A 272,654-nucleotide genomic window follows, 5' to 3' on the forward strand; every position below is an offset into this window, starting at 1 on the left:
ATGCTTAATTTCATGTTTCTAAGTCCATTATTATAGAAAATTAAAAAAGTACCGTTATAATAAAAAAAAGAACCATGAAGTATCCGCTTGAATTTTCACTCACTTAGGACCATATACGCTTAATTTCATATCCAGAAAATTCAAAAAGTACCATTAGAATATAGAAAAAGTACCAAAAAGCAGCCACTTGTGGATTCCCACCCACTCGGGCCCATGTAAGCTTTATTTCATGTTTCTAGGTTCATTGGTGAAGAAATTACAAAAAGTACCATTCGAATAAAGAAAAAGTTCCAAAAAAATATCCCCCTAGCATTATCACTCACTTAGGACCATATATGTTTAATTTCATGTTTCTAAGTCCATTGTTATAGAAATTTCAAAAAAGTACCATTAGAAGAACAAAAGAGTACCTATAGTTCAGTTCACACATTTTGGTACCTAAATATTATCCCCTATTCCTAACACTAACTTCACTCAGATACATATCAGCTAACTTTAATGTCGATAAGTGAAATAATTTAAAATATTAAAAAGGTACCATTAGGAGAAAAGTACCAATTTCCCTTTTCCTCCTTGAACACCCCTCAAGTTTGAAATTTAAAAATATTCCATTTTGCAAAAATTGTTTATGCTACAGACATGTTTCAATCGATTAAAATATGTGTTAATGTGCCCAATAATAAATATGTTTTAAAAAAAGTACCAAACTGTTTACCCGGATTTGGCCTAAAAAGCACCATGGCACTCGAGTTCCAAATAACAACCTGTTAGTTAATTTTTGTATGAATCCAGGAACCAATGTTAAAAAAATTATCAAAAACGGCTTAATAATTTGCAATAAAATGTATTTTCCCGATTTTATCCCCTTTTGGTACCTTTTTTATCCCCATTGCGGTGGTAAAATATTAAAATTATTTTCTGTATCGTGGTGGGAGCTCATAGTAAAATATTCGAATGTCTATGTCAAATTATAGAACCACATATTTTATGAAAAAGTACCAAAAAATATACACAATTTTGATCCCTTAAGGGTTCGAATTTCCAAAAACTACCAAACTTATATATTTTATTTTTTGATAATTAAATAATACGATTTAAATTTTGTTTCTATGTTTATTGGTTTAAAAGATACATAGGGTGCCAAAAAAGTACCAAAATACAGTTTTTACCCGTTTTCTCCACTAAAAGTACGAAACACCTGTCAGCTTATTTTTTAAATGGAGTAACATGCAATTTCAAGTTTTTTTTGTATCTTTATTTGTTTTGAAGATATAAGATTACCGGATTTACCCTTTTTTACCCCCTAAACGTTCGAATTTCCAAAAATCCCTTCTTAGTGGATCGTTTTGGGATGGGAGGAACCCACACTTAAAATTTCATGATTTTAGCTTCTGTCGTTAGGGCTGTGGGATGATGAATAAGTCAGTCAGTCAGTCATTCAATCAGTAAAGTTACTATTTTATATATATATAGATTGTTTTAAAAATAAATCTATCCAAAGAATTGAAAAATTTTAGCATTTTTGTACTTAGGTAGCCATGATGCATCAAAGCTATATATTGGTTAGTCAAGTATTTTTTTTTGCTGTTGACCTGTTTTATGATCCACTAAAATCTGGCCAAACCGTCACAGGGAACCTGTACCGAATGCAACTGATTCATTTGAAGCGAAAATTGTTAAAAACTATTTAGAAAGAATTGGCTAGGCTATTTTCCTGCCGCATAGTCCAGACCTTGCCCTATGTGACTATTATTCGTTTCGATTGATGCAGAACGCTCTCTCTTGGATACGCTTCACTTTGGAAGAGAGTATCCGATATTGGCTTGATTCGTTCTTTTGCTCAAAAGATGAGCATTTCTTTTGGCTTGGAATCTCTATGTTGTCAGAAATATGGGAAAAGGTCATAGCTAGCAATGGCCAATACTTTGAATATATTTCAAAATTCATACACCCAATATGTTGCTTGATCCCCTGCACTTTTAGTCCATTTATTGTTGCAACAGCCCTACAGTTAGTCATCCCATAAAAATAACTAAGCTTATTTAAACTACGATGCAGCATGTATTAAAATGAAAGCGGTATTTGTTTCATCAGATCGACTAACTCCCTCTCGTACAAATCCAGCGAAAAAAATTGCGTACGTGTACGTGAATATGCGTGCAATTGAGAAAAACAACAACTACAAATACCCCGACATTATGTGTAAATGTGTATTTAATGCAGGATTTTGTTTTTTATAAAAATAAAATGGAATTTTTACATACTCGCACATACCTAGAACGTTTGTGAAATAAAATATTTCACATTGATCACGTTTGGCACACTTCTGTGACAGCGCAGCATTCACCACGAATACAAAAACACTTTTTTTATTTTTATTGTTGTTTTCTTTCCAAAAATACAATGTGTTACATTGTGAGCATGAGTTTAAGGCCATCTATGTAACTAACAGCCATACCTAAAAAAATGGTCATACCCAAATTTTGACAGTATGTGAGGTAGTGAAAATGGCTGCAGAAGATGAAAAACTGTTGGTATTTGGTTTTCGTTTTTTAATTTTTTCTTTACTTTTTACACAGAAACTAAAATTTTTAACAAAACGTTGACATTCTTGTTCAGGTATGCTACTTTAAAGTTAACACTGGTTGAGAGAAAATGCAATGCTTGGCGCTTTTATTTAGGTTAGGCTGTAATTGTATTTTTTGATACGTGTGTTTGTTTGAGATTTTATGTATTTTTGTTTAGTTGTGTTAAAAAGCACTTTTGGTTTTCAAGTAAAAGTGTGTTTTGTTTTTTGTTTTCCTTAAAGTTATAAAGAAATTACCAAAGTTAAATAAGTTTCAAGGATTTCTTTTTTGTTTTTCATGTTGCTCTCTATTGGCAGGCAGACTTTTGAACAGCTTTTTTTAAATTCTTCATTATAGATAATAGTATTGATCTGAGCAAAAGTTTGTCAGGTAAAGTTAGAAACAACTATGATGTGACAACGTTGCAATGAAAAAACTGCACATCTAAGATTTAGTGTTATTTTGGAGAAATATTTGAAGCACATAAGTCTGGCTTAGATAATAGATATTGAATGGATCATGGTTGATCAAAAACATTTTAATTAAATACATATGGGCATTTCCACAGACAAGTCCATCGGAACCAAAAAGTAAAATGTTTAAAAACAAATGATTTTTTCTAAGTTTATAATAAAAACTAGTTATAACCCGGTGTGCTTCGCTACCCATACTGTAATGATTTAAGTAATTCATACACAATTTTAAGGCTTTACGTACTACAATTAGATATACAGGTAGATATGAATTATAGTATTTAATTTGCATATAGGGTGCACGCTCATTATTGATAGTCCGCCCATTCTTGTCCTACTGATGGTAGAATAACCATACAAAATGTATGGGCTCTATCTCTTATATGGGAAGTGCCACGCCCTCTGTGGCTACTACTCCCATATTTTGCCTCAAATATTTATACAAACGGTGGAATTGCTCATGTAAAAAGACATACAGGAACATTTAAACATTTAAAACAGCCGTTTAGCCGTGAAAAAAAATAAACATACAAAACCATATTATTTTTTAAATATATAGATTTGTGATTCCATGTCCTCCAATAATGACCCGCCCATTCTTAGACAAATTACATACATAAAATTATAAAAAAAAATTTCAGACAAAGTTTGAAGAATCTCGCAAATATAGTTATCCAGATATTCAAAATTGACAAAGTTTGAAGATTCTCGGAATTTTAGTTATCCAGTTATTCAAAATTTACCATGTGCTTTGTATAGGAAGGTTCTCATCCACAGTTCCGATTCCTACTACTTTTAGCTAAACTCCATACAAAGATAAGAAATTGGTTCATACAAAGTTTAAATACTTTTACCGCTATAGTTCTCCAGATATTCCAAATTAACTATTTACTTTGTATGGAAGGTGCCACACCCACTAATCCAATCCCGACCATTTTCAGCCAAAATATGTAAAATAATAAGAGGCTATTCGGACAAAATTTGAATAATATCGTAATTATATTTCTCAAGATATTTAGAAATAGCTGTTTACTTTGTATTGGAGGTGGCTCATTCCATCCCATTTTTTGGTTATAATTCATGCAATGATACAAAATTGATTTATATAAAGTTTGAAGACCTTCAAAATTATAGTTCTCTAGATATTGGAAAATAACTATTTACTTTGTATAATATGCGCCACGCCCTCTAATACAATCCCGCCCATTTTCAGCCAAACTATGTATAGTGATAAGAAATTAATGCGTACAAAGTTTAAATACTTTTGCAATTATAGTTCATATACTAATTAAATACCGCCCATTTTCAGGCAAACCATGTAAAATGCTAAGGCTGCTATTCGGACAAAGTTTGAAGACTTCTACAATTAAAGTTCTCCAGATATTCGAAAATTCCGATCCATTCCATTTTTTGTTAGAATTCATAAACTGATAAGAAATTGATTCGTATAAAGTTTGAAGACTGTCACAATTATAGTTCTGCAGATATTTGAAAATTACTTTTTACTTGGTATGGGTGGTGCCACGCCCATTTTTATAATTTCGTCCATTTTCAGCCAAGAAGCGCTCAATGGTACCACAGAAAATTCCGCGAAGTTTTGCGGCTTTCACAATTATAGTCCACCAAATTCAACAGATATTCCATAATAACTATTTACTTTTTATGAAAAGTGCCACGCCCACTTGAAATTTCTAAATAAAAAGTATCCAGTTGTTCCTTCCAGATATAGAGGACTATACAGTAAAAATTTCAAGAAGATTGGTCCAGTAGTTTGGGCTCCTATAAGGAACAGAATAACAAACAAATAAATAAATAAAAACACATACATTCATTTTTATATATATAGATTGTCAAAATTAAATGAAATAATACACTATTTAAAGCAATATCATTTGTACAATTGAATTTCGAAAAAAAAAAATAATATGTCAAAAATTTATAAAAAAAAATTAATTTTTTTTTCCAAAAATTAGAAAACTTTGCAAGTGTTTGAACTATCATGAGAATTCAGATACGACATTGAAAGCGCCTTTCAAACACTTTTCTCATGATACCAATATCACATATGCTTCCAAATAAGGACACTTTTATCCTTTGATGCAGATCATCAAACATTGACGCCATGACAAAAATTTTGAGAAATAGTCTCCTCAAACACGCTATGCTTTGAGTTTAGTTGGGAACATTGACATATTTGGTACCAAAGAAAATCATAATTGATAACAAATTTCACATTTTCAAAATTTTTTTAAGCGAAATTTATGGGTGTTCTTTTTTTTTTTAAAAAAAATTTTGAGCATTTATTTTAAAACATTTTTAAAATATAAATTTATTCAATGTATTGGCCATTGATAGCTACAAACTTTTCCCATCTTTCTGACACCATATGTATTCCGATCAAAAATAACTGCTCATCTTTAGAGGCTAATAATGAATCAAGCGAATATCCGATCTGTTCTAAAGTGAAGTGTATCCCAGAGAGAACATTCTACATTGATTGAAACAAATAGCAGCCGGATAGAGCAAGGTCTTCTGTTAAAAACTTTTTTTCTTTTAGGCCAAACGAATCAGTTGCATTTGGACTAGAGAATTACCTTAGCGCTATGGATATTTGGCTTTGGTGTCGATTCGACTATTTAGCAGTGGCCCTTAATAAACAAAATTTGGATTTTTGCCACTCTCTCTCGCCAGTTTGATGATACAATATTTTACAGTTTGCTTCCTATAAAAATCAAATTTTTATCAGCACTATTGAAATTGACAATTTTTTTTTTATGAATTTTTATGAAAAAGTTTGGGTTCATTTTAACCCCAAGTGCCATTAACGGTTAATTTAGATTTTTGTGCTGTTATTATAAATACCAGACTTTGTGTTATATTCTTCATCAGTTTCATCAAAATCGGCCCACAAATATATTACATTTCGCTATCTTTCCATGAAAAATTCCAAATATTGAAAAATGTGACCTTTGACCTTCACAATTTAAGGTTTTAATTTAAAAAGTTTTAATGAAAAGTTTTTATTTAAAATTCATAATAGTAAGGAAATTGAGCACATTCTCCAAAATATGGCCAGATACTTTGATTTTCTCGAAAATTGCTAAATTGAAATCGAAGGTACCGAAAAACTATAGGAGGTATTGTATTGTAAAAATTTTCACATTTTTATTCCCTATTATATTCTCAATAAATCCCAAAGTGATGGTAAAAAAAAATCTGAAATTTGTTTAACAAAATTTTCAAAAATTTTAAAATTTTTTGGTCATACCTTCGAATAGGTTAACGGTATCCTACAAAGCAAAAAACTCATATACAAGTAAATATGGATATATTTTAAGTAGAAAAGAGATTTTGTTTTAATATTTCTCAAAATATGTTAATTTTGTTCTTATATTTCTTGTTCTAGTGGACTGGAACAGATTAATAGCCTGGCGAATTTTTAATAACTTAAACAGTTTTAAACCAAATTTTGTCTTTTATATCTCATAAGAACGATAGATACATACACATTTCCATTATTTTAAAAAATCGAAAAAAGCTAAAGTAATTATTTAGTTGCAAAATGTTTACAAAAACATTTTTCCCTTGTAAATAACGAATAAACGCATATTTCACTCTTTAAGGGGGAGTAAAATTTTACATGAGTTATACTCAAGTCCAATAGAAAAAAATAGCGGGTACCGTTTCAACATTTCCATCATTTTAATCTACACAGAAAAAATTATATTTCGATTCAAACATTTATCCCATATTGAACTGGTTTCAATTATTTCATAATTAAATCAAGTATTCATTTGTTAAAAAACAAAATTTCTTGATATTTTCTATTGAATTTGATTATTTTGACAATTGAATATACAATTTTCGTTATTGGTTGAATTTCAAATACAAAAATTATTGAATAGATAATTTTCGTAATTGAAACACAAAATATAACAAAAATGTGTTTTCAATTACGAAAATTATCTATTCAATAATTCTTGTATTTGAAATTCAACCAATAACGAAAATTGTATATTTAATTGTCAAAATAATCAAATTCAAAACTCAAAATTGAATAGAAAATATCAAGAAATTTTGTTTTTGAGCAAATGAATACTTTATTTAATTATGAAATAATTGGAACCAGTTCAATATGTGACAAATATTTGAATTGAAACGGTTTAAGTAATAGTTTTTTCTGTGTAAGGGATGATCTATTGTATGTGTTATCATGGATACCGTTTTGAAATAGGCGAATTTAGAGGAAATTTAGTTAATGGTCAGAAATTTGTTTAAAATATTTCCTAGTCTATTTCTAATATTTAATTTAGTTTAGCATTTCTGTAGCTATTTATTTGCATATTACGTTTCGATATATATTAACAGTTTAAAATTAATTTAAATAATAATTTAATATTGCAACTAATCACATTTAATAAATGTTAAATTTTCATTGTTCATATTTAAAAGCGAATAAATAAATAATAAATGGACTGCATATGTACTATATTCAATACGCAAAATTATCTTCACACATAACTATACATAATTTACAAATTTAAGCTCATTTATTAACATAAATTTATTGATTACACACTCGTACACATTGATAGACACAAACAAATACTTACCCTGGAGCCTTTATAACTAATATAGTGCAGCCGCCATTGATTACTCAACGGCCGGCTTGCAAGGTAGTCAATTGGCACTTTTCTCAGAACCATACTCGCTTCAAACAAATATGTTGCATTCGGAACAGGTATAATATATAGGACCTTTTTGCTCCCTCCAAATACAGAGTATGACCACAGCTTCATGGATATTTGGCTTTGGTATCGATTCGGCACTTTGGCCGAGCTTCACATACGATCTCTTACACTTCAGGTTATCGTAAAATATCAATTTTTCATTGCAAGTACTGAATCGTTGCCAAAATTATTTTCTTTTATATAGTTCAAGCAATATTTCGGACACGCAAAATCGTCTTTTAAAGTCTCTAGTCTTCAGTTCGTATGGTGACAAATTTCCCTGTTTTTGGATGAATATTGCTGCTTGCAAATATTTTGAAATATTTTTGGCTGGCCTAGGCGATCTTGGTCTTCCTTGTCAAAATCGCCACTTCTTAACAGCTTAAACCAATGGAACACATTCACCATAAGCTTCGGTTAGCAATCGTTGTGCTTCATACTTTTGTAATTATAAAGTTCGAAATTGAAAAATGTAGGAAAATTTACCTCAAATAAAACTAAAATATTTTATTTTTAAATCCTAATGAGTTAGAGACTTTTTAAATTTTTTGAACCTAAGTTAGAATTTTCGAATTTAATTTCGAATTTTCGAACATAATTTTAAATAATAATTTTTAATTATGTTAGCAGTTTAATCATATTTCGAACTTTATATCATATTTAATTGATTTCGAAAATAATATTGCAGTGTCTCCAGGTGTACAGCCAAATTTCGGCCTACGAGAACTGGTTCATAATTCAACTATAAATTTTTACATAAACGATCATACAAAGAAATATTGCAAGTTAAATAAAACCTTTTAAAAATAGTTATTACAACTCGTACCTTTAAAACTGCAGGGAGTACATCGTACAAATGTGTACTTACAAGTCCATTCACACAAGTAAATTTATGTGTATATTCAATACGCCAGCGTAAAAGTGAGATATACTTTGGGTATTAAAACCAATACTCGTAGTAAACACACATACGTACTAGGTAGGTCCTTATTTTGAACTTATCCAACATTTTAATGCTTCCAATGTCTAAAATTATTCTTCTGAACATTGTAACTAGGGTTTGGGGTTTCTCGGATAATTTAATTTCCCGGGAAACGGGAATGAAAAAATTCATTTCCCAGTATTCCCGGGAATCCCAGGAATGTTTTTTTAACTAGAAAAATAAGTAAAAAAGAAAATTATTTTATAAAATTTCTTTTCTTCTTTCTTTTGATTTTTCTGTTATATTTTTTTTTATATAAAATATACATATTTTAAAATAAAATTAAATTCATTTCAAAGCAAAAATATGAAATTAAAAATTACTTCATATAGTTTAAAAAGAGTAAAGCAGTAAAAAAGTAGTTATAATGTATTTTGCTCTTTTGCTACTTTGCAATAGAAAGTACTCTACATTGTGAATACCGCTATTATATCATAAAAATAATGTTATATGTCCGTCATAGAACTATTTTTTTAAAAAATTGATTGCCAAAATTACTAATGCATTCAATAAGTCATTCGACGAGAAAACTCTTTCGCTTTAAACATGTTTTGGCTTTATCGTTATTAAGGCATTATAAAGACAATCAAAATGTATTCTCCGATTGCTACTTGCTTCAAATAAATATAATACCCGCTTAAAACATTCAGCATTTGATTTTAAATGTTTAGGGCTTTCCTTTTCAATATTGATTGAATATTCTAATTGGTTTTTAAAATTTTGCTCCATTTGTATTTCGGAAACCTCATCATCAACGCTTTGAACAGATGGGGTAACATTGTGGTCAAATAGACGTTCATACATTTGCTGTCCATAAATTTTTAACATTGTATTTTTATATTATAATTTATCTTATAATGTTGAAGTTTTTAGGCTTAATTTAATTGAATGAAGCGCTTTTTGAGAAATCGTAGAATTTTTAGATAACTGCTGTTCATAAAGTGAGTTCATTATAGCATCACCTATCAGAAAAATGGTTTCATTTCGGCTTAATGCTTCTACTGTATACTTAATGGTGTTTAAAACTAATATTTGGAACAAGCCATTCATCAAGCAGAGATGTCATATTTAAATATATTAAAGTATTTTTAATTAATTTTAAATTTCCCGCTTTTCCCGGGAAAAAAATTTAAATTTCCCGGGAATTCCCGACAAAAATTTTACTGATTTCCCGCCCGGGAAATCCCGGACCCCAAACCCTAATTGTAACCACCTTGAAAAATACATCAAACGTTTACGTATGATTAATTTTTCAATTGAATAGTACTCATACGCACCACATTGCGAATAAATTAACTGTCTAAAAAAATAATAAAATCCATAGCATACTCGAAGGCTGCGTATACTTAATATTGATAAATGAGTTAAATATCACGTAGACGACTCATAGTGCGAAAAACCTTCAATATTAGGGAAACCAAATTATAACTTTTAAACTATTGGTCTATTTCGTAATAAATATATGGATTTAATATTGATATTTTTAATACCACGAAATAACACCCCAAAAATAAAATGAAATTACCCCCAACAATTTGGGGCCTTATTTCACATGTAATAAAACCCCAATTTTAAATATGAAATATTACCCCAACGAAATGAAATAATGCAGCAAACAGAAATGAAACAACATCCCATTATTAGGGTCTTATTTCATATGAAATAAAACCCCAGTTTTTAAAATAAAATTAGTCCCCAAATGCGGTAAAGGTGATCAAAAACAATGGCCCATAATCATAGTCAGAAATAAAGTATATTTAAAGAGAAATAAAGTCGTCTTTACTTAAGAGTGGTCTTTAGGTCTACCATAGACAAGATAAAATATACTTTTTACGTTAAAGTCGACTGTAAATATAAAACCAGCTGAAGCTGTTTTTAACTCATTTAACAACAGCATCAGCTGTTCTTCACCAAGTAAAACTGTTCTACAAAAAGTCAAAAATTTTTATGTTACAAGATATTGGCAGAGATATTGCAATTATTGAATAGTTATCAATAAAATTAAAACCAAAATATCCTAATTATGATATTAATTTTATTTTTTCCATTTTTCCACCACAATTTGATTTTTTTCTTTAGATTTCGCTGTTACTTTTATTGTTTACCCTTTTTGTTTTTTTTCATATATTTTTTTGTATATTGTTTGAAAACATTTTCTACTTGAGGTGGCACTGGGTTGCCAGCAGGGCTGGACTTGGCTGGATTGTCCAGCTTTTTTGACGCCTGTCCAGTTTCAAGCTAAAATTGAATTTGTCCAGCTAAATAGAAATTTTGGACAACAATATCCATAAATGAAAATTTACTTACTACTAATTAGTACACAGTAATAATATATGCAAAAACGTGTATGTATTTTTTGAAGAAAGGAATAAAATAAATGCCAAAAAGTTTTATGCGAATAAGAATGTAAACGTGAAGGATTATCTGAAACATTTTTATATTTTATGCAAAACATAATGCAGGAATTTACAACTCTTGAGAATGACTCTTGTACAGTTTTAGAGTTCCACGATATAATGACCGTACTTATGAATAGCCTCAAATGTAGAATACATAATACATTTTTTGGCACCAAAGTTAACAGCATTTTGAAAAAAAATTTCGCTTAATGAACATAAAACTTTTAAGACGGAATAAGAAGACTTTTTAAAAACAGCAGTTAGCTATTTAGAAAATCGTTACGACTTTGGTGATGACTCCTGTTTTTTAAAAAGTAGCATTTTTAAATTTATAAAATGTCCTATTTTCTAGGGAAGATTTACAAAAAGCTTGAAATATTTGAAGAAATAAATAACGATAAACTATGTATTCATTACTGCTCCACCGTGAAGCTTATAAACAAATACCAAGAGATTTGTCAAATGATATGGTTGTAGTTTGTTTACCAAAATTGAAAATAATGAATTCGAGAATTTTAGTATTTTCACCTTTGTAAAGTAGTATGTTTCTTATTTTTAGTACCAGTAGCAAAGCTTTTTGTGAAACGAAATAAAGTGGCAGTGTTTTTAGTATTTAATTTATTACTTTTAATTCTTTCGATTTAGAAATCGATAATGTGCCATCGATAATTTTTGGCATGAGGAAAAAAAAATTCCACTACGACATATCAAAAAAATAATTTTTGAAGCGCCCAAAAAGCAAAAAAATTACTTTTTCTCAACTTTTATTTTTTAAGTTTTTTTTAGTAGGTAATAAAACCTTAAACTTGAAAAGCGAACAAGTTAAAAAAATGTTTATTCACCCTCAAAGTTTTGAGTTATTTTGAAACAACTGTTTTACGGTAGGTCGTAGTAAGGAGTGAGATCGAAAAATTCTTAACATACATATATGTTTATAAAAAAGAAACCACTAAACTTACAGCTTTAATTTTTTTTTTATTTGATTGAAATTATTATTACAATTTACAAAAAAAATTATTTTTATAGTTTTAATCACTAGTGATGAAATTTTGAACCTTTTTCGGAAACCCTTCCATTAACGTTTTTATAGTGCTTTCTGTCACTTTGCTCGAACATGTAGTCCATCTCCGTTTAAAATCTACCACACTTTTGGACACCTTTTTTGTACTCTTCAATTCTCTTTTAACAAGAGCCCAATATCTCTCCACTGGCCTTAGCTCCGGGCAGTTTGGAGGATTTGCCTCTCTTGGTACAAATACCACATTATTGTTCTTGTACCACTCAAGGGCTTGTTTGCCATAGTGACAGGATGCCAAGTCAGGCCAAAAATAAGTGGACACATTATGAAGTCTTATGAATGGAAGCAGCCTTTTTTGTAAACATTCCTTGATGTAAATTTCGGTATTTATAGAGCCCGTTGTAACAAATGAGTGGCTTCTTTTGCCGCAACTGCATATTGCTTGCCATACCAAGAACTTTCTGGGAAATTTTGTCTGCTTTTGGGTCCTAAACTTTTCTTCAACATTCCCTCGAGCATCAGCAACATAAAATTTTTGACCTGGAAGTTGCGAAAAATCTGCCAGAACATACGTTTCGTCATCCATTATGCAGCAAGAATATTTTTTTATAAAACTTGGCTTCAATTTCCGTGCTCTGTTTTTGGCCTCTAAATTTTTAGTAGCGTTCCTGTCAGGAACTTTTTGAGCCTTGTATGTTTTTAAACCTGCATTAGCTTTAACTTTTCGTACCAAATAGTCCGAGCACTGAGCTAACCGGGCTGCTTTCCTACCGGATGTGTTGGGAGCTCTTTTGAAAATGCGTTCTATTTTTTTGGCTTTAGAAACATCATGTGGACCATTCCTTCTACCTGAACCAGGTTTTCTATCAACTGACAAGTTCTCCCGGTACTGTTTAATAACATTGGAAACAGTTTGACGGCAGACCTTTGTATGCTTGGCCAACTTTTTGTAAGACCAAGTTGGGTTTTGTTGAAAATATTTAATAATTTCAGTACGCACTTTTTTCTGGTCACTCATTTTAATCAGATTAACAAAAAAATTAATATAATTGACATTACACATAATAACTGACATGTTTTTCAAAGGTAACTTGATCAAAAAAAAATTCAAATAATACTTGGGTTAAAAAATGTAATGAAAAACGTGTGTTAAGAATTTTTCGATCTCACTCCTTACTTTATTTTTGGACCGATTTCGAAATTTTAAACAGTTACGGAAAGGCAAAGAATTAACCTTTCACAAAATATATGAATAAAATTTAAAGCGTAATCAGTATTTTTCTAAACCCATTAAAAATTAAAATCGGACAAACACTGACTGAGTTACTGTTCTTTATGTTGACGAACATCACTGGAAACGGTTTTTTTGGAATAAATTTTGAATTTGACGGTGTTTCTGAAATTTGTTTACACAATTTGTATGTAAGCAACAAGACCTGTACCCACGCTAGGTCGTTTTCCAAGTTTTTTTCACTGTCGCACCTTGTAATACATAGTATATATTTTGATTACAATGGATAGAAGTACTATTTACACAAAACCAAAATTAACATTTTCTCAGTAATTTTTTTAATGTCCAGTTTTTTTTTGATTTGTCAAGCTTTTTATAGGCCAATGTCCAGCTTTTTGCGAATCTGAATCTGGCATCCCTAGGTGGCACCCAGTTAAAGTCGGTTCAATTTGAAACACACTTTAATTTTGACTGTAGTTGCAAAATAATTAAAGGCAGGTTTTTATTTTAAAGTTGTTTCTATAAAGAACCGACTTTAGTGTGACTTTTTTTTGTCACCTCTATCAAAATTTATTGGTCGGACCTTGTAATTTTGGAAAAAATTTGATTTTGTTGTATAGTGTTATTGTTAATACTTGTATAGTTTCCTGAACTGTAATGGAAACACGGTGTAGGTGATCAAAAACAATGTTATTATTTAATTTTGACAAAATAAAATAAACATTTTTGTTTTCTGAATTTTGGAAGGCATTTGAAATAGCATCTGCCATTAGCTTCATATCGTATTTCCTGTATATGTTGAGATGTTTTCACGGAATAAAAACAATGCATTCTCCTTTTGTGTTGAAATCTTTTTTAAGACTTTTGGAATTCGGATAAAGTTTAGAGGTTGAAATTCCGAGCTTTGAGTCAAGTTAGAAATATTTTTGAATAAAATTTAAAAAATAATTTATTAAAACAAAATCCAATTAAAAATTGTTCATTTATTCATAGATGTTTAAATATAAAAATTTTCCAATATTTTTTAACTTGACACTAACAAAAATCTTAAATATCTCAAATCCCAAATTTAATAAAGTTTTTGACTTAAATTCCATTTTGAATTTCTTTCCTATTATAAAAACCATTAATTTGATTTCTAATTTACATAATTAAAATTTAATCGTTATTGTTTGCTATCCTGTTTCCCGTTTTTGGGACGCTAAAAAGATATGTGTTAAGAATTATGTACAAAATCATTACAAATTTTTAAGAAAAGTTAAAGAAAACTGATACCGGTTGATTTTACAAAGACTAAAGACTCAACCTTTTAATAACTAAATTTTTTGAAATTTCGTTTAAAATTTTTTTTAAATCTCAAATTTGGGGTTTGAAAAATAACCATTTTTATGATATAATTTAATTTTTTTTATTTTTGAAAGTAATTGGTTTCTATATGATCAAAAATGCACAATAAGCGCCACCCTAACTGCACATATTTTGTGCACAATAGTGCCATTAAAATTATTTAAATTCCCCCTATACAGATAATTAATGATTTATACAAATTCAAAGTTTATGAATATTTAAAATCAAATTTAATTAACGTAAATACTTTTTTATTTGTACATATAGACATCTACTTATATAAACATTGACATAGAAACGCATATAAATATGTAAATTTTTGTACAATGTGTTGATAAACTGAAATATAATAAGAGTTAATGGAATTTCTAAAAATAAACCAGAATTATTTAAATAATGTAAGCGTTCTTGGAATAATGTTAATAGATTTGTTAAAGGGTAAATATAACAGAAAAAAGTCATATGTGCGATTTACGGAAAATCCTAATTCAAGAAGCATGGTTTAGCATAAGAGCGTAAATACCATTATTTTCAAAAAAATTTCTTTTTTTTGTATCATAATGTTTAACTGGTGTATTTATATCTGTTTAATAAACAAAGAATTTAGAAATTCCATGTTTTTATATTGGATATATGATTAAAAATGAAGGATTTACAATAGATGGCGTATGTTTTGAATTTTTAATTTTTAGCAGTGCATATCTGTCATTTATTTTCACTTAGTTATTGAACATTATAGTGTAAACAACATAGTTTTTTTCCATTACGAAAATATCGAACTTTGTACCAACAAAGCGGCATATGAGATAAGTTTCGCTTTACTTCTTTAATTTGAAAAAAAGTGCCGATGAAGCACATCCATTGCTCACCAAAGCTTATGGTGAATGAGTTTCATCGGTTTCAAGTGGTGATTTTCATGGAAGACAAAGATCGACCAGACAAAAAATTTTGAAGACCGAGAATTGTAGGCATCACTCCATGAAGATTAATGTAAAACTCAACAAGAGCTTGCGAAATAATTGATAGCTACTCAAGCAGCAGGACATACAAAAGCAGGCAAATTGGGTACCATATGAATTGAAACTGAGAAAGGCGACCAGGCCATCACAGGAATCCTGTATCGAACGCATCTGATTCGCTTGAAGCGAGCATTGGCCGAAAAACGCCAAGAATTTGCGGCTAGACATGAAACTCATGTTGCTCACCTCTAAGTCTATTTAGCAAGAAGTGGCTTTGAAGTTTTGCCTTCCCCGCTTTATAGTACAGACCGTCCGACAATCTCTGGGATTGGCTTCATTCGTTTTTGGCCTCTAAAGATGATCAGTTCTTTTTGCTCGGAATACATATGTTGCCAGAAAGATGTTTAAAGATCATAGCTAACAATGGCCAAGACTTGTACAAATCTATATATATAAAAATGGATGTTTGTATGTGTGTATGTATGTTCCGAATGAACTCAAAAACGGTTCCACCGATTTTGATGAAATTTTCAGGGAATCTTCAGAATAGCCTGGGAGGTAAAACTGTAAAGTCTGATTTTTGATTTTCGGTCTGTGGGCGGAGGGAGTGGCATTATCAAATTATACCGCTAATACCATATATATATATAAAAAACTTCTGGACCGATTTTGATGAAATTTTCAGGGAATCTTCAGAATAACCCAGCGGGTAACACTGTAAAGTCAGATTTTTGATATTCAGTCTGTGGGCGGAGAGGTGTGTAAAAATCTAATTTTTACATTATACCGTTAATGCCATCTATATATGTATATAAAAATGGATGTGTGCATATGGACCCAAAAACGGCTGGACCGATTTTGATAAAATTTTCACGGAATCTTCAGAAAAGCATAGCGGGTAACACTGCAAAGTCATATACATAAATACTTTTTTATTTCCAACGTTCAAACAATTACAATTTTCATTTTGTTGCTTACCATCATTCTAAAAATTAATGACTTGGTGTAAGCGAAAAAAGGAATACATTCCAACACATGTCCGGTACTATAGATGTTCTTATATATTATCAATCGATGATAAACAATTTTGTTTACTCTTACAAATTAGGATGATTAAAAACTTTCCATATGAAATCTATTAAAAAAATATTATTTTGAATAACTCTCCGCATATCATTTTTAATAAAAACTAACGGTTTTATTCAAATAAAATTTGTTTTCGAAAGGGCATCTACGTCTAGAGTCGCAGAAACGGGAAGAGAACGAGAATCACGGCTTCAGCAAATGCGTCGCAGTGCACCTTCATCAAGTGCTGCAGAAACACCTCAACAGCATATAGTTGTACGCTCCCGAATGGGTCGATCAAGAGAAAGAATCGATTTAAAGTTTGTCGGATTTTATTACAATAATTGGCGCAATGAACAAATATTACTTACATTGCAGCATTTTGAAGTTACCTAAGGAATCCCCGGTAATGTGCTGTTCGAACGGTAAAGTTATTCTGCCACCAGTTATTGAGCCGTCTGAGCTGCTACTAAGTTACATTTCCGGCGCTAATCCTATTTCCAAACACTTCCTTCAAAATATCCAAAAATACAACACATGCTTTCAAATGACGTCGGCTTCATGTCCACCTTTAAAGTTCAAGGCCAAATGATCCCTCCACAAATGAGATTTCATTTCCGGACTTCTGCCAAATACAAATGAATATTCAAGTAGTTGTCGACAAAGTATTCCCAAGTCTTACAAAGAACTACAACAATTCGGATTGTCTGTGGGAACATGCAATTTTGGCACCAACAAATTATGATGTTAACAAGATCAATAAGTAAATGCAATTGAAACTGCCTGGCAAAACAATAAAATACAAATAGATTGACACAGTAATGAACGAAGAACAAGCCGTCGATTATCCTACTGAATTGTTTAATTCATTGGATCACCGTCTTTGTCCGAAACTGTATATAAAAATCCAGATGCAATATAAAACAGATGTTTTCTAAGGACCGGGTTCAACTAGTGTTTCATAAATTTAGAAAAATATTTTAAGTGTTTTTTGAGTTTAAGACTGGATTTGTTTGAAAGTTTTAGGATTAATTAGGCCCAAGTTCGCACCAAACTGATTTTATTTGAAATCGTTCTATGATTTCGCTTAGCCCCTATACAAATTTCCCTCGGAATTGCACTTATATTTAGTCAGATGATCAAATTTAGCAAATATCAGGACTAAGGGATCATGCTGTAGAGTTTGGTGAAAATCGGACCACATTTTACCCTGGTCCCCATATAAAGTCCCTTTGAGAAATTCATTCAACATTCGTAATTAACTTAAAAACAATAGTATCGCACAATGAGGCAGACTCAAAATTTTTTGGAAATAAATCAGATCGGGATAAAATTTGACATGGACGTAGGCAAGGAGTACCCGAGTTTATTTTATTAAAACGGGCCCTACAAATGCTCCAGGGGCGGCGCTATGGAGGCACAAATTAGGGTACCTTCGACATATACAATTTTTAACGTGCCATTTTTTTGTTTCTCATTCGATGTCAAAGATTTTTTATATTTTGGAAATTAAAAAATTTTGATACAAAATTTCTTAGTTTTAGAAACTCAATAAATATTTAATACGTAATAAAATCTTTATGTATTAACAAAACTCAATGAAATTTTCAACATTTTTGAAATTTGTCATTCTAAATAACAAAGTGTCAAGAGGTCCTAAAAATTTGCTCATAGGGTCTACATTTACTGCGGGGCTGGGAAAATACTTTGGAGATAAATAGGGAACACATCAAGGTTTCCAAGCCTATTTTCCGTTTTCTAATCCCAAATTTTAAATTTTGATAAAAAAATAGGTCAAAATCCGAACGGCGTAGGGGCGACATATTCAATAAGTAGGTCATGTTTTTTATACCAAAATATTCTTCGTAAAGATGTCTAACAGAAAAGCATAAAATTGTTATATGTTCTTAAAGAAAGTTTTCTTTGAATAAAAAAAGATTTAAGTGACCTTTTCGCCCAAAAAAAACAGCAATAATCTACTAATTTTTAAATTGAAAATCGTTTATTTTTGGATCCATAATTGAAATTGCTCTGGAATCTTCTGAATAAAGAAGTGGCCACTTAAAATCCGTACACACTGTAGTAATCATAACAACGCCCCTTCAAAAAGGAAAAAGATTTACTTATGTTTTTAACAACAAATCTACCGTTATTCTACAGTAAATTATGTTTAGTTTTAAAAAGTGTAGACACAATGGAAATAGAAGCTAAAGAATAAATTGTGCACAAATATCCAGAAAATCCAACTTTGTAGGGTTATAAAATAGCCAAAATCTGATTTTCGGCAGACATCAGATACAAAATTTTACGTCTCGACAGCTCGAGATTGTGTGGCATTTAAATATGAATACGTAAAATTTAACAAAAATATTAATTTTGCAGGCAATCCGCAGCTGCCGTTTGAAGAGTTAAGCTTCTAAGACATGTTTTTAAAGAATTTTCAGAATTATATATAAAAAGAGAGTTTGGTAAAGCGATTGCTGTCATAGGAGGCATAAAAAGAAAAGCAAGAACATTTATTTGAAATAAAGACACATAAATCTACAGTTATATTTTTTTAAAGCTCAATAAATTACCTTTACTTTCATGTATAAAATGTTAACATACGTTGTTTTATTTAAAAGTTATGGTCTCTTTAATCCGTCCCGATTTTAAGTGGCCACTTCTTTGTTATTGGTAATTTAGTTGTTTAACAAATTTGAGTTCATTCGGATCAAAATGTATTTTTCAAAAAGCGTACCAAGTCAAAAATTTTAAATTTAAATTTTTAAATGACTATAACTCGGAAATTTTAAGGAATAAATAGCACACGCAAGCATTTATTTATATATTTTTTTTTACAAATTTGAGGTTATGTATACAAAATGTTCTTGACAATCCTCATTTATAAACAGATTATCCATTTTTAGGCTATTGTAGTTGATAAAGAGGTACAGAAAAAGTATATTATTAATTATTTTGATTTTTCGATAAAAAGGTGAAATTTTATAAAAAATCTCCGAAAATAACTGAGCAAAATTGCGCAAACTTTCTTTCTGAAAAATGAGTTATCAGATTTGATTGCTACTTTCACCTTAAAGAATTTTATAGTTTTTTTTCGATGAAATAAATTTGAAATTTTCACCTTAAAGAATCGTATATTTTTTTTATAAAAAAAGGTGTGAAACTTTTTTTTAATTTTTGAACGAATTCTTCTAGCATTAATATTTAAGATATTAATATAAAACCTCCATTTTACTTGGACTTCACTAAATTCATTCGTAAATTAAAACCGAATTATAAATAAAGACCGAACATCAATTAAATAGAACTGACTCTTATAACGACAATAGAGGGCGGGGGGGTTGTAGAGCTTACATAGATTTAGTTACGTGATTGAAACCTCGGGAATTATTTCTAGCACTGAATAAGAAATGCCCCTAACACTTTAATATTGCTTTGATCCTCATCAAGTAAGTTGTAACCTTGATCCACTGTATTAAAAAATCATTCTCTTGATATGTAAGGCACCTTTAATAAAAATTTCCTTTTACTTAACAGGTTTATTTTGAGTAAATTTACATAAAAGACAAACAAACAATAAAAACACTCAAACAGAGGAAATTTTTCCTTTGTAACAGAAGATATTTTAAAATAATTGCTACATATTACAAACGTCTAGCAGGTGTTTCATTTACAATGAGTAAACAAGAGGGAGAGATAGAGCGGCAGCGAGCATAATGGAAGGTCTAAAAGTATGACATGCGCTTTAGCAAGCTTCTCTTACATGCAAATTGTATCATTTGTGTTGAAAACAAAAACAAAGAAAACAACAAAAGTTGATTTTTATTTTTGTTTGTAAACAGATGTTGTTGTTTGAGAGGGAAATTTAGGAAAATTGCATAAAAGAAGAAGAATAACAGTATTTTTTTCTTAGCTAACAGTGATGTCAAGTTTCTGTTTTCCTATGTAAGAGGCGAAATAGTAAAAAACGATTTAAGTTAAATTTTTGTTGTTTTTTATATCTCAGCCAAAGTAACCATATTTAATTTATTTGAATCATATGAAAGATATTTGAAAATCGCCTCTTATAATAATTTCTTCTAAATAAATTTCTAAGCCCCATTATCTCAATCTATGGATCTCGTTTTTCTTTAAGATATAGTTCAAATTATGTAATTTGTGTATGAAAACTATCAGTATATCGCCACAATAAATAATATTTTAACAACTAATTAAGTCGAAAAAATTGAAAGACACCAAACATAAACCCATGGTAAATATTTCATTTGATTTCGGTTATGTTCTAATGTCACGTTCTTACATGGTTAGTAATACTTAAGGTTGTTCACAAAACGACTAAACATATTTCAACAATACGACTTTCAACAGAAAGCCACATTTTTATATTCGAATTCACACATTTTTTTTCAGTTTTCTAGTTTTTAGCCCAAAATGAGTTTTATTTTTTGTCGCGTTTTTGAACCTATGTGCTAATATATTGCAAACAAAAAAAAAGGATATCTTACCATTTGTACTAAATATTGTGCTGCTAAAGTGCTATCGAAAAATTAAAACAAGATACAAGATTTTAATATTTATTTATTTTTTTCTTAAAAGGCATATTAATGTCACGTTCTTGATAGTATAAATGCATATATATTTATCGCAACGCATTGAAATGACGCCGAAGTAAAATAAAAAATAATGGCTACAAAATATCTTACATAAGGCGTCTATTCACTACCAGAGGTGCTGCAACCTGTACTAATAACAAACATAAAGCGTAATTACATAGTCAAACAAAAAGCTTTTCTCCTCCTTTCACCACTTTCCAAAGAAAGTAGCATTAATTACACGAGTGTTACTAAAAAAAATAATAATTTCGGACTCACAGGTTTTTTCTTTGGTCTACATATTATAGAAACGATTCTACAAAATGTTTGATTCTCCTCATATTATAAACTTTAATAATATTCTCAATTTTCAAATAAATGTTGAGCAAAATCGAAGGATAAAAAGGTACATTTTAAGGATTTTGTCATAGTTCTCGCAAAGAAAACATATGAAATGTTTTTAGCATGTGAAAATTCTTTCAATATCTGCTGTATCAGGAATGTTCAATTTAAATAATATTTAAGATTTTTTTTTGGCAAAATTTCAAGTTTTTAAAATGTTGACATGGAATTATTTAATGTAATTAGTTTAAATAAATATGTTAAAAAATTCGTTTTTCGATATTCACTCTGGTCCGAATTTTACTAGATTTTTTTGAAAATAATTTTCTATGCCATCTTCTATTAGCAATATGTTCATGCTAGTTAACTGTTCTACGACTTTATAGATATTTTAGGTAAAAATTTGTGTCTGGCAAATAGGGCTAACGTAAGATCGTGGTGATTATTGCTAAAATTTGGAAATAACAAAACTGAAATTACTTGAATTGATTTTTATCACAAACGTGACGGAGGTATGTTGAGTGCTAAATCATACTAAAGGTAAAGAAAAGAAACATGATAACTATCATTGTTCTATTATATTTTAAAAAATCATCATCAGTTTAAAATGAGTTAACATTTTTGTCGCATTTCTGAATTCATATGTTGAAAGGCGTACGAATGTCGCGTTCTTGACCGTAGTAATGAGCTTCTATCAAATCCACAACAAAGCCTACAGACTCCATTACATCCAGAAAACTGCACCGGGTGTTGAGGTTTATACACTTATTCTTAAAAAAATTAAGCCGGAACTCGCGTTAAGGTCAACGAAGATCGTTACCGCACCATGATCAATGATTTTTGTATGAAATTATGGATGACATTGATCCGGGCAACATGTGATTTCAACAGGATGCCGCTATGTGCTAAAATTTGACGATCACTTGATTTCGTTAATTGTTCTCCAAGGTCGTGCGATTTGATACCTCTCGATTATTTCCTGTCACTGGTTTATGCTGATAAACCAGCAACAATTGACGCATTGGAGGGGAACATTGTTCGTATTATTCGTGACTCATGATATTGATCTTTCGAATAAAAAACAAGTAAGAAAGTATGGTCGGTCAAGTCCGACCATATAATACCGTACACTAAGTAAAAGAGCAAAAACATTTTTCTTTTAAAATTTCAATAATTTATATTTTTGAGTGATTTTCGGAAGTGGGCCTTATATGGGAGCTATGACCAATTATGGACCGATCACCTTGAAATTAGATCATGTGATTTATGTCTTAATGAAAGTTATTTCTGTTGAATTTTGTGTATATACCAACATTTTTAGGAGATTTATGCACGTTAAAGTGATTTTCGGAAGCGAATCTATATGGGAGCTATGACTAGTTATGGACCGATCGTAACAAAATTTGGTGACATGAATTTTGTATATATGAAACTTATTTGGAGCGAAATTTGTGTAGATACATATATAAATTAAATATTTATGACCGATAAAGTCCAATTTCGAGAGGACATTTGTATGGGAGCTAGGTGAAATAATGGACCGATTTCAGCCAGTTTCAATAGGCTTGGTCCTTCAGCCCAAAAAATAATATGTACCAAATTTCATATAAATATCTTCAAAATTGCGACCTGTACTCTGCGCACAAGGTTTACGTGGACAGCCAGCCAGCCGACCAGACGGACGGACGGACATCGTTTAATCGACTTAAGGCCATTATTACAACTTGCCGTTAAAGTTACCTTTAAGGGTACCTTTTTCTTATGCTTAAAGTTAAGTTGTAATAATGGCCCTTAGAAAGTGATTCTAAGTCGATCGGTATACTTTAAGGTGGGTGTTAGACTAATATTTTTGGGCGTTACAAACACCACGCATTATACCCTCCCCACTATGGTGGTGTAGGGTATAAAAACATTTAAATTTACTGCTTTGTGTTATTTTTTACAATTTCAAGTTCTATCGGACTTACAAAAACATAGTTCTGTACTAGTGAGCTCCAAAAAAATAAAATTAACGTTGAGTTAAATTAAAAGTTGAGGATAATTTTAACCCCAAGTGCTATTAAGGATTAATTTTCTCTTTGGGCTGTTATTTCTCTCAAGTTTCATTAAAATAGACCCAAAAATATATAACATTTCGTTAACTTTCCATTAGAAATTCCAAATATTGAAAAATTTTACCTTTGATCCTCACGATTTAAGGTTTAACGTTTTTCAATTTTAGTAAATCTTTCAGCGTATATTTAAAATTATCTTTAATATAACAATCTGAATATGGGTTACTCAAAATTCGTAACATTAAGAAAATTGGCCTCATTCATATAGATGGAAAGTGGGTAAAAACCCAATTGGTAAATACCCATTAAAATTGGTAAATTGGGTAAAAACGGGTAAATACTAGGGTAATCAAATTATTCGATTTTTATCTTGTTCGAATAAAACGAATAATTCGAATAAGAGATATTAACTTGTTCGAATAATTCGATCACACGTTTAAAATTAGTCGAATTATTCGAATAATTTAAATTTTTTTAAAATAGTAAATAATGAAGTTTTGATGTCGGTTTTTTAATATTTTATTGTTAAAGAAAAACAAAACATAACGTTAAAGTTAACAATTCAAGTATTGATAATGTTAAAAAACATTCGAAAACAAAGTCCATCATTAAATTTTCATCAGAAATATTCTGATCAGATTAACTCCCGAACAACGTTTTGGAGCTATGCTTTAAAATATTTATGCTAGTTTGACATGATCCTGAATTCAAATACAATATAAACTTTTTTATGTCGTTCATTAATTCGGGTTTTAAATTGAGTAACTATTTCTATAGTAAATTAATTATTCCCTTTATCTAAATTATTTATAACAAATTTTATTATACATTAAGCTCTATCAACGTTGCCGAATATTTACTTAATAAAGTGGTCTTGGGGAATTACACAATAAAGGGAATCTGTCCAAAGTTTGATGTCATTGTTAGTGAACGTGGCTAATTTGAAGTCAGGCATTGCATGATTGACGCATTTACAAATACGCAAAAAGTTTATTACCATGTTAGACAAAGATGTTAAACGATGTTCAAAATCATGTATAAGACGAACTCCATGCTTTTCTTACAACAAAACGTTAGTTTGCAAGTGTTTATCATTCGATTTATTAATTTATTCATTATATTTTGCAAGACTTACGTACGCGGTTAATAACATCACTTATATACATATATTTTAAGATCATGGCCTTCATTTATTTCAATGTAATCATTATAAATGTCATCCTCAATATTATTTTCGATGACCGTTTCAAAATCACATTCTCCATCACATTCAACTCTACTTTAATCTAAGTTAATATAATGAATTTTAATTACGATTCTTCTAATATTTCGCCAGCTAAATAACAAATATTTTATTCCGTACCTTTTATTTTCATTGGTTCAAGTCCTAAGTTAAACAATTTTGAAAGATTTGTTTTTAGAATTGTAACTTCTTGCAGTAATATTTATATATTTATAGAAGGAGCTATCGGAACACTCATCTACAGTGATCGAAAGTTCCTTTGTCTATAGTTATTTGTCGAATTTCAGAAACAATACAATTTATGTGAGTCATTGTTACTTATTTAAATTTGGAATTATGAAAAATTTTAAGCAATTTAATAAATTTAAATATATATGAACAATTATTCGTTTTATTCGATTATTCTACATCAAATTGTTCGAATTATTCGTTATTCGAAAATGGCCATTTTTAAATTGTTCGAATAATTATTCGTAAGAAATTATTCGATTAATCGAACGATCATTAGTCGAATGAATACCCTAGTAAATACTCAGGTGTTTACTGAAAATGTGGATAAAACTATCTTGAAGATTATGTGGAACAGAAAAACATTGGATGGTTCAAGAGAATGATTTTTTTTTATTTAATTTTATAAAGAAAAAGAAAAAAAATTTCATAGTAGTTGTAAAATAAAACTTTCAATATTAGTTTCTCTTGGGAAATAATCAAAAATAGTATGAGAATGGATTACTCCAGTAGAAGTGGATATTATATCATTAAATGATTCAGAAGAACTGATTTCGTCCTCAACTGGCACTTGTAGAAAAATGTTACCATATTTTTTCATTTCTTGGTCTTCCCATGTTAAAACCTAAAAACTATTTATGAAAATTTGTTGCATTTTACCACTATTAGCTCAATAAACACATGCATACCTTCTCGTGGAATTACAAATTTAATTCGCCTTTTCGAATGTTTTTTAGTTTCTAATATGAACAAAAATGTTTTTAGGATTGATTGACATTCAGTTTTTGAAAATATTTTGATATTAAAATCATTTTATAAATACCCAAAAAAAGATTAAAAAAAGAAATATACCTGGTATTTACCCAGTATTTACCCATACATGGGATAAATACCGGGTAGAATCCCATAACCATAATTTGGCCTAAAAATTAGTTTTCTCAAAAATCGCATAAACTATAAGTGGTATTGTCATAATTTTTTCATATTTTTATTCCCTATTTATTTTTAATAAATCCCAATGTGACGATCTAAAAATTTTTAAATTTGATTAACAAAATTTTTAAAAATTTAAAAATGGAGTTTTGAAACTTTTTTTCGAATTTTAGCGATAATACAGTTTGTGGGACATACATATTTCTGTAACATAATGCAGAATGTTAAGGAGTTTCACAAATTTATTTCATATAAATTGTAAAATGTTGCATATATCTGACTTTTGACCTCGATGCGCGTCCCGAAATCGTAGTCCGATTTGCCGCAAATTAACTTCAAAATTCGAACAAAATTTTTTTTTCATACAGCAGATTGCCACTTTAATTTTAGATTTCAGAGGATTTTCTCTTAATATCATATTAAAATGTGTAAATCGATTTAGAAGTGACTACGTTAGTTTTAATTTAGTTCCTGTTTTAAGCTGTTTTCAAATTTTTTTTTATTTTTTAGCAAAATATGATAAGCAAAATTACATTTTACTAATTTACTACTGGTGAGTTCCATATCGCTAAATATTTCAATATTTTTACTTACTTAATAGACAACACTGTTTTATACTACTTCTAATAAAACTGGCACTAACACTCTCATATACTGAAAATTTCCCCATATTTTGAGAAAAACTAAATTCAAAGAGGATAACACAACTAAGTGTCGCAACCAAAAACTCTTTCAAGCACAAACTTTCTCGTTAAACGGTTGTAAAACGCGGATGTTTTACGGAAAAATTTTTTTACTTAAAGAAAAGCAAGCAGGAAAATAATATAGCAAAAAGAAATGAAAAAAAAAAAACTGTGCAAAAAGAAAATATAATAGAAAATAGTAAAGAAATAAGTGTATACAACAAAATCATAAAAGAAAAGTGAAAGTTTTTTTAAGAAATTCTAAGAAATAATGAAAAGAAATAAATGAAAATATATTTAAAAAAAGGAAACAAAAATTGTTTAAACGCCTAAATATATACAACATAATTTTAATTATTTCTTATTGTTTGCCCACTGAGTTATAACACTAACACTGTGTCGAGTATATTTTTTTTTGTTGGACGTGTATGTTTGAGTGTTTTTCTGGCATTTCTTGTGTGATTGCTGGGTATTTTGTTGCCATTCACAATGGTGGGAAAGTGTAGTGTTAACTAATCAACAAAAAAAATAATAATAGAAAATGTATAAATAAAAGGCCAAAAGAGAAAGTAAGATAATATAAAACGTAGAAGAAAATGTAATAAAAGTAAATAAAAAAGATAATTAAAACATAAATAAAATATAAAAAAATTAATAAATAAAGAAAAAAAAACAACAAATTTTAAAATTTATATTATAAAACGCCAGTGAAACCAAATCAGTAGTAGGATAATATTCTGACATACTTTTAGGCTCTTCTTCGCTGTTTTGGCCCACGCTTCCTTTCTCTTCTCTTCTACTATATATCCTTATGAATAAAGATTTTGCAATAAAAACAACAACAAAAATCGTATAAAAAAAAGAAAGAAAAAAAATATAAAAACTGTAACAAAAAACGTGCATAAAAAGCAAATAGAAAATAACAACATCACAAATCCGTCTATACATTCAAACCATGTGTGTGTGTACTCAAAAAAAAATAAATAAAAAATTGTAAAAAAAATACATAAAAAAATATGCCACTCATTGTGTGTGCACTTGAAAAGCAACAGCAGCATCAAACAAAACCTCAACAACTTTAACGTTGTTCTTATTTCACTTCATTCCCGCAATACACTTCTTCACTTTTTGCCTCTACCCACCGCCCCCCACCACCCACTTGAAACATTTTCCATACACTCGGTACTTTACAAAACAAAAAAAAAGGAAAAATAAACAAAAACAGAATTGAATAAAAATAAAAATAAAAATAAAAAAAATAAATAAACAGCAATTTTATGCTGCTTTTATGTTGTTGTTTTTTCTGTTTGTTTGCTCTATTGTAACGGTACAAGTTTTATTTTCTCTCCACTTCATTATTTTTTGTTTTTTTTGCTCCACTCCACTAACAGAGTGCCAGTGTGAGTGAGTGAGTTAGTGCGTGTGTGTATTTAATTTAAAATGTCTATGTTTGTGTATATGTGTAGTGATTTCTCAAATGTGGGTCAATAAGGAGGCCGGCCTTCATAATGTGCGTGTATGAATAAAGTTAAACGTTTCTAAACAACAAAAATCACAACCAACTCCAACAATAACAAAATATGTAACACATTGGTAGCCTTCTCTCGCTTTTTATCCATGTGAAAATCATTAAATTTTGTTGTTCTCGTTTCCTTTCTTCACTTTTAAGTGTTTATGCGAGTGGTGCGAAAATTTAAGGTGAGTTCTATTTAATTTTAATAAACAAAATGTAAAATTTATTTAGTTTAAAGTCGCATATGAAGCTTAATGGGAAAATGTGCTAAGTCTACATTATATATAAAGTGAAATTTTGTTATGATAAAATGGATTCATTATATTTTTCAGTTTTTTTATAGCCACCACTTTATCATTCCATTTGTAAAACATCGAAATATTCATCGCAGACCCACAAGAGTATAAATATTCTGGGGCCTTATAAAATTCTAAGATGATCTAGCTATGTATGTCCGTCGGTCTGTTGAAGGCATTATATATCCTATAGGAGAGGTCTGAGGGAGAAGATTTTTATCTCGAATATTTTTTGTTTCTTAAGGTAGGGTCACACATGACAAATATTTGACGAAAAAGACGTAACCACTAAATAAAATACATTTAAATTCTTTTATTTATTTGAAAAACTTATTTTACTTAGGATGATTCAAAACAAAAAATTTTGTTTTATTTTATTTGATGCTGTTTGATCTTACAAAACACTTGTAAGAGTAAACACGTCAAACTAATTTGTGCTAAAACAAGTATAATACCCTACACCAAGTAAATGAGTAAAAATATTTATCTTTTAAAATATCAATAACTTATATTCGTGAGTGATTTTCGGAAGTGGGCCTTATATGGGAGCTATGACCAATTATGGACCGATCACCATAAAAATAGGGCGTGTGATTTATGTCTATATGAAAGTTATTTATGTTGAATTTTGTGTATATACCAACATTTTTAAGTGATTTAAGCACGTTAAAGTGATTTTCGGAAGCGGGTCTATATGGGAGCTATGACTAATTATGAACCGATCGTAACAAAATTTGGTGACATGAATTGAAATGGACCGATTTCAGCTAGTTTCAATAGGCTTCGTCCTTGGGCCGAAAAAGTAATATATACCAAATTTTATCGAAATATCTTCAAAATTGCGACCTGTACTCTGCGCACAAGGTTTACGTGGACAGCCAGCCAGACGGACGGACGGACATCGTTTAATCGACTCAGAAAGTGATTCTAAGTCGATCGGTATACTTTAAGGTGGTTGTTAGACTAATATTTTTGGGCGTTACGCACATCTGCACAAACGCATTACACCAAAATTTATATACAAAATTTGATATTGAAAATAAGTAAAATCTTATAAAAATAAATGTTTTTATACAAAATGTACAAAAATTGGTGGTGGCAGAGCTGTAAATGAATTATTAATTTTTGAATTAATTCGCGAATAATTCACACAAAAAAATTAATTGAATGAGATTTGAGTCAATTCAAATGAATTTGGTAAAAGAAACTTAAATTTTTATTATTCATTCCCCCTAGATCTGCTCCTAAATTTGATTGAATGCAACTAGAGATGCCAAACGGGGAATCCCGTTCCCGAAAATCCCGGGGTTTTTTTAATTTTAAATCCCGTGGTGTTCAGTATTAGGGGAAATTGTCATTTTTGTGTGACTTTTTCATTCATTTTGACATTCTACATGCCCGAATATCGCAAAGTGATGTTCAGCAAAGTTGTTAAGCTCAACTCCTGCTACAATATAGTTAATAAAGGAAAACAGTATTTTTGGTTTTCCTTGGGCTCTAGAAAATCAATTCTTCAACTTTTTTTGTAAGTTATCTAAAAAAACTCAATTTAAATCCTCTTCAAATGAAATTGATTTTATCTCAGATGAGGAGCTCGAACAAAATGAAAATATTTCGATTGCTAAAAGGCTGAAAGATATTATTAATAAATGTAAAAACCCCAAATAACAATAACGAAACCAAATTATAATGTAGATTTTCAAGTTGCAAAAGAAATACATTATTTTATTTCTGAGGGAACGAGAGGAAAATACTTGCAGATTTGTTATAAGTATTTGCAAACGGGTTTGCCAATGTGAAAGATGTTTTTCGGCAGCAGCATATGTCGAAAACAAAATTCGTTCCAGAATGGCAGATGAAACCATAGATGCAATAGTATTCTTAAGAAGCTATTTAAAATAAACACTTTTTTATGTCGATTTTTTTCACGAAAAATCGTATAGCAGAAACGCATTCTACGGAAAATTCTAGGAAGAAACCAGAGGTCTAAAATCAAATCCTATCGCATTTCGTCTTTTATCCAATGATATTTCAGTATATATATTTTTTTTAATAGTTTTTTATTGGATAAAAGACGAAATGCGCATGATAGGATTTGATTTTAGACCTATGGTTTCTTGGGGATAATTTCATAGAATTTTGCGTAGATTGCGTTTCTGCTATACGATTTTTTACGTTTTGATCGTCCATACAAATCGACCCGGCCTAATGTACATACTTTATTGTTATTTCTTCTTATATAATGTACTCATGCAAGAATTTTATGCTTTTTAGTGCCTAATAAAAATTAATTGCTAAATAAAAAATTTATTTCAATTGTAAAGACATAATTATGTACGTTTCTTTCTTATAATTTTCGGGATTTTAGATTTCCCGAAAATCCCGAATTCTTTACCAAATCCAAAAACCCGGGATTTTTAAAAATCAGTCCCGATTAGCATCTCTAATTGCAACACATTTTTGATATCATTCATTTGAATTGCAATTCATTGTTCTAATTTATTTAAATTAATTAAAAATTAATTCAATTCATATGAATTGGAAGTTAATTGCAATTCACTTTAACAAATTCATTTGAATTGGAAATGAATTGAAATTAATTTCTGCCTAATTCGTTTGAATTGATTCAAAATTTAGCCAAATCATAATGAATTAAAATCAAAAAAGAACGATTATTTTACAGCTCTGGGTGAGGTATATAAGATTTGGCACAGGCGATTGCGACAATCTTACTTGTTAACAAGTAAGAGAGCTATATTCGGCTGTTCCGAATCTTATATACCCTTCAGCAAATTATACTTTAAAATACAAACTTTAAATATTTTTAGATAAGCAAAATTTAATATTTTTTTTTAAATTGTTTTCCGATTTTTTAAAAAAAAAATTATTTTCAAAATTGTTTTAAATTTTTTTTTTTAAATTTATTAGGGGAAAGAATGTATGTCTGTTGAAGGCAGGATAGATCCTACATGACATAAAAAAATTCGGGTTAAAACATATTTTTCCCGATTTTGACCCATTGTAGGTCCAAATTACTATATCCTTGTATACATCCTTGCAATAGACTTTGAAATATCTATCATTAGATATTCATTAAGTAATCCAGATTTATATAAAAACAAGTAAGAGAGCTACATATATTCGGCTGTGCCGAATCTTATATACCCTTCACCAAATTATACTTAAAAATATTTGTTTTTTAAATATTTTTATTTAAACAAAATTAAACTTTTTTTAAAAAAAATTTTTTTTCCCAAAATAGTTTTTTTATTTTTTTAAAAAAATTTTTTTTTTTAATTTTTTTAATTTAAAAAAAATTTTGTAAAAATAATTTTTGATGAAAAAAAAATTTGAGTTAAAAATATTTTTTCCGGATTTTGACCCATTGTAGGTCCAACTTATTGCCGTATATCAGTGATGTTCACGCCATACAACAATTGTTTGAAAAATTTACACACATTTGTTATGCTCTTTTAAAAACTTTTGTTCATTCATCGCTGAGAATGCGAAGAAACCACATATGACGGACTATCGCAATTTGTTTCAGAAATTTATTAAGCATTGTTGTTGGTTGTTTTTGTTTGAAGCATAGCAAACACACGCGTTTCAATTACAATTTAACACAATAAAACAAAGTCAAAAATAAATACAAAATTTAAGAGAATTTCGGACTTACAATGTATATTTTTTTCATTTCCCTAACATTTAAATTACATTCATTTAATAAATTGGTTTTATTTGACAAAAATTCTAAATCTAAACTTTCTTCATTTTGTTATTATTTTAAGTGTTTGACATTATGTTTGCTGGGTAGCTCTCTCACCAATACATCTTCATTTTTTTTCATTTTGCCGTATATACATCGTTGCAATGGACTTTGAAATATCTATCATTAGATATCCATATTGTCTATATTAATGACTTAGTAATCCAGATATAGGTCAAAAATATGGCAAAAATCGAGGTTGTCTCGGTTTTTTCTAAAAATCTCAGCCATTTATGGGCCGAATTCTCGATATATTGATGTATGAATCATGTATTTAAGTTATTTGGTGGCTACGGAAAATTGATTTCAACATACTGACCGACATGGCTATATCGACTTCGCTATCTATAATGATCCAGTATATATACACTTTGTGGGGTCACAAATGAAAAATGTAGAAATTACAAACGGAATGACAAAGTTATATATTCTTGCCATGACATTCCTTCATGGCGAAGGGTATAACTAGGCCAAAAATCGAGTTTGTCCCGGTTTGTTTCTAAGTTATTTAGGGGCTAAGAAAAGTTTTTTACAATTCGTAAAAGAAAGGAAATTGGACTTATTCGCCAAAATATGACGAAATCCGCAAAATTTAAGTCCCAGGTACAAAGAAATTAAGAAATTTTTAAAAAAAAAATCTCAAAAAAAAATTAAAATGATGGGGCCACAATTTTCCATTGCTCCCATATAAGCACCACTCTTGAAAATTTCATTTATGAGAATAAATATGTGAAATATTTATCTAAATAAAACTCATAGATCATAGATAGACACGCATGTTTATTGCAACCATTTCAACATTTTTAAAAGTTTGTTAACAATATTATAGTCACAGTAATTATTTATATGATTGTGGTAACCATAATATGATTGTGTCAATCATATATATGGTTGCAGCAAATAAGTATATGTTTGTGACAACCATGTGTATGATGAAGGATTTACCATATTCTTTTGTTTTCGGCTTATGGATATCATAATCTTAGAACAACATATTATGATACAACGATTCAATCTAAAAATGTTTGTCGCAAAAATATACTTGTTTACTGCAAGCATATGTCTGATTGACACAATCTTGATGCTTTGTCCATTTTTTGTTTAATAAATTTAAATTTCAAAGAATTTGGAGCTTTGTTGACTGAGAACAATATGACCATGGAGAATAGAAAATCGAAAAGTTTAGCAATCTTCCAAAGTTGATCCTGGAAGAGTTATTTTATGTCTATTAAATATTTGTTTAGCAAAGGAAAAAGTTTTCTACGAGAAGCTCAACAAGTCTTTAAGTTGAAGTTGTTATGTCGAATAATTTTTGTAAATTACTTTAGTTTTTAAATTTTCTTTAGCTTAGTTTTCCAGTTCCAAGTTCCAAAATGTAGGAAATTATTAAAAACATTAAAGCAAAAATAAAAATATTTGTTTTTAATTTAATAATGCAATATCTGTACAAAGTTGCAAAATGTCTTGTTCGACATTAACAAAAAATAATCATGTTAAATTCTCTTCGTATTAGTCCTAAAATATACAAATATATAAGCCTCAAAACAGTAACTAATTCGTTTAATGGATTTATGAATCTACCTTTTTTTCTTAAAAAAAGAGGAATTAGAAAAGAAAAACATAAGCTCTTGGTAAATCTTTGTTAATGTTCAGTTTTAACAAAATTTGTGGGTGTCAAAGCCATATGTCAAATCAAGTGTCTTTGGCAATCACATAAATTGGTCAATAACCATAAAACAAACTATAGCAAAGAAATTTCCATAATATTATGGAAACGAAAAATATAAACGAATATTTAGGATTTAAAAATGAAACATGTTGTATGTTGTAAGTAAACTAGCTACAAAAAAAAAAACTTATACAAATGAAGTAGCAAAAAAAAAGAAAACAAATTTAAAGTCCTCTTATTAACACAAAACCAGAAAATTTAAAAAGGAAACGGATAAACAAGCATAACAAGACAAGCACATGCACGCACTTATAGACAAACAAAAACAGTTTTTAAATCTCAAACAATATGAAAGTAAAAACCCTAAAAGGAATAAAACTCATAAACACAAACTTACACAGAGTCATAACCACATTTTAGCCTAAATGCCAAAAGTCAACAATGTGTTAGTTTTTCTTTCTTCGGTTTTTCTTTAAATGTTTGAATGTTGCTGTAATGTGTGTGGGTCCTTCTTTTCATTCATTGCCACAAGAAAACAGCATTTTAGTAGAGAATACCAAACAAAACAAACAAAACTTTAAGACCACAATATTTTTTTAAACCTAAAATAACTAAGAACAAAAGAAGCTAACAAAAACGTTTTAAACCCCCTAAAGAAATCCATACAAAACGCATAAACATGGCATGAGCTGTGCGTATTGTGTTGATCTTGTTAAAACTGAAGTTATAAAACGGAAATGCAAACATTTTCTTTTCCCTTTTTATTTCATTTGGCTTCTTTAAACACATCCCTTTCTAGCTGAAGGTTCGCATTTTAGTAAAGTAATTCAACAATGAATAAACTAAATAAAAAAAGCAAAAGGTTGTAAAGAAAAGAAATCAGAGAAATGGAATTTGTTTTGTGTTTTTTTGTGCGGGAATAACAAAAAAAGTCATTTTTTGAATCAAAGGAACTTTTTGGCCTGTAAATTCAAGGAAAGTAAAACAATTTCTTACAATAAATTAGAAATGTAGGGTAATTTCTTAAACAGCAAGTCTGCTTTGGCATTTCACATGTCATAATGTTGAATTTGACGTCTGCTTATTTGACATTTGAATAAAAAGTAGGGTTTTTTTTGAAAATTCAGTTTTTTTGGTAAAATTCCTGAGCACAGAGGGACCGATAAGAAAAAAAATGAAAGTAAATATGTAAAAGTTTTAAAAATTAATCGATTAATTTTTATTCGACTCAAAATTAGGCGGTTAATTTTTTATTCGATCAAAGTTGATTCCATTAAAAGGTTATGAATCGGTCCTATATTTTCAACGTTTTTTAAGTTTTAAAAATTAATCGATTAATTTTTTATTCGACTCAAAATTAAACGGTTAATTTTTCATTCGATTAAAGTGGTTTACATTAAAAGGTTATGAATCGTTCTTATATTGTCAAATTCTTTGTCAATGTTTTTTTAAGTTTTAAAAATTAATCGATTAATTTTTTATTCGATTAATTTTGCATTCGATCAAAATTGATTCCATTTATTTGTTTCTAATCACGATTAACCGGTTAATTATTCATGGTATTAAAAATGATGCGATTAATTTCTTATTCGTTTCATAATAAACCGGATCGTTTTTAATTTCATGAAAATTCATTAATTAAAAATATTTATTTGATTTTTTATACAATTTTCATTCGATAAATTTTTTATTCGATTAAAAATTAATCGATAAATATTTTTTCGACTCAAAAATTCATTCATTCAAAATATTTGTTTGATTTGTTATGCTTTTAAAAATAAGGTTTTAAAAAAAATAATTTTTAAATTTAATCAAAATTTTAATTTTTTGTTCGACTAAAAATTAATCTATTAATTTTTTTATTCGATTCAAAATTAATCTGTTCATTTTCCATGTAAAATTAATTAATTACAAAAAAAATATTCTTTGACTTTTTATACGACTAAAAATTAAGTTTTCATTTGATTAATTTTAATTTTTTATTCGATTAAAAATTAATCGATTAATTTTTATATTCGATTCAAGGTGTTTCATTCAACCAAAAGTTGGTAATTTTTTTTTAAGTTTTAAAAATTAATCGATTAATTATTTCACAACTCAAAATTAAGCGGTTAATTTTTCATTCCATCAAAATTGATTCCATGTATTTGTTTCTAATCACAATTAACCGGCTAATTATTCATGGGATTAAAAATTAAGCTATTAATTTCTTATTCGTTTCATAATAAACCGGTTCGTTTTTAATTCAATGTAAAATTCATTAATTAAAAATATTTGTTTGATTTTTTATACAATTTTCATTCGATAAATTTTTTATTCGATTAAAAATTAATCGAATAATTTTTTTTTTCGATTGAAAAATTCATTAATTCAAAATATTTGTTTGATTTTATATGCTTTTAAAAATAAGGTTTTAAAAAAATTAATTTTTAAAGTTAATCAAAATTTTAATATTTTGTTCGATTGAAAATTAATCGATTAATTTTTTTATTCGATTCAAAATTTATCGGTTCATTTTCCACGTAAAATTAATTAATTCCAAAAAAAATTTGTTAGACTTTTTATACGACTAAAAATTAAGTTTTCATTTGATTAATTTTAATTTTTTATTCGATTAAAAATTAATCGATTATTTTTTTTATGCGATTCAAGTTGTTTCATTCGACCAAAAGTTGGTGAAATTTTTTTTTAAGTTTTAAAAATTAATCGACTAATCTTTTATTCAACTAAAAATTAAGTGGTAATTCATTAATTACAATTATTTGTTTGATTTTTTGTACAATTTTCATTCGATTAATTTGTATTTTCGATTAAAAAATTCATTAATTAAAAATATTTGTTTGATTTTATATGCTTTTAAAAATAAGGTTTTAAAAAAAATTAATTTTTAAATTTGATCGAAATTTTAAATTTTTGTTCGATTAACAATTAATCGATTAAGTTTTTTATTCGATTCAAAATTAATCGGTTCATTTTCCATGTAAAATTAATTAATTACAAAAATTTTTTTTTTACTTTTTATACGACTAAAAATCTTATTCGTTTCATAATAAACCGGTTCGTTTTTAATTTCATGTAAAAATTCATTAATTCATAATTAAAATTCATAATTAAATTTATTTTAATTTCATGTAAAATTCAAAAATATTTGTTTGATTTTTTATACAATTTTCATTCAATAAATTTTGTATTCGATTGTTTTTTTTTTTTTGTTTCTAAAATTCATTAATTAAAAATATTTGTTTTAAAAAAATGAATTTTTAAATTTAATCAAAATTTTAATTTTTTGTTCGATTAAAAATTAATCGATTAATTTTTTTATTCGATTCAAAATTAATCGGTTCATTTTTCATTTGATCAAGAACTAATTGACTGTTTTTTCGATTCATAATGAACGGTCTCATATTTTATTCGATTAAAAATTAATCGGTTGTTTTTTATTCGATTCATATTTAACCAAATTAATTTTCATTAAATCGCAAATGAACGTTTAAATTTTTTTTTTATACGACTAAAAATCTTATTCGTTTCATAATAAACCAGTTCGTTTTTAATTTCATGTAAAAATTCATTAATTCATAATTAAATTTATTTTAATTTCATGTAAAATTCAAAAATATTTGTTTGATTTCTTATACAATTTTCATTCAATAAATTTTGTATTCGATTATTTTTTTTTTGTTTCTAAAATTCATTAATTAAAAATATTTGTTTTAAAAAAATGAATTTTTAAATTTAATCAAAATTTTAATTTTTTGTTCGATTAAAAATTAATCGATTAATTTTTTTATTCGATTCAAAATTAATCGTTTCATTTTCCATTTGATCAAGAACTAATTGATTGTTTTTTCGATTCATAATGATCGTTCTAATATTTTATTCGATTAAAAGTTAATCGGTTATTTTTTATTCGATTCATATTGAACCGAATTAATTTTCATTAAATCGCAAATGAATGTTTTAATTTTTTTATACAAAATTAAGGGATTTTTTCACACGACATTTCCGGCCGTTAAATGTTTGCAAATATGAATCACATGTAAAGATTTTTATATTTCTGGTTCACGCCTTAGCAGAATGAAATAATTCTTGGGCTAAAAATTGTTTTTTAAATCGCGTAGAACAATTTTGGACCTTTGGAGCACCTAAAAATGAAAAAGGACCACCTTAATATACAAATATATTTTGTTCATTTCCATATTTTTATTTAAATTATTTCTAGCTACAGCCAGCTGTGTCCTAAACTCATAAATACCTTAGATCAAGAATAACTAACACATTTTATCATTAAAGTAACAAAAAAAAACTGTCATAAGTAAAAATAACAATGTCAGAAAGACAGAAAACCCACTAATACAGACATGGAAGTTTACACATACATAAACAAATTAAGAAAAAGTTAAGATTTAGCTTAAGGGTTGCTTTTGTATTTTTCATCTCTTTTTGAAATATTCTTGTTGATTTTTTTTTTGAGTGTGTAAAACATGTACAAACAACAGAATACATTTTTTTTGGCGCCTTAACAAAGACCATTGACACCTTTTTTGTGTTACGGTGTATTTTTTTTTATTTTTACATTTTGTTTAGCTGTGGGCTTTTTGGGTTCGAGTGTTTGTTTGGATTTATTTTGTTTAACTTGCGTTTGTTTTGCTATCCTTTTTTTAGTTTTGTAAATATTTATTTATTTTTCATAATTTTATAAATTACAATTTAGGTTTTCAATCTTTGTTTTGTCTTGAACAAAAAGTCAATTTCACTGTTTCCAATTTTTTAAGGCTAATTGCGTTTTAGTTCCACCCAGGTTGGATTTTCACTATCTACGATATATGAAAAATATCAGTTTTTGTGAGCTTTGACCTTCAAATCTCAAGCTGAGCTTGCAGTTCTACGTGTTCTTCGACTGTGCCTGTAGAGTTTTGTTGAAATTGTTGCAGCTAGCTCGTCCTGTTCTAAGGAGTAGACCAATAATGGTTCCCATTTCATAGTGCTTTCGTGTTTATTAAAAACACACATATTGTTATTCTCTTTTGTTTAGTTGTCACTGAGACAGCGACAAATACACATGCTAAGTCCACTGAATGAAGTATTTGGATTGTTTAATACATTTCGAAATTTTAAAAATCATTTCGCTTTTCCCTCAATTACTTCTGTGAATATTTTTTTCAGATTTTAAAGGATTTTAATCAAAAAAAGTAATAAAATGAACAAAAAAATTATTCTTTTAATATAAATTTGCCGAAAATGGTTCATATCGAATTCTCAATTAAAAAGCTATTATAATATGTCGCAGGCAATTTGATTAAGATTTTAGACTTTATTATTGTTAATATACAGAGAAAACAGATTCATGATAGCAACCGAATTTGTTGCCAATCGAATGATTCGGTTGCACACATAGAATTTTTCAGTTCTAACAACAGAAAGTCAGTTGATAAAGAAGAATTTCAGTTGAGGCAACCAAACTTTAGTTACCCCTTACAAAATATTGTAGCCACAACTGTAAAATTCGGTAACTAAGATCGAATCATTCGATTGGCAACAAATTCGGTTGCTATCACGAATCTGTTTTCTCTGTGTAAATAAAGCCTCATAAAGACTGACAACTTTTTTTTAGGTCACTAAACTTTTCTTTCAGTGGAGTTTTCTTTTGCTCAAAGTTTTAGCTTTGGACAACTCTGGGGTAGATCCACGTGGTTCGCAATACTTTGTTGATGGAATGAATAAAGCCAATTAAATGGGTATTAAAAACATTTTGCTCTGCTTTATAAAAAAACAATATAAAAAATCCTTTTTACATAAATATATTCAGTAACTAAAATACGTTTAATTTTTTTATAATTAATGTTAAACAACAGTTTCTTTAATTCAACATCATTTACCGCTTATGTTTTTTTGTTATTATTATACCCTCCATCATGAGTGACAAGGGTATAGTATATAAGTTTGTTATTCCGTTTACCAAATTTTTTCCCAATGATTTGTTCACCAAAAAATAATTTTTTATCGAAATTCAGTTTACACATTTTTTTAGTAATATTTCTTTTTCACAAAGAATATATTTTTTTACCATTATTTTTTTAATATTTATCTTAAAGTATAGTTGGTGAAGAAGGTATACAAGATTCGGCACATCTGAAACTAAGTAAAAAGGCTGATTTAGTTGAGTCAATCTGACTGTCTATGTAAAACCCACTACCTAAATTAATGAGTTTTCAATAGTAATATTTACAATTGAATCGTTTATTTCAAAAACCAGTCAAGCAACAAATTGTTAATTTGGAGTAAATTAAAGAAAACTTTCCAGTAACATAAAAAATACTTTTACAAAATTGATAAACATTTTATCTATACATATTAAAATACACCGTACGACACTCAATATTAGACACGAACCGGATGATATACGTCTGAAACAATAAATTAAATGGTGAAAAACTGCGTTTTCAATTTTTCATTTCGTGATCCTATTTCCTTTTAAAAGGACTTAAAATTTTCAGAGGAGTACATTTTTAAAAAAATGTTTTAAAATACTTCTGATCATCTTACTATGTCAAATTTGGTGTCAAATGATCAAGAAGAGTTGTAAAATATTTCGTATTATTTTGATTTTATCCTGTAAGGATCAAAAGATATCAAAAGTGTCCTTTCAAATGTTTATCCTTGAATATCCTTTTAGATTTCCAATAATTTTTTTTTTAAATAGTGAGTTAAAGATACAAATATTGAATACCACATGCAAAAATTTCATCCTTCTATCTTAACTACTTAAGTGTTAACAAATATTTTAAATTTGAATTATTTGATTTTTTATATTTTATTTTAAAATTTCATTCGAAAAAAATATAACAAAATCCGTTGTGAAAAGCAACGAAGAAGACTTTTTAATAAACAAGTAAAATGGTATAGTCGGGCAAGCCCGACCTTATGATACCCTACACCGGGTATATGATTATAAAGAGTTTTCTTTTGATATGAAACTTATTTGTGTTGAGTCTTATTTGAATACACACATTTTCGGTAGTGGGCCTTATATGGGAGCTATGACTAATTATGCACCAATCGTCACAAAATTTGGTGGGATGAATTGCTAATATATGAAACATATTTGTGTTGAATTTTGTTTGGATACTGACATATTTCAGAGATTTATGTATATTAATGACATTTTCGAGAATGTTGCTTATATGGGAGCTATGGAATATTGTTGACCGATCATCACGAAATTTGATCGTGAGAGTTCGGCTTACATAAAACTTAATTGTGCTGAATTTGGTTTGAATATGTTTATAATTAAGATATTTATGACAGCTTAACTATTTTCAAATAGGCCAATTGTATGAGGGCTAGGATAAATAATGGGCTGATTCTAACCAAATTCAATGGCCTTTGTCCTTGGGGCAATATAAAGGTTTGTGCCAAATTTTGTCGAATTATCTTTAAACCTGCGACCTGTAGTTTGATTACAAGGTTTACATGGTTGGACGGACAGATGGACATCGCTTAGTCGACTCAGAAAGTGATCCTGAGCAGATTGGTATACTTTAAGGTGGATGTTGTGACAATATTTTTGTATGTTGCAAACAACAGCCCTAATCCATTATACCTTCCCGACTATGGTGGTGTAGTTTATAAACATGCACTTTTCTTAATAAAACTTTGTATACTAATAAATTTTTTTTATATTTTAATTTGACCTTTATATATAGGGCATTTCACGTCAAGTGAACCAACTTTTGAAATCGATGTCTTCCGTTATATGTCTAAGTTATAGGAGGTCAAAATTTGACATTTTGGCCAAACAGGTGTTTTTTTTATCCATATAACTTATTACCTATTGTTCTTAGCAAAATGTGTCCCAAATAGTTTAGATAGCTATTTATGCAATCTTTCGAAAAAAAAAAATTAAAAAAATTTAATAAAATATTTTTGATTTTTTTTTAAATCAAAAATATTTTTGACTTTTTTTTTCAAAATGGGCCCTTTTTATTTTTTTTTTTATTTATTTTAAGAAAGCTTAGGTCTTTTCCTAAGCGACATATATGGTCGCTTAGTGGGATATCTATCAAAAAAAATATTTTGTAACTCAAGATTTAAAATTTTTGAATTTTTTTGCAAAATCAAAACTTTGTTGACTTTTTTTAAAAAAATGGACCCATTTTTTATTTTTTTTTTTTTGCTCAGAAGAAAGCTTATGTGTTTTCCTTTAACACCCTTTTTGTAGCTTAGTGGGATGCGAGTGCGATATCTATAAAAAAAATGTTTTGTAACTCAAGACATACAATTTTTTACTTTTTTTTGAAAAATCAAAAACCTTTTTGACTCATCCTTTCATCCTTTATATATATATAAAGGATGAAATTTTGACATTTTGTATAGAATATTTGGCTCTTTAAAGCACTATTTTTTTAAAAGGAATTTATTGGTAATCTTAAAGGATATTAAAGGATAAACATTTTAAAGCACATTTTTGACATCTTTTGATCCATACAGGATAAAATAAAGATAATACAAAATATTTTAAAACTCTTCTTGTTCTTTTGACATACAATTTGTCATTGTTGGAATAGCACGAATATTTTTAAATATTTTTTGAAAAATGTACTTCTTTGAAAATTTGAAGTCCTTAAAAAAGGACACACGAAATGAAAAACTGAAATAACAGTTTATCTCCATTAAATGTATAGTTTCAGACGTATATCATCATGTTCGTGTCTTATTAATTTTTTCTCTATTTGTCGGACGGTGATATACGTACTTAAAATATAATATAAAGTTTGCACTTGACTGGTTTCTGAAACAAACAACCATCACTATTGTAAATTTCATAAGAAATATTCAAATTTTTTTTTACATATATTTACAGAATATACATTGTTTTACTATAAGAGAAAAGTCATGTCACGTACGATATTAAATTTTATTTATTATGAAATCATCCAAAGATTGTTATACCCTGCACAATCATAGTGGGGAGGGTATTATGCGTTTGTGTAGATGTTTGTAACGCCCAAAAATATTAGTCTAAAACCCACCTTAAAGTATACCGATCGACTTAGAATCACTTTCTGAGTCGATTAAACGTCCGTCCGTCCGTCTGGTCGGCTGGCTGGCTGGCCTTGTGCGCAGAGTACAGGTCGCAATTTTGAAGATATTTCGATGAAATTTGGTACATATTATTTTTTCGGCTCAAGGACCAAGCTTGTTGAAAATGCCTGAAATCTGTCCATTGTTTCACCTAGCCCCCATACAAATGTCCCTCCGAAATTGGACTTTATCGGTCATAAATGTTTAATTTATATATGTATCTCCACAAATTCCGCTCCAAATAAGTTTTATATATACAAAATTCATGTCACGAAATTTTGTTACGATTGGTCCATAATTAGTCATAGCTCCCATATAGACCCGCTTCCGAAAATCGCTTTAACGTGCATAAATCGCTTAAAAATGTAGTTTTACACACAAAATTCAACATAGTTAACTTTAATATAGACATAAATCACACGACTTAATTTCATGGTGATCGGTCCATAATTGGTCATAGCCCCCATATAAGGTCCACTTCCAAAAATCACTCAAAAATATAAATTATTGAAATTTTAAAAGAAAAATGTTTTTGCTCTTTTACTTAGTGTAGGGTATTATATGGTCGGGCTTGACCGACCATACTTCCTTACTTGTTTTTATATATGTATATATGTATATATGTATATTAGGGTGGCCCTTAATAAACGAAAGTTGGATTTTGGCCATTCTCACCCTCCAGTTTGGTGAACATTAGTAAAAAAATCATCCTGAAAAATTTTTAGGTAAATCGGTTGGGGTTAAGACGTGCCGCAAGCCCTCTGAAGTTTTGAGATGCATTTACAAGGGGAAAAAATGCATTTTTTTAAGTTTTTGTAAAAATTTTGCCATTAAAAAATTACTTTTGTAATTTAATTTAAAAGAATCGAAATGTGTACGTAATTGTCGTTCTAATGAGATATAAAAAACAGAAATCGGTCGATAAATGTTAAAGTTATTAAAAATTCGCCAGGCCTTTAACGTGTCTCAGGCCACTAGAACAAGAAATGTAGGAACAAAATTAACATATTTTGATAAATATTAAAATAAAAGCTCATTTTTACTTAAAATATGTCCATATATACTTGTATATGAGTTTTTGTCTTCGTAGGATACCGTTAACCTATTCTTAGGTTTGATCAAAAAAATAAAAATTTTTTAACGGCAGTTTCAAAACTCCATTTTCAAATTTTTAAAAATTTTGTTAAACAAATTTCAGAATTTTTTGATCATCTCATTGGGATTTATTAAGAGTATAATAGGGAATAAAAATGTGAAAAAATTATGAAAATATCTCTTATAGTTTTTCCGTACCTGCGATTTAAATTTTCGAGAAAAACCAATTATTTGGCAATTTTTAGGTCAATGAGCTCTATTTCCTTACTCTTATGAATTTTAAGCAAAACTTATACAGAATATTATAGTCGATATAATTTTAAATATACTCTGAAACTTTTACTAAAATCGGAAAACGTTAACCCTTAAATCGTGAAGGTCAAAGGTAAAATTTTTCAATATTTGGAATTTTTCATAGAGAGATAGCGAAATGTTCGAAATTTTGTATATTTTTGGGCCGATTTTGATGAAATTTAACAAAACTATAACATAACTTCTGGGGTTTATAGTAACAGCACAAGAATGGAAATTAACGCTTAATGGCACTTGGGGTTAAAATGACACCAAACTTTTAAAATCATAATTTTTTATGGTTTTAGAAGTTTGGGGTCATTTTAACACCAAGAGCTATATAGGGTTAATTTTAATTTTTCTGCTGTTTTTGTAAATACTAGGCTTTGTGTTATATTTTTGTTAAATTTCATCAAAATCGGCCCAAAAATATACAAAATTTCGAACATTTCGCTATCTCTCATAATTTTTTCACATTTTTATTCCCTATTATACTCTTAATAAATCCCAATGAGATGATCAAAAAATTCTGAAATTTGTTTAACAAAATTTTTAAAAATTTGAAAATGGAGTTTTGAAACTGCCGTTAAAAAAATTTAATTTTTTTGATCATACCTAAGAATAGGTTAACGGTATCCTACGAAGACAAAAACTCATACACAAGTATATATGGACATATTTTAAGTAAAAATGAGCTTTTATTTTAATATTTATCAAAATATGTTAATTTTGTTCCTACATATCTTGTTCTAGTGGCCTGAGATACGTTAATGGCCTGGCGAATTTTTAATAACTTTAAAATTTTTTGACCGATTTCTGGTTTTTATGTCTCATTAGAACGACAATTACGTACACATTTCGATTCTTTTAAATTAAATTACAAAAGTAATTTTTTAATGGCAAAATTTTTGCAAAAACTGAAAAAAATGCATTTTTTCCCCTTGTAAATGCATCTCAAAACTTCAGAGGGCTTGCGGCACGTCTTAACCCCAACCGATTTACCTAAAATTTTTTCAGGATGATTTTTTTACTAATGTTAACCAAACTGAGGGGTGAGAATGGCCAAAATCCAACTTTCGTTTATTAAGGGCCACCCTAATGTATATAGATGTATTGAAATCACCTATTTTGCAATCAATCATACAAAATCTTGTATTAATACAACTATTTTAATTAAAAAATATATTTTTTTTGTTTCTTAAAAAGGTCAATACGGCTTCGATTTTCAGCCTTGAATAATAACAAATTTCTCCGTTTAATTAACATTTTTCCAATCAAGCATTATGAATGATGAATATTTTAAGAACAACTTTTAGTTAAAAAAAAACTTTTTCTTTTTTTTTTGGGGGGGAGGATGTACTCAAAATTTCTCCTATAGTTTTATGCAACTTTTCAAGGCTAAATGTGCGTTTTTGTTTTATATTTTTTTACTACATTGTCTGCTTTTTTGTTTATTCATTACTTTTTCTCTTTTTCTTAGGTACTTTTCTGTTTTAATTCTGCTTTGTTTCGTGGTTTGGCTGAAACAATTGTGAAGAGTTTTTCAAACATTTACCAAATTTTACATTCACTACCACTCAGCCCCTTGCTGTTGAAAGTTACTCATGTTTAGCAACAGCAAAACTGGCTTAATTCCCTCGTTTGCCCTCACTATTTAACTGATTTCATCTTTTTTTTTGTTTTTCCTTATTTTTCCATTTCCACTGTTTCGGTTACTTTTTCTTTATGCTGTTTATTTGTTTGTTTTCGGGCCATTTATACAGAAATTCGTTGAAATCCTGTTTGTACCTAAAATGTTTATTTTATTTCTCTATTCTTTGTATCCTTTAAACGTTTTAAACAAGTATATTCTCATACATACAGATACACGTCATGGATATTTTGTGTTTTTCTCATTTGCTTTTCTGTGTGTGTTTTTTTTTTTTGTTTTTTTGGTCTCAGACAGTTCTGACAGGTTTTATAAATTTGAAAGCCGTATTAGTTTGTTTTTTTTTATATTTTTATTTTATTTTTGTTGTTTTCTCTCTTCCATTATCCTTATGTCTGCAATCATGAGGGTTTTTCATGTGAATGTTGTGTAGTTTTGGTTGTGGGTGTGTAAAAGTATCTGTGTTGGTTGTGTTTTTTTTATTTTATTTTATAATATTTATTTAAGAAATTGGATTTAAAACATTTTCCTTCATGCTTTTCATCAAATGTTTTTTTGAATTTAGCCATGGAAAAATAAGTCTGAATAAACAAAAAGCAAAAGGACTTAAATACCAAAAGGATATTTGTATATAAAATTTTATATTTATCCATATCTCTTCACAAAACTATAGTTTAGTTAGTTTATGAGTCATGTCAAAATTCCTTATAAGTCTTTATTCAAATATACAATTCTTCTCGTAGTTTATGCTGATTTCTCTAAAAGAATTTTCGATTTAGTTGTTCGCTATTATTTGTCTTTTTCCTTTTTCGACAAGTATCGTTTGCAGATTTAAATAAACACTCGTTTTATTAAAGCTTTTAATATAAAACAAATATTTCATCAGCTTTGTTATTTAGTTTTTGTTTTATTTGTACATTTTTCTTGTGGTTCATACCGAAATGCAAATTGAAAAAAATGTACAAACGATTTTTTTTTATATAAATAAGACTGTTTGGAAAGGCAAAATGGAACTAAGTGGGTCATTATGTTTAAGAAATTTATATTCTTAGGTTTGAAAACTCAAATGATAAAGTGAGTAATTTATAATCATTTAATGATTTGTTCAAATTTTTTTAGAAAATAATCGTTTTAACATATAAAAAGGTTTCTATAGATTTCAAAACAAGGGTGACTACTATGAATTAAGCCGTTCAGAAATATTTAAGGTAAGATAGGCAAATGTTGGGACTTAATTAATTATGAATTAAAACCCCAAATGTTGTGAATGAAAAAAGCCTCCAAATGTCAGTAAAAACATATTGCAAACTGGTTTCGCTCAGTACACCCATACTGTGCCGGTCAAAATAATAGCACCACAGAACCTTAAAGCAATCAACATGGAACATATTTTTATTTTCATAGTAATTTTAGTTAAATATAATATAAGATCGTTACTTAATCTATATTTCTTCTATTAGTAAGGTTTTCTTTAAGAAAAATTAACTTTTCAATAAATTATATGGTATTTTTGAAAAACACCCAGATTTTGTACAGTCAAAATAATAGCACCATCGTAAGAAATTGTCCAAAAAAGTATAGAATATTTATGCTTTCGATTTAAAAATGCGCCATAATATTATAATTTGAATTAATTTATATCGAAATGAATAAAATTAAAAACAAAAAAATTAATTTTTCTTTTCTAATTTTTTTACTAAAAAAAGTGGTGTTTGTGAGTTTAAAAAATAGTTAAAAATGGTGGTGTAGTTTAAAAAATTATGATCTCTGAACATACAAATTAGCTTAATTTAGAAAAAAAACTATTTTTAGATATTTAGAAATGGTTTTAAAAAAACATTGCGTTGAAATAAAAATATAAATTTTAGGTTTCGAAACCGCTTATCGCTTTTAATCATAACACTCTTGGCCCACCGTTTCGAAAATCAGTCATTTATGATCTGCACGGCGGTCAAAAGTGGCGACTAGTGTTGCAAATTTTCGCTGACCATTACATGAACAAAATTTAAATTATTTAAATCCTAGAAAAGTTTTACCCATAACAATATAACATCCTCTATTAAAGGTAAAATTTCCAAAGTCACATTACCATTTTTCAACATTCAAGTACCAAAAAACTTCTTGGTGAAATAATTAAACAAATTATATTGTTTGATATCAGACTTCTATAGAATGTCCTCTGAATCTAATTTCAACCAAGATTTAAGAAAATATATTCATCTTTTCTTACAAACACACAGATTTTAAAATTATAATTTAATCGTGGTTTTTCTACTATAACATTCGAAGAATATATTGAATATGTGGAATAAATAATTCAATATTATATGATCAAATGCTTGATAAAATCATACTCAGATATAAATCAAAGAAATTATGACCCTAGGAATGATCTATGGAATGAAAATTGATATAAATTTGGGTTTCAAGCTAAAAGATCAATGTCGTGGCACAGGATGCGATATCCCCAAACATAATTTTATTAAAAATAGATGGCCAAGACTCACAAAAATTTTAATCGATCTTGGTACTATTTCTTGGTGCTAGTAGGTAGTTATATATTATGCAGTTTTTCTTTAATATTTGAAAGTTTATTGAATTAAGCATAAATTAATACAAAAACAACAAAAACAAGTAAGAAAGTATGGTCGGTCAAGCCCGACCATATAATACCCTACACCAAGTAAATGAGTAAAAATATTTTTCTTTTAAAATATCAATAATTTATATTCGTGAGTGATTTTTGGAAGTGGGCCTTATATGGGAGCTATGACCAATTATGGACCGATCACCATAAAATTAGGTCGTATGATTTACGTCTATATTAAAGTTAACCATGTTGAATTTTGTGTGTATACCAACATTTTTAAGCGATTTATGCACGTTAAAGTGATTTTCGGAAGCGGGTCTATATGGGACCTATGACTAATTATGGGCCGATCGTAACAAAATTTGGTGACATGAATTTTGTATATATAAAACTTATTTGGAGCGAAATTTTTGTAGATACATATATAAATTAAACATTTATGACCGATAAAGTCCAATTTCGAGGGACATTTGTATGGAGGCTAGGTGAAATAATGGACCGATTTTTGCCAGTTTCAATAGGCTAGGTCGTTGGGCCGAAAAAGTAATATGTACCAAATTTGATCGAAATATCTTCAAAATTGCGAACTGTACTCTGCGCACAAGGTTTACATGGACAGCCAGCCAACCAGACGGATGGACGGTCATCGTTTAATCGACTCAGAAAGTGATTCTAAGTCGATCGGTATACTTTAAGGTGGCTGTTAGACTAATATTTTTGGGCGTTACAAACATCTGCACAAACGCATAATACCCTCCCCACTATGGTGGTGTATGGTATAATTAATTTAACAGTTTTTACGTAATATTATTATATAACAATATGAATGTTGTGGTGCTATTATTTTGACCGCAGCTGTATATAAGTTTGTCATTCCGTCCTTATGAAATTCTAAGTCGATTGAGCCATGTCCGTCTGTCTCTCCGCTTGTAAAACATGCTCACGTCCAAAATACGCAAACGAACTTAATAGAGTTGCAATAAAAATTTTAATTATTGTCCTAAGCAGTTTGGAATTGAAAGTCAGCGAAATCGGTCCAGTGGAACCAAAGTTATGAATTAAAATGTGGGACAACCTCAAAAAAAAAATTTACAATTTTCACATATTTTTTTTGACCATAGCCCTCACATAAAGTACACTTCCGAAAATCACTTAAATAAGCAAAAGTGTCTTATAAATGTCGCTATCAAGTTGAAATTCGACACATATAATCCCCATATATACCAAATTCGCTGTACCTAATTCTATGAAGATTGACCGGTAATTGGTTATAGCTCCCATATAAGGACCACTTCCGAAAAACACAATAACTTACATAAATATCTAAAAAATGTCAATATCATAACAAAATTTCACACAGATCAGTAATTTATATTTATAAATCATACTACAGGATTTTGTGAATATCGGTCCATATTTGACCATAGCTCCCATATAAGGTCCACTTCCAAAAATCAGTTAAAAATAAATCTTAATTAATCTCTTATAAATATCTTTATCATGCTAAACTTCGACAAAAATAATATTCAGAAACATATTTATCACTGTACCAAATTTTATGCAGATTGGCCGATAATTGTTCATAGTTCCCCTATAAGGCCCATTTCCGAAAAAGATATTAACCTTAAAAAATATTTAAAACATGTCGATATCAAATTAAATTACGCACAGATCAGTAATTTGTTTCCAGTAATCATAATTCTGGATTTTGTGAATATCGGTCCATATTTAACCATAAAATCCTCATAAATTTCTTACAAATATAGTATCAAGTTGAAATTCGAAACAAATTTATTCAATATGTACAAAAATCGATGTATCAAATTTTATGATGATAGGCGCATAATTGGTCATAGCCTCCATATAATAACCGCTTCAGGAAAACACATTAACATATACAAATATCCAAAAAAATCTATACTGAACCAAAATTTTACACCGATCAGTAATTTGTATCCAAGAATCGTACTACAAGATTTTTTAAATATTGGTCCATAATTCGGCATAGCTCCCTCTCTCCCTCTCTCCTCTTGTTAATAGCGTTGTTTATACGAAATTCTACAAAAATAGCCCTCAAATACTTAGGACCATAATAGGTCTAGCATCCATATATTAAACCAAAATAGTACACATATCAGTAATTTGTATTCAAAAATCATAATACTTAATTTTGTGAATATTGGTCCATAATTGGCCACAGCGTTAAATATTTTATGACAATCGAATCATAATAGGTCATAGCTCTCACATGAGTCCCACAACCAAATATTTTGAAATTTTTCTAAATATATTTGTATACTCTTTTTATACCCTTCACCTTCGTGAGAAGGGTATATATAAGTTTGTCATTCCGTTTGTTATTTCTACATTTTTCATATCCGACCCTATAAAGTATATATATTCTGGATCCTTATAAATAGCGGAGTCGATTAAGCCATGTCCGTCTGTTTGTCTGTTGAAATCAATTTTCTGAAGACCCCAGATATCTTCGGGATCCAAATATTCAATAATTCTGTCAGACATGCTTTCGAGAAGTTGCTATTTAAAATCAGCAAAATCGGTCCATAAATAACGGAGATATGAGCAAAAAACCTCGATTTTTTACCTATTTTTGATCTATATCTGGATTACTAAGTCATTAATATAGACAATATGGATATCTAATGATAGATATTTCAAAGGCTATAGTAATTTGGACCTTCAATGCGTCAAAATAGGGAAAAATATTTTTTAACCCGAATTTTTTTTCATCAAACAATTTTTTTGTCATAAATTTTTTTTCAAAAAAAAAAATTTCCAAAGAAAAAAAAATTTACAAAAAAATATTTTAAAAAATTTGTAAAAAAACTTTTTTTAAAAAAAATTAAAAAAAAGTTTGGAAAAACATACAAAAAAATTAAATTTTGTTTACCTAAAAATATTTAAACAAATTTATTTTAAAGTATAATTTGGTGAAGGGTATATAAGATTCGGCACAGCCGAATATAGCTCTCTTACTTGTTTATACTCTGTTTCTGCACTTGAGGTTAAAAGGGAAAAATGTTGATCCATACTTATTAACTAATTATTAAGTATATAATATGTTAAATTTCATACGTTCTAATAGGAGTTTCTGTTATAAATTGCTGAAGTAAATAAAATTGTTTGCGCTTTTGAAATAAAATATCTTCTGCGTAAACAGTCTTTCTAACAATTGTTATATTATTTCAGTTGTTATACCATCATATTTAGATGGAGGGTATTTAAGATGCGACACGGCCGCTATTACTTGTTTAAAATATTTTTTTCCAAAATTTTTGTAACAAAAAAATTCGGGTTAAAAAATATTTTTCCCGATTTTGGTCGGAGTCAGTATATCATAGGAGTGTTAGACTTAACATCAACTGTATTACCAGAGTGTTTTTAAATTATGTGTAATAAAACATTGTCTTTGTTTTTAATTTACTACACCATTTCCAATTGTATTTCAGAAGTTTCTAATTGTATTTCAGAAATTTCCAATTGAATTTCAGATATTTCTAATTATATTTCAGAAAATTCCAATTCAATTTCAGAAATTTCCATTTATATTTCAGAAATTTCCATTTATATTTCAGAAATTTCCAATTATATTTCAGAAATTTCTAATTATATTTCAGAATTTTCTAATTATATTTCAGAATATTCCAATTATATTTCAGAACTTTCTAATTGTATTTCAGAAGTTTCTAATTGTATTTCAGAATTTTCCAATTGTATTTCAGAAATTTCCATTTGTATTTCAGAATTTTTAATTTATATTTAAAATGTTTCTAATTGTATTTCAGAATTTTCCAATTGTATTTCAGAATTTTCTATTTGTATTTCAGAAATATCCATTGGTATTCCTATTAGAATTTTCTGAAATACAAATGGATATTTCTGAAATACAATTGGAAAATTCTGAAATACAATTGGAAACTTTTTAAGTATAAAATAAAAATTCTGAAATACAAATGGAAATTTCTGAAATACAATTGGAAAATTCTGAAATACAATTGGAAATTTCTGAAATACAATTAGAAATTTCTGAAATATAAATGGAAAATTCTGAAATATAATTAGAAAATTCTGAAATACAAATGGAAATTTCTGAAATACAATTGGAAAATTCTGAAATACAATTGGAAATTTCTGAAATACAATTAGAAATTTCTGAAATATAAATGGAAAATTCTGAAATATAATTAGAAATTTCTGAAATATAATTGGAAATTTCTGAAATATAAATTGAAATTTCTGAAATATAAATGGAAATTTCTGAAATTGAATTGGAATTTTCTGAAATATAACTAGAAATTTCTGAAATTCAATTGGAAATTTCTGAAATACAATTAGAGACTTCTGAAATACAATTGGAAATTATACTTAGTTTAAAAAAAAAATTTCAAAATTACTTTTAAATATTTTAACCATTTTTTTCGTTTAAATTTATTAGTGAAAAAAAATTTACGACAAACATTTTTTAATGAAAAAAAATTCGAGTTGAAATATTATTTTTCCGATTTCTACCCATTTTATTTCCGACTTACTAAGGAGTTACATATGTTGTTGCAAAGGTCTTTGAAATATCTATCATAAGATATCCATAATGTCTATATGAAATACTTACTAATCCAGATGCACAGACGGACATGGCTATATCGACTCCATTATCTATAACGATCCAGAATATACTTATTATCTGGGGTTGCAAAAGAAACATGTAGAAATTATAAACGGAATGATAAATTTATATATAGCCTTGCCACTCATGGTGAAGGTTATAAAAAAGCTGCCGATAAACTTTTTCTTATTTAAAGTCTGCATCTTGCGTATTTATAATTTGTAAATAAAATTTTGTCCTTGTAAACAGAAAACCATAACAACAGATTTGTTTGGCAACAGCGTATGAACATACATACCTATTAGTACTTAATAAATAATAATAAATTTATGTGTATTACTTTTAGACAACTATTAATAAACGTTTTTATTTAAGAAATTATGTAAATTAACATTACTTTTGCTGTTTCTAAGCAATAATATTATAACATGACCCTCAGGACGAATTGTTATATAAAAAGCCAAATTCAACATTAATCATACGTCTAGTATAAATTATTTAAACGCAAATTTTCAAAGCAATACAGTAAGACCTCGTTATAGATAACTAATGAATGTTAACGGTAATTGTTAAAAAAGATGAGTTCAAATTAATTTCATTAAAATTGAGACTAAAGTGGAAATGTTGGCATATTTCAATTATTTAATACAAATAGTGAAAATAAAAATTCAAAATTTCGATGTTTTCTTGAACCAAGGCCTCACTGTATTATTTTTTTCTGCTACAGTTGTTGTTATTGTTATATATTCTTCTTTGGAAATAAATATTATAGATGTTTTCAATGCTATTTTGCCATGATTGCTATTGCTGTTGTTGCCACTTTTTGTTCTGTGTTTTTTTTTCTATATTTTCGTTCAACTATCATCTCAGACGTCATCACTTCACAGTTTGCTAAAATACTATATATGTATATGTTGTGTTCTTTTTTTTGTAGTTTCAGTTGTTGTTGTCGTTATTGCTATTTTATTATTTTATATGCAAGAGTTCAAGGATACTTTTACGTTACGCAAAAAATACTCATACACTTATGTACATGTAAACTCTACACATAATTTGCTCCTGCTTGCTCTTTCTCACTAACTCATTCTATCTCTCGCTCTCGGTTGATAATGTATAATGGTTGTATACAACGACAACAAAAAATACAAACCGAAAATAAAAAAATAACAACACTGCTGCTCATCATACACACTCTTAAGTGCAGAAACACTCACATGTACATTAACAAAAGCCATAAACAATATAAGCAATTGAATGTGTTTGTGTGTATATATAAATATTAGGGTGGCTCTAAATTGACAGATTTTTGTTGCAACCAAGTTCTAAAATTTGCCTCCTTCATTGAAAACCAAATAATGAAATTTTATGCAAAATCGTATAGAGCTTAGAAAATTTGATTTTAAACTAGTGGATACCGGGCGTTTTCTACTACGCTAAAAAAAAATAAATCAGCAACACTTAGCGATTTTGCCCTTGAGCATTGCTGAGGTTATGGCGAAAGCCATATGCACTGGCTTTCGTATTTGCCATACGTAGGGCAAATCAATTGAAATCATTGGAATTCATAGTATCAGAACAACTTACTTTATATTTGCCGCTGATGATTGTGACTTCAACAGCAAGGCTCAAGGTCAAGAGTTGCTAGTTTGAACATAAAAAATGTCTGTATTTCGCATGGACAGTTGTATGTTGCTTGCTCAAGAATTGGAACGCCAAAAAATCTTTATGTTTACACATTTACCAAAAAAAAAACTCAAAATAGCAGCTAGCATTAAGTAAAACAAGTAAGAGAGATATATACGGCTGTGCCGAATCTTATATACCCTTCACCAAATTATACTTCAAGGTAGATTTTTTTTAAATATTTTTAGGTAAACAAATTTAAATTTTTTTTCGAAATTGTTATTGAAATTGTTTTTAAATTTTTTTTTAAAAGTTTTTTCAAACTTTTTTTTTTAAATTTTTTAATTTTTAAAGAAAATTTTGTTTGGAAAAGGAATTTTTGACAAAAAAATATAATTGATGAAAAAAAGAAAAATCGGGTTAAAAAATATTTTTCCAGATTTTGACCCAATGTAGGTCTTACTTACTAGTATAGCCTTATATTCATAGATACATCGTTGCAATGGACTTTAAAATATCTATCATTGGATATCCATATATTGTCTATATTAGTGACTTAGTAATCCAGGTTGTCTCGTTTTTTTTCCTTATTTGGGGCCGATTTTGTTGATTTTAAATAGCAACCGAGCTGGAAGAATTCCCGATATATTGATGTATGAATCAGGTATGTAAGTTATTTGGGGGATACAGAAAGTTGATTTCAACGTACTGACGGATAGAGGGACAGACCGTTTTTACCCCCTTAAAATTCGAATTTCCACAAATTCCTTCAAGCCATATGAGGGGCTTAGAGTACAAGGGGTTCAAGTGACTTATGTTTAATAATGAGAAAAATGAGGTTAAAATTAATTTACAACAAAAAATGGTAGATGCTATCTGGAATATTACTTTTTATACGTATACAAATACCCAAAAATTAACTTTGAAGTAAGGAAAGTCGCATTTATACTCCTTGTGCTTTAAATTTTTTTAAAATTTCTGAATTACCTAATAAGAAAACCACATGGACTCAATTTGTTTATTAACATTTCATTAAAAAAAAGCTTTTATGGTTCTTTGTTAAATTTTTTAATTAATAATCAGATTCCACGACATCATTAGGGTCATCTTCATCCTCACTTTGACTTTCGATTCTTTTCGGAATTTCTTCCATTCTATCTTGAGAAAGTGCTTTAAACCATTCATAGTAAATTGGTGGAAAGAAAATCCTGTAGGTTCTTGAATTTCTGGAAAATTATTTATTTGACGCTGTTTTTTGGATGAAGTTGTGGTAGTAACTACACGGCTCGGCCAACATTTCGAGCTTTCATATTTTCTTTGGTGAACTTTTATTGCACGTTCATAAGATCATGAGATGATCAGATTCAGAAAATTCGTTATTTTTAATGATTTTACGTACCAAAAATAATAAAAAATCAACAATTATTAATATACTCGATTCCATTATTTTATGTTACTTTTTTCTTTTTTTTTTGGAAATAATCCACAAAGGTATTTGAAACAGGTATTTTGATAACAAGTGATGGAATTAATCGCTAAATTTTAGCTGATCACTCATCTGAATTCACTAAATCGGTCCATGTGAAAAATGAATTTTAATATTTGCTTAGAGCACAAGGGGTTTAAGTGCTCATGTACCCCTTGTGCTCCAAAAAAAAGGTATTTTAATGACAAGTGCTAGAATTGGTCGCCATATCTCGCTAACGGATGAGAATCCCACATTCAACTCTTGTGCTATGAACTTCTCTGAACTTCACCTACTAACTCCATATGTTAACTCAATTTGAAAAAAATGGCACTTGAATCCCTTGTGCTTTAGCCCCTCATATAAATTTCAAAATGTTAAAATTTTTGGAAAAATTCGAAAATCGGCTTTTTGTTTGTCATTTTTCGTACAGAAATTTAAAAGTTTCCTTTAATGATTAAAAACTCTGAAATTTACTAAATTTTAATAGAACATTAAGTAAATGGAAATTTATCTTAGAAATATGCGTTTATATTTGGCAATAAGTCAGGTTTTTGAAAACTGAAATTACGCAATATGCGAGTAGTTTTCAAAAAAATTTTCCAATGTTTTGTCTCTCACTGTCTATGGTTAAATGAAGTACAAAACCTATTTTGAATAATTTTTTTTTAACTTTTAAATCTTTATTTTTTTGGAATAAATTGTATTTTGGACAAAAATTCAACATTTCTAAAAAAATGTGCAGCAACTGTCTGTTCCACTGTTCGTCGAAAGAAAACTGAGTCGAACAAATTTGTATGAAAAACACTTTGTTTTTAAACTTCATTCGATTTCATAAAAAATTTGTTTGAATCATTTTTCCTTAAATGTTATCCGATTTTGCTCAGATTAAAATTTTGGTATTTAGATGAAGTATTTTGCTAGGTACGTGGAAATTGCATTATAAGGTCCACCTTAATGTACATTAAATATATGGATAATTTTTTTAAAACTAATTTAAAACATAGAGTTCTTTATTCTGCCATGTCGAATTGAATATACCCTTCAATTTGGTTGGTACCGCATCAATGATACTAATATCCCTTCTATTTATGGATCACTAAGGATGATTTTTGATTACGCACAATATACATGATATGATAAGACTTTTTTATGTCTTAGATACCTATTCAAATCTTGAATAAGAATAACTATAAAATTAAACTTATATACATATAAATGTAACCTTACTAACAATGTTAAAGGGTACAAACAAATCTTTATATGCACATATTTACACTGGTATTGGAATACGTACTTAAATGCAGTAGTGGGGGGTTAAATAAGTCCTTGAAGTACAGGAAACACAAGAAAGAAATAAGTGCTGTTGATATTGTTACAAAAAAAAATATGTTGCTATTTTAATAAAATAATGTTAGTATTTCTTATATTTGATGAATATTGCTATTGTGCAATAATATATTAAATAAAATATAAATTAATTTATATAACCCATGATGAAAAATTTTAATAATTTTTGCTAATATTTACAAAATATGATTGCTTAACATAAAAATTGTAGCATACCTTTAGGTGCTGCAATTTACTGCGTGCGTATGTTTAATATGAAATTAATTCAATTAATTATAACTCATACGTACAAGGTCACTGTAGTAAATGCTAGAGAGTTTTGTAAACAAAAATTACTGTGTTTTAAAAAATTAAATATCAATAATGTCCATTAGATATTAATTTTTTACTAATCGAACATTACATTTTCATACACGGGCAAAAATTAAAAAATGGAGTAATATTTGACATTAACATCAACAAGAAAAAAACAATATATTCTGAAAACATTTTAACTTTGAGTATAATCTATACACTTACATTAGGGTTCTATAGTTGGAAAAGATGTCGACCATTCGAGTTTTGACTTTTAAGATTTTTGATTAGTCGACTTTTTGATGTTTGCTATTTATGAGAAGTCGACTTTTCGACTTTTTTAAATTTTTTTTAGACATTATATCCTATTTTAATGGAAAACTTATATTATCTATAGATTTATTGATTAACTTTTGCTACTTATGAAAAATCGACATCTTTTTAATTCTATTTAAAACATAAATTAAAAATAAAAAAAACGACTATTCGATTTTTTTTTGATTTTTCCATTATTATCGACATTTTATTCTAATTTAATGTAAAAATTATATGATTTAATGATGAGAAATAAATTAAACGTTTTTATTATTTTCGAGCAATCAGCTTATAGAACCCTAATGTACATGGCATATCAGTAATCAAGAACGTGACATTTTAACTCCATTGTAGTGAACTAAATAAATCATAAACATTTAATTTTCTTGTTTCATTTTGCGATAGCATTTCAGAAGCAGATTTGTTTTCAATATAATCACAATCAAAATGGGTTCAAAAACACCTCAAAAAATAGTACTCTAAAAAATTGCAAAAATTTAAGAATTAAAACATAATTTTTATGAGGAATTTAATTTTAAATTAAAATAAAATACCCTGGTTGTCTGCTTTTAGTTGTCATATTGAAATATTTTAAATATTTAGTATGATTTAGCACGCGACATAATTTCCATTCAGCTTTCTAACATGTATTATTTATAAATTATTATTTGGATATAGTTTTTATGTAGGTCTTCAATAAATTTAACTCTTTAACTAAGCCCACTTGTTATAAATTAAAAATAAAAAAATTAACATTTTCGACTTTTTCAGGATAACCAAAAACTCGATTTCTTTTTTTTCCATAAACAATCGCTACAAAAAATAGTACTCGTGTTTGACCTACACTGGCGAACGCGACACATTTTGAAAATCAAAATAAATTTTTTTGTGAGAATATAAACGCAGTTAAAGCCACTAAATTTTTATTTAGAATACTGATAACAATCTATGTTTAAGTTACAAGAACGCGACATTAGAACATAAAAAAATTTATTAAATGATGCAGTCATGTAATTAATAAATAATAAAGAGAGAATGGCATTAATAGTAAGAGCAGGAGAAAATATATTTTCAGTTTTGGGAACAATTTCCTCATGATATCAACTAAGATTAACTGCAAATACATAATTTTATCTAAATTTAGACAAATTTGTGCCTTAATTTTCAGTCCGGTGCTGTTTTGACTTTATATCGAAACACTGTTCGTTATTTTTTTTTATTAATATGCAATTATGGTCAATTCCAAGAAAGGTATTTTTTTTTATGATACTTTACTCGCTCTAATGTCTACTTAATAAGTACGTGCACCCTTGTTTGGTAAAGACTTTTGTTGGAAATTATTTATTTTTTGTTAAATACGGCACGTGTTGATAGTTTTTTCGAGTTTTCTTTTATTTGTTAGCTGTCCTAGGAACTGGAATATAGAAAACCATTATAAACATTTTCAGTGAAAGTAGAAAACGAAGAAACAATGAAGGACATTAATTTTAATGTTGGTAATTTTCATGTTTGTTTCTTTTATGGGGTTTTTAGTTACTAGAGATTTTTCCATTGTTTTTAGAGCAGAAATATTTGTGTAGTAAAAATAGGAAATATTCAATGTTTTAACATTTTGTGGACCTATGCTGAATATCTTACATTTGGTATGAAAATTTAATATTTAATAATCAATTATTACAATCGGATTTCTTTGGAGATTTTTTTTTTTAAAAAAACATTAAACAGTGTTGACTAAACAACCAAATTAAAACTATTATGTGACAGAAAGTCCAGCTATGCTTAGTATATTTCAAAATCTTTTCTTTCAAAATCTATGATATCGACCTTAAATGTTGATTATTCCTTTAGTGTTTAGGATTTTTACTTATTTTAGTTTTATGTATTAAAATCTTATTTTTTTAAAAAAGTGGACTTAACATTTTTACCCACTAAGCTAACGATATTTGTACTACAAAATTATATAGTGGCAGTTTATTTACAAAACATTTATACTCAATCAATCAATTAAATATCTGTAACAAAAAAAAACATAAAATAAAAACCTTATTTTAAAACTAATTACTTCCATTTCATCTATAATTCATTATGATATTTTTTTTCAAAAGTTTATTATTGACTTATATCTGTAACTTAATTATGAAAAATTCACCATAAATAACACAAGCGAACTTTAATCCATGTTGCATGATGAGGATTACAACAAAATTTCATTTATGTTAAGCTAATGACAGGAAAGAGAAGCAATACGAAAAAACACATGTGGAACAGGAATTAATCCAATAAAAAATATTTAATATTTTTTATACCAAAAGTTGTAGATGAGGATATTTATAAGTTTGTCTTTCCGTGTGTAATATTAAAAAGTATTGATCTGAGACCCAATAAAGAATATATTTTATTGATCATAATGAAATTCAAAGTCAAATTAGCTATGTGCATTTCTGTAAAACACTGTCCTTACACCAATGTAGTTTCTGTAATTCTAATTATTTTAGGGGGTAAAAACGGGTAAATTCCGTAAACTTATATCTTCAAAACTATTAAAGATACAAAAAAAACTAAAAATTGCATGTTGCCACTCAAAAAAAAAACTGATGAGTGTTTGGTACTTTTTCGAAATTAGAATTTTTTAAGGCAGAAAAGAGATACAAACTGTATTTTGGTACTTTTTTGTCACTTTTTGTATCTTTCAAACCAATAAACATAGAAACAAATTTAAAATTACATTCATTACTTATCAGAATAAATATATATGAATTTGGTACTTTTTCGAAATTCGAACATTTTAGGAATAAAAATTGTGTTTATTTATAGTACTTTTTCCATAGAATATGCTTTTTTATAAATTGACATACCCATACGAATATTTTATTATGAGATCCCACCACGTTATACCAATTTATTTCAATAAAATTCTACCACCGAAAAAGTTATCTAAACGGGAAAATAAATTTTATTTGAAACTATTAAATCAATTTTGTGTTTGGTACTTTTTCGAAATTCGAACCTTTTAAGGCAGAAAACGGTTGAAAACTGCATTTTGGTACTTTTTTGGTACAACATTCAAACCAATATATATATAAAAACAAATTTTAAATTGCATTCTTTACTTATCAAAAATTAAAAAAAAATTTGAATTTGGTACTTTTTGGAAATTCGAAAAATTTTATTTATTTTTGGTACTTTTTTCATAAAATAAGTTTTTCTATAAATTGGCATAGACATACGAATATTTTAAAAATTTATTTCAATAAAATTTTACCACCACAATGGGAATAAGAAAGGGGGTAAAAACGGGAAAATTCATTTTATTTGAAATTATCAAACCAATTTTGATAATTTTTTAACATTGGTTCCAGAATTCATACAAAAATTTTACTAACAGGATGTTATTTGGAACTCGAGTGCCAAGCTCGGACAAATCCATTAGTTTGATACATTTTTTAAAACATATTTTTTCTTGAGCAAACTTTTTTAAATCATTTGAGACATGTCTGTAGCTCAAATTTTTTTTAAAAAAATGTAGGATTGTTAAATGTCAAACTTGACGGGTGTTCAAGAAGGAAAACGGAAACTGTTACTTTTCTCCTAATGGTACTTTTTTTAATATTTTATATTATTTAACTTATCGACATTAAAGTTAGCTGATATGTAACTGAGTGAAGTTAGAGTTAGTAATACGAGATAATAATATAGGTACCAAAATGTGAGAACTGAACAATTGGTACTTTTTGAAAATATTTTGGAATAACAATCCAAGAGGAAGGACTTTATGGTACTTTTTGAACAAATTTATAATAATGAACCTGGAATCATAAAATTTGGCACATATAATCCTGAATGAGTAAGAATTCGCAAAAAGTGTATTTAGTGGTACTTTTTCTTCATCTAAATATAAAATTGGCTGTTTGCACGTAAAAAATATATTTTTAGCTTCAATTTGTTATTATAACTCCGAAACTACTGAGCCTATTGAAACGCAATATACACTGGTGCATATTCCTATAAACGCACACTCCATTTAAAAAAAAAAAAAATTGTAAAAATTAAACATGAACATATTTAGGGGGCTACAAATTTGTTTATTAAATTAGTTAAGACTTCACTTAAAATATTGTTTACAAAAAAACTTCATTTGTACTTTATTTATTTTTTTTTTTACTTAATTTTCGGGATTCACAGCCATTTTTATGGGCCACTGTAGCATTATTAATAATGTGTGGATGATCCCTTGTTATGGATTGTTTCAAAAATACGGCCTGGCATTGATTCCACTAATTAATTCTTAGTTTCAGCTCTGTCACAGTCATTATGCTTTCATTCTGGGCATTATTTGCATAAACTTTACGGGCCATGTATCCCCACAAGTTCTCCATTGGGTTTAAGTCCGGACTACAAGCCGGCCAGTCCAACAGAGGAATGCTATGTTCATTAAACCAAGATTTCGATTGCTTAGAAACATGGACTGCAGCATTATCTTGTTGGAATATTCCATCTTCATCCATTTTTTCATCCATAAATGAGAGAAGAGCATCTTCCAACAGTTCGTTATAAATCGCACTATTCATTTTTGTGGGAACAAAACATATTTTCGACTTGCCAACTGCAGAAAACGCTGCCCAAACCATAACACTGCCACCACGGAAATTACGTTTTGACATCCGAACATCGTTTGATCTCAAATAGTGCCAATAGCATGAGTATGAGTCAGGACCTAAATTAAATTTTTTTTTCGTCAGAGAAAATTACTTTTTTCCACTCTTCTGTCCATTTCATATATTTTCTTTATTATTTTAGACGATTCTCTTTATGGAGCTTTTTTAGCATTGGTTTACATTTCGGCTTTTTCCATTTTATGTTTTCATGGTGGTTCGTAAAATGTGTTTGGAAGTCACTGGAAGATTCAATTTATTCTTTATTTGTGTGGAATTCAATTTATTGCGGGTTGCTTCTTGTTTTATTAGATTAAATTGTCTTCTTGATAGTTTTGTATTTCCCTTTGTAGGTTTACGAACTCCATAATTTTGAACTTTCTTCAAGAAATTTCGCACCACTCTTTCCGAACGATCGATTTTACGTCCAATTTCTCTATTGGAACATCCTTGGTAGTGAAAAAATTTAATTCGAATCTTTTCTTGATCGGACAACAAAGTTCCCTTGGGCATCTTTAAAAGTGATGAAATTTATTGATTCAAATAGAAAAAGTTGCAGTAAATTGAGATGTTACTATTAGAAACGTACCTTTGCACTGTGGGAGAAATCAACAATTTAGTGGCGCAAAATAAAAAAAAAACTTTGGCATATTTGATTTATTGTTATGTAGTTTCAATCTATATTTGTTGCTGTACTTAAAAATATTTAATATTTATTAATAACTTCAGTGGTTTGGTATTGACAACTATTTAAATGTAAAAAAATTTTCAGACATTTTTTTTATGAAGAATTGTTTTCTAAGTTGTTATTAAGCAGGATAGTACACGGTTTTCTTTAAGTTGTATTTTTACTTTTTTTATGTAGATGGAATATGAGGCTTGGTAAATCAGAAAAATAAAAATATATTTTGCGCTGTTTGTGATAACCAATGGAATTATAGAATTTTTGTTTTTTACTTTTTGAATTTTCGGAAGGTTGCCAGTTACTAATGCTGTGAGATGCAGTCCTAATTTTTTTACCAATATCAAGGCTATATTATAGACTACATATGGTGAAAATTTAGCTGCGAAAAAGTGCGAGGTGAATTTATATAATTTTTTTAAGAAATTATTATCGTTGGGACGATGTAAAATCTTGTACTAAATTTTTTACTTATTTTTTTAAGATTATATATAAGAAGTGTTATTGGTAATTACATTAGATATATAAAAATGAAATTTATGTAATTCTAACTACTTACAAGTTGCTAAAAACAAATGCCCATATACCAAATTTGACATAAAATTATGAGTCCTTTTAGATATGGTAGTGCTTTATTTAGATTAAAAATATAACATTTGCAAAGAGTTTTATGTCAATATTAATATATTTGTTTTAACGCTGTGTTATATCCACATTGTCCAGAACTTCATCTGCAAGCTACAAAAAAGTGGAACCGTTATCGAAAGATGTTAGGCATCTTTTGTTGGATTCATTACTTCCTAGTGATTCATCAGACTCCAGTTTTTTGATAACAGCGGGTGCAAATATTTCCCGATTTTCTCCATTCCGATTTTGGTTGTTGCACAGTGTAATTGTTATTCGTTTTTAAAAATAAACTTATTAATAAAACAAAACAAAATTAATTTTATATGAATATTTCGACCAATGCCGGCAGTTAATAAATAAAATTACTTATAAAATTTAAATTTTTTGAAAGATATATTAAAATAATTTCTTACAATTGAAAATAGTATAGCATTTCTTCCGAGGTAGTGTAGTTTAGCAGCCTCTCCCGCTCATTCTACTGAAGTAGCAGTACCCATTTTGCATTACTTTATTAGCTTACCTCCTTGCCTGCAATATTTCCATATAAATGAAATTAATTTGGACAAGCGTTTAGAAGATACGAATTTAATTCCACTAAATTAGGGTTTTCTCCCACTGTGCTTTGGTTGAAAAAAAAAATGTTAATGTTATGTTAATTTTTCTAAGTTTATTTGAATAATATTGGACTAACCATTTTTGATTTATTATTAATTGTGTGGAGAAATGTCCATAAAATTTATAATTTTTCTTGTTACTGGAACCACAATACATTAAAATTGTGTAATGGTTTAAAAAACCTTAACAATTTTTTTGATTCTGTTGCCTTGTTTTATGTTTATCTAACTCTGCGAACATGATATACATATATCTTGAATATGACTGCCATAAATATTGTTACGAAATTGTACTTGAATTCAAATATAACGATTTTAACGGCTGATTTAAAGTTGCATAATGCTTTCAAATAGCAGTGCCCAAACTTTAACATATACATATGTGGGCATTATTAACATTGAATAAAAGCTTTCAGTTGACCATTGATCGTAAGTATGGCAACGCTGTTTGCTGCGACCGTATATTCCAATTCGAATATTCAGTTAAAGAACATTGCAGAAATAGAGCTTTCTAGATGGTAATGCAGTGTTATAAATAGTGGCAGAGGTTGCAGTCGTGAGGGAGTTTATCAGAGACGCTATTCGAATAAACATCAACTGAGTGCCTTAAAGTGTGCTGTATTTTTCAAGTGAATTCGTGTATATTATAAAGTGTCTGTATTTCTGAGAATTTATAAACGTGTATAAAAAAAACATTGAGTGACTATTTAATTCTGTTGTTGTACATTTTTAAATAAATAAAGAGTTGTTACAATTTTCAAACTACTAAACGGCTTTTATTTGCAATCAAAAGTATCCGGTTTATTTAAAGGAAATAAACAAACGTTTTGAAAAGGTTAAAACGTAACAATATATATTTATTTACTACAACAATATATCTGATAGATACAATGATTTGAATAGTAACTTAAACATATTATGGTTACCGCAATCATATATATATAATTACAGTGACCATAAACTTTGTAAAAATATAGAAATTGTTATGGTAAACATAAAAAATATTTTGTCTCCTTCTGTGTTATTTTAAAAGTACCTTCTAAGTTATACTGGACCATAAGTAAAAAAACATGTAATTATAGACAAGTGCCAGCTTATTTGTTGACTATGGAAATTATAGTTTCAATTACACTAAATTACTAAATTATTTAGTTTAGTTTTTCGCTCATTCTTAATACAATTACAAATGATATAGTCCTATACCAGTTAAATTATTATACGTTTAGTTGTATGAATCCCTTCATATGTTGAATTCTGTTTAAAATGCATGTAGTTAAAATACTTACTACGTTGAACTAAAAAGAGAGTGAAACATCAATTTGCCATGATAAATCTCAAAGCGATTTGATGAGAATTTAATTAATTAATAACTGTCAGTATTTGTCATATTGCATAGGGAGTTGTGAGTGGGAAAAGTGATTTTTACACAGCTTTATAACATGTTTTGATGTTAACAAGTTTTTTTTAGGAAATATATTGATTTTCAATACAATAGTATTAAAATTGCATTTAAAAGCACAAAAATCTTGTTTGAGTTATTCAATCGCCAGTCTATTCATGATGATTTACCACAATATACCGATCAAAAATACCAAAAAGTGAGCACAGTGTTAAAGTTTGTTTGACAGCTAATCCTTTCATAAGTTCTATCGGACCCTTTATCAGTCCTCTGAAGTGAATATGTACATATGCCTGTGCTTTTGTATCCCTTATCTGATTAATTCAAATAATAATTGCCTTTGCAAAGTAAACTCTTCAATTAATGGTTTATTTAAACAATATAATTATTTATTTGAGTGCAAGCTAATCGATTCGATTCAATCATAAGCACCATGCGTACTGTCACATTTCTAATAAAACGCTGTAATGAGTATTTAAAAAAGAACTAAAACTATATTGACACGCTTAAATAAATATAAGTAGTTGACAGTTAATTGTTTCATATTGTTTTAATACATCTACCCAAGCCAATAACTAAAGAAACCAATTAGTTTCCAATAATGTTTCCAAAATATACAAAACTTTTAACAGGCCACCAGCACCATAAAACACTTGAAACACTCTTGCACACTCAGTCACTCACTCACTCTTCAGCGAACAATTTAATTATGGGAAAATGTTATATAATTCCATCAATAATAAGTGTGGAGCAGCAGCAGCAGTCCATGAAAGTAATGAAATTTAATCATAAATAAAATGAATTATTTAGTAATTAGTTAAATCAATTACATTGTATATTAAACAATTGCGCAATCAAGTGCTCAAAGAAAATGTTTTCTTTTAATTTTTGCTTTCCTGGTTGCTTCTTGTTTTAAAACAAAACTAATGTAGACCATATTAAAGGTCATTACATTTGTTATTTACGTCATTTCTTTTGAATCATTTGTAATCATCATCATCATAGTCATAGTCATAGTCATCACTATCATTATTTTTTGTTATTCAAACAAACAACTCAAACTTAAAGCTGAATTGGTCTATGACTAATATAGTTTTAAGTGCTTTTACGCCGAAAAGGACTTATAGGACAATTTGAGTTGTAATTATTTTGTTTGCAATAAAAATGATTTATTCATCACCGTCTTTGAATTTAAAATAAAAAACAAGTTTTACTGTTTGTTACCTTCACCACTGTGGCCACAGTTTAAATGACATACAACTAAAACTTTTTTCGTTAAACATCTGTTTTTTTGGTTTTTTAATTTTTTGCAAAAATGCTTGAATAATCACAATATAGTTTTGATGCATCATCATTATGCATATCCATAGCTATGGAGAGATTTTTTGTTTAAAAATTTTTAAGTGAAATTATAAATTTTATTAGACTTTTCTCCACATAATTAATCATAACTTAAAAAGGGTTATTCCGATATTATTAAAATAAACTCTGAAGAATTTTAATTTACATAGCTTTTAATTTATTTATATATTGCGTTTTAATCGGCTCATTAGTTTCGGAGTTATAATAACAAATTTAAGCAAAAAATATATTTTTTTACTGAAAATAGCAAATTTTTTTTGATTTAAAAAAATCTTGAAAAATCGAAAACGGCAAAAATTGTTCAGACTTATTGCTTTATCACAAAGCCACATGTAATAGGAACAAAATGCAATATCCATCATAAATATAGGTGGATTCTTTTCGAATTTATTTACAATTATGTGAATTGGCTCATTTTCACAAAATTTTAGGTTTTTGTTTGATATGCATAAAGTTAAGTAGTTAATGTTCTTCATTCGATTAATTGAATTTTGGAAGAATTTTCCCCATGCTATGTTTAATTTTTTCATATATATTGCGTTTCAATCGGCTCAGTAGTTTCGGAGTTGTGATAACAAATTGAAGAAAAAAATATATTTTTTAGGTGAAAATAGCAATTTTTATGGTTATAACAAAAATCATGAAAAATCGAAAGCGGCAGAAATTCTTCAGATTAATACTTTGTCACAAAGCCAGTTGTAATGGAAACAAAATGAGGTACCGATCATAAATATCGATGGATTATTTTCGAATTTATTCACAATTATATGCATTGGCTCATTTTCACAACATTTTAGGTTTTTGTTTGATATACATAAAATTGAGTAGTTAATGTTCTTCTTTCGATTGATTGAATTTTCAAAACATTTTCCCTATGCTATGTAAACATTTTCGCAAATGTATATATTGCGTTTCAATCGGCTCAGTAGTTTCGGAGTTATAATAACAAATTCAAGCAAAAAAAAATATTTTTACGTGAAAAAAACAAATTTTTTGGTTTTAAAAAAATCATGAAAAATCGAAAACAGCAGATAGTGTTCAAATTTGTTACTTTATCGACAAGCCAGATGTAATGGGAACAAAATGAGATATGGGTCATAAATATCAATTGGCTATTTTCGAATTTATTCACAATTAAGTGAATTGGCTCATTTTCACAAAATTTTAGTTTTTTCTTTTATATACATAAAATTTAGTAGTAAGTTTCTTCTTTCGATTAATTGAATTTTGAAAACGTTTTCCCCATGCTATGTTCAAATTTTTATATATATATTGCATTTCAATCGCCTCAGTAGTTTCGGAGTTATAGTAACAAATTTAAGCAAAAAATATATTTTTTACTGAAAATATGAAACTTTTTTTATTTTAAAAAAATCATAAAAAATCGAATACGGCGGAAATTGTTCAGACTTATTACTTTATCGCAAAGCCACATGTAATAGGAACAAAATGAGATATCGGTCAGAAACCTCAATTGACTATTTTCGAATTTATTTACAATTAAATGAATTGGCACATTTTCTCATTTAGATTTTTGTTTGATATACATAAAATTGAGTAGTTGATGTTTTTCTTACGAGATTTTTTTCCGGGTCAAATATGAATCAAGTGCTAACAATTTTATAGATATTTTTTTGCCCAATTTTTTTTATAAAAACCTGATGTTGACACTTGAAATTAAATAAAATTAATAAAATTCGTAAAAAAAATGAACCACTCACTTTTAGAACAAATTAAATTTTACTTTCAAAATGGGTCTAATTTGACCCCAAGACCCTATGAAGGTTAAATTATAAGTTTACATTCGTTGAGTTTCATTTGGTTGTTATAACCATATTCACGTGTTCCAAATTAGCTGCCGGCATTTCTTTTTTTTTTTTTTTTTTGCTTTTCTCCAACTACTTTTTCATTCCCTTCAATTGTTATTTATATTTTATTTTTATACAGTAAAGTGTCATCACTTTATATGTTTATTTCATATAATTTATTTCTGGATTTCTTTTATTCAACTGTTGTTTGCAATTATTTTGCTGTGAGTAAATGGTTTTTGTAGTTTTTGCTATTAGACTGGAAACAAAAATTAAAGAAAAAAATTAAGATATTTCATTGCATCAACTACTGTATACATAAATTAATACATTTATAAGAGAATAATTACACGGTGCTACATGAAATAAAACTTGGAAAACGACCAGGCGTGAGTTATAGGTTTTCATGAGTACATTAGAAATTGTGTCTAAACATTTCAGAAACCCGCTCAATTTCAGACTTATTCTAAAAAAAACGTTTTCAGTATTCGTCAACTTATCGAACTGTAACTCAGTCAGTTTTTATGCGACATTAAATTTTTTACCGATTTTGCAAAGAAAACTGATTACGCATTTTCTTTATCAAAATTAAAACCAGTAAAACTAGCTTATAAATTTCAGTGAATTTATCAATAAAAATTGGGAATTTTGTATTTCCGAATAAACTTTTAACGATAATTTTTTTTGATTTTAGTCGTGTTTCATTGCTTACTTTGATATGAAAGTTTATTCAAATTTATACCAATCTAGAAAGACAATTTAGTTCTTAGCAAAAAATGGTATTAATGTTTCAAATCGGATGAAAATTGTAAAAGTTATTCAACTTTTCATTAACACTATAAAAAAGTAATATAAGGCAAATTTTTTCGAAAAAAAATTAATAACTTTTGCAAATATAAACCGATTTTAACAACTAATATCTCATTTTTGTCCATATAAAATTCACTATGCAAAAAAATTGATTTTTTAGAAAAAAACTAAAATAACTATTGTGGAATTTGAAAAAGTTTTAAAAGTGGCGTATTTTTGAATCTAATTGAGATATTGAATTGAAATTTTTAACTTATCTAAACAAAAGAAATTAGTTCGGAATAAATGTGGATCAAATTGGTCCTAATACTTGCAATTCTATTAAAATTTTGATACAAATTTTAGTTTTAGAAACTTAATAAATATGTAATATGTAATAAAATCTTTATTTAGAAACAAAACTCAATGAAATTTTCAAAGTTTTTTTAAATTTGTCTTTCTAAATAATAATGTGTAAAAAACCTTGTCGAAAGGTCAAAGGTCAAATATTGAAATATTGATAAAAAAAATTGGCCAATTTCCGAAGCGCGTAAAATAGAACATATTTTGTATACCAAAATTTTCTCAGTAAAAATACCTTACATAAAATTGTTATATGTTCTTAAAGAATGTTTTGTTTTTAATAAAAAAAAATTAAGTCACCTTTTCGCCCAATAAACAGCAAAATTCTACTATTTTAGGAATTTTTAAATTGAAAATCGTTTATTTTTTTATTAGAAATTGATATTACTCTGAAATATTTTGTATATTATAATATACAAAATATTTCATAATTATTGGTAATTTAGTTGTCTATATAACAACAAAATTCGGCTGCATTCAGTTCAAAAGGACGCCATATATTTTTAAAAAATCGGACCAAGGTATGGCAAATGTCGAACCCCCATAGAAGCATTTGTAGAGCCCATTTTAATAATTTAAACTCTTTGTCTACGCCTACGTCAAATTTTATTTCGATCGGACTAGCCGTTTAAAAGTGCCAGATTTATTTCCAGAAAATTAATCGAATTATTCCAATAATTTAATTTTTTTTAAAAAAGTAAAGAATGAAGCTTTGATGTCGGTTTTTAATATTTTATTGTTAAAGATAAACAAAGCATAACGTTAAAGTTAACAATTCAAGTATTGATAATGTTAAAAATCATTCGAAAACAAAGTCCATCATTAAATGTTCAACATAAATATTCTGACCAGATTAACTCCCGAACAATCTACAAAACAATTGACTAGCTAAAACCTTTAGTTTCCGTTTTGGAGCTTTGCTTTAAAAAAATTTAGCTAGTTGGACATGATCCTGAATTCAAATACAATATAAATGCATTAAGAACTTTTTTATGTCGTTTAATTCTTTAGTAATTGAATTATTCAATTTTTTTAAATTATTTATAACAAATTGTATTATAACCTCAAGCTCTGTCAACGTTGCCGAATCTATGCTTAATAAAGTTGTCTTGGGGAATTACACAAATCTGTCCAAAGTATGATATCATTGTCAGTGAACGTGGCTAATTTGAAGTCAGGCAGTGCATGTTTGACGCATTTACAAATACGCAAAAAGTTTATTACCATGTTAGAGAAAGATGTACAACGATGTTCAAAATCATGTATAAGACGAATTCCATGCTTTTCTTGCAACAAAACGTTAGTTTGCAATATTTGTGTTTATCATTCGATTTATTAAATATTTTGCAACAATAACGTACGCGGTTAATAAAATCACTTATATACATATATTTTAAGATCGTGGCCTTTATCTATTTCAATTTAATCATTATAAATGTCATCCTCAATATCACTTTCGACGACCGTTTCAAAATCACATTATCCATTACATTCAACTCCACTTTAATCTAAGTTAATATTTTTATTATTAATTGCGATTCTTCTAATATTTCGCCAGCTAAATAACAAATACTTTATTCCGTTATTCGTTATTTCGTTATTCGAAAATGGCCATTTTTAAATTGTTCGAATAATTATTCGTAAGAAATTATTCGATTAATTGAACGATCATTAGTCGAATGAATACCCTACTATATATAATAGAACAAAAATCATTACCATTTATGCAATTTTCTTTTATGTAGCTTCGAAATATTATAAAACTATACTTTTTGCTTACATAAAAAGTGGTGCATTTATAACCCCTTGATAAAATTGAGGGTGAAATCATCATTTAAGTATGACAGAAAAGAAAACATCATGTGTGTTGGTAGAAAGATGGGATAAATTCAAAATAAAGGCTTAAAATTTGAACAATTCTGCATTTCTAAGTCTTTATTGCTAATATATTGGCAATAATAAAATTTACCTTTTGCACTAAACACAGTTCTTGTTAAGAATTCTGGATTTTATTTCACTTGATATGCGTGTGAATGTCGCGTTATGTACCGTGAAAATAAGTTTTTTACTTGTTGAACATTTCGCATTTTTTAAGAAGATATGCAGAACTAGTTCATCTTTTTAGTTACAAAAGCTTTTCACTAAACAGGTATAAATAGTGGATCGCTATAGACAGCTTAGTCGATATAGCTGTCGATATGTATGTTGAAATCAAATTTCCTAAATCCGCTATAGTTCAACTTAGATTGCTATTTAAAATCGTTAAATAAAAAGTATACTCTGGTGAAGGGTATATTAGATTTGGCACAGAATATTGCATTTACTTACTTGCTAAACCCTTCAATTTTATATATAAGTTTGGCATTCCGTTTGTAATTTCTACATTTTTCATTAGCGACCCCACAGAGTATATATATTCTGGATCGTTATAGATAGCGAAGTCGATATTGTCATGTCTATCTGTCCGTCTATCCGTCTGTATGTTGAAATCAACTTTCCGTAGCAACCAAATAACTCACAAACATGATTGATAGAAGCATCAATATATCGAGAATTTTCCCGGCTCTGTTGCTATTTAAAATCGAGAAAAACGACCCACAAAAAGCTGAGGTATAAGGAAAAAGTCGGACAAAACTAGAGTGTTGGCCTATTTTTGATATATATCAGGATTACTAAGTCATTAATATAGACAATATGAATATCTAATGATAGATATTTCAAAGTCCATTGAAACGATGTATTTAAGGCTATAGTTGGGTCAAAATCGGGAAAAATATTTTTTAACCCCAATTTTTTTTAACCAAAAAAATGTTTTTGTCATACATTTTTTTGACTAATAAATTAAAAAAAAAAAATTAAAAATTTTGAAAAAAATATTTTTTTTTAAATTTTGTTTACCTCAAAATATTTAAAATTTTTATTTTAAAGTATAATTTGGTGAAGCGCATATAAGATTCGGCACTGCCGAATATAGCTCTCTTACTTGTTTTTTATCTTTTTGAACCACCCAAATACAAATTTGTAGGTATAAATGTAAGCATGTGTGAATAGTAGTCATGCATTAGTATTGTTTCTTTCACATGATTTTTTGTTTTATAACCCTATAAACAATATAATGCGAAAATTATTCAAAATAGTATTTCTCAGAAGAAACTATTTATTGTGAAAAAAGTAATATTCTTAAAGCTGAAGAACCTCCTTCGAAAGAAATTGTGCAGTCAAAGCGATACATGTAAGCAATACTTAAACAGCAGTCTAATATCCTTTAAGATTGGGAACTTTACAAAACGTATTACAATGTTATATAGACTTAATGAAAATGTTTCTAAATATTTCTCTAAATTTTTGCTGGGACATTTGCAAAGTGTTTTAGTTAATGTTTAAATAAATTGTTGACTATTGTTTTTAATTACATTTGTGGTTTCGCCACAATGATCATTATCGTCATCATTATAATGAAGTAGATGAAAAATAATTGTTTAATTTTGTTCGTTCATTATTTTCATTCATTCAGTCATTCACTCGCAGTTACTTTGTTAGTTGTTAGTTTTTTGAAAATAAATGAAAATTTATGCATTCATTAAAAGGAGCATATGGAATAGAAAGATGGAAAATAGTTACACATAAATATTTCTTTGTTTTTATATTTAGTCCTTTGTAGATGCTATTTTATAATTGCTGTAATACTTTATGTTGTTTTCTCGGAGTAAAAGTTTTATTATTGTTATTATTAATGTCAAAAAAAGTTAAATACTTTTGCGTACATGTGTATAGATTTCTTGGAAATAACTAAAACTATTTCTAAGTATTGCCACTGCTAATATTACAGCATTAATTATTATTATAAAATTTGCAAATATTTTTGGCAATTTGTGGTTTTGTTTTAATTAAACATACTTCATGCTGAACAGAACTTTTGGTTTATTTGAAAATATTAATCAAATAATATAAACATATAAGGACAGAGTTTGTGGAAAGTAAGACTTTTTTTATTGATAACATCACTCCTAATACCGCAAATATTTTTTGTTTGAACGTTTAATTTAATGATTAAATTAGGAAATTAAAATTTCCGAGACCATAGAGAACCTTTGAGCCAATTTCTACTTCCTTTTTTTATTCCCAATTTTTTAACAATAATTTTCTCCTTTATAATTACAGAAATTTTGGATTTATATTAAAATGGGTAAGTTTAAAAACTTTATTAAATCAAAAAAAACTCTTTAACAAAAAATTATGTAATTTTGTCCAGCTACACCAACAAAATTAACAGTTTATGCTAAAGGAAAGTATAAAATAATATTTGCCACAGCACTATCAGTGGAACTTAACAAAATAAAATAGATATTCAGATTTACAAATGAAAATCTAACAAACTTTACACAGAAATTTCTACATTCCACAAAGGAAGCGGAAACTAAAAGAAACGTATAACAAGTAAAAGCAAAAAAGGTTAACAGTCATGGCAAAATATAATATGAAACAGCAACAAAAAAAGATAAAAATATTCTAATACATACACAAATATTTACACACTTTACTAGTTTACAAATACACACACTTACATAGAGATATAGAAAACCTTGATACTTTCCAAAAAAAATACAACAAAAAAAATAACAAATTAAAAGGAAAATATTTTTATCTTTAGTTCTCTAGGACAAAGTGCACCATGATGGTTGCTCTGCAAAGGCAAAGAAAAGCAAACAACATATAATAAAATTACCAAATAATATTCAGCCCAGAACAACTGAAACTAGGGTGCACCTTAATTAGGATTTTCAATGCCTCCAAGGTCTAAAATTTTTCTCTGTTATCTGAACGCCAAGTGTTTCTTTCAGTACTCATGAAAGATCTGCACAAGCACATTCATTTGTCATCTTCAATGTTTCACATGTTTCACTTTACTCGTCAATTCTATAACATTCTTTCGCTCACTGACATTGAAAAGTGAGTGAGTATTGTGTCCTACAAAAATAAAACGATCATTCGAATGTAGGTTTGTTATGTATGTATATGATCATATGCTGCCGCGTTAATATTTTATTTAAAATATTAGTTTAAATAAAATACAATTTGATTTTTTAAAATTTTAATCAATTATTTCACGCATAAATCTCTAATTGTCAAAAGACTGCGCGTTTTTACAACTAACAACAGAAATAATTGATTTAATTCACTACAAGCAATTCTCAAAATGAAATGGTCGTTATACAATATACTGAGCTAATGAGCTAAAAGAGCGACCTAGTTCATTTCAGTGAGCTGAGCTGAAAAGAGCGGTCACTTCACTAAGCTAATAAACCAAACTCTAGTTTATTAACATCTATTAGCATTTTGTTAAACAATTAAATTTTTTTAAGCCATTATTTACGGTTTTTAGCAAAACTTTGCCATCAGGGTGCTCTGGTTAGATTAATATATTCATTTGAAAATAATGTAAACCGGAGTTATTCTAAGCCCGAACATATAATAACCTACACTAAGTAAAAGAGCAAACACTTTTTTCTTTTTAAATTTCAATAATTTATATTTTTGAGTGATTTTCGGAAGTGGGCCTTATATGGGCGCAATAACCAATTATGGACCGATCACCATGAAATTAGGACGTGTGATTTATGTCTATATTTATGTTAACTATGTTGAATTTTGTGTGTATACTAGGGTTGCCAGTTTTATATTTGCAAAAAGCGGGACAATTTTAAAAATAGGTAAAATATGGCGGGATTTTCAAAACTTACCCGGGAAAAAATATAATAAATTATACCTCAACTATCTTAATACGGATTTTTCCCCAAATTGTAAATTTATGCAATAAATGTACAAATCTTATAATAGAGTTAAATAAAAGTTCGTCCTGTATAAAAAAAGCGCAACATCTTTTGTTTTTTTGTTTGCTACTTTAACTAGATTCGGAAATTTTCCATACAAAAAATAAAAAAAATATATTGAAAAATATTGGGTGTATGGCTAAAAAATGCGGGATTTTTTAAAATTTTTAGCTTTTATTTTGAAACATTTGTACAATATAAATTTATTCAAAGAATTGGCCATTGTTAGCTATAACATTTACCCATCTTTCTGGCAACATATGGATTCCGAGGCAAAAGAACTACCCATCTTTTGAGGCAAGAACGAATCAAGCCAATATCGGATACTCTGTTTTAAAGTGAAGCGTATTACAGAGAGAGCGTCCTGCATCAATCGAAACAAATGATAGTCTGACGGGGCAAGGTCTGGACTATAAAGCGGGTGAGGCAAAGCTTCCCAACCACTTTATTTTAAGTAGTTTTTGACAGGTACTGCAACATGTGCCCGAGTGTTGTTATAATAGAGTATCACAGCTTCATGTCCGGCCGCATATTCTGGAAGTTTTTCGACCAATGTTCGCTTCAAACGAATCAGTTGTGTTCGGTACAGGTTCTCTGTGGTGGTCTGGTCAGATGTCAGCAGTTCATAATAGATAGAATCCTTTTGGTCCCACCAAATATAGAGCATTACCTTATCGCCATGAATATTTGGCTTTGGTGTCGATTCGGATGATTGGCCGGACGTCACATACGATCCCTTACACTTCGGGTTAACTCAATGGATCCATTTTTCATCGCAAGTAATTATTCGGTGCAAAAATATTTTTTTTTATAGCGTTTAAGCAGCAATTCAGACATAAAATATCGTCTTACAAGGTCTCTTAGCTTCAATTCGTATGGTACCCAATTTCCCTGCTCTTGGATGAATAATGCTGCCTGCAAATGTTTTGAAATTGCTGATTGAGTAGGTCCCAATGATTTTGGAAGCTCTTGTTGAGTTTGACAATAATTTTCATGGAGTAATGCATCCATTTCTTCCGTGTCAAAATCTCCACTTCGCAACGTTGAAACCGATGGAACATATTCACCTTTGCTGAGCAATCGGTGTGCTTCAGCGGAACTTTTTTCAAATTAAAGAAGTAAAGCAAAACTTCTTTCATATTTTTTTTTTTCGACATTTCAATGCAAAAAACCTTTGTGTATGGGAAGTTTTGCTTTACTTCCAAAAATTGAAAAAATTAAAAACAGAAATACAGAAATGCTGTTCTAGAATTTAACATAGATTGATAAATACCTGGTTATGTATACGAACTGTTTTCAGTTCCACTTACTTTTTTTGTTGAATTTTTTATAAATAAATGATTTTTTTTTTTCAATTTAATAAATATTTAATTCAAAATCTACTGTTCTTTTAGATGAGGAAAATCAAAAAAAGCGGGTATTAGGAATCCAGCACGGGACGCGGGATTTCATGAGTAAAATCGGGGCAATCCCGCGTAAATCGGGACAATTGGCAACCCTAGTGTATACCAAAATGTTTAAGCGATTTATGCACGTTAAAGTAATTTTCGGAAGCGGGTCTATATGGAAGCTATGACTAATTATGGACCGATCGTAACAAAATTTGGTGACATCAATTTTGTATATATAAAACTTATTTGGAGCGGAATCTGTGGAGATACATACATAAATTTAACATTTATGACCGATAAAATACAATTTCGGAAGGACATTTGTATGGGGGCTAGGTGAAATAATGGACCGATTTCAGCCAGTTTCAATAGGCTTGGTCCTTGGGCCGAAAAAATAAAATGTACCGAATTTGATCGAAATATCTTCAAAATTGCGAATCGACTCAGAAAGTGATTCTAAGTCGATCGGTATACTTTAAGCGTTACAAACATCTGCGCAAATATGTGTTTTAATATGTTTGATTAAAATTTGCAAGTTTGTGTTATTATTTACAATTTCAAGTTCTATCAGCCTTTCAACAAACAGCCTTACTTTTGATTAAAATTTGCAAGTTTGTGTTATTTTTTACAATTTCAAGTTCTATCAGTCTTTCAACAAACAGCCTTACTTTTATATTTAATGATCTATGAGTAAATAAAGATCAAAAACTAGTTTTAGGTGTACATTTTTTTCAATATTTAATTTTTGAAATTTTTTGGAAAATATTGATACTTTGACCCAGAACATGACATTTTAAATAAAAGGTGCACTTCTAAACCATAGGGTAACATAGAGACGAGACGTAATTGTCAAAAACCTAAGTCTGTTGTCAAAAACCTATCTCTGGCAACAACAAAATACATTCTAGTCAATGTATTTTGTTGTTGTATCAGACATATGATTTGTTGTATTTTTGTTTGACAAGTCGGAGTGTCTCGTCTCTATGTATAATTCTCTATGCTCTAAACTTTATCCGATTATTATGCTAATATTTAAAGCATTTGGATTTTATATGACGGAAAACAATTCTGAACATTAGAAGCATCAAAAATCCATAAAATGCGAAATTAGGGCCACCCTAGTGTAGAGTGTATATGTTCATTTGTTTGTGACCTTCATTCGTTTAAAGTTTGAGTTTTAGTTTAGTTTAGTTCTCCTTCAACACGACTACGAAAACGAGTTTTTCATAATGTAGTTTTTGTTATTGTTGGATGTTTTACCCACACTGTTATTTATTCCACTAAACAGACCCACACTTTCAGTTACGTATTGAAGTGTATCCTTGGAAAAATAACTGAACTTCACGTATACAGTAGAGTGTCTCATTTAGTATGGATTACAAAAATATTTCGATAAATGAAAAAATACTTCATATAAAGAAAATGTTTCTTTACTTATATGAAGTAATTTTTTTAAGGTTTTGAGTTTTGATAAACAATTTTTTGTTTTTAATCTTCTGATCAAACTAACTATTGTTATATATAACCAGTATTCAGCTTTCAAGCGATAAATATTAAAATTTACAAATTTCTTGACGACATAGATTCATTGATTTTAAAACAATTGTGTCATACAAACTTAGATGGTACTACCCTAATGCACTCTCAACATGTAGTCAGTTAGTTGATTATTTTTTGCAAATTAAACTCAACGAAAAAAACACACACTTTAGCAATTGTATAGACAAATATTTTACTTTTGCTATTCTACTCCCACGATGGGGTACCTTTATTCTTAATACATACTACAGTTGTATGTAGAAGATTGCGTGGTGTTTCCTTAAATATGCTGGTTACTCTGATTGTTGTATAACTAAGTGGATTTTGTAAAGTGGGCATAGAAACAGCAGCAAATACAATTATCTTTAATTCTTAGAATTGAAAGTACATTAATATTTACATAAGCTAGTATTAATTATGGGAAGTATAAAGATTTAATATTTATAGCACATATTTTCTGTTCATGTTTGTGATAAGGATTTAAATAATTTTAATAAAATCTAGGTATTTTATTTATTGATTTGTCGTACCTTTCATAAAGTGCTTTATATTATTAATTAAGACCTTCGTATTTTGGCACACTTGTTTGAAATAAAATGGACTTGCCATAGCGAACGCGACATACTTTGTAAATCAAAAATGAAATGTTTAGGGTTGTTTTGTATTAAAACATTGAGACCCTTTATTAGAACGGTCTTGAAGAACTGATAACAAACAATGATTTACTTACAAGAACGCTACATTAGGACAATCGAAAATAGGTGGTAAAAAATCTGGCTCTTCTAAAATACTAATCAGATTGCAAAATTAAGTATGAACGAATCATATAACAGGACATAGGCTTTAAGCTAATGAAATTTGTGATTATCCAGTCACTGGCATTATTCTTTATACTTAAGTGAATTTATTTATATTTTTCCCACTTACTGCATTATTGCTTTCCTTCACTTTTGCACATTTGTTTTGAAAAAGATACTCTTACGATAGCGAGCGTGACATATTTTGAAAATCAAAATAAAATTTATAATTTTGTTAGTATTGCATATGCTTATAAATAAGTATATTTCTTTCAGTTAAAGCCACTAAAATTTAAATTGAATTGATTAGAACGATCGAGAAGTACTGATAACATTACAATAACGCGTCATTAAAACAAAATTAAAATATAGCTCTTTATGCTCTTCATTCTTTTGTATTAATATGATTTTGATAAAAAAAACATAAGATGTTATTTTGATACAAAAACAACAAAAATTCTGTGGGCGCTCAAATCTTCTTTATATATAAAAGTGAAAGTGTCTTTGTATGTTTATTTGTTTGAATTCTATAGACGGCTGATCGGACTTGCTTGCAATTTTTACACTGTGTTCCTTTATGACTGTAAGTAGCTATTGCTACTTCCTGTTTTGTAATTTCAAGTGGGCGTGGCACAACCCTAATTTTAAAAATCTAGAAAATAATAAATAGCTAGAGTACTCATTAGCAATTCCAGCGTTTGTATAGATATTTTTGTGGCAAAAATGAGAGTAGTATCCAAAGTGGGTGTGGCCCCTCCCATACGAAGTAAATAAAAAATTACAACATCTAAGAAACTATAATTGTCCAAAAAAAAGTCCCAAATTGTTTACAAGCATTTCTGCCGTTTTTATAAATATACTAGCTGAACTCGGTCCGCGTTGCTGGCCCTTACAATAATTCTGTTTTATATTGCATCTCGATTTGAATATACAGTGTCGGACAAAAAAAAGCACGGACTCCCCCGACCTGACATCGCACCCGAAACACTGAGGTGGTCATTTGACAAAGTTGTAGCAGATATATATAAGTACAGTGGCATGATATGCCCTTAAAAAAATTAAACGGATGTATTTAAGGCAAATGGGATATTTTATTTATGAATTCATCTTAAGGACAGGCGATATACGTTTCTTTTTTTTATTTACTCGGGAGCAAACCACATACAAAACATGAATTTTCCAAATGTAAGCCATCAATAGTCAACGATTGGCCTTATGTTTTGTCGTTGGAAATCTTTGGTATGCGTGAAATCATTACGTCTTCGAATTTTAATCTGACACCGATGATTGTTGCCTCAGTTAAATTTGGTGAACATTTTTTGATGGTCAATCGTGCTCCGTTGCATAATTTTGGCGCGTTTATGTTGCGGTCCAACCTTCAATGTTTCGGTAGAATAATTGAGGCTTGTTCTTCGTTCATTATTGTGTCAATCGATTTGTATTTCATTGTTTCGCCAGACAGTTTCAATTAATTCGCTCATTGAGCTTGTTGACATCATAATTTTTTGGTACCAAAATTGCACGTTCCCACAGCCAATCCGAATTTTTGGTGTTGGTTGTAAGACTTGTGAATACCTTGTCGACAACGGATTGAATATTCATTTGCATTTGGCAGAAGTTCGGCGGGAACGAAATCTGATTTGTCGACGTTGTTTACTATATTAGTTGTACTTTCGGAAATTTTGTTTATCATCGGTTGATAATATAAAAGCACTTTTCTAGTACAATGTTAACAGCGGACAGCGGTTTTATCGAACGATATGAAAATTTGGTATGTACAAGACATACTACACCAAATCATTCGCTTCAGAGTACACCACTGTGAATTAAAATTTTTAGAATGATGTTAAGCAACGAAATTAAAATTAGCATTGTTTCTCGAATGAAAAAATGAGAATAATTTTTTGACAATTTTTTTTTTGGATTTTTGTTATTTGCAAAAGTTTGGCCACAATTACTGACCTTGAAATCATTAGCGGTATAGTGTAATAATGTGAGACCGAAAATAAAAAATCTGAAGATTCACTGAGAATTTGATAAAAATCGGTCCAGCCATATCTCCGGAACCACTGTGCCGATTTCGTGCAAACTTCACATAAACCATCTACAAACCATCCACAACGTACCCTAAAATTTTGGTTGAAATCGGTCGACCAGTGTTCGCAGTTAGTGGTGACTTCAAAATGTACACTTCTTTTTATATATAAGATGAGGAAACAATTGGCGGAGTATTGATACTGGGCGCAGCACCTACTATATAAATTTTTGAAGTCATCGAATGCAAATCTTATCATGTGGAATATCTCCAAGTTCTTATTGAAACTAATAAAACCCCATTTGGCTTTTCCTAGTTATACCCTTCACCAGGGTATATATACATAAGTTTGTCGTTCCGTTTGTTATTTCCAAATTTTTCATTTGCGACCCCACAAAGTATTCTGGATCGTTATAGATAGGGAAATCGATATAGGCATGTCCATATTTAGGTTGAAATCAACTTTCCGTAGCCCCAAATAACTTACAAAAATTATTGATACATCAATATATCGGGAATTCTCCCAGCTCGGTTGATATTTAACCCTCCGTTAGTCGCAATCATTTTCAATCGAGACTAGAAAGGCGCTTTTGAAAATAATCTCTTCACTTTTTATTTCGAAAACATAAAAACAATATTAAATTCAAAGTAGATATTTAAAAGAATAATAAAAATAAAATTGCAGTATAAATATATTTTTATCAAAAAATAGCTACAATGTGTCAACTAGATCAGTTGCGAGTATCGGAGGGTTAAAATCGAGAAAATCGGCCCACAAATGGCTGAGATATAAGGAAAAAACCGGGACAACCTCGATTTTTGGCCCATTTTTGTATCTATATCTGGATTACTAAGCCATTAATATAGACATTATGAATATCTAATGATAGATATTTCAAAGTCCATTGTATATAGTAAGTTCGACCTACAATGGGTCAAAATCGGGAAACAAATTTTTTAACACGAATTTTTTTTCAACAAAATTATTTTTTGTCATCACTTTTTTTTTAAAAATTAAAAAGAAATTTTAAAAAGAAAAATTCCAATAAAATCTAAATTTTGTTTACCTAAAAATATTTAAAAATATTGGTGAATGGCATATAAGATTCGGCACAGCAAAATTTCGCATTTGATGGCCTCATATATATTTTGAATAAAACTTGATTTTTCCGAAGAACATGCAAGATTTCTCACGGTTATATCTCAGAAACCAATTGGAATTTTGTTTTCCTGTCTTCGACACAATTGTAGTTATAGACTAGAAGTAAAACTGCATCTAGTGCCTCAAAATTGCTAAAAAGGTGAACAAATTTTATTTTTTATATATATTTTCACCATATTTGGCCCATAGCTGCCAAACTGTGGGAAATTCAGTAAAGTAAATTTCTTACAATATAATTCATAATTCTTCCGAACAATATAATACTGGAAAAAATTTTTTTTCACATTTTCCAGTGTTTCAAGAGTCAACAAAACATGAATTAATTAATATCCATGATAGTTGATACATCATCTGAGCTGGATAGCACATGCAATGTTATATTTCTTTCGTTGTGTTCTTTAAATCTATCGTTCTCTGAGATTTCGGTGCCTGCATCTTCATATTCGGATTATGACTCCATCAACAAACAAGGAATGCATCCAGCTTTTTCCTCTGTATCGTTTTTCCATTAGCATGGTGACCTGATGGAATAGCTCTCCTTGTTCATCTGATTTGATGGACAATGGGTGTAAGATCCCATTAAAGTGGTGATTTTATGAAAGTAATTGAGCATTGTTTTCACAATTCCTTTTATTCGTCTGGCTGTACACGATTCTTTCAGCTTCGGGTCAATTTCTTTTACACTTTTTTCTCCTCGTCTATAGCTACAATTGTGCCGAAGACAGGAAACAAAACAAAAATCATGTTTAATCCAAAATATACTGTTTCTTAAAAAAAGTACCCAAAACTGCTATTAACCTCAAATATACAATTACAGTCATACAAGTTTGCAAACATTTTAAATGTTCTTTTGCATATGTATAGCTTAAAAGAAGATGGGGGAAATATCCACAGAATCTCAAGAAAAATGTATAAACAACTATTATAATATTTAGTTTACTCCTTTTACCCACTTTCTTTTTGGTTAAGAAAACTTTTCATTTTCCTAACCATATACACAAAATAGTGTACGAGTATTTGCATTTGCCCAGCAAACATGCATGTTTTATTTTGAAACATTTGAAATCAACAATTTACTCATAGACATACAGCCTCAAAAGTGTGTAAATACCAGTGAATTTTTTGATTTTTTTAAGATCATAAAAATCATTATAGTCCGACCTAAATCTATTTTTCCAGAACTGAATCTATTATTCAGCCCAATCTCCATCAAACGGAAACTTTTAAATTTGAATCGACGGATAGATTTTAGGCTTTTCAAATAATTTGTGGTGTTTGCTCACTTTTGAGGCTGTGTGTATATTTGAGTATAAATTGATAAATCGTTCTTAAAATTTATTCAAAACAGATAACATTTGATATGAAATGAGACAAACACATTTTTTCTAACCTTTAACATTGTGTTCACTGGGTATTTAAATATGATATTTGATTGTGTTTTCAAATGGAAAAAAAATAAATGGTATTTTGTATGAAATGATTATTTTTTTTGTATATTGCTGCAAAAAGGTCAAAGTTCATTATATACATATACCCAGATTAAAGTACCACAAAATGTATTGTGTTGCAAAACATTTGTTTCGAAGGGAGATTTTGTTTTTAAAAAGCTTATAAATGAAATCGTTTGTTATTCTAAGAAATCAGAGCTTTATTAGTTATTAAATATTTATTAACAATACAAATTTTGCTTAATTAAAGTTCCAAGAATCCATGCAACTTCCCAGTAACTACCAGCGTAGATTAAAATATTTATTGCATTTATTTGCTTCTCAAATATACGTAATAATTTTTTTTAAATTTAAAAAGGTAGTATTATTGGAGCATGTTTTAATTACGTATAAAATTCACCCTTACATAAACCGTAGAAGTTTAAATATAACAAAACTACTTTAGTTTAAATTATGGCATTAATAAAACACTTTCATTTAAGCAGCTGTGTTAACAAACATTACAATATGTATTCTTTCATTACATAGGTTAAATATTACCACATGCCACAAACACGTAAACTTAAATAACTTTAGACAGCCTGATGGCTGCCTGCTGCCTTTTAGATTTATTCAATTGAGCCCTAAAAAGACTTCTTTCTCTATGTTGTGTTAATAAAATATAAAATTATTTTCTCATTGCTGCAGCTCCTGCTCTTGCTATGTTCAGTTTCGTGTTAATGTTGGCGTTATTATTTTTGTTTGCCACAACAAACTTTTTGCAGTAACAAAAGTTTTCTAATGAAATTATAATTTCTTTTTTGTTTCACTATTTCAAATTATTTCTGTGGAAATATAGAAAAAGCAAAAACACGTACATACATATTTACAGTTTTAGTTTTAAGCCTGGTTAGAATTTGTAGTCTCTCAACTAAAAGTTGAAATTTAAAAAAAAAAAAAAAATAAAAATTCAAATCAGTAAATACGAGTTTAAGCATGTGTTTCTACATAGTGTTTTTGCATTTGTAGCATCAGCGTAATACTCATCATCCACGATGTCATTATTCTTTCGTCGTAATTGTTGTTCATGGTTAATTTTCAGTTGCATTATTGGGTTCATTGTTGCTGCTGTTGATTTTATGGCTGCCATTGCTACTCACTTTTTATGACAGCGTTTTTAAGTATGAAACAAAGTTTATGACATCATAAATTGAATGAAATTTTAATTAAATTGTGATGGAAGTATGGTGAGATTTATGACGGCACAAAATGACTTTCAACAAAAGATTAGTGAGAAAATGCTGGCTATAATATTAGCTAAAAAAAAGAGGTTTTTAAATACCGCCCATCAGCGATTTATTTTGGTATCAGTAATAAATATATTTGTTTTAAACTTATGGAAGGAAAAATGGGTAATAAATATTTATATGGGTTCTCTGAAATTCAAATCATGGTAACGACACAAAATATTTTTCATACTAGTATAAACTACGGCTACACATATTCATGTATTCAGATTTAAATTGATCCTAGCCTACTCTCGAATACAATTTTTTATAGTGCATATAAATCACTTCAAAACTATTTCCACTATTTCGCACTTTTAGCATTTTCGATGATCCCGAGGTCCAGGTCTTAGTTATTGTAGGTCCGACTTACTTCGCCATTGTAAATCGCTTTGAAATATTTATTACTAGTTGAACGCCCCGCCCCGGCTTCGGTCGTCAGCAATTACTAATGTTAGTTCTTCAAGTTTCTTCAACCCACATACACCTGCCTGTTCTCATTTGCAAATAAAATATCTAAATTTGTACTGCATACTTTAGGGAGATTTTTATTACAGTTGACTGGACTTGAAAAAAAATCGGAGTTTTACCCGGAATTTTAAAATTTTTTTTCTTTGCAAACCATCTCCTGAAAATTTCGAATCGAATAAAAAAAAATCAGCCGGAGCGATTTGGCCGTTCTCACGTGATGCCAATTCTTCAAGTTTCTCCAACCCACTTACAAATAAAATATCAAAATTTGTACTGCATACTTTAGGGAGCTTTTTATTACAGTTGACTAGACTCAAAAAAAAATGTCCGAGTTTTACCTGGAATTTTTAAATTTTTTTCTTTACAAACCATATCCTTAAAATTTCGAATCGAATAAAAAAATCAGACGGAGCGATTTGGCAGTTCTCATGTGATGGATGCCATTATCTATATCTATATTGTCAATAGGTCAAAAATCGTGGTTGTCCTGTTTTTTCCCTATATCTCATCCATTTGTGGGCCGATTGTCTCGATTTTTAATAGCAACCGAGCCGGGAGAATTCCAGATATATTGATGTATAAATTACACAGGTCAGCAGCAAAAAAAGGCTTCACTAACCACTATATAGATCTGATGCATCATGGTTACCGAAGTACAAAAATGGTAAAATTTTTTAATTCTATGTATAGATTTTTTTTATTTTTTTTTTCTAAAATTGTCAATTTTTTTAGATGTTTTTCCACATAATTTATGTTAACTCAAAAAGGGTTAGTCCGATATTATTAGAAAAGTTCCAATTTATATAAACTTTAATCTTTTTTTATATATAGCGTTTTAATCGGCTCAGTAGTTTCGGTTTTTTTTTCATGATTTTTTTAAAACAAAAAATTTGATATTTTTACATAAAAAATATATTTTTATACCCTTCACCTTCGTGAGAAGGGTATATATAAGTTTGTCATTCCGTTTGTAATTTCTACATTTTTATATTCTGGATCCTCATAGATAGCGGAGTCGATTAAGCCAAGTCCGTCTGTCTGTCTGTTGAAACCAATTTTCTGAAGACCCCAGATATCTTCGGGATCCAAATCTTCAATAATTCTGTCAGACATGCTTTCGAGAATTTTGCTATTTAAAATCAGCAAAATCGGTCCACAAATGGCTGAGATATGAGGAAAAAACCAAGACAACTCGATTTTTGACTTATTTTTGACCTATATCTGGATTACTAAGACATTAATATAGACAATATGGATACCTAATGATAGATATTTCAAAGACATTTGCAACGACGTATATAAGACCATAGTAAGTTGGACCTACAATGGGTCAAAATCGGAAAAAAAAATTTTAACCCGAATTTTTTTTTCTCAAAAAAAAATTGAAAAAACAAAAAAAAAATTTTTAAATTTAAAAAAAAAAAAAAATTAAAATAATCGAAAAAATTTTTTTTCCCAAAAATGAAAAAAACAGCTGGAAAAAAAATAAATTTTGTTTACTTAAAAATATTTAAAATTTTGAAGTATAATTTGGTGAAGGGTATATAAGATTCGGCACAGCCGAATATAGCACTCTTACTTGTTTTTGCTTAAATTTGTTATTATAACTCCGAAACTACTGAGCCGATTAAAACGCGAAAAAATATATGCGAAAATTTGTACATAGCATTAGGAAATTGTTTTCAAAATTCGATCAATCGAAAGGAAAACTTTAACTACTCAATTTTATGTATATCAAACAAAAAAGTAAAATTTTGTGAAAATGGGCGAATTCACTTAATTGTGAATAAAATCGAAAAGAATCAATCGATGTTTATGGTCAATATCTCATATTATTGCTATTTTATGTGGGTTTGCGATCAAGTAATAAACCAATTTAAAAATGGATTAAAAGCTACGTAAATCTAAACTTTTCTAAGTTTATTTTAATAATATCGGACTAACCCTTTTTGAGTTATCATAAATAATGTGGAGAAAAATCTCCAGAGAAATTTAGTACCATATGAATTCAAGACCTTGATAGATGATTGCACTGCATCAATACTTGCGAGGAAAAATGCATCCATTACAATAACCCTAAACGTAAGAGGTCGTATGTAAAGCACGGCCAACCAGCCGAATCGACACCAAATATCCATGGCGCTTATATTTGGTGGCAGCAAAAGGGTCTTATCTATTTTGAGCTACTGAAATCTGACCAAAATATCACGTGGAACCTGTAGCTAAAGCAACTAATTCGTTTGAAGAGTGCATTGGCCGAAATACTCCCAGAATATGTGGTCGTTCATTCATTGCAATACCTGTTAAAAAGTATTTAGAATGCAGTGGTCCAGACCGTGTCCCGTCCGACTACTATTTGTTTCGATCAATGCAGAACGCTCTCTATCTGGCATACACTTCACTTTGGAACAGAGTATTCGATATTGACTTGATTATTGGTCTCAAAAGAAGATCAGTTCTTTTGGCTCGGAATCCATATGTTGCCAGAGAGATGGGAAAAGGTCATAGCTAACAATGGTCAATACTTTGAATAAATTTATATTGTACAAATGTTTTAAAAAAAGCTAAAAAATTTACAAATTTTCTGCCATCGATAACCATATAATTTGAGACCAAAAATTCTAGCAACTTATGAATTTTTACTAGAAACAAATGTTACCCGATTTTCGCCATACATTACAGTATAATTTCACAGTACTTTTAACTAATTTGTAAAAAATTTGATCAATATTGCGGCATAATCAATATATTTATGACTGCTCGAACAATATTACTAGAGGAAATTTGTGTGGGGCTAGGTGAAATCATGGACCGATGCTACCCATTTTCAAAACCAATCAAACTTTATCGACAGAAAGTATTTCTGGACAATTTCAACCAGCTAGTTGCTTTCATATTTTCAACAGACAGACGGACGGACACAGCTAGATCGTCTTAGTTTCTTATGAGGACCCAGAATATATATGGGGGATTTCACGTCAAGTGAACCAACTTTTAAATCAATGTCTTCCGATCGGGATGAAATTTGCACCAAGGTTAGAGTTAGAGGGGGTAAAAATGTTACATTTTGGCCAAACTTGTGATTTTTCACATCCATGTAACTTATTACCTATTGTTCTTAGCAAAATGTGTCCCAAATAGTTTAGATAGCTATTTCTTCAATCTTTCGAAAAAAAATATTAAAAAAAAATTAAAAATTTTGAATATTTTTTTTCCGAAATCAAAAACTTTTTTGAATTTTTTTCAAAATGGGCTTTTTTTTAAATAAAGCTTAGATATTTTCCTTGAGGACCTATTTGGTCGCTTAGTGGGATGCGAGTTCTATTAAAAATATGTTTTGTAACACAAAACATGCAATTTTTGACTTTTTTTTGCAAAATCAAAAATTTTGTTGACTCCTTTTTTTTTAATTTTTTTTTTGCTCAACAGAAAGCTCAGATATTTTCCTTGAAGACCTATTTAGTCTCTTAGTGGGATGCGAGTGGGATATATAACAGAATAATGTTTTGTAACTCAAGGTATACAATTTTTGATTTTTTTTTTGGCAAAATGAGTACTCTTTTTATTTTATTTTTTTTGCTCAAATGAAAGCTTAGGTCCATTTCTTTAAGAGCTTTTTGGTCTCTTAGAGGGATGCCAGTAGGATAGTATCAAAATAAATGTTTTAACACAAAAATGTGTATGTCTTGAGTTACAAAATATTTATTTTGATAGATAGACCACTCGTATCCCACTAAGAGACCAAAAACCTCTCAATTATAATTGGTAATTAAAAACTTTTTTTAATGGGATTTTTTTGAAATCTTTAATGGTTTTTTTAATTTGTTTGAAAATATTGCTACTTTGACCCTGAACTCGGAACATCTTGAAACAAATTTTAATATCATCCTATTTTGCAAAAATTTACTGAATTTGGTTTTCTGATAACAAAGTAAAATTTTAGCAACGAAAATGGCAAAAGTGCAAAATAAACCCCACATAAATGGACATAATATAATCGTATGTGCTTGGAGTAGGACATTGTGTGGTCGGGGTGCACATACTTGTTTTTGCTTTTCCTTGCATTATTGAGAATGTGTTGTAGCTGTTGGTTCAAACGCCAATTTCCAATGTTTACCATAGTCATTCTATTTGTTTTTGTTGTATTTAGGTTTTAGTTTGCTGTTGTTAGTTTTGCTGCTGCTGTTGTGGTTGTATTTTTAACAAACCAAAGACTGAATTATCAATATTGATGTCCTTAGCTCAAGGCAAACACTTGTGTTATGGTTTTTAACCAATTCAAATTGTGTCTCCTTCTCTTATATAAAGGGATGCCAGATCATTTAAGCAAATATAAAGTGAACACTTTTTTAGCTTCAAATAAATGGTGCTATATCTAAATACTATCCAATCTTACTGAAATTTTCAACATTTTAGTTTTAGATATCTTATTATAAAATGAAAATCCTAAAAGTATTGTACAATTTAGGGCCACCCTAATATACATATTTCGTTTCTCTAATTTTTTGCTTGTTAGTTTTTGTGCCTTCTCTTATTGTTGCTGTTGTTGCTTAGGCAAGGCATCCAAGTTGAAAACCAGACAGAGGGATTCATTTACTCGCACATTTCACAAGTTTCATTGAATATTGCTGCCATATTTTGTCGATATAAAGGTACAGTGTTGGATATAAGATGATATAAATTATCGAAATAAATCGAAAACTATTTTACAATTCTAACTGTAGATCCGGTCAAAATCGAATCATTCGATTGGCAACAGATTACAAAGAATCTTTTTTATCTGTACAGAAATAATACTGCAACTTTGAGCAGAAAACTAAAATTTAAAAAATGTGACAGAACGGCATTACAAGTACCAGAGTTATACAAGTCGAATGTTCAAATAATCGACTTCTTGGTCGGAAAAAGTCGATAAATGTAATTTTTCCACCAATTTTTATTAACAATTTCCTCGGTTTGTTCACCCAAGATTTTTTTTAACAATTTCCACAATTTTTCACCAACATTTTTTCTTTAATTTTTATAACAATTTCCTCGATTTTACACCAAATATTGGGTGGATAACTTAAAAATACATGATTTTTCATTCTAGACTTTTTCGGCCACTGCTCGCTTCAAACGAATCAGTTGCATTCGGTATATGTTCCCTGCGTTGCACAGTGGCTCCATAACTTTTGAACCAAATGAGATAATCAAAAACAGCATTTGATAGATAATTGATCAGCCTATGAAATGAGTGTTTGAAAATGGTTCTACGCCTTTCAGATATCTACTTTAAATTTGTGGAAAAATAAATTTTATTGGAATTAAAATAAAATATTTTTTAAATTTTTTTTTTGTTTCTTTTTAAAGGCTTTTATTATATAAAATTATTCCCGAAAAAATTAAAAAATTTTTTTTTTTTTTTTAAAAATATTTTGGTGGTTTTTCCCGGTTCAAAATTTTACATCTAGCAAAAAATCGGACAAGAACGGGCAGCTGGAAATGTTTACATTAGGTAAAGGAATAATCAAAGCACTTATTTTGTAAATATGGCAAATATAGAAATTGATAATTTTTTTTTATTTTCCATCAAAGTTGAGAAATATTGAAAAAATGGATAGTTGATAAATATCGATTTACCTGGACAAATTCAAAGCAAACTGTATAATTTTTCTTTATTATTTTCTTAATAAATAGATCTATCGATATATTGTATCTAAAAGCGGACCAAATTACCTAAAAATGCGATGGTCTGGTCAGCAGCTCATAATATACAGGACACTTTTGCTACCACCAAATTCAGATATTTGGCATTTGCGCCGATTCGTCATATTGACCGGGCTTTCTTACACTTCGGGTTATCGTAATGAATCCATTTTTCATTAGAAGTAATGGATCGGTGCTAAAATTGATTTTATAGCATTCATTCATCATTTCCGACATTCAAAATCATTTTTCCTGCTTTGGATATATCCTGCTACTTGCAAACGTTTTGAATTTGCTTATTCCAATGATTTTTCAACCTCCTTTTCATACTAAAGAATTTGTATAAATTTTCTTCATGTGACTGAGTAAGAAACAATGATTTGTGTTGAATAAAATATTAAGAAAATTTATAAAAAAAATTGTAGTATGAAAAAGTGCAATATTTTTGAAGGACGGAGTTTTAAAGTGGCATATTTTTGAATCTAATTGAGATATTGACTTGAAATTTTTTTTGTAAGACAAAAAAATATAGCTCGGAATAAATGTGGATCAAATTGTTCCTAATATTTGCAATCCTATTAAAATTTTGATATAAATTTTAGTTTTAGAAACTCAATGAATATGTAATATGTAATAAAATCTTTATTTATTAACGAAACTCAATGAAATTTTCAGTGTTTTTTATCTTCTTATTCTAAATAACAAGGTGTAAAAAAACTTGTCAAAGGGCATCCCGCAATTCCTAAAAATTGGAGCGAAAATCCCAAAAATGGTATTTTTTACAATTTTGTCTATAGGGTCCACATTTCCTTTGGGGCTGGGAAAATTCTTTAGGAATAAATAGGGAACATATTAGGGTTTCCAATGCTACTTTCCGTTTTCTGATCCCGGCTTTGGGATTTTAGAACATGTGGCCAAAGCAGAAATTTTGATAAAAAATAGGTCAAATTCCGAAGGACGTAGGGGCGACATATTTGAAAAGTGGGACATGTTTTTTTATACCAAAATGTTCTCCGTTAAAATATCTTACAGAAAAATTGTTATATGTTCTTAAAGAATGTTTTTTTTTTAATAAAAAAAGTGTTAAGTCATCTTTTCGCCCAAAAAACAGTAAAAATCTACTATGTTTTTAATATTTAAATTGAAAATAGTTTATTTTTGGATCCATAAGAGATATTGACCTCAAATCTTTTGTATATTATTGGTAATTTAGTTGTCTAACTAACAAAAAAATGGAGTACATTCGGTCCTAAATTACGCCCTATATTTTTAAAATAGCGGGCCAAGGTATTGCCAAATTTTAAAATGCCTATAACTCGAAAATTAGAAGAGATAAATAGCACATGCAAGCATGTTTTTTCAAGAACTAGCCGTGCGATTTCCAAAATTATAAAAATCTTTGAAATAGGATGGGAAACAAAAAAATGGCACGTTATCCCGATCGGACCAGCCGTTTAGAAATGCCAGATTTATTTCAAAAAATTTCGATTCTGCCCCACTGTGCGTTGGAAAGCTGGATTACATGGCAAAACTGTCTTTTTAAAATTTTTTTAATATAGATTCTAACAGACGTCTCGAAAATTACTTGCACGACACATGTTTCTATGGTACCAAAATTGTATATCGTACCTTAGCGAGTAACGTGAGGAAAGTCTAAAAGAAAGAAAAATGACATTTCGTCCTCTGATCGAGTCCTTCAGGGAAAATATATTTTTAAAAATAAAGAAAAACGTTTTGTAATAGTTTTATAAAAAAAACTGTTTGATGTTAGTATACATTTTTAAATATTTTGATTTACAAGGTGGCGCAAAACTAATCCTCCTATCAGGAAATGCTATAAATTTTGCGATTGGCCCCTAATGTCAGTTCTGTTTTGACATTTGTGTAGTAAACACATACGAAATACACGTTAATTAACAATGTTACGCTACACTGCTCCAGAACGCGGAATATTGCTGACCAATTGATCACCACCAAGAGGAAGATGATTTTTCATCAAAAATAATCATGAGTGATGAGGCCCATTTCCATCTTAGCGGGTACGTAAATAAGCAAAATTTACCCTTCTGGGGCACTGAAAATCCGCGTGTAACCCAAAGTCACTGTATGGTGTGCTGTTTTCGCTGGAGGAGTCATCGGACCTTTTTTCTTCGAAGACGTCGCGGGCCAAACGGTTACTGTGAATGGTGAGCGCTACAGAGCAATGATCAACGAGTTCTTTTTGCCGCAACTTGATGAATTGGGATTGGAAAACATGTGGTTCCAACAGGACGGTGCAACGGCACACCCTGCACGTGCCACAACCGATATGCTGAAGGATGCATTTCCCGGGCGCCTAATCTCCCGTTTTGGCTATTTGCACTGGCCAGCAAGACCGCCTGATTTGACCGCTCCAGACTTCTTTTTGTGGGGCTTTTTTAAGTCGTTGGTTTATGTCAACAAGCCTCAGACTTGCAGCTCTTAAAGACAATATCCGTCAAGAATGTGAGGACCTATCGCCGGAAGTGTTGGCCAAAGTGATGGAAAATGCCATAAAAAGGGCTCAAATGACAATCAACTGTGGCGGCGGCCATTTACATGACATTATATTCTCGACTTGATGTAAAAAAAATTAAAAGACCAAATAAAAATAATCCACAAGAAGAATCAAAGTTTTTCATTTTTTTTTTAATTACAGCCAAAAAACATAAGCAAGTGTGATAATATTTAAATAAGAAAAAAAAAATTTTCAGTAAATGTACCATTTGTAGTGCCTATTTGACAATATCATTGATAAGTCGTTCTGACTGTATACATTTTGTGATTGAATTCGAATTTTAGTTTTTCCTAGTGAGTGAAATAAAAAATGTGAAGACTGTTTTTATACCCTTCACCATGAGTGGCAAGGGTATGTATAAGTTTGTCATTCCATTTGTAATTTGCGACCCCACAAAGTATATATATTTTGGATAGTTATAGATAGCCATGTCCGTCTGTATGTTGAAATCAACTTTCCGTAGCCCCCAAAGAACTTACATACATGATTCATACTTCAATATATGGGGAATTCTTGCGGCTCGGTTGTTTTTAAAATCGACAAAATCGGCCCACAAACGGCTGAGATATAAGGAAAAAACCGAGACAACCTCGATTTTTGCCCTATTTTTTATCTATATCTGGATTACTAAGTCATTAATATAGACAATATGGATATCAAATGATAGATATTTCAAAGTCCACTGCAACGAAGTAAGTTGGATCTACAATGTGTCAAAATCGGGAAAAATATTTTTTAACCCGAATTTTATTTTCATCCAAAATTTTTTTTGTCATAAATTCTTTTTCTAAAAAAAAAAATTTTTAAATTTTTTTTAAACACAATTAAAAAACAATTTCGAAAAAGAAAAAATTGGGAAAACAATTTAAATTTTTTACCTAAAAATATTTAAAAAAAATTTTAAAGTGATAAAATTCGACACAGCCGAAAATAGCTCTCTTAATTGTTTTATTTTAAATTTACTTAAAATATGTTCTCATCTTTATGTTGCTCACTGTAGACATATTTTGAAAACATCCTTTCATTTAAACATTTCCATACACACAAAAACGTAATCCTCATATTTGCACAAAAGGTACGTTCAAAGTATGTTTGTATTTGATTTTGTACTTTTAAACCTTTTAGAACGGCTTTAGCAACAAAAACTACACAAATATTCTTCCTCTTGCTTCAGAGTATTTGGCCACTGTATTATTTTGTTCAAAGTGGCATGTTAAAGCATACAAGTAGTAGGCGTTTACCCGATGGCGCCAAAGGTGGGTTAAACAAAAAAAAAAAAAAACAATACCACAGACAAAAAAGAAAAGGCAGCGGGTATTTGTCAGTTTGGATTTGGAAATAACAATAATAACAAAATAATATTGCCATTATTGTTAAATGACTAACAGTGTAGGGTATGTCGTTGGGTGTAAGCTCCTAAATGTATGCAATAAACATTTTAATTTTTTTATATTATTTTTGGTTCTCTTTAAGATACCACTTTAAATTTAAGTTTTCTTTTTCATGTTTCTCCATATGTTTTTCTCCAACATGTTGTTTAAGTTTTTATTTTACAATTTTATTGATTTGATGTAAAAACTCAACGTACGAATACTATTGAGAGCAATGTAAAAGTTAAATATGTTGTAAAAAACCAGTAAGGAATAAAAAAAAGTGAAAAAAATATTACACACGTGAGCATAATACATGATTGTTGTGGCTGAGTAGAACGAAGGTATATAAGGAAAACCATTGAATTGTGGAATTTATTCAATTGGATGGATGACTAGATGGATGGATGCAGGAGTTTTTTTTTTTGGAGTACCAAAACACATATTTCCATGTAAAGATGTAAAGGATAAACTTTTTTATATGCTTACAATTCCCACGAATGTTTTTAGTTTTAAAATGATGTTTTTTGGAATTTAAAATTTTATTAAACGATACCCATAGGTAAGGGGAGCAGCAATAGGTTTGGTTTTTATTTGCTATAAATTATTTTATTAGAACACTTACTTTCTTTTAAATGGCAGTTAATGGAACCATTGTAATGAAATGAATTTATTCTGGTTGAATTTTACAGACATTTTTATTCAGAAAAAAAATATGATTTTAATTGTAATAACTACAAATAAGAATATGTAAATGATAATAAACGAAAGTTGGATTTTTGCCAGTTTCACTCTCCAGTTTGGTGAACATTGGTAAAAAAATCATTCGTAAATCTTTTTAGGTAAATCGGTTGGGGTTAAGACTTGCCGCAAGGACTCTGATGTTTTGAGATGCATTTACAAGGGGAAAAATTAAATTTTATCAGTTTTTGTAAAAATTTTGCCATTAAAAAATCAATTTTCTTATTGTGTATGCAATTGTCGTTCTAATGAGATATAAAACACATGAATTGGTCAAAAACTGTTAAAGTTATTAAAAATTCCCCAGGCCATTAACATGTCTCAGGCCACTAGAACAAGAAATGTAGGAACAAAATAAAAATAATTTGGGAAATATTAAAATAAAAGCTTATTTTTACTTAAAATATATCCATATTTACTTGTATATGAGATTTTGGCTTCGTAGGATAACGTTAACCTATTTCAAGGTATGACCAAAAAAATTATATTTTTTACGGCAGTTTCAAAACTCCCTTTTTAGTTTTTAAAAATTTTGTTAAACAAATTTCAGAATTTTTTGATCATCTCTTTGGGATTTATTGAGAATATAATAGGGAATAGAAATATGAAAAAATTATGAAAATATCTCCCTTAGGTTTTCTGTAACTGCAATTTAAATTTTGCAATTTTCGAGAAAAACAAATTAGTTTGCCATTTTTTGGCGAATGAGCTCAATTTCCTTACTCTTATGAATTTTAAGTAAAATCTGTTAAGAATATTATAGTCCAGGTAATCTTAAATATAGTCTGAAAGTTTTACTAAAATTGGAAAACGTTAAACCTTAAATCGTGAAGGTCAAAAGTCAAATTTTTCAATATTTGGAATTTCAAATTTAAAGATAGCGAAATGTTATTTATTTTTGGGCCGATTTTGATGAAACTTAAGAAAAATATAACATAAAGTCTAATAATAAAATCCTTTATGGCACTTGGGATTTCACAGTGAATCATATCCCTGGGAGCGTTCTGCATTCCTGCCGAGTTTATGTTTTGAATTTGGATCTCATGGGGCCACCATGGGCGTGACCAGGGTTCTCAAATTAGGACACCTTGGGCATGTTAAATTTTTCAAATGATACTAGTTCTTCGTTTGTGTTTTATAAGATTACATATCGTCACCTAAAATGAAAATTGGCAATACTTTTTAAATTTTACAGAAGAGACAAAAAAAACATAATAAAATTTAAAGTGTTGTGGTTACAAATATGATTTTCTTTCTTCAATAAAGTCGTTATTTTTAAAAATAGATAGCTAAAAAATTGTGAAGACGTGTGCCTTGTTGCGGAGTACCAATATCCATTAAGAACTCAATTTTGAATTGTTTGGTTATTAAGCCCTTTTCCATTTCAGGTGACGATATATAGAATTTGATCGTCGAGCACTACAATATTATCTTCGTAGCTATCAATTATCTTTAATAACTAAGGAGATATTCGCATTTGAAAATTAGATTTTCAATAATTTTACCCACCCTACTCCATTTTTTGATTACTACGAGTACTTTATTAGACTAACGACAAAGTCTGTGTCAAATAAAAAAAAATTGTTTAGAAATAAACTGAGTCCAAAGTGATATGCATTCAAATTTAAAACATGTTTAAAAAAATTCGATTTTTCGTTTTTTGGTAAGTATGGTCGGTCAAGCCCGATACCCTACACTAAGTAAAAGAGCAAAAACATTTTTCTTTTAAAATTTTAATAATTTATATTTTTGAGTGATTTTCGGAAGTGGGCCTTATATGGGAGCTATGACCAATTATGGACCGAGCACCATGAAATTAGGTCGTGTGATTTATTTCTATATTAAAGTTAACTATGTTGAATTTTGTGTATATACCAAAATTTTTAAGCGATTTATGTACGTTAAAGTGAAGCGGGTCTATATGGGAGCTATGACTAATAATGGACCGATCGTAACAAAATTTGGCGTCATGAATTTTGTATATATAAAACTTATTTGGAGCGGAATTTGTGGAGATACATTTATAAATTAAACATTTATGACCGATAAAGTCCAATTTCGGAAGGACATTTGTATGGGGGCTAGGTGAAATAATGGACCGAATGGTCCTTGGGCCAAAAAAATAATATGTACCAAATTTTATCAAAATATCTTCAAAAGGTTTACATGGACAGCCAGCCGACCAGCCAGCCAGCCAGCCAGACGGACGGACATCGTTTAATTGACTTAGAAAGTGATTCAATTTTTTTTGGGTCTTACAAACATCTGCACAAACCCATTATACCCTCACCACTATGGTGTTGTAGGGTATAAATATTCATAAATAAACATTTAATTAAAATTTGACAAATTTGTATCTTCACAAAAACTGAATAAAAATAAATTTGTTGTCATATTTTTTTTATAAAAGTATTCCATGAATTTGTTAATTGTCAAAAGTCATATATATTTTTGAAAAGTAGACAAAATCCCCCATCCATTGATATACAAAATGTCTACCTTACTTTCTTTACGAGGCAAATTAATTAGAGAAATCTTAACATCTGGCAGAGAAGTGGGATATACTTGGACAGGCAGTTATCAAAAAACTGGAGTAGGGTAGGTAAGATTTTTGAAAATTTAATTTCTCGAAATTTAAACTGCGAATATCTCATAAGCTTTAAGAGATAATTGATAGCTACGATAATGAGATTCTATATATGAAATTTATTTATAATCGAAGTGTCCTGTTTTGGGGACCCCTGGTATCGTACCTGGTGGGCCAATGAGGTCCAAGTTTAAAGCTTAAACTTGACAACACTTTGCGTATGTAAATTTTCTTTCAGACCGGACTAACCATTTAGATGTTACAGATTTATTTCCGTCAAAGAAGTTACAGATTACAGTCTGTCCGACTGTCTGTTGAAATACGATTCATACATCAATATCTCCGAAATTCTTCCGGCTCGATTGGTATTTAAAATCTGTCCACAAACACAAACCTTTTAAATACACTGGTGCATCTTCCTATAAACGCACTTCATTTTTTTAAGAATTTTTGTTATATCTTTGTTTTTCACATCCAAAAACAAAATTTAACTTTTTTAATGAGAGACAACTTAACTGTACTTTTTGAAAGTAAACAAGACTTTTTTCTTATTCTTGTTGTTTGCTTTAATTATGCGATCAAATGTTCTTGGTGCTATTTTAAGTGGAAGATTCGTATAAACGCAGACGTGAAATTTATTTTTAAAAAAGTTACCAAAAATAAAATATTATCAGTTTTAGTTTTTTTTCAACCAAAGGTACGTTTCTAATGGTAACATCTCAATTTACTGCAACTTTTTCTATTTGAATCAATAAATTTCATCACTTTTAAAGATGCCCAAGGGAACTTTTTTGTCCGATCAAGAAAAGATTCGAATTAAATTTTTTCACGACAAAGCATGTTCCAATAGAGAAATTTGACGTAAAATCGATCGTTCGGAAAATGTGGTGCGAAATTTCTTGAAAAAAAGGTCAAAATTATGGAGTTCGTAAACCTACAAAGGGAAGTACAAAACTAACACGAAGACAACTTAATCTAATAAAACAAGAATCAACCCGCAACAAATTAAATTCCACACAAATAAAGAATAAATTGAATCTTTCAGTGAACTGCAACTGCAGCTTTTTCTGCAGTTGGTAAGTAGAAAATATGTTTTTTTCCCACAAAAATGAATAGTGCGATTTATAACGAACTGTTGGAAGATGCTCTTCTCTCATTTATGGATGAAGATTGCATATTCCAACAAGATAATGCTGCAATCCATGTTTCTAAGCAATCGAAATCTTAGTTTAATGAACATAGCATTCCTCTGTTTGACTGGCCGGCTTGTAGTCCGGACTTAAACCCAATGGAGAACTTGTGGGGATACATGGCCCGTAAAGTTTATGTAAATAATGTCCAGAATGAAAGCATAATGACAGAGCTGAAACTAAGAATTAAACAAGTCTGGGAGGAAATTGATTCCGATCTGCTTAAAAAATTAGTGGAATCAATGACAGGCCGTATTTTTGAAACAATCCATAACAAAGGATCATCCACACATTATTAATAATGTTACAGTGACCCATGAATTAAAGTGCGTTTATAGGAAAATAGCTGTTCTCGAAAATTAAGTAAAAAAAATAAATAAAGTACAAATGAATTTTTTTTGTAAACAATATTTTAAGTGAAGTCTTAACTAATTTAATAAACAAATTTGTAGCCCCCTAAATATGTTCATGTTTAATTTTTACAATCTTTTTTAAAAAAGTAGTGTGCGTTTATAGGAATATGCACCAGTGTATATCTGGATTACTAAGTCATTAATACAGACAATAATATTATGGATATCTAATGATCGATATTTCAAAGACCTTTGCAATGACGTATATAAGACCATAGTAAGTTGGACATACCCCGAATTTTTTTTTCACCAAAAGATTTTTTTTGCTAAATATTAAAAAAAAATTAAAAAACAAAAAAGAAATTAAAAAAAAACAAATCGAAAATTTTTTTTCCATAAAATTAAAAAAACAACATTGGAAAAAAAATTTTTTACCTAAAAATATTTAAAATTTTTATTTTGAAGTAAATTTGGTGAAGGGTACATAAGATTCGGCACAACCGAATATAGCTCTCTTACTTGTTTTTCTATGCAAAATAAAACTTTGTTATTTACACTATACTTTTCAATAAATGGCCGATTTGTACCCTTCAAAATAACGTATATTTTATCTAAAGTGAAATGAATATTAAAAATTTGAACAGACTACATTTATGATTACAAGGGGACACTAAGTGGCAATTGACTCTACAATACATAATTTCTGGTGGGTAAAATAAAATTTTTCCAAAGATTAGTAACAGTGCAAATAAAGTTTAAAATGACTACAATCTAGATTACTTAGAGAAGCTAAAGTCTACAATTGTCTACACGCTAGATTACCTGAAATATATAAAGTAACCATTTGGCTGTCTATTAGAAAGAGCACACATCTGTTAAATTAGCTAAAAATATATAAATTTGAGGCATTTAAGTAATTAGACATGACATGAAAATACATTGACTGCATATAAAACTGCTGGGATGATAAAGCATACAATAATTATTCACAGACATTCAAATAATATACAAATATATATTAGTCATGATATGAAATCAATAGTAGATTAGTTAAATTTGCTATAGTGTAGTGTTGTCTACCATTTGTTATTAAAGGCTTTTAAAATCGAAAAACTGGTAGACAAACGACTGTCAGTTTTCTAAATGCCTATGTGTAAGAATGTCAATTAAGTTTTATTTTGTTTGCTGTCTGTCTGTCTGGGTTTTGTCAAAGTTTCATAAAACTTCTAAAGGATAAGTTGCAAATACACACGCATGCTGCTACACACATAAAACATAGACATTAGAGAGGCCCAAAATAAAAGCCTACTTTATTATAAAATATTAAAGTAATTTATCAAAATTTTAACATTTTGTCTTTTGAGACAGCCTAGAATTAGCACAATAATTTTGAGAAATGATATCTTAAAATGAAGTAAACTTTCATTTAAGTTGGCAGCAGCAGCAGGCTTCCTAATATTCATTATTTATATAGTTTACCAATTTCATAGTTTACTCACACATGCAATAGTATTTACACAGGAGTGAAATGATTTTACAAATTATTGTTAAACATGCAAAGCAATTTTTGTGATTCAAAAATGCAATAAAATATTGATAAGTTTTCATATTTACATATTGTCTATAGCCAACTAAGTATTTGTATAAATGATATTATAGTTTTCGATATTTGCTTTTGTCTGTTATACTGTATCACAAACGTTTTTCTCTTACTCTTGGCGCCATTTTATAACTCTCACTCTTTTCAGTGTTTCTCTTACATTTAGTATCTATCTAGCTGTATTTTTGATAAATGTTAATTTCCCTAGAGTTATTTATTTTCTGTTTTTTTTTCACCCGTATATGTTGTACATGCAATAATAAATATGACTTTGAATATGAGCAATAATCCCATTTCGAAGGACAAAAGGTGTTAACTATAATATTATGTATTTAAATTTAGTGATTGTAAAATCTTTTTTAATATATGTGAATATTAGAGCGACTCACTTCGTATGGAGAGGAAAAAAGTGATTTTGTTACTCCCCTCAAAATAAATCTTTTTTTGTTTGATAACCGTTCGTGAGCTAGAACATTTCCAGTATTTTACATATAAAACAACACATACATATAATATCGGGTATCCTTTGAAAGAGCACTTCTATAATTTATACGATTTTTATATGTTATCGGACTGTCAAACTTATAATCATCATGTCTTGAACTGATCCTTTATCTAACAAATATTTTTTATTTTACTCGTTTCGAAAAATAAATTAAGTTGACAAACGTTTTGGCTTCGATAATTGCGCGAAATAACAGATCAGAAACAGAACATTATCTTATAAAGCTGAAGTGTCCCAAGTTTGGGAATTGATAGTTATATTGATTACGAATTCAAAACTAAAACTCGACTATAACTCTGTGATATCCATGAGAAAATATTTTTAATTTAAACTGTCGTCTCTTGAAAAATAATAACTCAGGTCTTCTTGTAATGAACATTTATTTTCAATAACATTATAAAAGGTTGACAAAAGGATAAAGTGAAATGAGAATTTATTCTTTATAAAATAACGAACTGAAATAAATTAATAAATAAAATAAATCAAGATACATACATTAAAATAAAATAATTACTTGTGAACAAAACAATAATGGTTCCTTTTTAAATAAATTGAAAATGGCGAACATTACTTTTTGACAGATAACACTAGTTTACAAAGTAAACATTTTTGTTTGTTAATGGAATGAAACTTATATTTTTGAGAAGAGCTAGGGACGCTAGTTAATTGACCATTTTTTGTTTCCCACCTATACGTTAAAATTTTGAGATATATGGGTTTTTATTTTTCACCTGCCCTGAGTACTACTAATGCATACTGTAGTGTACCGAATTGTAGTAATTAGGTATTTACATCGTTTTTGGCTACTCAACACTCTGGCGAAGCTACTATATACTTTCCGAGTTGTATTCTTCTGACAAATTCCAAAAAAAATTAACGGGAAAAAAATAAATACTGTTTAAAAGTACATCTTTAATGTAGATAAACGTTAATAAATCGCTATTAAATACAAAACTCTAAAGTAAAACTAAAACTAAAAATATTTTTGTTTTATTTGCGGAAAAATTATTCAGTCAAATCGAGGTTTTCCAATAACACAAACACTGCAAAATGCTTATTTACATTAAAAAATTTCGTAAAAGCTTTAGATAAGACAAAACCAGCATTTCAATATTTATGCAGCGTGTTCCCGAGTCTATCTGAGGCTAAACTAAAAGAAGGGAAATTTGTGGGTCCTCAAATAAGAAAAATTTTGGTTGATACCAAATTTTAGTGTCTATTAACCGATGTTGAAAATGCAGCATGGAATTCTTTTAAACTTGTTATTCAAGAATTTTTGGGGAATAAGAAAAGTCAAAATTACAGAGATATTGTTGCGAATTTATTACATAATTTTGAACTGATTGGTGTAAATATATCCCTCAAAATTTACTTTTTACATTCTCATGTGGATTTTTTCCCAGAGGACTAAACACTTCACTTTTAAATTTTTTGTCTTAATTTATTGTACATTTTTATATGTTTCGTTTTTAATAAATATCTCAAAAGTTTGACGTCCAGGATTTTTTTAATATTTTTTCCGAAGTTAGAAAACCTAAATACACAAATCCCCATGTGTTTCAATTCATGAGCAAAAACCTTGTAAACTAGTGTAATTAATAGTTTTGGCAAATATGGCAAACATTAAAAAGGTGAACTTTTTATAAGCAAAATGGAATTCATCATTAAACTGTTCTATCTATGTCATCAACACAAACTATTTGCCCAGAAACTGCAGATTTATTTCAATATTATTTTCGAAAACCATTGATTTTAAGCCATATTTCACTACTTTTCCTACTCATCAAATATTTGTGATTTCTGATGATGGATTTTATTTAAAAATTGTTAAATTCCGAATTATACTTTTAAAGCGAATTATAATTTAAAATTAATATTTTAAATATTTTCAGGTAAAAGAAATATAAAAAAAATTTCCATATTTAATTTTTGTTAAAAAAAAATTTTGTCGATAAAAAAAAATTCTTTAAAATTTTTTTAATTTATTAGTGAAAATTTTTTTTGGCGTTTTTGCGGGATATTTTTCTTTTGACCCTTTGTTGGTCCGACTTACTATGGTTTATATACATTGTTGCAAAAGTCTTTGAAATACCTATCATTAGATATCCATATTAATAACTTAGTAATCTAGAAATAGATCAAAAATCGAACTTGTCCTTATATCTCGATTTGTATGCCGATTTCACCGATTTTAAATAGCAAATGAACATTGGTTTATTTGGAAGCTACGGAAAGTTGATTTCAACATACAGACTATGTCGTGTCCGATATCTATAAAGATCCAGAATATATCGCACACACAGATCAAAAGTGACTCAACTCAAAATTTAAATTTTTCAGAAATAGCAAAAAAATATATACAAATTGAAACACAATGAAAGACATAACTGTTGTTTTGAGTTGTGTCACTTTTGAACTGGGTGTGCGATATACTGTTGGAGTTGAAATTACAAACGTATGACAAACTTATATATTGAGGAGCCGCAGAACAAAGGGTACTTTTTCGAATTTTTTTATGAATTGATTTTTTCGTATTTTTATCATGTTTGTGTTGAAATCTTCTAGAAAATAAAAAAAAATCAATTTCCCAAAATTTTCAAAAAAGTACCTTTTGTTCTGCGGCTCTTCATATATCCTTGCCACTCATGGTGAAGGGTATAAAAATTCAGTTCATTATCGATAGCACAGCACAACAAAATGAAGTGTTTTAAAATTTTCTAAAATAAAAATAGCTGATCATTATGTATTTTTATCTATGATGATGTCGCACAGTGCTTTGTTCAATGGACAAAAATCAAAAACAAGATTATGTCTTTGATGTTAATGAAATTTATATTTTTCAATAGACAACTAAATAACTCATTCGTGTAAAAAAGACTTTTTTATAAATATCTCTTTTTGTCGTCACTAGAGGTCGCTAAAGTTAGTACATTTTCAACATAAATTTTATGGAGAAAAATATATTTTTTTTATGGTTAACTAAAATCATTGTTAAAAGTTCGTTTTAAAAGATATAAACTCGCGATTGGCTGCAAATGAAAGAATATGAATGTGGAATTATGGAAAATTACTGTTTTTGTCAAAAAATTTTTAACAGTTTAATCTGCGCAATTTTTAATAATTAAAATTTTTTTTATTGTAAGCCTGAAATTCTAAAACTTTGTTGGAATATTAGTAAAATACGTGTTAATCTATTTTGATTATGTTTTACTATAGAATAGCCATAAGTATTATCTATAAGAAAATGTAATCATTAGTTGTCCTTTCGTATGAAAACTATTAAAATTTTGTTTTCGTTTAAATGTATAAATTACAATTTCGTAAATTTTCAATTTGATGGTTTTGGGAAATAGCTCCAGATTTTTGGTTTTTTATAAAATAATACCGTTTTTTCTTTTAAATAACTAAGAAATATTGCGTTATTTAACAAAAGTAGTTTAATGGCATAAAGTGTATTAATAGGTCTTTATTTGGTTCTTGATGTTGTATGTTTTTTTGCTGAAATCAAAAAAAAAATCCAAAGTTTGATTTAATTTTGAAAAAAAACATGTTAATCAATTTTAATTTTTCTTTAATTTTATCTAATGCCTATCTCTTATTTATTATAATGTGAAATCATTATTTGTCCGTTTTGACTAGAACTTTAAAAAAAATTGGTTTTTGATGGCACCCATAAATAATACATTTTTACCGTATATGTAAGTAACTCAATAATTTAATATAACCTACATAGCCTTAGATTGAGATATTAATATGAGCTTCTGCTGATATTAGGAACACTTAAAATATAATCCAACATCCAGTTTCTAATTTTACAGCTGAACCATAAGGCTATCAATACTTGAAAATGTCCGTCCATCCGTCCTTCCGAATTTAGAAAATATATAAAATATTTCAGTATTTTTTTTACAAAAGGATATTTGGCAGTTATGTAAATCCTTGCTAGAATTAAAATGTTAATTACTAAATTAATCTGATATTATAAGAGAACAATAATTTCTGAAAATTAATAATTTTATTCAGGTTCATAGGTTTTTTAAGGAAAAGGATGTATGGCAGCCACCCGAATCCTTGCTGCGATTGTAATAAAAATTTTCACAAACAACAATAGCTTTATTAAAATGATTATAACAAAATTGGTTCCAAAATAAGAAACGATTTTTACGAATTTTTTAAAAAAAAAAATTAGATGTTATACAGGATATTAAAATCTTGATGTCTTGGAATTATGAATATCCTTCCGATAAAATTTTCATAACTTTGCATCTAATATTATAAGACAACAATAATTTCTGAAAATTAATAATTTTATACAGGTTTATAGGTTTTTTAAGGAAAAGGATGTATGGCAGCCACCCGAATCCGTGCTGCGATTGTGATAAAAATTTTCACAAACAACAATAACTTTATTAAAATGACTATAACCAAATTTTAAAATGTTAGGAGTATAACTGTGAATTTTATTCAAAATTATATGTTCAGGATATATGGGAGGTACCCGTGTCCTTTCACGGATTTTTTCAAGAATTATATTTTTTCTTAATCTTACCAAAAGGTAATATTCCACTAATTTTTATTCGTCTGCAATAACTCCTTCTATTTTTGTCCATTGCCTATATGAAAACAAAGCACTGTGTGTCGTCATTAGTTTTTTCCTACCAGCTCTAGTTTTAGGGATATAATGGCATTTATTATTTGCATAATTTACACCATTTTTCATATTATTCGGCTAGAAAAAAACTAATGACCAATTTAACCAAAAATAATAGACAGAAGTCTGGAAAATTTTGGTGTGTTGCCCTGAACAGTGGGCAGAATCGAAATTTTTTGGAAATAAATCTGGCATTTCTAAACGGCTGGTCTGATTGTGATTAAAAATGGGTCCTGCAAATGCTCCAGGGGCGGCGCTATGGGGACTCAGACCTTCAAAAATATTGCACATTTTCATTTTTTTTTTAAATTTTTTTTTAATGTTTTAATCAACAACAACTCAATGGTTCTGACTTAGTCACATTTTATACTACAATATGAAAAAGTGAAATTTTTTTTTGAAGGACTGAGTTTTAAAAGTGGCATATTTTTTAATCCAATTCAGATATTGACTTGAAATTGTAAGATCAAAAATTAACTTATCTAAAAAATGTTCGGAATAAATGTGGATCAAATTGTTCCTAATATTTGCAATCCTATTAAAATTTTGATACAAATTTTAGTTTTAGAAACTCTATAAATATTTAGTATGTAATAAAATCTTTATTTAGAAACGAAACTCATTGAAATTTTCAACGTTTTTTAAATTTTTCATTCTAAATAACAAGGTGTATAAAAACTTGTCAAAAGGTCAAAGGGAATCCCGCAATTCCTAAAAATTGGAGCAAAAATCCCAAAAATGGTATTTTTTACAATTTTGCCCATATGGTCCACATTTCCTTCGGGACTGGGAAAAGACTTTAGGGATAAATAGGGAACACATCAGGGTTTCCAAATCGGCTTTCCGATTTCTGATCCCGGCTTTGGGATTTTAGAACAAAAAACAGCAAAAATCTACTAATTTTTGAATTTTTTAATTGAAAATCGGTTATTTTTGGATTCGTAATTAATCTTGTTCTGAAAACATTTGTATGTTATTAGTAATTTAGTTGTCTAACTAATAAAAAAAATTCGATGACAACAAAAAATGTATGTTTTAGCCAGTGAAAATCAATTCTGCGACATAGCCGAATATAGGATTCTTTCATGTTTATTTAGATATTGAAAGGAAATAATAGAAATATAGGGTCATATTGAACAAAATTATTAACTATAATTGTTTTATTGTTGAAAATCCACAATAAAGAGTTTTAATGTTAAAAAATTTCAATCTCAACTTTTTTTAGTAGGTTTAAGATGTTAGTAAAAAGCTTTTATTAAATTTAACAAAATTAATTTATTTTTATCTTCATATTGTTCTACATAACCAGACCTCTTTTTAACAAATCTACTGCGAAAACAGAATTTAGGTTAAAATAATTTGTAGATCCTTGTTTGGTTGTTGTACAATAATTGTTACAAAACAGAAAGCACCACCAAATCTACATCTTTAATTTAAAGTCATGTCAGAAAATGTATGTAAAACGTTTTAAAAGTAACCAGATACATAAAATCAGCAACAACATTAAAATATTTGTACAATAGGTTGGTGCTTATTTTGCACTTTTTGTGGTTTAGAGGCTTCCAGAATTTAAAATTGTTCTTCGCCATCTAGAAATTAAATGCTAACAATTTTAGCAAAAGTGGATAACTTTAAGATGTTACACATTTTAATTGCTGTTTAAATTTTTGTAGCAATATATTCCAAAAAAATCAAAATATTGAAAAAAAAAATTAAATTAAAAACGGTTTTTGTATAAATTTTTTGTTTAAATATAAAATTTACTTATAAAAATTGAATTTTTTAAACGAAATTTCAAAAAGTTAAATTTCTATTAAACTCTATATTAGGATTAAAACTGAACATTTTAACTGTTGTTGCTATCATCATCAACCGATTTGAAATTGGCAGATTTCTTGAAAATTTATTTCTCAGCTAAATAAGGTTTACCCTATTGTACATACCTTTACTTTTCTTCTTATATCTTTAGTTGCTGCTGCTGCTGCTGTTGTTTTTATTATTATTGTGTCTATTGCCCTAAAGGTTTTAGATAAACAAAACGCATGTTATACGTGCAGTGGCAACATAAATTTAGAACAACTTTTCTACTTTTTTTTCTGTTTCTTTTCATTTCATTTTATATGTTTTTCTTTATAATTTTCCTAGAGATGATGCTGACTCTGATGTCGTAGAGTGAGTGAGCAGAAGAAAAACATTCCCTGGAGCTATAAAAGAAATATTATTTAGACTATTGACACAAGAATGAAAACAAAAACAAAACCGACAAAAATTTTCAAAACAAGAAGTATGATTTGTTTTAACCAAATATCCACAAATGTTTACTCATATATACAGGAATATTTGTACCCTACACCACCATAGTGGGGAGGGTATAATGCGTTTGTGCAGATGTTTGTAACGCCCAAAAATATTAGTCTAACACCCACCTTTAAGTATACCGATCGACTTAGAATCACTTTCTGAGTCGATTGGCTCAAGAACCAAGCCTATTGAAACTGGTTGAAATCGGTTTACTATTTCACCTAGCCCCCATACAAATGTCCTCCGGAAATTGGACTCTATCGGTCATAAATGTTTAATTTATATATGCATCTCCACAAATTCCGCTCCAAATAAGTTTTATATACACAAAATTCATGTCACCAAATTTTGTTACGATCGGTCCATAATTAGTCATAGCTCCCATATAGACCCGCTTCCGAAAATCACTTTAACGTGCATAAATCGCTTAAAAATTTTGGTACACACACAAAATTCAACATACTTAACTTTAATATCGACATAAATCACACGACCTAATTTCATGGTGATCGGTCCATAATTGGTCATAGCCCCCATATAAGGCCCACTTCCGAAAATCACTCAAAAATATAAATTATTGAAATTTTAAATGAAAAATGTTTTTGCTCTTTTACTTAGTGTAGGGTATTATATGGTCGGGCTTGACCGACCATACTTTCTTAATTGTTTTAACTAGAATTATGGACCTTAAAAAAGTTACTTTTATATGGGTATATACAACTCGAGCCCTTTCGTACCTATCGGGAAAATTATATTCTGTCACGAAAAAAAATTTATCACAAATTTTTTTCATTAATGAATTTATTTTTTTTAATTTAAAAAAAACTTTTGGTAAAAATTTATTTTTTTTTGAAATGAAAAAAATTTTATTTTTAAATTTTGTTTACCTAAAAATATTAAAATTTTTTATTTAAAAGTATAATTTGGTGATGGATACATAAAATCCGGCACAGTGGAATATAGCAGTCATATTTTTTCGTGTTATTATTTTATGACATACGACTTTATGATAACCATGTAAATATCCTAAATATATATCAACGTATATGAAATTGTGTCTTCTCATAAAGGAGCTTTTGCAAAAATAAAGAAAATTAAATTTTGGCAAAATTTTTGCTTTGAAAATTTAAATATTTAAATGTCATCAATTGTTTGGTTATGAATCTTTTCATATGAAATTGTTTAGTTAGAAAGAAATTTTTGATCAAAATGCAAAAGTGAACAAAAAAGATTTTTAAATTTTTGGCTCAATTAACGCTTTGAAATTTACATAAAAAATAGATCAAATTCGTATGGCTCTGGACCTCGCAATAATAAAGATTTTGAACTTATATTTCTTCTTTGAAATTTCCTAGGTTGTTACGTATCAGAAAAATATATGTATGAGCACTATTTTTTTTATTTTCTGTATAACTAAAAATTAATGTAAGTACTTCTTTCGAAAAAAAATGTCGAAAAAAATATCTATTTTATTTTATGCAAAAATTATTTTATTAAGCATATGACTTAAAATGGGATATTTTTAGCCTTTATTTTGAAACATTTGTATAAAATAAATTTATTCGAAGTATTGGCCATTGTTAGCAACGACTTTTTCCTATCATTCTGCAAAATAACTATTCCGCGCTAAAAGAACTGGCAATCTTTTGAGGCCAATAACGAATCAAGTCAATTTCGGATACTCTGTTCCAAAACGAAGCGTCTGCCAGACAGAGCATTCTACATCGATCGAAGCATTCGGAACGCAAAACATCCCAACCACTTCTTTCTAAATAGTTTTTAACAAGTATGGGACTCAGCGCTGTCATGATGGAGTATTACGGTTTCATGTCTGGCTGCAAATTCTGGGTGTTTTTCGGTCAATGCAATATTTTTTAAATCGAATTTTTTTTTAATAAAATTATTTTTTGTCTTAAATTTTTTTCCACTAATAAATTAAAAAAAAAATTTAAAAAAAATTGTTTAAAAAAAATAAAAAAAAAACAAATGCGAAAAAATAATTTTGAGTATCTAAAAATATTTCAAATTTGTATTTTAAAGTATAATTTGATGAAGAATTTTTTGGAAATAATTCGGAAAAATCCATTTATGATCCGAATGAAACTTGAAAGTTTTTTTATTTTAGTAAAATTAAATAATTTTAGGACTTCATTTACCTTTTCCACGAATAAAAATATAAAATTTGAATTAATGTAAAATTTAAAAAATTAAAGATATCATAACAAAATTTGGATCCAATATAGACTCAAATATCCTTAAATCAATGGCAGTAGAATTTTTGAATTTTTTATTTTCAAATGCCGAAATTCCTAAAACGGGGAAAATGTGTACCAAAAACTAAGTTTTTTTAGAAAAGTGCCTACTGTGAAGTTATTTACCGTTCGATAGTAAAAATACTTAGTAGGTATTTAATAAACATATTACGTTATACAAACATGGAGCCTTATAGCGGATCGGTACTTTGTCTTTTTAGAATTTTTTACTCAAACCGAATTTTTTTTAAATTCGTAGGCCCGCCATATTTAAAAAACCATAAAAAGGACGAGCAAAATTAAAAAAAAATAAATCAATAAACCTGAATATCTCTTCAACTAATAGAGATAACCTACACATGTAAGCGCACTTTGTAGATCTTCTCAAGGACTATTTATATTCAAAATTTCGGCTCATTCGGATCATAAATGGATTTTTGACGATTTTTTTTAGAAACCAGAGGTGACCAACTTTGAGGAGCTACGTACTGGCCCCCATTAGCGCTATTAAGCTGAACAAACGGAAATCAACTCGAAAATACCTCAGCTCAAACCATGTGAAATTTCGTGGCAATATCTCCAATAGTTCCCAAGATACCGAATTATTTCCAAAAAAAAAGTTTCTAAATCACTGTGCACAGCCGAATATACTATCTCTCTTACTTTTTTGGTTTTTGGATGCTCCGAAAATCTAGGATCACTAATATAAATTAAACCCTTAGCTAATATTAAAGCAAATAGAAAATTTTTTGAATTTATGAGTTATGAGGGACCGTATGAATTATGGGAATTTTAATCAGATAACCAGCACAAAGCTATTGTTTTTACACGGTGTTATTACTATATAAAGTAGAGCTAAAAATAACACACATATTAGTTTTAATTTAGGAATTTTTGTAGCCTTAATTCTTAATTAATCAGTTTTGTGTTAGCTATACTGTAGAGTATTTCCCAAAAGAACAGATACAACTAGATGTATGTAAATTAGGGCACAGCTAAACTAATTTTAATTTAAGATAAAGTTTCTAAAATAAAGGTTAGGTTAGGTGCCATGGGTAGCCACTCTTCAAGCAGCTCACTTGGGTCCATTCAAAACTGCTCCCGTTGTGATAAACAGCTTGGTATTAATTATACGTCCGTTGTTTCCAGGCTAAACCAACCAGATTCTCTGATGAAAGAGTAGATTCGTCTAAGACTCATCCTTGATAGCTCATCTAAGCATGAAAGGAAGGGTAATCCAAGGATGTGTTCCCTCAGGTTTATCAGAGCCGGACATTGGCAGAATAGGTGTGACACCGTCTCATCTTCTTCTTCATTGTGGCAGCTCCTACAGTAGTCATTATACCGTAGGCCCAATCTCCTAGTGTCCCAATTATACAGTGTCCCGTAATGAAGGAGACAATTAGCCTTATTTGCTCACGACGAAATTCCATAAGTAGATTCTTCCTGCTGGCATCATATACACGCCAAGTAGACCTCGTTATAACACAGGTAGACTCATTGGTCCACCTGCTTTGTGCAGATTCATAAAGTATCTGCTGAACAGCCATCTTGCATTTAACAAGGGAGATACCAGAAAAGGGGTCGATCTCATCATCATTCATCAACGCACCCCTTTTGGCCAGTTCGTCTGCTATGCAATTACCCTGATTTCCATCATGGTCAGGGAACCATATTAGCGTTATCCTAGAATGTCTCGCTATCTCATTAAGGGATACCCGGCATTCCTCGGTTAACCTAGATGTCGTAAAGACACCCGATATTCCGTTATCGGCAGCCTTGCTATCAGTAAATATGCATATATCACCAGATATTCGATAAAACCTCAGCCAGTTGCATGCACGTTTAATGGCCGTAACTTCCGCCTGAAGAGCCGTACGAAATATAGGTAGCCTGAAGTAGGATTTAATCCCATAGTTTCCAATAAAGAAACCACCATCGACCCTATTGCCCCGCTTTGAGCCTTCAGTATATACCCTTATGACATCATAAGGGCGTAAGAGTCCGCGCTGCCATAGATCCCTATTCGGGATCTTAATATGGAAATGCCTATCGAAAAAAGGTTTTGCGATGCAATAATCGACATTACTATGTAAATGCCCATAGTAGTTCAGTATCTTAGAATGCCCATGATCTTTACCATACCACGAACATCCAGCATTTAGTCTCACAGCAGAGTTGAGAGCCATTTGTATCACCATCAAATCAACTGGTAACCAGTTTAGGATAGTAAAAAGTGCCTTAGAGGGGATAGTCCTTATAGCGCCTGTAATCAGTATCGCAATAGTCCTGAGAACTCGTTCCACAGCCTTCCGGTGAGTAGCATTATCCAAGGCGTGCCACCACACCAACACTCCATAGAACAAGATGGGTTTAACAACTGCTTTCAGATCCAATTGATACCCTTCGGCATAATACCCCAGTTTGTACCAATTGCCCTTTTACAGGAGTAGATGGCCACATAAGCCTTACTAATCATGTTTTGAATATTCAAATTCCAGGATAATCTTTTGTCTAGAATGATGTCAAGGTACTTCGCAATATTCCTGATCTCAAGACTAATTCCATTCAGTCTAGGTGGTCTGAAATCATCGATCTTATACCTCCTAGTGAAGAGAACCAATTCCGTTTTTTCAGGGTTCACACTAAGTCCACTCGAAATACTCCACTCACTCAGTGTACTTAATGCTGATTCCATACAACTAGATATTGTATCCAGAAATTTACCAGATATAAAAACTGCAACATCGTCAGCATATGCGACTGTCTTGATCCTTCTGTTCTCCATCCTGATCAACAGGGTATTTGTAGCCAAATTCCACAGAAGTGGTGATAATACAAGCACCCTTCGGGGTTCCACGGTTGGCCACTTTTAAAACACTTATACCACCTAAAGTAGCACAAATGACTCTATAACCGAGTATCTTTTCGACTAGTCGGCGAACACATAGATCAATTCCCAGTTCATCCATCGCAGATAGGATGGCCTCGGGCCTGACATTGTTAAAAGCTCCTTCAATATCGAGAAAGGCAACAAGTGAATACTCCTTATGTAGTAGCGACTCTTCAATGGAAGCAACTAGCGAATGTATAGCTGTTTCCACAGATCTGCCTTTGGTGTAGGCATGTTGGGATTTAGAGATGAGTTCCGACGGAATGGTATTTCTCAGATATACGTCAATCACCCTTTCTAGGGTTTTCAGCAAAAGGATGCAAGACTAATTGGCCTATAATCCTTTGGTTTAGTATGAGTCGCCTTTATTTTTTATTTATTTTATTTTTATTTTTTTATTTAGGAATGAAGACTACTCTACATCTCGTCCACCATGTAGGGATATAGGTCCATCTTATACACGCTGTGTATATGCTGATGAGCAATGGTACAACTAATTCTTCGTTCTTTTGAAGATCAGTAGGAATAATGCCATTCGGCCCAGGAGATTTAAATGGCCCATTGGATTCTTTCCCTGTTTATTGGAACAGAGTTATCACACGGAGCAACAGAATCAGCAGCCATATTTTTGATTTTGAGAAATGATATTTTAAAATAAATATTTATGTTATTTGAGGCACGAGTTTTTTTGGAGTTCAAACCACCCTAATGTTTCAAAAAACCATACTTAAGTATGCATTGTTGGCAATAATGTTTGTGGGAATTGTTTTAACTAAATGAAAACAATCAAATGGAAATTATTTAATACCATCATTTTCATTTACTACTTTTATACGTTTCTCAAACTTTCTGTTTCGTATTCTGTGCTGTACAAGTCACACAACAGAATTTCCTATTCCCTACAAACTTGAAAAGGGTGTCCTATAATTAATGTAAGATTGTTACTAAATATAAAATTCAGTTAATTCTTTTGCTAGCTATCTTTGTATTGATTTAAAAAGAGAACAGGTTTGTTCATGGCATAGCAAATCACATAAATGGCCCCACGGCTTATACGTGCTATTCTGTTCATAAGTTTAATGAACATTTTATATAAATATCTATAAATTTCATTCATCAAAGCACAGGAGATCATAGGTTTGTATATATAGAGACCTTCAACTTCAGATAACCCCATAAAAAGACCTCCAATGGTGTGTAAATCACACGATCTAGGGAGAAAATAGGTACTGATCTGAAAGTGTCTGCAGTTTTTTTTGTTTGTTCTGGTTTTGGTTGGCGGAAAATTCAAATCTTGCTTGAATTTTACATCACCCTTTAAAACACTAATACATAGGGAACAAATATTCAGACACAGCCCTGTACAATGCCTGTATAAATAATGTTTATTGATTTTTGTTTTATCCTTATTCCCTACGTATAACTACATCTACTATGCAGTTTAGTAAATCATGCATACTACCACAACTACAACCAATCGACTAATACTAACTAATACTCTGACAATAATAATGATTCTGTTTTAAATGACGATGGCTTTAGTTGTATTTGTGGTGGCAGAGGAAGGAAGTACTTATAGTGATGGCAGTGTTTTTGTTCACTACTATTCGTGTAGTTTATATGCTGCATACATAAGTGTTTGGCAAAAAAAAAGAAAGAAAATAGTTTTTAACATTTTTGTATTTCAAATAATAGCAAGTGGCTGCTTCTATTGTTCTAAAACTAAGTTCTCTTGAAAATGACCTTGTACGAGGGGATATTATATACATCATTCATATTAGGGTGGCACTTAGTTAGCACTTTTTCGATGTTCCTAAGATGTAAAATTATTGTCTGGCATCTAAAAACCAAATGCTGAAAATTTTATCATTTTAATATAACGTTTAGAGGCAACCTCTAAACATTTTAGTAATAAAAATTAAACGTTGAAAAAAAAAATTCAATCAAAAATAGTTTTTGTGTTTCATTTAATCAATATGAAATATTAAAATGTTCAAACATCGTGAACCCATTATACACAGAAAGAATTATTGCTAAAATATTTTCAAACAATCCCCTGTCTGAAACTAATTTTATATTCTATAAATACTTTTATAGATTCTATTAATGTTTTTGTGTGATTTTTATTTTAATTCGACTGTTAACCCTACAACATTTAAATACTTTGGGCTTCATAAATTATATACAAAAGCTGTTGTTTACGTAGATAAATAGTTATAAACATAACTATTTATCTCTTTCTAATTTTTATTAATGCCTAAAGAGAAATGTCAAATGAGCCAAACATCTCCTAACACTGCTTCCGTTTTTTCAAAACACAATTTTTCTTTTTGTTCTTGCGCCATTGAAGTAAATAGGTAATCCCAACCACATTAATAAAAGAAAAATTGTATTTGTTCTAAAACCCTAATTTCTGTGTTTTTTCTTATTACGTTTCTTTCCTATTGGGTTTGCTGAGTAAATAAAATAATTAATTATACCCTACACCACCATAGTGGGGAGGGTATAATTCGTTTGTGCAGATGTTTGTAACGCCCAAAAATATTAGTCTAACACCCACCTTAAAGTATACCGATCGACTTAGAATCACTTTCTGATTCGATTAAACGATGTCCGTCCGTCTGGTTGGCTATCCATGTAAACCTTGTGCGCAGAGTACAGGTCGCAATTTAGAAGGTATTTCGATAAAATTTGGTACATATTACAGGACCAAGCCTGTTGAAACTGGCTGAAATCGGTCCATTATTTCACCCCCCCATGTCCTCTCGAAATTGGACATTATCGGTCATAAATGTTTTATTTATCTATGTTTCTACACAAATTTCGCTCCAAATAAGTTTTATATGTACAAAATTCATGTCACCAAATTTTGTTACGATCGGTCTATAATTAGTCATAGCTCCAGATAGAGCCGCTTCCGAAAATCACTTTAACATGCATAAGTCTCTTAAAAATGTTGGTATATACACAAAAATCAACACAAATAACTTTCATATAGACGTAAATCACATGACCTAATTTCATGGTGTTCGCTCCATAATTGGTCATAGCTGCCATATAAGGCCCACTACCGAAAATCACTCACGAATATAAATTATTCATATTTTAATTGAGAAATATTTTTACTCATTTACTTGGTGTAGGGTATTATATGGTCGGGCTTGACTAGGGTTTTTATCCCGGGAATTCCCGGTACAAATTTTCCGGGAATTTTGCCAATTTTTCACTACCCGATTCCCGGGATTTTTAGTCGGGAATCCCGGGAATTAAAAACTGACTAAAATACACAAAAAACAAGTTAGAACTCTATTTTTTCACCTAAAAACAGTGAAAAGTTGTTTACAGTTTTTTGCTTATATCTCGGCAATAATAGACCGTTTATTATTATTTATTTAGGGTTTTTCGTATGAAAATTTAAAAAGTGAAGTTAATATTTATAGAATTGATTTCTTATTGAATCATTCTAATTTCTTTAAATTTCTTCTTCAAGTCCATAACAAAATAGCTTCAAAAATTTATTTCAGTTTAAACAAAGGCTTTGGAATGAATCTAAAAAATTAAATATTAGGAATGGATTTATGGAATATATATTTCGGGAATAGCCGGGTACCCGGGAATGTAGAAAAAAATTTCCCGATTCCCGGGAATCAAAACAGGTCGGGAAATTTAAAACCCTAGGCTTGACCGACCATACTTTCTTACTTGTTTTATTTTATTTACATTCCAAGAGTGATCCTCTCCAACCTTCCAACCACCACTATCTTTGAGCTAAACATTTGGTCCTTCGAAAGGAAATCCGGTTCGAAGGACCAAATGAGTATGAATATCGTAGTGACAGTTCAGAGTTAGATTTGTATCTCTCTCAAAAAGAAGTATTTACGACTATTTACGATTAATTTAGTCTAATGACAGTTGGAAGTATGCTGCAACACATAGCATTCTGCATTTTTATATATTAAGGAAAAATAGGAATTGCAGGGAAATGAGAAAAATCGCTAAATGTTGTTTCGGCGTAAACAATGACACTTGGGATAAAATATATCGTGTGCATCTTACCAAAATTCGCTAATTTCATTTGCAAGCGTTTTTTATCATGAGTTGATATAATTCTCATTGGGTTAAAAATATTTTTTAAATAAGTATTTTGTTTTTGTCGAATGCTTTCAAAAATATGTGATTTGTATGATAAACATCTAAAAACATTGATTTTTTTCCTTTCTTTACTTTTCTTTTTCTATCTTTATATTTTTAGTTGTAGTTTTTTCTTCTTTATTTTCATATTTTTGTTGTCTTTTTTATTTTCTGACATTTTTATTTTTACCAATTTTTTTATTGGCTATTTTTGCTTAAAAATATTTTTTTGGACCAGACAAAAATTTTACTGTTAAACAAATTTTTGATCTTTATTCAATATCATAAATCTGAAAAATCTAATTGAAAAAAAACAATATTTTTTCAATTAAATTTTTCAGATTTATTGCTTTATCGCAAAACCACATGTAATTGGAACAAAATGAGATATCGATCATAAAAATCCATGGATCTATAAATTTAGAAATCAAATATTTTAACAATAAAATAGGATCAAAAGTCGACGACTTTATTTTTATTTGTAATTATATTCAGTTATTTTTATTGTAAAATTTAAAAAAAAAAATACTTTTTTCGTCAATAAATTTTGCAACCAAGTATTTGTCATCCAGATAGTAGAAAGCGTCGGAAAGTCGACTTTGTTTTTATTGTAATTATTTATTTTTTATTGTTATAGATTTTTCATTAAAATTGCATAAAAAGTCGAAAAGTGAAAAAGATCGATAAGTCTACTTTTCATAAAGCAAAAAGTCGAATTTTCATAAATCGAAACTGGTTTTTCTTCAAATAATCTTTTTCAACCTTTTAAATTTCAATAAGATAATAGAAAATGTCGAAAAGTAGGAAAATGCCGATAAGTCGACTTTATTTTTATTGTAATTTTGCTTTTTTTCATTTCAAAAATAAAAAAATGAGTTTTTCTGATCAATAAATTTTATAACCATAGATTTTTACATTATAATTTGATAAGAATTTGAAATGTAAAAAAAGTCGCTAAGTCAACTTTTCATACAGAAAAAAATGTCAAATTTTCATGAATCGAAAAATTTTTTTAGTCAAATGTTCAACATTATAATTCTAATTATTATGATCTTTAATTTAATTTGTTGATGTCAAATTACTTAAAAGTAAATATATTTTATAAATCACAACTATCGCCCACATTTAATGTATTGAAAAATCTCAAATTGTTTATCAAAGAGATTGCTGAAAGTGATTAGCCACCAAATTGTTTCATTTAATTTAGCGCACAAAATCTAATTTCTGTTTATCTGAAAATAACAAATGTTTCTTATATGCATCGATTTATATAAATTTGGCAAAACTTTATTGCTCAACATGTGTGAAGCATAATGTAATCGCCATCTATTCAATTTAACAAAATTGATTTTTCAATTATCATTAAATCAAATGAATTTTCTAAATATTTCTTTAAAATTTAATAAATCTTTCTATTACATTTTATATTAAATTTAAATCCAACATTTTTATTTACATATATTTCTGCTGCATTTGTCATTATATTAAAAGTCACTGACATTAATAGCCTCATGTTTATAATATATTGCAGAATGTCTGACTATCTGTCTGCCGGCAAAGGCATTATAATAATAAGTGTGTTTGTGTGATTATTTGCATTTAAATCTGTATAAATAAAAAAGTACTTTGCCTTTGATGCCACAGCCATTATAAACATTTAGTCATTGTTATTTTATATTTTTTTGTTTAGCTCTTGTATGCCAACCATACTTATTTCAACACAACAGCACACACGATAATATATATATTTTTTAGAAGCAGACTGTTTTGAAATCATTTTGATTTAAAACAAATTAGAAATAAAAACATATTTACATAGCAGATGTGATCTTTTTTTATATGTTTATAAACATTTACAAATATTGTTATTCTTATCTTAAAGAAAATCCCGATACAAACCAGATTAAATATTTTTTTTTGTCAAACAAAGTGTAAAATTGAAGAAATTGTAAAATAAAAACGGTTTAAAGCGTTTTTCTTGCAGTTTCTTTAATGCTAAACGATTTTCTGTCTAACATGGCGTATGATTATTATAGATTTTATATTCACAATTACTATTACTTATACGTCTTAGTTTATTAAGTATCAGTGAAGGATTTTCTTGCCATCTTTTAAACATAAAAGGAAATTTTATATTCAAAGAAAGCCTAATGTTGTTAATATTTAAGTGCATTATAAGTTAAGAATTATATTGTTAATGGTTGAAATGAATATATGAAATAAGTAAAGGGTATTCCAGTCGCGACTAGCGAACTTTGACAGTTAATAGCAGCTATATTGTTGAAGCTACATCTTTCGAATTGGCTGTCATTTATTCAGCTTATTTTGCAAAATAATAAACTGAATATATTTCATATTTTTCTGTATAAATTTGGAAATTGTATATAAGAATTATCTAACGACCTACATAATTATAACTTGATTCAGTTCAAGCCACTACAAAACCTTTTTAAAATAGTAACTTAAAACAAACAAAACTTTCATTACAGATAGAAACAGCTACTCTTACAACTTTATGTTAAATGTAAATAATAATAATACTTGAGTATAAATATAAAAACTTTAAATCTCAAAAACTCATTTCTCTAATTTGCAAATCTATTTAATTACACTAAAAACAATTTCCTAAATTAGTAAATATTTTTCGAAATTTCACTCCAAAGAAATTATGTTAAGTGTTTTAACATTTAGCTGCTCAAATAAACTAAAAAAAAAACTTTGCTCCAGCTGAAAATTTCGTTTTCTTTTGTTTGCTACGAAGCTGATGGAGAAAAATTAGCAACTTTAAATAAATGTGTTAATTACTGTAGCAAAAATGAGAAATTGTGTAATTAGAATAAAAATAGTTCGTTTCTTCTTCATACACATGCTACAATTTACATATATACTCAATCGCAAACATACACACTTATTAGGGTGGCAGCATCAATCCAATGATAATAAATAAGAATATTATATTTTGCTTACCACCAAAGCAAAATATTTTGACTTTCGACTTTCAGACTATTTCCAGAAAAAATCGAACAAACGATTTTGTTATCCCAAAAAGTCGAATCTATTTTATGTTTTATTCTAAAAATTAAAAAAATATTTTTGAATCAAAACAATCTAGAAAACATATATTTTTACATTAAAATAGATTAAAAAGTTGTTAAGTCGACTTTCGAATTTGTTTTGATTTTATTCTAAACATTTAAAAAAAATAGTTTTTTTAACATTAAAATAAGATCAAAAGTCGACTTTATTTTTATTTGTAATTATATTGAGTTATTTTTATTGTAAAATTAAAAAAAAAAAATGTTCCTCAATAAATCTTGCAACCATATATTTTTCATAAATATGATAGAAAACGTCTAAAAGTAGAAAAACGTGGGAAAATCGACTTTATTTTTATTGTAATTATTTGCATTTTTATTGCTATTCAATAAATTTGGTAACCATTTTCATTAAAATTGCATAAAAAGTCGAAAAGTGAAAAAGGTCAATAAGTCGACTTTTCATAAAGTAAAAAGTCGAATTTTCATAAATCGCAACTGGTTTTTCTTCAATAAATCTTTCAACCATTTAAATTTAAATATATTATCTTATTGATATTTAAATGGTTGAAAATGTCGAAAAGTAGGAAAACGTCGATAAGTCGACTTTATTTTTATTGTAATTGCTTGCTTAATTCTTATTGAAAAAAAATGTGTTTTTTTTTTCATCAATAAATTTGGTAACCACAGAGTTTTTCATTAAAATTGGATAAAAAGTTGAAAAGTAAAAAAAGTCGATAAGTCGACTTTTCATAAAGTAAAGTCGAATTTTCAGAAATCGGAAAATGGTTTTCGACAATAAATCTTGAAACCATATATGTTTCATTAAGATAGTGGAAAACGTCGAAAAGTCGACTTTATTTTTATTGTAATTTTGTTTTTTTCATTGCAAAAATAAAAAAAATGTGTTTTCTGATCAATAAGTTTAATAACCCTAGATTTTTACATTAAAAGTGGATAAGAATTCGAAATGTAAAAAAGTCGCTAAGTCGACTTTTCATACAGAAGAGTCGATAGTCGAATTTTGATAAATCGAAAAATGTTTTTCTGATCAATAAATTTTATAACCATAGATTTTTACATTGGATAAGAATTCGAAATGTAAAAAAGTCGCTAAGTCGACTTTTCATACAGAAGAAAAAGTCGAATTTTCATAAATCGAAAAATGTTTTTCTGATCAATAAATTTAATAACCCTAGATTTTTATATTAAAATTGGATAAGAATTTGAAATGTAAAAAAGTCGCTAAGTCGACTTTTTATACAGAAGAGTCGAATAGTCGAATTTTTATAAATCGAAAAATGTTTTTCTGATCAATAAATTTTATAACCATAGATTTTTACATTAAGATTGGATAAGAATTGGAAATGTAAAAAAAATCGCTAAGTCGATTTTTCATACAGAAGAAAAAGTCGAATTTTCATAAATCGAAAAATGTTTTTAGTCAATAAATCTTGAAACCATATACATATGTTTCATTAAGATAGTAGAAAACAATGAAAATTACGAAAACGTCGATAAGTGGACTTTATTTTTATTGTAATTGTTTGCTTTATTTTTATTGCAAAAATGTGTTTTTCTTAACAATAAATTTGGTAACTATAGATTTTTTCATTAAAATTGGATAAAATGTTGAAAAGTAAAAAAGTCGATAAGTCGACTTTTCATACAGAAGAAAAAGTCGAATTTTCATAAATCGAAAAATGTTTTTAGTCAATAAATCTTGCAATGTTTCATTAAGATAATAGACAACATCGATAATTACGAAAACGTCGATAAGTCGACTTCATTTTTATTGTAATTGTTTGCTTTATTTAAAATGTGTTTTTCTCAACAATAATTTTGGTAACTATAAAATTTTTCATTAAAATTGGATAAAATGTTGAAAAGTAAAAAAAGTCGCTAAGTCGACTTTTCATACAGAAAATAAAGTCGAATTTTCATAAATCGAAAATTGTTTTTAGTCAATAAATCTTGCAACCATATATGTTTCATTAAAATCGAAGAAAACGTCGATAAGTCGACTTTTCATAAATTAGAAATTTTATAATTCGAAAAATGTTTTTCGTCAACATATATTTCATTAAGATAATGCAAAACGTAAGTCCACTTTGTGTATATAGTAATCGTTTACTTTATTTTTATTTATTTGGTAGCAAAATATTTTTTTTATTAAAATTTTATAAAAAGTCGATAAGTCGACTTTTCATAAAGTAGAAAAGTCGACAATTCAAAAATCGAAAAATATCAAAAAGTCGACTTTTTTGAATCATTATTACATTTATAAAAAAATGCTAAAATTTGTTTGTGTTTTAGTTTTGTTATTTAAAACGCCACACGTGTTAGAACTGATGGACGTAATCAAATTTTGCCTTTTAACAAATACATCAAAGTTAAAATGAGCTTCATCGCTTAGGATAATTTCGCTTCAAGCTCTAAACTCTAAACGTTTTCAGATTTGTCTCAAATTTTAAGAATTTGGTTTTCAAATGACGAGAGAGCAATTTTAAATCTTAGGAGCGTGGAAAATCCAAAAAGGCCAAAATAAAGGCCACCCTAATCCTTCATTTACCTACTTAATGGAGTTTTCTTTTTTATTCTACCACGTAAAGTTTCCTTTTTAAATATCACTGCTGTTGGCATTATTAAAATGTTGTTTAAATTTTATCTAAATGCTAAACACATGCAAACACACTCATGCCAAAGATAACAACTAACTAGACATGCAAACTTACAGCAGGGATCTGTAACAGGAACACATAGATGCAGCTGAAATAGCTAACGTTTGCGAAGTGGCTTTATTTTAAAATATATGTCAGTAAAAGGCTATTTAAAGAAAATATAAAAAGCAGCTGTAATATTGTGGGTCTTCTGGTGTGAAAACTAATGCGGATCTAAAATATGAACTGATTTTGATATGATAGGAATATTCAGAAAATCTAATTGCTCTACAATTGATGTTCAATTTTGTTCCTATTTTCCCATCTGATCTGAGCAGATTATACATAAGAAATATGTGAGGTTACAGCCACCTAAAATAAAAATCATTGTACGCATAACTATTTAGCGAAAATAAAACACTATATTAGTACCTATAAGACATACAAGTTGCTAGTTATAAATTATTTTTTTATCACCAGTAAGCACTACTGTACTAAACAAAGCGCTCTTCTCTGAGAGTCTAAAAAAAAGTACGAAAATAAAAACTTTTTTAATTTGTCTATTTACTTGTTTCTTTATTTTCCTCTTAGTATTATTTTTTGGACCAATTTTCTCCGTTTTTCTCTGCAGTCGTCGTTCGTTTTTCGGGTCACCGAGCCATCGTTGAAGGTATAAAAATGTCCTTAAGCACGTAGCAAAGCAAAACTAATGGCATGTCTAGTTTTGTGAAAGGAGCAGAGCATATACAGAAATAGACCAGAGGGAAAAAAAGGAAATTATATACACACACTTGTACAAAAAACATTCATAAAACTACAAAACTGTTAGACAAAGATACAAAATACAGACATAAAGCAGTAAAACAAAAAACTATATATGTATATGTTTATATGTGTAGTAGAGGTGAACAAATTTTAACATTTTACAAAACTAAATAATTTGAAAAAGAGATATATACATACTGATACTTCTAACAACTAAATAGACTCAGTAGTGCGTGGAAATGGTTGAAGTCTTGGTCTTTAAAAAGTAATACTAGTTACACTTTGATCTACTTTCGACTAACATTAGCTAGTGAAGTAAATATTTAATGATGATCGCTTTAGAAAATAAATGTACGAATGATGTATAATTTCTTAGTTAGCATTTAAGCCATGCATTGGTTCTTGGTACAATATTCTAGTTCCGGTTTTATTTTTTGTTATTTCTAAAGATCTGTATAAAAAGCAACATAAATAGATTTTGAAACACTGCAAATTATTATATATAAAACTGCAGGATGTTCGTCTCACGAGGCCCAAAACAGTTCTCTGTCATCTAAATACCAACTACTGAAGATTTTAGCAAAGTCGAATAGGGTTTAGATGTTCTAGGTCCAAAGCAGTTCTATGATCTAAATACCAACTACCGAAAATTTTAGCAAAGTCGGATAAGACTAAGATTTCAAAATCAGTATTCCACAGTGTCTCAATTTATATTTTATTTGTTTTAAATTATAATCTAATTAATTTAAAATACAAAGTTTTAAATTCTTTAAAAAATAAATGCTAGAAAAATCCAATTAAAATTAGTTTTTGTATTTCATTTACCAATAGCTGATTAAATAAAGGAACTTCAAATAAGGACTTCCATCCGAACTTTGACAGCTCATACCGGCCATATTATTGAAGCTTTGGTGTCAAAAAGTTCGTGCCTTTTTGAATGAAACACAAGTTTTTGATAAAACAAATATTTTATTTTTCAACACAGTCACCTCTGAGTTCTATGTACTTTGTCCAATGTTTCTCAAATTTTTTTTATCCCATCCAAAAAATAAAATTTGTCGAGGTCATCAAAATAGATACTTTTTTGAGAGATGAAATCTCTTTCCACTGAGAAATTTATTCAAGTTTGGAACGATTCTCGCGGGGCTGAATCCGGAGAATAAGGCATTTCGTAGCCTAATTCATGGATTTTTGCTATGGAAACTGCACATGAAACAGCTTGCGGAAAGCTTTCTCATGCCCAAGTGATCATTCAAACTTGAAACCACTGACCCATGAGAGATGCCTATGGCTTCCACAATCTCTCGCACTTTCAATCTCCAATCGACCAACCATATCGTGATTTTTATAACCTACACCACCATAGTGGGAAGGGTATAATGCGTTTGTGCAGATGTTTGTAACGCCCAAAAATATTGGTTTAACACCCACCTTAAAGTGTACCGATCGACTTAGAATCACTTTCTGAGTCTATTATTTTTGTTGATGTCCGTCCGTCCGTCTGACGGGCTGGTTGGCTGTCCATGTAAAACTTGTGCGCAAAGTACAGGTCGCAATTTTGAAGATATTTCAATCAAATTTGGTACGTATAACCTTTTCGGCCCAAGGACCAAGCCTATTGAAACTGACTGAAATCGATCCATTATTTCACCTAACTCCCATACAAATGTCCTCGCGAAATTGTTTTGTATATACGCAAATAAGTTTTGTATATACAAAATTCATGTCACCAAATTTTGTAACGATCGGTCCATAATTAGTCGTAGCTCCCATATAGACCTGTTTCCAAAAATCACTTTAACGTGCATAGATCTCTTAAAAATATTGGTATAAACACAAAATTCACCATAAATAACTTTCACATAGACATAAATCACACGACCTAATTTCATGGTGATCGGTCCATATAAGGCTCACTTCCGAAAATCACTCACAAATATAAATTATTGACATTTTAAAAGAAAAATGTCATAGAGAAAATATACATAGAGCGGAAACTCTGCTGTCAAAGACCTAACTCAGCAGTTAAAAACCTATGTGGTGAGAATGTATTACTAAAACAAAACTCGTATGTGTGTTTATTTTGAGTAATTTTTATGTTTGAGTTTTTTCTAGTTTCCGCTCTATGTATATTTTCACCATGGCCGGGCTTGACAACGAAATTCTGTAAACCACTTTTTCGCCATTGAAATTGATGGTTCACAATTCCCATAATATTTATCAAGCATAGCTTTTATTTGAGTGAAAAATTAGTGCTTAATGAGCAGAATTCACTTATTCCAATTTCTCCTCAAGTCACGAATTAGTCTGCTATCAATGGCTAGCAAATACAAACTAAATGATGCAGCTTGTTAAAATTTTGAAAGGAGTCAACTGACAGAGGCAGTGTTGTCCTTTCAGTTAAGAGCCGGGAAATACAAAAAGTCGCGGACTTATTGACCTACACTCGTACATCTGTCGAATTGGCTGGCATTTATTAATTTATTCAGGAGCGTCCAACAACACGTCCAAATGATAAAATTTGTTTATCTATTCCGCGAGCTTCACCCATAAAGTCAATTTCTGGATGAATGGGTACGTCACAAATAAAATGATCGAATTTTGTACGGTAACAATCCACATGAACCCCAAGAGCGTCCAATGTGTCCCAAAAAGTGATACATTGGTCCATATTTCTTTGAGATCGTCGTCCGCCAGGCCATCACCGTCAACGACGAGCGCAATAGGTCGATGATTACCAACTTATTTTTACCTGACTTTGATGATATATTAGGGGATTTTAACCTCACGTGGAGGTGAAGTAAATTGACCAGCAAGATAGTGCCATCTGACCCCATTAGACTTTTGCTTGTGGGGTTTTCTTAAGTAGCATGTCAATGCGAATAAGGCTCAAGAGAATAAGGTAGAGTAAGATAGTCGGGTGTGGTATGATGGACTAGTTTCGAAATTGTTCTCGTACAGGGTTGAATTTTCTCGTTTTATATCTGGTTTCCTTGTTGGACGTACTATAAGGGTAGTAATAGATGGGATTTGCACCGAGAACTTGATATTGAGCTCTGGAGTCCCCCAAGGCTTTGTTCTTTCTCCTTCCCTTTTTCTAATTTTCATGATAGATTTACTAACAATAACATCAAATTCAATTTATTCTTTCGCTGATGACAGTAGTATCTCTGCCTCATATTCATTTGAACATAGATTAACTCTTTCTAAGATTAAACTCCCAAGAATGAATATGAATGACTCGATAAATCGTGACTTTATAACAATCTCCAGATGGGATGAATTGAACCGAGTCAATTTTAACGAACTCAAAACTCAGATCTGCCTATTGATATTTAACCACAATCAATTCTTCGTATGGGTAACGCAACTATTGGAGTTTCAGATAACCTTTTGATTCTAGGTACGAAAATAACGTCCGTTGGAATCGTCGTAATATTTATCAATTCAAGTCAAACATCAACAAACACTACTCCCTCTTTCCTCCTTCCCATAACTTTATTTCCTAACATCAACACAATGCACTTCATATAACTTTTTTGGAACATATGGATTCCTAACCAAAATAACTACTCATCTTTTGAGGCCAAGAATGAATCAAGCCAATTTCGGATACTCTATTCTGAAGTGAAGCGTATCCCAGAGAGAGTGTTCTGCATCGATCGAAACAAATAGTAGTCGGACACTGCAAGTTCTATAAGGCGGATGAGGCAAAATTTTCCAACCACTTTTTTCTAAATAGTTTTTGAAAGGTATAGCAGCCTGACGGAATATTACAGTTTCATGTCTGGCCGCATATTCTAGACCTTGTTCGGCAAATTGTCACTTCAAACGAATCAGTTACTTTCGATACAGGTTTCCTGTGATTGTCTGACCAGATCACCCCAGCTCATAACAGATAGGAAACTGTTGTTACCATCAAATACAAAGCATTAACTTAGAGGCATGGATGTAGGACTTTAGTGTCGATTCGGCTGATTTGCCGGTCTTTACATACGATATTTTACACTTCAGGTTATCGTAATGAACCCATTTTTCATTGCAAGTAATGATTCGATGCAAAAATTATTTTCTTTTGTAACGTTCAAGCAGCATTTCACACATACAAAATCGTCTTTCAAGATCTCTCAGCTTCATTTCGTATGATACCGAATTTCCCTGCTTTTGGATGAATCCAGCTGCTTGCAAATATTTTGAAATGTCCGATTCAGTAGCTCTCAATGATTTTGCAAGCTCTTGCTGAGTTTTACAACAATCTTCATGGAGTAATGCCTGCTATTCTTGGCCTTCAAACTTTGGTGTGCAATCGATATGCTTCAGCGGTACATTTTTCCAAATTATAGAAATAAAGCAAAATTTTACACATATGACGATTTGTTGGTACAAAAGTCGACATTTTCTTTGCTTTCTACACCATAATGTTCAATAACTAAGTGAGAATCAATGACGTTCTTCAAACATTTTCCATTTTGTTTTATAAAATGAGGTCCTCTGTTTTCAGCTCTTTACAAACAGGGCCACCCTAATGCATACGTACAAATGAATGAGTGTGAACTGTTAATGGTTAAGAAAAATACAATCGTCCTGAGTTGTAGTTGTTTATTTTTTTGCAGTTTTTTCTTTTTTTTTTCTTTTTTTTTGGGAAAAATACAAACCTGTATAAGATTTGAGGCAAAAAAACAAAAGTTCATTCACTTGTCTTGTGCATTAACACACATACTACAGCAATCTCCTAAAAAAAAGCACCACAGTACCATGTTGTTACTAATTTGTTGGATATTGTGTTGTTATTTTTGCTACAACTACCAATTTCAGTGCTTAAAACAGAAACTAACTAATTCATCCATACAAATCTAGCCACATACACTGCTGACCAACCTCAATAGTTTTTTTTGTTTTAAAACCAACATTTCGTTAAATTTAAAGAATACAAAAATATTTATATTTGCTTCTGTGATGGTTTGTTGAATTAACATGGTTTTATTTATAAGTACGGTTTTGTTGATAGAGAGCAGCTAGTTTCATTTATTTATATTTTTAGCATTCTGCTTTTGTGGTGTAAGAGATTTTAGTGACAGATTTTAGTTTTAGCAGGAAATAAGCACAAAATCCATGGATTAGTTCTTCTATCCTTTAACTGGTTTCCGAAATAAACCAGTGTTTAAATCCCTAAAGTTTATGGGTTGCAATGATTCATGGTATAGAACAAGAATGAACAGATATTTATAAACGTTTTTTTTGGAAATAATTCTGTATCTCGGGAACTATTGGAGATGTTGTTACGAAATTTCACATGGTCAGAGCTGAGGTGTTTTCGTGTTGATTTGCGTTTTTTTCAGCTGTCTAGTAATAACTAGATCTATAGCGTTGCCCCTCAAAGTTGATCACCTCGGGTCAGCTCGCCAAATATCTATTTATGAGCCAAATGAGCTAAATTTAAAATGTAAATAGACCTTAAGAAGATCCTATATTTCAAAAGTAAATTTAGACCCACCGTAGTCTCGCCATATCTAAAAAAACCATAAAAAAATCAAGCTAAATTAAAAATTAATCAATGAACCTAAATATCTCTTAAACTAATAGAGATTCCTACACATGGGAGCATATTTTTTGTGGATCTTCTCAAGGACTATTTATATTTTAAATTCCACATTCGGATCATAAATGGATTTTTGATGATTTTTATAAAAAAGAAATTGAGACTTGAGGTAAACAACTAGTTTGTGCAAAAGTCTCAAACATTTTTGCACAAACTAGTTTGGACATGACTGTTGCAGACAATGAATGGTGTGTAAAATTTAAGAAAACAATGGCTTTGATTTTGTAACATCAAAGACACTTTGTTAGTGCTGGTTTGATTGCGTCCTTTTTTTTATTTTTTTTTTTGTATTTCTTTCATTTTCTCATTTACTTTATTTATTTTTTAAATGTATTACTTTGTATAAAATTTTTTCTTTATTGTTGCTTTTCAGTTAAAGTTAATGTTTTATTTTTTCTTTTGTTCGCTTTTGTCACTATTTATTTTCTACTTGAATTAATTGCCAACAAAAGAATAATAAACGTAAAATTATCATTAAAACAAACAACAGCCAGCGTGTTGGTTGGCAAAAAATGAAAGCAAAAAAAATATGTATAATTAAAATTAAACGAAATTGCAATAAAATAAAGGAGACATGTACTTCAGGATTCAAAAGGATCTGCCATCGTTAGTACAAGTACATACATATATCGTCAGTGCTTTTTAATTAAAAGCAGTAAAAGAAAATATATTTTTTTTAAAGAGAAACATAACAAATTCGAAGAAACTCAATTATTTCATTATGTTATGAAAAAAGTAAGAAATATTTAAAATTCTTTTTTTTATAAATGTAGTCAAGTTAATAGTTATTTATAGGAACATCATTAAATGACAGCGCTTCTTGAAATGCACAAGCTTTAGGTATACTTGCAGTATGTATAATAGGGCAGACCATAATGTAATGAAACATATGGACAATTCCATGTCATAGTACGTGACATTTGTACGCATATAGAGTGGAATAGATTTTTTAAATATAAGAGTCTTTTTATGTTGCATTCAGAGGGTACTATATTTTAAAAAAACAAGTAAGAGAGCTATATTCGGTTGTGCCGAATCTAATATACCCTTCACCAGAGTATACTTAAAAATATATTTTTTTTTAAATATTTTTATTTAAACAAAATATTTTTTTTTTTTAATTCTTTTTAAAATTTTTTTTGTATTGGTTTTAAACATTTTTTTTCCAAATTGTTTTTTAATTTTTATTAAAAAGGTTTTTTCCAATTTTTTTTTAATATTTTTATTTAAAAAAAAATTATTTTTTTTTTATATTGGTTTTAAACATTTTTTTTCCAAATTGTGTTTCAATTTTTATTAAAAAAGTTTTTTCCAATTTTTTTTTTTTTTTGAAAAAGAATTTATGAAAAAAAAAATTTTTTTGGTAAAAAAATTCGGGTTAAAAAATAATTTTCCCGATTTTGACCCATTAAAGGTCCAAATTACTATAGTATTTTATAAATCGCAATGCAATTTAAAATATCTATCATTAGATATTCATATTGTATATTATTGACTTAGTAATCCAGATATAGATCAAAAATAGGGCAAAAATCGAGGTTTTCCCGGTTTTTTCCTTATATCTCAGCCATTTATGGGCCGATTTTGTAGATTTGATATTGATGTATGAATTATGTATGTATATTATGAAGGGGCTACGGAAAGTTGATTTCAACATACAGACGGACATAGCTAAAATGTAGAAATTACAAACGGAATGACAAACTTATATATACCCTTGCCACTCATGGCGAAGGGTATAATAATGAGTTCTTTCGAAACCTTGTTGTCTAAAATATAGAGCGAAATAAGGGTGTTTGGCATCAATCCATGTTTTCCAAAATTGTTATAAAAATAAAACAAACAAATTTCAAGTTTAAATTAGAGACGAAGGTCTCTTTTTATTGTTAATTAATTTTACCTCGTAGAAGGAATATATTGCGTTTTATTAGTAAAATGCACGTAGTGCTTATGTCGAAGACAATTTGACAAGTGTTTTTTAATGCTAAAATAACCAGCATAATTTGGTGGCAAACAATGTTTAAGGACCCGTTAACGGTTTACTCGCTAGAATCTAGTGAAATACTTCCAGCAAAGTTGCATAAAAAAGGAAGCAACAATAAATTCTAACGTTGTTAAAAATAGTATAATACGTTTAATGTAGTTATTACCAAAAGGATGCAACCTAAACAAAGGGTATATCGCAATTTTGAGGTACATTTAGAAATATTCGAAAATTTTTTTATATTACGTTTAGTGTAAGAAATTGAAAGAAAAAATAACGCCTCTAACAAGAGGCGTTATTTTTTCTTTCAATTTCTTACACTAAACGTAATATATTTCATTTACAATCCATCATATTTAAATAAAAACAAGTAAGGAAGTATGGTCGGTCAAGCCCGACCATATAATACCCTACACTAAGCAAAAGAGCAAAAACATTTTTCTTTAAAAATTTCAATAATTTATATTTTTGAGTGATTTTGAGTGGGCCTTATATGGGGGCTATGACCAATTATGGACCGATCACCATGAAATTAGGTCGTGTGATTTATGTCTATATTAAAGTTAACTATGTTGAATTTTGTGTGTATACCAACATTTTTAAGCGATTTATGCACGTTAAAGTGATTTTCGAAAGCGGGTCTATATGGGAGCTATGACTAATTATGGACCGATCGTGACATGAATTTTGTATATATAAAACTTATTTGGACCGAAATTTGTGTAGATACATAGATAAATTAAACATTTATGACCGATAAAGTTCAATTTCGGAAGGACATTTGTATGGGGGCTAGGTGAAATAATGGACCGATTTCAGCCACTTTCAATAGGCTTGGCCTTGTGCCGAAAAAATAATATGTACCAAATTTCATCGAAATATCTTAAAAATTGCGACATGTACTCTGCGCACAAGGTTTACATGGACAGCCAGCCAGCTGACCAGACGGACGGACGGACATCACTTAATCGACTCAGAAAGTGATTCTAAGTCGATCGGTATACTTTAAGGTGGGTGTTAGACTAATATTTTTGGGCGTTACACACATCTGCACAAACGCATAATACCCTCCCCACTATGGTGGTGTAGGGTATAACAATGTTTGGATGATTTTATACTATATAAAATTGAATATCGTACGTGACATACCGTACTTGACAGATTTTTCTCTTATAGTAAAACAATACATCTTCTGTAAATATATGTATACCAAAACTAAAAAAATTAAATAGAAAATATATAAAACAATCAGTGTTAAATTCATGCCATACTTAATGCTAATTGGGAGCTTAGATTTCGCCGCAATCTTAGCCTAAAACACACCAATTAAATCATGTTCGTGTAATTTCCCATATGTCAAAAACTTATTGGGTGCATGACTTCAAAATGCGTGATTTACAATAGATGGCGTATCTTTTGAACGCGGTTTTTGTTTTTAATAACTAATATGTAATTTTTAAGGGTACATATCTGTCATTTATTCTCACTTAGTTATTGAACATTATAATGCAAACAACAAACATTTTTTTATTTCGAAAATGTCGAATTTGGAAAAAAAAATTTCAAAAAAATAAATTTGCATGCAAATATCCTTCCGAATATGTATCTCCACAAATTTCGTTCCAAATATGTTTTATGTATTCGAAATTGATGTCACCAAATTTTGTGACGATCGGTCCATAATTAGTTATAGCTCCCATACAGACCAGATTCCAAAAACCACTTTAAAGTGCATAAATCTCCTAAATATATTGTTATACACACATAATTCACCATAAATAACTTTCATATAGACATAAATGACACGACCTAATTTCATAGTGATCGGTCCATAATTAAAATATTCATGGAATACTTTTTTGAAAAATATGACAAAAAATGCTTTTTATTGAATTTTGCATAGATACAAATTTTTCAAATTGAAATAAAATTTTTATTTATGAATATTTTTTAATAAAATTTCACAGTTATTTAGATTTTTCTATTCAAAATGGAAAAATTAAAACAAATTTTGAAATTTGTTATCAAGTATCCTGCAATTCCTAAAAAAATCTTAAAAAATCCCAAAAATAGGATTTTTCGTTTTTTGGCTATAATATCCATACCAGGGGCGGGGTTATCGGAACCCTTTACAAGATAATTAAAAACTTATTGGGCCATCTAAAATAGGTTACTATATTTTGATATCGAGTATGCGATTTGTGAATTTTTGCCCTAATATTGAATTTTACATAAAAAATAGGCATTTTTTGAATGGACCTGCTCCCGTCGCTATCAAAAATTATAAATCTTTTTTTCATTTAAAATATTTTCCGTAAAGTTAGCTTTTCAAAAAGTACAAATTCATTATACATCCTGTTAGAAATTTTTTAGATAACTTAAAAAGAATAAAAGTACTTTTTTCCCAAAAAAATTGCGAAAAATCGCCTTTTTTAATTTTTTTAAATTCAAATGAATATAACTTTGGACTCAGCCATGATTTTTAAACACTTCTTTCTTTATTTGATATATACATCTATTGTTAATCCTATAAAAGAAAAATGGATACAATCGGGGAATATTTGGAACCGCGGTCACCAAAAACTGGAGTAGGGTGGGTAAAAATGTTGAAAATTAAATATTCAAATGCGAATATCTCCTAAGCTATAAGAGATTGATAGCTACGAGGAGGTTTTATGTAGTGCTCGACGAGGAGATTCTAAATGTACAATTTTTTTTAAATCGTAACACAAACGAAGAAATATGATAATTTTAAAAATTGAACATACCCGAGGTGTCCTACTTTGGGAACCCCTGGTCCCGTTCCTGGTGGGGTCATGAGGTCCAAATTCAAAACTTAAACTCGACTACACTTCGTCTTTGCGCATGTGAAATTTCATTCAAATCGGCGTAAGGGTTTAGAAGTTACAGATTTATTTCCATCTTTTTTTATTCTCATACCACTGTGCGGCGTATATAAGGCTAAGCAATGGGTCAAAATCGGGAAAAAATATTTTTACCCCTAATTTTTTTTTACCACAAACAATTTTTTTATAATAATAAGCTTAAAAAAATTTTTTTATTTTAAAATTAAAAAAATTTTCCATTAAATTTTTTTTAAATTTTTTTAAATTTTTTTTTTTTCTAAATTTTATTTACTAAAAATATTTAAAATTTTTATTTTAAAGTATAATTTGGTGAAAGAATAAAGATTTCACAAATAATTTAAAAAAAAAAAATCAAAAAATAGAAAATTTTAAAAAAAAATTTTAATTTGGAACAGACTAATATAGCTATTACAAGGAATGAATATCATTTGGAAATCGAAGAAACGTTTTTTGAGATATCCTTTGTTAAAGGATAATAAGCTTTTTTGAGAGAAACTAATTTCTAGAAAAATTAGTTCAAAAATTATTTTATTATTACTAGTTTTATTAGTCATTTTGCACGAATTTATTAAAAATATGAACTTTGATCCTCTATAAAAAAGTAAAGCGGATTTCGAAATTCTTGAGAACTTTCAAGATTTGTATGGCCATAGAAAACTTGTGCAAATATTATCAAATTCAGAACAGTAAAAGTTCGAAAACTAATTTTTTAACAAAATGTTTCGTTTTGTTACATTTTTAATAATTTTTAGTAAGGAGGACTTTCCTTTGTTGGACATTTGGTACCCCAGATGTAAAAGGGTTAACAATGTCCTAAAAATTATAAATTACTGACAGTTATTTAGCTGCCCAAAGAAACATTTTGAAATTTAATATTAAGGGTCCTCATGTAAACGCTTAAAAGCCTCGCAAACTGTGCAATCTGTGCATTTTTACACTCTCGCAAATGAAATGTCAAAAAATGTATGGAAATTCGTTTGCACAACTCCGATAAGTTTGCGCGACAATTTAGACTCGCAAACTTGAATTTATTGTGCATTTGATGAATCAGCTGCTTTTGTTTACTTTTATTTATTTTAGAAATAAAAATCAAATAAAATATAAAAATGTTGTGCATGTTAAAATTGTGTAACTTTGGAACAGAATGATTGTATTAAATGACATTGTGTATGAAAACATTAACCAACAGCTAGAACATAAACAAAGTCCTCCAAACTATGTATACCACCGTTTGTTCCAAAGATTTAACTTTCATTCAACATTGTAAAATTAAAATTTATACAATTTGAAAAAAAATTATTAAAGCTTTTGTTGAATTTATGTATTTTTATTTGACAAATATAAATTTTCTGTATAAACTTGCACAAAATTGAAAAGGTGGGTTCATGAAACATGTCGCGCAAATTTGCCCATTTGCACAAATGGGAAATTTAAGCGTTTAAATGAGTACCCTTATTAATAAATACGCTTCGAAATGTATTTTTCAAAGGGTAAAACTATTAAAATTTTATATGTATAATTGTTAATCGACCTTTTCTTTAATTTTCATAGATAGTTATATAGTTTCCTATATACAGGCTTTCAAGGTCAGTGATTTGATGTAAATAAAAAATTATTTATATCATTTTCAATATAATCCGACGTTTCGTTGGTATTATTTCCAACTTCTTCAGGGATTGAATTTTATTTTAATATATAATCTTTTTTGTCAAGTTTACATCATTTATAAAATATATCACAGTTTTTTGTATAAGTGGACAACACAACACAAAACTTAAAAATATTAAAATAAATGTATGCAAAAATAAATAAAATATCACAGTAAATTTGTCTTATTCGATCACAGTTGTTGTTATTACTTTAATTCCTCGTTTAGTCGAACTGAAAACACTTTCTTTAATTTATTTAAAAAAAAATTTTGAGATTGAAAAATTTGCGATCTGAGATAAGAATGAAATTTTATGTTATAAAATTCTAATAAAAATTTTATATTTAATCAGCTATACAATAAAATATTTGTAATTTAAATTTTGATCCAAAATTTTAAACTTCATCTAAAATGTGCAACCTCTAAACTTTATCCGATTTTACTTAAAATTTCAGCATTTGGTTTTTAGATGACTGAGAACAAGACCTTGCGAGCATAAAAAATCTAAAGTGTACAAATATTGAAACATTTCCATTATTTTCTTTTCACATTAATACAATTTTTGGTATTTATCTATACCATATTCAATCATAATTTCTTTCCTTCGAAATCCCATTTGCAATATCAATATTACTATATAATTAAATTTGCAAAAATTGTATTTCAATAAAAAAAAAAACAAATTTATTGAAATTATTTATGAATTTTTATTTAAATTTAGTTTGATTGTTGATTTATTTGCAAACATTTCTTATTCTGTACATTAATTTTGCCACCTCTAAGTGTTTATTATTATATTCATTTTACTCGCAATATTATTTCATTAATTTTGTTCCTTTCCCTTTCAGCGTCTTCGTGTAAAATTAAATTGTGTGCGAAGAAAAAATAAAATATTTTTGCTGGCATTTTGCCATTTGGCATATAAAACATTTTACATACCATTTACTACATATTACAATGTATGTAATGTCTATGCTGTACATACCCAACAGTTTTACAAATGGTCAATGCAACCCTTTTAAACAGTAATTTTCTATAATGTTTGATTTCTAATCTGACCGAAATTTCTAAACTAAACATATGCTCTTTGTAATACAAAAAGAAATCCATTACTTACTTTTTACATCCCAGGTAATCTAACGTGTAGTCAATTGTCACTTTAGTGTATCTAAGTAATCTAGCATGTAGTTCTGTAAAATTGTCCAAATGGTTTGCATACTCTTATACACCTCCCTGCTTCGAATGTGTAACTGATTTAGATTTATCGTATTCTCAGTTACTACAGCAATTCATATTCAAAGCGCATCAATTATTCCACATCATCCTTTAAAAGATCTCATCTGTCTTTTACACGTTCTGATTCACTCAGTCAGCATCTGCTGTTAAAGATTGACATTTTTGTTTATTTTTTATTTTTTTTTTTTTGCAAAACTTAGAGAAACGTCTACAAATGTGTACACATATTTCAGTGTAAGCAAAAACTGATACTATTTTCAAAGCGAAAAATGAAATGATGCCAAAAAGAAATTGTTGAGACCAACAAAAAAAATTGTCATACCAGACAGTTTGACGCTGGTGTTTACAAAAATAAATGCATTGAGAGAAAGAAAAAAATTGTGGATACTTAAAAATAATATTTATTTTTAATTAAAATAAAAATTCTCGTATATATTTAAGTAAACTATGTCTAAGTACCATTAAATATTTTACTCAAGTATTTACCACAAATTTGCAATTTTTGCTTAAATAAAATTGTGTGCCAAATGAAATAGGAAATAGTTTTGCAATGGAATTTTGCAAAATTTACTGCAATAAATAAAATAAATAATAGGCAATTTTATAAATTAAAAAACATTTTAATGATCAGGATTGTGTAGAAACTGTTTTCGAATATACAAATGTGCCATCAATAAATTTTAAATATTACTGTGCAAAAATATTTACTGAGCAAAGCCGAAAAATTTTATTGAGCGAAGGATAATGGAACATTATGTAGGGGCTATTTAAATTTATTCTGGGGAGTTATTTCATTTATGAGGTATTTCACAGCGCCAAAAATTTAGGGATACTCTCAAATATTAACATATCTGTGGGTATTATTAACATTGAACAAAAGCTTTGAATTGATCGTAGGTATGTTAACGCTGAATGTTTGCTGCGATGTTTGCTGCGAAAGCTTTCGACTCCGAATATATAGCTTTGACAGTTAAAGAACATTGTAGAAAGTTCACCAGAGATGGCGTGAGAATTCGAAAGCTCTAGACTTTGAATATACGAGTTTTGACAGTTAAAGAACATTGTACAAAGTTCACCAGAGATGCCTTAAAGTGTGCTGTATTTTCCAGTGAATTCTTGTACATTATAAAGTGTATCTGTATTTCTGCGAATTTATAAACGTGTATAAAAAACACTGAGCGACTATTTAATTTCGTTGTTGTACATTTTAAATAAATAAAGAGTTGTTACAGTTTTTAAACTACTAAACTGCTTTTTATTTGCAATCAAAAGTATCCGGTTTATTTAAAGGTGCACAGTGGCGCCTTTTGAGTTTTTTCGTTGCAAAAAACATAACTTTTGAACCAAATGAGATAATCAACAAATTTCAAAGGCATATGATAGATAATTGATCAGCCTATGAAATGAGTGTTTGAAAATGATTTTACGCCTTTAATGTGACTAATTATGGGTAGCAAAGTTGAAATTTGTGGAAATATCAATTTAGTAGGAAGTAAAATAAAATATGTTTTTAAAATTTTTTAATTTTTTATGTTTCTTTGATTTAATAATTTTATGATTTAAAATTATTCCAGAAAAGATAAAAAAAAAAAAATTTTGAAAAAAAAATTTTTGGTTGGTTTTTCACGGTCATATGTCATTTTTGAAACCATTTCTTTTTCAAAATTTTACCTCTAGCAAACAATGGGGCATTAGAAATAATCAAAGAACATATTTTGAAAATATGGCAAATATAGAAATTGATAATTTTTTTTTATTTTCCATCAAAGTTGAGAAATATTGAAAAAATGGTTAGTTGGTAAATATCGTTTGAAACCATGTATTTTTTCAAAATTTTACTTCTAGCAAAAAATAGGTCAAGGACATTGGGAATTCTTGCATTAGGTAAAGGAGTAATCAAAGAACTTATTTTGAAAATATGGCAAATATAGATATTGATAGTTTTTTTTTATTTTAATTCAGATTTGAGAAATATTAAAAAATGGATAGTTGGTAAATATCGATTTAGCTGGACAAATATAAAGCAACCAGTACAATTTTTTTTTATTCTTTTCTTAATAAATATATCTATCAAAAGAAGCAAAAATTATGACGATCAGTTACATAGTTTTCGATATATTGTATCTGTAAGTGGACCAAACTACCTAAAAATTTTCTGTTTTTTTGAAAACTGAAAATCAGTCAACTATGAAGGGCTATATCTTCTGAACCAAAAATCTGATTGTAATGAGAGTAGCATTTTTGAAATCATTGGACAATTTACTGTAAAATAGGTTTATTCAATATTTTTTAGGGACACATGAAATTTTGATTTTTACAACATCACTTGTTCTACGGGCGCCACTGTGAAACGTTTTGAAAAGGTTAAAACGTAACAATATCATCTTCGGAAAATATATACTCAGAGAATTCCCAACGATTTCTATAATACTAAGTTATAAAAATTGGGCAACTAATTACAAAGATAAATCTAAAAAAATTGATGAAATTTTTTGGTCATTGTGAGCTGTGATCTTTCTGGCTGTATATGAATTCCGCGCCAAAAGAATTGCTCATCTCCAAGAATGAATCAAGCCCATTTCGGATACTATTTTCCAAAGTGAAGCGTATCCCAGAAACAGAGTTCTCCATCGATCGAAACAAATAGTAGTTGGATGGGGCAAAGTCTGGACTATAAGGTAGATGAGGCAAAACTTCCCAACCACTTCATTCTAAATAGTTTTTAACAAGAATTGTAACATGTGGCCTAGCGTTGTCATGATGAAGTATTACGGTTTAATATCTGGCCGTTTTTCGGCCAGTACTCACTTCAAACGAATCATTTGCGTTCGGTATAGATTCCCTGTGATGGTCTGGCCAGATTGTATAATAGATAGGACTCGTTGGTCCCACCAAATACTGAAAATTACCTTAGCGCCATGGATATTTGGCTTTGGTGTCGAAGCGGCTGGGTTGAACAGACGATCACTTACGCTTACACAGAGAAAACAGATTCATAGTGGCAACCGAATTTGTAGCTAATCGAATGATTCGGTTGCACGCATAGAATTTTTCGGTTCTATTAACAGAAAGTCAGTTGACAAAGAAGAATTTCGGTTAAAGCAATCAGACTTTTGTTACCCCTTTTAAAATTTTGTAGCCACAACTGTAAAATTCGGTCACTAAGGTAGAATCATTCGATTGGCTACAAATTCGGTTGCTATCACGAATCGGTTTTCTCTGTGTACAAAAGCGTGTTTCAATGTATATGGCTTCAATTCGTATGGTACCCAATTTCCCTGCCTTTGGATGAATCCTGCTGCTTGCAATACTGATTGAGTAGCTCCCAATGATTTGGAAAGCTCATGTGGAGTTTGAACAATCTTCATGGAGCAATGCTTCCAATTCTTGGCCTACAAACTTTTTTAGCTGGGCGATATTTTTCTTGTGTGTCAATATCATCACTTTTGACAGCACAGACCATCTCTTGCACGTTGAAACCGATGAAACAAATTCATTATAAGTAGGGGGCGGATTTATATGCAAATGCATGTTTTTTCTCGAACGTCCAAATACAATGAAGACTAATTATCTATCCGAATCGCACATTTTGCTGCAAAATGGCTTCAATTTGTTAGTGCATATTTTTGCATATTTTATTGATAATGCATATTTTGTTATATTTTACTTCAAAATGCATATTTATATGCATATTATGCCAATTTTTAATAAAAATATAATTTTTTGTCGTTAATGGGCAATACATTGTTTCGGCAAAAATTTGTTTGTCGAATTTGTTATAGAAATAGCAGTAAATTTTATCAACTAACTTCTTTCGACATCGAGAAACTGGCATTAAGTTCTTCACTTCTCTATCAGTAATTGAAAATTATCATTTCAAAACATTTTTCTTCAAAAAAGTTTAGTTTTTTTAAGTATCAACAATTCATTAAATGTGTCGAAAACATTCATATTTGTTTTCATTGCACATTCGATTTATAAGAGATTTCGTTATCGAAAGATTTAGTAACTTCACCTACACAGTAACCGCTCCTGACAGTCATTTCCAAGCAGTTCTACGAGACTGTCGTAAACTAGTGTTTTGGATAACTTAGAGACAAATACACTACACAATTAACATTTAAAGTCCCTACACTATAGATTACATAGAGAGACTTAAGTGACAATTGTCTTTATGCTAGATTACATGGGATGTTTTAATTAAACAATTGACGAGATAAATATTAAGGTTGGATGCTACTTTACAGCACGATCAAAATATTGATGATTTTAAAGGGAAAGTCACAATATAGAAGCTCTTGGCTTTAAACATGTATTTATACCATGATATTACAATTAATATAAATATCCATCGTTTTTTAGAAGAAAAGTTATGTTAAAAATAGTTTTAGAACTTTAATTGTTTAATTCCTAGTATAATTTAAATTCTAGTATAATTTAAAGAGTTCTGACATTTCGAAATACATACTTAATTATTTTATGTTTCTGCACAAAAATATAAGTGCATATTTTTTAAATTTTTAGGTCATATTTTGATTTTTTTGAAGCATTTTTTAGGCGCATATTTTCCAATAATAAATGCATGAAAATCCGCCCCCTAATTATAAGCTTTGGTGAGCAATCGGTGTGCTTTTTCAAATTAAAGAAGTAAAGCAAAACTTCCCGCATATGACGCTTTGTTGGTACAAAATTCGACATTTTCGAAGCAAATAAAAACTGGCATATCAGTTATTAAAGATACTGTCCAACCAATTGAGACTTTTTGAATGGAACAGAATATCGACGCCATAATTCTGAAAGGACATGTGGTGTAGATAATTTTTGTAGAATAAACTTTGTCAAAGTTTATGAAAAAAATCTTGTAAGTTAATGTCTGAGAGCATTCTTATTGTCAGAGTTATATTGTGGAATTTTATGGGGATAATTTTTGTGGAAGATCTTTACTCTCTAGCTCCTGTTTTTAGGAGTCAATTAGAGCATTTTTTCGAGAACATTGAAAAAAGTCCTTTCAAAAAGGACATTTAAGGATTAAAATATTTTAGAACATTTTTGCCGGAAAATTTTAGTGGGGTTCTCCAAAAATATATATAAATAGTTCTTGAAAACATCTACAAAAAACATGCATATATATGCAATGAATCATTAATTTTTTAATTAATTCGCGAATCATTCATGCACTAAATTTGATTTATTTATTTGTAATACAAAAAAAAGCCTTCAAGGCCAAAAACGTATTACATCTATTTCCTTAATATTATTTTAACATTATATTACATGAATATTATTTTAACAATATATTTTTTAATAAACAATTTAAATAAGCCAAAAGTATTTATTAAACAAAACGTAAATAAAAATTAATAAGTTAGATTAAATTCATTCGAATTGAAATTGAAATATACACCTTTGATTCTTGGATATGACGTATTAAATTTGTTTCAAGGCTCCATATCAGTGGAGTCACACCAATAGCGTAACTAACAGCATTTAAGTGAGCTAAAAATTATACATTTATTAATTGGCCATATTGATTTAATTTTTTTTTTTAATTAATTCTTTTCTCACATAAAAATTAACTGAATGCAATTTGAGTCAATTCAATTCAAACGAATTGGAAATTAATTGCAATTCACTTTAACGAATTCATTTGAATTGAAAACGAATTACAACTCATTTTTACAAATTCATTTGAATTGAAATTCCTTTCCACCTAATTCGTTTTAATTGATTCAAATTGCATTCAATTCTTTTTTATTGTCCATAAAAACCTTGTGCACAGAGTACAGGTCGCAATTTTAAAGCTATTTCGATCAAATTTGGTACAAGGACCAAGCCTATTGAAACTGGCTCAAATCGGTCCATTATTTCACCTAGCCCCCATACAAATGTCCTTCCGAAATTGGACTTTATCGGTCATAAATGTTTAATTTATAAATGTATCTCCACAAATTGCGCTCCAAATAAGTTTTATATATACAAAATTCATGTTACCAAATTTTGTAACGATCTGTCCATAATTAGTCATAGCTCCCATATAGACCCGCTACCGAAAATCACTTTAACTTGCATAAATCACTTAAAAATTTTGGTATATTTACAAAATTCAACATAGTAAACTTGCATATAGACACAAATAACACGACCTAATTTCATGGTGATCGGTCCATAATTGGTCATCGCCCCCATATATGGTCCATTTCCGAAAATCATTCAAAAATATAATTTATTGAAATTTTAAAGAAAAATGTTTTTGCTCTTTTACTTAGTGTAGGGTATTATATGGTCGGGCTTGACCGACCATACTTTCTTACTTGTTTTTTTTTTAATACTAACAGATATGCAATGCAATTTATTAAGTCTACAGATCAAGAAATATTCAAATACTTTGAAAACACTGGTACAGTTAAAAACAAGCCGCAAAGTTGTCACCCAAAAAAACTACATCGTAGATATGTAATCTTCATTTTAAAAGAAGTCAGCAAAAACCCAAAAGTAAATACCACAAAATTGGCCGAAGATCTCGCAACAAGATCAGAAGATATTGTTTATTCGCGAACAATTCAAAGAACCTTAAATAATAATGGTAATTAAAGCAGAAATCCTCGTAAATTAGCGAACGGATCGCAAACTTCGTTTGTAATTCGCCCAAAAGCACTTTGAAAAGGACATGGAATTCTGGAAGCGAGTTTTTTTCACTGATGAGTTGAAGTATAACATATTTGGAGGTGTTGGAGAGAGATAAAGTATGGCGCCAAACAAATACAGCAATGGATCCGAAAAACTTACTCGCTACAGTTAAGCATGTTGGTTGCAGTGTGATGGTTTGGGGTACTGTCGCTGCTTCTTGAGTGGAAAAGTTAGTGATTATTGATGGTAATATGAATCGTTATCAGAACAAATCTATTTTGGAACAAAATTTGAGAGCACCGGTTGATATTTTAACTCTTGGTTAAAGTTGGATTTTTAAGCAAGATAACGATTCCAAACATACGTCTCAAATTGTCAAAGATTGGCTACTCTACGATGCCCCACGACAATTGTACACGCCGCCTCAAAGCCCGGACTTAAATGTTATTGAGTACGTGCGGGAAATTCTACAACGGAAGATCCGAAAACATCCTATTACTTGTGAACCAATGTTAAAGGAGAAGATTCCAGAAGAATGGCAAAATCTAACCTCCGTAGAACTGGAAAATTTAGTTACTTCGATGCCCAGACGGTTATAGATGCCCGTGGTGGCCCAACGAAATATTGAATTTAATGACAATTTGAATTCGCTGAAAAATATTTATTTAGTGTACAGATCGTATGTAGACTTTTGTCAACATATTTTTTTAATTTTTTGTGAATAACAGTTTAAATTAATTATAAATTTAGCGATATTTTTTTGTTATATTAATAAAAAATGCATTTGAAATAAAACTGCATTATTACTTTTACTTATTATGGTTTAGAAGTCCGCGAGTTACGAAAATAATGGTCGTACGTAGACTTTTGTCGGTGAATGGGTAAAAATCAGACAAAATATTTTTTAACCCGAATTTTTTTTCCCACCAACAAAATCTTTTTTTCTATAAAATTTTTATAATATTTTTTATATTTAAAAAAAAAAACTTTTCTTTTAATAAAATTTTTAAATGAAAATAAAATTTGGAAACATTTTTTTTTAAATATTGTTTACTTAAAAATACAATTTTTAAAAATTTCTTTCACTAATAAATTAAATTTTTTTTAAAAAATGTTAATTTTTTTTAATAAAATTTTGAAATGAAATTTTTTTTTTTAAAGTACAACTTGGTATAGCTCATATAAGATTCTGCACAGCCGAATATATGAAGCTCTTTTACTTGTTTTATTTTATCCGGATTATATCCGGACATTTTTAATTTCTCCAGTTTAATTTCCTATAATATTAATAATAGTTAATTTTTTTTATCTATTTCTTTTAGACTTTAACTACAAGCCAAAGCTTAAGAAAATCTAACCCACAACAAAAAAGGAATTACCAAAGGAAATGAGGAACATTTTATAAAATAGACTGTTCACAACAGAAAAAATCTTATTATAATAAATAGTTTTAACTTAAACAAAACTGAATAATGTAAAACAACTTAACTAAAGCAACTTTAAACATATCAAAACAATGTGCCATATATATAGCTAATTAAGTATCGAACTATAGAGGAAAACTTAAAAAAAAATATAAAATAACAACAATTTAATGTGGAGAAAAATTATATTAACATTAATGCAACTACTATTAAAGCAAATTATACACATATACAGCTTTTAAATGTTCCGAGAAAGGGAAATAATTGGAAAAATATCAAGAACAGCAATAGCACAAAAGCAGGAGCAGGATAAAAACAACAACAAATTAGCAACTACATGAAATTAGCAGCAAAGAAACAGGAAATTGTAATTAGAGTTTGAAAAAATAAAAATAAAGTTAACAACATACAAATACAGCAGTTAAAGTAGAAAACGAGAAAGTTACAGCTGCAGTTAGAAAAAAGCCATAATATATTTGCCCTGCAGCGATGATGATGTTGATTTTAAAACAATTTAATATTTTAACAAAAGCAGCAGCGTGTTCAATAAATGCAAAGGCCACATTTTAGACGAGAATTTTGCAAAAATAATACAAAAGCGAAAAAAACGGTCTTTTAGCACTCTAAAACAATCAAAATTGTTCAATTTAGCTGTTGCCAATTTACTTTACCGTTTTTCCAGTTATTTTTTTTGTTTCGTTTATTTGTTTGTATTTGAACATGCCGGACATTCAATAATGCAATTTTCTTGCAACCGGAAATAGTTGACGGAAGTTTATAACGGCCATTGACAAGCCATAACAATATTGTGGCTCCTGCATTTCGTTTTAGCTGCACTAACAAGCATCGACTCAACTACCACCACCATCACAACTACCACCACCACTACTACATCGTTTCAGGTTGGCTCTAATACATATTCACATACAATTGGGCCAGACTGCTGGTTAAAACTCACAGGAGTATGTGAGAGTGTGTGTCCTTGCAAAGCATAGTGTTTAAAGCAAAACAATTTAATCCTTTCAAGGTTATTTCCTAAAAACACAATTTGTTTGGCATATAACATGTCAACGACTATGATCCTGATGATGACAATTTGTAACGGAAATGCTAGTTTTGAAGATCAAGTTACAAATAGAATTTAGTTGATAAGCGGATATGAAATTTAACAGACATACAAATGAGAAAATTACAAAATTAAATAAATAAATTTATAAAAAATAAACAATTTACAAGACAATATTTAGCTAAAAAATATAAAAACCTTTAGCAACGTTTTAAAAATAAAGTGAAAAAGAAGTTTTAGTACAGTTTCTTTTTATTTTGATAAATTTCATTTTCATTTCATTAAACCTTCAAAAGTTAAGCAAGAAAAACTTGTTCTTGCATTTTTCACATTTGTCCATCATTAAAACCTGATGACTACTGCCAAAAGACGTACTGGCAATAGTGCGACATTTGTTGCCGACAGCAATCATCATTATAGCTCATTGGATCAACAGCAACAGCTACAGCAACAACATCAGCAGCAGCAACACTTACAACAAACTCACCAGCAACAACAGCCACACCAACAATACTTTAATCAAACTCATTACAATCAACAACAAAATAATCATGAAAATCAACGTCTGCTGCAACAAGAGCCAACCTCATCTTCCAACACGAATACAACACAACGTCATCATCATCCACAACAACAACAACAGCATCCGAATTACAACGCCACAGCTTGCAGCACCTCCACATCGACGACATCGACGTCTTCAACAACAAGTTCAACCTCCTTTATGCGAGGTGAATGTTCGGTGAAATTACCCTTGGATATTTTGTAAGTGAAATAAAATTGAAATTATTTGTTTTTTTATTTATTAGTTAAAGTTTTAAGAAATTCATGAAAGCGATTTGGTTGTGTTTCTATAACCTTCAACATGAGTGGTAAGGGTATATATAAAATGGGCATACCTTTTGAAATTGCACTATCAATTTGAATTTTACAGTATGTAACAACTGCTTAAAACATTCATCAAGTTCATAAACATTCCCATTGCTAGAAACTACTACTTATCAACAATTCTGACAATACGCTGTTATTAACATTGTTTATAAGTATAACAACATTAACTGTTATAACTGCTAACATTAACATTAAAGCTGATAAAAGCTCTAGAGATAGAACATTCTAGTTTTGTCCCTTAGATAAATCATGAAACAACTAGAAAATGGCACTGTGTAATTAGTATTAACAGCAAGTTGCAGTTAGTGTATTGTAGACGCTGCACAGTGGTATGAGAAAAAAAAATTTGGATGAAATTTCACATGTACAAATAGGAAGTGTAATCGAGTTCAAATTTTGAATTGGGACCTCATGAGCCCACTAGGAGCGGGACCAGTGGTTCCCAAAGTAAAATGATCCTATTTCTTCGTTTGTGTTACGATTTAAAAAAATTACACATATATAATCTCCTCGTCGAGCACTACATAAAACCTCCTCGTAGCTATCAATTATATCTTATAGCTTAGGAGATATTCGCATTTGAAAATTTAATTTTCAACATTTTTACCCACCCTACTGCAGTTTTTTGGTGACCGCGGTTCCAAATATTGCCCGATTTTATCCATTTTTCTTTTATAGAATTAACTATAGATCTGTATATCAAATAAAGAAAGAAGTGTTTAAAAATCATGGCTGAGTCCAAAGTTATATTCATTTGAATTTAAAAAAATTAAAAAAGGCGATTTTTCGCAATTTTTTTGAGAAAAAAGTACTTTTATTCTTTTTAAGTTATCTAAAAATTTTCTAAGAGGATGTATAATGAATTTGTACTTTTTGAAAAGCTAACTTTACGCTAAATATTTTAAATGAAAAAAACATTTATAATTTTTGATACCGACGGGAGCAGGTCCATTCAAAAAATGCCTATTTTTTATGTAAAATTCAACTTTAGGGCAAAAATTCTCAAATCGCATACTCGATATCAAAATATAGTAACCTATTTTAGATGGCCCAATGAGATCTTAATTAGTTTGTAAAGGGTTCCGATAATGGTATGGATATTATAGCCAAAAAACGAAAAAATCCTATTTTTGGGATTTTTCAAGATTTTTTTGGAATTGCGGGATACTTGATAACAAATTTCAAAATTTGTTTTCATTTTTGCATTTTAAATAGAAGAATCTACATAACTGTGAAATTTCATTAAAAAATATTCATAAAAAAAAATTTTATTTCAATTTGAAAAATTTGTATCTATGCAAAATTCAATAAAAATCATTTTTTGTCATATTTTTCAAAAAAGTATTCCATGAATTTTTTAATTGTCAAATTCATGATTTTTAAACACTTCTTTCTTTATTTGATATATAGATCTATAGTTAATTCTATAAAAGAAAAATGGATAAAATCGGGGAATATTTGGAACCGCGGTCACCAAAAAACTGGAGTAGGGTGCGTAAAAATGTTGAAAATTAAATTTTCAAATGCGAATATCTCCTAAGCTATAAGAGATAATTGATAGCTAAATCATAACACAAACGAATAAATAGGATCATTTTAAAAATTGAACATACCCGAGGTGTCCTACTTTGGGAACCCCTGGTCCCGCTTCTGGTAGGCTCATGAGGTCCAAATTCAAAAATTAAATTCGACTATACTACCTCTTTGCGCATGTGAAATTTCATTCAAATCGGCGTAAGGGTTTAGAAGTTACAGATTTATTTCCATCTTTTTTTATTCTCATACCACTGTGCGCTGTTAGAGTTAACATCAACTATATTAAAAGAGAGTGACTAAATTTAAACAAAGAGTTTTTACAAATTTTAAACTGTTGTTTGCTTTTATTTGCAATTAAAAGAATACGAATTATTTAAAGCCAAACAACCACAGTTTTAAAAAGGTGAAAACGTAACAATATTTTGGATCAACTTTCTGAAGTCACCAATCAACTTACATGCATGACTACACAGATTTTCAATGATTTTGGTGCTGCCAAAACTAAAACAGATTTGAAGTATATTCGATACTCTAATAATAATCTGTCATCTCATGTTCATCCCAGCGATCTTGGTATTTATCCTTCATCACTTTTAAATCTTGATGAAAATGTTCTCCTTGTTCTTCTCTATACTATCCAGGATTTTCAAGGAACTTGTCTATAGTGTATTTTGCAGATTGTGTACTTTTATGCTCATATTACATACAAGATTTGTAAAGCTAATTAAAAGGTCCTTAACTAATTACTCGCCATGTTTTATCTCAGAGACTAGTCTTTCTCGATCTAATAGTCATGTTTTGTTGTCGCACAAAAAGTTGATATAACAAGAAATGTACCATTTTTATCGACGCATACAATTCATTGGTAATCCGAGTACTTAATACGTTAACAGTCAGTCCGCAGCCCATATATATTGCTATTTGTCCAAACAATTTTCAAGCCTTTGACTGTCAACATGATACGTTTTTTTTTAACCAAGATCTACGTTTTCATACTTCTCCTTTAATTTTGTAAAATAAGCAATAGACACAGCTGCTTCCTTATTACCAGGGAAACCGGAAATATGCTCTAAAAAAAGCGTTTTAAGCGCTTTAAATATGCAGTAAAAACTTTAAAATATGCCCTTAAAATTTAAAAAAAATATGCTCTTAAAAAACAAACTTTTACATAATTTTTAACCAAAACATATACTTTTATTTAAAAAAATCAATACAATTCATTTCTAAAAAGGTAAAGTAACATAAAATAAGCAAAAATAACATGAACTAAAACAAGTATAACAAAAAATAAATACAACATAAAAACAATAACAACTTAAGCTATGAAAAGGCCTCGAGAGGTATTTTTTGATGATATTTTATATAAATATAAAGTCACTTCTTCACTTAAGGTTATTATTGCAATAAATTACAAAATATTGACTTAAATTTTCAAATAAAAATCGTTGTCTATTGGATCTGTAAACATTTTTATTAATAGAAAATGTTCTTTCGACATCAACTGATGTTATAGGAGCAAATTTAAAAGATAATATTTTTTTAACACTTAGAACGGTTAAGTTTGAATTAGAACTAAAATTTTATATTTTATTAAAATAGTGCTTATTTTATATTATAAAAACGCCATTTATTTTTCAATTTTGAATTTTAAACAAACGAAGTAAAAACCTGTAACACAACAGCGAAAAATAAGTAAGACAAAATTTGTTTTTGATAAAGTCAAAATATGCTATTAAACAGTAAAATATGCTTAAAAAACGCAAAAATATGACATAAATATGCTATTAAAACAAATATATGCAAAAATATGCATTTATGGATAAAATATGCATAAATATGCACTCACAAATCGATGCCAAAATTCTTAAATAGTTCTGAAACGTGTAAATATCTTATCCATGTGCTCATTAGACTGACCAGAAAAAACATGCATTTGCATATTTTGGTTTCCCTGCTTATTACCAATATCTAGTAAAACTCTTTTTATACCTTTCGCCATGAGTGGTAATGGTATACATATATAAGTTTGTCATTCCGTTTGTAATTTCTTCATTTTTCATTTGCGACCCCACAAAGTAAATATATTCTGGATCGTTATAGATAGAGAAGTCGATATAGCCATGTCCGTCTGTATGTTGAAATTAACTTTCCGTAGCCCCCAAATAACTTACATACATGATTCATACATTAATATATATTAATATATACTATTTAAAATCGACAAAATCAGCCCACAAACGGCTGAGATACAAGGAAAAAATTGGAGCAACCTCGATTTTTTACCTATTTTTGATCTATATATGGATTACTAAGTCATTATTATAGACAATATGGATATCTAATGATAGATATTTCAAAGTCCATTGCAACGATGTATATAATTTGGACCTACAATGGGTATAGTAAGTTGGACCTACAATGGGTCAAAATATTTTTAACCCGAATTTATTTTTTTTTTGTCATAAATTATTTTTCCGAAAAATTTTTTTTTTTAAAAATTAAAAAAAAATTTTAAAAAAAAATTTGGAAAAAACTTTTTTAAAAAAATTAAAAACCAATTTTGAAAAAAAAAATTTAAAACATTTAAAAAAAAAAGATTTTTCAAAACATTTTTAAGAAAAAAATTTAAAAAAAATAGATTTTTAAGTATAATTTCGTAAAGGGTATATAAGATTCGGCATAGCCGAATATAGCTCTCTTACTTGTTCGACTTCACTTTGAGCTGTCCATAAGTAAACTCCATTCATTAGCTTTGTAGCTTAAGAGTCCTATTTTTGTTAAAAAGCCACCAATGCCACGGTGGTAAATTCCGGCCATAAATGGTAAATTTTTCTTAACACTGCAGAATATACAATATCATTATTATTTTGGCTATAAAGTAACTATATGGTTATTTATAGTTCTGTAAAGTCAAAGGTTTTTTCTTGCCATTTTAATATTAGAAAAATGTGATTTTTTACTTTTGAATTGAAGTAGCCTGTGCTTTTTTCTTTACATTTTTTTTGCAAATTAGCATATGTTTTTATAAAACAGTTAGCAGTTAACCATTCCACGTAGTTATTAAGGAGTTTTTGCGTGTTCTTTTTATATAAAAGTGAAATGATTTGGAAGTATTTTTAAATTTATAAAAACTAAATTTAAAAAAAGTTTGAATGGCCAGAACAAATTAAAAGGGTATATTAGAGGTTAAGTGTAAATTACATCTAATATTGTAAAGTATCAAGAGTTAGTACTATAAATTTTAGCTGCAATTATCTGCCATTATAATAACCAGAACGATTTCAGTGACTTCATATTTTACAAATTTTTTGGTATTTTTTTGGTCACTTTCAAAAATTATGTAAGTTTGAGAGTCACTTACATCTATGCTGAATTGGGCAAACCATTTATTTGTATATTGAAATTTTTTCAATGGATCATTTATGTTATTTATAATTATAAACCTAATTGAAGCCATTTACAAAAATTGCATAATTTTTCGATATTTTATAACGACAATGTTTATTTGGCCAACTCCTGTATGCAATTTCTAATATTTTTTGCGATGGATCAAGTGTGTTTTTCTTAAATGTACACCAAATTTCTGGCATTTACATGAATAACCTAACTTTTTCGATAATTTCAAAACGTCCATGATTGTTTGGCCAAACCCTGTATATGTATTCTGAAATTGGTACCACAATTTTTTTCAATCACTTATGCTATTCTTAATTTTTGGACTAAATTTCAGGCATTTACATAAATAGCCTAATTTGTTCGATGCTTTTAAAACATCCATGATTGTTTGGCCAAACCCTGTATATGTAATCCGAAATTTGAATGACCAATTTTTTTTCGATCACATATTTTTTTCTTTATTTTTGGACTAAATTTCAGCCACTTAAATGCCATTTTATTTGATACTTTTAGAACGTCCATGCTTTTTTGACCAAAACCTGTATTTGAACATCGAAATATTTATCGATCCATCGGTTATGTTATTCTTAATACAAATACCAAATTTCAAAAATTTGAAATAAAGAAGTTATGGATTTTTGGCCGGAATTGACCACCGTGCAATGTCATTATAAAAAACTACATAATTTTCTGAGCTAAAAATTGGAAAAATTTTACGCAACTATGATAAATTGAGACTTTCTTATCTTGAGATTTTTTTTTCTTCGAGTCTAGATTCCAGCAGCTCAGTTCACCCTTTTGAAAAGTCACTTATCTCTTATCAAGACACTTAAAGCATCTTGTGAAAAAAGTTTTTGGTGAAATAATTCGGTATTGAATTCGGTTTTTAAAAAAATGGATAGTTGGTAAATATCGATTTACCTTTCTTCTACTAATAAACAGATCTATCAACAGAATCAAAAAGAATAACGATCCGTTACCCTGTTTTCGAGATATTGTATCTGAAAACTGACTTAATTACCTAGAAATGGTATATTTTTTTGAACACGGAAAATAAGTCAACCATCTTCTAAATCAAAAATCTGATTGTAAGAAGAGCATATTTAAAATCGCTGGAGACTTTCCTGTAAAATAGTTTTATTCAATATTTTTAGGGGCACATGATTTTTGCAACCTCACCGACATTATGCGGCGCTGGTCAGACCATCACTGTTAGTTTCAACTTATGACGTTCTCTGTGTTCAACTATTATAATCCATTTGTTTCCGTTAATGTTTTCCAAACTTAACTTTTAACAATTCTAACATGGGGAAGTTAAAATTAAAATTCCTAAAACCAAATACCTTTTTAATTGCCAGACCCTCCTTCCATCCCGCCATTTCTCTATCAACCACCTTCTGTACCCTTAACACACCAACCACAATCGCCTTGAAGTGTTCGAATTACCAAAACTCTTTGCAAAATGAATTAACAGCCAGAAATAAATAATTCGTTCCACCTTCTTTCTGGCTTTCATATTTATTTACTAAAAAAAAAACAAATTAAAAAAATAAATACAATTGCGTGCTAAACAACAAAAGAGCTTTTGTTCTATGGTGTGTTAATGAAATACTGCAGTAAATTATTTCTTTTTAACCATTTTAAATACCGGGTGGAAAAAAACGAAAAAAAAATATTATTATCAAACTATTAAAAGCAAATTTACACACAGGCTTAAATATTTATATTTATTCATATTCATACAAACATTCAAACAAAATATTCTACCTGTACATAAGTATTATTGCAAATTTAACTGTTTATGTTAATTTTATGACAGGTTCACTCTTTGTTGCTGTTTTCGCTTTATTTATACATTTCGTTTGGTAACAAACAAAAAAAAAATTAAATATATACTCAGACATTTTATGCAACATATCGTTAGCTTAGTGTGCAAATGTGCTAAGTCGCTCTGCATACATACAGGAGAATCAAAAGAGGTTCTAAAATCCTGTTTCAAATATTTTTGAAATCTGTTAATGTTGTTTCATGACGTACTAGCTTAAGCTGGTGACTGTTGCCGTATTTTTTCAAAAATCTTGATATTGTTACGTTTTTACCTTTTAAAAACAGTGGTTTATTTCCTTTATTTTGAGATTTATCGTTTTGAATCTGTTATACCGTACATCACCATTGTGGGGAGGGTATAATGCGTTTGTGCAGATTTTTTTAACGCCCAAAAATATTGGTTTAACACCCACCTTAAAGTATACCGATCGACTTAGAATCACTTTCTGAGTAGATTAAACGATGTCCGTCCAACTGGCTGGTTGGCTGTAAACCTTGTGCGCAAAGTACAGCAATTTTAAAGATATTTCGATCATAAATGTTTAACAAATTTCGCTCCAAATAAGTTCTATATATACGAAATTCATGTCACCAAATTGTGTTACGATCGGTCCATAACACAAGGCAACAAAATCGAAAAAATGTTGGAGGCTTTTTAAACCACTACTCAATTTTGATGTATTGCGGTTCCAATAGTACAAAAATGGTAAATATTTTTAATTCTATGGATAGATTTTTTTCAAATTTTTTTTTTCTAAAATTGTGAATTTTTTCAAATGTTTCTCCACATAATTTATGATAACTCAAACACTGTTAATCTGATATTATTGAAGTTACTTAGTTACTTGAAGAAACTTAAAAAAGTTCAAATTTACATAACCTTTAATCCATTTGTTAAAATTTTTGTTACAATAACAAAACGCATGTAAAATTTACACTTAAAATACACGCTTGTATACAAGTACAATTAATTCACTTAATTGTGAATAAATTCGAAAATAATCCATTGATTTTTATGATCGATATCTCATTTTGTTTCTATTACATGAGGTTTTGCGATATAGTATAAAATCTAAAAAATGTCTGCCGTTTTCGATTTTTCATGATTTTTTTAAAACACAAAAATTGGATACTTTTACATAAAAAAATTATTATTTGCTTCAATTTGTTATTATAACTCCGAAACTACTGAGCCGATTAAAACGCAATATATACATAAAACTTTGAACATAGCATGGGGAAAATGTTTTTAGCATTCATTCAATTAATCGAAAGAAGAACATTAACTGCTCAATTGTATGTATATCAAACAAAAAAGTTAAATTTTGTGAAAATTACCGAATTCACTTCATTGTAAATAAATTCGAAAAGAATCAATTGATTTTTATCTTCGATATCTCATTTGGTTCTTATTATACGCGGCTTTGCGACAAAGTAATAAACCTGAATAAGTTCTGCTCTTTTCGATTTTTCATGATTTTTTTACAACTCAAAAATTTGCTATTTTCTCGTAAAAAATATATTTATAACCTACACCACCATAGTGGGGAGGGTATAATGCGTTTGTGCAGATGTTTGTAACGTCCAAAATATTAGTCTAACACCCACCTTAAAGTATACCGATCGGCTTAGAATCACTCTCTGAGTCGATTAAACGATGTCCGTCCGTCCGTCTGGCTGGTTGGCTGTCCATGTAAACCTTGTGCGCAGAGTACAGGTCGCAATTTTGAAGATATTTCGATCAAATTTGGTACATATAATTATTTCGGCCCAAGGACAAAGCCTATTGAAACTGGCTGAAATCGGTCCATAATTTCACCTAGCCCCCATACAAATGTCCTTCCGAAATTGGACTTTATCGGTCATAAATGTTTATTTTATATATGTATCTCCACAAATTCCGCTCCGAATAAGTTTTATATATACAAAATTCATGTCACCAAATTTTGTTACGATCGGTCCATAATTAGTCATAACTCCCATATAGATCCGCTTCCGAAAATCACTTTAACGTGCATAAATCGTTTAAAAATGTTGGTATACACACAAAATTCAACATAGTCAACTTTAATATAGACATAAATCACACTACCTAATTTCATGGTGATCGGTCTATAATTGGTCATAGCCCCCCATATAAGGCCCACTTCCGAAAATCACTCAAAAATATAAATTATTGAAATTTTAAAAGAAAATGTTTTTGCTCTTTTACTTAGTCTAGGGTATTATATGGTCGGGCTTGACCGAAAAAAAATCCACAATTTTAGAAAAAAAACTTTTTAAACAAAATCTTTCCATAGAATTGAAAAATTTTACCATTTCTTTACTTAGGTAACTGATTAGTCACTATCACTAACGTACATAAATCTTTAAAAATGTTGGTATACGCACAAAATTAACCTAAATAACTTTCATATGGACATAAATCACGCGACCTAATTTTGTGGTGATCGGTCCACAATTGGTCATACCTCACATATAAGGCCCACTTCCGAAAATCACTCACGAATATAAATTATTGATATTTTTAAAGAAAAATGTTTAAGCTCATTTACTTGGTGTAGGGTATTATATGGTCGGGCTTGACCTACCATACTTTCTTACTTGTTTTTTTTCAAAGTCTCTATTGTAATTAAAGTTGCTCTCAAAAAGGCAATGGAGCAACATTTTTAATATCAATAGTCTATATGATAATGAATATTCCCATAAAAAATAAAAAATGGATCTAGGACGTTTGGAATTTTGGTATGCAAATGGATATAGTACTTTTTCATGTAAGTGAGAAAACGACATAATTGTAAACTGTAATTATTCTAACTATTTTTACTGAATTCTCAATTTTCATAAAATGTGGACTTAGCACATTTGCTTACTAAGCTAACGATATAGCAAAAGAGAGTTCATATTCCTACACATGGTATTATTTAGTTGGATTTATTTATATTACCAACATAAGTATAAAATAAATTTCAGTTTTAATAATATTTAAAACATTCAACAAGGTAAACTAATTTTACCACACAACATGCTACACACATTCAAACATATAAAGGAACATACAATAGGGGAGCAACGTTTTCAGGTATTTAGAAATAACTCTGCACCATCATTTTCAATGGTAAAAAAGTGGTTTACTGAATTTCGTTGTGGCCGTAGTACAAGCACGGAAAATTCCGAACGTTCTGAGTTCTCTACATCCAAAAGAATTTGAAAGAAATCACGACATTTTGTTGGGCGCTAGGAGATTGAAAGTGCGAGAGATTGTGGAAGCCATAAGCATCTCAAATGGCTCAAGGGTTTTAATATTGAATGATCGCTTGTTTATGAGAAAACTCACAATCAGATGCACAAAATTTTCCATGGCAAAAATCCATGAATTAGGTTATGAAATGCACCGTCTTCATCCCTGTTTATGTATAGTCACAAATAGTCACTATAGTGACTATGTGTTGTTTCCAAACCCGAAGAGATTTGACTCAACGATGAAATCTTCTCACAAAAATACCTAAAAACAAGTAAGGAAGTATGGTCGGTCAAGCCCGACCATATAATACCCTACACTAAGCAAAAGAGCAAAAACATTTATCTATTTTTGAGTGATTTTCGGAAGTGGGCCTTATATGGGGGCTATGACCAATTATGTACCGATCACCATGAAATTAGACAGTGTGATTTATGTCTATATTAAAGTTAACTATGTTGAATTTTGTGTGTATACTAACATTTTTAAGCGATTTATGCACGTTAAAGTGATTTTCGGAAGCGATTCTATATGGGAGCTATGACTAATTATGGACCGATCGTAACAAAATTTGGTGACATGAATTTTGTGTATATAAAACTTATTTGGAGCGGAATTTGTGGAGATACATATAACATATAACATATACACATAAATTAAACATTTATGACCGATAAAGTCCAATTTCGGGAGGACATTTATATGGGGGCTAGGTGAAATAATGGACCGATTTCAGCCAGTTTCAATAGGCTTAGTCCTTGAGCCAAAAAAATAATATGTACCAAATTTGATCGAAATATCTTCAAAATTGCGACCTGTACTCTGCGCACAAGGTTTACATGGACAGCCAGCCAGCCAGCCGACCAGACGGACTGACGGACATCGTTTAATCGACTCAGAAAGTGATTCTAAGTCGATCGGTATACTTTAAGGTTTTTGGCGTTACAAACATCTGCACAAACGCATTATACCCTCCCCACTATGGTGGTGTAGGGTATAAATACGTTGGACATACAGCATAGATCTCAAAAGAGACTGTTGAAAAATAAAATAATTTTTTGACAATTTTAGTATTTGATCCATCCTCATTTGAATTTTACTTTTTCTCCCAGCCAATATAATTTCAACATATTTTAACAGACATTAAGCACACACAAAGGATCAAAATGTAAAACCATGTTATTTATAAAATTTTTAATAAATTTGTAAATATGTTTGTTGGTTTGTTAGTAGAAGATAAATAAATGTACGCGTGTCTGGCTCAGTCTCTCTGAATTTGTATGAGATGCGATGGTATTTTTGGTTGGATGCTTTTGCCATAATTGTGAAACAAAATAAAACAGAAATACATAAAATTTCAATAAATTTCGTTTTTATAGCATTAATTTAAATTATATACAATACATATTTTGGGTTAAGGAAGGTTCCAAAGAATTAAGGAATTTTATTTTATTTCTTATATTTACATAAATAAAAAGGGGAGCATTTCTGGAAAAATTTGCATAATTTTATGTCTGAACCTGAATAATGTACGCATTTTAAGAATCATTTTAAATTTTGTTCAAATAAATATTAAAGAATCTAAATACTTAACAAGATTTCTTTAATTTGTAACGCATTGAGGGTTCCATCTGTTCCATAGTCATCTTTGATATATCATAATAAAGTCTCCTCGAAATAACCACCTCCATTTCCTCTTTGCAAGATTTTTCGACAGAAGCGGTTAAGAGATACTTGCAGGAATTGTATGTCGCTAGCAGTAGAGTTCCAGGATTCTCATGCATATCGCATTTGAGGAGAAAATGCACCACCATAATGGGTTTGTGCGTTTGTGCAGATGTTTATAACGCCCAAAAATATTAGTCTAACACCCACCTTAAAGTATACCGATCGACTTAGAACCACTTTCTGAGTCGATTAAACGATGTCCTTCCGTCCGTCCGTCTGGCTGGTCGGCTGGCTGTCCATGTAAACTTTGTGCATAGAGTACAGGTGGTAATTTTGAAGATATTTCGATCAAATTTTTCACATATTTTGTTTTCGCTCCAAGGACCAAGCCTGTTGAAACTGGCTAAAATCGGTCCATTATTTCACCTAGCTCCCATACAAATGTCCTTCCGAAATTGAACTTTATCGGTCATAAATGTTTAATTTATATATGTATCTCCACAAATTCCGCTCCAAATAAGTTTTATATATACAAAATTGATATCACCAAATTTTGTTACGATCGGTCCATAATTAGTCATAGACCCGCTTCCGAAAATCACTTTAATATGCATAAATCGCTTAAAAATGTTTGTATACACACAAAATTCAACATAGTTATCTTTAATATAGACATTAATCACACGACCTAATTTCATGGTGATCGGTCCATAATTGGTCATAGCTCCCATATAAGGCCCACTTCCGAAAATCACTCAAAAATATAAATTATTGAAATTTTAAAAGAAAAATGTTTTTGCTCTTTTACTTGACCGACCATACTTTCTTACTTGTTTTTTGTATGTATGTGTGGTGACTTCCATACTCTTTGTAATGCACCAAATAACTGTTTTGCTTTTTTTATTCGATATACAATATTATCTCTTGAGCCGCCTGTGCACAGTGATTTATTTTTTTTTTTTTAATAATTCGACTATTATTTACGAAATTTCACATAGCTAGATCTGATCTGAGGTATTTTCGAGTGGACTTACAGTTGTTCAGCTTCCTTGGTGTAATGGGGGTCAGTGTGTGAATCCTCAAAGTAAGTCACCTCGGCCTCACATTTATTAAAAATATCTCCAAAAATCCATTTATGATCCAAATGAGCTGAAATTTAAAATATAAATAGTCATTGAGAAGATCTAGATTATCTCTATTATTTTAAGTGATATTTAGGTATATTAATTTTTTTGCTCGATTTTTTTTTGGTTTTTTTGATATGGCGTGAGGGTCCGAATTTTATTTTAAAAAATCAGCTTTAATGGAGATATAATTCTTAATAATAAATAAAAACGACTTGCTAACATTTATCTCGTCCCTATAAAAAGTTACACGAATCCAAATTTGGAACAAAAAAAAGTCCCTATATTTTTTTTCTTTTCTGGACTATATTAAATGTATAAATGATCCCAAAAGAGAACTTAATGCTAAAGCTTGTAAAGTAAAATTTGGTCCTATCCAAACTTGGCCAATTTTTTAAAAAAAATTTTGAGTATAAAAATTCTATAAATTCAAAACACCGATCCCCAAAAAGGTTCCATATTTGTACAATACTATATTTTATTTAAAAACGCAAAAATTTTTTTTACTATCACAAGGTAAATAACGTCACAGTAGGTACTTTTCTAAAAAAACTCAGTTTCTGGAACATATTTTCCCGTTTTAAGAATTTCGGTATTTGAAAATAAAAATTGTCAAAAATTGTAATTCCGTTGATTTAACGACACTTGGAGCTATATCAGTTCCCAATTTTGTTAGGATATATTTAACCGTTAAAATTTTACATAAGTTCAAATTTTATATTTTTCATCATGATAAATAACCATATAATAATTTCTTTAGTTTTTAAGGTAAATGACGAACTGTGGTTCCAAATCAAAATCTAGGTGGACAAAATTATTTGGCGATATTTTTATATAGAATTGGTATCTCTGATTCCAAAAAAAATCTTTAAAAGATCAATATAAACTTTTTTCAAGTTACAGTTGGGTCTAGATATATAAAAATCAATAATAAATAAATAAATATTTCTAAAAACTCCATTCCGTAAAAATTAAAAAAAAAGTATTTCGGCCGGAGCTGGCGGCTACAATTTTTTTACAAAGACATTCCCCAGAAGTTTCTTTAAAGGATGTATATAGTCATTGGACGGGCTTCGACGATCTTTTTTTTTGGCAAACTATATAACATTCTTAGAAAAAAAAATATCAGTATATTTGAGACCCAAGTTGATAGGACTATAATAGGAAAATGGAGAGGCCCATAAATACAAGATATACATTTAATAAAAGCCTATATCAATGTTTATCTATGTTTTGAAGTATGAATTTCTATATTGTAAAACCATTGAGATATATCTAATTTAGTAAAGCAGTAAAATATTAACGAAAATATGATTCAAAATTTGTTGAACTTCTGGCGCTTCTGTCGAGAAAAAGAAATATCCAATTGAAAAACCCATTTGTATTGGAGGAGAGCATATTGTTAGCTTCCGAAAAAACTTAGTTTTTCCAAATTCTGAAGATACCGATTTTCATAATTTTGTCCACCTAGATTTTGATTTGGAACCACAGTGTAGCGTTATAAATGTCGCGTTCTAAATCAAACTAAAATTTGTACAAAACAAAACATATGCAAATATTTCAACATAACATTAATATGAATCGATAGCAACATTATACTATTGGGTGTGCGACTTAAAAATGCGGAGTTTTTTCAAATATTTTGCTTTTATTTTTGTACAATGTCAATTCACTCAAAGTATTGGCAATTGCTAGCTATGACCTTTTCCCATCAATCTGACATCATATTGATACCGATCCCAAAGAACAGCTCCACTTTTGAGGCCAAGAACGAGTCAATTTCCACAATATAATTTTCCGACCCTATAAAGTATATATGTATATTCTGAAAATGGCTGAGATATGAGGAAAAAACCAGAACAACTTCGATTTTTTACCTATATCCGGATTACTAAGTCATTAATATAGACAATATGGATATCTAATGATAGATATTGCAAAGACCTTTGCAACAACGTATAGAAGACAATAGTAAGTTGGACCTACAATAGGTCAAAATCTGAAAAAAATTTTAACCCGAATTTTTTTTAACAAAAAAAATTTAAAAACACAAAATTTTTTTTTAAAATTTAAAAAAAATTCTAAATTTAAAAAAGAAAAATTTAATTTAAAAAAAAAAAAAATTTAAATAATTCGAAAAAAAAATTTTCCAAAAAATTAAAAAAACAACTTTAGAAAAAACAAGTAAGAAAGTATGGTCGGTCAAGCCCGACCATATAATACCCTACACCAAGTAAATGAGTAAAAATATTTTTCTTTTAAAATTTCAATAATTTATATTTTTGAGTGATTTTTGGAAGTGGGCCTTATATGGGAGCTATGACCAATTATGGACCGATCACCATAAAATTAGGTCGTGTGATTTATGTCTATATTAAAGTTAACTATGTTGAATTTTGTGTGTATACCAAAATTTTTAAGCGATTTATGCACGTTAAAGTGATTTTCGGAAGCGGGTCTTATATGGGAGCTATGACTAATTATGCACCGATCGTAATAAAATTTGGTGACATGAATTTCGTATGTATAAAAGTTATTTGGAGCGAAATTTGTGTAGATACATATATAAATAAACATTTATGACCGATAAAGTCCAATTTCGGGAGGACATTTGTATGGGGGCTATATGAAATAATGGACCGATTTCAGCCTGTTTCAATAGGGTTCGTCCTTGGGCCGAAAAAATTATATGTACCAAATTTTATCGAAATAAATTAAAAATTGCGACCTGTACTTTGCGCACAAGGTTTACATGGACAGCCAGCCAGCCAACCAGACGGACGGACGGACGGACGGACATCGTTTAATCGACTCAGAAAGTGATTCTAAGTCGATCGGTATACTTTAAGGTGGGTGCTAGACTAATATTTTTGGACGTTACAAACATCTGCACAAACGCATAATACCCTCCCCACTATGGTGGTGTAGGGTATAAAAATTAGCTTACCTCAAATTATTTAACATTTTTATATTGAAGTATAAGTTTGTAAAGGGTATATAATATTCGGCACAGCCGAATATAGCTCTCTTACTTGTTAAGCCTATGATTACAGCTGATATTTTTCATATGAAACCGGCAATAAAAACAAATGATTAAGATATTTTTCGTCTCGTTCTTGACCCTGGAAATACCTAAATAATAGCGTTATATTTAGGTATAAATTTTTAATATTAGTCTACTATTGACAGTGATTGCAATAAGACGTATTTTTTTAACAAGTGCAGTGGCAGTGCTTTATTTTTTTCAATACTACCTTATCAAAACAAAAAACGCATAGTTTTCAATACTAATTGTGCTTAGTGAAAACAATAACAAATAATAGAAATAATTTCAAAACAATGACACTGTTAATCCCTCAAAGAATTTAATTCATTTAATTTATTTGCTTTAAGTATTATCAATAATAATAAAAAACAATAACAAATTTCAAAACAAAATAAAAAAAGTAATGAAAACAAATCATGCATCATGAATACTAATTGTAATGATGACGATGCTAGTAGAGAAAAAGATTCTTTATACAACTGGCGAATACTATCAAAAGTAAACAAACGTACGGAAAGTAAATGCCCAATTGGAAATGAAGTAAAAAAGCGAAATGATGATGTCTTAGATGCCTCCAATGCAAATCGATGTTCAGGCTTAGACTTTGAGAGCAACAGCGTTAAAAGGCAAGAAAAAACTGTTTTCATTAAATCTCAGCTATTTCTGTTCCGTAAGTGATTCGCACATTGGTTTAGAAACTTTTAAGTTTAGACCAGGGCACAAAATTGTATGACAATCGCCCCTTAATAGGATATAGCTTCAATAAAAGCCCCACATTCGAAATAAAAATTATCGCTCATAAATATCGTATGATTGTGGTAACCATAATATGGTAAAGTTACGAGTCGCATGATTGTATTTATCATATATATGTTTGCAGTAAATAAGTATATTTTTGTTGACAAACGTTTTTTGTGATGAAGAATAATGATTCATTATGAACATGATGCAATAAATATATATTTGTTTACTACAATCGCATATATGATTGCGACAATCATGTGAATCTTAACTCCACCATATTATGGTTACCATAGTCATACAAATACTTACTGTGACTATAATATTGTTAAAAACCTTCATTCAGGAGATTCAGCATACTCTAATTTTTTATACCCTACACCACCATAGTGGGGAGGGTATTATGCGTTTGTGCAGATGTTTGTAACGCCCAAAAATATTAGTCAACCACCTACCCACCTTAAAGTATACCGATCGACTTATAATCAGCTTCTGAGTCGATTAAACGATGTCCGTCCGTCTGGTCGGCTGCTGGCTGGCTGTCCATGTAAACCTTGTGCGCAGAGTACAGGTCGCAATTTTGAAGATATTTCGATCAACTTTGGTACGTATTATTTTTTCGGCCCAAGGACCAAGCCTATTGAAAATGGATGAAATCAGTCCATTATTTCACCTAGCCCCCATACAAATGCCCTTCCGAAATTGGACTTTATCGGTCATAAATGTTTAATTTATAAAAGTATTCTCACAAATTGCGCTCCAAATAAGTTTTATATATACAAAATTCACGTCACCAAATTTTGTTACGATCGGTCCATAATTAGTCATAGATCACATATAGACCCGCTTTCGAAAATCACTTTAACGTGCATAAATCGCTTACAAATGTTGGTATAGTCACAAAATTCAACATAGTAAACTTTCATATAGACAAAAATCACACTATCTAATTTCATGGTGATCGGTCCATAATTGGTCATAGCCCCCATATAAGGCCCACTTACGAAAATCATTCAAAAATATAAATTATTGAAATTTTAAAACAAAAATGTTTTTGCTCTTTTAATTAGTGTAGGGTATTATATGGTCGGGCTTGACCGACCATACTCTCCTACTTGTTTAAACTTTTTATATAAATATATAATATACAAAATTAACAAAAATCGGTGTCAGTATTATATTTTTAGGTGCTATATAAGATTCAAAACAGTCGTTTATTACACTCCTACATGTTTAAATTTGTTATTGTTTTGTTATGCAGTATCCACTTAAATGTCTTAAAACATTAATCTGCAAATATGTTCTTCATCCTTTGTATCCTTAAAAATGTTTCTGATAGATTTCTTCTATTTTTGTCGTTTTTTTCTCACATCATCTGCTATGAAAAATGCGGGGTTATTGGTATTTATGAGATTTTCTTGGGTATTTTTTTAAAAATGCGTGGGATTTTTTCTATAAGAGTTTTTCTGCTCTTTTTGTGGGTTGCAATGTGAGTGGGTGTATTGAATTGGTATCCTGATATGCTGATTCATATAAGAAAAAGGAAATGTAAATTATTAAAATAGAAAATATAACGATTCATGGAACATTTAAAGGAATTAGCTAAATAAAGGAGAGCACTTAAAATCTAAAAAAAACACTACATACAGATTTCCTTGTAACAATTTGCTTGCGTTTTGTTTTAGGATAAATTGAAGTGTGTGAAAAAGTCGTTTTGATCAGTTAAATTTCATTCTAATTCATGTTTAACTCCTACCAAAACTTAATAAAAACAAACCCACGCATTTCGCTAACGCAATGGTGCTAAATCCTTGTTGTATAATAATTGAAAACAATAAATTTTTATTATTATTTATTTATTCAAAGATTGTTTTATTAAATATGCAAACAAAAAAAACACCCACATATAAAAATGTTTATTTTCTTGATATAAATAGCGTACTGTTTGCTTGATATTTTCTTTAAGGTGGTTTTCACACCAAAGCATTTTATGTTGAGTTTAACATGTGTCGCGTTCACTATCAAAATTGTATATTATTCAAAAATAAATATTTTTTTAATATATTAACATGATTATTAAGATGAGTGAAATAAAGGACGGAAAATGAAGGGAAGCTACAATGAGGTACTTGGGAAAAATTCAAAGAAATCCAAAAGGAATTGATATTTAAAGAAAAAAGTGTAAAATAGAAGTAAAATTATGCTAAAGAAAAGAGATGAAACGAAAATCAGTAATGAAAGTAAACAATTACTAACCAGTGCATGTCGAAAAATAATAAATAGGAACCTTTTTATGCTATAACTTAACTAATCTTTTTAACAAACGTGACATGAGAATATGTCACGTGCTAAATCATAATAAATATTATAAAGTAAATGAGTGCTAATATTTTAACGTGTTAACTATTAACAGAAAGCCACATTGAAAAAAAAACACTTACGATAGCGAACGTGACACATTTTTAAAATCAAAATAAAATGTCTAGTATGATTATTTTATGGAATAATTTCCTTTTCATTATACCCTTCGTGAGAAGGGTATATATAAGTTGTCATTCCGTTTGTAATTTCCACAATATAATTTTCCGACACTATAAAGTATATATATTCTGGATCCTTATAGATAGCGGAGTCGATTAAGCCATGTCCGCCTGTCTATCTGTCTGTTGAAATCAATTTTCTGAAGAACCCAGATATCTTCGGGATCAAAATCTTTAATAATTCTGTCAGACATGCTTTCGAGAAGTCTGCTATTTAAAATCAGCAAAATCGGTCCATAAATAACGGAGATATGAGCAAAAAACCGGGACAACCTCGATTTTTGACCTATTTTTTTTATCTATATCTGGATTACTAAGTCATTAATATAGACAATATGGATATCTAATGATAGATATTTCAAAGACCTTTATAAGACCATAGTAAGTTGGACCTACAATGGGTCAAAATCGGGAAAAATATTTTTTAACCCGAATTTTTTTTTCATCAAAATTTTTTTTTGTCATACATTTTTATTTAAAAAAATTAAAAACTAAAAAAAAAATTTTGAAAAAACTTTTTTTAAAAAAATTAAAAAATTCAAAAAAAAAAAAATTGAATTTTTTTTACTTAAAAATATTTAAAAAAATTAATTTTAAAGTATAATTTGGTGAAGGGTATATAAGATTCGGCACAGCCGAATATAGCTCTCTTACTCGTTTTGATTTGTATTAAAATGTTTAACCATTTTATTAGAACGATGAAGGAATACTGATAACAAGTGACGATTTAGGTACATGAACGCGACATTAGTACATGAAAAGATTCAAATAAAATATTTACCATACTTTTTTTTAATATTTGTTGAAACTTTTTGTATTAATTTGTTGTTAAGAGAAAGATTTCATAAAGTCTGTGCAAGTCATGATATAAATGTGAAAAAATAAATGCTGTCATTAAAAATAGATTTGGTTTAAAAAAATCGCATTAAAAAATTATAATTCAATTTGAAAATTGTTGCAGTTTTGTAGATATAGTCGGAAACAAGTTATATTTTTTATCACGTTCTTAATTCCATATTAATTGCTAATAAATATATCGGAAACTTAAAAGCTATAAAAATATGAAAACAGGAAACATTACTTCTTAATTACTTTATATATATCACTTCAAAGGAATACATGAGTCGCGTTCTTGATCTTGAAAATGCCCATACATTTAACACTTTAGCTTAAAAATGTATAATTATTTATACTTATAGAAAACTGGTAATCATGCCTATTTAATTTGTTTAAAAACTTATCATTTTGACCTTTACATATCTCGATGCCAGATACTAATATTTTCACTTTCAAGTCCTCCTAATAACTACAATTTTATTGATTTTTCCCTATAACAAACACATTTTATAAGTACATTATAATAGCCTTTAAAGGTCATCTCAGCGACCATTAATTTACAGCGATTTTTCATTGTCATATTTGAATACTAAATGTTGTAATAAAAAAAATAAATTCTAACGAGTTGCAAAATAAAAACATTCACACCCATTGAAAAAAAAATAAAACACACTTGAAATGAAAAACACTTCTAGTGTGCAATTATTTGCATACAATTTACACTCCAATAAAAATTGTCCTCTACAAATGCTAGGCACATGGAAAGTGAGGAAAAAACTTTACATAATAATATTTATTTACATATTTAGTTTAGAAATAGAGGTAGTTTATTATAATGGTTTCATAACTCAAGCAATTAAATCGTATGCACTTGTATTCGAGCCCTAAGGGGAAGGAGAATTGCTTAGAATTAAATAGTTATTTGACTGGTAAATTATATAAGGAACTTGCAAAACACTTTGGTATAGATCACCGAACAAACAAAAAAGGACTGGTTCTGTTGTCACTATTAGTGGTAAGAGACCAACAAATTAAAGGGTCTCTAAAAATACTTTGTTTTATTATATTTCAATAGGAACTCAATCAAATTTAATTAATGTAAAGAAATTTTACATTTATTTATAACCTATTTCGAAATATTGCAATCAAAATCGCACAATCGCAACTTTTATCATTTGGATAGTTCTACTGCACGTTTTGTCTTGGTAAAAGTTCTTAAAGAAAGACATTATGCATTAGCTTTTGCATTAATGAAATATCTTCAAATAATCCTTATTACAAACGTTTTTTTTTTTTTTTCATCATTTATTTATTGTATCTTCATTATTTAATGAACTAACAATAAGTGGTTCAAATCTTATATCTAATATTATTATTTAATTAGTCCAGCCAGTGCCGGACGAAAAAATTTTGTGTTCATGGTTGTAATAAACGTGACTGGAAAATGTGTCACGTGCTGAACCATTCTAAAGGTTCCAAAGAAAACGACTGCTAATAACAGTTTGAAAAAATATACATTTATGAGAGCGAACGAGATAGCTCTTTAGATTATTTCTGACAGTACGAAGACTGTAAGTTTTTGGTTTACATTATAGCAAGTTTTGAAGTGCCGCGGCATGCCTGGCGACATTGTAAAACAACTAAAAAAAACTTGTCACGTGCGACATCTAAGTATGAAATTTACAAATTTTTTTTCTTATATAAATAAGTACAAATATTTTTTAACCCGAATTTCTTTTCACCAAAAAAAATTATTTGCCATACATTTCAATACAAATAAATAAAAAAAAAAATTTAAATAATTATTTTTAAAAAATTTTGAAAACAATTTAAAAAAAAGTTTTAATTTTTTTTTTTTAGTCTTTGTCTAGTCTTGGTCTAGTCTTGGTCTAGTCTTGGTCTAGTCTTGGTCTAGTCTTGGTCTAGTCTTGGTCTAGTCTTGGTCTAGTCTTGGTCTAGTCTTGGTCTAGTCTTGGTCTAGTCTTGGTCTAGTCTTGGTCTAGTCTTGGTCTAGTCTTGGTCTAGTCTTGGTCTAGTCTTGGTCTAGTCTTGGTCTAGTCTTGGTCTAGTCTTGGTCTAGTCTTGGTCTAGTCTTGGTCTAGTCTTGGTCTAGTCTTGGTCTAGTCTTGGTCTAGTCTTGGTCTAGTCTTGGTCTAGTCTTGGTCTACTCTTGGTCTAGTCTTGGTCTACTCTTGGTCTAGTCTTGGTCTAGTCTTGGTCCAGTCTTGGTCTAGTCTTGGTCTAGTCTTGGTCTTGATTTTTTACCCAGAAATTGAAACCACTGAACCATGTGAGATGGTTCCCATAACATTTATCATGCGTAGCCTTTTTTTGAGTGATGGGTTTTCTCCGCAAAAGAGAATACTTAATGAGCATACGAAATTCACTTTTATGCAATTTCTCCAAAAGTCACGAGGTAGTCCGCTATCAATGGCTGTCATACACAAACTAAATGACGCAGATATTTGGAAATTTTGAACACATATTAACTTGAAATAAAAAACACTGTTCAAAGCAATTTCTAATTCATTTTAATTTTACTATAAATATTGTAAAATTTAGTAATATATGTTAGACTTTACATATACTCTACATAATTTTTTTATAATTGAAAGAAATTTTTTCCAGTGTATCTAAGTGCTCTAATTTAACATCATTTACACCGAGTGTTAATAAAAAAGCTGCTCAATTTAATTAATTACAAAATAAGGTAAATTTAAGTGCATAAATTAATTAATTTTGCATACACAATTGGTATTTGCATTATATGACTATTTCTAAGTACTACATACGTTATGCAATTGTCATCAAAAATTGTGTAATACAAGATTTTTTGTAGTTCAATTTAGCTCTGGAAACTATCAGTTTTACAAGGGATACAATTAAAAATATACTTTATAGATTTATAAAGTAATTGTTATAGTGACCTGCCAACTCAAAGCCTTGTTAGTATTTAAAAAACATTTTCATATATTAAAAACAACAATAAAAAACTGGCTTTTTACTAAAACTACTGCTAATTTTTACTTGTAATTACCAACAGTAAACATTTTAAATACAAACAATGCACCACAAGTCCACACAAACGTCAACAAAATTATTATAAACAAAAAACTAGGAATATATATGAGGAAATTCAAAAATTTTGCACAATTCTATTAATTTTTTTTTAATATCAAGTAAAGTTTTTGTTTTTAATAACGTATATGTCGTTTTGAAGGGTACATATCTGTGATATATTCTCACTTAGTTACTGAACAGTATAGAGTCAAAAACAAAGTTTTCTTGGCATCGAAAATGTTTAATTTTGTGACAACAAGCATTGCGTCGCGATGAGTAGTATGTGGGAAGTTTTGCTTTATTTCTAATTTGAAACTAAAAACGAAAAACTATAATTTTGTGAAAATGAACGACTTCACTTAATTGTGAATAAGTTCGTAAATAATCCATAAATTTGTATGACCAATATCTGATTTTATTCCTATTACATATAGCTTTACAATAAAGCAATAAATCTGAACAATTTCTGCCGTTTTCGGTTTTTCATGATTTTTTTTTAAATAAAAAAAATTTGTTATTTTCACGTAAAAAATATATTTTTTGCTTTAATTTATTATTTTAACTCCGAAAGTACTGAGCCGATTGAAACGCAATATATATGTGAAAATTTGCACATATCATGAAGGAAATGGTTTCAAAATTCAATCAATAGAAAGAAGAACATTAACTAATCAATTTTATGTATATAAAACAAAAAACTAAAATTTTGTGAAAATGTTAGAATTCATTTAATTGTGTATAAATTTGAAAATAATCTAAAGATTTTTGTGATCGATACCTCATTTTGTTCCATTACATGTGAGTTTGCGATAAAGTAATAAATCTGAACAATTTCAGTCATTTTTATATTTTTTAAAACAAAAAAAAATTTGATATTTTCACGCAAAAAACATATTTTATGCCTCAATTTCTTATTATAACTCCCAAACTACTGAGCCGATCGAAACGCAATATAAATATGAAAATTCATACATAGCATGGGAAAAAAGGTTTACAAATTCAATCAAGCAAAAGAAGAACATTAACTACTCAATTTTATGTATATCAAACAAAAAACTAAAATTTTGTGAAAATGAGCGAATTCATTTAATGTTGAATAAGTTCTAAGACAATCCATAAATTTTTATGAGCAATATCTCATTTTATTTCTATTACATATAGCTTTACGATAAAGCAATAAATCTGAAAAATTTCTGCCGTTTTCTGTTTTTCATTATTTTTTTAAAACAAAAAAATTATCTATTTCTATGTAACAAATATATTTTTTTCTTCAATATGTACATAGCATGGGAAAAATGTTTTAAAAATTCAATCAAGCAAAAGAAGAACATTAACTACTCAATTTTATGTATATCAAACAAAAAACTAAAATTTTGTGAAAATGAGCAAATCCACTTAATGGTGAATAAGTTCGAAGACAATCCATAAATTTTTATGACCAATATCTGATTTTATTCCTATTACATATAGCTTTACAATAAAGCAATAAATCTGAAAAATTTCTGCCGTTTTCGGTTTTTCATGATTTTTTAAAACAAAAAAATTATCTATTTCCATGTAACAAATATATTTTTTTCTTCAATATGTTATTATAACTCCGAAACTACTGAGCCGATTAAAACGCAATATATATGCGAAAATTTGTACATGGTATGGGGAAAATGTTTTCAAAATTCAATCAACAGGAAGAAGAACATTAACTACTAAATTTTATGTACATATATCAAGCAAAAAACTAAAATTTTGCGAAAATTACCGAATTCACTTAATTTTCAATAAGTTCGAAAATAATCTATAGATTTTTATGACCGCTATCTCAATTTATTTCTATTATATGTGGCTTTGCGACGAGGTAATAAATCTGTAAAAATTTTTCCGTTTTCGATTTTTCATGACTTTTTTGAAACCAAAAATTTAGCTATTTTCACGTAAAAAATATATTTTTTGCTTCAACTTGTTATTATAATTCCGAAACTACTGAGCCGATTGAAAGGAAATGTATAAACGGCTTAAAGATTATATAAATTTACATTTTTTTTAGTTTATTTTAATAATATCGCACAAACCCGTTTTGAGTTATCAGCAATTATGTGGAGAAACAAAATTTAAAAAAAAAATTACATGTGTCTTTGATATAAAGTAATAAATATGAACATTTTTTGCAATTTTCGATTTTTCATGATTTTTTTAAAACAAAAAAAAAACAAGTAAGACAGTATAGTCGGTCAAGCCCGACCATATAATACCCTACACTAAGTAAAAGAGCAAAAACATTTTTCTTTTAAATTTTCAATAATTTATATTTTTGATTGATTTTCGGAAGTGGCCCTTATATGGGGACCGATCATACTTTCTTACTTGTTTTTACTTCAATTTGTTATTATAACTCCTGAGAAATGATACATCGAACCTATATAGTAGTTAGTCAAGCCTTTTTTTTGCTATTGACCTGTGCTATTGAAATACACTGAAAAGAAAATACTTAATTTCATTTTTTAAACATTTCAGATAATATAATATAAAGAATGCTTTGTATTTAATGTAAAATTTTCAATTTCACAAAAAAATCTACACTTTCATAAATACATCATAAATTTTCACAAAAAATCGAAAAATGGAAAAATCAAAATTTATCACAAAATTCATCGATATTTTTAAAAATCGTAAATTATTAAAATGTTTTTTTATTTACCCAAAGGCAATACAAGCCATCTGAATTCAATTTAAACGATTCTCCAACATTTTTGATTTTCCTCGTATACATAAAGAGAAAATTGCCATTTAAAATAACTTGCTGACAGGCAAGAAACTAAAAAATTAAACCTAAAAACTTCATGTCCTTTCGCACGTTTAATGGAAGTAGCAGAAACATTATGTTGTAGACACATACTAACACATTTACTGTACATTAGGGTGGCTCAATAAAAGACATTCGCAATTAAAATTAAAGCTAATTTAGATATGAATTTTTAAAAAAAAATTTCTCGGATTAGCACCTGCAGGTTCGTTGTTAAAAGTTTTCTTGATTTGTGTCATGTTTGTTTCAACCTAACAAAAACGTACATTTTAAACGCAGCTAAATTAAGAATATCACTCACTTTGTTTTGGCTGCCCCACCCTAATACACACACATATATCCAAAACGCCTGCCATTTTTTCTCATATTTCTGGCAAATGCCTACCTTCCTTACCTTAAAATTTATGCCAGTATGTGTGCAAATACTTGTAATAAACTGCATTAAGTGTGTACTTCCTTGCTGTTAGTGTTGTAATATTTTACCTGGCTCTTCTCATTATTGTTGTTTAGTGCAGAAAGTAAATGATTCCCCTTGTTTTGACACTTATTTAACCATGTATTTACCGCTTACATACTTACTTTCGGAATACTTTTCTTTCGCTTTGGTTAAGTAACAACACATGCTACTTTGTTAGAAGTGTTACTTTACTTTGTTGATTGTTTTGTTATTACGTGTTTATCCTACAGCATTTTCTAATGAATAGTAGACTTACTTGTTTGCCATTTTATTTGTAAACTGTATAAAAATTAAATATTATTAAGCGATGCATCATAACGTATTGAAAGTCAACAGCAAAAAAAAGGATATCTAGATTTGATGCACCATAGCTACCTAAGTACAAAATTATCAATTTTGTCAATTCTATGGAGAGATTTTTTTTTAATTTTTAAGTAAAATTATAAATTTTGCTTCTCCACATAATTACTGATAACTCAAAACCGATTTGTCCAATATTATTAAGATTTACTCAAAAAAATTTAAATTTACATAATCTTTAATCCGTTTATATATTGCATTTCAATCGGCTCAGTAGTTTCGGAGTTATAGTAACAAGTTAAAGCAAAAAATATATTTTTTACATGAAAATAGCTAATTTTTTTGTTTTAAAAAAATCATGAAAAATCGAAAACGGCAAAAATTTTACGGATTTATTGCATTATTGCAATGCCACATGTAATAGGAATAAAATGAGATATCGACCATAAAAATCTATAAATTTTTTTAGAACTTATTCAAAATTAAGTGAATTAGGTCATTTTCGCAAAATTTTAGTTTTTTGCTTGATATACGTACAATTGAGTAGTTAATGTACTTCTTTCGATTCATTGAATTTTGAAAACATTTTCCCCATGCTGTGTAGAAATTTTTACATATATATAGCATTTAAATTGGCTCAGTAGTTTCGGAGTTATAATAACATGTAGAGGCAAAAAAAATATTTTTTACGTGAAAATATCAAATTTTTTGGTTTTTAAAAAATCATGAAAAATCGAAACCGACAGAAATTGTTCAGATTTATTACTTTATCGCAAAGCCACGTGTCATAGGAATAAAACGACGTATCGGTCACAGAAAGCGATTGATTCTTTCGAACTTATTTACAATTAAGTGAATTCGCTCATTTTCACAAAATTTAGTTTTTTGTTTGATATACATAAAATTGAATAGTTAATGATCTTCTTTCGATTGACTAAATTTTGAAACCCTCTTCCTCATGCCTTGTAGCAATTTTCACGTATATATACCATTTCAATTGTCTCAGTAGTTTCGGAGTTATAATAACAAATTCAATCAAAAAATATATTTTTTACATGAAAATAGCAAATTTTTTTGTTTTAAAAAAATCATGAAAAATCTAAAACGGCAAAACTATATCATATTTATTACTCCATCGTAAAGCCACGGGTAAGAGCAACAAAATAAGATATCGGTCATAAAAAGCCATTGATCTTTTTCGAATTTATTCATAATTAAGTGAGTTCGCACATTTTCACTAAATTTAAGTTTTTTGTTGGATATACATAAAATTGAGTAGTTAATCTTCTTCTTTCGATTGATTGAATTTTGAAAACATTTCCCCCATGCTATGCATAACTTTTCGCGTATATATTCTGTTTCAATCGGCTCAGTAGTTTGGGAGTTATAGTGACATGTAGAGACAAAAAAATATATTTTACATGAAAATATCAAATTTTTTGGTTTTTAAAAAAATCATGAAAAATCGAAAACGGCAAAACTATATCATATTTATTACTCCATCGTAAAGCCACGGGTAAGAGCAACAAAAGCCATTGATCTTTTTCGAATTTATTCACAATTAAGTGAGTTCGCACATTTTCACTAAATTTAAGTTTTTTGTTTGATATACATATAATTGAGCTGTTAATGTTCTTCTTTCGATTACTGAACTTTGAAAACATTTTCCCCATACTATGTACAATTTTTTACATATATATTCCTTTTCAATCGGCTCAGTAGTTTCGGAGTTATAATAACATGTTGAGGCAAAAAAAATATTTTTTACATGAAAATATCAAATTTTTTGGTTTTTAAAAAAATCATGAAAAATCGAAACCGACAGAAATTGTTCAGATATATTCCTTTGTCGAAAAGCCACATGTAAAAAGAATAAAATGAGAATGATCCGTCGTAAAAAGCGATTGATTCTTTTCGAACTTATTTACTATTAAGTGAATTCTCACATTTTCACAAAATTTTAGTTTTTTGTTAGATATACATAAAATTGAGTAGTTAATGTACTTCTTTCGATTGATTGAATTTTGAAAACGTTTTCTCCATGCTATGTAGAAAATTTTACATATATATAGCATTTCAATTGGATCAGTAGTTTTGGAGTTATAATAACAAATTGAAGAAAAAAATATATTTTTTACTTAAAAATAGAAAATTTTTTGTTTTTAAAAAAATCATGAAAAATCGAAAGCGACAGAAATTGTTCAGATTTATTCCTTTATAGCAAAGCCACATGTAATAGGAACAAAATAAGATATCGACAATAAATATCGATTGATTCTTTTCGAATTTATTCACAATTAAGTGAATTCTAACATTTTCAGAAAATTTTAATTTTTTGTTTGATATACATAAAATTGAGTATGAATTTTGAAAATATTTTCCGCATGCTATGTACAATTTTTTTTGTCGATACTGCATAATTAGTCCAATGATTTATTTGTTAAAATTTCGTATATATCTGCAAAATATGCGTATACTTAATATCTATCTCTTCCATGAATTAAATATTAAGTATACGCATATTTCAATATGTATTGAAGTAAGATACCGTGCGTTTACTTAATATTAATATTAAATATTAAGTATACGCTTATTATATAATGAAAAATTTAAATTAGCATTTATTCATGTAGAACATTAAATCTGCAGACGTTCGTTCTACTTACACTCTTGCTGCATCACAATTCTTTTATAAATTTTATATGCTATGTTCTTAAATAAAATTACCAACTAAACTTATAAAAGTGGAGTTAAATTGCCATATCAGTATGTATGGGTCTAGACGCAAACTTATATTTTTATTGTTCCATTTTAGTACACAACTACACCTGATCATCACAAATTACCGGTGGTTGACACACATTTAACATTTAACGCATTTATATGTATGTCAACATGTTGTCTTAAAATTTTTTCTTTATATTGTTGTTATATAAAATAATGTGATAGCTTTTATTACCACTTTAAAACTATATAAAATGAAAACAATGATAAAAGAAAAGTTTTTATTTCTAAAGTGCATTTTTAAGAAATGAAACTATGTATAATGAAGAGAAAGAACTCGTATATAGTTAAAGTAATTTGCTGTTAAGAGCCACTTAAATGTGTTATTTTAATGAAAAAAATTAACTTATATTTGCCAGAAGCTGCAGAAATAATAGTTTTGGTTGATATTTGATTTTTCTAATGCAATCATAATGACTACGTGTCACTGATTCAATTTTAAACATTTATTTCAATCACATTTATTATGGAAGTTTGCACAAATTGCACAAACCATTCGTTAAAGCGTAAAATTTCTTAAAAAAAAGTATTAACAAATTACAAAAATGTCTTTCGTTTACAAACACTTGCTGGTTTTAGAATATGTTTTGATATCTTTTCATTAATTTCTACAAATTATTTTTTTTTAAATTTTGGCAGTTTATAGCGGCAATATTGTTAAAGCTACATTTGTAGAATTGACTGTCAATTATACAGTTTGTTCTGCCAAATCACCATGGACCGATATAGCGTTCACCAACACTTGCCAATGATAACATTGTGTTATCAAAATATGTGCACAGTCGTACGTTAAATTTATGAAAATTTACTTATAACGTTTGATATATTACAAAGTTAGCTTAGAGAGCTAACGTGCTAACTGCACTTTTCTGAAAACAGAAGATTTTATTGGGCGTATGACTTAATAATCGATTTATAATAGACGACGTATGTTTTGAATGCGGTTTTCGTTTTTAATAACTTATATGTCATTTTGAACGGTACATATCTGCCATTTATTCTCACTTAGTTATATGAAAATGTCAAATACGGGGAGTTTAAAATTACTTCTTTAATTTGAACAAGTAAGAGAGCTATATTCGGCTTATATACCCTTCACAAAATTATATTTCAAAATAAAAATTTTAAAAATTTTTAGGTAAACAAAATTATTTTTTTTTCCAAAGTTGTTTTTTTTTGGAAAACAAATATTTTTTTAAATTTAAAATTTTTTTTTTTTTGTTTTTTAAATTTTTTTTAATATTTAGCGAAAAAAAAAATTTGGTGCAAAAAAAATTCGAGTTAAAAAATATTTTTTCCGATTTCGACCCGTTGTAGGTCCAACTTACTATGGTCTTATATACGTCGTTATCCATATTGTCTATATTAATGACTTAGTAATCCAGATATATGTAGGTCAAAAATAGGTAAAAACTCGAGGTAGTCCTGTTTTTTTTCCTTATATCTCAGCCATTTGTGGACCGATTTTCTCGATTTTAAATAGCAACCCAGCCGGAAGAATTCCGGATATATTGATGTATGAATCGTGTATGTAAGTTATTTGGGGGCTCGGAAAGTTGACATGGCTTAATCGACTCCGCTATCTGTAAGGATCCACAATATATACACTTTTTATACTTCTCACGAAGGTGAAGGGTATAAAAAAGTGCCCCTGAAGCACACCGACTGCTCACTAAAGCTTACGGTGAATTTCTTTCATCGGTTTCAACGTACGAAAGATGGTTAGTTCTATTCAGAAGTGGTGATTTTGACACGAAAGCGTTTTACAACACCAGTTTTACAGAGTTGTCATTCAAACGGCAATTTCAAAATTCAGGATTCACCCAATAGTTGGGTAATTGGGTGCCAAATGAATTGAAGCCGAGAGACCTCGAGCTATAACTTTGCATGTCCAAAATGCTGCTTAAAAGCTATAAAAAAAAATAAGTTTTACATCGAGTCATTACATGCGACAACGCTCGGCCACATGTTGCAATACCTCTTAAAAAGAATAAAGTGGTTGGGAAGTTTTGCTTCACCCGCTGTATAATGCACAGTGGGGCAGAATCGAAAATTTTTGGAAATAAATTTGGCATTTCTAAACGGCTGGTCCGATCGGGATAAAATTTGACGCGACCGTAGCCAAGGAGTATTTGAGTTTAAGTAATTAAAATCGATCCCACAAATGCTCCAGGGGCGGCGTTATGGAGGCTCAAAGTAGGGTACCTTCGACATGTAAAATTTTTAACCACGTGCCATTTTTTGGGTTTTGCTATTTATCTCTTCTAATTTTCGAGTTACAGGCATTTTAAAATAGAAATTTTAAAAGTTGGCCATATTTTAAAAATATAGGGCGTAATTTTGGACCGAATGGACTCGAATTTTTTTTGTTAGTTAGACAACTAAATTACAAATTATATACATTTGAGGTCAATATCTCTTATGGTTCCAAAAATAAACGATTTTCAATTTAAATATTAAAAAAATAGTAGATTTTTGCTGTTTTTTGGGCGAAAGGGTGACTTAGCTCTTTTTTTATTATAAAAAAAACTTTCTTTAAGAACATATAACAATTTTACGTTTTTCTTTAAGACATCTTAACGGAGAACATTTTGGTATAAAAAATATCTCCCTCTTTTCAAATATGTCGCCCCTATGTCCTTTGGAATTTGACCTGTTTTTTTATAAAAATGTCTACTTAGACCACATGTTCTAAAATTCCAAAGCTACGATCAGAAAACGGAAAGCAGCTTTTGAAATCTTGGTGTGTTCCCTATTTATCGCCAAAGTCTTTTCTCAGCCCCGAAGGAAATGTGGACCCTATAGCCAAAATTGTAAAAAATACCATTTTTGGGATTTTCGCTCCAATTTTTAGGAATTGCCGGATTCCCTTTGACCTTTTGACAAGGTTTTTTACACCTTTTCATTTAGAATGAGAAACTTAAAAAACGTTGAAAATTTCATTGAGTTTCGTTAATAAATAAAGATTTTATTACATATTTATTGAGTTTCTAAAACTAAAATTTATATCAAAATTTTAATAGGATTGCAAATATTAGGAACAATTTGATCCACATTTTATCCGAGCTATATTTTTTTGTTTAGATAAGCTAATTTTTGGTGGTACAAAAAAATTTCAAGTCAATATCTCAATTAGATTCAAAAATATGCCACTTTAAAACTCCGTCCTTCAAAAATATTGCACTTTTTCATACTAAAAAAATTTGTATAAATTTTCTTAATATTTTATTCAACACAAGTCATTGGTTCCGACTCAGTCACATTAAGAAAATTTATACACATTTTTTCAGTATGAAGAAGTGCAATATTTCTGAAGGACGGAGTTTAAAAGTGGCATATTTTTGATTCTAATTGAGATATTGACTTGAAATTTTTTTGGAAATAGGATGGGAAACCAAAAAATGGCACGTGTTTAAAAATTTTACATGTCGAAGGTACCCTATTTTGAGCCCCCATAACGCCGCCCGTGGAGCATTTGTGGAATCGATTTTAATAACTTAAACTCAAATACTCCTTGGCTACGGTCGCGTCATATTTTATCCCGATCGGACCAGCCGTTTAGAAATACCAGATTTATTTCCAAAAAATTTCGATTCTGCCCCACTGTGTAATGCGGACTGTGCCCCTTTTTTCAGTACCAATTAATACAAAATGAGGCTTAAAAATGCAAATATTAACTGTAGTACCTAGTAGGGATTAGCATGGGGAACCGATGTGATTTTGCTTCCAATGCATATTAACTTCTTCTTCTGTCCTCTTAACTCCATGTGAAAAACTCGATTAATGGTTCAAAGGTGCCCCTCTCCCTTAAGACTTGAGCATATAGCAAACGGGGAAAGACCTTTTAATCCTTTCATCCAACTCAACAAGTACAGGCTGCCCTAGCGCCTGTCAGATTTTAATTTTACCTTATTTTTCCTCCATAAAATTGGGACCACCTAAATGCACATATGACTAAGTGTGCTTGTGTATTTCCGCTTGATCGTGCCGTTGTAATACTGACACCAATTGTGTGCGCCTTTGTTGTGTCGTCGTGTTTTTAATACATTTCTATCTCTTTGCTGTTTTCGTATGACAAGAATTAATGTGGCATGATGTTAAAGGGTAAAAAGGAAAAGAAGATAAAAAGGTTGTGTTTTTGAGATTTCTTTTCAAAGAGCAAAAAGAATAATGAAATGTTTTATATTTAAAATAAATAACAAAATATATTTTTTATGAAATTTAAAAGAAGAAATTTAATTTGAAATCCCTTATGATGGGTCCCTGGAAGCTGCTAAAAAGCAGCTATAAATTCTAAATTGTTTCAATTGAACCTCAACATAAATTTAATTGTATAATATTGAAATTATTGAGTTCACTTTGTAAAAATGTTCTAATTTTTGTTTCAAAATAAAACAAACCATATTTGTTTTCTGTTTGGTTCTCTTAATGGAGTTATAAACCACAATAACTAAATTTTGTAAATTACAAAACATTAACCACTAATGCACTTGGTTGAGGTTTATTTTTAATTTTATAGACTCCATTACAGGCATGTGCTCTAAAAATATTGTTGCGATTGTTGTTATAATAAAATTTAATGATAACATTGTTTTAATATTTTAGAAAAGGTAAAACCAAAAGTTGGTGTTTTTTCGCCAATAAGCAAAGGTATTATTTGGTTTGCAGCAGCCTTTACATGCGTGTCAAGTGAACACAACATTAAACTGATTATTTACATTTATAACTTAGGGAAAAGCAAAGTACTCGTAATAACAATTAATAAAAAACATTATATTTGTTGCTTTTAAACGCATAAAATTTCTCTTGAATTATAACATACACAATAAAATTAAATACCTATAATTTATAAAATTTTTTTAATCTTACTAACATTTTCCTTCTGTTTTCTTTTTTTATGACTCTTTCACAGATGGTTACCAAAATCCGCCATGAGGCCTGTTGGCCCTGATGCATCGCACACCGATTGTATATTGGTTGTGGGTGTCTCCCGTCCCAAATTAGCTGTAGTCTTTCTAACCGTCATGTTGATTTCATTGTTTTTAACATTTCATGTCTTGTACGACAGTGCTGTCTATAATATACAGGCGGCTCAGGCAGTACACGAGCATCATCATCATCGTTTAGCCTTAATGAGTTCAAACAGTATTGCCAATGGTGGCAGCAGTGGTGGCGGAAGTGGTAGTAGTGGTGGTGGGAGTATGAAAAATATAAACACCAATCGGGCCAAACATTTGCCTGAGGATTATGGTGGTGGTGGTGGCGGTGGCAGTGCCGGTATGACTGGCAGCAGTACGAATAATAAACATGCGTCTGATATCTCATCATCCAATCAGCAGATCAGTCATCCTATGGTGTTTCCATCAAATCGTGTACATTTTCCAAAAACCAGTCGACGTTTACCGCAGGTATTTTTTAATTGCAGCATATGTATCATTAAATCACACATATTTCTGAGAGTTATCATCAATCTGTTAGTAATTTTATTTGTTGCAAATATTTCAAAACATATTATGTGAAATCTATGTACTTCAACAGTGAATTTTATGTAAATACACTTTTGTTCATTATATTTTTTTAACAAACACAATCTTTGAAACACAAAATTTGAATATTTGAATATTTGAATATTTGAATATTTGAATATATGAATATTTGAATATTTGAATATTTGAATATTTGAATATTTGAATATTTGAATATTTGAATATTTGAATATTTGAATATTTGAATATTTGAATATTTGAATATTTGAATATTTGAATATTTGAATATTTGAATATTTGAATATTTGAATATTTGAATATTTGAATATTTGAATATTTGAATATTTGAATATTTGAATATTTGAATATTTGAATATTTGAATATTTGAATATTTGAATATTTGAATATTTGAATATTTGAATATTTGAATATTTGAATATTTGAATATTTGAATATTTGAATATTTGAATATTTGAATATTTGAATATTTGAATATTTGAATATTTGAATATTTGAATATTTGAATATTTGAATATTTGAATATTTGAATATTTGAATATTTGAATATTTGAATATTTGAATATTTGAATATTTGAATATTTGAATATTTGAATATTTGAATATTTGAATATTTGAATATTTGAATATTTGAATATTTGAATATTTGAATATTTGAATATTTGAATATTTGAATATTTGAATATTTGAATATTTGAATATTTGAATATTTGAATATTTGAATATTTGAATATTTGAATATTTGAATATTTGAATATTTGAATATTTGAATATTTGAATATTTGAATATTTGAATATTTGAATATTTGAATATTTGAATATTTGAATATTTGAATATTTGAATATTTGAATATTTGAATATTTGAATATTTGAATATTTGAATATTTGAATATTTGAATATTTGAATATTTGAATATTTGAATATTTGAATATTTGAATATTTGAATATTTGAATATTTGAATATTTGAATATTTGAATATTTGAATATTTGAATATTTGAATATTTGAATATTTGAATATTTGAATATTTGAATATTTGAATATTTGAATATTTGAATATTTGAATATTTGAATATTTGAATATTTGAATATTTGAATATTTGAATATTTGAATATTTGAATATTTGAATATTTGAATATTTGAATATTTGAATATTTGAATATTTGAATATTTGAATATTTGAATATTTGAATATTTGAATATTTGAATATTTGAATATTTGAATATTTGAATATTTGAATATTTGAATATTTGAATATTTGAATATTTGAATATTTGAATATTTGAATATTTGAATATTTGAATATTTGAATATTTGAATATTTGAATATTTGAATATTTGAATATTTGAATATTTGAATATTTGAATATTAGAATATTTGAATATTTGAATATTTGAATATTTGAATATTTGAATATTTGAATATTTGAATATTTGAATATTTGAATATTTGAATATTTGAATATTTGAATATTTGAATATTTGAATATTTGAATATTTGAATATTTGAATATTTGAATATTTGAATATTTGAATATTTGAATATTTGAATATTTGAATATTTGAATATTTGAATATTTGAATATTTGAATGTTTGAATGTTTGAATATTTGAATATTTGAATATTTGAATATTTGAATATTTGAATATTTGAATATTTGAATATTTGAATATTTGAATATTTGAATATTTGAATATTTGAATATTTGAATATTTGAATATTTGAATATTTGAATATTTGAATATTTGAATATTTGAATATTTGAATATTTGAATATTTGAATATTTGAATATTTGAATATTTGAATATTTGAATATTTGAATATTTGAATATTTGAATATTTGAATATTTGAATATTTGAATATTTGAATATTTGAATATTTGAATATTTGAATATTTGAATATTTGAATATTTGAATATTTGAATATTTGAATATTTGAATATTTGAATATTTGAATATTTGAATATTTGAATATTTGAATATTTGAATATTTGAATATTTGAATATTTGAATATTTGAATATTTGAATATTTGAATATTTGACTATTTGAATATTTGAATATTTGAATATCTGAATATTTGAATATTTGAATATTTGAATATTTGAATATTTGAATATTTGAATATTTGAATATTTGAATATTTGAATATTTGAATATTTGAATATTTGAATATTTGAATATTTGAATATTTGAATATTTGAATATTTGAATATTTGAATATTTGAATATTTGAATATTTGAATATTTGAATATTTGAATATTTGAATATTTGAATATTTGAATATTTGAATATTTGAATATTTGAATATTTGAATATTTGAATATTTGAATATTTGAATATTTGAATATTTGAAGATTTGAATATTTGAATATTTGAATATTTGAATATTTGAATATTTGAATATTTGAATATTTGAATATTTGAATATTTGAATATTTGAATATTTGAATATTTGAATATTTGAATATTTGAATATTTGAATATTTGAATATTTGAATATTTGAATATTTGAATATTTGAATATTTGAATATTTGAATATTTGAATATTTGAATATTTGAATATTTGAATATTTGAATATTTGAATATTTGAATATTTGAATATTTGAATATTTGAATATTTGAATATTTGAATATTTGAATATTTGAATATTAGAATAGATATTTCAAAGTCTATTGCAACGTTGTATATAAGGCTATAGTAATTTGGACCTACAAAATGGGTCAAAATCAGGAAAAATATTTTTTAACCCGAATTTTTTTTTTGCCAAATAAATTTTGGTCACTAATAAATTTAAAAAAAAATTAAAAATTAAAAAAAAATTTAAAAACAATTTTGAAAAAAATAAAATTTAAATTTTGTATTTTAATGTATAATATGGTGAAGGGTATATAAGATATACCTCTAGAATTTTTAAAATGAGTTCTGTAACTTAAAAGCAAAGCAAGCCTAATAAACCAAACCAATCAAAAGAATTATTTTCAAACATTTAATGTTCATTGTTTTAGCAGTGACTTAACATTCACTGTGTGTTCAAAGGCAATAAAACAGCAAAATAAAAAAATAATATTGTAATAAAAAAAAACAGCGGCTACAACGAATCTGTAGCAAAACGACAATTGTCTCAATTCATAAAACTAATTGCAGTAATTTGTTGATTTTATTTCCTAAAAGCATTTGCCATTATAAAAACGTTGGCCAAACAGTAAATAGAAAAAAACCGCCTCAAAAACCAACACAAAGAAAAATAAATAAAAAAGAAACCCCATTCATAAGGGTCAATTAGCATTAAAATACACCAAACACAACACAGTTTCTAAATCATAATTTTTTAACACTAATGAAAATGTTTTTTTTTTTCCAACATTTTCATTTCATGTTCTCGACCAATTTACAAAAACCAACTAAATGGAAACATCAACCAACCAACTTCTTTTGCCAAATTATAACAACACAATTTGTTTGCACAAATAACCGTATTTTTTTTAATATTTATTTCGTTCTGTTCTTTACTTTTCGCTAACCACCAACGACCAACCAACCAGGCTCTTATAATTGGCATACGAAAGTGTGGTACACGTGCCCTTTTGGAAATGTTGTATTTGCATCCTCGCATACAGAAGGCTGGCGGTGAAGTACATTTTTTTGATCGCGATGAAAACTATATGAAAGGACTGGAGTGGTATCGCAAAAAAATGCCACATTCATTTCGTGGACAAATAACGATAGAAAAAAGTCCCAGTTATTTTGTATCGCCCGAGGTAAGTGATTGCATTTAAATTATATTGTGTTCACTTTTTTGCTATTTTTTTTTTGTTCATCTTGTCTCTCATTTTAGTGAGTAAATAAATATGGAATTTAAATTCATAAATATACATAGATATATATGTAGATATGAGGAAAATCAAAAATTTTAAAGAATTTTACTAAAAATATTTTTCAAAATTCACGAACGCCATTTAGTAGTTGTTTTGCTCAAATTTTCAGTATTTAGTTTTCAGATTTTAGGAAAAAATTAAAAAAAGCAAAATAAATCTCAGTCTAGTGGACGGCCAGACGGACTGAAGGACATTGTTGAGATAATGAGTCCTACCTTAAGATAAGTGTAGGCCTAGTATATTTGAGCAATATAAACATAAAAATTAGTTTAGAAGCACATATAACTTGATGTTGATGCTTAAACCATTTTTCCACTTTCCTTGAAAACTATTACTTTTAATACCACAATTTGTATTTCCACTTTCTTTTTTATCAAAAATAGCTCTCATTTTTCTTTATAACAAAATAAATTTGCTCAATTTATGTCAAATTTTCAGTTTTATTATATTTTCTTATTTCAATTTCTTTCCTAAATTTCATTTAGAGCTATTTGCCAGTAATTGATTACATTTTGGCAATAATATTTGCTATGTATGCATTTGATAACATGTGTAGTATATGTCTTCCTATATGTATAGCTCTAAAATGCACTGTTGCACTTTCTACTTTATAATAGAAAAGAAATTTTTGGAATATAAAATAAAATTTCGTTAAAAATAAATTGCGAGTGGGAAAAAAGTTGAATTTAGTCATAAATCTTCATTATTGACATTATTAATATTTATTACAATATGACGTTATACTTATACACCCAAACACTTACCAATACTCTGCCACAAACACTTACATATACTCACACATATAACAAAAACAAAATAACAGACAGCCATAGACACCAACTATCTAACACCTGTGTCAGTAACACAGGCATTAAAAGCGAGACAATAAATGCAAACAAATAGGAGCGAAAAAGATTTAAAGGAATTAATTGATGACACAAATTTTCAGAATATTTTAATATTTTAATATTTTAATATTTTAATATTTTAATATTTTAATATTTTAATATTTTAATATTTTAATATTTGAATATTTGAATATTTGAATATTTGAATATTTGAATATTTGAATATTTGAATATTTGAATATTTGAATATTTGAATATTTGAATATTTGAATATTTGAATATTTGAATATTTGAATATTTGAATATTTGAATATTTGAATATTTGAATATTTGAATATTTGAATATTTGAATATTTGAATATTTGAATATTTGAATATTTGAATATTTGAATATTTGAATATTTGAATATTTGAATATTTGAATATTTGAATATTTGAATATTTGAATATTTGAATATTTGAATATTTGAATATTTGAATATTTGAATATTTGAATATTTGAATATTTGAATATTTGAATATTTGAATATTTGAATATTTGAATATTTGAATATTTGAATATTTGAATATTTGAATATTTGAATATTTGAATATTTGAATATTTGAATATTTGAATATTTGAATATTTGAATATTTGAATATTTGAATATTTGAATATTTGAATATTTGAATATTTGAATATTTGAATATTTGAATATTTGAATATTTGAATATTTGAATATTTGAATATTTGAATATTTGAATATTTGAATATTTGAATATTTGAATATTTGAATATTTGAATATTTGAATATTTGAATATTTGAATATTTGAATATTAGAATATTTGAATATTTGAATATTTGAATATTTGAATATTTGAATATTTGAATATTTGAATATTTGAATATTTGAATATTTGAATATTTGAATATTTGAATATTTGAATATTTGAATATTTGAATATTTGAATATTTGAATATTTGAATATTTGAATATTTGAATATTTGAATATTTGAATATTTGAATATTTGAATATTTGAATATTTGAATATTTGAATATTTGAATATTTGAATATTTGAATATTTGAATATTTGAATATTTGAATATTTGAATATTTGAATATTTGAATATTTGAATATTTGAATATTTGAATATTTGAATATTTGAATATTTGAATATTTGAATATTTGAATATTTGAATATTTGAATATTTGAATATTTGAATATTTGAATATTTGAATATTTGAATATTTGAATATTTGAATATTTGAATATTTGAATATTTGAATATTTGAATATTTGAATATTTGAATATTTGAATATTTGAATATTTGAATATTTGAATATTTGAATATTTGAATATTTGAATATTTGAATATTTGAATATTTGAATATTTGAATATTTGAATATTTGAATATTTGAATATTTGAATATTTGAATATTTGAATATTTGAATATTTGAATATTTGAATATTTGAATATTTGAATATTTGAATATTTGAATATTTGAATATTTGAATATTTGAATATTTGAATATTTGAATATTTGAATATTTGAATATTTGAATATTTGAATATTTGAATATTTGAATATTTGAATATTTGAATATTTGAATATTTGAATATTTGAATATTTGAATATTTGAATATTTGAATATTTGAATATTTGAATATTTGAATATTTGAATATTTGAATATTTGAATATTTGAATATTTGAATATTTGAATATTTGAATATTTGAATATTTGAATATTTGAATATTTGAATATTTGAATATTTGAATATTTGAATATTTGAATATTTGAATATTTGAATATTTGAATATTTGAATATTTGAATATTTGAATATTTGAATATTTGAATATTTGAATATTTGAATATTTGAATATTTGAATATTTGAATATTTGAATATTTGAATATTTGAATATTTGAATATTTGAATATTTGAATATTTGAATATTTGAATATTTGAGTATTTGAATATTTGAATATTTGAATATTTGAATATTTGAATATTTCAATATTTCAATATTTCAATATTTCAATATTTCAATATTTCAATATTTCAATATTTCAATATTTCAATATTTCAATATTTCAATATTTCAATATTTCAATATTTCAATATTTCAATATTTCAATATTTCAATATTTCAATATTTCAATATTTCAATATTTCAATATTTCAATATTTCAATATTTCAATATTTCAATATTTCAATATTTCAATATTTGAATATTTGAATATTTGAATATTTGAATATTTGAATATTTGAATATTTGAATATTTGAATATTTGAATATTTGAATATTTGAATATTTGAATATTTGAATATTTGAATATTTGAATATTTGAATATTTGAATATTTGAATATTTGAATATTTGAATATTTGAATATTTATTTGAATATTTGAATATTTGAATATTTGAATATTTGAATATTTTAATATTTTAATATTTTAATATTTTAATATTTTAATATTTTAATATTTTAATATTTTAATATTTTAATATTTTAATATTTTAATATTTTAATATTTTAATATTTTAATATTTTAATATTTTAATATTTGAATATTTGAATATTTGAATATTTGAATATTTGAATATTTGAATATTTGAATATTTGAATATTTGAATATTTGAATATTTGAATATTTGAATATTTGAATATTTGAATATTTGAATATTTGAATATTTGAATATTTGAATATTTGAATATTTGAATATTTGAATATTTGAATATTTGAATATTTGAATATTTGAATATTTGAATATTTGAATATTTGAATATTTGAATATTTGAATATTTGAATATTTGAATATTTGAATATTTGAATATTTGAATATTTGAATATTTGAATATTTGAATATTTGAATATTTGAATATTTGAATATTTGAATATTTGAATATTTGAATATTTGAATATTTGAATATTTGAATATTTGAATATTTGAATATTTGAATATTTGAATATTTGAATATTTGAATATTTGAATATTTGAATATTTTAATATTTTAATATTTTAATATTTTAATATTTTAATATTTTAATATTTTAATATTTTAATATTTTAATATTTTAATATTTGAACATTTGAACATTTGAACATTTTAATATTTGATTGTTTAAATGTTTGTAATCATTAATAACTTGTAATCATGTTAGATCATTGCTGTGAGCCATATTTTTTCTTTGGATGTGCAAAATATATGGGAAATCAATCATGCAGTAAATCATTTGATTTGTGCCAATCAAGAGTTTTGGTCCAAACCATATAAGTGATAACAGAGTTTTAGAATTATGTATTTTTCTTTAAACTTTTTCGTTTACAAAAACAATTACCTAACAAGTTATTGTCATACATGATTTCATTCATTCATTACCCCAAATTTGCCAACACTATTGTTGCATACTATAATACAACAAACAAAAAGCAGTAACTAAAACAACCATGTGAATTCCCAGTAAACCTTACTTGCCGACAGAATTTTCAAAATAAATTTTGAAAATTTTTCAGAAAATTAACCGAATTGTTTTTTTTAATTTCTTAAATCTGAAAACACAAATAGATACAATTTCTTGACATCCTCTCCTACAAAATTCTGTACATTTTTATTCCGATCGTCCTATATGAAATCGGCTGCAAGTGCAGACTGTTGCTATGAATTCTTACCGAATTCAGCGAAAAAAGTTTAGTGGGTTAGCTAAAATGCCTTAGGGAATCTTTTGGAATGTGTCTGTGCACCATGTTGTACGAACAGAACAATAATGCTCCAAAAGCACTCTGAAATGCAATGAAATGGTTGTAAATGTATCTGTGCGCTCGTGTTGGTATATGCGAGTGTGTGGGGTCATGCCTCTAGCTTTATTTATAAAAAAAAATAAATAAAAAAACCAGTGAAATATAAAGATAGAAAGATAACTGAAACTATTTTTATAGAATTTTTCACAGAATAAACTCTATATAATACAAATACATTGATATCTAACATACTAAAGCTACAACATAATACTATGTACCAACATAAATGTATAATGGAAAAATGGAAAACTAGAAAACTAGAGAATAACAAAATATTAACCATGAACGCAATTTCTCAAAATGTATAAAAATATAAAATAAAATTTCAAAAATATGTTGCAAATTATTGAACAATTTAATTTACAAATTGCAATTTCAAATTGAAATTGGTTAAGAGCCAACAAAAAAGTACAACTAAAATAGTTGTAATTTGTAACATGTATTTTTATCAATCAGCCTGTTCGAAAATATGCTCCAATCAGTGTATATCCCGCATTTTTAAGTCATATTCTTGATGCTTATGAAAGTTTTAGTCAATGTTATCTTTAAATAATGATAATTATATAAGTACATACAAATATTCATTGGATCAAACTGTTTATGTCTTGTGGTTAAACCTAAATGCAACCACAATTTATGTGATACAATTCTATTAAATTTTGAGTTTCCGCAAACAATTTTAAGTCCACATTTAAGACTTATTTAAACCAATTAAAGCAATAAATGAGAATTTCTCAGCATTTAAATTAATTAAGAAAATTATTAATATTTTAAATAATAAAAAACTAAATAATTATTTGATTTATTAAATAGAAACAAGAAAATACTAACAATACATTAAAATAATTGCCTGTATTTGCTTATTTTCACTCAAGCAAGTAAATGGTGTTTGCTTAGGTGTAATGGGGGTATGGCTGAATTTATGTATAAATAATAAAAAATAAATGCTAACCGGATATCCTGTATTCACACTCTCCCTCCATTAGTCCCTCTCTTACTTTCACTTACTGTATCTATGTCAAATAGTAATTTAAAACACATGAAACAGACATTTGTTTGCACACTCATGCCAAACACAAAAATATTTTATTTAATTACAATTTTTTTTTTATTTAATATGAACATTTCTATTTTTTATTATTATTTTTTTGCTACACAATTTTTATTACTTTATTTTTATTATTATTACTATAGTAAGCAAATTCTATGCAAAATTCACGACCAAGCAAAATTTTTGTTGCTTTTGTATTTATGGTTATAAAAAATGGAAACTACACTGAAACAAATTACCTCAAATCAACAAAAAAGATTCAAACATATACATATGGGCCATTTCATGTCAAGTGAACAAACTTTTGAAATGGATGTCTTCCGATCGGGATGAAATTTGCACCAAGGTTAGTTCTATTGGATAATAACTCAGACACAATTTTTCAACAAGATCGGTCGAGAACTCTCGACCGGTCAAAGTTTGACATTTTAGTCAAGCAGGTGTTTTTTCTTATCCATGTTACTTATTACCTATTGTTCTTAGCAAAATGTGTCCCAAATAGTTTAGATAGCTTTTTCTTCAATCTTTCGAAAAAAAATTTAAAAAAAAATAAAAATTTTTTAATATTTTTTTCCGAAATCAAAAACTTGTTTGACTTTTTTTTAAAATGAACCCTTTTTTTCTTTCTTAAAATAAAGCTTAGATATTTTCCTTGAACACCCATTTGGTCGCTTAGTGGGATGCGAGTGGGATATCTACCAAAATAAATATTTTTTAACTTAAAACATAAAATTTTTGACTTTTTTTGCAAAATCAAAAACTTTGTTGACTTTTTTTTCAAAATGTACCATTTTTTAATTTTTTTTTTAGCTCAAACAAAATGTCAAACTTTGACTCCCTCTAACTCAGAGAGTTCTTAACCATTCCACGTAGTTATTAAGGAGTTTTTGTGTGTTCTTTTTATATAAAAGTGAAGTGATTAGGAACTAGTTTTAAATCTATAGAAACTAAATTAAAAAAAGTTTGAAAGGCCAGAACAAATTAAAAGGGGCTATTAGAGGTTAAGTGAAAATTACATCTAATACTGTAAAGTATCAAGAATAAGTACTATAAATTTCAGCTGCAAATGTCTGCCATTCCAATAACCAGAACGATTTCAGTGCCTTCATATTTTACACATTTTTTTTTATTTTTTTGGTCAATTTCAAAAATTATGCAAGTTTGAGAGTTATTTACTGATTTGGCCAAACCATGTATTCGTATGTCGAAATTTTCAATGGATCATTTATGTTATTTTTAATTATAAACCCAATTGAAGCCATTTACAAAAATGACATACTTTTTCCTATACTTTTATAACGACAATGTTTATTTGGCCAACTCCTGTAACTCTAATAATTTTTGCGATGGATCAAGTGTGTGAATAACCTAACTTTGCCGATAATTTCAAAACGTAAATGATTGTTTGGCCAAACCCTGTATATGTATTCCAAAATTGTTACGATAATTTTTTTCAATAACTTATGCTATTCTTCATTTTTGGACAAAATATCAGGCATTTACATGAATAACCTAATTTTTACGATGCTTTTAAAACGTCCAAAATTGTTTGGCTAAACTCTGTATATGTAATCCGAAATTTGAATGACAAATTTTTTTTTCGATCATATATTTTATTCTTTATTTTTGGACTAAATTTCAGCCACTTGGAATGGAATTTTTTTGATACTTTTAGAACGTCCATGCTTTTTTGGCCAAACCCTGTATTTGAACATCGAAATATTTATCGATCGGTCGGTTATGTTATTCTTAATACAAATACCAAAATTCAAACATTTTTATGAAGAAATAAAGAAGTTATGGATTTTTGGCCGGAATTGGGCAACGTGAAATGTTTAAAAATAAAAGCTAAAATTGTGAAAAGATCCCGCATTTTCAAGTCATGCGTCCAATACTATAAGCAAGGATATATGCCCTTTTCGTTGTATCATTTTCATATTAATTAAATCTTAAAATAATCATATTTTTTGCCATAAAAAAAAAACTAATTCATAAATTCAAAATGTTTTCCATTAATTCTAAGTATAACTTTATATTGTTACGTTTTTACCTTTTAAAAACCGTGGTTTATTTTCATTAAATAAACCAAATTCATTTAATTGCAAATGAAAGCAGTTTAGTAATTTAAAGTTGTAACAACTCTTTATTCAATAAAATTTATATAAACAGTGACATTTTCTAGAAGTTTATTGAATTATCTAACGGACAAAACTAGAATATTCTATTTATAGAGCAGAAGCTGGTGGATGTGAAAACTTGTGTTAAAACTAAGCATTTTTGAATTTATTTTTTTATGAATAGATGTAAATGGATCAGTACATTATTTTGCAAAACAAACTTTTTTTAAATAGTGGTCTTAACGCCCTTATACGCACTACTTCATGCTTCAATTGGAGATAATTTCAATAAAAATTTATTAAAATTGAGAATCCATTTCAAAAAGTACTGAAAATATATATTTTCTATAAAATTTATATCTTTAGTTTTTTATTTGAAAGACAAATTCATTTTCTGATATGGCATAAATAAGTATTTATACATCGGAACTATTCTGTTTAAATACTAAGGCCGGGTTACTCATTAAATTTTAAACATAGTTTAGGCCATGATATAAAAAATACAAGGTAGTTTCATTTTCTCTTTATGTCAACCTAATTAAGCATTTGACAATAAAGGGGATTTGAAGTTTATGTCTAAAACAAAGCTACCATATTCATTAAACTTAATCCGATTTTTGCCTTTATTGAAGTATATTTAAAAATATTTAATTCAAAATATTATTGTGCGTTTATCCAAGGCATTGAGCAGCAACACAATTCTGACCAAGGTTTTCAATTCCTGAGTATCGTTAATATAAGGATTTAGTTTATGCTTGATTGTGGTTATATCTGCAACTAAATCACAAAGCTGTTTGCCGGCACAAACCTCTTGCAACTCTACGAATAAGAGAACAATTTTACGAATGTACAACCGTTTGTGTAATCTCTTAATAAGATTTGAGAGACAATTTCATTGGGACAACTCTCCGATACTTGTTATGATGAATGATACAGTGGAATATTTGACGATATTCCACTATATCATTCAACAGCTGGCTGTTTTGTGGTTATATCTTCTTATCCGCCACCAAAGATTCTAAAATAAACTGCAAAGTCTCCGGCAATGCAATGGAATTGTCCCTTTACGTAGCGCTTTATCTCAATAAACTCCCACAGCCTTGCACACTATCAGCTTGTTCACGCTCTATCAATATAAACTCCAGGAACTTGCCATGATCACGAACATCCCGAGCAATAAATGAAAAACGGCATAATTGGTAACACGTTATTCATAGCGTCTCTCGTCCAGCAAAGGTGGAATGAATACAAAGCTTTTATTGCGTTTCAAATACGGCTTAAGAACCATAAATAGATAAGCGAAACACATTAAAAGTCCACTCCAATTGATTAGCATCATGACTATTGAGCAAACATATTAATCTATCCAGGACACGTTGCAAATAGGGATAAAAGTCTTCTCTCAAATCTCTAGCCAACACAGAAAGTAGTTCCAGTAAAGACTGCAGTAACACGTTTGTAGCACAGGCTGGTTTTATAAAAGAAAGTCGACCACAAAATCCTTTTGATGCAACAATTGAGGCAACGTTAGAATTTCTCTGATAAATTTAAAAACATTTTTTTAAAGTCTGATTGAAAAAGGTATCACTATCTATGTGATATAAAGGCACACGTCTTAGATTAATCCGTTTTTTATCTATTGTAAATATAAATTGCAGTATTGTGAACTGTTACATACTACACATATTTCAATGAAATTTTCTCGGAGTATTGTAACATTTTTTAAATGTGCCAACGCTTCACTGAATATTTACAAATAAAATAAACTTCAAAAATCCCCATTCTTGTCAAAAAAATATAAATGAAACTACCTTGTAAGTTTTTTATATCATGGTTTAGGCTTAATCAAAATTATGTTTATTAAATTTGTGTGAAAAAAAAAATATATTTAAACATTGATTAAGCCTTAACTATGTTTAAAATTTTGGTAAGTTACCAGGCCTAAATGATATTCTGGATGTCGAACAAATGCAAGAGTTTAAATTTAAACATCTTTTAAATAATTGAAGTATCTTCTGTGTTTGTAGAGCTGTTAAATGTAGTTTTTCAATCAATTCACATAAAAGGTCTAATAATCAGCTCTCCTTAGAGACTCAGTTTTCAGTAATATTTTGGTTAAGTGTAACACAAACAAAATATTAATGTTATTAAAAACATAAAATTGGTAAATATTTGATCATAAAATCGTGATTAGTTAATGTAAGTCAAAACCGACATACATATTTATTACATCTGTTGTAATAAAAACAAGCTAATTTTATTGCTCCTAAATTAGAGTTTGTATTTATTAAAAATCATGTATTCTAATTTTGATGTATTAACCAGGCATATCGTATATGATTTTGATATATCGGGCCATAGAATAAATACATAAAGTGGAAAGAGAGAGAAATTTCATATTTTTGTCTCTTTTTCTTATTTTTCACATATTCATATATGTGATATAATAACAGTTTTTGGTGACTGTTCCAAACTAGTGATTTTACCTACTAGTTAGGATGACAAATAGTTACATAAGTAGTTACGTGACAAATTATTTTAACATGTCCTAAGTCCTAATTGACCCTTTTATATTACAATGAGACTGTCTGATAGCTGATCCAAAGTAGTCAACACATTGGATTCACTTACTCTCCAACAGATTACTTCTGATGGGGAAAATATAATAACTGTTTTGTAAAACGTACAAAATAAACGTTTAAAGAGACTATACTCTAGGTTACTTAGAGACACTAAAGTGACAACTGTCTTCACGTCAGATTACATGGGATTTATAAAGTAACTATAAATATATAAATTGGAGTTTGCCATTTGTGGCATTTATTCTCTATAAGGGATACTACATGCTTAACTGCAGAGTAAATACATGGCAATATACATATTCTCATGAATTAGGTTTGTGACAACCAGGCGCGGGTCCAGGTCAACCATTTGGGGAGGAGAAAATTAAAAATATGTTTTATTTTCAGCTTATTTTTCCTTTTCTATATGAAAACTTATCGATTTGTGGGGGTAAAATTTATATTTCCACCCACATGGATCCGCGCCTGGTGACAACAGATTTAGGTTTTTGGGTCTCAGTTTTTGTATATCTCGGGCATTTTTACGAAAAATAATTCATTTTCGCCAACATTTTTTACAACAAACCTATCATAACTTCCATCAATGCATGGTGTAGAAATTTCCGTTGGCAAGCAAAAATATTTTGTCTTTTTTTAGTTTTTCAAATATATTTTTTTGGCACAACATGAAGATTTTAATTGTTTTTTTATGATTCAGTTATGGGCTTAAATAAAACAATTATTGATAATACTACTACATGTTGTTGAGTAATTATCATAGCAATTATTGACAAAAAAAGAAATCAATTTAGTTTTTGTTGAAATTAGTTGTGTTTTTTGAAATATGATACAGAAATTAATTAGTGTCATTGATATTGAAACAATTTTCAAATAAAATTAAGGCTAATTTGAAAGTGTTGATATAATTAAAAAGTGCAATGACGTTTTATTTCAAAAAAAAGTAATTACAAATAAAATAACAATAATAGCGAATGATAACTAATTTCATTATATGTTCTGGTCTCATATCCATTTTTTAAACACTTGATTGAATTTGTTAAGACTGAAAAATGTGGGATTTTTTTAAAATTTTTAGTTTTTATTTTGAAACATTTGTACAATATAAATTTATTCAAAGACTTGGCCATTGTCAACAAAGACCATTTCCCACCTATCTGGCAATATAAGGATTCCAAGAAAAAACAACTGATCATCTTTTGAGGCCAAGAACGAATCAAACCAATTTCGTATACCCTGTTCCAAAGTGAAGCGTATTCTAGAGAGAGCGCACGGGGTACGGTCTAGACTGTAAAGCGGATGTGGCAAAACTTCCCAACCAGTTCATTATAAATACTTATTAACAGATATTGCAATATGTGGCCGAGTGTTGTCATGTTGTGGGGCAGAATCAAAATTTTTCGGCAATAAATCTGGCATTTCTAAACGGCTGTCCGATCGGGATAACATTTATTACAAAATGACGCGAGCGTAGCCAATGAGTATTCGAATTTAATTTTTTAAAATGGGTCCTGCAAATGCTCCAGGGGTGGCGCTATGGGGGCTGAAATTAGGGTGCCTTCGACATGTAAAATTTTTAAACACGTGGCATTTCAAAGATTTTTATATTTTTAGAAAGCGCTATAGACATTTCAAAATTTAAATTTTTGTCATACCTTCAGTGAAATTTTCAACGTTATTTAAATTTATCATTCTAAATAAAAAAAGTGTAAAAAACGTGTCAAAAGGTCAATAGGGAATCCAGCTATTCCTAAAAATTAGAGCGAAAATCCAAAAAATGGTATTTTTTACAATTTTGCCCATAGGGTCCACATTTTCCTCGGGGTTGGGAAAATACTTTAGGGAAAAATAGGAAACACATCAAGGTTTCCAAACCTGCATTCCGTTTTCTAATCTCAGTTTTATGATTTTAGAACATGTGACCCAAATTTGAAATTTTCATAAAAAAATAGGCTATATTCCGAAGGGCGTAGGGGCGACATATTCGAAAAATAGGTCATGCGTTTATAACTTTTAGAACTCGGTAAAAATACCTTAAAGAAAAGCATGAATTTGTAATATGTTCTTAAATAAAGTTTTTTTTTAATAAAAAAAGAGCTAAGTCACCTTTTCGCCCAAAAAACCGCAAAAATCTACAATTTTTTTGAATTTTTAAATTAAAAATCGTTTATTTTTGGACAAGTAATCTATATTGCTCTGAAATCTTTTTATATAATTTGGAAATTTAGTTGTCTAACTAAAATTCGAGTCCATTCCTTGTAAAAAAAAGCGGACCAAGTTAAGTAAAATTTTTAAATTTCAATTTTGAAATGCCTATAACTCGGAAATTATAAGAGAGAAATAGCATACTCAAGCATATTTTTTTAAGACTTATCCGAGCGCTTTCTAAAAATGTAAAAATCTTTGACATGTCACCTGTTTAATAATTTTGCATGTCGAAAGTACCCTACTTCGAGCCCTAATAGCGCCGCTCCTGGACACATTTTAATAACTTAAAATCGAATACTCCTTGGCTACGCTCACGTCAAATTTTATCCTAAAATTTTTATCGGAGCGCCGTTTAGAAATACCAATTTTATTTCCAACAAATTTTAATTCTGCCCCACTGTGTGCTGGAATATTATGGTTTCATATTCTGGACATTTTTCGGCCAATGCTCCCTTCAAACTAAGCAGTTACATTCTGCACAGGTTCCCTGAGATGGCCTGGTCAGTCTCAGCAGCTCATAATAGACAGAACCCTTTTGCTCCCACTAAATACAGAGAATTACCTTAGCGCCATGGATATTTGGATTTGGTGTCGGTTCGGCTGGTTGGACGGGCTTCCCATACGATCTCTTACGCTTCGGGTTATGGTATTGAATCCCTTTTTCATCGATAATAATAAAAATCGTCTTTCAAGGTCTCTTAGCTTCAATTCGTTTGCTACAAAATTTCCCTGCTTTTGGATGAATCCTGTTGCTCGCAAACGTTTTGAAATTGCTGCGCGAGTAGCTCTCAATGCTTTGCAAGCTTTTGTTGAGTTTTACAACAATCTTCATGGAGTAATGGCTGCAATTCTTGGTCTTCAGACGATTTTGGCTGGCAAACAGGGCATAACAATTAAAAGCATTTTTACTCCTTTCAATTATTTCCCTTTCTAATTTTATTCCATTTTATTTCAAAGATTTTAACCCATATTCGAAAAGGATTATCTAAACGGCTGAAGCTAGAATCATGAAATTTTAACTGTGCGTTCCTCCCTCCCCAAAACGATCTACTAAGAAGGGATTTTTGGAAATTCGAAGGGTGTTAAAAAGGGTAAAAACGGGTAAATTCAGTCACCTTATATCTTCAAAACTAATAAAGATACAAAAAAACTTTAAATTGAATGTTACTCCATTTAAAAAATAAGCTGACAGGTGTTTCGTACTTTTTCGAAATTCGAACCTTTTAGGGGAGAGAACGGGTAAAAACTGTATTTTAGTACTTTTTTGGCACCCTATGTATCTTTTAAACCAATAATCATAGAAACAAATTTTAAATCGTATTCTTTACTTATCAAAAAATAAAAAATATCAATTTGGTACTTCTTGGAAATTCGAACCCTTAAGGGATAAAAATTGTGTTTATTTTTGGTACTTTTTCATAAAATATATTTTTCTATAATTTGATATAGACATACGAATATTTTATTATGAGCTCCCACAAGGAAACAGTAATTTATTTGAATAAAATTTTACCACCGCAATGGGTACCAAAAAGGGGATAAAATCGGGAAAATACATTTTATTTGAAATTATTAAGCCAACTTTGATAATTTTTTTATCATTGGTTCCTGGATTCATACAAAAACATGTAAGAAAGTATGGTCGGTCAAGCCCGACCATATAATACCCTACACTAAGTACAAGAGCAAAAAAAAATTTTCTTTTAAAATTTCAATAATTTATATTTTTGAGTGATTTTCGGAAGTGGGGCTATATGGGGGCTATGACCAATTATGGACCAATCACCATGAAATTAGGTCGTGTGATTTATGTCTATATTAAAGATAACTATGTTGAATTTTGTGTGTATACCAACATTTTTAAGCGATTTATGCACGTTACAGTGATTTTCGGAATCGGGTCTATATGGGAGCTATGACTAATTATGGACCGATCGTAACAAAATTTGGTGACATGAATTTTGTGTATATAAAACTTATTTGGAGCGGAATTTGTGGAGATACATATATAAATTAAACATTTATGACCGATAAAGTCCAATTTCGGGAGGACATTTGTATGGGGGCTAGGTGAAATAGTGGACCGATTTCAGCCAGTTTCAACAGGCTTGGTCCTTGAGCCGAAAAAATAATATGTACCAAATTTGATCGAAATATCTTCAAAATTGCGACCTGTACTCTGCGCACAAGGTTTACATGGACAGCCAGCCAGCCAGCCGGCCAGACGGACATCGCTTAATCGACTCAGAAAGTGATTCTAAGTCGATATACTTTAAGGTGGGTGTTAGACTAATATTTTTGGGCGTTACAAACATCTGCACAAACGCATAATACCCTCCCCACTATGGTGATGTAGGGTATAATTAACTAACAGGGTGTTATTTGGAACTCGAATGCCAAGGTAAATATTGGGCCAAATCCGGGTAAAAAGTTTGGTACTTTTTTTAAAACATATTTTTTCTTGGGCACATTAACAAAAATTTTTATCTTTTGAGACATGTCTGTAGCATAAACAATTTTGGCAAAATGGATTATTTTTAAATTTCAAACTTGAGGGGTATTCAAGGAGGAAAAGGGAAATTGGTACTTTTCTCCTAATGGTGCTTTTTTAATATTTTAAATTATTTCACTTATCGACATTAAAGTTAGCTGATATATATCTGAGTGAAGTTAGTGTTAGGAATAGGGGATAATATTTAGGTACCAAAATGTGAGAACTGAACTATAGGTACTTTTTATTCTTCTAAGGTACTTGTTTTTTAATTTTCTATAACAATGGACTTAGAAACATGAAATTAAGCGTATATGTTAATAAGTGAGTGAGAATTCTAGGGGGAGATTTTTTGGTACTTTTTCTTTATTCGAATGGTACTTTTTGTAATTCCTTCACCAATGAACCTAGAAACATGAAATAAAGCTAGTGAGTTGGAAACCACTAGTATGGGCTTTTGGTACTTCTTCTATATTCTAATGGTACTTTTTAGAAATTTCTATAACAATGGACTTAGGAACATGAAATTAAGGAACAGTTAGTGCGAACTCTAGAGGGAGACTTTTTGGTACCTTTTCTTTAATCGAATTGTAATTTTTTCGCCAATGAACCTAGAAACGTGAAATAAAGGTTAAATGGACCCGTGTGAGTGGGAAGCCACTTTTGGGGCTTTTTAATGCACATAAGAGTACTATTTCCTTCTTTTAATTGGGGTGGCGAATCGCACCGGGTCAGCTAATTAAGCATAAAAGGTTTGATAACATTAATAATCTATTTTAAGTATGAGGGTTTCTATTTAATTCACTATTTTTAAATAAATTAAATTAAAAAAATAAATATAGATGTAAATAAAACATACATAGTTAACATAAGAACAAGTAGTTTAAAGTCATTCATTATTTAAGCTACGACATTTAATTAAAATCCTATTCAACTTGTTCAAACCCATTTATTACAAAATGTTTAATTGCATTACTTTCGCTTCAATTTGTTGTAACGGCCCCCTTACGACAAAGAAATAAATATAAAAAAAAAACAATTGGCTTTTAGTACTATAAAAATACACTCGAACAAACAGAAATGTACATAAAAGGCTAAAGAATACTGTAGTTTATTAATACAATTTACAAATACACTCGTTTACGTACAAAAATTCAGCCATATTTTTCAATAATATTAAAAGGAAGTAAAGGAGAATGGTACAAAAATAAAATAAACCACCAGCATAAAAGAAGGCAGCATAATAAACTGTAGTCTCTTTTGTTTTAAATACCAACAAAATACAAAACTTGACCACTGCTATGCATTTAATAACACTACTGCTACACACTAACATAATTTTAACTCACATCAATCCTTTATCCTTTATCCTTATACATCACTGTTACATACTAATGCACAATTTTACAACAAAGTATTTCTATATACATGTATTTGTTGGGGTTTTTTTTTTTAAATAGAAGCAGCATTTGTTGCTTCAAGGTAGTAAGTATTTTCATCCTTCTTATCGGTCTTCTCTTTAAAATAAAGCAAAGAGTAGGAGAGATTTTCTTTCCTTAAGTATAAATAATAATAGATTTTATATGTCTGAAGGTCCTGGGGGTAATTTGGTTAAAAAAACATAAAGGAGTAGTAACCAAATTAGTTTAAAGTGATTTAATGAAAATTAATTATATTTCACAAAAGTTTTTTATGCACTTTTTGTGTGAATTTAGGGAATAACATTATTACTGTCATTTAATTATCTTGGATATATATTTGAATTCTTTTATGAAAATTAAATTAAAACAATGATAAAAAAAAACTTTTATTCAAGTAACTAGCAGTCACATAGAAAACGAAGCACATTAGGGGAATTATGAAAACAAAAATTAAGTAAATCTGTAATTTCTAAACAGATAGTCTGATTTTAATAAAACTTCTCAGTTTACTGAAGGAGTCAAAAAGTTTAGAAGTTTATAGAATATCTGGGAGCGGGGCCACAAAGACTCAAAGTGAGCCAAGTGGATATTTGAAAACTAAAAACATCTCCAATTTTCTGTTCTTGCTTCGATCCGAAATATTGTACTGTATATGAAATCTAACAGTTAAGGCCCACAGAAAACCTATTGGGTGTATGACTTAAAAATGCGGTATTTTTTAAAATGTTTAGTTTACATTAGTACCTTATAAATTTATTCAAAGTATTGGTCATTGTTAGCTATGGAATTTTTCCATCTTTCTGACAACATATAGATTCCGAGCCAAAAGAACTGCTCATCTTTTGAGGACAAGAACAAATTAAGCCAATATCGGATACCCAGTTCCTAAGTGAAGCGTATCCCAGAGAGAGATTGTTCTATATCTTTCAAAACAAATCATTGTCTGACTGAGCATGGTCTGGACTGTAAAGAGAGTGAGCCAAAACTTCATAAGCACTTCATTCGGTCAATGCTTGATCGAATATGTTGCCTTCGGTACAGTTACCTGTGATGGTCTGGTTTGATTTCAGCAGCCCATAATAGATAGCACCCATTTGCTCCCACCAAATATAGGGAATTATCTCAGCCATGGAGCCATGGATATTTGGCGTTGGTGTCGATTCGGCTGGGTGGCCGGTCTCTTGCGCCTCGGGTTATTGTAATGGAGCACTTCATTCGGAATGCTTGCTTCGAATATTTTTCCTTCAGTACAGGTTACCTGTGATGGTCTGGTTTGATTTCAGCAGCCCATAATAGATAGCACCCATTTGCTCCCACCAAATACAGGGAATTATCTCAGCCATGGAGCCATGGATATTTGGCGTTGGTGTCGATTCGGCTGGGTGGCCGGTCTCTTGCGCCTCGGGTTATTGTAATGGATCCACTTTTCATCGCTAGTAATGATGCGTTCAAGCATCATTTCGGACATGCAAAATCGTCTCTCAAGGTCAATCGGCTCTAGTTCGTATGGTACCCAATTTCCCTGTTTTGGATAAATCCTGCTTCTTGCAAATTTATTGAAATTGCTGATGGAGTAGCTTCCAATGACTTTGAAAGCTCTTGTTGAGTTTGACAACAATTTGTGGTCTTCGAAATATTTTCATACAATTTGGATTAGATTTGAGTTAAAAATATTAACCATTCAAAGGTGGAATAAATTTGATTACGAATTGATGCCATTATTCAACAAAGAATAAAGCTAATGAATTTGTTTTGCGAAATTAATTTCTGATAGTTTATAATTCCAAGTTAAGATTTTGATGCCTTCAATAAGTTCGAATTTCCCGGCTCTTAACTGCATGAATAAAACTGATCATATCTTTGGGCATTTGTCAGTTGACTCCTGTCAAAATCTGAACAAGCTGCGTCATTTAGTTTGTGTTTGACAGCTATTGATAGCAGACAACCTTGTGACTTGAGGAGAAATTTTAAAAAAGTGAATTTCATCTGCTCATTAAGCATTACTTTTTGCTGAAGAAACCATCATTCAAATAAAGGCTAAGCTTCATAAATACTATGAGAACTCTGCACCATCAGTTTCAATGGTAAAAAAGTGATTCACTGTATTTCGAACGAACGTTCGAAGCCGAACGTGCTGGACGCCTAGTTGAGGTCTCTACACCCGAAACAATTGAAAAAAAATCACGATATGGTGTTGGCCGATCGTAGATTGCAAGTGCCAGAGATTGTGGAAGCTATAGGCATTTCACATGACTTAGTGGTTTCTATTTTGAATGACCACTAGGGTATGAGAAAGCTTTCCGCAAGACGTTTGCCGCATTTCTCAAAATTTGAACAAGCTGCGTCATTTAGTTTGTGTTTGAGATCCATTCATAGCAGACTACCTCGTGACTTAAGGCTGATCGTACTGTGTTGAAAAATAAAATAATTTGTTATTCATTTTACGACATGCAACGTATAGGAGAAAAAAGTTTTTTTTTATAAAAAATTGTGAAATAAGCGAAAAGCTTGAAAAACTTGCCCAGGTTATGTTAACTCTTCCAGCCAGTATAAGTTTATAATCAAAACAATTACATTTTTATTTTAATTAGAGTTTATATATTATGAAAAATAAGAAAACATTAAAATACAGCTAAAGGTTTTTATGGAATAAGGTGGTTAGTTTATTAACCACCATGTCGGTTGGCATTAAAAAAGAATTTTGCAGCTGATAAACTTGTTTGAAAACTTATCATTTTGACTAAATTTTCAGAACAAAACAAACGAAATAGATGTGTAGGTGAAACATTCTCCAATTCTTTTATATCATTTGGTATATACCAACCTTTTGTATAATCAACAGGCTCTTCCAATTGAAAATTGTTTCACCATTTTGGTTCCATCATAACAACGGGAAATGGAAAGTCAACCCTTCAAAACCAACATGCTACTCTTGATCGTGAGGTAAAACGCAGTGCTCGTAGAGATAAACGTGCATGGACGAATTCCAGTGCACAAGAGGCTCAAGCTGCAGCTGAAACAAACCGAACTAGTGACTTATATAGGTTCACTAAGAAGTTAGCGAGTAACACCACTTCAGTCTCCACCAAACCAATAATGGATAACTCCGGCACACTTATTACCTCTAAAGACGAACAACTCGAGCTCTAGGCTACACACTTCTCTGAAATGTTCTCCTCACGTCCTCAGATAAACCACTCTATATGCAATTGTATTGATCATAATACATTTTTAAATATCAGCATTACTCCTCCAGTAATGCCTGAGATTATATTTGCCATTAAATCGCTTAGGAACAACAAAAGCCCAGGCAGCGACAATATTTCCTCAGAACTACTTAAGGCAAACACTAGAACGACGGCAGAACTGATTCTACCGATTATGGGGGAAATATGGACAACAGAGAGAATTCCAGACGAGCTTAAAGAAGGCATTATTGATAAAATACCTGAGAAAGGCTACTTAACAAATCGCAACAACTGGCGGGGAATCACTTTACTAAGCATGCTGAATAAAGTCTTATCTCACGTTATAACAAAAAGGTTATCTGACGAATTAATACCAAATTTAAGGAAACAACAGGCTGGATTTTGCCCTGACAAATCGTGCGTGGACCATATAAACTCATTAAGAGTAATCGTAGAGCAGTCAGTTGAATGGAGGTCTTCTCTGTATCTTATCTTTATTGATTTCGAGAAGGCATTTGATACCCTGGCCCATAACGTTATCTGGAAAGCTTTCGAATGTAAAGGAGTACCACTTAAACTCATCCGACTAATAAAAAGTATGTACACCGGGGCAAGCTGCCGAATTTTACATGATGACATGCTTAGTCGGAAGATTGAGGTTGGCACTGGCGTTCGTCAAGGGTGTGTGATGTCTCCACTGCTGTTCAATATAGTGCTGGATAGTGTTATGCACCAGGCAATGATGGGAAAGGCTGGAGGACCTCGAATATGCAGACGATATATGCCTTCTCTCGCATAGCTATACTGACATGCCCGCACAACTAAGGCGTCTCACCTACATATCAGAGAAAGCCGGGTTGAAAATTAATATAAAAAAGACCAAAGTTATGAGAATAAATTCTGAAAACTTGAACCCCTTTCTAATAAATAATGAAATATTAGAAGAAGTTGAAACATTCTGTTACCTCGGAGCTGTTATAAATCGAACTGGGGGATCTAGTGAAGACATTGTAAGCCGAATAGAAAAAGCCACACAATCTTTTGGTCAGCTCAGCAAGGTATGGAAATCGTCTTCAATATCACGCCGTGTTAAAATCAACATCTTCAACACCAACGTAAAATCAACTCTATTATATGGCTGAGAAACTTGGAACGCTGCCTCCCGAGATACTAAGACTTTGCAAGTTTTCATGAATAAATGTCTCCGAAGAGTTCTACGAATCTTCTGGCCACGAACCATTTCAAACAACAACCTGTGGGCTGAAACACGTCAAATACCGTTGTGTGTAGAAATACAGAGAAGAAAGTGGAACTGGATTGGACACACACTCCGTAAGCCATTATCCGATATTGCCAGGAGTACTATAGAATGAAACCCTCAGGGGAGTCGCAGAAGAGGCCGACCAGCACATACATGGCGAAGGCAAATTGATAGCGAGGCTAGAAAAATGCATAAAAGCTGGAGTGAAGTGAAAATGATTGCGATGAACAGATCTGACTGGAAGAACTTTATTGAGGCCCTATGCTCCTTATGGGATCGAAGGGAATATATATATAACAATTTGGGAATATAAGACACTAACAGAAGTATTAGCCAAATTATATAGAGGTAGGTTATCATCTGAATCAAAATCTCCATCATATTTTGACTGGAGCCCCGAATGTATGCCACCGAGCACAATCATCAGATCGACTTGCACCTAATAAGTCTGTTCTTCGTCGGATTCAAGACTGCAGATACATTATACCTTCGAACAAAATATCGCTGTATTCTTACAAAATACGATAATATTATGTAGATAAATAACCTATTTCAGTCACAGTGGTTACTAATCTAACCACTCTATTTCTTACGTTATTTACCAAAGATTATAGTACAAAATATTACTTTGTTAGCACAACCCAACAAAACAAATACTAAATAACAAAGTAACACTGAATTTAATGAAAAATAAACACTCTGACCTTTTTTTACTGAATGCGGGAAAACCTCTTAGAAAAACTGCGGTTTACAATATTTTCAAATTAATATATTAATCTAACCATAGCAACCTGACGACAAATGTTTGCCAAAAAAACATAAACGATGACTTAAAAAGATTTAAATGTTTAGCAAAATACCAATAGATTTCACTAAAAATTGTTTAAAGACTCTAGAAAAGGTGGTTAGAAAAGTGACCACTAAACTGGAAAGATTTGGACGGGAGAGTGCCATAACTCTGTGATAAATATCATTAATAATGTTATTGCCAAATTGAACTCCACACCGCATTTTGCCAAATAATTACATACCTAAGCTGTTTATAAAACACCTTAGGATTTCTCGTAAAATTCCAGCTAAACATCATAAAAGCACTTCATAAACTTTATCGTCGAAGTATTAGGAAACTATAAATTCCGGCTAAACAATACAAACACGTCTGATATAACAGTTGTTTAACAATGTTAACCAACAAAAATCTTTAATTAGTAACAGAAAATTCGGCCTATAATTGCAAAACACTAGACCAGTATCCTGTTGGAAGAGCCAGTGGCTCCAATAGCAAACGAAATGCTTGCATTTATCTACATACATACATATGTACTTATATGAGAATCTAGGTGTATCTGTAGTAGTATGTACATACATATGTATATAAGCTGAATGTATCTACAAAAATTATATTTAACTTTTCATTAACTTCATTATTGTCTTTCCATTTTGTGTTTCAAATAATTTGGTGTTTGCTTTTATTTTGTAGCACAATGTTACTATGTATTTTGTAATTTTTTATTTGTTTTTTTTCTTGTTTTTTTTTTGGTGCAGGTGCCAGAACGTGTACGAGCCATGAATGCCAGTATTAAATTGTTGCTGATAGTAAGGGAACCGGTGACAAGAGCCATTTCTGATTACACTCAATTACGGAGTCATGCAGCAACAGCCACACTACCATTAGCCAACGAACAGCAGCAGCCACAGCAACCAACAACATCACCATCATCATCGTCCTCCTCATCCTCCTCCTCGTCATCGGCAGCAAATGCGGGTAAAGTGTCCTCACATTCAATGTTGTACAACAAATTAAATGCTGGTTACTCCTCATCACAAGTATATGACAATTCATTAGGTGGTGGAGGTGGTCGTGGCAGTGGTAATGGTAATGGAAATGTCTATGGTTCTGGGGCAGGTGGCATTAAAATAAATTTTAAAAATCCATACAACAACTATCGCCACTATGAGACAACAACGGCTAGTCCACAAACAAATATGGCCAGCTCAACAGCACAAATTTTGTCCAAGTAAGTCATACTCTACTTTTTATAGTCCTGTTATATTTGTTTTTGTCTATTTTTCTGAAAGCATTTTATGTTTTACCATGTAAATTGTCATATAAATGTATTCGTGAACCAAAAATGTATATGTAAATTTAAAATTGATTTACTTTTTGGTATGTTAAAAATGTAATCATTTACTTTTATTATTTTTATTGTTCCTACAGATCCTTTGAGGAATTGGCCATATTTCCTAATGGCACAGTCAATGAATCCTATCGTCCCTTAAGCATATCTATGTACCATTTACATTTACATCGTTGGCTGGAAGTCTTCCCACGTGAACAGATCTTGATTGTCAATGGCGATCGTTTAATAGATGATCCAGTATCGCAATTGAAGAAGATTGAAAGCTTTTTAGGTAAGTTACTTTATATACCCAAGAGATTTTAAAACTGTATCATATCTGTTACGCAATTAGCACGATCTTGTAAAAAAATAAGTTTTTCTTAGACTGTCACTCATTTGTATTAGGATATTGAATTTTGAAAATAAAACTACCTGAAAGTGACAGAAAATAGTTCTTGTCAAAATATGTACAAATATGAGGTGAATAAGAATATAACAGTTCTGCAATTCTCCAGGGAATCAAATGAGTTGCATAAACTACTGTGACCGATAAGCAGATTAAGCTTTGAAGAAATCCAGTTTTTTCACCATATTCGAGACGTTATAATATCGCGAATTTCATAATGTCGCCTGAAAGTCCTACATATTAGCTTCAAAATAAAGGTTTAACATGTGTCATATCTTATTTCTTCTTTGAGATATCTTAACCCGGATTTTCGCTATATTCATGGTAGTTTCATTATGAATATATACCCTTCACCAAAGTGTTCTTTAAATTAAAATTTAGATAAACAAAATTTCATTAAACAAGTAAGAGAGCTATATTCGGCTGTGCCAAATCTTACCCTTCACCAAATTATACTTAAAAATAAATTTTTTTTAAATATTTTTAGGTAAACAAAATTAAATTTTTTTTAAAAAGTTTTTCAAAATTGTTTTTTAATTGTTTTTATTTTAAAATTTTTTTTTTTTGGAAAAATAATTTTTTTGATGAAAAAAAATTCGGGTTAAAAAATATTTTTCCCGATTTTGACCTATTGTAAGTACATCTTACTATAGCCTTATATACATCGCTCCAATGGACTTTGAAATATCTATCATTAGATATCCATATTGTCTATAGGCCAAAAATCGAGGTTTTCCCGGTTTTTTCCTTAAATCTCAGCCATTTGCCGATTTTGTCCATTAAATAGCAACCGAGCCGGAAGAATTCCCGACATATTGATGTATGAATCATGTATGTAAGTTATTTAGGGGCTACGGAAAGTTGATTTCAACAGACAGACAGACGGACATGGCTATATCGACTTCGCTATATATAACGATCCAGAATATATATACTTTGTGGGGTTGCAAATGAAAAATGTAGAAATAACAAACGGAAAACGGAAACCAAACCCCCCAGTTTGGTGAACATTAGTTAAAAAATCATCCTGAAAAAATGTTAGGTAAATTTTATAAAATTAAAAAATTACTTTTGCAATTTAATTTAAAAGAATAGAAAAGAAACGTAATTGTCGTTCTAATAAGACATAAAAAACCGAAATTGGTCAAAAAATTTTAAAGTTATTAAAAATTCGCCAGGCCATTAACGTGTCTCAAGCAACTAGAACAAGAAATGTAGGAACAAAATTAACATATTGTTACGAAATTGTACTTGAATTCAAATATAACTCTTTTAACGGCTGATTTAAAAGTAGCCTAATGCTTTCAAATAACAATGCTATAATAGCAAACTGTAACATATCTGTGGGCATTATTAACATTGAATAAAAGCTTTCAGTTGACCATTGATCGTAAGTATGGCAACGCTGTTTGCTGCGACCGTAAATTCGAATTCGAATATTCAGTTAAAGAACATTGTAGAAAGTACACCACAGATGGCGTATGTATTAGAAAGCTCTAGACAGTTAAAGAGCAATCTAGAGTGCAGATGGCAGTGTTATAAATAGTGGCAGAGGTTGCAGTCGTTAGTCAGTTTATCAGAGACGATATTTGAATAAACATCAACTGAGTGCCTTAAAGAGTGCTGTGTTTTTCAAGTGAATTCGTGTACATTATAAAGTGTGTCTGTATTTCTGAGAATTTATAAACGTGTATAAAATAAAACATTGAGTGACTATTTAATTCTGTTGTACATTTTAAATAAATAAAGAGTTGTTACAATTTTTTTTGCAATCAAAAGTATCCGGTTTATTTAAAGGAAATAAACAAACGTTTTGAAAAGGTTAAAACGTAACAATATTTTGATAAATATAAAAATAATAGCTGACCCGACAGACGTTGTCCTGTCCAAGTTAAAAGAATACTTGTGTTCGATTTGTGAATTTGTGAGAAGCGGTTTGAAAAGGGTCAAAATAGATAAAAAGAAAAAAAAACGATTTTTGTTCAGAAATATGAGTGATTACCGATCGAGCTCTTTTTCTTGATTAAACGCTTATTGGCCAAGTTATTAGCGAATTTAGATATTAGGAGTTTTTATATAAAAAATTGAATTTTGATTAGAAATATGAGTGATCTATATAAATAAAAATCAAATGTCGTTCGTTGGTAATTGCATCAGTAGAGAACAGCCGGACTGATTTAGACGAATTTTTTTTTAAATGTTGGTCATAGCCCATTAGGTTTTTACGGAATGAAAAATTGACCACGCCCACTTTTTCGATTTATCTAAAACCGGAAAACGGCTACACCGATTTGTCTAAATTTTTGTTTAAATGATCATAGTAATCCATTTTAAGTTTTTACTGAAAGAAAAATTTACCACGCCATATTCTCGACATATCAAAAATCGCAGGACGCATGTACCGATTTAACTAATTTTTTTTTTATTGTTCGCAATACATAGTCCGCAAAATTTTTTACATAAATAGAAATTGTCCACGTCCACTAATACGCCCACTTATTAAATACATCTGCAAATTACATTGGTCTATGATCACTATTATTTCTTAACAAAAATCGATTTTTTATATAAAAACTCAAAATATCTAAATTCGCTAATAACTTGGCCAATAAGCCTTTAATTAAGAAACTGAACTCGATTTTTGATCACTCATATTTCTTAACAAAATTCAATTTTTTATATAAAATTTTTTTTCTTTTTATCTATTTTGACCCTTTTAAACCGCTTCTCACAAATCGAACACAAGTATTCTTCTATTATTTTAATATTTCTCAAAATATGTTAATTTTGTTCCTACATTTCTTGTTCTAGTTGCTTGAGACACGCAATGGCCTGGTGAATTTTTAATAACTTTAACATTTTTTGAAAAATTTCTATTTTTATGTCTCATTAGAACGACAATTACGTACACATTTCGATTCTTTTAAATTAAATTGCAAAAGTAATTTTTTAATGGCAAAATTTTTACAAAAACTTAAAAAAATTAATTTTTTCCCCTTGTAAATGCATCTGAAAACTACAGAGGGCTTGCGGCACGTCTTACCCCAACCGATTTACCTAAAATTTTTTCAGGATGATATTTTTACTAATGTTCACCAAACTGGGGGGTAAGAATGGCCAAAATCCAACTTTTGTTTATTAAGGGCCACCCTATTATACATACCATTGCCACTCATTGTGGGTATACAAAAATTACTGAAAAATTTTATGGCAAAATTTTTTTTTATTAACAAATTTTTTTAGAAACAAATTTTATGAAAAAAAAAATATTTTGTTAAAAAAAATTCTGGTTAATCTGACTTACTATAGCTTTATATACTTCGTTGTAAAGGTATTTTAAATATCTATCACCAGATATCCATATTGTCTATAAAGAGAGAGTCAGAATAAACTTATACACACTATTTCAGCCAAAACTTATCCTTGTTCCAACAAATTATTATTTTTTTAATATTGTTCACTTTTAATAATATGTTAGATATTATCCTTTCTAAATCATTAATTTAAACTGTTATTTCACAGAAAAAATTATATTTCAATTAAAACATTTATCCCATATTGAACTGGTTTCAATTATTTCATAATTAAATCAAGTATTCATTTGCTCAAAAACAAATTTTTTGGATATTTTCTATTAAATTTGATTATTTTGACAATTGAATATACAATTTTCGTTATTGGTTGAATTTCAAATACAAAAATTATTGAATAGATAATTTTCGTAATTGAAACACAAAAAATAACAAAAATGTGTTTTCAATTACGAAAATTATCTGCTCAATAATGTTTGTATTTGAAATTCAACCAATAACGAAAATTGTACATTCAATTGTCAAAATAATCAAATTCAAAACTCAAAATTCAATAGAAAATATAAAGAAATTTTGTTTTTGAGCAAATGAATACTTGATTTAATTATGAAATAATTGAAACCAGTTCAATATGGGACAAATATTTGAATTGAAACGGTTTAAGAAATAGTTTTTTCTATGTTCGGTTAAAATGGTCACCAAAAAAAAGTAGGTGAAAAAATAATTAAAACTTTTCAAAAAATTCCAATATGAACTTTCAAAAAATTAACAAAAGATTTGAAGGTTCATTGTCACACTGATTCAAAATCAGTTAAACAGTATAAGGAAGACTTAAAGAAACCCTGGATCAGAAAGAAAAAACGGTCTAACAGATATTGGTGAGGCAAAAGAATTCGAACAACTCGAACAACTGATCTACTCAACATGGCCTTTCAGAATTATATATTTTGATTTTCCTCATATGTATATCGTTTTTTATTAGCAACTCTTTCCAAATTGAATATATAAAACTTTTCCTATTTTTCCTATTCTATCCCCTCTGGATCCGCGCCTACCTCTGAAGGTTCCAACATGGCCTCCAAATTTCACACTTGCTGTATTTCTCTTATTTTCAGTTGTAACGTATTTTATTGCCAAAAATAAAAAAACAAAACATTTAAAACTTCTTGCATTTTTTTCAACAAACACATTTACTTTTATTGAATTTACCTGACACATAGTCCCAAACGCACGAATATCCTCAGCGACAGCTGATTAACAAATAATTTAATTTATGCTTTTCTTTTATACGGATTATAACATTTTCCCTCATTCTTTAATTTGTATGCATTGCAGGCATTGAACATCGCATTACCAGCAATCATTTCTACTTTAATGAAACGAAAGGATTCTACTGTCTGCGCTACGATAGTGGTGACCGTTGTTTGCGCGAAACAAAAGGACGAAAACATCCTCATGTTGATCCGGTTGTCATCTCCAAACTGCGTAAATTTTTCGCCGAACACAATCAACGTTTCTACGAATTGGTTGGAGAGGATTTGGGTTGGCCAGAAGAGTAAAATAATGTGAAAAATGTGGGTAGGAGGTTGAAGGCTTTCAATACCAAAAACGAATGTGTACCATGTGTAAAGTATGTATGTATAAAGTAAATAAAATTAAAAAAAAGTAGTTAGCAATTGGTAAGTGTAAACAAATGATAATGAAGTCATAAACTGAAACAACAAAAGAACGTGTATTTGTAACTATTAAATTAAAAAAAAAACAAAAACAAACACATAGAACAAATTAAAATGGAAAACTGTATGAAAACCCAAATCAACATATGAAAACCATTTTAAAGAAAAAAAAAAACAGTAAATACTAAAGGAAAAAATAAGCGCAGCAATTAAGAAAACAAGGACTGAAATGCAAATATTAATACAAGTACACAGGTTTATTTTATAAATAATATTTTTTCTGTTATATGAGGCTTTTTTATTCTTTCTTTTTTTTTTTGTCTGTTATACTTTAATTTACTTATCCTTATTGTATGTTATTTTTATGTTAAATACCCTACACTGTGTTTTAATACAAAAGGTTTTGGTACTAGCCGTAAAACAATTCAAATAAAATAATTTTTGAACGAGTTTAATCCTCATCTCAAGGTTGTGTGGAAAACCACGCAAAATTAATCTTTTTTATAAATATTTCAACAAATTTGTTAGACTTCTTATTTGACTTCTTATGCAACATCAATTCAGCATTGACAACACATTAATTTATTCAAAAATATTTTTTTTATCGACAAATTTAAATAGTGACATTGATTACCCTGGTGTGGTTTTCCACACATATGTAATTTCTATGGTTTTTCAAAATTATGTTGTTCTGAGGCATCGAAAATAATGTTGTAGCTTTATTACAACGTTAATTTATTCAAATTTTTTTTTGTTATCGAAGAATTTTAAAAATTAATATCGCTTACACTGGTGTGATTTTCCACACATATGTAATTTCTGTGGATTTTCCAAATTTTGTTGTTCTGAGGCATCGAAAATAATGTTGTAGTTTTATTACAACATTAATTTATTCTAAATTTGTTTTGTTATCGAAAAATTTAAAAAAGTAACGTTGCTTATCCTAGTGTGGTTTTCGACACATTTGAAATTTCTATGAATTTTGCAAATTTTGTTGTTCTGAGGCACCGAAAACAATGTTGTGGTTATTTGTTATCGAAAAATTTAAAAAGTTACGTTGATTACCCTGGTGTGGTTTTCCACACATAAGAAATTTCTATGTATAATACAAATTTTGTTGTCCTGAGGCATTGAGTATTTAAATATTTTTACCCGTTATTATACTTAAAGTATAATAACAGGTAAAAAGGGGAATTTTATATCTGTTTTAAATAGATCACATACAGTCTTCAAATTTTAAATAACGATTTATTTAATATCGTTTTAGTTTAAAAACAAGAAATATAGAATAAATCCTGAACTAAAGGTCCCAATAAAGTGAAACATTATTCTTTTTTTTGGTACTTTTTTTATACCTTTATTAAAGTTTGTCCAAAAAAAACGATTAAAATTATAATTTCAATTAATTATTTGAAAAATTATTTTTACATAAGACTTGATAATAATGGATAAACACAGTAATTTTGATTTAAAATTTTAAATAATTATTGGAACGATTTTAAAATAAATACTTTATTGACCAAGGGGTTAAAATCAACGTTTTGTTATTTTGAATTGAAAATTTCTTTTGTTCTGAAGTAATAAAATTTGTGTTGAAGCAATGAAAAAAAAATTTATTAGAAACGTAATTTTTCGATATTTTCCCCCTTAGGGATTTTTGTGTATTGTCTACAGACTTTGAAATATATGTAGATTTCTTTAGAGACTCAAAATTTTCTTAATAGTTTTAGTATTTTGTTCGTACTTTTGTTCTAAAGCGATAGAAATTGTATTGTAGTTTTGTAAAAATACAATAAAGGCTTTAAAAGGTATTGCTAACGCTAATTTAGATTATTAAAATTTATAGAAATTAAAAATAAGTTCAAAAAGGTGATAGTATTTCCTACACAGAAAAAACTATATTTCAATTCAAACATTTATCACATAATTGAATCAAGTATTCATAGAGAATTATACATAGAGCCGAGACATTCCGATTTGTCAAACAAAAATACAACAAATAATATTTCTGTTACAACAACAAAAAACATTGTCTAGCATGTATTTTGTTGTTGCAAGAGATAGGTTTTTGACAATTCCGTCTCGTCTCTATGTTACCCTATGCAAGTATTCATGTGCTCAAAAACAAAATTTTCTGAATTTTGAGTTTTTGATAATTTTGACAATTGAATATACAATTTTCGTTATTGGTTGAACTTTAAATACAAAAATTATTGAATAGATATTGAAAACACAAAAAATAACAAAAATGTGTTTTCAATTACAAAAATTATCTTTTCAATAATTTTTGTATTTAAAGTTCAACCAATAACGAAAATTGTATATTCAATTGTCAAAATTATCAAATTCAAAACTCAAAATTCAATAGAAAATATCAGAAAATTTGTTTTTGAGCACATGAATACTTGATTCAATTACGAAATAATTGGAACCAGTTCAATATGTGCTACATATTTGAATTGAAACGGTTTAAGAAATAGTTTATTCTGTTTAGTTTTAAAACTTGACTTGCTATGTTAGTTAAGTTGAAAATTTTGAACCAGTTGTCATACACCAAATAGGTTGAAATTAGGCATTAAAGCTTATACCTGATGATAATATTATATTCGAAATCAAATTCGAAGCTATATTAAAAAAATTCTAAAAAAAACAGTGCCCGTAGCTCAAATACGCTGAAATTTTGCGTTAGTTCTTATACCTAATGATAATATTTCTTATATTAAAAAATTCGAAACCAAATTCGAAAATTCGAAATTAGTTCGAAATTTTTTTAAAACTGTTGCATAAATCTTTAGATGTGATGATGATGACAATGCAATATTATGTTCGAAAATTCGAATTTAGGTTCGATTTTTCGAACTTATGTTCAAACATTTTTTAAAGCTGCTAAAATCCTAAAAACACTATATTTATTTTTATTTGAGACCAATTTCTTACATTTTCAAATCTCAAACTTAAAAATTTTGAAAAAATGTTTATGCTTTGTTTGGTGTTTTAGGTATTTTTTAAAATCTTTTATTTAACTTGATATGATTTGCTGAAAATGTTTAATTGTATTTTGAACCAGTTGTCGTAGCCCAAATATTCTTAAATTTGGCATTAATGCTTATACCTGATGATTGTATCATATTCGAAAATTCGAAACCAAATTCGAAGTTATTTTCAAAAACTGTTATTAAAATATTTACAAGTATAAACCAGATGACATTGCAATATTATGAACATAATTTCGAATTTTCGAACTTATGTTCGAAATTTGTTTAAAACTGTTAAAAAAATCTCTCAACCATGAGGATTCTTAAAAAAATAATTTTAGTTTTATTTGAAACCAATTCTTACATTTCCCATTTTCGAATTTAAATATTTGAGAAAAGGCTTTGAAAATTCGAATTAAAATTCTTATTTTTTTAAGAAGATCGAAAAAGAAAAAAAATAATACTAAAAAACCAGTTCCCGTAGCCCAAATATGCTGAAATTTGGCATTAATGGTTATACCTGATGTTTAAATAATATTCGAAATTAAATTAGAAAATTCGAAGATGACAATGCAATTGATCTTAAATTGGAATTTTCGAACTTATGTGCAAAGATTTTTTAAAACTGTTAAAATAATCTCTCAACTAGGAGGATTCTTAAAAAAAATCCTTTAGTTTTATTTGAGACCAATCCTTACATTTCCTATTTTCGAACTTAAAAAATTTTAATTTTAAAATATGTTTGAAAATTCGAATTTAATTTCGAAATACTCAAGAAAATCAAATAATACTAATACAGCCCAAATAGGATGAAATTTAGCTTAATGCTTATACCTGATGATTATATTCGAAAATTCAAAGTTATGTTCGAAAAATTGTTAAAACTTAACAAAATATTTATGTGATACAACCATATGATAATGCAATATTATGTTCGAAAATTCGAATTTAGATCCGATTTTTCGAACTTATGTTCGGAAATTTTTTAAAGCTGTTAAAAAAATCTCTCACTCATACGGATTCTTAAAAACTACTGTTTTATTTTTTTTATTTGAAACCAATTTCTTCCATTGTGCAATTTTGAGCTTAACATGCCAAACTGAATAAAAGATCTAGCAAAACAACTCCCTTCCAGAGGTTGAAATTCACGATATTAGTAAAAAAAATCCAGATAAAAGTTTCGAAAAAATTTGTCGAGATTGATGTCAATTATTTCGCTATTTTAGCTTGTTACAGGAAGCACTGATTTTTGGTTTCCCACAACAGATACCAAAAATACGCGGATTGAAATGGAAACGGTTTTGGAATAAGTCTGGGTGTGCTTGCGTCTACAAAATATGGCCAGACCTTCTGCAAGACCAATTTACTGCATAATTTTTCCCGCTGAGTTAGGTTTTGATAGCAAACTTTGGCTTTTTCTCTAGTACAGCATTTTCAGTCGTTCTAACTGCAATATAATTTTGTTTATGATAGTTTATATTGATGTTTTTCATACGTGCACAATTTTATATAAATTTTAATATTTAAATGTTTTTTTCCACACTTCTCATCCTTTCATTTATAATTAAAACAAATACATACATACAAACGAGTACACAAGTTTAATGTCAATTTGAGTATGTTGGAAAGTATTTATTTGTTTATTTGTATAATACAGATTTTTTTGGATAAACAGAAAACTGTGTTTGTGTGTACATGTCCTTAAATAAGCTACCCTGCCGTTTTAAATTGGCAGCATTGTTCTTGGTACATTGTTACTCAATAAGATCGATAAACTAGATCAAGTCTAAATGCTAGTGAACTGAGTACTAGAACTAAGCTGTCGCATTCAGGGGTCCAATAAGGTCACACAATGTCAAACAGCTTTTCACGGTCAGTCACATAAATTAGTTAGATTTCACTTTTAATAGTCCTTAACAGCATTGCGACAAGCTATCAACATTCAATAATAATTTCACTACAGGCTCGGATGAAAAAAAAAATTCACCCTCCCCCAAAACCGAAAATTTTAATATAAAAATGAAAACATATAGAGGAAAATTAAATTTGAATTCATTTACTATAAAACACACAAAACCAACACAAGAACTCTCCCCTCCCCAAATGGTTTAGCTAGATCCTTGCCTGCTCTAGTGCATGGTAATGCAGAAGGTGTCATTCAAGTCCAATCACATTTATATTAGCCTGTCTAAAGCCTTACCAGTAGATGTGTGAGGTATTAGTGGCTAACAATTTCACCGATGTGAAACTGTTCCCATTAGCTGCAGGGTACTTATTAAATGAAGTATGTGTTAAAGACTACCAAGGTGTTTAAATAAATATGAATATTTATTGAAAAAAAGATTTGCATGGTTTTTCATTTAAAACTTATCAAACGTATTATTAAAAATGAAAATTACTCGTATTGAGAATGTATGCATAAATAATTGTTTTTAATTTATTTATACTTAAGCTTAAGACTAAATATATTTAATACCCAGCAGTTTGAAAAATGTAAATTGGAAACCTTACACTAGCTATATAAATATTTGCATAACAAACTAGTTCGCTGTGACTGCTAAAGTGTTAATGTAAATGGTTATCATTTCTACTACATTTCGCCAGCATATTCAGCCAGCTCTTAAGTTTTTCAAAATAAATTCGAGAAAAATAAAATCCTGTAAAATAGATATACAAAATTCGATGACCACATGCAATGCTGAATGTGGCCGTTTGTGTTTTCGTTCTTAAAAATCGAGAGTAGACTCAACTCACATGCAATTCTTTATAAGAAATAGAGAACAGTACTAGTAATAAATATATAGCTTACGGGTTAGAGCATTTGACTAGAAAACGAAAGCTTATGAGTTCAACCCCGCTCTCTGAAAATTATTTTTTATCAAATGTAGTAGAATTTTGTACATTTTTGAAATTCGGGCAAAAATATTTAATTTGGTACTTTTTCATAAAATGAGTTTTCCTATAAATTGGAAATATTCAAATGAGTATTTTATCAGAAGCTCCCACTACGATACAGAAATTTATTTGACTAAAATTTGTATCATCTTAATGGGGTCAAAAAGAGGTAAAAACGAGAAAATACATTTTATTAGAATTTATCTAATTTATTATAACAGGTTGTTGTTTGGAACTCGAGTGTGAAGGTAGATTGCTCTAAAACCGTCTAAAAATTTAGGTATTTTTTTCAAAACAGATTTGAATCATTTGAGGCATAACTGTGTCAATAAAAATTTCGATAAAATGGAGTATTTTGAAATTTCATACCATGCTGGTATTCAGGACGGAAAATAGAAATTGGTACTTCTTTTCCGAGTAGTTCTTTCTTAATATTTTAAATTATTTAACTTATCGACAAAAATGTTAGTTGATATGCTTTTATCTGAAGTAAAAACCAATATAGGATAATGGTTATTAGGTACAAAATGAGAGAATACTTTTGTGTTCCTCAAAAGTGAGTGTGAGTAAGAAAAAAGGGGTGTCTTCTTGAATAAAATAAAGGTTTTTGGATAAGCATTTAGTTTTTTCAACATAGTCTCCTTAAATAGCAGGATTATCAACTCAACCAAAGGGGACGATAAGATCAGAAGACGAGTTACCAGAGGCACTCCGCAAGGCGGGTAGAATAGGATATTGTTTGAGACAGGTATTATCGGTCAGGACATTATTCCCACGGAAATATCGGTGTCTAACCCCTTCGGTGTCTAACCCCCTAGTAGAGTTTCCAGTAGGGATGAATGGATTGGATCCGATTAATTGTTCAAAGGGGGTGCAGTTTTCACTGATGGATCCAAGATGGACACTAGTTCAGGGACCGGGGTTTATATGATCGACAATGATATTAAACGGTCATATAGACTCTCTGATGAGTGCAGTGTCTTCCAGGCAGAGATCTTCGCGATGTGGAAAGCCACAGAATTGATAAAAGCACACGTCACAGAAGCGTCTGCAGTGACAATTTTTGTGGACAGTAAGACGGCACTTACGCTTTTGAAATGTTATTCAATACATCAGGCGCGGATCCAAAACCGAAAAGTTTTCATATAAAAAAGAAGAAAAAAAATGTTGAACAAATTTTTATTTAATCCGCGCCCAACCAAATGGTTGACCTGGATTCCAGCTTAGTGGAAGACTGCAGACTCCATTAGATTGTGTTGGGTACCAGGGCACTGTAGCATACAGGCAAATGAGATCTAGACCTTGGTACTAGAGAACGGGGAGTAAGACCTCCGATTTGTCACTACTACAGGCTAACATTTGAAAGATTCCTTGACTCCACCAACCAATCCTGGAATAGTAGGACGGATTGTCTAGTGTCTAAGCATTTAGGTGAAAACTGGTTGGAAAGGCAGCCAAAACATTGGGTTGTAGTCTCAGAATTCTAGTAGAAGTGATAACCGGTCACGGCTCAATTGGGGCCTTCATAGGTAATAATAGCACACAGGATTTGTGTAGGGTGTGTGGGTATGTAGAGAAGTTGGAGACAGTGGAGAACATTATGTGCAACTGTCCGAGACTACAGAGTCATAGATTTAAATAGCTATTTAACAGACTTCTAGTTGAAGTTGGGAGTGTTGCTGGCTCTAAATTGAATAACATACTAGGTTTTATCAAGGAATTGTTTGGCTATTTTACAATGAACTCAAATCTGAACCACTTTTTTCCTTTTCATGCTGATTTTAATTTTTATACCCTACACCATCATAGTGGCCTATAACGCCCAAAAATATTGGTCTAACACCAACCTTAAAGTATACCGATCGACTTAGAATCACTTTCTGAGTCGACTAAACGATGTCCGTCCGTCTGGCTGGCTGGTTGACTGGCTGTCCATGTAAACCTTGTGCGCAGAGTACAGGTCGCAATTTTGAAGATATTTCGATAAAATTTGGTACATATAGCCCAAGGACGAAACCTATTGAAACTGGCTGAAATCGGTCCATTATTTCACCTAACCCCCATATAAATGTCCCCTCGAAATTGGACTTTATCGGTCATAAATCTTTAATTTATATATGTATCTACACAAATTTCGCTCCAAATAAGTTTTATATATACAAAATTCATGTCACCAAATTTTGTTACGTTCGGTCCATAATTAGTCATAGCTCCCATATAGAGCCGCTTCCGAAAATCACTTTAACGTGCTTAAATCACTTAAAAATGTTGGTATATACACAAAATTCAACATAAATAACTTTCATATAGACATAAATCACACGACCTAATTTTATGGTGATCGGTCCATAATTGGTCATAGCTCCCATATAAGGCCCACTTCCAAAAATCACTCACGAATATAAATTATTGATATTTTAAAAGAAAAATATTTTTACTCATTTACTTGGTGTAGGGTATTATATGGTCGGGCTTGACCGACCATACTTTCTTACTGGTTTTTGTTTCTCCTCTTGCTACCATGTCCCCCTTTTACTTTTATCAGACTCATTTCTTCAGGTTCGGAAAACAAAAAATAGTCACTTGGGGCTAAATCCGGTGAATAGAGAGGAAGAGAGAGCATTTCGTAGCCTAATACATGGATTTTTGTCATGGAAACTGCACATGTGTGCACCCGATTGTGAGCATCTTGCGTAAAGCATTCTCATGCTCAAGTGATCATTCAAAATTTAAAACACTGATCATGTAAGATGCATATGGCTTCCACAATCTCTTGCACCTTATTGTGATTTTTTTCAATTATTTCCGGTTTAGGGACCTCAACGGGGCGTCCAGAACATTCGGAAATTCAGTTGATCTCTTTTTATACCCTTCACCTCCGTGAGAAAGGTATATATAAGTTTGTCATTCCGTTTGTAATTTCTACAAAGTATATATATTCTGGATCCTTATAGATAGTCAGGTCGCTTAAGCCAGGTCCGTCTGTCTGTCCGTCTGTTGAAATCAATTTTCTGAAGACCCCAGATATCTTCGGGATCCAAATCTTCAATAATTCTGTCAGACATGCTTTCGAGAATTTTGCTATTTAAAATCAGCAAAATCGGTCCACAAACGGCTGATATATGAGGAAAAAACCAGCACAACCTCAATTTTTGACCTATATCTGGATTACTTAGTCATTAATATAGACAACATGGATATCTAATGATAGATATTTTAAAGACTTTTGCAACGACGTATATAAGACCATAGTAAGTTGGACCTACAATGGGTCAAAATATTTTTTAACCCGATTTTTTTTTCACCAAAAAAAATTAAAAAACAAAAATTTTTTTTTTTAAATTTAAAAAAAAAAATTTAAATAACTATTAATAAAAAAATTTAACGAAAAACAACTTTGGAAAAAAAAAATTTTTTGTTTACCTAAAAATATTTAAAATTTGCAGTCGAATATAACTCTCTTACTTGTTTACCATTGAAATTGATGGTGCAGAGTTCTCATAGTATTTATCAAGATTAACCTTTGTTTGAGTGATGATTTTTTCCGCGAAAAACATTGCTTAGTGAGCGGACAAAATTCATTTTTTTCCAATTGCTCTTCAAGTCACAAGTTAGTCTGTTATCAATGGCTTTCAAACACAAACTAAATGATGCAGGTTGTTCAAATTTTGACAGGAGTCAACTGACAGATAACTGTGTTTTCCTTTCAGTTCAGAACCTCTTATTTTAGCCTGATTCTAATAAAATAAGCTTTGCAAAAGTTTAGCTAAGCTTTTTGCTACTTAAACCTTAAAAAGCACAGTGGATTTGGTTATACTAATTTTAATTTTACTTAATATTTTTTATATAATTTTTTTATATTTTTTTTTTTGTAATATATGAAATCGAAATGAAAATTAAAAAGCAATATTTTTTAATTTTTTTTAATTTAAATGTAAGTAAAATAAATTTAACAAAAACCAACATAACAAAAAAATCCGACAAATTAATTAACAAAACATATCAGCTAAAAGACACAAAACAGAATTTTACTCTAAACTAAATAAAATTAGAAAATATATATATAAAAATAACATAGATTTAATTAAGATAAGGGAGAAGCGAAGAAGATGAAAAAATTAAGCAACTCAATGTGATTTTTTTAGTAATTAAGTTTAAATTAATTTAGAAATTTTTAAATTAATTGAAAATACATAAAGAAAAGAAAAATATTTAAAGCATTTTTAAAATGTGAATAATAAAAAAAAAACAACAGAAAAACAAACGAGGATTGTTAATTTTTTTTTCGGTTATAAGTGGCTGAACAAATGAGTGCAGAAAGAAATCTTCTAAATGAAATTAGAAATTAAACAGAAATGTATACATAACATTAAAATAAAGTTACTAAATAAATTAATTATTAATTAAGTAAATTATGGAAAAATAATTGTAATAAAACCAGTAAACTAAAACATATCAATTCTATAAAGAATATAAATTTAAACACAAAATGAAACCAAAGAAATCGATACATATCAGTTGGGTTATTCCAACAAAATGTTGTAGTTTTAAGCTTTAAATCTTAATAGACATAAAAACACTTTATTGTTATAACAAAAATTAAAACTTAAATTAAACAAAATTTTAGTTTAACTATTTAAGCTTTGTAAACAATATTTTTTTTAGAAACTATATAGAAAATATTATCATCTACATATCATGAAGATTTTTTATTTTAAGTTTTTAAACTGCACTGCCTTAAATTTACAACAAAATTTTAAAACAAAATATAAATAAATTAATTGTTATTGCACATTTTTTATATGATTTTGTATAAAAGAAACCTTATTACTAAACTTAAAAATTTTAATTGGTATTTTTTTTTAGAAATTTAGAAAAATTTTAGATTTGAAGCGAAATTTAAAAGAAAAACAAAAATAATTGTTAAATTTGTGTAAAAATTAAGAATAAAATATTAAGAATTATATGCATGAAATTCATGTTGAATCATAAACATATCACTTATACTCTTCAAGTTTAAAAAAAATAAAAAACCTAATTAGGAAACTAAATTTAATTTATTACAACTTGGCTTTAAACACTTACACTAATATTATTTTTAAATTAAAAAGAAAGCAAAAGATCTTATCTAAATTTAAACCTAGAAAAAAGAAAAAATTTTAAAGCTTTTTTAAAGCTTTTACAGAGAAACTCGATCGGGAAACAAAAACGATCAGCAAATCCAAAATGTTTTGTAAACATTTCCTTTATCATTTCTATACTAACTCAAAATCAAATATTTTATTGGCTGTATGACATAAAAATGCGGGATTCTGTCCAAATTTGATTTTGAAACATTTTTACAATACAAATTTATTCAAAGTTTGGCCATTGCACAGTGGTTTAGCAACGATTTTTTTTTTGGAAATAATTCGGTATCTCGTTAACTATTGGAGATATTGTTACGAAATTTCACGTGGTTGGAGCTGAGGTATTTTCCAGTTGATCAGCCTGCTAGGGGTATTGGGGGCCTGTTCGTGGCCCCTCAAAATTGGTAACCTCGGGTATAATTTTTTTTAAAAAATCGCCAAAAATCCATTTATGGTCCGAATGAGCTGAAATTTAAAATATAAATAGTCCTTGAGAAGATCTACAAAAACTACTCTTACATATGTAGCTTATCTGTTTTATTTGAAGAGATATTTACATTTGTTTTTTTATTTTGTTTCAACTTTTTTAGGTTTTTTAGATATGGCGGGCCTATGGAGGGTCAAAATTTTTTTTTAAAATATCAGCTATATTAGTGATAAAATTCTACATAAAATATAAAAAACTTGCTAGCAGCTATCTCGTCCCTATAAAAAGTTATATGCATCCAAAGTTGTAACTTGTAAAAAAACCCGTATTTTTTACGTTTTTTTTCCCAAAAAGAGCCTATATTTTTTCGATTGTAGAAAAAAATTTTCTTCACAACTAGATACAATTCGTATATGATCTGGGAAGATAACTTAACGCGAAATAATGGAGATTAAAATTTGTCTTACATAAGCGGACATTTTGCCCCCCAGATATATCCAAACTTGCGCTATTTAAAAAAAAAAAATTAAGTTCGAATAAAAAATTGTAAAAACACAAAGGACCGATCTTCCAAAAAGCTCCATATTTGTATAACTCTATATGTTGTTTAAATATATACAAAGTTGTTTTAATATCCCACGGTAAATAACGTCACTGTATGCACTTTTCTAAAAAAACTTAGTTTTTAAAACACATTTTCCCCGTTTTAAGAATTTCGGTATTGCAAAATAAAAAATTTCTAAAATTATAATTCTAATGATTTAAGGACACTTGGATCTAGATTAAGACCAAATTTTGTTAAGATATCATTAACAGTTTAAATTTTACATAAATTTAAATTTTATATTTTTCGTAGTGGAAAATTACCATATTATAATTTTTTGAGTTTTTAAGGCAAATGACGTCCCAAAAATTTACAAAATTATTTAATTTTACTAAAATATAAATCTTCGAGTCCTAAGGTTTTTACCATTATCAAATACTTAAATAAAAAGCTTAGACTTACTCTTCAAAAACTCCACAAAAATATTGCCCCTCTTGAAAATTTTTAACATTTTTTCATATATTGCATGACATCATGACATCAATCGAGCGATGTCATGATGGAATATTACGGTTTCATGTCTGGCGGCATATTCTGGGAAGAATATTACAGGTTCTCTGTGATAATCTGATCAGATTTCAGCAGCTCATAGGACACTTATACAGATAATTACCTTAGTGCCATGGATATTTGGCTTTGGTGTTAATTCGGCTGGTTGCCCGGACTTCACGTATGATCTGTTAATCTTCTTATTATTATGATCGATCCACTTTACATCGCAAGTAACGATTCGGGGCAAAAATTATTTTCTTTTACAGCGTTCAAACATCATTTCGGACATGCAAAATCATCTTTCAATTCGTATGGTACCCAATTTCCTGGCTTTTGAATGAATCCTGCAGCTCTCAAGCGTTATGAAATTGCTGATTGAGTAGCTCTTAATGATTCTGCATGCTTTTCTTGAGTTTTACAACAATCTTCATGTAGTAATGCTTACAATTCTTGGTCTTCCGACTTTTTTGGCTGGCCTGGGCGATCTTTGTCTACCATATCAAAATCTCCACTTCAGAACCGCACAAACCAGCTCTCGCACATTGAAACCGATCCAACACATTCACACATAAATTAAAGAAGTAAAGCAAAACTTCCCGCATATGACGCTTTGTTGGTATAAAATCAAACTTTTTCAAAGCAAAAAAAAACGTTTTTGTTTACACTAAATGTTCAATAACTAAGTTAAAGTAAATGACAGATATTTACCTCTCAAAATGACAAAGATACGCCATCTTTGTAAATCCTGCATCTTTAAGTCATACTGCCAATATTTTTTTCAAACTAACCTAAAAAATCATTTTCCATAACAAACATCATCAAAAAATGCAAAAAAATTAACAACAACCAAAGGATTTAATTGAAAACCAACCCAACCAAAATTATTTAAAAACAACGAAAATATATTTGTTTATAATTTTTACATTTGAATTATTTTATACCAAAAAAATCAAGATTTTTTTTGTAAATTAAACATAAAAAATGTTTGAAAATAATATATATACAATATAAAAAAATATAAATAAATTTCCTTTTTTTATAAATTTCCTAAAAATAACGCAACAAACCAAAATAACAACTTCTAATACTAAATGTCTAACATTTTTTCCATATAATTAAAAATATTTTTATTTGTAACTCTCATTATAAATAAATAAATCTCTTCATACAAATCATCTACTCTAAATCTTATCTACTATTAAAGAGAAATTATTAAAAAAAACCAAAAACAAACTTATACATACTTGTAACTTTGATGTACCTTAAACTATCTATATATTTTTTTCTCTCTTTAACAAAAAAAAATATATATAACTCTTATTAAGGCATTAACAACAAATCTTTATCAAATACATATCAACAAAAATGTATAAAATACCAACAATTTAAAAAATACAAATAAATTTAACAAAAAAAAAACTTAAAAAAACAAATTACTAAACTAACTAAACTCTTTAAAATTCATTCAAATTTATTTATTATTTACAAAAATAATTTTCTTTTCTCTCAATGTACTATTCTCAATAATATTAAAAATAATAAAGAAATTATAAAAATATTGAAAGATTATGACAAAAGAACAACTATCAAAACAAAAAACTAAAACATAAAATTATATGGCTAATTTTAGTTTCATTCTAAAGCATGAATTCAATAAATGTAATAAACTTAAATATACAAAAAAAAAAGATAAATAAATAAAAAAACAAACAAAAAAATATTTAAATATTTGTTTTTATTTAATTATGGTGATATAATAAACAAGTAAGTAATTTTAAATTTGAAATATCATGTTTTTTTTCAGGTAAAATAAGTTAGTGAAATCAACAAAATTTACACAAAATAATAGTTGTTCAGTGTAGCCAGCAAAAATTTGCTAGTACTTGCAATTGCTGAACAAAATACTTTTCTACTTTATTCTAATTGAGTTTTGCTAGAAAATCAGATAAAGATAAAAATGATGAAAAACTGATTTTCCAGGACCCCAATCATGGAAAAATAAAAATACTTCTTTTATTTATTGACTGTGTTGTAGCCGATTCTTTGCGATAGTCAGACATTTAGATTTTCAAAAAGCTTGAAAAATGCAGATTCCATACGATTCTTACTAACTTCAAATCGATATATTTCGATTCTTAGACCTGACCCAGCGAAACGTCGCACAGTGGCGCCTGTAGAACAAGTGAGGTTTCAAATATGCTATTCTTGTTACAATAAGATTTATGGTTCAGAAGATATAGCCCTTCAAAGTTGACTAATTTTCAGTGTCAAAAAAAAACAGACCACATACCCTTCACCAAATTATACTTTAAAAGACAAATTTTAAAATATTTTTAGATAAACTAAATTTTAAATTTTTTTTTTGATTTCAACATACAGACGGTCATGGCTATATCGACTTCGCTGTCTATAACGATCCAGAATATATATAATACAAACCTTGCCACTGTCTATAACGATCCAGAATATATATAATACAAACCTTGCCACTCATGGTGATGGGTATATACAAATTTTAAATCTTTTCTGGAAAAATTTTAAATCATAAAACGAAACATAAAAATTAAAAACAAGTAAGAGAGCTATATTCGGCTGTGCCGAATCTTATATACCCTTCACCAAATTATACTTAAAAATATTTTTTTTTAAATGTTTTAACATTTTTTAAAAAAATTTTTTTTTTTTCCAAATTGTTCTTTCATTTTTTTTAAAAAAAGTTTTTTCAAAATTTTTTTTTTAAATTTCTTTAATTAATTTTTTTGGAAAAAGAATTTATGACAAAAAAAAAATTTTTGATGAAAAAAAATTCGGGTTAAAAAATATTTTTTCCGATTTTGACCCATTGTATGTCCAACTTACTATGGTCTTATATACGTCATTGCAAAGGTCTTTGAAATATCTATCATTATATATCCATATTGTCTATATTAATGATTTAGTAATCCAGATATAGGTCAAAAATTGGTATAAAATCGAGGTTGTCCTAGTTTTTTCTTTATATCTCAGCCATTTGTGGACCGATTTTCTCGATTTTAAATAGCGACCGAGCCAAAAGAATTTCGGAGATATTGATGTATGAATCGTGTATGTAAGTTATTTGGGGGCTCCGGAAAGTTGATTTCAACACACAGACGGACAGACGGACATGGCTATATCGATTCCGCTATCTACAACGATCCAGAATATATATTCTTTGTGGGGTCGTAAATAAAAAATGTAGAAATTATAAATGGAATGACAAACGTATTGTTACATTTTAACCTATTCAAAACGTTTGTTTATTTCCTTTAAATAAACCGGATACTTTTGATTGCAAATAAAAGCCGTTTAGTAGTTTGAAAATTGTAACAACTCTTTATTTATTTAAAATGTACAACAACCACAGAATTAAATAGTCACTCAATGGTTTTTATACACGTTTATAAATTTGCAGACATTCAGGCACACTTTATAATGTACACGAATTCACTTGGAAAACACAGCACTTAGTTGATGTTTGTTCGAAAAGCGTCTCTGAATAACTCACTAACGACTGCAACCTCTGCCACTATTTATAACACTGCCATCTGCACTCTAGATTTCTCTTTAACTGTCTAGAGGTTTCTAATACATACGCCATCTGTGGTGTACTTTCTACAATGTTCTTTAGCTGAATATTCTAATTCGAATATGCGGTCGCAGGAAACAGCTTTGCCAACTTACGATCAATGGTCAACTGAAAGCTTTTATTTCAATGTTAATAATGCCCACAGATATGTTACAGTTTGCTATTACAGCACTGTTATTTGAAAGCATTAGGCTACTTTTAAATCAGCCGTTAAAATCGTTATATTTAGAACATATTTTGCCGTTAAAATCACTACAAAATATGTTCTAAATTCTACATGCCTTGAATTGTCAGACTAATATAAAATAAAAAATAAAAGTACAATTGAAAAAAAAACATCAAAAATTAACTAAATTGAAAAATATTTTAAATTCAATTTAAATGTTTATTTGAACAAATTTGAAAATAAAATTAAAGAATGGAGTGCGGCCTGCAGTGTTGAGCTGAAGAAACACTCACGGATTTGCATGTATCATTTCAATGACTCCGATTATATTGAACTGTATTTCAAATATAAACAAAATAGTTCTCAATTTTCATTTGTTATTATTCGTATTTTTGGATTTCTGTTTTTTATTTTTCTATTATTTGACGTAACAAGGCATAGCATTTTAAAGTCTCTCCCTAGTGATTCTACCTTCTAATGGTTGTATCATGGGTGAAGGGTATAAACTAAAATTTAAATCTTTTCTGGAAAAATTTTAAATCATAAAGCGAAACATAAAAATGAAAAAAAATTTAAAAAAAATTTATTTTTCCACAAATTTCAACTTTGTTAACCCAAAAGGGTATACATTATTGAATTTTTACTGTTTATTTAAAAAAGTTTACTGGTTTTTGTCTCAATTATTAAAAATGTTCAGGGAATTCACAGGAATGAATCGATTTTTTAAATATTTCCCGGCAACGGAAAATTAGGAATCCTATATATAAGTATGTACTTGTTTACGAAATTCAGAATTAATTCATACTTAAATTCATTTAACCTTTGACTGCTTAGATTTTTGTTAAGATTTGTCAATCAAATGCTATCGTTAGAGAACAATTAGTTGTAATTTTAGTTATAAGATTTAAATTATGATATCAGTTGGATTCAATAAATAAATATAGGGTCTCATTTTACAAAACGAAACGTTTGGAAGCGTAAGCAATTTGTATGAAGAATACTGGGAAAAGTGTTTAAAACTTTAATATTTTCCATAGAATTATATTTTAATGTTTGTCGTTTCGTTTTATAAAATGAGACCTATAAAGTAAAAAAAAATCCACCAAAATTGAATTAGGTTATATATAAGTTTGTCATTCCGTGTGTAACATTGAAATATATACAATTATTGATCCTTATGACATTCTAAGACAATTGAGCTATGTCCGTCTGTCCGTCCGACTGACCACTTGAGTAAAAACAGTCATGTTTTATACCCTACACCAGCATAGTGTAAAATGTGTTTGTGCTGATATTTGTAACGCCCATAAATATTAGTCTAACATCCATCTTAACCTTCGCTTTACCAAAGGTTTTTTATGTACATGGTTTACCAATACCCACCCGGGTGACACTACACTTCTATAAATATATGCGACGAACGAAATTTTAAAAAATTGGAAAAACCTTATAAAAAGTTTAAAATGGTTCTATTAAATTCTATAGAACTCTAGAATTTGTTCAGTAAGTACAAATTTCATTTAAATCGAAACAAAATTAAAAAAAATATTAAACCAATAAAATCGATGTGGTCACCCGGGTGGGTATTGGTAAAGCGAAGGTTAAAGTATACCGATCAACTCAAAATCACTTTCTGAGTCAATTAAACGATGTCCGTCCATCCGTCCGTCTGGCCTCATTTTATAACACGCAACGACAAACGTTAAACAAATTTGGTATGAAAATAACTCAATTAAAACCTTTTTCCCAATATTCTTAAAACAAATTGCTTACGTTTTATAAAATGAGGCCCTTAGTCACTAAAATGTTCCCCAATTCTCAAAGGGGGGTCAGACGGCATGTATTGCTTGTGTTTTTTGCCATGTATTGGGACATTTTTCCACATGTAAACATATACATACCGTGTGATCCATATGAAACTTTGTGTATGTAAAATACATGTGTATTACTCGTGACATTTTTGGCAATTAGAGCATGTTCTATTTTCGTGTGTATAACAGTGTTGTATTTTGAAATACAACACTGTGTGAGTGCAAAATAAAAAAACAAAACAAAAACGAGTCAAGAAAAGACATAACAAAAAAAGTTTCATTGCATTAAATACATTTATTGTGATTTAAAAATGTTTTAAATTAATATATTGTTAAAAACAACAAACATATAAACTAATAGAGGTTATGTCACATGCAATTACATATGTACGTTTGAACGTGGAAATTATTAATCGTATGTATAACGTGAATTTTGACATACACATGGAATTCCATATGTATCGAATATATGTCCCAATACACAAGCAATACATGCCGTCTGACCCCCCTATAAGGGAAATCTCCAAAACTGGGGAATTTCCAAAAAAGTGCTACCAACTTATTAAATTATACATTACATAGTTAAAGTTAGAACCAGACACTCCGATTTGTCCAGCAAAAATATAACAAATCATATGTCTGATACAACAACAAAATACATTGACTAGAATCTATTTTGTTGTGACAACTGGCTTTCGTCTCATCACTAGGTTACCCATAAAGTTATTTTACTGGTTGTGGAATCTAATAATAATCTGGTTTTTGGATGTACTAAAAGCATTTTCTTAATTTTAGGTTTAAGTATTTACTAAGAGCTTATTATAATTGAAACGTAAAGCAAATAAAAAGCTTTTATTTACACATACTGGATTTACAATAACAAAATACACACAATATATTCCCACCACCAGAGTTGTAACAGTTTATACAATCATACTTTATGTTGACACCATTTCATATTTGAAAGTACCCTAGTACTCTTGCTAATCATTTGATAATTTAGGCCCTAAAGTTTGGGGCTTTCAATAAATGTTTAAGGCGTTTGAGTCAAATAGTTTATACCAACCCTTAGCACTTGTGGTCAAAGTGACCCTCAATTTGACTGTGTTTTTCGTGATTTAAAAAATTGAGGGTAATTTGGACCCCAAGTGCTCTTAAGGGTTTATTTCCATTTTTGCGCTGTTTTTGTAAAATTTTGACAAGAAAATTTTAGAAAGTTTGCCCAAGAATATATAAAATTTCCATATCTTTCCATTAGAAATTACAAATATTGAAAATTTTGACCTTTGATTTTAGTATAACTTTCAGACCATATTTAAAATTACCATATACATACATATAATATTATGTGTAGGTACTTAAAAGTAGTACTTAAAATTCATAACAGTAAGTAGATTGGCGTCATTCGCCATAATATGGCCAACAAATTAGTTTTTCCCGAAAATTGCAAAATTTAAATCGCTGGTACTCAAAAACTAGAGGAGGTTTTGACATAATTTTTTATATTTTTATTTCCTATTATATTCTTAACAAATCCCAATGAGATGATCAAAAAATTCTGAAATTTGTTAAACAAAGTTTTTAAAAATTTGAAAATGGAGTTTTGAAAAAAATTAATCTTCTTAGGTCATACCTGCGAATACCGCATTCTATGCGGCTGACAAAAAAGTAGAATCAATGTATTTGTACGCTGCAAGTTACAAGTACAAAAGCGTAGAATGCTTTGACGCGTATAATGCTTAAAGTAGATCTACTTTCTACTTTTATAAGCGCCACAAGCGGCGTACGAACATGTAAGCTGATTTTGACAATTTATATTCTTTTTTTAATGTGTATTTTTTCAATTTTAATAAATTAAAACAAGTTTAATGGTTAACAAATAAATAAAATCTGCAGATAACGTGAAGTCATTTTAATAATAAAACAAAAAAATTACACTTAAAAAGCATTGCATTTAACTTGAAGCGTAGATAGCGAGTAAATATGGATATATTTTAAGTAAAAATTAGCTTTTATTTTAATATTTCTCAAATTATGTTAATTTTGTTACTACATTTATTGTTCTAGTGGCCTGAAACACGTTAATGGCCTGGGGAATTTTTAATAACTTTAACATTTTTTGACAAATTTCTGGTTTTCATGTCTCCTCAGAAAAAACTATATTTTAATTCAAACATTTATCACATGTTGAACTGGTTTCAATTATTTAATAATTGAATCAAGTATTCATGTGCTCAAAAAAAAAATTTTCTGATATTTTCTATAGAATTTTGAGTTTTGAATTAGATAATTTTGACAATTGAATATACAATTTTCGTTATTGGTTGAACTTTAAATACAAAAATTATTGAATAGATAATTATCGTAATTGAAAACACAAAAAAATAACAAAAATGTGTTTTCAATTACAAAAATTATCTTTTAAAGTATTAAAAATTATCAAATTCAAAACTCAAAATTCAATAGCAAATATCAGAAAATTTTGTTTTTGAGCACATGAATACTTGATTCAATTATGAAATAATTGCAACCAGTTCAATATGTGATACATATTTTAATTGAAACGGTTTAAGAAATAGTTTTTTCTGTGTCATTAGAACGACAATTACGTCCACATTTCTATGCTTTTAAAATAAATTAACAAAAACTGAAAAATTTTCATTTTTCAGTTTTTGTTAAATTTTTTTAAATTTTTTTTTATTTTTGAAATTTAAACTCTTTTTTAAATTTAAACATTTTTTTTTAATATTTAGCGAAAAAAAACTTTTGGTGAAAAAAAAAATTCGGGTTAAAAAATATTTTTTCCGATTTTGACCCATTGTAGGTCCAACTTACTATGGTCTTTATATGTCGTGGCAATGGTCTTTGAAATGTCTATCATTAGATATTCATATTGTCTATATTCAAATGGAGGTTGTCCTGGTTTTTTCCACATATCTCAGCCATTTGTTGGCCGATTTTGAATAGGAAACTTCTCTGAAGCATGTCTGATAGAATTATTGAAGATTTGGATCTGGGGTCTTCAGAAAATTGATTTCAACAGACAGACAGACGGACATGGCTTAATCAACTCCGCTGTCTATAAGGATCCAGAATATATATACTTTATAGGGTGGGAAATGAAAAATGTAGAAATTACAAACGGAATGACAAACTTATATATACCCTTCTCACGAAGGTGAAGGGTATAAAAACAGCAAACACAAAATAATTAAAATCCAATTACTTACATAACTTTTATTCATTTTATTATTATTTGTATTTACTTTTCTTTAAAAAAAATTCACAATTCAAAAATATCTCGATTTTATTCTAAAACTAAATAATAAAAAAAATAGTATTAAAAAAATTAATAATTAAGAGAAAAGAATAAATAAATTCTCTTAAAAAATTATAAATATCAACGACGATTTTTATTACGATTCTTAGCATGATTATGATGATTATTCTGTTTATTTTGAGCTGTATGATTTAATTGTTTCTTCTGATTGCCTGCGCCCAAGGTGTCATGAGTCTCACTGCTAGGGCTTACGTGTTGATCAGCTTCTTTGGGCGTGGAAGTTTGGGCTGAAATAAAAATCTATTAGATGTAAAAAAAATGCAACAACATAAAACAAGATTTTTGAAAAAAAAGAATTACCTGCATGATTGGCATCTTTTACAATGGGAGCGGGATGGAATATGGAATGGAAATCTTGGGGGGAGCCTAGTAGAGGATAAGGAAGAAATAGGAAATGAAAACAGAAGGTTCTCAGAGAATTTTAAATGCACATGCAAGTATTAAAGAAAGCAACTAGATGAGGACTATTAAGTATATACAGTGAGTGACAATACAATGGAAACTTTTTTGAAACCTATATTCCGTAATTGGTTTTCAAAATTATAATATTTTAAGAAATATGAATGTATTGTTACGAAATTGTACTTGAATTCAAATGTAACGATTTTAACGGCTGATTTAAAAGTAGCAGAATGCTTTCAAATAGCAGTGCTGTAATAGCAAACTGTAAAATATATGTGGGCATTATTAACATTAAATAAAAGCTTTCAGTTGACCATTGATCGTATGTTGGCAACGCTGTTTGCTGCGACCGTATATTCGAATTCGAATATTCAGTTAAAGAACATTGTAGAAAGTACACCACAGATGGCGTATGTACTAGAAAGCTCTAGACAGTTAAAGAGCAATCTAGAATGCAGATGGCAGTGTTATAATTATTGGCAGAGGTTGCAGTCGTGAATGAGTTTATCAGAGACGCTTTTCGAATAAACATCAACTGAGTGCCATGTTTTTCAAGTGAATTCGTGTACATTATAAAGTGTGTCTGTATTTCTATGAATTTATAAAACATTGAGTGACTATTTAATTCTGTTGTTGTACATTTTAAATAAATAAAGAGTTTTTACAATTTTAAAACTACTAAACTGCTTTTATTTGCAATCAAAAGTATCCGGTTTATTTATAGGAAATAAACCAACGTTTTGAAAAGGTTAAAACGTAACAGTATATTTTTAAGATAAATTCAAATTTATTTAATTAAATAGGTTTTCTATTAAAATATAATCAATTTCAGCATTTTTAATTACTCAATTTTAAAGGAAATTCTTTTATATGCTGAGTTCTTGCAGAAGTTTAAAAGTTTCCATTGTTTTGGCAATGGTAGGAAGTATAATCACGTTCTATAAATATATTTGCGTGAAACTTTAATGCTAATATTTACTATATTTTAATAGAAACTTTATAAAATTTGAATGTAACCTAGAAATATACAAATATTTCTTTTTAACAACTGAAATTCCAGAATATGGGGGTTTCCATTATAATGTAACAACTCACTGTTTATACTTTAATTGGCCATAGGTGAATATTTCATAATGTTACAAATGGAATGACACGACTTTGGGTGAAGGTGGGGTATAATAAAGCGAATGGATGAGAGTATATGATGAATAAATCAAATTTCTATAGGCAGAGACACGATAAATGACAGTGAAAGTAAGCCAAATTAATCAAGCCCCCAATAATATCAGAATTCTAACAAACCAATGGGACTATAGAAGATATCTTCCGTAGATGAGGCCGGTGTCAAAGTCACCGAACAATCCAATTTTTCCAATTTCGGATAGTGTTTCGTATGGGTAATTTCGGTTTTAATTGTTATAGTCCAATCTAATTCTATGGCAGTTTGTGTGGTTATGGTTCTATAAGATTTATCCTCGACTCTTACTCGAGGTGGATTAAAAGGTACTGGTGACAGAGATGGAAGTTTTTAATTAACTACTATTTACTAATTAAGTACAATCATAAATCTAACATACCTGCTTTAGATGCAATGGGTAGAGAAGGCTTTAAAGATGCCGCCGATTCATGGCCTGGTGTGGACTTTTGTTTGTTCTCCTGCATTTGTGGTGCCGTCAAATGAGTCTGTGTAGTTTTTGGAGTATTCAGTGAGGTTTGTGTTGGTGCTGTCAAAAGAAGTTGGGGATAGGTGGAAAATGTTTATATAGAAAACCAAAAGCCAAATATTGTTCGAAAATTTTGAATTTTGTTTCAGTTTTTTTCTTAAGAAAATATTAGCAAATAAAAATGATTAAAATAAATAAATTCTGTAAATTCACTCTTTTTTTTATTATAAGTAGTTGAATGTTATAGATTAAACTTCCAATTATTGTGTAAGTTTAAGGGCTTAAATGTATTAAAAAAATATATATTAAAATGAAAATAAAGAAGATAGATGTATAGGAAAACCAGTTATAATGTAAATACTAAAAACCATTACCGACTTCTGTTGTCGCTGCTGATGTTTCTGTGGTGTCTCTCTCCTCGGATGATCCATTTGTGTTGGCGGTTTCTTTGGGCGTGTGCATTTCTTCGTCATCACTATCTGCCGGCGAGTGAGACTCAGTTTTGTTGTCGTCCAGGTCTTTAGGGTTTTGACGATTTTTTACCCCACCATTTTCTTTGGTTTCATCTTTTTTTGGTGCCATTGGTTTTTCATCGTTTTGAGATGTAGTGGAGTCCTTTTGAGTTTCTGAGGATTTCTGTAATAGATATTTGTTGAAAGGAAATTTCTATGGTTTTGCACGAAAAGGAAAAAAATATAGTTGTACATATTTACCATAACCATTTCAACATTTAAACAAGTTCTTTTAACAATATTATGGTCTCTGAAATTATTTTTATATTTGCGGTAACTATAATATGTTTATGTTAATAATCACATGATTGCAGCAATCACGTTTTGATTGTAGTAATTAAGTATATGTTTGAGGCAACCATATTCATGATGTTATACTTCACCGTATTGTGTTGTTCTAGGATAATGGTTATCATACTCAGAGAAAGCCATATTATAATACAATGTAATGATTCATCAATAAACATGATTGCCACAAAAATATATTTAATTACTGCAATCATATAAATGATAGCTACAATCATGTGAATGGTAACGTAAACATATAATGAGTACCACAACCTTATATTAATTACTGTGATTATAATATTGTTAAAAAAAAACTTGTAAACATTTTTAGATGGTTGTAAACATGGTAAAATGTTGATTTTGCTGAAAATGTTTTTAAAGTTTTCAGTTTATCATCTTGCCTAAAAAAGAGTTTTCTATTCTCAAATGCACAGTGGTCCAGAAACTTTTTATTTTAGAAATAATTTGGTAGCTCGTGAACGATTCAAGATATGGTCGAGAAATTTTTCGGATAATATTTCAAAGAAAATAAAAACAAGTAAGAGAGCTATATTGAGCTGTGCCGAACCTTCACCAATTTTTTTTTTTTTAAATTTCCATTTCAATTTTTTTTTAATTAATTAGTGAAAAGAAATTTTATGGCAAACAATTTTTTTCAAAATAAATTTTTTATTTTTTTTTTTTTCCAATTTTGTTAAAATTTTTTTTAATTTATTAGTGAACAAAATTTTTGTAGAAAAAAAATATTTTGTTGTACGTCCGACTTACTAAGGCGTTATATACGTCGTTGCAAAGGTCTTTGAAATATCCATCATTAGATATTCTTATTGTTTATATTAATGACATAGTAATCTAGATATGGATAAAAAAATAGGTCAAAAATCGATATTGTTTTTTCATTATTTTTAAATAACATCCGAACTGGTTCTGTAATCAATATATAGATATATGAATCATGTAGTAAGTTATTTGGGGCTACGGAAAGCTGATTTCAATATACGGACATGGCTACATCGAATCCGCTATCTATAACGATCCAAAATATCTACAGTCATCTAAGTTCGGAACATCTAAAATAGGGTCTTTATATAGAAAAAAATTGTTAGGGCTCGTATATATTTTCTATCTGATTCTGAAAGAAATCTTAACAGAAATTAATGTAAAAAAAATTAGGCCATCACCCTCTTCAAAAATTGGCCAATTTTGAAGCAAAATGGAAAAATTATATAAAAACAAGTAAGAAAGTATGGTCGGGCTTGACCGACCTACACCCTACACTAAGTAAAAGAGCGAAAACATTTTTCTTTTAAAATTTCAATAATTTATATTTTTGAGTGATTTTCGGAAGTGGGTCTTATATGGGAACTATGACCAATTATGGACCGATCACCATGAAATTAGGTCGTGTAATTTATGTGCATATTAAAGTTAACTATGTTGAATTTTGTGTGTATACTAGGGTATTCGAATTATTCGATTTTTCTCTTGTTCGAATAAAACGAATAATTCGAATAAGAGATTTTAACTTGTTCGAATAATTCGAATTTAAAATTAATCGAATTATTCGAATAATTTGATTTTTTTTTTAAAAGTAGAGACTGAAGTTTTGATGTCGGTTTTTTAAGTGTTGATAACATTAAAAAAAATTCGAAAACGAAGTCCCTCATTAAATTTTCATCAGAAATATTCTGATCAGATTAACTCCCGAACAATCAACAAAACAATTGATTACCAAATACTTTAGTTACCATTTTGAAGTGGTCTTGGGGAATTACACAATAAAGGGAATATGTCCAAAGTTTGATATCATTGTCAGTGAACGTTGCTAATTTGAAGTCAGGCAGTGCATGATTGACGCATTTACAAATACTCAAAAAGTTTATTACCATGTTAGACAAAGATGTTCAACGATGTTCAAAATCATGTACATATAAGGCGAATTCCATGCTTTTCTTTCAAAAAAACATTAGTTTGCAATATTTGTGTTTATCATTCGATTTATTAAATATTTTGCAACACCTACATACGCGGTTAATAACATCACTTATATACATATGTATATATATTTTAAAATCATGGCCTTAAGCCGAGAGCAACATAATATGATAAGTCCTTCATCATATGAATGGTTGTCACAAACATATATTTGTTTACTGTAACCATATATATGGTTGATACAATCATGTGAATCGTAAATTAACCATATTATTGTTACCATAATCATGTAGATGGTTACTGTGACTATAATATTGTTAAAAATCTTGTAACACTATATAAATGGTTACAGTAACCATGCCCAATTAAATTTTTTCTCTGCGTGCAGTTTAGGAAAGTAATTCATAAAATGTTAAAAGATTCTAGATATAACAGTTCATTAGATATTCGAAAATAACTATTTACTTTATATGATACTAGCTGACCGCCCACCTTCGCTCGGTAGCTATTTATTTATGATTTGTATTTCATCTACTATATATATTTTTTTATATATAATAATTTGTCTTATTAAGAGAAGTGAAAAGGAGGCAGTAACAGTTAGTTCTTTGAGTTTTCCTAAAATTTTCTCATCCGGAAGAATTCCCGTTATATTGATGTATGAATCATGTATGTAAGTTATTTGGGGCTACACTATTACACCATTTATACAACCCCGACCATTTTGAAGGAATCAGCACATAATGGTACCGGAGTAAATTCCGTAAAGTTTTGCGGCTTTCACAATGATAACTAACTAGATATTCCATAATATCTATTTACTTTGTATGGGAGGTGCTATGGTCACTTAAAATTTCAAAATAAAAAGTAACCTAATGGTCCTGCCAATTATAAACGTTAAAAATTCCAAGAGAATCTGTCCAGTGTTTTATCATCCTATAAGGTACAAACAAACAAATAAACAGTCATAAATATGGTTAAACATAAAATTCCTAATTTTAACCGTTTTTAACCCCTTTAAGGTAAACTTTTGAAAAGGAACTTTCTAAATACATAATTTTGTATGTCAGTGTGTGTCGGTGTTAAAGAAGTAAAGCAAAACTTCCCGCATATGACTATTTGTTGGTAAAAAATTCGATATTTTCGAAGTAAAAAAAATTTGTTATTTACACTACAATTTTCAATAACTAAGTGAGAATAAATGAAAGGTATTCAAAATTACATACAAGTTATTAAAAATAAAACCGCGTTCAAAAGATAAGCCATATATTCACCCATTTTCAAGTCACACACCCAATCTGGATCGCTATAGATAGCGAAGTCGATATAGCCATGTCCATCTTTCCGTCTGTATGTTGAAATCAATATTCCAAAGCCACCATATCCGTCTTTCCGTTTGTATGTTGAAATCAACTTAAAGAATCCAGCAAATAACTTACATACATGATTAATACATCAATATATCTGCTAGAGCCCAACTTATATTGCTATTTAAAATCCTGCAAATCTGACCAAAAATGGCTGAGATATAAGCAAAAAAATTAGATTACCTTGACTTTTTCACCCACATTTTTTCAATAAAAAGTTTTTTGTTTTACATTTCTTTCCCATATACTTTGACACTCTAACTTGTTTTCTTTAAGATGTTAATCATTTAGTCCCAGGGTTTTCAATGTTACCAAGTACTTGTACATTTCAGGAGACTCAAAGCCTAGAATTCTCTTGATGTTTTCAACTTGGGGCAGCCCCATTTCAACTACGAACCCATGTAAACATAAATCAACTCAAAAACATCTCGGTGTCAATGTGAAGTGTTGAATAATACATAATTCAACAACGTTAACTTCTGACAGTCTTGCTTCAAATTACCGAGATATGTATAAACAAAGTTTTTTTATTTCTCTTTATACTGACCTCTTGATTTTTCCTTTCAGTCTCTTCATCACTCGTACAGGAACTAATAGAAGTGGTACTACTATCGTCGTCATCCTCATCTTCTTTGGGTACATAGTCGGAATCATTATCCGAATCTTCATTAGCATACTTTTCCAACATTTCATCGACAGTCAGATTTAGGTCGGCAGCATCATCATCCCTTGGTCTCTTAGTAGAGCGTTCAGACTAGAAATTACAAAGTAATTGGAAAATGTTTTTATTAAACAGAAAATTATTATGGATCTACCGAATCCTTTGCTCCCTTGCCATCCTGAACAAATACACGACGAGCTGGTACTTCACGATGTTGACCCGGTTTACAAATGGCACTGCTGAAAAGTTTACGCAATTTTCCCATGAACGTTACATTATTGCTCGAACTATGCATGACTGTGGTTTCTATCTCACGATATCTTATCGATTTAAGGCCTTGAACGCGTATGGCTCTTAAACGGCGACGTTTGGTCTGCATGTAGTAGACCATGGTGTGCGGTGTTACCGGCTGTGATCCCACAATATAAGATCCTACGGACAGCCAAATACGAAAGACACGCAACCAAACAATCAGGGTTAGAAAGAAAATCCATGGCAATGGACGTTCGAGTTGTAATTCAGTGTCATCTATAATTAAGGAACAACATCCCATAGAGAATAATTAGTATGTAATTGCACAAGATTTTATTAAAAAAAATATCACCTTGTGGCAAACTCCATTTTGCCGTATCCTCCAACACTTTCAGCACACGATCAGTTCTCTCAATCATCCATTGACCCATACGATTGCTTGCAAACTTTTCCATTGCTTGTGTAATACGATCGCTGAATGTTTTCTGTTGTGCTATATCAATTTCTTCGATTTCATCATCATCGGCCACCGCAATCTCATCTTCGCCATGACCATGATGTTTTTCTTTGCCAGACGCCTGTTTTGTTTCATGAGCCATAATTCTTGTTGTTCTTCGAGCTTCTTCGATTTTCAATCTGAAACTAAAATGTGTATAATTTGTTAATGTTGTTTTGAATATTCTTATCAGTGTTTTTTTTTTGTACTTATTTTATATAGAAAATATTGTCTCTCTAATTTGTATATTAGTTTTTATTTTAATTATCAATTTTAATGAAAATAGTTGTTATAGTTATAATGACTAATTTAATTTTGAAAAACATATTAAATGTACTTTGCCCACTTAGTATTAGTTTAAAGATTATTTTTAAATGGTGTAGGTGTTTGTATATAATAAAGCGGAATGTATAGATAAAGCGGAATTCTGAGACAGTGATCTATAAAATAATTCTTCATTCGGTTTTATTATTCCAATAAAAAGGCTAACAAAAATACATTAAAATAAAATTAAAATATTATTGCCTACCATAGTGGCGAATATATATTGGCTTTGTGTAGAATTTGCTCAGGATCATTTTCTGAGTAGATTGAGTGATGTCCGTCCGTCCATGTAAAGCTTGTAATCAAGCTGCAGATCACAACTTAGAAGACAATTGGATGAAATTTATCACATACTGCTTTATAGACCCAAGGCCTAAGCTTATTGAATTAAGATACACAGAAAAAATTATATTACAATTCAAACATTTATCACATATTGAACTGGTTTCAATTATTTCATAATTGAAAATTTTGAAATTTTCTGATAATTTCTGTTGAATTTTGAGTTTTGAATTTGATAATTTTGACAATTGAATATAAAATTTTCGTTACTGGTTGAAATTTAAATACAAAAATTATTGAATAGATAATTTCCGTAATTGAAAACACAAAAAATAACAAAAATGTGTTTTCAATTACGAAATTCAACCAATAACGAAAATTTTATATTCAATTGTCAAAATTATCAAATTCGAAACTCAAAATTCAATAGAAAATATCAGAAAATTTTGTTTTTGAGCACATGAATACTTGATTCAATTATAAAATAATTGAAACCAGTTCAATATGTGATATACATATATTTGAATTGAAACGGTTTAAGAAATAGTTTTTTCTTTGTAGAATCGTTTCATTATTTCTCCTAGTCCCCATAAAAATTTTCTCCCGACATAAGGCTTTATATATCCACAAAAGTTTCGGCACAAATTCCTTTTTTTATGTATAAAAAAAATCACATTTAAAATTTTTGTATGGATCGGTCAATTATTAGTCGTAGCTCCCATATAAGGCCTACCTCCAAGGTATCCAAGTAAAAATCAAAATAAACAAAAATCATATATACAGAAATTATGACATGTTTTGACGATTGGTCGGTCCATTAGTATTCATACCTCCCCAATTAGGTCCACTTCCGAAAATCAAATTTAACACAAATAAGTTTCATATATGGGGAATTTCATGTCAAGTGAACCAACTTTTAAAATCGATGTCCGTTAAATCCGATCAGGAAGACTGATTTTTTCAAAAAAAAATTCAAAAATTGTATATTTTAAGTTACAAAACATTTATTTTGATAGATATTGAACTCGCAACCCCTAAAAGACCAAATAGGTCTTCAATGAAAATATCTAACTAAGCTTTATTTAAAAAAAACCCATTTTGAAAAAAAAGTCAAACAAAATTTTGATTTCGGAAAAAAAATATTAAAATTTTTTTATTTTAATATTTTTTTTCTAAAGATTGAAGATCTAAACTATTTGGGACACATTTTGCTGAGAACAATAGGTAATAAGTTACAGAGAGTTCTTGACCGATATTGTTGAAAAATTGTGTCTTAATTACTATCCAATAGGTCTAACCTTTAAATGCATGATTTTTACTTTTATTTTTCTATAAAGTATCAAATATTTAGTTGATTTTTATTTATTATATTTCCTTTAGCTTTAGTTTGATTAAGAATTTCTTTAGCTGAAACTTTTCGTAATCCATTTGATTTTGCTGAAGGAGAATCTGAATTAGTATCAAGCTTATGTTCATCTAAAATTAAGTGAACCGGGAATGTAGACAATTGACAACAATATGCATTCAAGGGCTAACCTTGGTGTCGGAAGACATCGATTTTAAACGTTGGTTCACTTGATATGAAATCCCCCATATATGTACATAAATCAGCCACCTAATTTTACGACGATCGGTTCATAATTACTCGTATCTCCCAAATATAAGTCCAAATGTCACACAAATTTTGATATCCAAATAAAATTCAACGCAAATAGTTTTCATATATACAAAAGTTATGTCACCAAATTAGATGACGATCAGTTCATAATTAATTATAGCTCCCATATAAGATCAACTTCCGAAAATTATTTTAACGATCGTAAATATCTTAACAATTTTTGTATCCAATTCAAATTAAACCCAACAAATGTTATATGTATATACAATAATAGGATCAGTTCATCGATCGATGCAGTACGCTGTGTCTCGGATACGCTTCACTTTGGAAGAGAGTATCCGAAATTGGGTTGATTTATTCTTGGAAATAAATCTGGCATTTATAATCGGATTGTCCGATCGGGATAAAATTTGACGCGAACGTAGCCAAGGAGTTATTAAAATGAGCTCTACAAATTCTCCAGGGGAGGCCCTATAAGTTCTCAAGGTAGGGTACCTTCGACATGTAAAATTTTTAAACACGTGTTATTTTATTGTTTGGCTAGATCTTGAAAAACATGCTTGCGTATGCTATTTATCTCTTATAATTTCCGAGTTATAGGTATTTCAATATTGAAATTTTAAAATATGGTCATTCCTTGGTCCACTTTTTTAAAAATATTGGGCGTACTTTTGGACCAAATGGACTAGAATTTCTTTTGTTAGTTAGACAACTAAATTACTAAGTAATAATATACTTACAAAAGATTTCTGAGCAATATCGATTACGGATCCAAAACTAAACTATTTTCAATTAAAAAAATAGTAGATTTTTGCTGTTTTTTGGGCGTAAAGGTGCATTAACCTTTTTTTTATTAAAAAAAACTTTTTTTAAGAACATATCGCTCATTTGCTGCAACAACGTCATAAATCGATTTTAGAAATAAAACCTGATTTAAATAGTAGACGTTAATATCTTTCTGTAGTATTCTACACTAATTAAAGAATTATTTTTCTTTTAAAATTTCAAAAAATTAGTAATTGAGTTTCGGGGGTGGCCCTTACATGGGAATATTTCTGTATTAAACTTGTTGTTGTAACAGTTCCGCTGTTGTTGGAAATTCTTCCATGGGGAATAGCTGTATCTGGTTGATACAGCTATTGCTGAGTTGACAATCTTTTACCGATTGGGAATCGGGTTGTTTCTGAGCGTATATCCAATTGGACAGCCATCTAGCAATTGGACTGTAACTTCTGAACGAATAGCCCGATTTTAAAAAAATTTCGGTAAGGAAAAGATATACATATTATATATCAACATGTGGGAAATTATGTCCTCTGTTCAAAAATGTAAAAAAATTTTTAGAATTCAAAAAATTATAGAAGATTTTTTTTCAAAAATATGAGAATAAAAAATGGTTGCTTATTTTTTTGGAAAATGTTAATTTTTTAAAATGCAATAAAAGTTTTATTTATAAATCGTTTTAGTAAAACTTCACAGTTATATGGAGACTTTCGATCCAAATCCAAAAGCGAAAAAGATATTTGTGAAATGTTTACATAAACAATAGGTCTACTTCGGAAGGCTCTGGACCATACTGCTATACGAATTTTGATATTATTTTGCTTTTATAATATTTCTCGAAATATTATCTTTCAGATAAATATAAATACATTATTTATCTTTATCTAAATTTCTGTACAATTTATAATTAATGTAAGTACTTTTTTCGAATAAAAAAATGTCGAAAAAACTTTTTTTCTTTTAAGTTTGAAAGCACATAATTTTTGACTCATTAAAGTTTCTTAAACTATTCTCTCTTACGATTATAAATAAATTTATTATTAATTCAAAAAAATATATTTAAAGAAAATTGCGATTGAATTGGATTCGTTATTAGCAAAAACTCTGACCAAGGTAGGTAAAAAATAATCAAATTTGACTTTTCAAATGCGAATAACTCGTAAACTGTATATGTCTAAGGCAATGTTTTTGGTAGATCTCGTCTATTGAATTCCATATATATAAAATATCCATAAATATAAAAATCTTTCAAATCGGATCGCAAAAAAAATTTTGCATTATTTTTATTTTTTGATATTCCCGAGTTGCCCTACTTTGCGGCATTGCGGCTCGGCCCCTTGGTGTTATAAGCCAAAATTCAAAACTTAATTTTATCAACATCTTCTCTATATCCATGGAAAATTGTATTAAAATCGGGCTATTCGTTTAGAAGTTGCAGATTTCAATATATTAAGGTAAGAGGGCGGTAGACTAATTTTTTGACATTTATTTGTATTTTATTGGAAATCACTTGTTGTGATTTCAATACATCGTCGCTGTGAAACAAACAATTCTATATCATCCAGTCAAGTCCAAACCTCTGAAACATGTTGCCATTCTCTCATAAGCGTATCTGATAAAGCTTTGATCGGGGTATAATTTTGAGTCCGTATTTTGAGGTCTAGAATTTTCAATAGGTTTTTTCTTGGATTGAGATCTGGTGATTGTTCAGGCCTCATTAAAACACGTAACTCACTGGATTGTAAACACTCAGTTATAATCCTTAAGTTGTATAAGGAACATATTTTCCTCAGCATATGTACATATTGGGTGCCCCGATAGACTAGACGATAGTGTGCTGGACTATCAATCCAGGGGTTGCGGGTTTGATTCCTGCCAGAGACTCTGGGTGTTTCTGCAGACAAGCAAAACGCTTCTTAAGAATTATTTTTGGATTTTGACCTATAATTTGAATATTTGGAAAAGTTTCCATTGTATTGTCAACCATGTTTAGGGCATTTCAGGGTCGACCTAACTCTGCTCCCTATTTCATTCTACCTATCGTTCATCACAACATAATAAGGCACGTATACATTTCACACAAAACAACAGTTGAAAATTGAATAAAGTATTTTTAGTCAATTATTTCATTGCCCCAAAAGAAATGAAATGAAATAAATAATAAAATTATCAATTGACACAAATGAGATCAAAGTGTATCGAAAGTAAAAACAAAATCCAAAGCAAAATACATATAAAACAGAAAAGTGCAATATAACAAAAATCGAAGAGAAAAATAAGAGAGCAACACTAAAGCGGACTGGACAACAATGGCAACAATCAATTTTATTTAAAAATTAACACAAAATAAACTACTAGTATTATTTTATACAAATAAAAGCGAGAAACAAATTTGATATGCACATATTTTCAATTGAAAGATTGTTTTATAATTTAAGTGATGACGAGAAATCTGTTTGGCATTGAACTTTAAAGCAATTAAGTAGAAATAAATAGAAATCTATATGAGTTTAAATTTATTTAATTAAAAGCAACTACAACAAGAAAAACACATTAATTATAAACCCAAACATGGACTGTAAGTAAATTAAGTGCGCCGACTACCAGAGCCAAGCCAGCCCATGTAAATAAAAGCAGACACAAATCAACAAGTGATAACGGTATTAATTCAATTCGAAATAAATAAATACATTAATTCGTATAAAGAGAAAAATATATACAAACAATTTTAGTACAAAATCTTAACTTACCGGCTTTTATTGAAAAAATATTTAGAAAATTTCACTGAAATAGAAAATTCACTTTTTTAAGTATTTAAAATTTTATTTTACACTAATTAATTTTTTATGACACTATTAATTAAAATATTATTAATTAATTTAAAAAAAATATTAAAAGCACACCTTTTTTCAAATCTTCTAACTGTCCGGCAGTACAATTAACCAACAACTGAAATCAAAGGCTCTATTTAAACCGGGAATTTTTCTACTTTCTGTTTTAATTATTTTCGCTGGGAATATTGAAGTAATCTCCACTAATCTCTGTTTTTGATCTCTTTCTCCTATCTGTCTCTTCGTATTATAAATATGCGATTTGTTTTTATGTTGAATGTTCTCTCCTGGAAATGTGTACATAAATATTTGATTCTCTTGCTTTTTTCATGTATAGCTTGGGTTACCAGATCAGGTAAATAATTTTTTCTAATTAAATATAGCTCCAAATTAAAACAATATACATATATTAAGGCGGCCCTTGACTTTGCACTTTGAACCAATTTCGGATACTCGGTTCCAAAGTGATGCGTATCCCAGATAGAGAAAAAATCTCACTCCCAACTAATAACACCACACTTTTTAAAAGTAAACTATTTAATTTTTGTTTATTTTCTTTTCAACATTTTTTATTTATGTTTATTTTTAAAACATAACAAGTAAGAAAGTATGGTCGGTCAAGCCCGACCATATAATACCATACACTAAGTAAATGAGCAAAATAATTTTTCTTTTAAAATTTCAATAATTTATTTTCGTGAATGAATTTCGGAAGAGTGCTATGATGGGAGCTATGACTAATTATGGACCGATCGCCATGAAATTGTATCATGTTACTTATTTCTATATGAAGCTATTCGTGTTTAATTTTATGTGTATACCAACATTTTTAAGAGATTTATGCTCGTTAAAGTGATTTTCGGAAATGTGCCTTATATGGGAGCTATGACTAATTATGAACCGATCGCCATGAAATTTGTGTTGAATTTTATGTATATACCAACACTTTTAAGAGATTTATATCCGTTAAAGATATTTGCGGAAGTGGGCCTTATATGGCAGCTATGACCAATTATGAACCGATCACTATGAAATTAGGTCGTGTGATTTATATCTATATTAAAGTTAACTGTGTTGAATTTTGTGTGTATACCAAAATTTTTAAGCGATTTATGCACGTTAAAGTGATTTTCGGAAGCGGGTCTATATGGGAGCTATGACTAATTATGGACCGATCGTAACAAAATTTGGTGACATGAATTTTGTATACACAAGACTTATTTGGAGTGAAATTTGTGGAGATACATGTATAAATTAAACATTTATGACCTATTAAGTCTAATTTCGTGAGGGCATTTGTATGGGGGCTAGGTGAAAAAATGAACCGATTTCAGCCAGTTTCTATAGGCTTGGTCCTTGAGCCGAAGAAATAATATGTACCAAATTTCATCGAAATATCTTCAAAATTGCGACCTGTACTCTGCGCACAAGGTTTACATGGACAGCCAGCCAACCAGCCAGACGGACGGACATCGTTTAATCGATTCAGAAAGTGATTGTAAGTCGATCGGTATACTTTAAGGTGGGTGTTAGACTAGTAGTTTTGGGCGTTACAAACATCTGCACAAACGCATTATACCCTCCCCACTATGGTGGTGTGTGGTATAAATACTGTAACTATTAATGACCCCATTTTACATAATTGGGTTAATTTGTAAATTAAAATTAATTATTTATGTCGAATAATTTAATTTGTTTAATGTTTAGGCAAATATTTTCTTAAATAGTTTTTAGTCCATAATAAAAACACAATTGTTTACATTAATTAAACACACATTTTAATCCAATTTATCGGTGCCAAACAGATGTTGTATAACATTAAAAGAAAATTAAACATTTATAGTTTGTTTTATATTATGAAGGAACGGGAAATTGTGGGCAACATGTGGCCCATATTAATAATTTGTTTACAAAAAAAAATGTATTAATTTGTATGTATGAGTTTAATATTTAAATATATTTTTGACAAAATACAGATATTTATTTAAAAATTATTGTTTTCAAATACATACATATGCTCCTATATATGGTCCATCGTATTTATACCCTACACCACCATATTGGAGAGGCTATTATGCGTTTGTACTGCTGTTTGTAACGCCCAAAAATATTAGTTTCACACCCACCTTAAAGTATACCGATCGACTCAGAATCACTTCATGAATCGATATTTTGCACATGCCAACAACCACTTTAAAGTGTACATCGATTAACTAATGTCCGTCCGTCCATGTAAACCTTACAATCCAACTACAGATCGCAATTTCACAAACTTTTCTATTGCCCTAAGGAAAAACCCTGGCTAAAATCCGTTCATTATTTCACCTAAACCCCATACAAATTTTCAACCGAAATAAGACTTTATAGGTCATAAATGTTTAATTTATAGAGGTATAAATAAGCTTTATATCTAATCATCTAATTTTATGATGATCGGTCTATAATTTGTCATAGCTCCCACATAAGGTCCACTTCCCACTACTTTAGCGGGCTTAAATCTCTTAAAAATATTGGTATCTACATATAATTCAACAAAAATCAAATTCATAAGGTGCTAAATTGCTCAGTGTTCCCGAAAATCAGTCACAAATATAAACTAACTTATCCCCCAACAATAAGTTTCAGTGAATTTATCAATAATGGGGAATTCAGCACACTAAAAAACCAAGAAATTAAATTTACAAAAAAAAAAAATGATTTTGCTCATTTACTCATATGGTCTGGCTTGACTAACCGTACCTTCTTACTTGTTTGATTTTTGAATATTTTATAAAAATATTTTGCGAAAACAAAAATTTTTTTGAAATACATGTGCTAATTTTCAAGTGCCACTTAAAAGGCAATAATGCAATTTTGTATTTATTGTTTTTAAAATATATTTTAGCTCTATGTGAGTGACCTTCTCTTTATTATTTCAAATTATTTTTTAAGTTTGTAAAATGTGTTTATAAATTTAAAAACGCCAATATTTATATTAATTTTAGATTGTTTACATATTTCATGGAAAAATAGAGACCGAAAATAACTCGTCCCCATAGTCAAAATACCCAAATTGTGATTTATAATTTGTGATAAATAATAATCAGGATTTTTGTTTACACGGTTTGATATGACTTTTATTTTTGTGGTTTTTTAATGCTTTGATGAGAGACAAATAATTTAAATTGTGATTGATCTTAATAACTGTTACTCTACTTACCTAGTAAACCAGCAAGTAATATTGGAGCCAAGGCTTATTATCAGGGACCATAAATAACGGTTATACAGAAAATTTGAAATAAAAAAATCTCTATATTAGAGTCAACGGAGACATATACTGTTATATACCAATAGATTCGTATTGACGTTCTCTTTCAGAATCTATGGTGATATAAAAAAAAACGATCTCAACTCCACAGTTAACAGTGGTCAAAAAAGAGTTTTAAATAGCCGTTATAAAAAAACTCATTTGAGGACTTTTATTTTTTCCATCAGAAAAAAAAATAATTTGAGGACTTTTGTTTTTTCCGTCAGAAAATAAAACTCTTTTCGTTTATTTTCTACTTTTTTTCAGTATCTTTCTTTATATAATCTATCTGATATAATGTTTGTAGTAATTTATTTGTTTAAGAAAAAAAAAACAACAAAAATTTGATAATAGTAATCAAACAATAACAAATTAAAATCCCACTTGATTTTATTTTAATGACAAATTATTCAATTGAAATGCAAGGGGCTATACAAATTATAATGATCTGATCAGCGGCAAGCTTTAAGTGTCAATTTACATAAAATGAGTTTTATTTTCAGACGGAAAAAATAAAACTATTCAAATGACTTTTATTTTATGACGGAAAAAATAAAAGTCTTCAAATGAGTTTTTTTTTATGACGACTATTTAAAACTCTTTTTTAAAAGTTTCATGCGAACTTTTATTTTTAAGTTGAAAAGTAACAGTTCTAGATGGATTTTTATTTTTAAAGTCACAAAATAACTGTTATAAAATAACTTTTTTGATATCCCTTATAACCGTTACGGTCCCTGCTTATTATTTGGCTGAAACACTTTTTTTTTGTTCGCGATTTGAAAAATTTCATGGTTCTCTTGTTTGGGAATCTAACCGGAATGCTGATAGTTGTTTTGTGTTTGAAAGTCTAGCTGCTTATTCAGTGCTCCACATATGAGTTATTTTATCCCAAGTTAGCAATGATTTTAAAATATAAATTAATATAATATGAACACAAAAAAAATAATGGCTTCGACGAGACGTTAAAGCTCTAACGTCTCGTTTTTCAGTCGAACTCACTAGAAACCCAGCAAAAACTTGGTAATGACTTGCAATTATTGAACAACTTACTTTTCAATGACTACTACATACCACCTGCATTACATATAAGTAGTTAAGTAATGGCTGGCATATAATCTGATACATAAGTACTTTTTTATGAGCTAAAGTCTAAAAAATCAAAATAAACAAACAAATAATCAGTTACTTTTTCTCAATTTGCCCATTTATTTTATTGCATGTTTGTTTTTAGAAAAACAGAAAATAATATAGTACTACTGACTGAAAACCATTATTTGATGCACAATAAAATAACTAAGCAGTGGTGTAGTGAGTAGAACAGCAGACTAGCAAACGGATAGTTATTGGTTCAACTCTTGGCTGCGACTTATTTTTTGTTTGCAAATACAAAATTCTATAAATAGCTCTACAACAAAACAACTTATTTAACTGCCTATTTGTAAGCGATGGTGGTAAGTACTTGCATCCAATGACATCACCGTGTTAAAATAATGAGTTAAAAAGCTATTGTGTAAGTAGTGAATAGTAGGTAGTTTTTGATGGGAAGGTATGCTAAAAGCAAAAGTTCAATAAATAAAATAATGTACACGGTAACGTCCACTCATTACAAAATAATGTATGTGATAGCTAGTTGCAATTACCAAAATTCACAAAATTTTGGCTGGGTATAGAATGAATATAATGAATATGAAGTAACGAGATGGGTCGACAAAGTAACACAATTGCATTTTTTTTCAAGTTAAATTGAAATTTTGGTTTTTTGAAAAATTTAAAATTTTTTAAACTTTTTTTTAATTTTTTGTTAAATTTATGATTTTTTTATAATTTTCTGTAAAACTTCAGAGTTTTGCAAAAATTTATAATTTTATAAAATAATTTTCAAATTGAATGAAAACAAATATTTTCATTCAATTTGGATTACTTTTAAATAAACAACAAGTAAGAAAGCTATATTCGGCTGTACCGAATCTTATATACCCTTCACCATATTATACTTTAAAATAAAAATTTTAAATATTTTTAGGTAAACTAAATTTAATATTTTTTAATTTTAATGTCAAAATTTTTGTTTAAAAAAACTTATTTTAATTTTTTGTTTAAAAAACTTTTTTTAATTTTTTAGAAAAAAAAAATATTTTTTTTTTATTTTAATTTTTTTTTTAATTTATTAGTGAAAAAAATTAGTCATATATATTTTTTTTTTTGGAGGAAAAAAAATTTAGTTTGAAAAATATTTTTCCCGATTTTCACCCATTGCAGATCCGACTAACTATTTATCTGTAGTCTATCAAATCATTTCTATTTAATAACATAGTCCAACATTTTTGAAATGTTGAGTTCAAGCTCCTTCTCGTGTGAAATTTCTCGAAGTACTTATTAAAACTAACAAACACCCATTTGGGTTTTGCTAATTTTAGATGCTGTTCGGATTTTATGGCCTCATGTATATTTTGGCTAAAATTTTATGTTTCCGAAGATCATGCAATTTTTCTCACGGCTATATATCCCTATCTTTGATACAATTGCAGTTATGAACTAAGAGAAAAAAGTGTTAAACAAATTGATCCGAAAAATTGCATCTAGTGCTTCAAAATTGCAAAAAAAAATAATATTTTTTATATATTTTTCACAATTCTGTGGGAAATTCAGTAAAGTAATCTTCAGAGAAAATATTCCTTATAATATAACTATTTAGGACATTATAATACTGGAAAAAGCTTTATTAACATTTTGCAGCTGTATTTTACAACGAAAATGCGAGAAATGTATTAAAATTGTTTCAAAAGGCAAAAAAAAAACATGAATTAGTCAATATCAATTTTCGAAGTAAAATACAGCTGGAGAATGTGAAAAACTTTTTTTTCGACATTTTAGCAATTTTGAGCGACTAGATGAAGTTTTTTCGGGTTAATTTGTTTTAAATTTTCTTCTTTTTTCTTCTAATTTTATGGGTACAATTTTTGTGGAAGATCTTAACCCACTATCTCCTCTCTTTAGGGGTTAATTTGACCCCTTTTTTGAGAAAATCGAAAAAAGTACATTCGAAAAGGACATTTAAGGATTAAAATATTCTACGAAATTTTTTGCCGTAAAATTGGGGGTCACCAAAGACACAAAAGTTGTAAATAGAGCCCTTTACGCTTAGTTAGCAAAATTACATTTCTTACATTTCTCACATTTTTTATAAATATCTCCAAAAATCCAAGTATGATTCAAATGAGCTGAAATTTAAAATGTAAATAGTCCATAAGGAGATCTACAAAATATATGTAAGTTATCTCTTTTAGTTCAAGAGATATTTAAGTTTATTTATTTATTTTAATTCTGCTCGATCTTTTTTTGGTTTTTTAGATATGGCGGGACTACGAAGGTTCGAAATTTTGCGTATTTCAAGTATGGTAAAATCATTTGTCTTGCAAGCTTTTTTAAAAAGTCTGAAAAGTAATGTAAAAGTTGACACCACAAATATCCAAAATAATAATTCTATGAAAATATTACATTAATTTTGATGTGAGGTAAATTTTTTTCCACTACATACCTACGCTAACGCTGACGTGGTGGTAAAATATTCTCAAAGATAAAATTACGTAAATGCTGACGAGTGGTAATTTTTACACCAGGATGTGCGTAGCTCCGCTCGTGATATGTCTAGCTCGTCCAAAATACAGCTGAGTAACAACGATCACGATATGAGAAGATACTAAGAGAATTAAATTGATAGTGCGCAATGGAAAATAGTATTCTAAAAAAATGTAAAGAGAGTGTAAAATTTACCACCACCTCAACAGTTAAAGGTTAAAAGTTTGGGGTCATTTTAACCCCAAGTGCCATTAAGGGTTATTTTCCATTTTTGTTATTATAAATACTAGACTTCGTGTTATATTTTGTTCAGAAGTTTCATCAAAATCGGCCCAAAAATATATAACAGTTCGCTATCTTTCCACTAGAAATTCCAAATATTGAAAAATTTTACCTTTGACCTTCACGATTCAAGGTTTAACATTTTCCAATTTTAATAAAGCTTTCAGGGTATATTTAGAATTATCTGGAATATAATATTCTGAATAGGCTGTACTTAAAATTCATAACAGTAAGGAAATTGAGCTCATTCGTAAAAATATTGCCAAAAAATTTGTTTTTCTCGAAAATCGCAAAATTTAAATCCAAGGTACGGAAAAACAATAGGAGGTATTTTCAGAATTTTTTCATATTTTTATTCCCTATTATATTCTCAATAAATCCCCATGTGATGATCAAAAAATTTTAAAATTTGTTTAACAAAATTTTTAAAAATTTTAAAATGGAGTTTTGAAACTGCCGTTAAAAAAATTTTTTTTTTTGTCATACCTGCGAATAGGTTAACGGTTTCCTACTAAGACAAAAACTCATATGCAAGTAAATATAGATATATTTTAAGTAAAAATTAGCTTTTATTTTAATACTTCTCAAATTATGTTTATTTTGTTCTTACATTTCTTGTTCTAGTGGCCTGAGGCACATTAATGGCCTGGCGAATTTTTAATAACTTTAACATTTTTTAACCAATTTTTGTCTTTTATATCTCATTGGAACGACAATTACGTAGACATTACATTTTAATTCCAAAATTTGTACAAAAACTGAAAAAATTGCATATTTTCCCCCTGAAAATACACCCCAAAAATTTGAGCGATTAGCGGCACGGGTTAACGTCGTTTAATCGAGCTCAAATTTCGGCTATCTCAATATCTGGAAAAGGGAATCGTTTTGTGGGGTCCAGATGAACAAAATTCCGCCATCGAATTTTTACGGTCACTCTAGTAAATACAGAAAAAATTTAAAACTTCACAGTACAGAATTGCAACTAATTACAAAACAGTTTGTGTTTTCTATTTCCGGATATGCAAACATCTCCAAATTATAATAACAGCAACACTATAAATTGAAAAATATTCGCAATTTAAAAATAATACATTTAGTTTTTTATTAGTCATATTGAATTTGCTTGAAAAAAAATCTCAAAATTTTAGCCGATATGAAAAATTAATACATACATATTTGCACTGTAGGATATTATTAAAATTGTGTTAATTTATTATACTTTCCTAAAATATTTTCAGAAGAAATTGTTAGTCATGTTTCACCATATAATAACAAACAATTGAAATTGTTGTTGAAATGTGTACAAAATAGTTTGGAAATTTAAAATTAGCATTGAAATATTACACCGTCCGACAAATAGTGAAAAAATTCGTTAGACACGAACCGGATGATATACGTCTGAAACTATAAATTTAATGGAGAAAAACTGTGTTTTCAGTTTTTCATTTCTTGATCCTGTGTCCTTTAGTACATTTTACAAAAAATATTTAAAAATACTCCTGCTATTCCAACAAAAAAAATAATAAAATATTTTGTATTATCTTTATTTTATCCTTTAAGGATCAAAATATGTAAAAAATGTCCTTTTAAATGTTTATCCTTTAATATCCTTTAAGATTGCCAATAAATTACTTTTAAAAAAACAGTGCGTTAAAGACCCAAATATTCTGTACTAAATGTCAAAATTTCATCCTTTATATATATAAAAGCCAAATTAGAATATAAAAAAAAAATTTATTAATATACAAAAAAGTTTTATTGAGAAAAGTGCATGTTTATAAACTACACCACCATAGTGGGGGAGGTATTATGGGTTAGGGCTGTTGTTTGCAACATACAAAAATATTATCCCAACATCCACCTTAAAGTATACCAATCTGCTCAGTATCGCTTTCTGAGTCGACTAAGCGATGTCCGTCCGTCTGCCCGTCCATCCATGTAAAACTTGTTATCAAACTACAGGTCGCATGTTTAAAAATAATTCGACAAAGTTTGGCACAAACCTTTATATTGCCCCAAGGACAAATTCTATTGAATTTGGTTAGAATCAGCCCATTATTTATCCTAGCCCTCATACAATTGGCCTATTTGAAAACAGTTAAGCTCTCATAAATATCTTAATTATAAACATATTCAAACCAAATTCAGCACAATTAAGTTTTATGTAAGCAATAGCTCCCATATAAGCAACATTCTCGAAAATGTCATTAATATACATAAATCTCTGAAATATGTCAGTATCCAAAAAAAATTCAACACAAATATGTTTCATATATTCGCAATTCATCCCACCAAATTTTCTGACGATTGGTCCATAATTAGTCATAGCTCCCATATAAGGCCCACTACCGAAAATGTGTCTATTCAAATAAGATTCAACACAAATAAGTTTCATATCAAAAGAAAACTCTTTATAATCATATACCCGGTGTAGGGTATCATAAGGTCGGGCTTGACCGACGATACCATTTTACTTGTTTATTAAAAAGTCTTCTTCGTTGCTTTTCACGACGGATTTTGTTATATTTTTTTTCGAATGAAATATTAAAATAAGATATAAAAAATCAAATAATTCAAATTTAAAATATTTTTTAACAATTAAGTAATTAAGACAGAAAAATGAAATTTTGGCAGTTGGTATTCAATATTTGGGTCTTTAACTCACTATTTTTTAGATAAAAATTATTAGAAATCTAAAACGATATTCAAGGATAAATATTTAAAAGGACATTTGACATCTTTCGATCCTTACAGGATAAAATAAAAATAGTACGAAATATTTTACAGCTCTTCTTGATCATTTGACACCAAATTTGGTATAGTAGGATGATCAGAAGTATTTTAAAACATTTTTTTAAAAATGTACTCCTCTGAAAAAGTCTTTTTAAAAGGAAACAGGATCACGAAATGAAAAACTGAAAACGCAGTTTTTCTCTATTTAATTTATTGTTTCAGACGTACATATATCATCCGGTTCATGTCTAATATTGAGAGTCGTACGGTGTTATTTTAGTATAATATTTAAAAAAAAAAATTAAAATTCAAGACATCCGAATATAATATAATGTAACGACCAAACTTTATAAAAGCTCTTTTATTTACATTTAAACGGGTTTTTTAGCAAACGCATTATCCTTAAATCATCTACATTGTACAACACTATCCTTAAAAGCTTTTGAAATGTGTAAACAAAACTGTGCTCTTACCAAAAAGCTCTCTATACACATTCCAGCAATGATAAAGAAATTCAGTTGCGTGCGTACTCTCAAAACTAACGGTAGTGAAACGCGGAAGAAATAGCGTAAATAAAGTGTAAAGCAAAATAAAAATTAATTGAATTTACAACAACAGCACACAAAACAGAGAATAAATTAAATTTTTTGCAAGATAAAAAAAAGAAATGTGTAAAAATTAAGAAAAATGTTAAAACAAAAAGGAAAAATCTATAAAGAAAATAATATATTTAAATGGAAATATGTGTAACTATAAAAATTACTTCAATTTATAAATAAAATTCTTAAATTAAAAAATTTATATATAAAAGAGAAAAATAATACAATACATAATTTAAATAGGATAAATTTTGTTGGATTTATCTTAAATCTTATTAAACAAAGCCAGCAATATAAAGAAATACACATGTTATCGTCCTGTGACGTCTCACTCACGTACTCATAGGCCTAAAACCAGCTAAAGAGTGCCGGAGCATGTGTTTGAGGAAGTGAGTGAGTGGTATTTGTAGTTTTAGTGAGCACATGTGTAAATGTGAATGGGTGTTAAAAGAGAACCAGTTACGAATATAACAAAATAGATAAAATGAAACACTGGCAAACCTAAAAAAAAAATAAACATAAATACTGCCAGGTTTTCTTTGATTGTGTCCTGTTATTTTATAAAGAATAAAAATAAAAAAAAATAATCTCTCTTACACGTACTCTCGCAATGCAGTATATATTGTATGAAGGTGTGTAGTCAAGTGTAAATAATAGAGGTATTCATTGTTTATATTTAATATTTACACCTACAATAACAACCATTACAAAAGGAGAAATAACAATAACAAGTAAATTGACAACAACAGCAAGCAAAAGAGTAGTGACAAAAAACCAGTTTAGAATAAACAAAACAACACTTACTCTTCTACACTAGTGTGACCCTTATCTTCCACTTTTTCGTTTATCGATGCTGCCAAGTTCTAAAATTGCTCTATGTCGTATAAAAACCAAGTGGAAAATAAGATAAAGTTTTGTTCATTTTATTTAATGTTTCCAGTTTTGGGTCACTAGCACTATTTTTTTACCAGAAAATTTAAAAAAATAATCCAATAAAACAATAATTATACCCTTCACCTTCGTGAGAAGTTTTGTAATTTCCACAATATAATTTCCGACCCTACAAAGTATATATATTCTGGATTCTTATAGATAGCGGAGTCGATTAAGCCATGTCCGTCCGTCTGTCTGTCTGTTGAAATCAACTTTCCCAAGCCCCCAAATAACTTACGTACACGATTCATACATCAATATCTCCGGAATTCTTCCGGCGAGAAAATCGGTCGACAAATGGCTGAGATATAAGGAAAAAACCAGGACAACCTCGATTTTTGACCTATATCTGGCTTACTAAGTCATCAATATAGACAATATGGATATCTAATGATAGACATTTCAAAGACCTTTGCACTGACGTATGTATATAAGACCGTAGTAAGTTCGACCTACAATGAGTCAAAATCGGGAAAAAATATTTTTTAGACCATATGATACCCTACACTAAGTAAATGAGCGAAAATATTTTTCTTTTAAAATTTCAATAATTTATAAATTTGAGTGATTTTCGGAAGTGGGCCTTATATGGGAGCTATGACCAATTATGGACGGATCACCATGAAATTAGGTCGTGTGATTTATGTTTATATGAAAGTTTACTATGTTGAATTTTGTGGGTATACCAACATTTTTAAGCGATTTATGCACGTTAAAGTGATTTTCGGAAGCGGGTCTATATGGGAGCTATGACTAATTATGGACCGATCACCATGAAATTAGGTCTTGTGAATTATGTCTATATGAAAGTAATTTATGTTGAATTTTATGTCTGTACCTGCATTTTTAGGAGATATATGCTCGTTAAAGTGATTATCGGAAGCGGGTCTTATATGGGAGCTATGACTAATTATAGACCGATCATCATAAAATAAGGTGACATAACTTGGGTAAATATAAAACTTATTTGGAACGAAATTTGTGTAGATACCTATATAAATTAAACATTTATGACCGATAAAGTCCTATTTTGAGAGGACTTTTGTATGAGCGCTAGGTGAAACAATAGACCGATTTCAGCCAGTTTCAATGGGATTCGTCCTTGGGCCAAAGATGTTTATATGTATTTAATTTTATCGAAATATCTTCAAAATTGCGAGTTGTACTTTGCGCAAAAATTTACATGGACAGCTAGACGGAACGACATCCTCTAGTCGACTCGGAAACTGATTCTGAGTCAATCGGGTGTGTGTTAGACTATTATTTTTGGGCGTTACAAACATCAGTACAAAGGCATTATACCCTACCCACTATGGTGGTGTAGGGTATAACAAATCATAACATCTCATGCATGACTCAAATCAAATCCAATCCAAAATTTTACATTCTTAAAAAAATGTTTTTCTAAATTATTGGGTGTATTTCTAAAACTTTTAAAATTTTAGCTTTTATTTTGAAAAATTTGTACAATATAAATTTATTCAAAGTATTGGCCATTCTGGTAACATATGGATTCCGAGCTAAAAGAACTGCTCATCTTTTGAGGCCAAGAACGAATCAAGCCAATTTATGATACTCTCTTCTGAAGTGAAGCGTACCATTGAGAGAACGTTCTGTATCGATCGAAAGAAATAGTATTCGGGCGCTTTAACAGGTATTGCAACCTGTGATCGCCAGATGTCATGATGAAATATTACGGTTTCATGTCTGGTCGCATATTCTACGAGTTTTTCAGTCAACGCTCTCTTCAGACGAATCAGTTGTGTTCGGTATAGGATCCCTATGATCACCTGTTCAGATTTCAGCAGCGTATAATAGACAGAACCATTTCACACCCACCAAATATAGAGCATTACCTTATCGCCATGGATATTTGGCTTTGTTGTCGATTCGGACGGTTGACCGGGCTTCACATACGATGTCTTACGTTTCGGTTTCATGTCTGGTCGCATATTCAGTCAACACTCTCTTCAGACGAATCAGTTGCGTTCGGTATGATTGCCCGGTCAGATTTCAGCAGCGCATAATAGACAGAACAATTTTACTCCCACCAAATACAGATCATTACCTTAGAGCCATGGATATTTGGCTTTGTTGTCGATTTGGCCGGTAGACCGGGCTTCACATACGATCTCTTACGTTTGGTGGACAAATTATTACCTTTTATAGCGCGTTCAAGCATAATTTCGGACATACAAAATCATCGTTCAAGGTGTCTCGTCTGCAATTCGTATAGTACCCAATTTCCCCGCTTTTGGATGAATCCTGCTGCTCGCAAACGCTTCTGCTTGAGTAGCTCCCAATGATTTTGCAAGCTCTGGTTGAGTTTTCCAACAATCTACATGTAATAATGCCTACAATTCTTGGTATTTTTCTTTTTCTGAGCATTCGGTGTGCTTCAGCGGTACATTTTTCCAAATTAAAGAGATAAAGCAAAACTTTCCGCATATGACGATTCGTTGGTACAAAAATCTATATTCTCAAAAGAACATATAAGTTATTTTAGACAAAAATCGCATTCAAAAGATATAATTCCGTATTTTAAGTTGTACATCCAATATAAAAGGGCTAACAATGTCCTAGAAATTTAAAACTACGAACACGGAAAAAAGCAATCCATAGAAACAATCAAATCATAATCAATTAAATATTAGAAAATAGTCTTGGAAAAGTATTTTTAAGAAACAAATTTGTGACCAAAAACTAAACATCTTCAATATTCACCAAATACAACTGTAAAAAATTTTATGAAGCTCTTATTTAGCATTGAAATAGGAATTCAAAAAAAAATTTAAATTTCCACTTTGGGATAAGTATACATGAAGTTTTGGATCAAGTAATAATGGGTTTACCGCTGTCAGAAAATGCATATATTTCACCCTCAAAAAAGCTTATTTACCTCGTGTGTTGATTTCCACACATGCGTTATGTCTATATATTTTACACTAGCACAACAAATTTGAAGACAAATTAATGATTTAATATCAACAACATATTTAGGTTTATATTTTTGTATCTGTTTGTCCATCAATTGGTTTCTCTTCAACACACTTTTGAACTTAGAGAATTATTCATAGAGACGAGACACTCCTCTAAATATAGAGCGGAAACTCTCCTGTCGAATACCTAACTCATTTGTCAAAAACCTAAATTATGAGAATATATTAGTATGTGAAAATAAAAACAAAACTCGTATGATTATTTTGAGTATTTTTTTGGTTTGAGTTTTGTCTTTGTTTTCGCCCTATGATTTCTCTATTCCTTGTAACATCACCGATTTTGTTGAATCTTTCTTTTTTAGATGGCGGAGTATAATTTAGACACATTATTCCACATAAACACTTTTACATTTAAATTTGATTGTAATAAAACTTTAATTTTATCATCATAAATCCACATATTTAAACACTTTAAGATCCTTTACACTCTAAGTAAAGGTATTTCAAATATAGTTAAAGATACCTCTACAACCAACAGGATTTTTATTACATTAAAAAGGTTTCAAACTAAAAAAATCTAATACTAAATTTCTTGAGGTGAAACAATGTGATTATTTAATTTATTCAACCTCTTTTATAAGATATATAGATTTAGTACTTGACAATTAGAAATACCTAGACAAACATTGTTTATATTAGCGTAAAATTCTTAATTAAAAATGTTTGAAAACATTTTTATTTTGTCATTGTATAAAGTTTACCTTAAGAATTTCTAAATAATTATGCCAGTGTTAGGCCAAAGTTGAGAAAAGTTTAAGAAAAGTTGTTCCCTAACAAAGTTATTTTATTTTAATTTATGCCACTAAGATAAATAGTTACACTAAACTAAATACTTTTCTTATTAATTATGCTACAGGGAATTAGAATTAAAAAACACAAATTAATTACCCGCTGGAAATTTTAAATTATTTGCCTGTTGGTGTTTTTTGTGGAATCTGTTTACAAAAAAAATGTGTACAACTAAAGGGTGTCTCGAAATTAACAAAAGATTTCAATTTAGCAAAAAACAAAGTTTTTTTCTAAATCGGAATAGGATTTATTTGCAAGCCGACCACGACTATATCCATTTCATTGATGTATCAATCATTGTCGTAAATTATTTGATTTCAATAACGAAGTTGATTTCATCAAACAGACGGACATGGCTATACAGCTTTTGAAAAGTTTTCTTATAACAAAAGCCAACTTTATTTTCTGGTATGAATCAAAGTAGTATTTTTTTAAGACAATTTGCACATATGTAAAGATAACAACGTACGACTCTTAATATTAGACACGAACCGGATGATATACATACGTCTGAAACAATAAATTAAATGGAGAAAAACTGCATTTTCAGTTTTTCATTTCGTGATCCTGTTTCCTTTCAAAAGGACTTAAAATTTTCAGAGGAGCACATTTTTAAAAAAATGTTTTAAAATATTTCTGATCATCCTACTATGTCAAGTTTGCTGTCAAATGATCAAGAAGAGTTTTAAAATATTTCGTATTATTTTTATTTTATCCTGTAAGGATCAAAAGATGTCAAAAATGTCCTATCAAATTTTTATCCTTGAATATCCTTTTAGATTTCCAATAATATATTTTTTTAAAAATAGTGAGTTAATAATCCAAATATTGAATACCACAGCCAAAAATTCATCCATCTATCTTAACTACTTAAGTGTTAAAAAATATTTTAAATTTGAATTATTTGATTTTTTATATTTTATTTTAATATTTTATTCGAAAAAAATATAACAAAATCCGTTGTGAAAAGCAACGAAGAAGTCTTTTTAATAAACAAGTAAAATGGTATAGTCGGGCAAGCCCGACCTTATGATACCCTACACCGGGTATATGATTATAAAGAGTTTTCTTTTGATATGAAACTTATTTGTGTTGAATCTTATTTGAATACACACATTTTCGGTAGTGGGCCTTATATGGGAGCTATGACTAATTATGGACCAATCGTCACAAAATTTGGTGGGACGAATTGCGAATATATGAAACATATTTGTGTTGAATTTTGTTTGGATACTGACATATTTTAGAGATTTATGTACATTAATGACATTTTCGAGAATGTTGCTTATATGGGAGCCATGGAATATTGTTGACCGATCGTCATGAAATTTGGTCGTGAGAGTTCGGCTTACATAAAGCTTAATTGTGCTGAATTTGGTTTGAATATGTTTATAATTAAGATATTTATGAGAGCTTTACTATTTTCAAATAGGCCAATTGAATGGGGGATAGGATAAATAATTCTAACCAAATTCAATAGCATTTGTCCTTGGGGCAATATAAAGGTTTGTGCCAAATTTTGTTGAATTATATGGATGGACGCACAGACGGACGGACATCGCTTAGTCAACTCAGAAAGTGCCTCAGCAGATTGGTATACTTTAAGGTGGGTGTTGGGACAATATTTTTGTATCCCAGCAAAAACTTTACTTACCTAGTAAGCCAGCAAGTATAATTGGAGCAAAGCGATAACTACTTATTATTTGACTGAAACACTACTTACCGTTGTTCGAGATTTTTAAAAAATTCAGGGGTCAAGCTTACAAATGTACTTACAATCAGTTAAGAAATAAGTAGTAAATTCACAACAAGAATATGTAGCTAAAAAAAAACACAAAAAATATTGCCTTGTGTGGGAATCGAACAGTCACATTATTTGCTTGTGTTTGATAGTCAAGCTGCTAACTCACTGCTCCATGTACGAGTTATTTTATTGTAAGTTAACAATAGTTTTAACATCAACATATAAATGAATATGATATGAACAAAAAAATTAATGGCTTTGACAGGTGGCGAACCACTAACCTCCCGTTTTCCAGTCAAACACACTAGATAGCTGTGCTAAATGCAAAAGTTCATTACCAGCCTGCATAAAAATAAGTACTTATTCTAGTAAATAAAATAATGTGCTGGGTAACCACCACTCCTTACAAAAGAATGCATGAAATAACTAGTGGTCATTACAAAAATTCACAAAATTTTTCCTGGGATGTTGCAAACAACAGCCGTCCTCCTTTTCTTAATAAAACTATGATATAAATATAAAGGATATATATAAAGGATGAAATTTTGACATTTAGTATAGAATATTTGGGTCTTTAACGCACTATTTTTTTAAAAGGAATTTATTGGCAATCTTAAAGGATAAACATTTTAAAGGACATTTTTGACATCTTTTAATCCTTACAGGATAAAATAAAGATAACACAAAATATGTTATAACTCTTCTTGTTCTTTTGACATACAATTTGTCATTGCTGGTATAGCAGGAGTATTTTTAAATATTTTTTGAAAAATGTACTTCTTTGAATCTTTGAAGTCCTTAAAAAAGGACACAGGTAGTGTTTATAAAAAACCGACTTTTTAAAAAACCGGTTTGTCGGTTAACCGAAAATTGGCCTTTTTTAAAAAACCGGTTTTTCGGTTAGCCGACATCGAAAAAACCGGTTAAACCGGTTAACCGTCATATATGTATAAAAACATAAAATGTCCTATAAAGTATACACAGCTTTAAAATTTGTAGTTTTTAGTTGTCAGGAATGGTTAATATAAATAACTATGAATACACAAAAGTGCTAAGTCCATTTTGTTTTGTAAAAATTTCAAAATTATTATCTCAGTGAAATGGAATTGAATATAAATTTGTTACTAACTATATAATACTAATATAATTATTGATTTTTTTCATTAAATTTCAACCAAAAAATATAAATCAATTTTTTAATTAAATATTTGAAAATTTTGAAATTTATTATCACCTCGACTTTCTGATATGAAACAGAAAATGTTACAAGTCCCAAAAAAAGGACCTATAATATGCAAACGCACTTCTTCTTACTGTTTATTTGTCATTATAAATCATACCAAATATGTAAGTAATAAAACTCCATTATCAGATCTCATAAATATTTCAAATCATGGATTTTAGAACGTTTTTTGTCTCTCCTGTAATATTTCTGAAAAGGACTTTGTACACTAAGCTAACGAAGATTTAGATTAACTTCTAGAATTATGCGGAATTTAATTTTTAAAAGTTTCATTATGTGCAATTTATTCTGAAAAAGTTTTTAAGTAAACCCATCGTCCTCTACTATTTAGAATCATTGAAATTCTTAAAAATATCAATCTAAGGGCCATTATTACAACTTGCCGTTATAGTTAAAGTGACCTTTAAGGGTACCATTTTGTATTGCTTAAAGTAACCTTTAACTATAACGGCAAGTTGTAATAATGGCTCTAAATAGGTTTGTATTGTAAGTCATTAGTTTAGGTTTCAAATCAGACCAATAATGTGTGTACAATGAATATAAAAAATGCACAAAACCATGAGATTTCCTAAGTTTAGACCTAAATTTTAAAAACCGGTTAACCGAGTGATAAAAACCGGATAAACCGGTTAACCGAAAATCAACATTTCAAATTAACCGGTTCGCAAAAAACCGAGATTTCGAAGAAAAACCGGTTTTTCGGTTAACCGGTTAACCGGTTTATAAACACTAGACACAGGATCATGAAATGAAAAACTGAAAACACAGTTTTTCTCCATTTAATTTATAGTTTCAGACGTATATCGAATTTTTTTCTCTATTTGTCGGACGGTGTAATTTTCAAACTTTATGAATTTAAATATCAGTTGGCACGTTAAAATTAAACTAACTTTTCTGCCAAACAGCAAAGTTTGCAAATGTTTTAAATACCTCTCTTGATTCTCTCCTCCATCATTACTCTAACCACATAAGCTGTACCAAAAAAGGGGGTTTTTCAACTAAATGACCTCCATAACTAGCGATTTAAATAAAAATGTTTCAGTTTATTTTGGAAAGGTAAGACACAATGCTTAACCTAAATTATATTTACCACACCATAAATCTTTATTATACCTTTAAGAGAGGGTGCTTGAAGATGGCAAATAAATAAAAGTAAATTAAAATATGTAGGAAACTAATGTTTCAATCTGAGGTGTTGAAGTGTTTTAAAAAGTGTAACAAATTTTTCTTCAGTTTTGCTGAGGATGCTTATCATAACTACGAGGGCGAGTCAATAAGTCCTCGACTTTTTGAATGAAACTCAGTTTTTTGGATAAAAAATTATCTTATTTTTCAACACAGTCTCCTTTGATCTCTATACACTTTGGCCAACATATCTCCTATTTGTTTATGTCTTCCAAAAAATAAGATTTGTCCAGCATTTCAAAATAAGTATTTGATGAGCTATTCACTATGGGAAGCCCAAACACTCCTATAAAGTTGTCCCACGATTGCACAAATTCAATCGATTGTGAACAAATTCGGCATCCATCTTGCCGAAAGCTTTCTCGTACCCAAGTGATCATTCAAAACACTGAGCCATGAGAGATGAGTATCACTTCCTCAATATCTCGCACTTTCAATCGAGAATTTTTTTCTATATTAAGAGTCCAGAACGTTCGGCAGCTTTCGTGCTTGTACGGCCACAACGAAATTCAGTAAACCACTTTTTTACCATTTAAATTGATGGTGCAAAGTTAAGATAGTATTTATCAAGCTTAGTTATACCCTACACCACCATAGTGGGTAGGGTGTTATGCGTTTGTGCAGATGTTTGTAACGCCCAAAATTAGTATTAGTCTAACACCAACCTTAAAGTATACCGATCGACTTTCTGAGTCGATTAAACGATGTCCGTCCGTCCGTCTGGTTGGCTGGCTGTCCATGTAAACCTTGTGCGCAGAGTACAGGTCGCAATTTTGAAGATATTTCGACCAAATTTGGTACATATCATTTTTTCGGACCAAGGACCAAGCCTATTGAAACTGGCTGAAATCGGTCCATTATTTCACCTAGCCCCCATACAAATGTCCTTCCGAAATTGGACTTTATCGGTCATAAATGTTTAATTTATAAATGTATCTCCACAAATTCCGCTCCAAATAAGTTTTGTATACACAAAATTCATGTCACCAAATTTTGTTACGATCGGTCCATAATTAGTCAGAGCTCCCATATAGACCCGCTTCCGAAAATCACTTTAACATGCATAAATCTCTTAAAAATGTTGGTATACTCACAAAATTCAACATAGTAAGCTTTCATATAGACATAAATCACACGACCTAATTTCATGGTGATCGGTCCATAATTGCTCATAGCCCCCATATAAGGTCCACTTCCGAAAATCACTCACGAATATAAATTATTGACATTTTAAAAGAAAAAAGTTTTTGTTCTTTTACTTAGTGTAGGGCAAACACAAACTAAATTACGCAGCTTGTTCAAATTTTGACAGGAGTCAACTGACATATACCTATTGACCGGAGCAGTGTTGCCCTTTCAGTAAATATATCTATATTTCTGTTATGGTTAAGAGAATTTTTTATAAAAACGTATTTTTTCACTTTGTTTAAAATCTGGAAATCTAAGCTTAAACAACTTTTTGTTTATTTTCAAGCAACCACTTTAAGTTACATTTTTTAAATGGTTTAATACATTTCATCCTTTAAATTCTATTGTTTCATGTTTGTTTTTATGGGTCATATTCATAGGAATTTGTTTTCTTCTCTTTTTACTCATATTTTCAACACGAAATGAAATACAAGTAAAAATATGAAAACTACAAACGAAATAGAAGCTTCCTGTTTTGTCCCTTAAGTCAAATGAAGCGTGTTATGATGTCGTTATTTGTACGTACATATATATACATAAATAGCTGTGTGTGTATTTAAGAGCTCAGCAATAACTCTCCATGAATATTAGGGAGGCCGATATTTTTCACATTTTGGATTTTTTATGATCCCAAGATAATTTTAGAACATTGAAATTCCCTCATCTGAAAAGCAAGTGCTAAAAGTTTTTGAAAAATATTTAAAAGT

The 272,654-nt window shown here is 29.0% G+C and overlaps 2 protein-coding genes and 1 long non-coding RNA gene across 9 annotated transcripts; 2 read left to right on the forward strand and 1 right to left on the reverse strand.

Annotated features, from left to right (window-relative positions):
• Nucleotides 1–28,197: 28,197 nt before the first annotated feature.
• Nucleotides 28,198–148,215, forward strand: LOC135962345 (uncharacterized). Its single transcript, XR_010576646.1, has 3 exons — nucleotides 28,198–28,547; nucleotides 74,930–74,954; nucleotides 147,249–148,215. It is a non-coding gene; the product is annotated as an uncharacterized LOC135962345 (long non-coding RNA).
• Nucleotides 148,216–148,755: 540 nt separating this feature from the next.
• On the forward strand, nucleotides 148,756–217,845 carry Hs3st-A (Heparan sulfate 3-O sulfotransferase-A). 2 transcript variants are annotated; one of them, XM_065512194.1, is made up of 6 exons: nucleotides 148,756–149,181; nucleotides 183,574–184,069; nucleotides 187,722–187,937; nucleotides 210,559–211,031; nucleotides 211,232–211,425; nucleotides 216,186–217,845. In XM_065512194.1, exons 1-6 carry the CDS (start codon nucleotides 148,769–148,771, stop codon nucleotides 216,407–216,409), a joined length of 2,016 nt encoding a protein of 671 aa, XP_065368266.1. In that variant the 5' UTR covers nucleotides 148,756–148,768; the 3' UTR covers nucleotides 216,410–217,845. The 2 variants fall into 2 exon arrangements, with proteins under 2 accessions (XP_065368266.1, XP_065368267.1); XM_065512195.1 differs by lacking the exon at nucleotides 148,756–149,181 and adding an exon at nucleotides 165,299–165,771.
• A 19,998-nt stretch (nucleotides 217,846–237,843) lies between these two features.
• On the reverse strand, nucleotides 237,844–251,508 carry Jabba (jabba). 6 transcript variants are annotated; one of them, XM_065511248.1, is made up of 10 exons: nucleotides 251,460–251,508; nucleotides 251,307–251,340; nucleotides 245,406–245,695; nucleotides 244,956–245,329; nucleotides 244,688–244,894; nucleotides 240,413–240,674; nucleotides 239,952–240,098; nucleotides 239,677–239,880; nucleotides 238,273–238,338; nucleotides 237,844–238,199 (listed from the first exon to the last, which is right to left on the reverse strand). In XM_065511248.1, exons 3-10 carry the CDS (start codon nucleotides 245,650–245,652, stop codon nucleotides 238,033–238,035), a joined length of 1,674 nt encoding a protein of 557 aa, XP_065367320.1. In that variant the 5' UTR covers nucleotides 245,653–245,695; nucleotides 251,307–251,340; nucleotides 251,460–251,508; the 3' UTR covers nucleotides 237,844–238,032. The 6 variants fall into 6 exon arrangements, with proteins under 6 accessions (XP_065367320.1, XP_065367323.1, XP_065367321.1 ...); XM_065511250.1 differs by having other exon boundaries at nucleotides 238,062–238,212; XM_065511251.1 differs by lacking the exon at nucleotides 239,677–239,880.
• Nucleotides 251,509–272,654: the final 21,146 nt, after the last annotated feature.

This window comes from Calliphora vicina, chromosome 5 (genome assembly GCF_958450345.1).
Source record: "Calliphora vicina chromosome 5, idCalVici1.1, whole genome shotgun sequence".
Classification (NCBI taxonomy): Eukaryota; Metazoa; Arthropoda; class Insecta; order Diptera; family Calliphoridae; genus Calliphora; species Calliphora vicina.

What these genes read in the sequence shown, in the direction of transcription:
- Jabba (XM_065511248.1), bottom strand. Translation starts at nt 245,652, where the DNA reads ATGGCTCATGAAACAAAACAGGCGTCTGGCAAAGAAAAACATCATGGT. An exon ending in AAAATGGAGTTTGCCACAAG is followed by an intron (nt 245,330 to 245,405) that starts GTGATATTTTTT and finishes CCTTAATTATAG; the next exon opens with ATGACACTGAATTACAACTC. An exon ending in ACCCATTGCATCTAAAGCAG is followed by an intron (nt 239,881 to 239,951) that starts GTATGTTAGATT and finishes CTCTGTCACCAG; the next exon opens with TACCTTTTAATCCACCTCGA.
- Hs3st-A (XM_065512194.1), top strand. Translation starts at nt 148,769, where the DNA reads ATGACTACTGCCAAAAGACGTACTGGCAATAGTGCGACATTTGTTGCC. An exon ending in GTTATTTTGTATCGCCCGAG is followed by an intron (nt 187,938 to 210,558) that starts GTAAGTGATTGC and finishes TTTTTGGTGCAG; the next exon opens with GTGCCAGAACGTGTACGAGC. An exon ending in ACAGCACAAATTTTGTCCAA is followed by an intron (nt 211,032 to 211,231) that starts GTAAGTCATACT and finishes TTGTTCCTACAG; the next exon opens with ATCCTTTGAGGAATTGGCCA.